Source organism: Seriola aureovittata, chromosome 12 (assembly GCF_021018895.1).
Source record: "Seriola aureovittata isolate HTS-2021-v1 ecotype China chromosome 12, ASM2101889v1, whole genome shotgun sequence".
NCBI classification, from domain to species: Eukaryota; Metazoa; Chordata; class Actinopteri; order Carangiformes; family Carangidae; genus Seriola; species Seriola aureovittata.
In genome coordinates this window covers 8,009,691-8,244,785 of record NC_079375.1, presented here as the reverse complement: position 1 = coordinate 8,244,785, position 235,095 = coordinate 8,009,691, and the positions used below count along the sequence as shown (strand labels likewise).

Here is a 235,095-nt window from a genome sequence, read left to right as displayed (position 1 = left end):
ATGTGGAGCCATGTCAATCTGGCTGCATTTTAATTAGCCATGAAAACTGCTGGTACAAGTGAAATGGCCATGTGTGTTTATGCATGCAAAAACAATAAGGGACTGACATTGGTTGACTTTGTCAGCCTCTCCATCTCTGTGTTAGATATTGCTGTGAGAATACCCCTGGTGATGTTTGCACTTGCCGTCTCAGATAAGACTAATTTTGAATAAATATTTGCATATATTTAAGTAAAGCATCATTATTGATTCATCGAAGCTGAAAAAAACAACAACAAATCATATCAAAAACTGTGATGATGCGGTCCTGTTTTGCCAGGTCACCTGATGAGGTCTTCTTGAATTTCAACCTTAGTTTTATGAAGTTCATCAATGAAGGTGTCAAGTTGAGCATGAAAAAGGCTCATACAGCTCATCCATTGGTGGGAAAAAAATGAATTTAACAATTTTGATCAATGAGATCACTTCATTATATTATAGGGACACATACTCTGCTGATTTCACCCATATTTCTATGTGAAGGTTTTCATATTTTGGTAAATTTGCAAGATTTACATCAACCAGCAGCTGGTTAGCTTAGCTTAGCTTAGCATAAAGACTGGAAACTCGGGGAAATGGTTAACCTGGCTCTGTCCAAAGTGAATAAGAGTTCTCATCACATTACATGATCTTCATCAGAGGTTTAATTTTATTTGAGTTTTTTTTTCCTCAAATGCGTGGTTTTCTGAAAATACTACATTTATATAAGTGATGGGATGATCACCAGTTGGAGGTAACTCTTTTATAAAACTACCTGATAAAAACAAGGGCACACCAGAGGTTGCTGTTCCTGTCTTCCAGTTGTATCATAAATACGATGACAGCTGTGTGAACACTGTTTCTTAACCCTAAATGACCCTTAGCTCAAAATATTGCTCCATGATAAACAAGCTTTTGAATTGAAGACATGCTTCAGGAGTCTGCTACAGATAATGGTAATGTTTCTTCTGTCGTAGAACATGGCTAAATACAGTGAATGCTCCATATTGGACTGGTGCTTTTTTATGCTGCACTACCCTCCCATATCTAAAACAAGTCTGTTTGATTTTATGTTTGGGACTTGTATAATAGCTTGCTCAGTTTGAGAGCAAAAACAATTCATATTTGCTCATATCTCATATAAAACATTATCCTAAACATTTTCTTATTTGTTGTACTAACATTATTTTATGGTCATTTTTTCAGTATCTTGTCACCTTTAAATGTTCAAACTGAGTTTTTGGCAAAGGAAAGGGTTAAAGTTCAATACCTTAATACAACATAGACTACTTAATGGTCTTTTATGGTCCCAAACAATGAGGAAGTAAAAATGTAGATTTTGATATAATTGAATGATTGAATGATAATTTTTGTTAATATTAGAAATTAGCTTATGATAATCACAAGTCAGTGATTGAGTAATGAATTGCCACCTTAATTTAATGATGACTGACTGGTTTGACAGCCCACAGATTTCTACTATTCACTAGGCTATACCTCAACTAATTTCAGCCTCCACAGCTGGTCCAAATAAACGCCAATAGAGTCACAGTCAGAGGCAGGAGGAGGGGACACCTCCGCCTGTCCTCTCACTCACAGGCGGGGCTCACACGTGCCCTCTACCGGCCAGACAGCGCGCACGCAGCCGCTGCTCTCCTGGAGCTGCCGGACCACTCAATCCAGGCGCAATTCAGGAATCAGGACTCACTCACACATTCCTCCTCCAAGTGTGGAGCAAGCCGGCAAGGAGCAGCCGTGTCGGCGACAGTGTCCTCACACCCCCGGACAGCACGGACAAGGGACGGAGGGCAGGGCGAAGACTTTAGATATAACACTCCCTAAAAGTATAGGTAGGATTCAAGTTGCAATAAAGAAAAGAAGAGTTGCCAGTTAACCCCGCGGCTGGGGGTTAACGCTACGACGGCGCTGTCGACATGGATAAAGTTATCAATTGCTTGTTTGCTGCGATAACCCTGCTGTTGTCCGCCCGAGGGGAAGTTTTTAAAGGTAAGAAGAATTACCTGGAGATGTTTGTACGGACAGAAAAATATGTGCAGTCTTTTTTTTTTTCAGTTTTTATGCCACAGTCGGGGAACGAAGTGGAGGGTGAATGCACTTCAACTCAGTTTGGCCACTATTTAGTCTGATAGTTTAGTCGCAATTTTACGTCTTTAACTAATGTTTATGGAGTAAAATTGGAGCATACGTGGCACCGTGAAAGCACCGCGAGTTATGTGAGGGCGGGATTTTGCAGACAAAGTTAAAAACATGATTTTTGCTCACATTTGATTTACAATTAACTGAATGTCTCAGTTTACGGTCACAACCGTGGCATTCATCAGTCGTAGGTAGCTCACCTTTGGCCGTGCCGCGCGCAGCGAGCAGGTGCGCTACGAGGCTCCGGAGCAGCTCCGCTCCGCTGCCTCCATTGGCACGATTTATATGACCGCAAGTTAAAGGAGTTCAGTGTTGGTGTCTAACTTTATCTTGATAAGTTGCTGTCTAATGTGATTAACCTCAAGAGCTCCATGCGCCGAGTTGCACCGCGCGCGGCTGGTTGTATACGGCGATGTGATAAGCCAAACAAGACCTACTGCCATTACTCCACCGTGAACTCTGTGCGAACTTCATCTCTAAAGGTCCTAGTTACCGTGTAGAAAACAAAGCTGCAGCCGCCTCAGAGTCCAGCTCCCAGCCGCACGAGCCCAGTGTGAATTATATGTGGCGCGCAGAGCTCTTCCCATCCAAAGTTTTAGTTTTATTGCTGTTTCAGCTGAAACGCAAAAACAATTCAACTTTTGTACAGAATACTAGATTCCTTATGTCATGCACCTAAGCTGTAGTTGATATTGAGCATTTGTATCTTTTAATTATTTTTATTTTTCCCTCTCTCTCTTTTTTCTCTAGTCCCTTGTTCTTAAAGAATGGATAGCTCATAAATGACACTTTCTTTAGAACTGCTCTGTCCCTGCTAGAAAGCTGTTTCTAATGGAGTGAATTGTTAAAAAGTCAATCAGTCTCTTGGTTGTTTTAAATATTTAAATAGAACTGGTTCCCTGGTACATGCTCTGGCTTCAGCTGAGAATATATTAGGAAGTATTTTTTTTTTTTTTTTACCTTAAATTTGATGGATTTGTTGTTTCACCCTGTGACAGGTTGTTGATGCAGACTTTCCCATGTAGATACAAACACCGCACTCTCACTCAAATTAAAGCTTTTCATATAGCCTACATGAGCAACTTCATTTTGTGCTAAGTCTATTCAAAGCTTTGTGGAGAGAAAAAGTTCAAGGATTAGTGCCAGATAGTGATTTGACTTATTAGAATAACTCACATAATAGTGCAGACTTTCACCTTCAGTGGTAATGGCTGTAGATTGCCCAAGGGGACTTAACATTCGGAGTCTAATTTAGTCCCTGAAGGGGTAATTTCTGCTGTCTCGACCATGGCATTATATGTGGGGAAAAAAAGGCACATTAGCCTATATTCATACCAATCAATGGAGAGACAATGAGTGTCCGGTCTGAAGGTGATCCATACTGCCAATACAATTAGAGCTGCACTTGAAAAAAAAAACTCATAAAAATATGAAATAGACTGGCTCCATGTACTTTGACTCTGGGGAAGTGGTGTGTGATTTGAAGTTGTATTTGGGATGTGTGGTCTCAGCTCCGGTCTGGATGCTGTGGGATTCAACAGACAGCTGATGCATTTTTCACAGAGCCTGTAGGGGGCAGCATGGTACACATATAATATGATGCCCAGATGATGAAGTTAAGCTGCTCAGAGTGGAGGACCAGGAGTCAGACTCATGGATCAGAATTCGGATGCACTGTGGAAACTATCAGTCGTTGCTGTGACAAAAATCACAGATCACAACTCTTGAGGCAACAAAATAACTTTGCTGCTAGAAAAAAAAAAAAAAAAAAAATTACCTTTGTGTTTTTTTTATGTGCCCCTACTTTCTCCAATCTGGTCCTGTCCCTGTCAGGGATGTTTTTACAGCTGGGATCTGACTTATTCAGAGACCCATACAGAAGATGCATTTAAACATTTTGTGATGAATAAATAATGTTTATCAGGTAGTCTGAATGCCATGGGTCAATTTTTTGTGACTGAGAGCACTCATACCCTGAAGCCCAAAGTATTCCCAGTCCATTTTTGTGTGAAGTTTATCAGTCTTGCCCGCTGGCAGCCTCAGGACTGGGAGATTTATTGGAGTGGGCCGCACTGCAGGGCTCCCAGTGGTGCCGAAACTGTCGATAAATGTGCTCCTAATTGCATGAGTGTGTGTGTAAATATGTAAACCAGGAAGAAATCAATTGGATGTGTTTTACTCTCTCAGGCTAGGTGACGGATTAGCCACACACGGATGGAGAGGTAGCGGCTAAATATGAGCCTGTGCATGCGGCCCCAGACATTTGTTATGGAGAGTATGTGCTAACAGCTCATGTGATAATTAGATCACTGAGGTAACCAGAGCACCAGTCCACTTCAGTGCGCAGTATCAGCACCTTGTGACTGTGCAGCCACAATTCGATCACAGAGAGCAGTCCTTTGGAAGTCTTTTAATTTACGCATTTAAAAAAACAAAACAAAACTGACTCTATAATCAGGATCACACTGTATCAGTTTCACCTTCCCCTTCCTCTGTGAACTTGTTAATGCAGCTGTATATCTGCTCCCAGTGGCATGGTGCCCCCCCCCCCCCAAAATCTCTTTTTGCATTCACAATGCCCACTTGGATGCTTTAGGTTCAGAGAAAAAAGTGAAAAAAAGAAAGAAATCAACACTATAAATCACTTGTTGTGTATGGCCAGTGCTTCTGTTTTCTACATTATGAGGACAGCTTTTTTTTTTTTTTTTATGCAGGGCCTGGCCTTTGATATCTATACTCTGTCTTTTGACCGAGCACATTAAATTCCAGGGAGCTGTGCGCTTTGTTATGTTTACCACCTTTTCCAGCAGCCATAAAACCTGCCTTGTTTTCTGATAGGGGTGAGCCGTGTGTTGAGAATAATGCCCATGCTCGGAGTGTCGAGCTGCAGTTTGTCATTGCAGAGTGACTGCTGCTGATAGCGTCCTGGTTGACCGATCCTGATTGCCATCCAAGCTGTGACTAAGGAGTAAAACAACACATTGGCTGCTTGGGAAGATAAAGAGCACTTCATTTGACGTCTGGCAATAATTTAGATAGTTTTTCACTATGAAATGTTTCTTTTTTTTTTTTTTCTCCTTTTGTTTTCTCCCAGCTGACTCACATTTAATAGAGACTTTTCCGAAAGGTGTCCTGATGGGTGGCAGTTGCTTTTGTGTGAGCCAGTGGAGAATGAAATTAAATATGCATGTGATTTTTTTTTTTTTTTTTTTTCTTACGCGATGACTTCAACCAATGTTGTAGGAAAAAAAAAAAAGCTCCATGGTGATTGATGATAGTACAAAGCAGAAAGTGAGGTGTCTACATTCTTCTGTAACTTTGCTTTTTAGACACTTTTATTATGATGATAATGAAGGCGGTGGAAACACAAGGATTTACTGAAGCTGTTCAAACACTGTGGGTACATGTGTGGCTTCCTCGAAAAGGGTCTGCTGAGTTTGTCAGCAAAGCTGTCGTAAGACCAATCATGGCTGGTAGATTTTGGGAGGGGGGGTGGGGGGGTGGGAGGTGTCACTTTAGAAAATTAACATTAAGAACCTGCAAACATGAAGTGCTGCTGTGTAGACTTAGACCATTCGTTTGAAGGGACTAGTCTGACAGCAGGTCTAATGAATTTCCACATGTCTTGGTGCAAGACTTCAGTACTCTTATTTTACATAGTATCTGGAGCGTGTAATTTCAGTATCTGTGAATCTTAGTTTCCCATCCAATAACAAACAACAGTGCAGTTCTTAAAGGAAAATTACACCCTTAACACTTCTGCAAAACAGCCGACAGTGATATTCCCCGCGTAGGTCCTTTTCTTCTTTGCACAGATCAATGATCAAACACAGACAACACGATATCGCATCAAGCTATTTCTAAGGCTGTCCACATTTCAAAATAAAACCTGCTATCCGAGGCATTAGCGTCAAAGGTCGAAATGTAACGTCGTTGTCTCCGAATTAAAGATCATCATCATGTTTCTAGGTTTAAAAGTCGTACCAGGAAGATGCCATCTTGTAAGAGAAGGTTATCTAACAGTTTGCTACCCCCATTAGACTTATTATAACAGGATAACAAAACACGTTGCATTCTGAGTAAAGGTCGCACAGCTTGACACATTATTCAGCTGTGTTTCCATGGGAAAAGTCAGCATCTGCTCTCTGGAAGTTGCCACAAGGGCTTCGAGTGATGAAGGAGAAGATGAAGGGAGGTTGAGGCAAAATTAACACACCAAAAAAAACAAAAAACAAAGATGTCATCACAAAATAACTCCTTAACACAGCAGATTCAGTGAGGCAGAGCAGTGCAATCCAAAGTGGACGTTTCCATTTATTTAAGTAGAAAGTGACACGACTAGCGCAGAGATCGGTATCATGGATTTCATGGTCACTTGTTGTTCCATTGTTTCTCCGACTTGTTGATGTGTTTTCGTCACGTTAGAAATGATATTTAACTGCTGCGTCAACAAACTAAGAATTAATAAAAGTGGTATTATAGGTAGGCTGAAGACAGTGACAGAAAGCGCAGTCTGTATTTGCACTATGACACATTTTTTATTTTGTTGGCTCCATACTCCCGCACCTTAGATCTAAAATCAAACAGTGAGTACGAGGTTAAAGTCTTGACTCTCACCTTTTTAATTTGCGTGTTTTTAAATCCACTTAAGATGAAGAGTGTAGCAGCTTTAGCTTTTTTAATACACAGACGCCAGTTTTAGAGCGCAGAAAGTAACATGAACTTAAAGTCATCACACTTAATCCCCCAAATAATGCAAAGGCCAAATACTGAATAATTTTTAGCATGAAGCAAGTTCATTACGGAATTTCATGACATGAGGGAATAATGTCAATTTGGAGAGTTGTCTATGTACAGTAGAGTACCAGATGTAATGGATCTGTTTCTGCCTTGATGAAGACCCTGCAAAGCCAGAACTGTTAGGCTGACTGACTAAATAAAGACTTCTAATGTAACTTTTCTCGCTCAGCCTAAGGGTGCCTGAAGAACTGAGTCTCATTTTTCTGTAATTATATTTAATATTTAGTGTAAAATCCTTTCCAAGCAAAGACCTCTAGACATCAGCAGACACTTGGTATCTTCCCTGTACTGCAGCTATCTTCACTTCCTGCTTGTTTTGGTTGTTTTTTTTTTTTGCCTTCAGTTTCACATGATAATTTGAACCGAGTCAGATGACTGACCTGACCGCTCAAGAACATTCCACTGTTTGACCATAAAAAGCCCTTTGGTTGTTTTGACTGTGTGTTTAGGATCCTTCTGCATCTCAAATCCTAAATCTCAAATGAAAAGCTTTAAGCTCACGTTAAAGTTGAAAAACACTTAAACATGAAGCGATGACCATGAAGTCAAAGTGCCGGAGAGTCAACACAACGAAGAACATGTGACTGTCCAAGTATGGACCACACTGTAAGTATGGAAATTGGTTAAGTGTTGGCCTATCACAAGCACTTTCCAGCAAAAGAAAGTGAGTAAAATCTTGGAACGCAAAGTCTACCAATATGGTTCATCATCTTCATATCCCTGGAGTGCCACTCCACATTCAATCATTAGCTGTTGATTTGCAAGTGATTTTATTTACATTCTTGAGAGGTAGTAATAGTTTGAAGTTCACTCTCGAGGCGGCTGATGTGGCTATGTTATCTGGGAGCTCTGCAGTGGAATGATAATTGGCCTTGAGATGTGACTGTGTGAAGGATGCTGGACAAACAGAGATGCTCTAATTATACACAGCTCCTTCTTCAAATGAAGAGGATAAAAGCTAATGAATCGCACACAGGCCAGCACAGGGGCTGCCTAATGAAGAGAGAGTGAGAGACAGAGAGGGAGGGTGTTTGTGAGAGAGAGAGAGAGAGAGAGAGAGAGTGTTTGTGTGTGTTAGGCATGCTCGAACAATTCTGTGATCTCATCACCATGTCTAAAAAAAAAAAAAGAAAAATATCCTCGGTAGAAAAACAACTTACTATGCAGCGGATCATGTTTACAGAAGTCTGCATTCGTTGTAGGTGGCTCAGAGAGTCCAGGCACACAGGAACATTTCACTAATTAATGCTCCAAGGGTCTCAATTGTTATTAATGGCGAGGAGAAGGAGGAGGGGAAGCAGGGAGGAGTGGGAGAAGCAGTTTAAATCAGGACATTACAGTGTGTCTACTCAATTGATTGTTAGGCCTCCTCTCTGAATACCAGGGTGGATGTCAGCTCACTTGTACTCACATTTTTCTTTTTTATTTAAATTGTTCACTCCTGCTATCTTGAGAATTAAATCTGTATCAGTGGCCGACGACTGGCCGCCACACATTAATTGTTTCACGCTCAGATTGAATTGACCCCGACCCCGGCACATTCCTCCTCAGAACCTGCTGTTCAATCAGCTGGTTTCTGTTCAGCATTGTCGCCTATAACCCACGGATTATTATGTGAATTGAAATTGATTCTGATAGAGCACACTTTGATATTTGGTTCATGTGAGCATGTGGCCTTGACCTGAAGTTTTTGCGGCTTAATTTCAAATCTGTCACATAAAACCCCGCTGCTGACCGCTTTGATGCCGGAGTCGCGCAGTTGACAAGACTTAAAGTTTTGTCTGTAATTTCGTGAATAACTCAAGTTGCCTCTTTCATGGGACAAGTGCACTTGCTAACTCAGAGGAGACTCTGTTTCATGCCAAGAGGCTGTCAGTATAGGCTGCTGCTCCTCGCACAGCTCGTGTAGGTGGTGGAACTGCAGGGGAGGGGATGGATGGGTGGGTGCGTGGGTGGGTTGGTGGGGGGGGCGCTGCTAGTGCTGTTTCACCTTGTCTCCTGTTATTTATTAAGCTTCTGTCAAGGCTCAGGCAGTAGGCAGGTGTACATCCCTCCTCCCCCTCCTCCACCTCTCCCAATCCGGGCCTTATGAGTATAACCAGGGGCAAAATTCTCCATTACTGTCAGTCTGAATCTGTTGCCGTCACATTAGCGCACGTCATCCAGTCATTAATGCATTAGGCCTTGTTTGAGTGCCAGTTATTTGAATTGGCTTTTACACTGTCTATTTGCCCTTGTGCTAAAAGCTGCCTTGGCTGAACCTGTTGACCATTTAACTGTTCAATAATGAAGCGATCCCTGAGGATGAATTAGGCCTCAGTGGTGCTGTTGAATAATGGTTATTAGGACGTGGAAAAAACAAAAGGAAGCATCATATACATTTTTTACCGCCTTTTAACGGGGACGTTCAGCAAATTTGAACTTTTATTTACCAACTGTGCCGTATGTTTTTCATGCAGCTGTATTCCTGTAGCATATGATCTCCCCACTAACAGTCCAGTACACTATTATCCACCCTTATCCTCCACTTCTTCCTCCCAAAGCAGAATGTACCTGATTATACTCCTATCGGTCACACTCTGGCGCCTATTTGGAGGCTGTTATCTGTTTGTGGTGGAGACTCCTCGGGGAAGCATACAGCCGATAAGAGACTGTTGTTCTGTAAACAGCCCTCTGACCTCCTCAGGCTGGGCTTGGCTCCTTTTCAAATGGGCCTCCTTTGTATTGGCCCCTAAGCTCAAACCACCGTGTGACTGATTCCCCAGGGGGAGGTTTAATGGCATTACTGTACGCTCCGCACCGCGCAGGGTGGTCACTCCGGAGCTGTCAGAGCCGGAGGGGGGGGTTGTCCATGCCTTCAGAAGCGGAGGGAGGCGGTGAGAATAAGGCGGTGGAAACGATGCTGGAGAAAAGATGTACTGTTGTCTCTTGCGCAACATTCGTAAAATGAGGATGATAATGTGAATGACCCCTTTATGCCCTTAAACTCGCAGTAGCTTGTGGGAATGGAATTATCAGATGGTACAGAAGTGTTTTCCTTTACTGTCAATCACAATTTTAGTTTTTAACCAAGTGGCAAACCTCTTATCACAACGTAAATTATATTCTCACTTGTGCTTCTCCCTGTGACAGTCTGTTAACTCACTGAAATCTGACACGAGCCACGTGTGCAGTAATAGCTCTTCTGGGGACAACTTGGCTAACTGCTGGACCGTCCACTATCAGGGACAATCAGTCAGCACCACTGATGTCTGCTCGGTTCCTAACACATTCCTTGTTTAATTTGCCAACATGCCTGAGAAAACAATGCATTGAGAATCAGTAGCCATGGGCTGTAATGCAGCAAACCGTTGTACCAAATCACTTCGGTGTTAAACACTGCTTCATCGCAACAGCTATTGAGACACACAGCTGCAGGGCCCGTGTTAAAGACAGAGCAAACACAAAACAATAACTGGAAAGATGATGCTTGGCTTGAAGCTTTGACGCCCACCCTGTAATCAGAGTTTGCCTCGCTAAAGAAATTACAGGGCACAGGAGTCATTAGAAGTGTGGGTGCAGCTCTGCATTGCAAACGGAAACAAAGTTGAAAACACATGTTTTTGGAATAATGCACATCTGAATAAACAAACCGGTGAAAACCTGACAAGTTGATTGCAATGATAGTACACTGCCTGCCAGGAAGATAGATTCACTTGGATGTGAGACTTCGTGGTATTGGGGCGTATAAGGAGTAATTAATGTGGAAAGCCTCGAGCACCAGTTGGTTTAACACCAACGTTATCATCAGTCCCACCGCCTCAGCTTCGCATATCATGACAAATAGCACCCGACTTGAACAAGGTAGAATAGAATTAACTTGACATGATTGTTATATTATTTAGACTTTGTTGGATTTTCAGTTTGAAAGCAGTTTGTCCGGTTGTCTTTCTGCACACTAGCCTGGAGAGCTGCAACTGAAATGCCCTGAACACAATGTGAATATTTTTCTGTAGTGTGAATATCATTACCCACTGCTGAAGCTAAGGTTTGCAAACACATCTTTTCCCTGTCCTACTAAGTCTTTGAGCAAGTCCCAAGGCTAACCAAGGATTTCCCCATTGCCATTCCCAGATCTCTAAATGGGGCATTATTCATAATAGGATCCCAGCTGAAGGTAGGCTGTAGAAACTCTTATAAAAAAAAAAAAAGGGGGCAGGGACAAGAAAAAATCCTGAGCTGCTGGATTCACACCATTTTCTATTGCTTGTCATGGTGTTGGCTGCTGTACTCCTTAACATTTACACAATTTGTTGCCTTTATTTAATGAAGACAGCCTGCTAGCTGCTAGTAGAGTGCTACAAGGATTACATATTTTTGTAGGCCAACCTGGAAGTTAGCATCACCCTGGTTCCCTTGACAAAAAGCCAATGGCAGCACGCTATTAGCTTGTGGCTAGCTAAAATACATTTAAAAAACAGAAAAAAGGCAATACAAACAAGAGAGCTGTTGACTACTTAATCTAAATATTTCTTTACTTCTTCTTAATTGTCTATTGCTTGTCTTGGTGTTGGCCAGTGTATTTATAATTTTTGGAATTAGCCATCTCTTCCTAATTTGTTCATTTACCTGCCACAGATAGCAAGTCATCGTTTCAACAGTAACTATCCAACTGCACAAAACAGGGGCGTTACCGCTGTTCAGCATATAATCCCTCCTTTGACACATTGTATGCTTGATGACTAGGTTTTTCTAGAGTCGCTGAGAGTGAGTTCATGTCAGATTAAAACACATCAAAGAAGCTATTTGTAATTTTTGCTATTGCAACATAGCCAGCGTTAGCATGCTAACCAGCCCGCCCCGGCCCGTCTCGTCACTTTCCGATAGCGACTCACTTTAGTCTCAAATCTGCCCTGAAGGCATAGTGCTGCTCGGAGGGCGTATTCCTCTTGTATTATAAAGACAACAATGGCTGAAGCGCTCGCTGAAGGGACAATCACCACCTGCTCCCAGCAAGAAACCACGTTTGGTGGCAGAGAAAACTGACAAATAGCCCCATTAAAACAAGTTGACCTTTTAACACTAATTAAAAAAAAAAAAAAATCGATACGTCTCTCATTTCCCATTTATTTTGTCATTATCGTACAAGTAATTTAACAAATTGCTTGTGGTCCTTTTGATAGCTGGCTCTGTTTTCTGAGCATGTATTTCAGTCCATTCTGCATCACATTCGTTGAAGCCAAAATGAACCCGAAGGTGAATCATTTCAGTGCCAGAACTTATATCCAACCTACTCATGTCCTTGTCAGCCTTATGACTTCATTAAATCATTTATTACTTCTATAATTCCATGTCTACAGTCAGAAATTGTAGAAAAATTTAATATTTTATATTAGCCGTGTAACATACCCACTTTACCTAACTTGAGACTGACACTGGATGGATGTTGTTGCATACACTGCGGTGTAACCGAAGGGGAAACTTTACTGAACATATGAACATGAGAAAAACTAAGTGTGTGAATTTTCCATATACCACTCGGTCCTCCCTTGGACAGGCCGATGCGGCTCATCTCTGGAGCAGCTCCACAGCCACATTTAGTCACTGGGAAGATGCAGCAGCATCAAACAGTGCAGATCAGGATTGCGGTGGCCTGGTGAGGCAGAGGCATGCTGCCTGGGTTCAGAGGATGAATAATTCACTCCCATGAGCCCAGACTTCTTGCCATAAGACTAATATTCAACAGCACCTGTGTGTCTGAAACCCCCCCCCCCAACCCACAGGTTCCTTTCCCTGGGGAAAACCTCACCCCTGCATCACCCCAGCTGTGCTTTCTCCAAACTGTCAGAATAGCATAGCTGTGGCTGAAACGCTGTGATGGGAGGACAGAAATGTACAGAGGAAATGTAGTTCAGTCCACAGTAGGCTGCTGTGTGACTGGACTCAGAAATACGGAGAAAAGTTTGGACATAATTAGGGCTGGGTTACGAAGCTCTATATTTTTTGGGTACCCTCTATAATGTAGCACTGAATATTGGAAATAACAAAAGCTGGCATTAAATGTCTGCTTATTCTTTGACCATATAGCCCCTGATTTAACCATTTTCTGAGAACACAGCACAAGATTCATTTAGTAACTGAATTCTCATCATCAGATGCAGTTTTTCCCAGTTGTGATGGAATTATAAATGTTTAAATTTAAAAAAATTTTCTCAGCACTTGAGTGATTTCTCATCTATATTGGTTAACATGTAAGATGACTGCTGTTTCCAAGGTTGAATATGAATTAACCCTCAACATTTCCAATTTTAGTTATTATTTATTATTTGGTTAAAACTCTTATTCAGACGCTTGTGTACGGCATTTTTATTATCACCAAAATGCGGGCAGCCTCTTGGCGCTGGTATTGGCGCTGATCAGCTCCAGGTTGATCTTGGCTTTTGCAGTCAGGTGTCATAGTTTTATCATGTCATTATTTTATGCTTGATAATGGCAAAACTGACATGATTTTCATTGGAGATCAACACACTGAATTTTCTTCCCCTCTTCCAATCATTCTGCATTTCATCATTCAGCCTTCATTTCTATAATTATCCCAACAAAAGACGCAGAAGCGCTGACAGATCGACTGCGTCCAAGCATGCATGTTTGTAGGCGTTTGTGCACATAAACATGTGGACAGTGTTTATAGTGTGTGAATCTCTCACACTTTCCACAAGTATGCACTTGGATGTGTGTTGTTGCCAGGATTGGTATCTTGTGTCTATGTGTCACATGTGTGCGTACGTGCACCATGTTTTCCTCCTCATCGCTGTGTGTCAGGTAGCAGACCCATCGCAGGCTTATTATCAGGGATGTGACAGAAGGCGGCAGGCAGCAGCACCGATCCCTTAATGAAACCTGGGCCCTGGCTAATTGGTGACACCGTGGCGCGAGGGAATGAAAGAGGCAGTAACCAGACTGGCAGGACGAAAGGAGAGGACAGCGGGTCCAGCCCTCACACCAGTGAATTAAGCCCGTCATGTTCATTTGTAGTACACGCAGTAGGAGGGAACACCTACACTCTTCTCATCAAAATCCTCAACTCCCCGCTGTTGACCCAAGATAGCTCCCGTAACCACCATTTTCTACTCAGCAGAGCTTTCCTTTACAATCTTCTCCTTTTCATTATGCGCCGTCAAGTCATTCTCTTTTGCTCTCACTTTCAAAGAGTCCGGATTGACCAGGATGAACCTTTGTCCCTTTTCTTCATGGTGGTCGGGTTTTATCATGGATTGGCATGTGTTTAAGTAAAGTAATCACATGGAGTTGTGCTTGTAACAAAAGCCAGTTGGATTTAAAGTGAGGCTACTTTTGAAAGAAAAAGTTCAAATCATAATCAGTGCACCCGTAAGCCATATTGACAATACAGCAGTAAAACAAGGGTCTTGGTATCACCAGTAGCTTACTGTGGCTAATATTAGCTAATGTTAGCAAACTTATATTGCTCTATAACATACAGTGCTGATTCAGTCCAATGACTTAATGACTCGTCTGTACTTGTGCTACAGTACATTTCAACTGTTACCATTAGCATTAACTTAAGTATTACCTATTAATTCCCACTTCCACTAGCAAGTTGCATATGATTGCATTAAAAACGAAGTCCAGATAATATAAAGAGCATATTCTCTCTACAGTCTATATCCATGCAGAAAGTGTCCGTTCTACCTGCTGGGGGTTGTTTTGTCTATGTTCACCTCTGATATTTCTGCTGCCTCCTCAATACAGTGGACATGGAAGGAATTTATTATTGGTGCTCACATGATTTAAAAAAATTCAACAGCAAAGTGTCTTTCTAGAAACAGTTTGCTGATTAATCCACTGACCTCGCTGTGAAACGGCGATACGAAACCTGTTGAAATGGTGTAACCTGAACCGTGCAGACATTTCACACAGATATCTCAAAAGCTGGGCAAATGAAACTAACGTTACCTGTACAGTTAGATACCACCAGTTGTAAGTGAGTAAATATGTTTCTTTTGTAATTCGGTTAAACACCCCTCTAAGCTTGGACTGAATGGATGTGCCTGAGGCTGCCGGTAGTTCTTCCTGCCTCGCACTGTCTGACCACTCCGCCTCATAGGAAGCCAGTTTAGCTCCCTTATGTCCACCAGAGCTCGAGGCTTCCTTCCAGCGTGTCAGAGCTGACCTTTCTCTGTTGGTAGGAGGAGTAGCATACAGCCGGCCTCTATCTGTCACGCTCCCAGCTGTGTTTATGCCTCAGAAAGGACCACAGGGGCCTACTCTCATGTTATGTGGAGTAATAGCAAATGAGGTACAGTATGAGTCGTGTTGCTCTGCTGCTCTCATACTGATGGCTGCTATTTGCCCCATTTATTTCTATCACCAATCATTATCCGCCATTGAAATTTAGAATTATATGGGCCATCTTAAACGTTCATTACGAAGACCGACTTACTCTAACATATAGCCAGCATTTCATTAAGTTAAAGAGCTGTATAAAGAAGTGATTCGCATTGCAGCTTAGGAAAGATTAATCCTGGGACTAAAAGGTGTTCAAATCCCTGTCTGTCCTCCATCTTCACCGCTTCACATCTGAGGCTAAGCTCGCTTGTCCCAGAAGATCGGGATGAAAGATCCGGGTGGTTTGACCATGTTGTTTTAGACCCTGCATGTAATGACCTGATCAAACAATCCTCTGTGCTCATGGGCTGACAAACATCACAACAAATCAGATTTCCTTCCACTTCACTTCTCTCCTTCTGACTCAAGTGACAGATCTAGCCCAAGTCTGTGATCTGTCTGTCCTCGACTACACGGGGAGATCAAACAAGGCAAAAAACCATTTACATAAAAGATTATGTATGAGTCGTAATTAGTGCCTGCCTCAGCAGTGACAACAGAAAAATATGTGATTTGGGCTGGGAGATGAAACGAAGGTGGGATGAGATTCATAATAACCAGGTCTGAGCTTTAGTGTCACATTTTTAATTGAAGAAATCCCCAGAGATTGTCCAGCTTTTCCAGGGGCACCTGACTCACAAAAAAAAGAGAGATTAGGATTAGTTTTATTAATTTTTGTTAATGCATTCATGCACATTCATTTCATCCAAGATAATTACGTTTTGATGGCAGGCCTCCTAATTTCATATGCCCATGTGTACTGCTGCAGTGTGTATCTCTTAAACACATTCCGCTGAACTCCATCCTATAAAATTAGGTTATTTCATCCTCCAGATCCTATTCAAAATTACATGTAGTTGTCATATTACATCAGGGTACTACATTGCGGTTTAGAATGAGTGATGCAAGATCATCGCTGTAGGCAAAAGATGGATTTTTGCTACTCTCTACTACAGTGGGTAACTGTATTTATTGCATGTGGAGAATTTTCCTGAGGATGTGTCAATTGGCAAAGCTGTAAGAGAAATCTTTTTAATGTGTCTGTTCTACAGCCCGTCATTAGAGGCAATTTCCATGCCACAAAGAGGGTCAGCAGACGGGGTCACATTGTTTTGTGTGCTCATTGGACTATTATCTGGAATTGCGGAAGAAGACAATTTTTGAAATTTCATTCTAATCGTTATAAGTAGCCCGGTGAGATGGAAGTTCATCTTGTACAGTTGTAAAAGGGTACGATTTTCAGAAGTTAAATAGGATGCCCTCGGATGTGTGCACCTTATCTCGCACTAATACACTCGCACACGCACACGCTGTGGAGCAGTGACAGTGGCGGGGCATAGAGGCTTATCCTCCGGTGGGAGGAGCTGACATTTACTCTGAAAATTCACCTTTGGTTTTTTTGCCTCTGGATTTACGATATCCCTCTTATCTAGATTCCATCACAATTTTTCATTACTGTTGTACTCTAGCAGTGTGTGACTTTGTGTCACGGCTTGTAAGGTTTGCCCACAGAGAGTGAAAAAATTAGTTGTCTGAACAGTTTGGTCTTGCATCGCTGATGTTTCTTAAAATGCAATCATCTTGAAGATATGCATTGACATTTTAGACGCGTGCATTAGGCCTGCATCATGGCCTCTTGCCATGACGTTGGACTGGAGACCCGACAGTCCGCTGGCTGCAGTGGTGGTACATTCAAACCCTGCGTTTTAATTAATGTTTCGCCTGAGTTGCTCCAATTCTGTCAATCCCTAATTCCAGGAGGGATATTATCCTTTGCCCGTTAATAAGTTTTTAAACATCGTTTCAATTTACTTGGGAATATGTAGAGATTTGCTTAACATGTTTAATATATCTACAGTATTGCTCTCATAGGAGAAAGTCAACAACAGCTGTCTAGCAGGCTTGATTTTTCCATGAACATTTTCTTAGCTGTCAAATCTCGTCCACTGTGTGTGTGTGTGTGTGTGTGTGTGTGTGTGTGTGTGTGTGTGTGTGTGTGTGTGTGTGTGTGTTCTGACAATACTGAAAAGCACTGTCCTTGGATAGAAGTGGTCCCCTGAATCTGAGGATATGGTTACAACTTGCTTTAGAGTCTGACAGCACATGGGATGCAAAGCAAAGCTGAACCTGACCTAGCCCTGGGTTGTCTAATTTCTTGAAATGAATGTCATGTAAAACAGCTTCCAGTTTGGGTCCAGAGACAGGCTGAATTCCACCCCAGCTGGCATGTATGATGATAATACTCCTTAATATCTGGCAGCACACAGTTTGATACTCGGTATAACGAGGAACACGCTTGAAATACAGATAATTCCCCCAAACGTGCACGCTCTATCAGACAGATCACATTTTATTGTTGCTCAGTGGTGAGATCAGGGCTGACCAAGTGATTTTTGGTGCCAACAAAACAATGACACATTGACCAGAGATCTTTTAAACGATACCAGGCAAGGACAAACAGGCAGCAATTATCCTGTATTATTTGTACTTACTGCTTTACTCGGAGTGCGAATTGAGCAGTCATCAAGTTTGCTAACCCAATCAGCTTGCTGATATAGCTAAAGATACTTTCACTGAGCCATAGGTGAATTATAGACCATTTAGCATCAAATTGATGATATCAAGTCAACTGAAATTGATTTACGTGCCGCAAAATCACAATTTTCTGACAACCTCAACCATTAGACCTGATAAGTGTAAGGAAAATCTCAGTTAAAAATAATACGATCAAAAGATGTTTAAGTCAAGGTTCTGTTGGAGTATGAAGATTCAGTCTTGATTTTGGACACATTAGATTGAGAAGAAATTCTCACTTCATATTTCACCTTTGAGCTTTTTCCAAAGCTTTCCAGGCTGCCTTTGCTTGAGAAGTGAAAGATTTTCTAGATGCCAAGGCTCAGTATGGTTTCGAAAGACTGTGAGGATATTTTAGTGGGAAATAGACAAATCCGTGCTTATTAGGAAGCTTCTTGTCCAGCCTGTGATGTGGATATGGCAGAGGAAACCAGCTGTAGCCCACCCTGCGTGCTTTCCTCGCATGTTGTTTCCGTAGCCTGAGGACATGACGCGGGCCTCCGGAGGCGAGGTATCTTCCGAGCAGAGACCTATCTGCAGAGACGGGGAGCACTTGGAAAGACGGATACCTCAGCCAGGCGCCTGCTGCCATTTAACAGTCTCACCCTACTCTGAACTGACAGTTCTGTTTTACCATCTCTCGTCCGACTCATCGCCCCCGCTATGCTGCTGTCGCCATAAACTTGTGTACAGGAAAAACACAGGGCTCTAGATGTGATGGCGGGGAAGGGAAAGCTTATTCCTGAGCACAAACAGAACCTGTAGCCTCACAGTATATGTGTCTTTGAATTGTCCTTCTGCAGTCGGCCAGACTTGGGATACTGAGGGGGGGAGTGTGATGCAGCCTCGCTCCCAAGGGAGACCGGTGAGCCTGATGAGCTCCCCGCAGCCAGGCCAGGTGCTCCTTTTCGGAGTCACGGGGGCAGCGCAAAGATCCTGCGGTACCACGGGAGGGAGGATTGACATGATAACATATCCAACCAACTCCCTGCGCCACCCGGCAGCACGACCACACAGCTTAATCCTCTCTCTGCGAGGGCAGAGCCGAAACACTCGTTCCCCTCCTCGCTCAATCCTCTGTCAAAACAAGGGGGTTTTGTCAGCCATGAGGGGTGTTGCATCCTTCTCAGTCCCTGCCAACGGAAGCGCTATTACTGCCTGCCAATGCCCCGGGAAAAAAAAAGAATACCCAATATGCATATTATTCTAATACCAGCCGTCAGTGCCTGGAATTACTCGGCATGATAGCATAATGAATGCGGTGCCTTGTAGGTTTCTACATAAAGCTGTTTTGCCACTCGGATGAATAATTCATACTAGCCCAGAGGCAATGGATCATCCAGGCAAGAACTAAGAAAATTAACTACCAATTAGTGTTTATTTATGGGGATAGTGTGTTTTACTCTTAATCTTAATGCCAAAAAATATATATGCAAAGTAAAGTTTTGGTGACCCCTCTGACCTTGGGAATGCAAATGAGGAGAAGGGAGGGGAGGGAAGAGAGGGGCTTGACTGGACTGTTGGATGAATCAGATGACCCCCATGTCTCTGCTGCCCCCCCCGCTCCTCTTTCAGTTGTGTTATTGGACTCCCTGACTCCTGTCTCAGCCGGCCTCCAGACATACAGTATCAGAGTCAGCCTCTCAAAGCAGATTGATTTCATCTCTCGGCACATGATGTGTAAGGGACTTTGTTGACTGAAGGGATGTGATGTGAGGTTTTGATGCTGCCACTGGTGAGCTAAACCTCTGTCTCCTTGGAGCGTGCAGCCCCCACCTCCACCCCTCCACCCTCCTCCTCCTCCTCCCCCCGGCTGTTCCTAACCCAGCGCTCTGGCAGACTGCCCGGATACATTGGTAGTCGTTAGTTGTCACTGGAACGATGTGACACGTCGCTCTGATTCGCGGAGACTGTTGTTGAAAGTGATCGTTCCTGCCAAGGAGAAGCCCTCACCACGGATAAATGGACACTGAACAGCATGTGAACAGAGAGATAAAAATGGCAGAGAGAAAATAAACTAGTCAGCCTCAGAGTCTAGGCTGGCTTCTCGACACCAGAATCTTTGGGGCTGGTGAGCTTTGCAGAGAGGTTTTCAGAGAAAGGGCAGATGGAGAATCTGTACAACTCCCTTTTACATTTCTGATTTTCCAATTATTTCTACTTCATGTTAAAAAAACAAGAAATTTGAAGTTGAATACTTCCCTCTTGAAATGCATGAAGAGTTGAAAACTTTCGTTTCTCAAGGTCAATGAGTGGAGACGATATCTCCACCCAATTCAATGAAAGACAAACAGACATGAGTGACGGATGGGTTTTATAAGAATCAGACAAGCTGTCGGTGGGAGGATAAAGAAAGAAAAAACCCTGCCAGAGATTCATGAGGATAACTCTTCAGCGTCTGCGCTCTCCTTTTCTTCCTTTGTAAAGCTTTGATTGTGAAGAAATATGCTGCTGTGGATGTCTTGTCCAAAACGCTTTTCATGAGCTCCGAAAGTTTCAGCGCTGCAATGAGTCACACATTGTGTTGGCCGGAAGATAAGGGAGGCCAGGTGACAGACAATGTCTCAGCTTACAGCTGTGACTTGTGGGATACGCGCTGTTCATGTCAGTTCACTATTTTTTTACATGCCGGACTGAAAGGAACTGAGACCAATTTAAAGACTTCAAACCACAGTTTAGACAAAATGCAATTTATAAGAAATATGATTCTTTAACTGTATATACTGAAAACCTACCCATAGGTCTTTTATTCCGTGCCTGAATGAATGCTATAGTTGCTAAGCCGTGATTATAGATGTGTATGGAGATATTAAAGCTGTTGGTGTTTGAATGCCTTTGTGCTGAATTTGGGGTTTTTTGTTATCCATAAAACAGGTGTGTCGCTATGCTAAAGAAGATGTCAGAGACTACATTTGAATGCGCAGAGAACCTGGTTATTTGAGTAATTTGGTTTTGGTTCACTTTAGACTGTATATAAAGATGGACGAAGCCCCGTGACGTTACCCATAGGTTTCTGAAGAGCAGTTTTACAGCTCAGAGGGAACTGCTCTGCTGTCGCCATCTTGGCAGTGCCTGACTCCACCTAACTCCTGGCTAATCCCAAAACAGGAAAAGATGAGCGGCATGTGTGGAGACAAGACTTCAGTACATGCCGGTTTGTGTCAAACATGCACTCAACCACCTCACACTCAAAGCCCCACCCACTCAATTATCCAGAACTATAAGCCTTAATAAAATGTAAATGGGTGCGTTATGTAAAAATTCATCATAAAATGTTGTACACAGATTCATGATGCCAAGAGATGAGTCCCACTGGCTTTGGTGATCCCCAAAACCTTTCTTTTATACTAGTGACGTGAGGTTGATATTTATGGATTTAATTGAAATATCTCAACAAGTATTGGATAAATTGCAAAGAAATTTGGTTCGACGATCATGTTCAGAATAACTAGTAAAATATCATCTTCATCTAGCTTCATCTAGTTAAATACTTTTATGACTCTCCCATCGGCCTCAGCTGTAGGTTGTGTATAGTGCTAAATATCAAATGATAGCATGCTAACACTAAACTAAGACGGCGACTTTTCACCTGCTAGACATTAGCATGTAGTTGTTGGCTAGCAGACATTAGTATTTAGCACAGTACAGCCTCACAAAGCTGCTAGTGGGTGTAAGGGGACAATCAGTGCGCTGCATTGATTGTAAAGCTTTTGAGACAGTTGTATAAAGATAAAAGTGACATGACTTGACTATACCTTTGTTGCTGGTAAACTGTTCTCTCTGTGGACGAGAGGCTACACATTTTACTGGAATATTCTGGCAGTCACAAGACCCAGTTGCAGGGAATCAAAGGCTTCTGTAAACAGATTAACTGAAATAAGACCTTAGCGGCTCTGTGGCTCACAGACAGTTTACTCCGTGAATAGCGTAACCACGCTGCAGCACCTGCATCACCACAACAATTTGCTGTGGATGTCTTGAACGTGCTGATTAAAATAGTTCTAAATTTTGACTTCTTGTAAAATGTTCCCCCATGTTCTAGCTGTTTGCTGTCAGATCTGGTCTTCCAGTTTAGTTGTAGTAAACTTGTCAAATGATTTCAGTGTCCTTGTGTCATCTTCCATGCTATGGAGATGATGTGATTCTGTTATGAGTCACAAATTACTGTGCTATCATGTCTTCTCCTGAAACTCCAGGGAGGGCAGCTCTTGTCACAAACCATTGTGGTTTGTTCCATCAGACTGATGTCTAAGTGCCTATGTTGTGTTCTCAGCCAGTAATTAGCCACGGCCCTACAACCCCAGTAATGCAATTATATTTGGGGCTGCTACTTTCCTCCACACCCACAGCAATAATGAATGAACTCCAGGTTAATGAAATGTGTGTGTGAAATGGAAGATGCTTCTTGAAAAGTTTCACACGTCTAATTCATTTACGAGCCGAAGCCCGAGGCGCAATCCACAAAAATGATCCAGTACTAAATTTACCACTTACTTTGCAACTTCGCACCTTAATCATTAGAAAATGAAAGCCCGTGAATGTCAGAATGAGGCACAGCTTGTTAATTTTATGCACAAGATGGATAATGCATTTATGCACAAATCCTTTTGGAAATGCAGCTGAATGTTCACATTTTCCTTTTAAGGAGCAAATGCTTCCCAGGCGCCAGTTATCATCATATTCAGATTTGTCGTGTGGAAGCTGTGGGAAGTTTGCCAACTCTCAATCTGTTGGATAAGTTTGTGTTTTGTGCATTGTTTGTTTGTGTATGCATATGGTTTATCCCAAGTGCCAGAGTGTTAGTTAAAAGTTTCCAATGTTTGTGCTTCGCAGAATCCATGTTTGTATTTTGAATAAGTGCAGTTTTAATTGCTGGAGATGCAAATTCAGATGCTTTCAAAGCCAGCAGCCTTTTTTTTTTCTTTTTTTTTTTTTTCCTGTAGTGTCAGGTCAGTGCTACAGATGGTCGTAGTGTAAAATTCCATGTCGGCTTTTCACTTAAACATCTGGATGTTGGAGTTACATCAACTGCAGGTCTAGCTGACCATATTTTGTGTAATCACACCATGTACTCTCTCAGATTCACGTCGCCATATGGAAGTGGGCTACACAAGGTCAAATTAAAAAGCTTCCAATTTACTTTTGGTAGTCACGAGTGGGAAAATAACTTTCTGGTTTTCTTCCTGTTTCCATGCGAAGTGACAAAATAACATTAACATACAGTTTGGTCAAATACAGGAATGTGAAACCATCTTTTATTTTTTGTCTTCCTCTCTTTACCCAGGCCAACTGATGATTATTATCGCTGGTATCTACATATAAAACATACACAGCAGTGCCATCTGTACCTTGTGTACCTTTCTACTGCTTTGTTTTTCCTGTGTGTGACTTGCCGTACCAGCCTGTGAGAAAAGGCAAATTGAAGTGGACAACTTCCAAATTACATGAAATCGAATAAAAGCAAGGGACAGATGATGGCTGCTGATCTACAGATGGGTGGCAAATTGAAGGAAAAACCAACATGAAGTGTCTTAGTAAGATGTTGGGCCCGGCCCCAGTTTGGGTCTCTCATGGATTATCATTACTCTCCAGTCACAGAAATAAGCAGCTGAATTTTCCCGTATTTTCAAAAATTGTCAGGTAATTATTTTTTGGGGAAAATCTTACCTCTGTGACTTGAATCTAATACTGACACTACATGAGAGGCACAAACGGAGGCTTTAATGCTTCTTCGCAGGCATCTCAGGAACTCTACTTGGTCCAAAATCTCCCATAGGTGGTTAGCTGGGTCAAGATCTGGTGACTGTGAAGGCCACAGCGTATGACTCAGTTTGTTTTTAAAACTCATCAAACCACTCTCATGTGATCCCTCGTGCTCTGTAAGGAAGCATTTGCATTTCCCCCCCACTCATTAATTCATGTTTTTCCCTTTTAATTTGTCACCTGTTTCTATCACTCTGTCTATATATATATACACAGTATCTCTCTGGCTGTCCAGCTAATATATTCATATTCATGTATAAATAAGAAGGATGCTGTGCTTTTGTTTAGTGCCCGTATTGTGCTTCTTGGTGTATTAGCATGGAAGACGACGCCCTGTGGTTGTGGTCGATTCCTCAGCAGTCTTGAAGCTAGGGGTTTTTTGGTGGGATCGAGCGACCCTCCCACCCCCACCCCCCACTCCCACCCAGTTTCCCCTGTCTTTATCCTCCGTCTATCCTCCCCTTTTCCCCCCTCCCTCTTTCTTCTCCCTCTCTCTCCCACTCTCTCACTAATCTCACATTGCCTGGAGGCACTTTTGTGTGTTTTGCGGTTTAGTTCAATTTGTTGATCTGTGCTACAGTGAGATTCCCTCAAAGGGATCATTTCGTTCACTATGCTGGATTAGCAGCATTTGATGTAAAACCTGACTGGAGACTGTGTTGCTGATTTCATATGAAATTAAACTTTTCTGGTTGTTATTGCTTTTGCCAAGTGTCATTGAATATTTCATCATGTCTTTATCATCTTTATACCCTCCTCTGTCTCGTCCTTTTTTTTTTTCGATCTTCTCGAGCTCAAACTCGTGACAGCCACTCGCCCCATGGCATTTGCATGCTGTCCCTGTTGATGTCCGTGACATTTCTGAGACCATGTCAAAATAGCCTAAACATGGCAGTGAGTGCTGCAGTGTTGGGGTGTGAAAGAACGCTTTGGCAGCTCTCCTGGTTTCATGATTGATTTAGGTCTTCTGGCCAAACCAATATAGGCCGAAAAGGCCTCTGGGATGGTCAAGCAGAGCAGACATCTCAAAGTGATGTTTGACTGGATCAGACATTTTCCTAAAATGTTAAGAGTATCATGAGTGTCACAACCTTTGTGGTCATTCAGATGATGACGCTTTATTTTATTTATTTGTTTTTTTTTTTTTAGAAAGACCTGTGGGATCAGATGAACAGATTGACAGATGTCACTGTTTTTGTGAATAATTGGCCTCCAGACACTGCAAATAAAAGTTGATCACAACAAGTTTTTATTGAAACTATTCTGGTATGTTTCACAATGCTTCGGTTTGCTGAGAGATTCACTGGCTGTTATGGAAAAATAACTGCATTCACTAAATTTCACAAGTGATATTTCAAGCTGAGACAACATGACGTGACAGATGACTAACATCTTTCATTCGGCTACTTGGCTACTCACCTATATGCAGCTTATACAGCACTATGTAATTATGGATACTGAGTCCGCCAGTGTAGTTATTCACAGAGCCAGGCAGCGCTCATGACATGTTGACTAAGAACTCTGTTCACCATGCCACATTAAACTGAGGGAATGTAAATGTCACAGAAATGTCTGTTGACTTCCACACTTCCAAAGCAGATACTTTGTCGCCTTCGTCACTGAACGTACTTGCCAAAGCTCTTTTTGGCTGATCTGACAAAGCTTTTGACAAATGACGGATCATTGAAAACGCAGTAGCACGTGCGCTGACCAGACCCAGAAGAAGAAAGTGCACATTACGTCTATTTTTAAATCTATTTGTTGCTTGACTGTTACTTGACTGAGAGTTTCAGCTTCTGTTGTCCCATGAATTAGCACTTGAATACTTGTCATTAGACTGTTTTTAGGGTGTGTAGCCTACAGCATGTTCCTTTTTAGACTTTTCCTTCAGTGCCGGCCTGTTAAGTGTTTCCATGGGCCAGGACCAAGACTTGTCAAGAAGCAGTTTTTGTGATTGCGGTACTCAAAGCATCAGCCTTTATATGCACGACATCTTACCACATCCCCTTTTCAGTCCAGTATCCCTACAGGGAATCAGGCTGATTTGACCTTTTCAACACAGCCTTGACGTGGTTGTGTGGGCACATTTACAGATGTGTTGTTGCATATATGCGTGACCTTTAGAGGGAATACAGGTTTATTCCCCTTTTCGAAGTTGATGAGGCTAGTGTCCTTGAGTGGACACAGAAGATTTTATACATGTACATGTGTGGCACTATTCTAAATATGGCTGCAACTAACAGTTTTCAGAGAAAAGTAAAAGATGACTTACTCACATATTGAGTGTCTTGTTTTGTCTGACCAACAGACCAACAACCAAAGACATTCATAAATGAGTTTACAAATGAGTGAGCACATAATATAAATTGGAGAGAGACGGGGAATCCTAACATTCAAGAAGCTCTAAAGTGGAGAGGACAAAAATATGTTGCAGATTAGGTTGTAGATTAGCCATAAAGTATGAAGCGGTCTAGGATACCTTGCTAGCAAGATTATGATTAGGAGTGAGCAACAGAAATCATTTTTTCCATTTATATGTAGTGTAGAGCTCTGTCTTTGCTATTCATGTTTGACACTCAACAAAACAGCTTCTTTATCATTACATTACATCAGATTATTTTGCACATTCACTCTGGCCTGACTTCTGCTCACACTGGTCCAGGCTAAATTCCCTCCTCTGCGGGGCTAGAATGTGCTTGCACTATGACTTTATACGGACGTTTGTCACGCTGTTAATGAAAAAACCTGCAGTGTAACGAGAGATCAGAGAGGTCTGCCTTGGAAGTTTGTGTGCTCCGCACTAATACCTGCGATAATTCACCTGGATGTTACAGTGGCTAGATCATAATATTTCACCTGAAGGGGACGCGGCAGAAGGCGGTGGAGCCTGGAAACCCAAAATCTCCCAAAGGAGAGGCCTGCAGGAGCTCGAGAACCATCGGAAAACCTGAAAGGTTCCTCTCCACTTGGTGATGTGTGAGGTTTTGATAGGACACTTAAATCAGAAAATAGGTCACGAGCCATCATACAATAATTGGATTTAAAAATTAATAATATTAATGAGACTCAGGGAATTCCTTTGTTTCCTTGACTTATTCATACCACTTTACTGTCGGAACTGATAACAAACCAGCTGAAAAGTCTCATTTGTCTCATGGTATTCTGTCACTCACTGCACAGAGGTGACCTGCACATTATTATCTTATTAAAGTGGGTTAGCTGCAAAGACTCATACAGAGTAAATATTTTTCATTTATTTGTCTGATTTAAGCTATTTGATGTTTCCTTCTGTAGTACTATTGTAAGTAATGTAATTATTACTATTATTTGATAATGAGTAATCAGGATTTCTGCAGGGTTCTCTGAAATAATATCACTTGCAATGCAATTTAATCCCTGTTTCACCATTGTAGTGGCCAGAGTGTGAAAGAAAACCGCTGGGAAACTATGGACTCCAATTATTTATCATTATAATATCACATTTATAGTGCTTCCTAGCAGAATATAACAATAATTCCTAATCATAGAATTAATTAAATGAATGCAACCTCGACCTGGATAAGTGGCAGAATGGATGGATGGATCAATCAATTAAAAATAATGAATTCTTTTTGATTAGTCAGTTGATTAGTCCTTCAAAAGAAAATGGCCAAATAATTTGTTAATCAATTACTCATTTCATTTTTCAATCTGCAAACATTTGGGTTGATGGATAAATCAAACAAACAGCAGGCAAAAGAAAATACTTTTTAAGACCTTCTGAGGAAAATTAATTTTTTAAATAGACAGTAATTGACTGGAAAATCAATGTGAATTATCAGTAAAATGCAACTATCATCTCCAGACCGTAATCCTCTTTTAAAAATTCAGATGAAGTGGTGGGTGAGAGTTGCATGAGAAGATGGATACCAGTGTCGTGTCTGTAGCTATGAGCTAGGTAGCTGCTAGCTCTTTTCACCCGTCTTCATGTCCAGTCTTCATGATAAGCTAAGCTAAGCGGTCTGTATACCTTTGTGATGAATCTTAATGAATCCGTTGCGTTAATTTGTTCATGGTGGTCTGCCAGCTCAAGTGCCACAGCTATCTATCCCTGACCTCGTGTCGCCTTTCTTGAAAGGGATGCCAATGAGTTTCACACATTTAGGTTAACAGATCTCAAAATCAGCAGATATTCTGACACCATCAGATGGAATATCTGGAATCTGCACTGGGAGAGGAAAACGGTCAGATTCAGATTCATATTTTCTTGACTCAAGACCACGGTTGCATGGAAAAGAGAACAAACAAAATACAGCAGTGACAAACAATGGGGAACCTTAACATTCACTATAACTTCTGCTTATTGAAATGTAATAACAATCTTAATGCCGCATGTCTAATCGGAGAAGGTGTGACTGCCAATCAGCTGTGATACTGGGCAGCATTTTGACACAGTGGAAATGGACCGCAATGTCGGTTTCAGAAATGACTTCAGGCTACAGGGGGAAAAAAAAAAATCATGCGGATGATTTTGTTAGCTGCTTTACTAAAGAGAGAAATGTCATGATAAATGCTGTTGGTGATCTTTATTGGAGCAGTTATCTGCATTGTTTTAAAATGTCATGGCTGTGAAGAGCTGAGGCTGTAGTTAAACACAGGAAGACGAGGTCCCTCCCACTTATTTTGAGACACTCACTGACCAGTCTGCAGACTCTCCTGTTGTCAAGCACAACAAGAGCACGCGCAGTAAATTTGAAAGTGGCCCTCATATGCCTCAAGCTTTCCAACACAGACTCCCCGACCCAGGAGGATTAAGCCTGGCCACGGGGTTTTTCTTTTAGGTAGCAGATTTATGGGGCTTCAGCAGAGAAACAAAGGGTCTGAATATGTTTGAAGTGCGCAGGTGAAGACCCTAAGACGGCACTTTGAAAAAGCTCCCACTGGGATTGAAATCTCTTCAGCCGCACCTGCCTAGGCGACGCTCAGATCCGCACGGTAACCTTTCACCTGTGCTCCGATTCCACCCTCCACCTTCGCTCCGGCGGTCCACGTGTTGGTCAGACTCGCCAAGCTGGTCTGCGGCTGTGTGTGTTTGTGTGTGTGTGTGTGTGTGTGTGTGTGTGTGTGTGTGTGTGTGTGTGTGGGGCAAGGGATTAAACGCGCTGCATGTGTGATTGACGATATGTCATGACACCAAAAGCAAAGTAATGATATTTCATCAAGCTGATAATTCTGCCTGAATGCGCAAGCGTCGCCTTGTGGCCTAGATTTTCTCTCCTTCTCAAGAGGGATTGATTCAACCTTTCTTCTAGTCTTCTACATTTTCTAATTAGCTTTAGCGATCTCCTAATTCTTTGACATTCAACCTTGAATTATTCCCTCCTCCACACGTAAAAATAAGCATTTGTTCCAGTTCTGGAAAACCAACAAAGCATGTTAATGTTCTTGTTTATTCTCTGATCAAACATAATCATTCTCTCCTCTGGAGGAAATCTCCCTTTGGGCTAATTTCTGGCATTGTTACTTGCATGTTTGACAAATTAGACTCTGGGAAACTCAGAGGGGTAAAGCTACTGATACTGACATTAGCATTTCATCCCTTCTTTGTTTCACTCTTCAGGCGGAATTCAAAGGTTTGTTGATTTAGCAGATTTTGAGAGGATTGAAGTGGTTCAGTCTGAAGGGTCATCCACTGTGGGATAGGGATGTTGTTTTCTGTTGGAGTGAGCCAAGGGGGTTTTAGGCTGGGCCCCTTATTCCTTTTTCTCTTCCCTGTCCAGGTCTGGGTGTATTTTTCCACAGGAAACCAGGGAGTTTTCTCCTGTCTTATACTGTCTTGCATCGATTGAAGCTCAGGCCAGTGGCCCATCACACCTGGATCAGATGTAAAAACCGAGCTGGAGGAAGTTTTAATTTTACCGTCCAGCAGTATTGAGCTATGCTGTGAATCAACGCAGAGGGTTGATTCACCTTTGAACCATCTTCAGGAGTTGATTCTGCAACACAGGATACAAATCAACAAAAGCAGGGGCGTTCAGACACATGCGGGACATTTCTTTGTTTTTCATTTAGGATATTTGACAAGGGAAGCCTCAGCATTTTTTCACCGCTTTTCCTCACTTCACTGATCAAAACTCATCCTCTCCTCGGTGCAGTTTTTAACTTGCGCAACAAATAAACAGTGATTGTTAATAAACGCCTTTTATGCTCAGTCACCATATCATGCGGTGGGGTGGGGTGGGGTGGAGGCAGGAAAATGGGAAGCCAAACAGCCTATTTCCCCCTGCCATTCAGTGTATCAACGGGCACTAAGCTGAATAGGAAACAGCCTCATTTTCTCCCTCTCACTCTGGAGGAAGACGACACTGAGAGACAGACTGCAGCTCTCTCTCTGTGGATTGAGACAAGAATGAGGATGCTGGGAACAATAGGAGGAAAAGCCATTGTTAACCAGGCTTGTTGCTGTCAAGTCGGAGTCGGGATACGCATGAGCCACCGCTCTGCAAACTGAACACCAAAATTGATTAAATCTGATCTTTAGCATTTGGGAGCTCTCCTGTTCTTTCTTTTTTTTTTTTTCTTCTTTTTTTTGTGCTTAAATGAGCTTTTATACAATTTGACCTTATAATCACAGAAAAATTCTGTTTTTCAAAATGAAAAATCTACATAATAATGATAATGATGTACGTAACAGCAGGATGCTTCTGTGCAGGCAAACCTGTAGACCTCATTTTTATTACTTAGAGAAAAATGACAATAAGGATCTTCCATGTCTCTGAGTTACATTCCATATTCATCTTAATTGGTGCCTGGCAGGTTATACAGAATGGAGATGGATTTGAAGTCATTTACTGGAAGTTCTTGACAGGCACGCTGGAAGAGAACGTCAAGCTCTGCGCTGGCATACAGAGCTTGAAAATCATCTGTCAAAATTTTGCATATCTAAGGAGAAGGCTGCCTGTCATGTTCGATGTACATCTAACCGTTCACAAGGGTGGATTTGATCAGAAACTATGTTGTACTCCTGATGTAAAGCACATTCATCAAGTTGATATTTGGCTGACAAGACAAAAAAAAAGAAATGCCCTGGAACGGGAAAGAGGATGTTATAATGAGGTGGTTTTGAACTAAACATAGTGCCAAAGGGTTTTTTAAATAATGAATTTGTGCACGGTATTTAAAAAACAAAATATTCATAGCTTCATACATCATCAGCCATATTCCACCGTCTTCACTTAAAAAATGTGCCGTTCTATTTTTGTGCCCTGATTTTATTCTGTTACGCTAGATGTGGTTTGTCGGTTTTGTTTTGCCAAACATTGCTGACAAGTGCATGGCTCAGCCAGGCAGATTATCAGTGGAAATCTCCACTCCAACTTCTTTATTTCGCCTCGAATCAATGTGGTGAACAGCAAGACGTGATTGATAATGATATTGAGATTGATTGTCTAAATCCCTTCCCACAGTTCAAAGTCCCCAAACAGATAGTATATATACATGCAATTCAGTACAGAGATAGGACTTGGCAGGAGCTGCCAATAGATAAGTGAAATAGGGCCAGAGTGAAAAGGCCTATCAGTCCCTAAGGGGCTTAGCTGCAGGATTCTGAAGCTCTAAACTGGCCGTGGTGGAGGGAGATAGTCGACATTGGTTTTAAATTACCCAAGATTGCCTTGTGGTTTCAGTCTGCGGGGACACCGGCAGACAAGATGTTTGTTAAAACAAGTGCAGACGTGGAGGCAGATTGGGGCGAAGAGCAGACCTGCGATTTCCTAGCCAGACAGAACAGGTTGGATGGCTGGTAATTGCAGAATTGGCAGAGTGGCTAAGGAGGTCTTGCAGCAATGATATCTGCCGCTGGGACTGAAGCAGCGGTGATGCTGGAAAAGGGCTCAGTTTCCTCCCTGGGAGGATATTCTGTCTGATGCCACAGAAGCTGCAGTACACACTGCACTAATGGTACTGCTGTTCATCTGCTTGCTTTGTAATATGTCATCTGTAACTCTCAAAATTACTGGGTAGAAAATGACCAGTAATTATGTCGGAGCCTGTATCTGTTGAACAGGTGCTCTTGTTGGGTAGGTGCCAAACACGTTCTGTACTTCCAAAGTCGTGAGTTCATCGTCTGCCTAGAAACTTTCTGGCCTTCTTTCTCTGCATTATGTCATGTCAAAAAAAACAACAAAAAGAAAACAAAGATTAAAGGAACATTTAAACATTTTTTTTTAAATTAGCTTCCTCTAAACAAACAAGATATAACTAATGTGTTATTTGGATTATGTGATACGTGGATTCTCTTACCTTGAGAATGAGCCAGGGTACATGTTAGCCCCTTTTCCAGTCTTCATGCTAAGCTAAGCTAACCGGCTGCTGGCACAAGCTTCATATTGAATGGACAAGATGTGAGGGTGGCATCGTTGAATGGGTCTTTTCATCTAACTCTCTGCAAGAAAGTGTGTAGAAAGTGTAAAAAAAAATCATTCAAGGAAGTGAAACAACTGTTGGTGTCAGATCAGCATCTCTTTGACATCTTTGATGTTAAAGAACCATATTTTCTTTTAAAGCTTATAAAATAAAGACAGCAAAATTAGGAAAGCAATCTTCAGAAGTAAAGAAACAAATAGCTGTGTTTTGAACATGTTCAGACCCCCCCCCCCCCCCCCCAACACACACACACACACACACACTCATTCACTAGCATCCAGGGAGAGTGCACGGCACTACAGTAACCAAACTTCTACGCACACAGCTTTTAATGCTGAAAGTTTACTTTTGTTACAGGTGCAATAACAAAGGGCCTTTTAAGTCTGACTTGAAAATCTTTAGGAGAAATTGGCTCCAGCATTGAGGGGTTGAGGTATTGATTCTGGCCTCTGGCTCAGTCCAGGAAAAGATGGATAGATTTCTTTGAAATGCACTCTGCGTGAGAATATAAAGAGTATTGTGTGTTCTCACTCAGGAATAAATTGTTTCATGACATATCTGGGGCCACCTTTTTAGCTAAAGCTGCCTGCTTCTCTTGAAAGGGGAATGTTGACAGGGTGGAGCACATTCATCTGTACTCCCAGACTACCCACACCTCATAGCAGCTTTTATTGAAAGTTAAATCTCCTTCAGAGAGTTGGCAGCCTCTCGTTGGGATATCTATTTCAGCAGCTGTCGGAGCTGATTATATGGGGGTTGTGCCACACACTGGCAGCGATATAAACCTCCTACAGAGAGAAGGACTATTATGATGCTATTGATTGATGCGTTCATCTGCATGCATGTGTACAGTCTCTTGACACAGAAGCAGCAGTTTGTATTGATGGCATGCAACATGTGATTGGTGATACACTCTTGTGAAGTCACACATTTGAGAAAGCTAACGATGCCATGTTATTTCTCTAGAACAAGATGCTCGAATGTTTACCTCAGTGCAAAACAGGTCTATAGCAGATCAATAACAAGATGTAGGCATTATTGGAGAATTCCTCAATACTGGAATCTGATACCAAGAGTCTTGTGTACCAATCAAAGCAATGCAAATTGATTTATTGCTTGTTCACACCACGTTACCCTGTTTTAATGGTCGCTATACATTCTTATTTAGTATTGGATTCTTTTTATCACCCCGCTAAATTAAACGTCTTTTAATTGTCCTTGTATCGATTTCTAGCATTACATATGACTAAAAAGTCAGACTGTTGTTTTGGGATGAGCAAATAAAACTCCTTCAAAGCAACATATTTGTTATATGTGTAATATTTCTAATGTATTTTTTGTTAATCTCTCACTGACTCCATCTGAAAATGTATGCAACTGAAACCTAAGTGTTTCTTCTTAATGTCTTTTTTATTCAAATTAACTCAGCAACAAGAGAATCATTAATAGAGCAGATCTGTTAATGATGTCTTTGAAGGGATGAAGTTTCAAATTGAGACCTCACCCCTCTCATTTTCCTGATTTATTATTGAACACAGAGTTGACATAAAATAAAGAATTATACCTCTGAAAATTAAACAAGAAATGGGCTCTGCTTTATGCATATTCTTTCGGATGGCTTTTTTCTTCAGCATTTGAAATTCTCCCATCACCCACTGAGTCAGAATCCATTTCGCTCCTCCATCGATTTGAATATCAAACACCAATAAAAGCCACTTCTTTGGGTTTGTTTGAGCTCCACCACGCTGTGAGAGGAAGGTGGGCGGCACGGGGCGAAGGATCTTGGAACTATTGAGTCAAAATATTGATGGAATGGAGCCAGTCCCTGTGACGCTGCAGCCAAAGACTCATGTTAATGTTCCCCAAGTTACACCTTGGCAACACAGAGATTTTTATTTATGTAGAGAGGAAGCTGACTGAGCATGAAGTACAAGCTCTTTTTCAGCACCGCCTTCATGTGCCTATAGTTTCACAGTCACTCCAGGGAGGTAGAGGACTGTATCCTACTGGTGTCCACTGAACTGCTCCAACTGAACAGTTGGGGGTAAGAGTCTTGCTTAAAGGCCATGTTGGTGTTAATTCAGTTAGTCCTGGAAGTAAGTTTTAGGCCACCTGTTACTGCTGCTTTGCAATTAATCAAGAATTAACATTACAGGTTGTACAGGCTGTGTATTATGCTGTTATGCAGTGGGTGGATCCATTGTTTAGCTTCCTCCACAGAACTTGTTCCCAATTATACGATGGCAGTTGACAGCTGTTAAAAAATGCAAATGAGCTCAGCGTTATAGCTTGGAGGGAAAAACTATCTTATATGGAGGTACATTTCTAGAGATAAATCACATTTTCACATATAAGAATCTTTATTTTACATTCACAAATGTAAACGATTAAATGTTCTGTATATGTTGGTTCTGAATATCAAGATGTAAATTAAAACAATATCTTCATACTGTACCAACCAGTAACTTAACAGTGGTAGGAAAAAGTGCTCAGATCAGTTACTTGGATCGAAGTGGTAACGCTACAATGAAATACATTTATTTATTTTTTATTGAATTTTGTATTAATAATCTGAATCTGAAAAAGTAGCTAATAACTAAAACTGTGAATATAGATGTAGTAGAGTAGAAGTATAAAGTAGAATTAAGATAAATTACTCGCGTAAAGTTCTAAGTACCTCAAAACTGTACTTAACGGTACTTGAGTAGATGCACGCACTTTCCACCACTGAAAACAACCAGTAATATCAAAAAGCGTTTCCTTCTATTTCTTGTTTGAAAGTCATTAAGCTCAGTTAAAAGACATAAAATAACTATAAAGAGAAGACAAAGACAAATCATTAGAGATAAAGTTTAAATAAAAAAAGATTAGGATAAGAAAAAGGATAAGAAAATCTAATAAAATTGAAGTTTTTCTCAGTGATTTTGTAAATGATTTTAGCTTCAAGAAACTGCCTCAAGAAGTAGCAAATGGATAAGAGCTACTTGAAATAATAATATAATAAATCATAATAGCACTCCAGTGACAGCGAATTGATAGATATATGATCATCAACCATGGCAGACATTTTGACTTGTCTTAGTGGCAAAAGCACAGGTTTTACTAATAACATTAATGATGGCTCTATTCTATTGAATTTTCCCAGGAAACCATGACAGCCTTCATTAATTTCATAGTTTATAGCTGTGCTTTTTCTCCTGTGACAACGGTCCATTGTGTGCTAATAAGTTTCAAATGTTTTTCAAATTATTGCTAGCATGCTGAGTGTAACCTCAACACATATTAGCTTAGTTTGTGCACAACCATTTAGTGTTGGTGGTCATAATCCAAAACAAACTCACTGCAGTGAGCTTTTACTTTGTTCTGGTTAACACATTAGCATTAGCTTAAACAGAGCTATTTGAACTCTTTGTGTCCGTTTGTTAATTTTAAGTCAGTTATTATGGTTGATGTGCTCACTCTTGAGAATTATATGTATCTATTTGTTCCTTATTTTTGGCTCTGTCACTTGTTAGCTTCTCTGTGGTGTTTCACACTTAGCTTAGCCATACTGACACACAGGTACAGTTAACTGCTAACAAGTTGCTATGGTGACGTGTTAGCCATAGGAGGCAATGAATTTCAGTACAAGCTCTCAACAGTTCCTCAACCTCTTTACCTGTGATACTTTGGCAATCACTCCCTTTTCTATGTCCACCCCCTCGAAAAACAGACAAAGCAACAAATATATCATTAGCAGCTGCCCTATGGAGCTGGATATTAATTATCCTGTGTTCTCCTCGTTTGGCCACTCATTTGCACTTGTACTGTAAATGTCACCAGAGAGATAAATGGGAAAACAAAAACCCCAGCTCGTAGCCTTTATGCAGCAGAATGTCAGAGGGAGCTTGTAAGAGATGAGATATTGGTTTTGGCCTGGCACAGATTCTGGCTCAAAGGACATTCCCAGAGGCAATAAAATTTGTATGTCATCTGTGTTTAGAAATTTATTAGCAATGTGCAAGCAAACATTTTCAGATTCACTACTTGGATTCATTTTCTGGTGCGGAGCAGGGCAATATTGCTGCACATCTGTTATCAAAAAAAATCATGTAATCATGTATTTGATGCTTTGTATCATTTTGTCCATTTCTTCTCTAAGTCCCCTGACTTCTCTGAAAACGACCTCCCACAGTGTAAAAGCGACCTTTACATTTTACATTTATTTTCTTTGTATGGACTCCTTTCTAGCCACATATTGTTTTGACATGCCTTTTTTGTAGATTTATGAGTGGACTGAAAAGCACTTTGGGGGGAAAAAAAAGCTCAACTCTCACATTCTCTGTGTGGCCTTTAAGGTGCGAGGAATAAAGGGGTATTTGTATTAATCGATCACACGCCAAGCCTGGTTGAAGTCTGGCCTTAATGGTTGCTTGCTGTCATTTTGCAAGCAGCTTGTAAAAAGGATTAGAGTGGCTCTGTGGAGTAAGGGCGCATGAACAGCAAAGTTCTGTGGCCGCAAAGGAAAATAAATCAGTTTATCCCTGATGGTGGTGCAGTTTGGGAACATAATGCTTAACGATGATGGAGTTTGGACACTTCATACTTGTCATTGTAAAATTGGACTGCCGTGTTGCTAATGATGGTAATGTATGTTGTGCCTCGCCTACTACAGTAATCCTTCACTCTGTCTCACTTAAATGCATCTCATTGTCTGGCATATTGCATTATGAATACCGCTGGAAAAAAAAAAAAAGAGGAGAATTTAATTTATTCATTCATTTGAGCAGCAAGTTAATGGAAAAACTGTATAACCATATAAATTTCTTCCTTTTGTCGCAGGCGATTGTAACTTTGAGAAGCCGCTGGCAGCATGTGGGTACAGCCAAGGCAGAGACGATGACCTTGACTGGGAGCAGGGCAATACTAGAGAGAAACCTTCATCAGATCCATGGCTGCCCTCAGGTAAGGACGGTGACACTGGCTCAGTGAAGAGGAGAAGTGATGATTCTATCCCCATACAGAGAGTACATTGTTGCAGTAGTGTGCACCTTTGACACGGTCTGTTTTGTGTAAGAAGCCATATTCTCCCCTGAACAAAGATTCTTTTTACACACAGGAATGTTTTTCTAAATAGGAAGAACCCACTCTTCAAAATGGTTTTCAATCCGGTCAAGACAAATATATCAGATAAATAGCGGACACTTCCAAACTTTCTAATTTCGAGTTCATACAGCACGGCTCCATTTTGCATGCGCTAATTTATTTCAGGTCAAATTAACATTGCTCTAAATAAATAAATGAATAAAGGGGACATTTGAAAAACACATCAGAACAAAGTAGATGAGAGAAGATGAGTCACCCATGACATCCACCATGATACACACAGCGATTATAGATATTCCAAACATGCAACTAATTTGACAGAGCATTTACATGACAGATTTTTATCTGCTATGGTTTTTCCATGGAATGAAATTAATCTCTGAATGGCCAGTTCAGTCTGCTGATGTAGGTGTTTACATGGGACATTTTTCTATTTAAGCTATTAATCTGACTATAATTGGAATATACTGTAAGGCTCCATGTAAGCAACGTTAGTTTTAGAGAGTAATAAATATGGATTCCAGTTTATATGTTCATGCATGACTATTTCATCTTGTAAAGATAAACTTTAAAGGCAAAACAATATTTCTACATACTTCTCTGGAGCTCAAACACTATTTTCTTCTCTTTTGTTTTGATGCAACTTCTTTCCAGGATGTTTCACAAGAACTGAAACTCAAACAACAAAAGCAACATTCGATATCAAAATCTCAGATCCATTTTAATTAAAGAAGTCTTTCCATCAGCCACATATTGAAATTCATTAAAATGCTTTCCCTGCATTTTGTGTCTGTCGCACACAATTTGTCTCTTTAATGTTCCATTGATCGCTTTTCATTTCATTTGAAATGCAGAGATATTGCCACCACTGAGCAGAAGGCACCTAAGGTATTAGACTAATGGAATGACGTTTCTTTTTTTCTTTTCTTTTTTTTTCTTTTCATGTTATAACAAAGGTAGGGTTGCAAACTAATGGATATTGTTTTCCTCCCCTATCTGACGCCTAATCTCACAAAGGCTGCATCACAGATAGATTGCACTGGGCCCCCCCAGTGACAGAGGGGGAATTAATTAGCAGGCCCTCACTAATTTTAAGCAGCCAATGCCCAGACCTGTTTGTGTGAACATCAGGATGATGTGTGGTGAACCGCCCCGGAGAAATTACTTTCCACGGAGGGGGAAGTGTCTACTTTTTCCATCGCAATTGATTAATGTTGGGACACATAGAGGCTGGGCAAAGGTTACAGCGAAATCTGGAAAAGCCTTGACCTACAAATTAACACGTCGCACATGTTCTAAATTTAACATTTCTGATTAAAAACCCATGTCTGGTTAAGAGGCGTCCCTGATTGTGCTTCCTAGTCTGAGTACACTTCAGAAAGGCTTGTTTTCTACCTGTGCATCTTGAATTGTGCGTAATTAACAGGTTGCAGCTCTTTCTCCATTTCGCAACGTGAGCACTCAACCTGCCACGCGAAATTGTAATCTCTCCTCTTTGACCGCATTGAAAGGGGATGTGAAATGTAGAGTGCTTGACGGCTGAAATTGTTTTAGGGCTACTGGAGAGGGGGTTGATGGGTAGAAATGCATTTAGGTGAAAGCCACACTGGTGGAAAAAAGCTATCACACCTTTGATTGCTGTCTCACTCTCAACCTGTACTTATGAATCTTCACAAAACGACCTTATCATACTCACACAACAGATTGTTATCCTACCTGGTGCACCGGGATGGAAATGGAATAGAAGCAGGCTCCAAGCTGAAGGTTTTATTACCTCAAACCTAAAATTGGTTGCAGACAGTTTCTGTCCAAATACACTATGAGTGCTCTTAATGTCAATGTGAATGAAGGTTAAATGATGAATAAAACCTGGTTGTGTTTTCACAGTAAATGGGGGGGGGGGGGGGGGGATTCCCAGCCCACAATCTCTAAGAATTAGGTCTATATTGGACAATTCTATACCTTATGTTTTACATCCACTGCCTGCATTCATCGCCAATGCCAGCAGTAATGTGCTCTGCATGTAGCAAAGAGGAAAATAAGGGTGTGCAACACGTCTGACTTTTCTTTCATTTCTGTAATTGGCTTTTTATCAACCATAACCACGATCTTTCCTTAACCTTAGCCCGGTGTTCTAGTTACCGAACCCTAACCGTACCTCGCCCGTAGTTTATTGCCACAATCACAGTCTTTCCCAACCATAACCATATTGCAGATAGCAAGCAGGGTTTTGCACAATTGTCCAACATACAGTAGATGTTCATATAAAACATAAAACTCTAAAAAATATTTGTAATTACATACCATGTAGTCAGAAGTTGATAAAACAAAACCCTTATTAAGTCTTTAAAAATAAAATGTCAAGTTCGATATGCAATAATGTGATTTCTTCATTTTATTAGAGGTTAGACTTGAATTCAGCTGCTCACTGTCTGTTATGTGCCTGTAAAAAAAAAATGGTATCAAAGTCACACTGCCACCAAATACCAAACAGGCCCCATTCCATCCTAACATGTAAATAAAAGAGTACCAAAACGGAAAAGTGAAATGAAATGCAACAGAGGGTCGCAGAAGAAGAAGAAGAAGAAGAAGAGACGAGCAGCGACTAAAACTTTTGGTTGTTTACGATGATCCGCTCCCAGCCTAATTGCTACGTCTGGACAGAGAGTAGCCGTGTTTATGCCTCTGCGCGGCTCTGATTGCATGCTTTGGCTCCTTTAGGGAGGCTCAGCCCAGTTCTGAGGCTCTGCATGTCTGCTTGGGCACTCCCCGGTGTGTTCCCTCCCCGAAGCCAACTGGAGAAACCCCCGGCTGAACTGTCACTATCAGTCCTGTTATTACCAACGAGCCTCATCTGTCCTGGGCATTGATAATAGAACCATCTCAGCCAAGGCAACACTCACTCTGCCTTGGAGAATGGAGCTGGACGCACTTCTGTCAGAATAGGATGTTGGCTTTGATTGCATATTATTTGATGAGAAAATTACCACACTTGAGTCAAAGACATTTTATATCATGTCGTAAAAAAATTCTGTAGTTTCCACCCTTTTCTCCGTTGTTATGAGTTCCCCAAAGTGGTGCAGCAGAAGAATGGATGAAGCTGACTGTGCGGTTGAAGTTTGCAGTGTGGTGCTGCCGTGGGGTGGGGTTGTCCACTTGCCATTAAGAAGGAAGCTGTTTTTAGTGCGCCCCAGCTGGTGCAGAGGCTGCCTCGTCTCTGATAGTGTCATGGATGTTGCCAGCAGGAGGCTGCTGCTCCCTGACTCTCCCTTGAGAGTTGTTCTGGGGAATAATGGCAAGAGTAGGTGGAGAAAGAAGGTCCTCTAACTGAGATTAATTAGGGTTTTTTTTGTATTATGCCAGGCACAATGGCAAGTGCAGCTCAGGGTAAATTACTTATTGTTTTATTCTTAATGTCTGCTCTAAATATGTTGCAGGAGAGAAATTGAATGTTTTTGTCTCACTGTTGCACAGGGTCTTTTGTTTTGATAGCGCGCCCTTGGTCGATAATGACACCTAAACAATAGTGAAGGACTGGCAGAATGAGGTTCTTACGTACGGTAACGGTGATCTTCTCTCTTTCTCTCTCTTTCTTGTCAGGCTCGTAATTCGTTCATGCAAATGCACCTCACTCGTGAACCCAAGGCGAGTGCCTTTCTTAGAGGGCGGCTGCTGCATATGGATAAGATGGATCATTTTAAAAGGCAAACTGTTCACCTTTTTGACCATTTCAATCGGGAGGTAATGAATTGACAAAGCTCCTCCGCCGCACCTGGACAAACCAGCGTTGTTTACGGCGCCGTATGAGCCGTTCAAATGAAAGAGGAGATGGCTTTAGCCACTCGAGAGGAGAGAGCACCCACTGACTGAAGGACGTGAGAAATTTAATCAGAATTTAAATCACATCAGCAAAAGATGAGATTTGCTGTTGAAGAGGGGGGGGGGGGGCGTCGTGTTGTGAAAATAAGCTAATTGCTTTTGGGCCATTCACAACTTTGTGTGAAAATAACACCTTGCGCAGCGATGGCAAGGTTGTGGGGTTAAGGAGAAACCCCATTATATGATTAGGCGACGAAACGGAACAGCAAATTACAATGTCTGATCAATTCGTGAATTAATTCCTGGGGGTTGACGGACTGTGATTTTCAATTTAGCATGTTTGTGGGCTTAAAAAGTGTGCCATGGTCCGACTAAACAGGATTGTACCCATTACTATAAACAGGATTATGACAGCACATTGTCCTGTCATGATGGAGGACATATTTGTATACTGTATCTTTTTCCATTAGTGTGCATGGTATGTGCAATTAAGGCTAACGATGCAGCTAGGTGACTCACGAGAAAACTCTGTGTTGTGTAATGGGTTTGTATCAGGCAAATGGGCCATTATATGACCCATTTATTGCAGTGGAGCGCCACCAGTGCGTACTGCATATTAAGATGACATATTAAGCCATTAAGAATTGCCGTTGATTGACATGCAGCAACAAAGGATGCTGCCAGGGAACGTAATAAGGGTCAGTTGTTCCACCTGATGAAAATGACGGGGCTGAAACGTGTTGCGCATGATGGATGGTTTCAGGTGAATCCATTTGACACTGTCAAAGAAAACCTGCCAGGTCCTTCATATGGAGAGCCCAAACTTATTCAGTGTTATTTTATCAGGCCCCTTTCATGTTTCAAAGGACACTGGGAAAGTTCTGGAAAATTGAGTGGAGGCCACGGATGTTCACATTAACAGCCTAACCCTCACAGCGAGAGCATTTTTGATTGGTGGCAGACAGTGAGAATAGCCCTGTCTTCATTGACATTTCCGAAGCAGCCGTCGTGCTTTTCTGCGGCGGTGACCTCTGTGAATTTTATTAGCAAATGAGACCTTGAGGGTTTGGGTTTAAAGAGCGCCCCTTCATTCTGATTTCCCCCACATAATGATTTTCACAGAGTTCAGGACCTGAATGGAGGAGAAATAATGAGCGCTAGTCATTATTGCAAATTATATCCTCTGCTCAGACCATCACTCAACTCATAATTAATCTAAATACCTTAACCCCTATAGACTTTGATGCTTAGGATTAGACAGTACCCCATGTGTGTGAACTAAATTATATCAGACTGTATCTCCATTAAATAGACTTTCGTCTCTTTTTAAGAAAAATAACTGATATATACAAATATGTAAATGTAGGCACTTCCTAAACTCAGGTTATTTTTGCTTTGTCTCTCCACTGTGCAGTGCACTTTCTTTGGTTACTTTGGTGTTTTTGTGGATCCATATGCCTTTTTAAGGAAAATCAGATTCAATCATTGGAATCTGGTTAACCTTTTGAGTAGTGTCTTCAGAGTTTCTCCATTCCTACAGTCAAAGCAGGAAGTATGATTTCGACAGAAAGGGGTTAATGGGATTCATCTGACATTTGTCTCAGGTCTCTGTCTGCCTCTCCACCAACCCTGAACCTCCTCCTGCTTTCTACAATGACTGTAAAAACAGAAAAGGAAAAGACTGCCTCTAAAGACATGGGCAGAGAATGATAAAATTAGAATGTGGTCCTGTCACATTGCTGTAATCCTGAAAAGCTGTCATTTCTAAATTGAGTTTGATTGTTTCGTAAAAGACTTTGTTAGTCTTTGAAAGGATTACAGTCATTACCCTTTGCCTGTTTCCTCAGGATAATGTCAGAGTAGTTATTCTCAGATAAATAGGCTTTAATGTACAAGACCCATTGCTTCAACAAAAAGACCAGGGTTCTGGTGGCCAAACGAAAAGTTATTTTATTGAATGATTAGGTGCTAAAAAACCATGAAATTAAAGCGTTTAGTTCTTTTAGTCATTACCAGTTTGTCACCAGCTTCTTGTCTTGTCTGAAGGGACTTTTCTTCCCATATGGACTGACACAAGCTGTGACCAACTCCCAGCTGCTCTGCCAGTGTGAGCGACCTGACAGGGTAGAGGATTAACCTGATGGAAGCCTTCCCCTGCAGTACGCCCATGGTTCTCTCTCAATGGCTCATAATACCGTTAAACCACTAAGGCTGTTATTTTGGATTACTTAATGTCCAGCTGAACCTGAACATTTGTGGGTTTTGCACTTGCTAGAAGAGACTTCATCCTGGTAGGAAAGCACTTGTTAGATTGATGCTGACTAGATATTCATCTGTCCTAGACTTTGAGAGAAAATACTGCATTCATTTGGTGGGATTTATGCAGCTGATTAGTAAAATTTGGATGTTGTTTCTTAAGAGAACTCCACCAGTTTAGCATTGCAGCCCAATAACAAGTATCAAAACCGATGCAGCAGAACCAGAGATATCATCTTTTGATATTAACCGAGTGCCTGCATGATCCACAATGCAGTTTGACGGCTGACAGTTCAGTCACACGTTCAGATGTATTTTGCTAGTAACAGCTAATGTAGGAGAGATGAGGCACAGGTTACAAGAGGTGAGAGGTAATCTCACTCCTTCTCAACTGTACACACCCAGATCAGTGTGCAGTAGTAATCCTCAAAACCTGTAAACAGACAATGTGTGTGTGAAATCGGAGGAGTTCTCCTCTAATTGAAATAAGACGCTCGACTAATGACAGAAATTTCCAGAAACTGGCGCAAGAGTTTTGTGGCCACAACCAAATGTGAACTGTTTTTTGAATTGTGGCCTCTGCCAACAAATGGTCTGATAATAAATGTATGTTTTATGTTTGTTGTGCAGCAGCAGCTGTTATTCATTCGCAGTGTCCTTGTTAATGTCTAAAATATTTCAGGATAATGAACAACAACTTGAGTGTACATAACAACTGCAACAGGAACATTTCATCTTTTTACTAATTCATTTTTCCATGTTCTACATCTACAGCCATCATCGTAATTTAAGGTGAAGTTGGCCTACATTGAAATAATAATAAATCTGTTCCTCTGAATACCTTAGAGCCCTGGCCTTTGCGGAGTTGCAGAGACAGGCCTTGAGTGTGCTGAGAGCTCTCTATTTTTAATTGGTCTTGAACGCACCATTGTTTAGGCACAAGAGATAGAGAAAGAGGCAGAGAAATGGAGAGAAAAAAAACCCTTGTGCATCACTAGCACATTAGCACAGCACTAACACAGTGTCATTATAATTTGCTCTTAGTCTCGCTGGCTAATTAGTTTGTCATGGTGCAGCAGGTCCTGCACAGTATGTGGTCATTAGGCTCGGAGAGCATAGAAACTGAATGACAATCACTGTTCTCCTGTCATCTTTTGTTAGACAGTGACAATAGCAGCACGATGAGGCGTCACACTGTCACTTGAAATGCTGTATTCTTATTTTTTATGGTGGTCAATAATGAGGAAAGGAGAGACTTTTCCCCCTTGTTGTGTTTGGGTTCACTGACCCAAATCAAGACGATTTGCAGGCTTCAAATTCGGTGACAAGAATTTCACAGCCTCATCGCCACAGTTCTGCAGCCTGTCTGAGAGTCAGGAAGAAATGCTCCAATATTTACATGGATTTCTGTATTATACAGCCACTGTATTCAGCTTTATTAAACAAGAAGTGACTACACACCAAAGGTACCTATTGTTTTATTACTATTTCATTAACATGGTAGTAAAAAATAAAAACAATACAAATGCTGCTTGAGGGATCTGATATTTTCATCTCTAATTACCAACAAAGAGCAGTGCTGTGCATAAATCTCCTGTGCAACACTGTCACAAGGTGGCTGTTTGAAATGAATAGTAATCCGCCTGTTTTAATCATAGAGAAAAGCAGTGGTGCCGGCATCTTAGTCTTTGTAACATCACCACAACTGAACAATTCATCAACTGATTATTAGTGCTGGTTCGCATCACACCAAGGGTTGCTGATGTTTCAAGGGGAAAAAACAAAACAGTTCTGGGCACCTGAGCAGATGGCTGAATGTTATTAAAGAGACCTCGGAGCCCTCATATAGAAGCACCTGATTGAGGTTGGACAAACAAGTGTCTCAAAGTTGACTCATCTCCTGCCCTTCTACATGTACGTTACACAACTTCCTGCATAGCCTCAGAAATAATTAGCCCCAGCACATGAATCACAGACAAACTAAAGGTGAATAATACATTAAAAAGCACAGAGCGAACAGCAGTGTGCTGCTCACAATGGTGGATCATAACAGAGTGATCATGCTGTGCAGGAAAATCTGTAACACAGAAAAACCACAGTCATAAATAGCTAATCACAACTTGAAAAGGTGCCTGTTATTACAGTAAACACAGGGAGATATTATTAATGTCTTTGTATGACACACTCAAACATTAAAGCTCCTGTACTTCCAGTGAAATCACAAACATACAAGTGGAAACACACAAAAAGCGAAACATATAAACTATATGTGACTCAAATCTGTTCAATTAAATAGTGTATACTATATTTTTTTCAGGACCTTTTAGCTGCATCCCACAGTCTTCCCATAGTGGATGGAGTTTGCTCGGTTGTCACGGCGACATCTCAGTTGTCATCATGCGACTGCGAAGGAATGTTGTCATGGAGACAGCTCCGTAAATTCCGAAGTTCCGCACCTCAGGTCACGTGATGACAACGGAGATATCTCCATGACAACTGAGCGTGCCCCATCCCCTGACGAAGCCACAAAGATCATGGCTGTGTCCGAAATCACCACCGCCTCTGTAACAGACACTCAGCACTGAGACATTTAACATCATCCTTTTGCATCATCAGCGTCAGCGCTGATGAAGTCGTGCACTTCTGCTTTTTGCAACCATAAAATACGGAGCATTGCATTGTGGGTTTGTTAGCAGAAAGTACTGTACATGCCATGTACACCACTTTTTTCATTATAGTATATACGGTGTAATTTTGGACACAGTCATGACTTGAGCGTGTAAATATATCCACTATATATTTACAATACTTTCTGCTAACGATCCCACAATGCAATGCTCTACATGTTACAGTGATGAGGGAAAATGATGATTAGCAAGAGTTAAAACTACTGAGCGTCCTTTACACGGGGAGTTGTCATTGAGGGAACAGGCGGATCATTTTGGACACAGCTCATGAGATGTAGTTGAAAGCTTTGGAAAAAGCTGGCACAGAAAATGGACCAGTTACAATCCAACTACTGTTTTCAAGGTCAACAATACACTTTCCTGCTTAACAGTGTATTTATACATTTTTATTCCATGATCATCATAATATAAAATAAAAAAATAAATCAAGTTCTTGTGTCCTGACCAGTGAGAACTGACCTGATCTTGATCTACAGCAACACTCTCTGGCTCCACATATTCTGTGTTCCATGTGTTCCCTGTGATCCACATTAAAATAGGATCCTACACACTTACCAGGCGTACCTTCACCACAGGATTGCATGGTATAACTGGTTTGTGTCATGCATTGGAGAGTTATTATGAGTTGAAATTACAATACAGTCACTTATAAGATATGAGGCTTGCATGATCCTAAACATCATTAAAGCAACAGCTCAATCGTACCTGACAAACAAAGCCGAGGAGGCTGACTCTGTGTCATCACAACTCACTGCTCCTCCTCCTCCTCCTTTGCTCCCTCTCCTCCTGTTTCATTGTGTAAACATGACAGAACCCCCCCACTCGTTATCTGAAGCTGGAGACAGATGGAATTGGTGAGCGTTACAAGTGCAGCACAACAAGACAAGTGGGCAAGCTCGAGTCATTGATGGAACAAATAGGGTTTTGTGAGGCTGTTTGGCTGACACGCTCGGGGACTGAGCCTGACGATTTAGTTGCCGTTATTTACCCTTCTTTTTTTTTTTTCTTTTTTTTTTAACGCCACATCTGAATGAATCACCAGATGTTAAATTTATTGACAAAGATTTGCATCCTCTGCGGTTCAGCTCTGCCTCACATGCAGGAGAGTGCAGCTTTTTCGCTTACAGGTTGTTTGTCTCACCTCTGAGCAAAATGTGCCTCCCAATCATTACCACACTTAAAAAAAACCCCCAAAAAAACATGTATTTCAACATAAACTCTCTCTTGGCTGTGGCTCAAATGCTGTTACGAATTGTGCCATCTCATTACCGAGCCAAGTTAAATAGGATGATGACAAATAGAATGTATTCTGCGTCTCCTTGAAAGTTTGCCAATATAATAATTCTCACTTGTGTTTCATTGGCAAGAGGGGAGAGAATTAGATTAACCTTTAATATTGAACCAAAGCGATAAAATCTAAATGGGGCTTGCTCGGCAAATAGATTTTAACTTATTGATTTGTCATCATTTCCCTTCTCTCTATCATTTAGAAAGAAAACACGCTCTACTCAAACATCCAGCATTTTTAGGATTAGTTTTTCTCTGTCCTCGTTTTGATGAATGATAATGATTAGAGAGTTTCAATCAGTCCTATGATAAGAGTATTTTCTCATTAAGGGTCACATGCTACAATTCTCAGTGCTAATAGCAAAGGTCTCAGCACAGTCATTTACCTGCTTTCTGCCTGCTCTTATAAGATTAGGGCTTTTATTTAGTTAGCATTAAACCTCAGGACCTGATTGCGGCTAATAATCTGGTTCTTGTCTGTGATATCTTCCTGCTCTATTAATAACAAGTTGTCTCGAAAACCAACACATCCAACAGAATCAAATCCAATAACAAACCCATAAAACCATGCAGCCTCCATTATTGCTCCAAATGTGCTGCAAAGTTTTACAAATCTTATGTAACTTATGAAATAACAGTATTTTAGTTTTTATAGATTGGTCTATGGTATCTTATTTTAAAGATGCATGACATGATTTTGTCAGGTGAGACTACCTTATGGATGTTGATGTTTTGAAACACACACTAAAGTGCAACGCTGCCAACATGAATATCAAATGCAGGTATCAAAAACGCAGCGTTGTACCCAAAAGTAGGGTTGTTTCATAATTAACCTCTTAACTGTGAACCGACAGTAAGAATTCTGATAGTTTGCTACTATCAGTTAACCGGTTAAAATTCCTGGGGTATCGGGTATTAACATCAGCTATTCTCCCCTGTGGGTCTCACAAGTAATAGACTGCACGAAGCACACATCGACCGTGCCATACAGACAGAAGACGCAGTCACGTTATGGTGGCCACGATACGCCAAACCAGGAAATGATTTTTGATTTAGAGAAGTAGGGCAGTGGTTTATCCCTACGCATCAATGTGGAAAACATTGAAACGTGACGTGCATGTGTTTTGATGCTTGTCACACAATGCAAGTGTATGTTCAGTCTGCATGTAAAATAGCATGTTAGCCTGCTAGTGTTTGAACAAATGTTTATTTCAGTCTGGACCAAAGTGTTTGACTGGTCGTCCAGCCAACTGACCAACATTAGCTAAAACCTCTTCCTGGTAATAATTCATTAGCAATGTTTCAACTCCTTTGTGATAATATTACCAACTACTTTTTGTCATTTATATTAGCATATCATTATATATGTCGTTTTTTTTTTTTTTTTAGCTATCATGCCAGATACAGTAACTGGATGTGCAGTTGTACACAGAACATGTTATGATTACTGTGAATATCGGTTTACCTGACACTGTTTGAACTGGCATTTGGATTAAACCAGCTCAGCTCATGACATAAAACTCTTGTCTCTGTTGCAGGTTCAGCCTTCATGATGGTGAACACTTCAGGACGATTTGCAGGGCAGAAAGCCTTACTGCTGACACCCCAGCTGAAGGAGAACGACACTCACTGCGTTATCTTCCACTACTATATAGGAGGCAGAGACAACAGCCACCCAGGTCACCTAAATGTCTATATCAAAGAGAACAACAGTCCCATGGGGATGCCTGTTTGGAATGTGTCAGGTCCAGCTACTCGCTCCTGGGCACAGGTGGAGCTGGCCATCAGCACCTACTGGCCCAACTTCTACCAGGTGAGCAAAATGCCATGTGGGCTGAATCCGGCTCTCTTTCTCATAATGTCTCATTACAAAACTAGGTTACTCATTCTAAGCCGCCTTTATAGTTAAGCCAAAGTCATTAAAGCCTGTTCAGTGGGTGGAGCAAGACAAATTTATTTTTTGAGGAGGTCCAAACAATCACACAATAGCCCTTTCAAAACACCTAAGATTATTGATTTCTGGGGCTACCTCGGTATCCTTGGTAATCTGTTCTCTCTCCCTTCCATCTGAGCCACTTCTCTTTTTCCAATTCTGAAAACTCATTTTCACTTACCAATGCACATGACTGCTGGCCGGGCCAAGGTGATTTCACACTTGCCTGGCTATTAGTCTTCACTGGGCTTGTTCCACGAGTCCACCAAATGTTAATTGATGCAGAGCAACCCCTTAACCTCCCAATGGGAGACCATCCCTTGGTGAATTATTTCATTATGGCCTGGCAGAGCTGGTCCACACTGGAGCTGAGGGGTGTCCCTCCTGCCTGCTCATCACAGCCACCCTGATAACTTAGTTAACAAGGCACACCGCTGAGCTTCTCTCTCCTGAATGCAAGATAGGAAGTTTAATGAGAGGCGCACGGACAAAAGAAAGACAGAAGAGGGGGGAAGGCAACAGTTGAGAGGGACAGAATGAGCTGCAGCCGGCACTAACAGTCACTGCTCGTTGTTGACAGGGCGGTGACCCTTTTGTGACATAATGATGCAAAGCCAGTCTGGTCAAATGTTTTCAGTTTGCCTCAAGACACCTAAAGATTGAAGGAGTTTGCCTGGAGTGGAGACACAGCTTGTTATGTCTGGATCCATAACTGTCACCGACTCCTTTTTTGAAATTAAAAAAATAAAACCTTCTCTGTGAAGTTCAGACATTTTTGACTTCAGCTGCAGCTTCAACGTGACAAAACAAATCTGCACCCTTAGACAGAACATTGCGTTCGCTTTTAAATTCCAAGTGAAGCTCAATACCAGCGAACATTTTGACATGCTATTCGTGGTGAGCGTTTAGACCCAAAATGACGTATTATGCTTTCCAGCGTGTTCAGGGAAACTCCCGGCATCTGTTGCCTTTCAAACCCCAGCAGAAGGTCTGTCTCCGTTTTGTAATTGTTCCAGAGTGACAACACGGGCGAATGTGAGGATGCTAATGATCCTAACACCACTCTCAGTCAAGAAAAGAAAGACCAATGCTTGAAATTGTCACTAATTAACAACATGGCACTAATTATAGGTATCTTTAATTGCATAGTAACCTACGCAATTGTCAAAGGGAAGCCACCTGATACTTGGAAATTATTTTTTAATTACCGGTACGGCTTTTAGTCATCACAAGCCTTTCAGCCCTTGATAATTACTCCTCTGTCAGGTCATCCCTAAAACTTTTAATTGAGATTGTCATGCTTTTCCAAAAACTGCTGCACATGGTGATAAACACTACCATTTTAAGTAAATGTAGTGGGCAATCTGTATATGTCCTGCACATACTATTCAAATACATGTTCTGTGCGTAAGATGAAAACCCATTATTTATCGTGGCATGCAGCAGTGTGCAGCATTGAGAAAGAAAAACCCTAATGTCCTCATCTATCTTGATTTCAATACAGTACAGCCTATGGCAGAGCTAATCAATCCTGCTGTAATGTAGTACTTATCCAAGTCCCTTAGGGCTAGCCAGTGTGGTGATGTAGACATTGAATGTTGGGTTCACTGTCTGTCTCTGACAAATGAGAACGGTGAACTTTCCCGTGACATCAACCGCTTTCGTCCCATGTGAATATTTTCACTCTGTGGGTCAGGCCCAATTATGCACTGCACTATCATTGATGTTGGAATCAATTATATCACAGCTATTAGGCAGGCTGACTGATGTCTGTTGCACAAACAAAGGATTTCAATTAGAGAGTGGGGGCCAGTTCATTTGTCTGGTGGCGATATATGGAGTGGTTGCCCTTTTAATTTCCTTTAAATTAGCCTGTAATGAGGCCATAATTGGCACCCAAGACATTGACTTTCATATTTCATGAGACAAAAAAAGAAATTTATAATTAGACAGTCTTATCTGAAGGCATCCTGCCTCCCAGATGACAATGGTAACTATCTCTGCCTCCACATTCCTAGGCTACAAAAGGAATCTCAGATGCATGTGTGTGTGTGTGTGTGTGTGTGTGTGTGTGTGTGCAGCTTCACTACAGCTGGCAGGACATAAGTTTCTGGGTGACACCATACACGGATCATATCCATTAATATATACTATTCACAGAAAGATATAGGCATATATTTAGGGAATAATGGCATGCAAAACATGTGTAGCAGTAGAGCGTGTGGTGTAATGGGTCTCTGCACCACGCCCTGGGTTTGGGAAGGGACTGGCATTTTGTTTCCCTTTTTATCACACTGCGGACCGTGGAGTACATAACTGACATTCTGCTGGGACACGCCCTCTGTCACAGCTTAGGACCATTTGTTTTGCAGGAGAACTTGCCCCTTAAAATAGGATCGTGTTAGCCCCTACGCAGCACAGTTGCACTCGACTTCAGGTTTTGCGCCGTCAGAAATGGCGACAAACATGTCGAGCAAGTAACACTTGATACCGAGCAACTGTGAAATGCAACAGCAGCGTCTTCTCAAGGAGGATATAGCTTTTTGAATATGCATTAAAGGGTTAGTTCACTCGCATTACGAGAAAAAGCATATGTTGACTCTTCTGGTGGCATCTGACCGTGCAGATAGTTTCACTTTTTAGACTTTTTTTAGCCAGTTTGCACCACACTTGTCTTACAGAGAGAGTTGCCAAGTGTAACATCAGCTTGCTAACATTTGACCTTTTTAGAGTGAACAGTAAGTGAAGTAACAGAATATGGTCGACACATCTGACCTGACCCTGACTCTTGATTAAAATGCTGTGTAATGATGCTGTAAACTGAAAAGATTTTGACATTTAATATTAATAACATTAGACTAAAGTTAGTTAATCAGCTTTTTCCACCTTATTGTCAATAAATTCTACCAACATTAAAACACGTTCCGCTCCATCTTTGCATATATAGACAAAACTAAGCAATACCTCCATTTGCAATAGATTGTCTGCGAGCTTTAAGTTGTTGTTTTGGCCTCCTCAAACTTTTCTATCTGAAAGTAATGTCTCAGGTTGTGATGCTGCATTGACTCCCTGTTTACAAAGTGAATTGTTTTTGATTTAACGGCACTACAGATGTTCCCTAGTAACCAACTAACACAGAGCTTAAGCTTAAAACATTTAATACATTTTGTGGTGCAACTCAATTGAGTAAATCGCTGTTTTGAAACTAGGTGGTACTTATTAAAAACAAAGTGATTGATTTACAATTAACTGAAGCAACCCAGTCCTGGGCACTGATGTGGAAAGAGATGTTGCTGTTGAATTTTTATTTCATTATTCACTGCACAAACAACATTCCATTGAGCTACATTGTGTTGGGATGAAGGCAGCAACACATATCACAAACCCCTTCGCAAATGAAATCAAATGACTGGGAGGAAATGTGCCGTTTTTTTTTCAAATCCGGGAGAATCGACCCTTTAAACATTGCTCAACATGTTAGGTGTTTCACCTCCCATACACTGCGTGCTCGTCGCAGACTGTGTGCTAATCGTCTCAAGGCTCAAACTTAATTTAACACTTGCATGTCATAACACCTATCAACTGTGACATATTGTGGAAATAATGTCAGTGGCCCGCAGCTGTGTGACCAGCTGCGGCTCGGCTAGGAGCAGATCGCATTAGCAGGAGCCGGACTTCTCTGTGCACAGGGGCAGCCTCACTCAAGTGCCATTTGAAGACATGCGGCCATTTATCACTGGTGTTATGAGTCTCCTTTCTCCTGCTCAGATTGTGTTTGAAGCCGTAACCTCAGGGCAGCGTGGCTTGCTGGCCATCAGAGACGTCGTGGTCCAGGGCCACCAGTGCAGTAAGTCCTTTTTTTTTTTTTTCCCTCCCCTTCACCATAAAAGAATATCATCAAACAGTCATTGTCCTTTCCATGACACTCTCCCAAATACCTGCATCGTTGTTCTATTCAAGGCCTCCGAGTCAAACAAAAGGCCTTCAAAGAGTATGCTACAGTCAATCCAAAGTGTAAACCTCCCTCCTCCTAGCTCCCTGAAGATTTATGAGCATACAGTTGACACGCTGGAGTGTGCTCAGGATATAATGTTGGAGTGGCTGTGTTAAATCTCTCCTATGAGAGATGGGAGAAATAGTGCAAAAAAAAAAAAGAGAGAGGATGAAAAACAAATACCACCATACAATATGCTGCTGTTTGTGTTTGGGTCCCACTATCTCTCTCCTCCCTTAAGGATATTCAGTAAAGCATCTCATCTCTCAGAGGTTCGGAGTTCTGCTACCCGTGCTGAACAGAAATACGAGCACTTCAGAGTGCACTGCAGAGCAAATTAACATGTAATCACAAGCATATTTAGAATTTTTCTGCTTCGGCTTTTGGGATAGGCCGCTGCTGTGGGAGTACAAGATGAGGGCTCTTCAGGATTCCTCGAGTCTATGCTTTTGAGTGCCGACAGTCATGTTACTCCGTATGGCACTCCTTAAGTTTATACTAAGAGGTTTTCACACCCTACAGTCTAAGTCTAAATCAATACCACATGGGTTTTCACCAATTGATTTATACTTTACTCTACCACTCATAGCTTAAGTATCAAGCCCTGATTGTTAGGCGCTAATGACCTGGTAACCGTTTGAAAGCAGCTGAATTCCTACAAATGTTATGTCAATAAGATGGATTTATATAGCGATAAATGTTGCATATAAATGTATTTGAGTAAGTCGATGGGGCCTTGTGACGTGATCAATGTTTAAATGTGTAAAAGTGCGAGTGGATCAATAACCCACTCAGTGGCAATTGGGTTTCTCTGAGTGATAAGCAAAGTGATCAGAGCGACTCCTCAGTGGAGCACAGCCAATTAATTTTCTATTTATACGACCATGTGGAATATTTAGCACAAAGGTGTGATTATGCCACTGGGTGGTCTGCCGCTCCTGCCATCATTAAAGAAGATATTAGCAATGAGGAAAATAGATTTGTCTTTTTTGGCACGGGGTGGATTGACAGGACAAAGTTAAGGAGGAGGTATAGTTCGAGACGAGGTTATGAAATATTAAGTAGAAGTGAAAGTCTCGATGATGAAAGTGATAGAATTAGCTTTTGCCAAGTCTTTAGAGATTTGGTTATGTTTCGAATCAAGGTCGCTCCACTGAATTGCCCTATTTTCCTATGCAGAATAGCGGTACTAATCAAAAATGTTCTACATAAGTTACTTTCTGTGGACTATCCCAGTCTGTGAACACACTGATAATGAGCACAGTTAGAAAGAGAATAATGCTTTTGGAAAAAAAAAAAAATCAGCTCAATCAATGAAAGGATGCCGTTAAGAGACAGCAGAAATGGAGTTTTTGGTAGGTGCAAGTTTGGCCTCAGGTGTCTCATTTTAAAGACCGAGTTGAGATATACCTTACAAAGTGATGCCGGACTTTGAGACCGAGTGGCATTGGATAGTGAAATAAAGCAGTATCCATTTAAGGCACCTTTTCTCAGTTCAATTTTCCATACAAATATTGACACAAGAGTAAGAAAGTGGGTAACAGTGAAATTTGGGGACACAGCACGATAAATTGGTGGAGTTCTCATGCAGGCGTTCAGTGGCTACTCTAACCTCCAGTTCTGGGTGATTCATTCTGGTACAAAGCCATTTTAGGGAAACTGAACTCTGCATCTCAGCATGTAATGTTACTGAACTTCTTGGCTTCGCTGCCTGATGGATATTTTCCCTTTCTCTCAGTGAACACACCTCACTTCCTGACTATAAAGGGAGTGGAGGTCAACGCCGGACAGACTGCCTCTTTTCACTGCACCGTCAATGGGCGCAAAAGGGACAACTTCCGCCTGTGGCTCCAGGTGAGAGATGTTTTTATCCCTCTGCTCAAACCCTACATAAGAAAGTCTTAAATCAGCTTCAGAACTGAGCCCTGTGGAAATGAATTACTGCCTTACTGAACACATGTAATCTTCTGATCTGGAGTCAGTAGTGCACCTGTTGTGCCATCAGGTCCATGAGCCCCGCAGGCGGGCGTCTTTCTTTAATCTAGCAGGTTCTCCAGTCAGCCATCAAAGGGATAGCAAAGGGTTTCTGAAATCGACATTTTATCCAAGTGAAATCAGGCCAGACGGTGACAACTGTCAACTCGTCTAACACAAAAGTAAAATGCAGTCTTAGTTAATATAAGCCAACAAAATGACAGAGTAAGCTATAATACTGCTGACACTGATATAATGGTGCTTGTATGAGAAATGACATTATTAGATCCAAAGCAAGCAAGAGCTCTGTGTGATATAAATAACCACAATTGTACATCAGTGTGCCAGGCCTATTAAATTAATTAATATTACCTGTGCCTAGTTCCCTGTTACAGGTTAACTTAACTTTACCATGGGTGGAACTTACTACAGTCAAACTTAATATAATATCCTTAATGTAAGCGCCGCTGATCAGTTTCTCTGAAACAACGAAATCATATTAATGTGCTTTTGATGATCATGTTGTCGTGTATCAAACTTACGATTAATAATGGGAAATATTCTTCATTTTAGGAATCGAAGCTGATGCCTGTTTTCCAACCTCACTGCCACTTTTAAAAGTTACTCTCCAGATACACAAGTAGCCTTTTGTAATTCTCTGTATAAATGAATTCAGGTTTAAACATTCACACGCTGCTTCAGTGTTCCTTTGTATTTAAGATTTCACCCGCTCACCACGTTTCCGGAGGCCTCTGCGTCCGGAAGGCAGGGGATTACAGTTGTTTCAGATCACCGCAGTATGGTCTTAACCTATATAGATGTTGGCTCTGTGGATTTTGTGTACTATATCCGGCACAACTGAGTTGCGCAGCAGTCTTCAATTGACCTTGTTCTGAGCAGCGAAGGTAGTGCATCTGGCAGACATAACCCTGCCGGCTCTGCTGCTAAGCACACTGTCACACATGTGATCAGTGGGAGCATGACGCCGGGTAAAGGTCCTCTGCCAGGTACTCCATCATTTTAACAAACACGTCCTCATTAGCACAGGAGCTGGAAAACAAACATTAAGTGAAGTCCCCCGATGACAGTAATGAAGAAATATTTCTAATGAGCAAATGTCCCCCATCTGCCTGCTGTGAGGGGTGACAGCTGGGGAGAGCCCACTGCGCGTTTGTGCGTATGTGTGTGCGCGCATCCTCGTGTGATAAATGTTTCCCTACCATCAGCCACCGATGGGAATGATAGGACACAAACAAACATGCACAACAGCAGACAACAAGTACACTCAACCAGAGTTTCTGAAACACACAAGGTCAGGCCACTTTGTTTATTAAACCTTTTCCATTTTGGAGGCTCACTCGCGTGTTTGTCTCGGATCCAAACAGGGAATCGCTGGACGGGAGGCCCCGATGAAAGCCACTAAACCTTGGAACAACCGCCGCTTCATAGGCACTTTCGATGTGGAGAACACAACCAAAGGCGACTCAGGTCGCTACCGCTGCATTGTCCACTCTGACAAAGGGGTTGGAGTGTCCAATTACGGGGAGCTAACCATAAAACGTGAGTATTGGTCCCAAAGCAGAGTAAAACACAAACACAGCCTATGTGAATGAACGCACAGCTGAAGATGGCAAGAATGTTTCCCATCCACATGACCTCCATGCGCACCGCAATGTCAACAGGAAATAAACAGGAAATGTTGCATGTTCGTGGATGAAAATGCCCTCTCAGGCGATACTAATAATACTGGCGTTTTATGTTGATTTGTTATCCAGAGGACTTTGATACTTCCCCTGTAAAGGCTGTCCTTGACTGAGCACAATTCCCCCAAAAAGATCACAAAGGCAAGAGGCACCAGGGTTTACAGTAACCTCCCTGATATTTCACTCCTGCAGTCATTTGATATGAATTTATGGAGTCGTCTGAAACTAAATCCTGCAAGGCCTCACTTTCCTACAGCCCTATAGCCCGGTAATGGCCTTCTATATTTCTTCACCTCAATTTTCTCCCTGTGCTCTCAATTGAATTTACTGCTCTGATTTTTTTTTCTTTTTTTTTTCTTCTTTTTTTTTTGTCTCGTAGCTTTATGTGATTGATAGGTTTAATCCTGGCTGTCCAGATCGAGGTCTGTCAATCATGCGAGAATGGCCGGGCCCAGACACGGCAGAGTGAAGAGGGAGATAAAGTCTCTCTGCCCGAGTGTATCAGAGGGTTTCAGTGGTGTACTCAAAGAAAATTTACCGACACACTGGAGGCTTTCTAAACCACACTTGTGCATAAATTCAGCAGCACAATCACCCGCACTTACACATACTCACTAGACAGCAATATTTTTGCTGATCGCTGCTTTCAATTTGTTACTTGATGTATAGTTATATATATTTTTTACACAAGTCAAACCAGTTAAGTGTAAAGTGCTTTGGTCATAAATATTTAAAATACAGTAATTGTCTGGATTTAGGAATTCATCGACTCTTGTAATACAACCCACTTTAGATTCTGCAGAGATTTCACACCCCGATGACTCCGACATAAGCTAACTCGTCAGAGGAAGAAAAGAGGCGTTTTCACATTTATAAGTGTCACACATAAAAAAAAAAAAAAAAGCTGATATCTCCTCTTATCGCAGCAGTCATAAAACAAGAGCTTAACCCTCCTAGCATAGTGTCTGAGTCGTAAATCCTCCTTAAATGTGTATTCGCCGCGTACCGTGACTCGTTTTTGGAGGAGTGACCACGGAGCGATTCTGTGGATTATGAGGCTGCTACAGTCACGAGCCGCACACCAACACCCCCCCCCCAGCCCCCCCCCCCCCACCCCCCACCCCTCATTACCATACACTGCCTTTTTCTTCAACATGAGGAGAGTGAATGCTTGATTATCCCAGATAATCACTTCTGCTTTCATGCCAGTATTCAGTCAGATTTACGTGCCTATGTGGAAGTGCACTGCATGTATTTTCCAGAGTGTACTACGGATTGGCCGAGCGCGGCCCCCTTTATTCCGGGCTCTCCTGTAGTGCAGCCAGTGGTTCTGAAAGAAGGGGGGGGGGGGATAATTATTCCCTGTCCAAGTGCTGGCTCTTTTCTCAGCCTGGTTGAAATCACCTGGAGCCCACAAAGCATTCGCTCTGCTCCAACATAGTATTCTGGGCCATGCTATCAACTCAAGGCTGCCGAGGCACAGCCCTGTCAGCGCTAATGAGAATAGCCCCTAAAAATCGAAGGCCGGCCAGTCGAGCTCGTCATTTTCCCGTGGCCACCTCTTCTCGTATCGGGAGCGGATCAATTCTTTACTCACAGCAGCCCAATTAGGAGAGAGCACGGTGTAATGAGGACCTCTTGCATCTTAACAAGAGAAGCTCTGTAGATGTAACAGGCAAATGAAAGAAGGATTCATAAACAGTCAAGTCTAACTAATCTAACAACAGAGCAGAGTGGCAGCTCTTCTTATTGCTCCCTGTGTTCTGAATACCAAATGGGTGGCAAGATGTGTGTGCGTGTGTGTGCGTGCGTGTGTGTGTGTTTTGTAGAGATGAAATGATTACTTGATTAATCGATAAGTCAATTGAAAGAAAATGAAATGACAATTTAGAGAAATTATTAATCATTTAAGCGGCTAAAAAGCCAAAGATGAAGTGGTTCTGTCTTGTCAAATTGAGGGTTTCCCTCTGTTATATTAGTGTGTGTGGTTTGACAAAAGAACCAATGTCAAGTCACCGCCAATTTAAAAAAAAAAGAAAAAAAAAGACACATTAATTGATGATGAAAATAATCGATACAGCTGCAGCTCGAGAATGTTCTTCTTCTTCTCAGTATGTCATCTGGTACTGGGTCCATGGGTATGCCAGTGTGTGTTTGTGTGTGTGTGTGTGTGTGTGCGCCTGCGCCATTTCATGTGCATTAGTGTGCTTTTGTGTGATTGCGTTCTGGCAGGCAGGTGCTGCGGTAGAGGAGGACGCAGCTGTCTGCCAGGCCGTTCGCCTATCTGGTCAACATCACGACAACAGCTGCTCGCTGACCCCGCGTATGGCCGCCGCTGTCATCTGCTCGCTGTCGCCCCAAACCCCAGCCAGCACAGAGCTCAGTTCAGTGCCGCTTCCAGGGCCCCACCGCTGCAAAGCCTCGTGAGGCTTAAACAGTGGGAATTGAGTTGTTAATATCCTAAAGTGTTCCAGCACTTGAGTGTATTTCACCGCGGTAATCCGTGTGCTGTGGCTGTTGAACAGGGGGGATTGCTGCACCTACAGGAATTATTTCATCACCATAACCTGCTGTTGCTTCTGTGAAGCACTAACTTTCCAAAGTTAAATGAAATGCTTATTGCTTTAATACGTCATGGTACTTAGTCATATTGTTGTGGAAATGGTCTCAGGTGATAGCAGCGGAAAATAGGACTGAATGGCAGCGGTGGCATCCATGCATCGCAGTGCGTGTAAAGCATCTTCTCTATAGAGAATAAAGATTGATTGAATGACCGAAGAGCTCTTGTTTGATACCTCGGACATTTGTGTCCTGCAGTCGGACAGTGTCAGAGATAATCATGTGATATAATGCCAGAGGGAATCAGATAATCAGAAGATGCAGTATCATAAGTTAAGTAGATATTAGTTGGTTGAGTTTTATGTTGCCAAGTTTGTCACCCTGTGGACCAGTCATGAATGAGTCAGCAGCTAGAAACTTTTGTTATATTTTGAGGGCCATTTGTTCCTGTGCATCACAAGGTGTCATCAGAGAATGAGTCTGTTGACAAATGTGTCAGTAAAATCTGGCAAAAACCTGCATTACACCTCCTCTGTGGAGCTCGGACTGTATTTTTTTAAATAAAAAAAAAAACTGATAATTTATTCATATTTCTCACTTTTTCAAAGTTCCTTTACACAGTTCTTACTTTTAATTTAGTTCTTTAATGAATAAAGAATTAATAAAATAAATTACGTCTGGTCCTTTAATTGTACATGCCATCTGCTTTTCTTGAGAGAAAAAATAAAAGCCAAAGAACTACAAGAAAACAAGTTATCAGTTCTCCAGAGCCAACATAGGTGAACCTCTTTTATACATTGTAGTCTCATTTTATGTCTTAAAATACAAACGCCAATCACGATTACAATATCAATATCTTTTGATGGACAGCCATACCATGAGGGATGATACTGCAGTATGAGCCTCTGCTGTTTTCTGTTGTTTTAAATGAACTGGAGCATATTGCCTCTTAACTCAGTTAAACCCCTTTTAAGACATAACAAGAGACTATAAAAGACCATCAAAACAAGCCTGTTGTTCCACCCAGATTTTGGATCACCTCACTCTCCTGTCTGGCTCCAGCACGCAGACTGGCGCGCTGGGTGTAAGTGCAGGTTGATGACCTGCTGGATTAGCTGGTTCGCTTTGGGCGATGTTTGACAGCAACACTGGAAGCTTGGATTAGTAGGAGTTTAGGGACCTGCAAGAGGAGGTCACCGTGGGGTAACCATCTGCTGAGGGAGAGCCTCCAATTCTCTGTAGGACACCTCGGCCTGCTCCTAATGTGCCCGGAGACTTCTCCCTCTCCATGACAACTCCATGAGAAGCAGCCAGGCGACTAATGGCATTATTCTGTTACATGTGTGTGCTCATTAGAGCTACTTCACCGTGGCCTCTGGGACGTGTAACTATTGTAGTACGTGACAAGGGCAGATTCCTAAGCAATGCTTTAGCTGTGGGTCGTAGCTCTTTGTTGGCAGTGGCAAGTTTTTGGTTACACCAGGAGACAGTGTCTGAAGCATGAAAGATATCTAGGTGAGATAATGGAGGAGGACTTGTTTTGTTGTCCCTATAAACTGGAACAAAATAGAACATGGACTAAATAAGAGAAGATATTTTTGTGTTACTGAAATACTGAAAGGAAACTTTGCATGTTCAGGAAGTCACTGTGACCTTTTGTGTGCGTGTCTGTCAAAGGTGACTTGAAAAACAATGAACACACCAGTTTAAAACTGTTCTTCGAGACTTTAGAAGTATCTATTAACACCTTTTCATGTACTACTGCACTGTCCTCTCACCGCGTTGTATAAGAATGCAATCCTTAAAATATCCCACAGGTGAAATAACATGTCTGACATTTCAAGAAACCTCATTAAACCAGAAATGGCACAAGGTTTATGCAAAGATTAGACAAATATTGATGACATAACAGAGGAGGGGGGGGGTCAGCTTCAAGGTTTACTCTGAACACCACATTTGTCTGAGAGACATAAACTTATAATTGAGGAGAAGAACTTGATAATACTTTTCAGAAGAATCCAAAGAGACGCGCTGAAGGTTGAAAGGGCCCAGGACTAGATTTGTTCTTCATTATGAAGAGAAAAAGGCCGTACTTTCATTACATACCTGTAGAACAGAGCCAGGAAGCATGTTTTTGTCTTTTTTGGAAACATCATTTCAAACTGTTTGATAAGTTTGATAACCTCTTCTCAGTGCACCTTGAGTTTCTTTGACCATATTGTTGAGGGTTAAAACGTATTCAAACTGTTTGAACAAGTGCAATTATTTGTCTCAAAATGTTACTCTTGCCTTGCTTTTGAACAGCAGTAATGGAGTGTAACTAAGTACTCTTGCTCCAACCAGTTAATTAAAAAGAGTTAAGGTTTTAAGTGTGAGGAAATGCATAACTAGCAAACAGCATATGAAATAGAATTGGCTGAAAATACCACATGTTGATATATCAGTAATAATCTGAATTCCTCACATACATTAGTAGAACAATGGCATTTTTCTCTGTTGAGGATGTTTGCATTCTAACAATGGTGACAATACGTAGCTCTACTTGAGCAGCATTTTCATTGCAGGACTTTATAATGGAGTATGTGGACATTGTGACATGGGTATTTCTATCTTTAGTAAAAGAGCTGAATGCTTCCTTCATCACTGATGAATAAGTCTCTTCAACTGAGAACTTCAGTTAGATCAGTGTCCATAGAATCACTGCTCTTCAAAGGAAGTGGAACGCACCTCCAAGACCAGCAACAAGTGCGCAGCATACACACAGTATGTCTTACAAATACCAAGTACAATACAGAATATGCAGCTATTTTGTATTAGCGGTTCTGTTTTGAGCAAAAAAGCAGCGCTGCCTGGATTATATTTTCCTTCAACGTGTCAGACAGAGCATTCATATTAGGCATGTTTGTAAACCATTTCCTGCCAAAAATGTAATTGGTTGTTACAATATCCACACATGGCTACAAAAGTAATTTGTATGAAAATATATTGTCTTGTAAAAGTGAGAATAGTTAACATGTAGAGTTAAATTTAAGGCTTTCCTGTCATCTTTTTAGCTTCAAAAGAAATTACAAAATTCTGCAACAGTCATGAGTTGTGAGATTCCATACAAGGCCTCTGATTGAAATCAATACGTTGTTCAATGGGAGCAGCATTTGCCAAGTGACTTCGTTCACACCTCTGTTAGAAGTTGCCGTCCCTTTCAAAATGTGCGTGATTACATGACTCCGTCAGTGTACTGCCGATGATGAGATATTTCATTCTCCAAGCTGGAACTATTGATTGTTACATGGATCTCCTTGAATACCTTGTTTACTGGAAAACATGCAGATACTCCTCACGGGCCTCCAGAGAATTTTGATGCGGTTGATTGCCTAAAAGAACAAATTGATTTAGAGCATCTTGTTTGCTGGGTACGAGCGTTTATCCCCACTTAATTTCTTGAGAATGTTGATGCTTTTTACACAAATTAGAAAAAAAAAAAAAACATAATTGTTTTCTGTATTGTGAAGACTTTCCAGCATTTCACCATTATACTGCGGTTATCTAACACCATCAAAAACTTTTTTGTTTCCCCAGAGCCCCCTGTGCCCATTGCACCACCCCAGCTGACTGCTGTCGGCGCCACCTATCTGTGGATCCAGTTGAACGCCAATTCCATCAACGGGGACGGCCCAATCATCGACAGGGAGGTGGAGTACCGCACAGTGTCGGGCACCATGTACGACCTGCAGCCTGTAGACAAGACCACACACAAGATCGGCCACCTGGACCCGGACACAGAATATGAGATCAGCGTTCTGCTGACCAGACCTCTGGAGGGAGGCACCGGAGCCCCGGGACCCCCTCTGAGGGCCAGGACCAAATGTGCTGGTGAGGCCAAAAATATAATTACTTACAAAGCACCGCTGGTTTGACAGTGTCACATGAAACCAATTCATTACATTATGTTGTCGTGGTTGTGAACTTAAATATCACAGAGAGATTTCCCTCAAGCTTTGTAAGGGAAGTAGAACTGATGTCATTCCTCCTTTCATATTTCAAATGTGAAATGTACTGTGACAGGAAAATCGTGATGAAGGATTTTAGTCATGGGATGTCTGGATCTTAAGTTATTAGAGAAGCTCAGCTCCCAGCCCCCCCGAGACGTCCTGTGTCCACCGGACAGCGTCTGTGAATCACAGATTTTTAACGTGAAACTGCTTTATTAAGCGTTTCTACCAGTTTTAATCCCCTGGCCTGTCGGTTACGGAGAGGAGGACACCTCTGCGGATAATTCGCTTTCCGGTAAAGGAAAAAAAAAAAAAAACCCTGAACGACTGACACTGAAGGAATCCAAACCTGAAGAAGGTGAAGGCAATGGTGGTGAAGACAACTTCTTTGATCCCATGCTGCTCCACAACGTCACCAAACGCCGTCTTTTGTTACCGTTTTGTTTGAGAGACCCCTCGCGACAGAGGTTACATACCGTGCGTTTAAAGTTTAAAAAAAAAAAAAAAAAAAAAAAAAAAAAAGATCCAATTATTTCCTGTAGGTGGCACAACTGTTAAAATTGCAGTGTTTTTATTTGCCCGTAGGTGGTAACATTGACGTACCACTGAGTTGGCGCATGTGTAATTGGCCTAACTGAACCCTCCTCCGTGGAGAATCTGCACTCTCTCTGATGTGAATAAATGAGTTTGTAAGCGAGCTACGATGTAGCTGTGCCATTAGCTGCTGTGCATCTAGAAACAAAGATAACATCTCCGTCTCAGTTAACGGAGCTAACGGCTGAGGAGCGAGGTTCGCTCTGTGTCGGCTCTTTGCACAGTCCCAACACAATGACAGTCTGATACAACAGAGAACAAAAGTACCCCACTTCAATAAATAGAGAAAGAGATACTGAAATTTACAACAATCATGTGAAAAGAGTGGTCAAAGGAACAGTGCAGTCTATTCATTCAGATTTTAAAATTCTTTTATTTTTTATTTCTGCTGCCTTCGGCTCGTTGAGTTTGAGTTTGCACCGCTCCTAATTTACTCTTACAAATAACACATTTTAAAAAGATTCAAATTTTTTTTTTTTTTTTTCGAATCACCCCCTGCATACAATAAATAGCCATCAGGGCTCCATTGTTGTTAAAGCCTCGTTGCATGTGAAGCAAATAACTGCAGCTCACAATCGTCCAACATATATCATTGCCAGTTTACTTAGGTAATTATTTCTCTATAGTAGACAAAGCCCACTATGCCTCCATTGTTTGCACCTATAGATCTTCATTAAGCGTTTTGGCATATGGACATAAATTGTCTCTTTTCTAAGTAATGTTTTCCACAGTGGGCACCTGGAACAATTAGAGCCGTGCAAACTTTTTTTTAGCTTTACATGTAACAGAGAAACTGATCAAACCTGTGAACCATTGGAAAAACAACAGTTTTAACTCCTAACTTCTCTTTGGAACAGCTGTGTGTCACAATAATTGATGTGATTTATAGTTAGATGAAAACTGCCCCGCCACATGGTTAACTTTATAACTACTCGTTTATTCAGCCTAATTCTCATTCCGAATGCCCAGCGAGCTTCTTAATCCATCAGCAACACAGATTGATATCATGTGTGAATCAGAGTGGCACCTTAAATTTGGATCATTACATTGCTGTTATACTGTGGGCCATTCAAACTCAAACATGTACATAAACACTTTGAGAACGCCTGATGATATTGTACAAATTGCCCTTCTCACAACATTAACCAGCTAAATTCCCATGCTGTACTAGGATGCCAACTCGGGGAACAAAACAAACCCAGGCTCAGCAGTTTCCCAGGCTAATGCTGTTTGGTGTCCAGAGAAAATGCTGATGAAAATGAGATTTTCCTCCCTTCCCTGCCCAGGGTGTAACCCCTTCTTCTCACTGTGAAGGTCATGAGCTTATTCATTTTTAGTCTGGCTGATAGGGATGAATGGCCCTACCTGTGCAGCCCTCGGAGCCGGGGCCCGGCGTCTGTGGGGGTCCTGCCCCTTTGCCACCCTGCCGGTCACAGCCGGGGAGATTGATGGCCCTGGCTCCTGAAGTGTGTTTGAGGAAGCGGCTCTTGATCTTGTCCGGCTCTCTGCTGGTCTTCCCCACTGACAGGCCGGGCCTCAGCAGAGCTCCTAATTGAACGGTTAAGACTCACAGGGCTGTGTTATACATCACTGTTGATACAGACAGGCCCAGGGACTGGCTTCCCCTCTTCCCTGCACTGCTGTCTGGAGGCGCTAATGAAAATCTGTGGCCACTTTAGAGCACTGTCTCTCACATAATTATTCATAGCCATGCCTTGGTCACTTCGCAAACTGAGCAATGTTTCTGATGACAAAGGATGTTTTAATTCAATCTTCTGTAAAATGGGGAATGTATAATGCAAGGACGCCACCAATTCAATTCAGAAGCAGGAGGAAGAAAGGGGTAGCCTTGAAAGGTTTTTCTTTCCCATGAAGCACTTTCATTACTTTCCTAGTGAACATCAAAAGAATGTCTTATCCAAGGCTCTGTGATTGCTTTCGGGGGTTATTTGTGGGTTTCAAGGGTTTGCAGAATGATTCAAACAACATTTTTTGCTTTTGCATATCCTCATGTCTTTGGACTGTCGATGTCGAATTTCACAACTTGTTACGATTTGTTATTTTCCTCTTCTCCTGCTGGTCCAAATCACTCGCCAAACATTTCTAGAGCTAACAGAGAAAAGCATTTGCTAACTGCGCTCCCCTTTCCATGTGAAATTTGTGTCTGTGTGAAGTTGTTTACCACTTCAGACTGCTCCACGCTTGGTAAGTGCTACTTGAAGGGAAGACACTATAATATCAGGTGGTGCCCTAGGATCACAGCAGGGTGCTCCGCCTTTCAGCATCACTACTGAGAGTCCATTTCACACAGAGAAACCATTTCCAGCCCACACTAGGAAGGCAGATGGGCAAACCTTAAACAACTACTCCTCTGTAGTCTTACTTCATGTCTGTGTGGAAAAGTGTTCGCTGGAGCTCTTCTGTCTGCACATCGCGCTCTGCTCCGGGTTAAGAAAATCACAGACGCATCGAATGTGGTTTTGTTGCCGCAACACTCCGTCTCAAGGCACACTTTGTTTCTCCAATAAAACGGTTATTCTCAGAGCTGTCTGTTCAGCCCACATCAGCTGATGACAGTTAGTTTTATCACTTAAACAATGTCTGGCTCAGTCAACTTCAAATGAGAGGTGATTGATTTAGAGTTCGGTCTCTGCATGGCATGTTTTTTCCACACAGCGCTTGTTTACGATGCAGCAGAGATAATTTCATACTAGTTTCCATGGTAGAAGAACAGTCTGTCCTGTGCGATTCATCTCCACCCTGTGGCCTTCGCTGTCCCACTGGCTCTCAGGCGCTTTAAAAATGGCAGTACATGATGTCCATGCTGGGTCCAAACACCTGCTCAGACTCCAGCCTCTGCCAGCTCCACATCTCCATCTATAAGTTGTCTCCATCTGCGCCCTGGTACCACGTGGGTGTAGTCTCATCTGTTTGTTTTGACTTTGCCATTCTGTTGCACTGAGTGCTATTAAACACAAGGGAATCAGCGTTAATCAGGGATCAGCCCTCGTTTAAACAGTCGTTTATAACAGTGGAGAGTGGGGAGGAGCCGCGCAATTAATGTGCACCCACACCAAGGTTGGTTATTTGCATTTAGCCTCCTGGTTAATTTGTGAAAGACCAGGTCTGTGTTGATGCAAATAAGAAGCGTGCCAGCGTCTGGCAGCATGGAAAATGTAGTGCTGGTAGATTTCACTATATTGCTACTTATGTTCAACACAATTATCAGTATGTCTCTTCTCAATGTAAAAATTCCTGCAAAGTCTAACCATCAGAAAATCATGTTCCTTTTTCCCCCATTGATATCAAGTTTTAGACTTCAGTATATGTTTTTTTCTGTGCATTCAGAAAGTTTTTATTTCTTGTGCAATACAAAAGTTTTATTCTAGTGAAAATGTAGAAGATGGAAAATGGAAATAGAGAAAACCTTTATAGCAGCCGTGCTCATTTAAAGAGTGTTGTAATACAAACACATCATATAAAGTGAGGAAAGGGGGCTTCTAAGCATACTGAGGAAGAATAAGAAAAAATCAAATTGGAGGCTCCTTTCCTGCAATAAATTAAAATAAATTCCAAGTATTTATTTAAAGCCTCTGATGCGCCAGACGGATGCCAGAGTTACTGTAACAAAACAAATTGATAGCCGGTGTGCTGAACACACATGATGTCCGTTTTGTTCCTCTCTTTGTACGTGCATCAGAAGCTTTAATAAAAATGTTTATTTTTTTAAAACAGGTAGCTTACAGTTGTCTTTTTTGTTGGAATATAAAAACACAATATTCCTCTACAAATGCTAACATGACCAGCTCAGCTAGTTTCACCTAAAACTCTCCCTAGTCTTTCATGAAATGTCTCTTGTCACCATTGCTAACATCCTTGGTAATATCTGGTCCTGTTTAAGGTTCATGGCTGAGAAAGTGTTTTGTTTTTTTTTAAAAACCGTAACTAGTTTCCATGGAATTTAGCTGCTCAATAAGGAAGTGCTTGACATGATGACACATAAATCTGATGGCTCAAATATCAACAAAAAGCATTTTTGTTACCTTCATAGATATAAAATAAAAAATATTGAACATTGACAGAATCCCTCGTGCTAAGGGTTAACAGTAGACAAAGAGGGTAGCTTTGGAAAATGGCTATAGTTTCCTTTAAAGCATTCCTCTCTGAATCGTGTCACTTGCCAAAATACATATGTTTAAAATGCATAAGGATCATGTCGCCGTGTAACCTAAGGAATATTCTAAAGAGAACAAGATACATTAACTATATTATGAAAGCATTGCTTCTGTGCAGATCTCTATTATCCATAAAACCTCTATCTGAACAATGCCATTACTGCCAGGCCTTGAAAAGTTTCTGAATCCCCCACAAACACTAAAAACTAGCATTGTGGTCATAAATAAAAATCCTATAAACTGCACAGTTAACTGTCTTTACTGGGAAATTAACCTTTCATTTCACCATCTGTTCTTTTAAACCTCACAAAGTGGTGAACAATGATCGGAATGATTATCGTAACTTAAAGCCAATTCCTTTTTTCTACCTTTGTTCACCTGTCAAAGAGGGTTTTAAAAAGTACCATCTACACTCATTTATTTTTAATTCGTCCAGAAACCCTTCACATTGATAGACAAGAAAATTGGCCTGACATAAGGACACTTAGGACTCTGTACCACTTGCATAAAGTTTATGAATGTTCTTTTTCACTCTGAAGAACTTGTACCAGGTTTTGGTGCAAGGCCAAATTTCAATTGAGTGAACTTGCGAGACTCTTACGGATGTTGTGAAAGCAAAGGCGTTACTGACCTTTTCGTTCAGGAAGAAATGATTGTTTATATCTTGGTTTATATATACTCAAACTGTCTTTTGCAAATAAAGGAAGAAGAGTAGGAGGGATGCCACATACTTTCTGCGTAAAACATAAATAGGACAGAAATTGTTAGCCTGCTAACCTGGGTAGCTCTATTGGTTTACATTACTTCCAGGTGCACTTACACGTGTCAGTAACTGTGTCCCAATTCCAGGGGGCTGCATTTGAAGACCCGTTGCATCACAGAGGCGCGACTAGGCTGTCCCGTTTCAAAGGCCCCTTCAAATACATCCCTGTGTTCCTGGGCAACGAAGGTGGATCCTTCACGGCCCGACCTATCCCGAGATCCTTTGAGTCTCGGTAATGAAATCAATATGGCAGCAAACAATACAGACAAAAGAGCCCCGGGGATTACGCTTTGAAATGTATGTTCAGCTCAGTTCGACAGCTAACGGTACAACAATTAAAACCAAGGGCCATAAAATCTCAAGTTTTTGTGGAAGGAAAGTTATGTTTTGTCACGTTTGCTAGGCGATAGGAGCCACGCTTTTCGATTGCGGCTATAAGGGCGGGAGCAGCTGGTGACACAGAGCAAAAATCCTCAATCCTTCGTAGACTGCGTCCGCTGAAGGATGCTGTAATTGGGACACGGCAGGTGTATTGCGCTTTGCTAATTCTCGTCTCACCAAGTCTTAACATTTCATTAACAAAGGGAAAGTGACGACCTGTCAGCTATATCTACAGTGTTTTTCCCTCTATCACCTCATGCATGTCTCATCTCAGTGAGATCTAACCCTTAATGATGGTTGCTGCTTTTTTTTTTTTCTCTCAGGCTGAGATGGAGACTATCTGTCTCTCCGGGTGTAAAAGGAAAGGACATTGTTTGCTAGATTTGATGAGTCTAATTAATGCTATTGTTGCCTTGAGCCGTGAATAGAACCTCACCTCTTCACCTCACTATCTCAGAAAACATTGGTCTGGTAGCCACAATAGCTGGCAGTCATGTGACCTATAGGGTTTATATATTGCCCGTGGCACGGTAAATGAAAAGCATTGGTTTGCGGCCCATTGAATTTGTGTGCTTTTGTCAGTCAGAGAAAACAGGCTAGATTGAGTTTGTTGTGTGCAGGAAGGTTATAGGAGGACCACAATAAAAGTCTTTTTTTATTGCAGGCGGTTGGAAGTAGGATGGCGAATTGTGTTCTATGATATTGGCGCCCCAAAAGGCAATTTGTGTTCTTCTCAAGGACACATCCTCAAACAACTGCTGCTGGAAAGGAAAAAGATAGAGAGAGTGAGAAAGACTCTGCATTTATAGCTGTTCCGTTATTATTATTTCCCTCATCTCCATCACTCCATCTATCTGTTCCCCCAAACGCGGAGGAATTGACACTCTGAGAACAGATGCGCACAAAAAGAAAAAAAAAAGAAAAAATTCTCTAGTGACACCAACATAAACTCGGTCTCGACTTATTCCGGAGCTGCCTCTTCAGCTCCTCACAAACAGTTATCACTGAGGTTGTTTGTATCCTCAACTCTTAAGCCTCAGGAGGATGATAAATAGCGGTAGTTTAGTCAGGCTTGGCAAGATCCTTTTTTTCTGCTGTTTTTAAATTTGAACTGAAAAGCTTCTCAAGGTCTTTAAATGTTTCTATTCTCCATGTTTAATTATTCATGGTCTATCTGCTGTAATTTTTGTCACTGATTTTCTCCATCCTTTTGCTGAATTATAGATGTCCCATTCCCCTTGCTAAGGCGTCCAGGAAGCACTCATTCAGTCTGGTTGTATAACTCTAACTCAAGAACATTTCTGCATCTCCCCCTTTAGCTAAAGGACGGGAATGTCAGGCAGGCTGCGATTTATTCCCCATAATTCCCCCATCTAGATAGCTAGATCTTAGACCTCATATATCTCCTAAGTAGGTGGCTCAGAAAACACAGCAGTCATTTCACAAAGTCAAGCGCTTCACTTTGATTTACACTCTAGGTAACACCCTGAGTTGAGTGCGACACATGCAGGTTTTTGGCGACAAATGACAATGCCACGCGGGCCATCTGGGGAGTGTTGAAGTTGAAGAATCACCTTGGTAACCTCCCACTGTTCCTGTAGAGATTGTGTCCCCGTCGGTAAATGAGGGTTTGTGTTCTTCCCGTTTGTAAGCCCTAACCACAGGCACTTTCCCCAGGAACCTGAACGTAAAAGACAAAGCTTGGCCTGACAGTAGCGGCGGTTGTGTGTGTGCGTGCGTGTGTGTGTGTGTGTGTGTGTGTGTGTGGGCGTGTGTGTGTGTTAAGACAGATGGAGGATGAGGGGGTGGGTGGGGAGGGGTCATTCTACCTGTCACTCTGACCCCAATCACCGCACAGCATATTGGTGGAAACGCAATGAAAGATTGATTTAACCAGTTCCACCTCCCCTGCCTCCTGCTCTTCCCATCAACTGGCTGCCCATTTGTTTTCATCTGGTTGGTGGACTTCCCTTCCCGTCACCTTTTGCCCCCTGAGACACACTTGTTATAGGTTTGTTCTTTTAATCCCTGGTCAGTGATAGAAAACACTACCTACTGACATTTTATACTCTGTTATTATCTGTTTATTCCTTCTCCATTTTCTTTTTTCTTTTTTTTTTTATAATGCAACCAACAAGTGCAACTTCTTATGAATGCAACTGCAGGTGCTCGATATTTTCACCTCAAGTGCTTCATGAATGTTTTCCGCAGCGTAGTACTTCTCCACCCCCCACTAAATGCTACAATCATGACGAATAAACTGTAGATCCCCTTTTAACTTTAGTGGGCTCTAATCTACTGCAATGCATAGTATATTACAAAACATGATGCAAGCGAGTGACTATTATTAATTCATGAAATTACCGATTCCGATGCAAATATACAATATATGTGGATTATCAGGCGCGCTAGCCGACGGATTCACAGTGAGTGGCGTGCTTCCGTGCTGTGATACAAAGGCAGAAAGCACTACCTACTCATTTTTGTGTGTTTTAACCCCTCTACCACCCGATTCACACATTCTAGTAAGTCCATATATGAGCGGGCGCTTATTCTCAGTGGTCTCTAAGCAAGACAAAAAATGGGCTGATGAGAAAAGGTGTGAATGCTGGGCCAGTTCAGAGGGGTTAAATATATTACATACAAACACTTGCACATATACATATATACAGTCTTGAGTATTGTCATGCGTTGCCCTCCTGTGCTATTGAAATGTCTTTCGCTCTCCCTTTCTATCCAGTGCTCAATTCAGTTCAGTTCAATTTTATTTTCTATAGTGCCACATCATAAATATATCATCTCAACACGCTTTACAGAGGAAGGTCGAGACCTTACAGTATTATAGAGAGAAGCCCAGCAGTTCCCACCGTGAGCAAACAGTTGGCGACAGTGGAGAGGGAAAAAACTCCCTTTTTTAATAGGGAGCAACAACAAGAACTGGACTCAGAGTGGGCGGCTGTCCGTCTCAACCAGTTGGGAAGAGAGGAGAGAAATGGGGGAGAGAGGATAAAGAGGGGGGGGCAAGGGGGAGGGGGTGACGGAAGAGAGAGAGAGAGAGACCAGTGCTGTGAGAAGGAAGGCATTCACCCATTCATCTCCACTCCTACAGCTTCGGGGCGTTCATCAGACAAGGTGGCAGCCCAGCCCGGTCCAGCACCGGGGCTCATTCTGTGGTTTCAATTCGATCCAGCGTGTTGGAGGGCCCTCCGCCCCTCATCCTCACCGATTGTGGCAGTCCCATTTATCACAGGGCCTATAAAGAAGGACTTGATAGAGTGAGTAGCGACCACCACCATTCAATAAATCCTTGTGATTATCCACGCCTCCAAGGTGTATGGGCAAAGTGCCTGTGTGTGTGTGTGTGTGTGTGTGTGTGTGTGTGTGCGCGTGTCCCGAGCCTGTGGGCATTTGTCTCTGACTTTGTAATGAGTGTAGAGGGTGACGTTGGAACACAAGAGGTCCATGTACAGTGCCTTTTAAGTGCTATCAATTATATCATGTGTACACGCGCCAACCGTATGGCCCGGTTTGACTTGTTGCATTTAATGGCAACAAAAACTTTGGCACTTCCAGTCCACCCCACCCAACCCCCCACCCCTCTGTTGTCTTCGCCTTCTTTCTCCAACGCCCCCCACCCACCCACGCATGACTCCCTCCACCTCTCCCTCTTAACCCCCTCCCTCCTCTCTTTGTCTTCCTCCAGAGGATTGCATAGAGGAGCACTCTAGGAGGGTGATGGAGCTTTGATTGTCGGTTATCAAAAGCTATCATTACAGCTCGCTTCTGTGGGATATGAAAATGATTTCCTAAGTGTAAAACCCATGTCATTACCTCAATGGCCTCAGTGCTATCACTGAGATGTAATAGAAAGAGGCAAACAAATGTGTTCGCCCCCCAGCCCGCCCAGCTCAAACAGGACAGAGGGGAAAACACACAGCAATGCAGAGATAAGTGATGGCAATACCAGGCCTCACTGCCTAGGATGGAACACTTTACATGAAAACTGCCCTCCGACGGGGATTTAATCTTCGCCGTTGTCATGTTGTTTTGGTACCGTCTTCAACAAAGCCGCCTTGTGTGTGACAGGCCTTGGCTGACGTTCTCCGGCGAGGAATCTGACAGTCTACATGCCATCCCATGAAAGTTGAGGCATCTTTCTTTTTTTTTCCTCCTCTCCAAACATCAAGGTTTCTTCCCTCCTCCTTCTCCTCAACTTGAGCGCCGTTTCATCCCGATGAGGCAGCCGCTGGGCTCAGGGGCCACATTGACTCGCTTTCTAATCATTGGGGAAGTAGTCGCCCCCCCACCCCCCCCCCACCCTCCTGGTTCTGTTTGCCGAGCAGGGAGATGGAAGTGCCAGCACCAGTCTTTTCTGTTCTTAATCGATGCGGATCTGATAAAGATCCCGGCTTTCCGAATGACTACGCATAAGACCGTAAACACGCTAGAAAACACACATTGTCCCTCTTATATACACACCCGCACTCGCGCGCCCCACACACTTGTCTCACATTAAAGTGGCTGTGCTCCGGACATGCCCAATTTGGTTCCTTTCATCCAGGACTAATGTCTCGCTCTACCCAGGGGCTAAGTGCACCATTTGAAGCCCCCTCTAGGACAGACGGCTGCAACATGCGGTTGTTTGTTGTTTTTGTTTCACGTTTTGGGAAATTCACACAATCCCTTCAGCCGCGGTGGGGCGCACGCAGGGCCCATTCAAATTAACAAGAGGCAATAATGTGCTGATAATTTCTAAAAACATTATTTAAATGTCATGCTGTAATGACGAAAAAATCACTAATAGTTCAATGTAAATGTCAAATTCAAATTATTCAATTACATCAGCGAGTGTGGGGCAGGTGATAATTTGTCCACCGCTTGGAATACCAATCTGGCTCTGACTGGAGCTCATCTGTGTGCCCTGGCGTAAGATGGACCTCAGTAATTTCCTGCTCCAAGGGATGCTTTCATAGCCATTATTATAACTCTATTCCACTAGAAATATCTGCCATACTGGGGAGATATTAGAGTCATATTTTCAGTACTTTCACCCCAGCGTCGCCCTCGGTGTGTGATCGCTTGTGAGAAGTGTAAAAAAACAAATGGCATGGATTTCAAGCGGTTGCCTTGTTATTCCTTGTTGTGATTTGTGCTTGTGCTTCTGATACTGAGCCTCTTACTTGCTCGGTCAATAAAACACAACAAACAGTCACAGTAGACTGGGGTAATAGGCTCATCTCATCAGCTGTCATTCATGGGCCTATATGAAAATGGCTGCACAGCCTCCCGTCTATGCACAAAGGGATTTTCTAAAGGATACCAGCCATTCGGCGCGACCTGTTCGTTTCAGATTAAGCGGGAGAGGAGGGTACGAGGTGTTTTTTTTGTTTTTCTCTTCTCCTCCTTCTTCAAAGTCAACCATGCCCAGGCATTGAAATGGATGAGGCACCTTGTTGTTCATGCAAACAGATGATGTCATTCTGAGTCATGGGGTACAAGTTGTGATTGGGCGTCTGCCACAGATCCTCACATTTTACTGCCTCCCTCAGACAGCTGGCATTTGCACTACAGGGAGCCAATGGGGCAACAAACAATTAGCCTTTTCTCAACAAAACTCCAGGGAGAGGATATAGAATAGTCATAGGAGCCGTTTATTAAACGGCCAGTATTCCTTTATGTACCCCTGCTATAACTGTGTATACCAGTGAAAATGTGTCTAATGTTCTTAGCACATGCCAATAAAAGACACATTCAAATTTACATATGAATATATGGCTTCCTCTTATTGAATTTTTTTCTTCTTCTTCATTTGGTATGGTCCACTTCGTCCCACAATCCCATTTTCCCCAAGTGCTTCCCCATTCTTGTTGGCGTCTCTCCATTGGCCAGCATTAGGGTGCAGCGGACCTGTGGATCTGTGGATCTGCGATGCTCCACAAAGATGGGAGTGTGACATTCTCCTTGAACGCTTCTCCAGAAATGAGACTTCCCTCCCGGCTGCCCGTGCACGTCTGCTTGAGATTCACACTTTGGTGCATTTGTCACTTTGAGAGCATCTGGTTTAATTTGATTTCTTTGCCTGGCCACCCTACAATTCTCTGTGCTTTTAGTGTAACCGTTGCCTACTGAGTGCGGCCAACAGATAGTTCCGCAAATAAAGGGGTTTAAACTTCTATTTTCTGGATGGCTTTCCCAACATTGCAACCGATTTGAAAAGGCCTGTTTGCCTTCGCCGATTTCTGCCCAGTTCTGTCTTAGATTCTCTCTCTTTTTTTGGGTCTTATCCAATTTGTTTCAAATGGTGGACCACTTTTTGTTTCAATTTTCACATTTATCTACATAGTTTAGCAAGTACGACCGAGCCGCAACACTTATTGTCTGTGAGCACTTGCTCTAAATGTTTGATTTTACAGCTAATCCCTTTGAAGGCAGATGTCTTGCATACCAGTCTCCACCAAAGATGAACAAATCTTTCAAATTTTAAGAATCGGAGAAGGTCAGTACTGCAGGAGCCTCTTTTATCAAAGATGACAAACAGATTCAAAGAAGTACTCCAACACAGCATTTCAGAGAAAAAAACACTTTCTGCTGGCCATAACAGCTCTATAACCTCTCAATCAGTCAAAAAATGACACATTTTCTTTAGCCATTGTGTACATTTCTGTAAAAGCTGATTGATGTACGTGGTCAGTCAAGGATTTTTAGTGATTTGTTGCACTCTGCTTAGACCTATAGTGACAAATCCTTCTTAAACAGAAGCTAAAAGCTGTTTCTCCATTTTTCACTGTATTTTATCATTTGTAGACTTTTGTGTATGCTTCATGTAGTGTACGCTGCACACTGCTATCCCTTCCCCCATCTGTCTTCAACAGCTCTTCCCCTGTTTCTCTCAGGCCCTTATAATGCTGTTTCATCTGCTCTATGAAAGCGCAGGAGATATCGCATCCGTTGTTTCTCCTTGTGAAATCTAAGCGTTCCATCTTTCATTCAACTAGCAGGTCGCCTTTTTTTCTCTTTCTTTCTCTCACAGTTATTTCTTCTCACATTATCCCTCCTAACTTGCACAAGCTTCTGTCGTATGTCACATGTCATGACCCAATTTCCTGAAATCTATTCATTTCTGTCTTGTAGCATCTCTGTAGCACGACGCAGGGTTTTTTTTTTTTTATCTCATATCCCCCGAAAGTTAATTTGGAAGGATTCTCAACAGATCTTGATCATTTGACCGTCATGTGTCAGTAGGTATCCACTGGACACAGGAACATGACAAAAAGAATTTAGGGGCATCACATTAGTAGTTCGCCAACAGTGTTGTTTGCAGATTTGTGCTTGTTTGTCATGTCCTCTGCGCAGTCTGTAGAAATGAACAGCATGCTGCCCCCCCCCCCCCCCCCCCCCCCCCCCCCCCCCATGCACCTCCAGAATGTTAAACATGGCTGCCGTGGCTGCCTCTGAATTGCTGGACTGTGTCTCCTGGGGAACGGGGAAATTGAGCCCTGGCTCTTCCTAATAGGTGGTAAAGTGTTAAGTTCCAGAGAAATGGACTGCGAATTTAACCTGGAATGGAAATTGATCCCATTACCTTGTGCTTGGGCTGCTTTCCTCCCGTAGGAAAGGAAGAGAGAGAGAGAGAGAGAGAGAGAGAGAGAGAGACAGAGTGAGAGAGAGTGAGAGCAAGAGGGGAAATAGACGGGGTGGTGGGAGGGGGGGGCAGAGAGAGAAGCGATGAGGTGAAAAAGAGAGAGCGGGAAATAGAAAATGGGAAAGCCACAGAAAAAGAGATGGACAGAGAGAGGAAATGGAGAAGAGGAACGGAGAGAAAAGACACGGAGGGAGAGGAGGTAGAAGGAAGGAAGGAAGGAAGGGAGAGAAAATGGAGAAAGTAAAAGAGAAAAGGCGAGGAGACACAGTGTATGCGATTAGAGGTGATAGGATGGCAGTGGGGGTTGTGTCCTGCCCCGGATTGACGGGCTGGCTGACTCTGTATCAGTGTGGTGCTAATAGCTGACCGCCACTGGGCGAGATGGAAAAGAGAGAGGGAAAAGGCAGAGGACAAGGTAGAAGGAGCGGAGGAACGGCACGCTCTGAAGGGATGATACACCTCCTGCTGAGGGTTTCCACCAACAGACCTGTGGTGTTTTGGTGTGTGCAGCTGCTGTGAGACCTAGTTAGCAACGGTGATGGGATGTGGTGGCAATGCTCAGTATCAGGCTGTGGCTTTGAAATTTTAAAAATATTTTTCTGGGAATAAGAACTCCAAACAGAGGAAATAGTATTTCGGTATGAATAAAAGTATTGACCGGTTCTCAAGTGTTATGAAAAATCTGCTAGAAGATTTTTTTTTTTCTTTTTTGACCTTAAGGAACACCACCATCTCTGTGCCCTGGCATAGACCTCTGTCATTTCCTTGATTTTATTGAAACTATCTTGTACTTGCTGCCATTTCTTATGGCCTAATTGATTATCCTGATGCATGCTCACACTCCGCTCTTTGTCCATCCCGCCAGAGCCCATGCACGGCCCACGAAGGCTGGAAGTTGTGGACATCCAGTCCAAGCAGGTGACGGTGCGCTGGGAGCCTCTGGGCTACAACGTGACCCGTTGCCACAGCTACAACCTGACCGTCCAGTACCGCTCCAGGGTGGCCGGCAAGGAGGAGACCCGCGAGGAGGTGTGTTATGACACCCAGAGCCGCGATCCTCAGCACACCATCCACAACTTGACGCCCTTCACCAACCTCAGTGTCAAGCTGGTGCTGCGCAATCCGGAGGGGGTCAAGGAGAGCACCAAGCTCGAGGTTCAGACTGATGAGGACGGTAAGAGTGATGGAGGGCTACTTTGTGCACAGCTCATGGAAACAGAACACAAAGCACAGATACAATAAATGAGAAAGTGAAACACAACCACCACTCAACCCAACATTCAAATAACTGAACGTTACCTAAACCAAAAGGCCTGTGATTCTCTAACATAAATTTGGTGACACTTTGTTTTAACCTGCACAAGCAGTTTATAAACAACTATAAATCATCCATTACTGGTCAATTCGTGATTGATTACGTATTAAACATACCGTAGTTGTAAGTATAGAGTTTTCAACACATTTATAAACCCACCTGTGAAGGATTTATACATGTTCATAAACAATTATAAATGTTTTGAAGCTTACTTATTCATCTGTTTAATTATACATGATTACAGCTGTTAGATTGCTTTTTTATCAAACATTGATTGCTTAGTCACCAGTTATGGGATGGTGGGAGTCCTAATTGTTGACAAATGCATCAATAAACACTTGACAAATGTAATTATATTTAATTAAAACTCAATTATAATGTGTTATTAACCATTTATTAAGCGTTAAGTGTTCAGTTCAGTAAGGCGATATCAAGCTCATTGAAATATGTATCAATGACCAGTAATAATGTTGCGTTGCTAATATCAGTTAACATGAAGCCTGTGTAAAAACAACCCATTTTTATTAGGAAATTTCTAACGTGTAGTTCTGAGTGTAAGATTCTCACCTGATCACAAACAGCTTGCACTCAGGACAAGTTTGGGATTTTCCAAATATTTTTCCGGAGAGCACAGAAGTCAGACAGCAAGCCTCTGTGTTGTATCGTTGTTTCACCTCCTCCAAAGATGAAAGATCTTGTGTGTTGCCTCAGCAGACACAGGAAATGAACTCTATAGAAGTCTCAAGGAACCCCCGGCCGCCAGATAACAAACAGGCTCAGCTGACGAAAAGAGAGTCTTGTCATGTCTGGCTCAGATATCTCTGGTTGGAAACTTGAAAGTGGCAACTGTTTCTCAATGTCTGACTGCTGTGTGTTTCTGTGTGTGTGTGTGTGTGTGTGTGTGTGTGTGTGTGTGTGTGTGTGTGTGTGTGTGTGTGTGTGTGTGTGTGTGTGTGTGTGTGTGTGTGGGGATCTGTGTGTTCAGGATCCCATGGGAAAAAGTGAACAGACAGGGTGTAGCTGTAGTTGCATTCTTGAAGATAACTCTTGGAGAAAAAAAAAAAAAAAAAAAGACATCTCTACATCATTCTGTTTCACTTACAGAATGAAAGCAATTCGCATGAGGGGTTAAAGGACCAGATCTCTGTGGCAGCGTCTCAGTACAAGTAAACATTGTGGAAAGATTAAGATTCGCACTATTCCCATGGGGGGTTTGCCAGTTCATCTTTGTAACACATTTTTTGATCCGTGTGAAACGTGTTCAGTTTTGCTGTAAAACACGTTTCACATTGTGTTTTTAGTAACGATGGCTTCAAATAATCTCACACATTCCTATTATGATGTGTTTCACTTTGGCTCATGGCCATTTGTGTACTGCAGGTCCTTGAAAAGCTATTTTATTGATTGTTTTATGCACATCAGCATGAGGTGCAGGGCTGGGTAAATCATGATAGAAAAGACCAAAGCTTCTAAGTCGGAAAGGCTTTCATCCAATTTGTATTGACAACATTTTGACTCGACAAACAACAGATGGAAAAGAAAATATTTCAAAAAAATAAGTATCAAGGACGTCGTACTGTTTAGACTTTTTACTTTTTCTACATTGGAAGTCACCGCACTCCTACCAGTTGTTTTTTTTTTTGAGAAACAAATGTGTCTGTGATCATTTTTCCCACAGTGCCAGGTGCTGTTCCTCTGGACTCCATTCAGGGCAGCGCCTACGAGGAGAAGATCATCCTGAAGTGGAGAGAACCAGCACAGACTTACGGGATCATCACTCAGTACGAGGTACACAAGACCGAGCGTTAGCAAAAATTTAGTTAGGGATATTGATCGACCCCTTTTTGGGTCGTAAACAGACTTACTTCTGACATTCAAGCTGTTTTTTTTCTTTTTTTTTTTTCTTCTGCGTGCATTTCTTTGAGTCCTGTTCTCTACAGCTGAGATTGGAGAGTAGTTGTGTAGAGCTGCTTGAAAAAATCTTCAAATGGATTTGTTTATCGTGTGAGTCACTTTGTTTTCTTGAGCTAAGGCTTGGGAATCTGCTAGTTTATGGACAGCACACACAACAAAGGAGTATGATAAAATGAGATTATGAGTTAAGTCAGAATTCCTCCAGTATCTACATGTGGTTGGAAACATCTTCGTTGTTTCCATGCTTAGGTTCACCTCAGGTTTAACAAGGTTTGCGATCTTCCTAGGTTATTCCTGTGCAGCCCTTCAACATTAAATATAAACCATAAAATATATCATCCTGGTATACAAATACATTGCACCGGGAGGTTTCTACGTAGGTTAAAGGTGAGTGAACTGAGCAGACAGCAGAATTCAGCAGGTTGGGGTTAACAAGTTATTATGTTAGTCTTTGCACTGTGTTGCTCCACAAAGTAGCATCAGAAGTTCATTGTGTCTTTGTCATTATAGCAAGGTTCTTTTTTCCCTTTTTGCTTTAATATTTTTAGTCAGGCTCTATGGCTCTAGGGAAGGTAATGTCCCGGTCGGTCGGTCGGTCGGTCGGTCAGTCCACCACATTCATACCTCCCTCAGGATGAATTGTGATAAATTTGTTGATTTCCTCACTTTTCCTCCAGCACCATCAAGTCCAGTTCTCTGGTTTATGACTAAATACTAACGACCTTCCCATCAGCCTCAGTCGTGCTTTGGGTTTCCCGCTAATTAGCGAACACTAGCATGCTGACATGCTAAGCTAACACAGCGAACACGGTAAACATTATACCTGCTGTTAAACATCATCATGTTTTTAACACTGTCATTGTCGCTGTGCCTGAGTACAGCCTCACGGAGCTGCTAGCATGGCTGTATGTAGTGTTCTCACTCTGCATCAGTGACGATGTTTCAGTATCTTCTTACTTTTAATGATATCTCTGTAATCTGTGTTAAACATTCACAGGCTTTAATTAGACCGATCACATTAATTATTAAGTTTGGTTTGTAAAACAGCTCAAACCTGAATCAGTTTGTCGATCCACTCGGGTCAGCTGCAAGTATGTTTCACAGTTTTTCAGCATTTTTTTTCAGAAAAGAATCAACTGCAAGCTGCTGTCATCCTCTGTCCTTTGACTCATGCGCGACCTCTAAAAAAAAAAAAAAAAACCCAAAAAACCACCCCATAATCTCTGAAACACACATCGAACACATATCACGATTCAGCACCAAGCAAATGTTGACATAAGGCTCCGCACAGCCCCTGGCAGCCTTGTCTGGGAGCTGGGAGTCTTCAGTAATAGAAACAGTCTACACACACACACACACACACACACACACACACACACACACACACACACACACACACACACACACACGATGTATATACACATTGATCTTAACCGTCTTAAGGTGGAAGTAATCCTCCAGCCTTTCCCACAGATTGATTCTCTTCTGTTGATTCTCCCTCTTGTCACCGTTTGCTCACGCTTGGTATTTTGAGTAGGTTAGCCATCATTGACGGGGCTGCTTCTCATACAAGGTGAGCAGATTGAATAGTAAAAGCAACGCAAACGTTGCTCCATCCGCTGCTGTGACATCAAGTGACTGAAGGTGAATGAAAGATGAAATAGATATTCTCTCGGCGGCACAGAGACATCTCAATCAAAGCGGGAGCGGCTGAAGTCGGGATCATAATACGGTCCTGTTTATTCAGGCGTGTGTAGTGCAGTGTTGTGTCCTGTGCACGGCTCTGTGGCACTTAGAGGTGCAGGAAAACAGTGCCCATAAAAATGGTAGGTTTAGCGCCCACTTAATCACTTTTAGAGCAACATGTTTTAGTTGTTGATCTTTTTAAAATTTCATGGAACATGTAAAAGCATTCAGGGCAAATGGCGTTGTTTGCATTGCCGCTTTGTCAGGTTCACTCATATTTATGTTGAGGCAAATGTGGTTCACTTTAAAATACCCACCTCGGGGTGTTATATTCACGTGCTGCAGCAATTACTTCTCTCTGTCTAGAAAGCTGTAACAGTATACTAATGCGTTTAGTTAGAATAAGCAATAAGTCACTGACTTCTTGGTGTTTTCGGGTTTTAGTATGCGGTAAAGCATCGTTATAGATTTCCTCTAGAATCACAGCTTTTATTTTAGAGTAAGATAGGATATTAATATTCACATCGCCCTGTCTTAAACAGAGTGACAGATGAGGAAAATCTAGCGAGCCAGCAGCTCGCTCCAGGTGTCTCCCCCCTCACACCGCCACAGTCTGACTCTCCGGTTTAAGCAAGTAACCCACCATGTATTCTGGTGGGATTCCCCAGACGTTGCTTCTTATAAGTCAGGACGTTGCTTTGAATTGACATTATCAAAGGACTCCAAGTGAAATACGTCTGACAAGGCCTGATATCAAAGAGATTTCTGCTCCATTCCTTTTTGACCGAGCTCTGCGAATGCCATTTAACTGACAAGTTTTCAGACAGACATGAGCCAGCAGCTTTGAAGCTATACAGCAGATCTTCCATCTATTTCCTGTTCATCAGCTGTGTTTAGCAATACAAATTAATTCTGAAGTAGCATTTCTTGTTTATTGAATAAAAGCATCTCTTTTTTTTTTTTTAGGAACATAGGCAGTATTATTAAAAATAGACTGCTTTTTTCAGAAAACCAAAAGTACTATTAGGTTAGACTTATTTCCCTTAAAAGCGGCCTTTTTAAATCACTTGAATTTAGATCAATATTTACTGTAGGTCTGCCTAAGAAGGTTAAAACCTTTCTGTAAATAAAGATGGTTGGGTTTTCTGTTCCACTGTACGCTCCATATGTTATAACAGGAGAACAGTATACAGCATCTTTACTCAAGTTATTTTTTTTTTTCATTCTTCATTATATCGCAGGTAAAGTTGTAGGAGATTATACAGGCATTTATATTTTATGAACACTTCACTGACATTTACAGAAAAATGTAAAGCAGCGTGATATAAAAAAGCTTAATACTTCAGGTGCAGTAATAGTTACAAGCAAGCTCCAAATTAATTTGCTCAAATGTTCGCTATTATTTTTCCCGTCAGTTCCATTATAATTGTAAAAGCCTGTCCATGTGCCCAGTTCTGACAAGTCATTTCCAGTTCCTGTCTCTGAAATGTTATGATATAGGATTTGGCATCACAGACTCATTTCACATACAAAGACTAAATGAGAAGGCCTTGAAGCATTTCAAAAGTTGATGGACACAAATTATGTAGTACTCCAAACTCCCTTTGTGTTCCCTAATTGGAATTATAATGGAGGTTTTCCTGTATGAGCAGAGGCATTTTCTTAAAGTGGGACTTTAGAGTTATTCAAAATGGATATCAGCAAAAACACTCACCTTAATGCTTCCCTCCAGAGCTCCCTGTGTTTATTAATGGAGAAGGAATACATTAAGAGAATTTCCTCTCTCCTTGAAACCCACAACCTTGCATCAGCTTTGGTTGAAAAATGGGTACCTGTGCTTTTACAGATGGATCTAACCACAGCTAGACAGTCCCACTCCATAGTGTTTTTGCATCTCACTAATTTTGGAAATGCCTGGTTGACATAAAGTCACATGCTCCCACATAAAGGGAGAAAGAGGGAACAAATGACTTGGATATTGCTCTGTGGCATTTGCCTCGGCTGGGTTGTACAGAGGAGATAGTTTGCTAATGTTTCAGCTTCTATGTAGCTATCTATCTACAGATACTGCAACTGTGCCTTTTATAAAGTTTATATACCACATTCCTTTTGCCAGTTACATTCAGGGGGAAGTGTGGCAGCTTCCAGCATTATGTTTGTTGAGAAAGTACAGTGTTTTGTAGGGATCGAAATCCTACGGACATCATGGGGAAATCGTGGGGTTGGACAGTGGGTGTACAAACCACAGCACTTTGTCCAAACAACACACAGGACTCTTGATGTCAATGTTTCTTCTGGTGAAAGTTCAGTTAAATGTTTGTAAAGTAAAATGACATGCCTCATGCTCCAAGTAGCTGTGGACGTTTTCTATCTTAAAATGAAATCAAATGATTTTGTTTCTAATGTTTTTTTTAATTTAATTTTGTTGATTGTAATTTGCTCCCTTGTGTGAAGCTCACCAGGTTTTGAAATACACTCTATAAAAACATTATTATTATATTGGTAGTGTAAGACACAAGATTATTATGGCGTGCGAGATAGCCATTTTGCCCTAGCCTTAATCATGTGCTGTGATTGTCTAAATATAACCATAAAAACTTTAATTATGTTTTAGTTGCTATGAGCAGATGTTATTTTTAGTCAGTGAACATTCTGCAGATAGATTGACAATCATGTTAATTAACATTTCCTTATTATTTTGATTATAAACATAATTTGACCAGCATTTGTTTCCTGTGTATTTGCTGTTGCAAATTAGGGTACCACTTTTTCATTGTATGAATACAAATCCTCCTCAGCAGAAGAGAGAGCTAAACTTGGGCGTACCAGAGGCCACTATCAGAATATTCATTTCTCTCGCTCCTAGATCTCCTACAAGGCGGTGAGCTCCTTTGACCCTGAGCTGGACCTCTCCAACCAGAGTGGGAAGGTAGTGAAGCTGGGTAACGAGACCACCCACATGTTCACAGGCCTCTACCCGGGCTCCACGTACTCCTTCACCCTGCGCGCTAGCACAGCCAAGGGCTACGGCCCCCCTGTCATCACCCAGTTCACCACCAAGATTTCAGGTCAGCAAGGTCAACAGCATGGACAGTTAGTGTGTGGATGATATTGAATAAGTAGTGTACAAGTAAGTAGTTCTTTATGTCCAAATGTGTGAATGAAACGTGTTTACGCAGTTGTTTTACTTTACTGATATCTTTCTTTTGTTCCAAAGGGTGGAAGCTAGCTTTTGTTATCCAACACATGAAATGAACAAACAGAAACTTTGTGCATATACTGATCCACTTATATATGAGCTCAGCTCTGTGTTTTTGTAAATTGTGGTTTTTGCTCTGGCTATTACATTAGATTTAGCAGAATTCCCTGATTGGTCATAGACATAATGCTTTTAGTTTCCATAAACCATGGCTGGTTGTATATAATAAAAAAACTGGGATTGATTTTGAAGATGACCATGAGGCAAGTCTGCAATTTTTCTTACTCTGTACAGTTTTTCTTCTGATGTGTGTTCACCACTTTGAAGACTTTCTTTCAGCCAGACACTGCGAATACTTTTGTGACAGCAGCTAATATTTCTCTGCTCTGTTTTTGTTACACTTAATGATTAAATTATGTTGGTACAAAGGCAAAAAAAAAAAGTGCTCTATGTAAAAGTGAGAAAACTGGGTTTGCTTTCTTTCTATTTATTGCCGAGATGAATGAGTCACAAGGAAAGACGAATGATGAAACTTGATGCTGACTGAAACTGAACTGTGCTAACTTTTTTCGGTGCAGTGTCGACAAAACCCCTCTTATGTTTGGTTTCTTCCTCAGCTCCCTCCATGCCGGCATACGACCAGGAGACCTCTCTGAACCAAACAGACAGCACCGTCACGGTGCTGCTGAAACCTGCCCAGAGCAGAGGTGCACCAGTGAGGTAGGCTTTCACAATAAGTACACACACACACACACACACACACACACACACACACACACACACACACACACACACACACACAGAGCACAGACTAAAAACAACAAAACCGTGAATTAAAACACCAGGAACCGCCATCAGCAACAAAAAATTATCAAAGAGCTTGTGTTTATCAATACCCCACCGTGAAGGAAAGTTGCAAGGGAATTCAGTACCTTACCGTATGTATCTCATTTTCTGAGCTTTATTTGTTTGTGGATTTTGATCCTGTGAAAAAGAAGTGTAGCCCTTTGAAGATGAGAACAAAGCTGCGGTGCAGCCAAGGCTAGCTTCAGGATCTCTTGCCTTTACGTGTCTTTTATGTGCGAGGCTGCCCACCCCGATCCACCACGGGCTTTCTGGGGGAGCGGGGGAATCGTGCCTGCCTGATGCTGCATTTATTAGTCATTATTAGGGAAGCAGTACAGCTGTTCTGTTTAAATGCCAAGTTGTTGAGCAAAAGTCATCATTTTGGTTTGCTCAAGGCCGCTTTGGGCTTCTGGCAGGAATTCTGCTGGTTTGATCATCTTTTTGTTCATCAGTATCAGTTGTTGAGCTGTACTACCGTTCAGTTCATGCAGTATTAACGGTCTTTCAGTAAGTGTTTTTTTTGTTTGTTTTTCTGTTTGTTTTCTTTTTTTAATTAAATTGTTGCGATGACAGTATGATTGCTGTTAAAGCAAGTTACAATATGAGGAATAAGGTAAAGAAAAAGTGCTTAAATTTCTTGACAATTCAAGTTTATCTTAAATCCTTAATCTCATCTGTTCTTGCCTAATAATGCTTCCCAACATTGGTTGACAGTGTGATGTTCTGGAGTTTACATTTCTACACCTTTCTAAAGGAATAGTTTTGCATTTGAGCTTGTTAGCTTCCTCGATAAGAGTTAGATGAGAAGATTGACGCCACACTCATGTTTTCATTAGATATGAAGCTACGATCGGGAGACCATTAGCTTAGCTTAGCATTAAGGCTGGGGGGAAACAGCTAGCCCAGCTCTGTCCAAACATCCACCTGTCAGCACTAATGGTAGAACGTGTTAATTTGTTATTTTTATGGGTACTGGTTGACAGATGTAGCGTCATATGATTTGGCATTGAGATTCTTAGCTCTTCTGCAAATACACACATTTCCCCAAATGTTAAAACCACTCCATGAAATTACTTTTCTTTAGTTCGGCGGAACAGAGAAAAAGCTTTTGAGGTGCATTAATGTGCTTCTTGCTCGGCCGGGTTGCCCCATCAAATAAAACAAACTATTGCAGTGGGAAGCCAGTGAGGGAGCGTGTCCATGAGAGCAGCTCTTGCAGCTCCCACTTGTAGGTTTCACTGGGATTCGTCTGTGTAACTCCTTCATACAGTAGCTCCATGGTTGCAGGTTAGAAGAAGAACTGTCAACTTAATTTACATCTGAGGAGACAAGTGCCTTTCTACATCCTTTCTAGGCCAGCAGTGGGAGTTAGCGGTGCGTACTGAATTGGCCATTCCAATATGTAAAAAAGGTCTATTTTATGAGTTGTTTTATTACCAGTTTATGTTCTTGGCCTATGACAGCTTGTGCTCTCAGAAACCGGGACCCTGAGAGAGTGGGTTAACTTCTTCATATGAGGAGTGATAAACACTTGTTCTTGCTGTAAAACTCAATTTTACACTATCAACTCATCTGAGTCCTTTAAAGATTACAGCCTGGAGATCTTTAGTCAGGCTTGTCAGCTCATGTTTACTATATGTGCGGCTGCCCAGATTAATGCCCCAGCGCCAAAGCGGAGAGGCCTGAGCAAGAAAGACAGCGTGTTCGGTTTTTAATCTTCTCGCAGGTACAATTCAGAAGGCCTTACTCAGCCTGCCATTCTTTTAGTGGGCTAATTACAAACCCTTAATTATAATTAACAGAGTGCCGTGAATCAGAGCTTCCATTAATTAGCATGCTGGGCTCCTCTTTTGTTTATTGTTGGAAAGCATACTCACCTCAGGAGCAGATGAAAGAGATTTGGAGAGATTTGAAGATATAAACTTTAGTTTGAGACCCATTTCATTCTGTTTGACTGAGCTGAGACGTAAACGTGCGCTAATGCTTCATAACATAATCCTTTCTTTGGACGCCGAGTCCTTGTTAAATAAAGAGAAAATAGTGTGTTTTGATACAGACATTTTAGTTTTAAGGATCATATATGTTTAATGAGTCTCTCAAGTTAATCCATTAAAAAAATTCATCACCATTCATCAGCGGAGTTCAGTACATGGAGCAACCACACCTCACAACTAATTGAGGCATCCTTTGATCACAGCAGAGCCTCTCCATATCTGAACTTTGGAGGTTTTCAGGTACACATTTCTTCTCCCGCCTCCTCACTTCTCTCAAGTCTCGCAGGACATAAAGGCCAGTGTACCCGCCTTCATGTGTGTGCCCGGTGTCTCGAAAAATATGAATTGCAAAAGAAAGGAGGTGGCGGAGGGCAGCAAACAGGGGAGATTACGATGCAGGCCCAAGACGAGATATGGCAGGCGTTTGAAGGTGTTTTCCACCTCCGCCCGGAGTGACACACGATGCCTTTGAAAATTTAAGGTGACTATAAAGTAGCACCCATTCAGAGGAGTGGAGTGAGGCGGTCTGTCGGGGATCTGCTGTCTGGCCAGTAATGATAAATGTAGTCATCTGAATTTCCCAAGCAACAACGTCTCTAATCTGCTTTGGGTTAGAGTGTTGAGATGCATGACTAAGTGTCATTTGCAGTCCAGGCACATATTAAGAGATGTTTTCCAAAATGTTCAGGACCGGGAGTCCTGGAAAGAGTAAACATAGCTGATCCAGTCAATCTATTGAAGAGTTTGCATTTTGTCAACCAATGACTTGAAATTTCCCACCGCAGTTAGATTAAGGCCGTTGCTGCTGCAGGACTAGCCATCGCTTTCCTGGAGCGGTGGGTAGCTCATTTTGAAATTGAATACTTTAGGAAATCAGTTTTAAAGCCCCTATGAAATAGGGATTTGACAAGGGAGAACACACAGCACTACAGAGCGGAGCAGCATGAAGCTTGATTTGATAAGGCAGTCTTGCACGCTGATTGGGTTTGGGAGGTAATGGAGCTCCAGACATTTGAGTTTCAAACAGCAGATGTTTTGCTGTAATACAGGAAGGGGAGCTCGCTGGAAGATGACACGATAGTGCTGGTTTGTAATAAAAAAAAAAAAAATAAGAAAAAAAAAAAGAAATAAGAAAAGCAAAACATAACAGACGACAAACGTCCGTTTCACTCCAGCATCCTGCGGTCATGCTGAAGCCAAATCATATTTTAGACAGATCTGGGCAGACGTGTCACTGGTGAGGGAGGCAGTCAATTTGTCATATTTGTGTAATTGCTAATCAGTATAACATTTCCAACTTGGATTTGGCTTCTAATCTCTGGGGACGACACGCGTAGCCGGGAACAGTTTTTACCAGAGGGGACACTGTTCCTTTAAGAGGATTAGTGAACTGTCTATCAGTCATGTCGTGTTAAACTAATGTTTGCAATGGCCCCTCGTCAGGGCCAGAATACGCCTCCTCACTCCGTAGCATCGAAATAAATGTTTACATGCTTCTGCAGAAATAAATGATTTGAGATGCTTCCCTTATCATTCAAACCACTAAATCAGCCCTTTCCTGCCATAACCTTTGCCTTGAGCAAGCTCACACACATGTACATAAACAGAAGAAGCTATAAAATACAGCAGTTTCCTGCCTTGCAAGTAGCATATTGAGGAAACTGAGTTCCAGTGTAGCTTCTTCCCTGTAGCATCAGATTATCTGTGCTCAACCATGGCCTGAAATCAGTTAAGTGATTTTCTACAGTTCTAAAATAAGCACTAACTTTCTTTGATCACGGCATAGCAAACGCTAATAGCTGTGCCTAAACGTGACACAACTCAATGCTTTTTACGATTTAATGGCAAATGTAATCTATGGCGCCTTCTAATTTGTTTGCTTTATAGCCTTATGGACACCGGGGAAATATAAAGAGTGAGAAGGTAGAGGCAAGGAGGAAGGATGCTGGGTCAGGAGAAGTGTGTTACTTACAACCGCTCTTAAATCAGACATATAGGCATATAGAGCCAACCGATTAGCATTAGAGAGAGAGAGACGGTGATTGAAATGCTCCCCATACCCCTTCCCTCATCTGCTCAAACAGCCCGCAGTTCTCCCCCTATCAGCCCACATGAAAAATAAATCTGAGTTTCAGGTCACAATCCAGTCGATTCCGAGTCAATCCGCCATAATTGGTTGGCGTCACATGGCGGCAGAGCTGAAATCTATCGGGCAGCGAGGCTGGAGGAGGCCTAATTGGTGTCAGCTCAGGTTGCAGCATTACTGCAGGAATACAGGTCTGCTCCACCGGCCCCCTCTGGCAGACCACTTTTAACAGCTTACACCATTCTTACCGTACAGCATCTGCCTTCGTTCCTCTTTCTCTCTGTGTCTTTCCATCTTCTTCTCAGGGATAGACGGTGAGGATCTCAGCAGGGTGGGTGGGTGGGTGGATGGGTGGGAGGGGTGATTTCATTTACCATTGAATGTTTTGCTACTCGAAACTTCTACTCCACTACATTTCTGAAAGAAAGAATGTACTGTTTATTATATATATATTTGACAGCGAGTTACTTTTTCATGTCGGATTTTTAAACACAAAATACAGCAAACACGAACAGTGAAAGCCCTGTGATAGACTGGCGACCTGTCCAGGGTGTTACCCCGCCCTCGCCCATTGTCAGCTGGGATTGGCTCCAGCCCCCACTACGACCCTCTAAGGACCAATAGTATTGCTAATGGATGGATGGATGATCAGTTACAATAGTTTTAACTACAACAAGAATACAATAGATAAAACTACCAGTCACTAATAGTATTGAGAAACAGTTTGAATTAGTTCCATCTTAAACAACTACAACATTAAAGCACCACTCATATCATAGCGCCTCGATTACCATCCAGTAATATATTAATATGACGCTGACAGAGACCATTCTGCTTGAGAACTTGTACTTTTTATACTTTTTATTGCTAAGACATTTGTACTATATCGGATGTAACATTTTGAACGCAGAGTACTCTTACACTGTGGTATTGCTACTTTTGCTTCAGTAAGTGATCTGAACAGTTCCACCATCACTAGATAATCATCATCAGTGTGAATGTAAGAATCTTACAATCCTCTGGCGGGTATCAGATCAAATAAAACACCAGCTACAAAGGAAGTTTTGTTCTTGCTATCAAGCCACTGTTGTTCATCTGTTGTTTTGTTGTTATTTCGTTGCTCATTCGTGTCATATTAAATCAAGAATATGACTAAATCACTCTGGTCTGTCAAAATGACTCATACTGTAAATTGTGAACTCAGCATGAGGAGACAAGGTGTCAGCTGCTCAAAGGCACATTAGCATGACAGCAGTAATTACAGAAAAATAAAAGGAATCACTGCGCTTTCAATTCATGAGTCAGTTTTACTTTTTACATGCAGGCAGGAGGAGGTGAAAATAGTATATTTTTCAGACACAGAGGAATGGTGCCGCTTTAATATTTTATAAGCATACAGCAACTTACTGCTGAAAAATACTTGTGAAAACCAGTAAAGTAGATATTATAGTCTCTATCACTTACAAAGATGAACAAAACACTTTTATTAAATTGCAAATTCATTGTGAGCAAGTTTTTAAGTTTCTTGCTGCAGTGAATTTTCTGTAGAAGTGCAACAGTGGTTTAGATTTCCACATTACAGGAGTTCTTACCCTTGGAGCCTCATAGCCTTTGGCACTTGGTATTTTGCCTGAGGAAAGGAAACCAGTCCCATTCATACTGTGTCTATCATTAAGTCATGGCACAGCCACATCATCATATCATAAGGAGCCACCCGGGGGGAGCCAGCTTTTGTTTTTATTTCACTATCTGCAGATTGATTTGGAATATAAAGTACCAATATGAGCAAGATGTGAGTGAGTGTACGTTTCCACAGCGAAATGAAAACAAAATCATTGTTAGTCATTCCGTAGTTTATTGTGGCCACAAGTCATGCCGGAGTCAGTCAGTCTTTCTCGGCTTACAACGCTTATTGTCATACTCATCAAACCATGATGACATCAGATCTGCAGTGTTTTGACTCCGGCCTCCACACAGCCTCATCGCTCATTTCTCTGCTGCTCTGGAGCTACTTAAGTGGCTCCCGTGTACCGTCTCCACCTGCCCTTTGACCTCTGCTCTCAGTAGGGAACAGTAATTAAAGGCTGATTTCTCCTGCAGACTCTCTGCAGGATTAAATATTTCATCACCTCCCAACCCGGCACTAAACAGGAGAGCTCGGAGGAATTGGGACACACCCAATAGGAGCAAAGGGGGATTTTCTAATGACACTGCAAGCATCTTATGATAAACTATAGGGTTAAAGAGCATATGCTGTACACACAAGGGGACACTTAATCATCCAGTACCAACCGCAGGGAACAATTGATCATCTCCAGGGTTGTTTGCACTGCCACAATACAGCTTAAGGGTACAGCCGATGCAGTGCACATTTTTTTTAGACAAAGTTATTTTTTTCCCACTTGTTGTTCTAATAATGCTGGATAGGAAAAAATGTTCAGGGTCATCCAAGCTCCACATCCTGCCCGGCCTTGCCCACTCATTTTTACATTAGATAGATATGAATGGTTCACAATGACTGAAATAATGGCTGTTTGCAAAATAGATGTATAAATTGGCAAACTGTTTTGAAAACGCAAACTCACAAAGAGAGCAGTGTACATGAGCGTGATTGAATTTATTTCTTGTTTGGCGAGGACTTATTTTGAGGTCACGTATTTTTCAGCTAATGAAACATGATTGCTAAATGCTAGCGATCAAGTACCTGCATTATATTCAAGATTTTAAGAAAAAGCAAGGAAATTATGAATTTACGTAAGTGAAAAATTGCTCTCGAACTGACGTCAACATCCAGTGGAGTTTCAAAGAATTTTCTTTATTCCGATTCATCAAAGCTTTGAACTGCCATACATTATAGATCCATGAGAGCACGAGTGACGTAGAGTGCACGGATCCCCATGAGCTCCACATCGTGCCGATTTGCATGGTCGGTCATAAGGAATGAGCCTGTGGAGTTATGTCAAACTCCGCTCTAATAATGTCCTGTACAGTAGCTGAGAGCCTGAGTATGTCCTCATGCACATGCATGATACGAGCAAAACGGATTGTATCATGGATGATGTGCATGCGGAAGCACGTCTTATAAAATTGCTCCATAGTGCTACTAATGGTCAAAACTGTTGCAGGATAACTTTTTAGATAAAGATTCATTTCAACAATTTTATTTTTTTCATTTGTAAAATCAGAAATCAGCTTTCCAGAACTAGAGCACCAGAGCACGTCACATCATAGTATTCATTCATTCATTCATTCATTCATTCATTCATTCATTCACACATTTATTCATGCATTCATTCACTGAGCAGTGCAACTTGTGCTCAGTCTTCTGTGATAATAACTTGTTGTCTGTGTGACTCTTTTGGAAATGGAACACTAGTCCCCAATCATGGCTGGTTATTCTCCGTGGCAGCTGTAAACAGACTCTTTGTCACTCAGCGACTCAATAGATTTAACAGGTGGATGCGAGATGCATACTAACATGAACGCCTATAAGACAGTCAGTCTCCCCCTCGAGCTAAGTGGTCGGCTCAGAGACAATGTCATCTCTGTCAGAGGCACAGAGGGCTGCAGTTTTGATCTAGCTAAACACAGGGCTCGGGTGGAGAGGAAATGGAAAGAACCGTTAACCTTTTCAGTTGTTGAATAATGAAAAAGCAAATAACGTCAGGCCCTGTCCTGTGTCCCTTGAGTTCATCCTGCTCACTTAGATTTCAAAAATGAATTTTTAATTTGTTAATTTAAGAAAGATAAGTTGTTTGTGACCACAGGTACATTAATGTGAGTCCACTTCGTCGAGTGACGTTTCAAAGCGTTTTTACGAACACACTTTTATCGTTTTATCAACAAAGTCATGCGATGCTGTTGGTAAAAGTTTCAGTCACCGACACTTCCTGTAGCTGCTTGTCCCCATGTGTAACGCTGCTTAAGCCAATCAATTGCAGCTTGTTTTCTAACTTGTACACACCAAAAGAAATCTGAGAAAGGTTTCAAAATGTCTTACGTATATGAGAGGACGTGCACGTGATCATGTATTATATCTTAGTAGCTGGATTTAAAACCTTTAACAACTTCTATCCCACATCTAAATAAAGAAGAGTTTCTTGAGCCTCGTTGTATTCTGAGATTTTGGAGCTTTGAGCACATGCATTTCAGTGCCTGTCACATCGAAGCCATTTTTACACTTGGTAATGCAAAGCGGCAAAAACAGAGACTTTGCCAGGATTGGCAGCGGCGTTCTACGATTGGAGTCTGTTAACTCTGTTTGTGTCCCTTGGTTTGCAGTGCGTACCAGGTGGTGGTGGAGGAGGAACGTCCACGCAGAGCACGAGGCACAGCAGAAATCCTGCGCTGCTACCCAGTTCCCATCCACTTCCAGAACGCCACGCTCCTAAACTCGCAGTACTACTTTACTGCTCAGTTCCCCGCCGGCGGCATCCACTCTCCCCAGCCCTTCACTGTGGGGGACAACAAGACCTACAACGGCTATTGGAACGCCCCTCTGCTGCCCCAGAAGAGCTACAGCATCTATTACCAGGCTGTCAGCACAGCCAACGGGGTGGGTGTTTCTCAAGTTTTTTATTTTCTCCATATCATTTGAGTTAGTTGCACTTCATCATGGCTCCAAATGAGAAAGTGTTGAAATTCTGCTAACTGTGTGTTCGCTTTAGAAAGTAACAAAGTACATTTATCAAATCAAATGTTGAGGTTCTTTTCCTTTTTCTTTAGTGTGTTAACTTTATACTTGTTCTCCACTATAATTCATAGGGACATATTACGCTTTATTGTACTTGTACTGTCGAACAAATGTAGTGGAGTAACTACATGTATTTGACTTACTGTAACATCGTCTTTTAAAAATGTTGAAAATATGGTTTAATGAGAGTGAAAGGCTGACTGAAGGAGTTGTTGACAAAGTGACTGAGCGCAGAACCGACTCTACACAGTAACTGAGCACACAGGCAGACACGTGCACGCAGCGGCACGATCGCATGTGGCCTCTGGTAGACATGTCAGAGCTCTGTTGGGGTGGTGCTCCGACACCACTGTCTGCACTCTTAATAGGCTCCAGCAGGGTCAAGCTTGGAATGCGCAGCTCTCTGCAGTGACATGCTCTTTCCCTCCATTACCGTGGCCCCCGTTCCTCCTGCCTTTTCCAATGGAGCTTTATGCCAAATGCCAGACGAGCCTCTGATCAACGGCATTTAAGGGAGGCAGTCGCCGCAGCGGCAGTTAAGTGTGGGAGGCAGGCAACAACAACAGGGTTACCAATCGTGCAGGTCGCAGCCCCTGTCATCGAGTGGCACTTGGCCGGGGCCCTCCCTCCGCAGAGCCAGCGTTGCCGACAGCTCAGCGGCCGCTTCAAGAGCCCCCACCGATTGTGGTCCTGAATGAGAATCACCGTAAACAGCCTCCTTGAGAAACACCAGCACGTCCTTAAGGAGGCAACAGAAATAACACGTGAGGCAGGGCCGAATGCAATTAGCGAGTTTGCTCTTGAGAGTAAAGCACTGGCGGTCTGAAACTTTCCGGGGCGAGTGGGTGAGGGGTATGAATTGTGTTGATAATACTCTTCCTTGAACAAACAAAATGAAAGAGTCCCTTGTTGACACAGCAGAAAGCTCCGTCTCAGCGATAGAGACATTTCTCACATCATTTTTTGTATTCTGTGTTTTGATTTACAGTGGCCAAATGCACTCTCTTTCATTAAGCCATCACTGTCAGTGGATAAAACTGCAAGCTTTAATTAATGTCTAATGATGTTGGAGTGCTTTGTGTGGGCCTCTTAAACAAAATTAGCACTTAGAGAAGGTGAGTGCCATCCATACCTCGATTTTATTTATTTGTTTTTTTTATCCCTTTATTCAAATCAAAATCTAATATGACTTCTTGTAATGCCGCCTTTAACAAAAGGACCATCTGACAGCTTAAAAGCTGCGGTAATGGCGACGCACATGCACCCAGGATCGCATGAATGTTGATGTTTTTTCCTCCTCCCTCCTTCTCTTCATTATGCCCCTCATGGTCTCTAAATGCTGTCTCTCCCGTGTGTGCTCGTTGCTCGTTGGACAGCTTGGCTGGGTCAACACACAGGGACACAGCACTCATGTCTTTTGTGTTGTATTACTCATTGCCTCCCTGTTCCTGTCTGTGTCCTTTTTCCTGTTCACTAGACCATTGTTGACAAGAAACTTCTCTGACAACAGCGAGAGGCGTGTGTGCGCGTGTGTGAGTGGTTTTTTTTTCTCATGTTGTTGAAGGCTGTTGTCAGAGCTGAAACTCCATTACATATTCAGAAAGGCTCCCTGACGTGTCATTTTGGAGCCCCGCATGCTGGGCTGGTGTCGCTTGTCACAGGGCTCTGGTTTCTCCACAGTGGCTGACCACCTTGAGCTGCAGGCTGCCGACAGATCGCTGTTGGCTGACAAATCAGCAGCTCAGCACCACTAATCTGTGCTATGGGCCCTCTCGCCTAACTGCGTTTTGTGTCACAGTCATTGAGCTCAACAGATGATAGGGGACAGCATGGAGCTGGTCGAGCTGTTTTTGTTGTAACCACGGGTTCTTGGATAGGTGTTGTTGCCGCCCAAAGTGCGCCTTTGTGTGCGTCTCACGTCTGTGCATGTGTGTTATAATGATCTCTGATCCTCTTCCTTTTCTTTCCTCCTCTTCCCCCCTTTCCTCCTTTTGATTTATCTGTTTGTGCAGGAGACCAAGATCGACTGTGTTCGAGTCGCCACCAAAGGTAGGGCCGCATCAGACTGTGTGAACGGGGACGTTTCTAACACGACTCGCATTTGACTTCTGAGAACTAACAAAATGAACATGTTTGAAATCCATATATACTGACAACCCACATGTTAGCCTCACTCCTCTTTAAATAACACAGTAGAAACAGGTTCGGGGTTCAGTGTAGTCGCCTTAAAAGACAAGCGTGCGTGATATGCTCTTCACGTGAATCTGGTCAATAGATTGATCAAGAACATGTGTTTTTCCATGACTGGGAGGCAGCTTGTGCGCCCACCGAGGTCTGTAGGTACTTAGCTATGCTGCCTGTGCATCCTGCTCCACACATTAGGGGTGATGAAGTCTAAGCACCATTGATCGGGGAGCAGAATTGATAAGGCCAGAGGGAGCCCCAGTCACACTCTGTTCTGAGCCGTGGGAGGTCCTGTCACACGCCCCAACAATCTCGTATATTGTGGAGTTTGCATGCAGCTCCACTATGGATTTCTTGCGGAGTTCCAGATATCTCCGTCTACATGGCTCAATAGGCTGAAGTCAAATAGCATATACTAGAAGTGGAGGGATCATAGGATCAATTCATCACCTGAGGAGGGGGGGGCGCGCACATTTTTATGCACCACATTAAGCTCACGGACATACAAACTTCTGTGTGACTTGACGGAAGAAAAGCTGTCTAATTCTGTAACGGTTGTCTTTTTCTGCCTCAGTGTTGCATGATGGTGCCGTTTTCAGCTTCAGTGTGGTCTCTCTCTCTCTCTCTCTCTCTCTCTCTCTCTCTCTCTCTCTCTCTCTCTCTTCCCCCCCCTCTCTCTTTTGCATGCCATCCTGGATCCACTGACTATACTCAGCCGCCATACTCGTGACTCAGCTCACAACCCCGTACATCCGCATCGCCCCAGCAGCCGGCGACAACCAACTAACAGGTCAGACCCGTAGCATCCTGCACATTCTCTGACCATCTCCGTTGTTCTGTCCACAACCTGGTGCTTAATGTGGCGGCCATACTGACGATTCCCTCAAGAGGGAAAACAAACAAGTGGAATATTGCATGTGTGTGATTGTTTTTTTGTTTTTTTCTGTTTGTTTGTTTTTTTTTTGTTTATTGTCTTGCTATTTGCATAAAGTCAGTGAGATTAAATCAAAGACTTGCAGCCGTTGTCTTCTGCCTTCATCTTCTCAGCATTACTGGACATGAAAGACCTGTTTGAGGTGCATTTGCCATTTGATGTGTCAATGTTGGAGATTTCTGACAGGAGTTAATCCCCTTTCATGAATATTTCTCATTATTTCTGGGAGATTAAGTGGTTGGTAGCTGCAGTTGTGACAACTGTAAACACACAAAAGGATGCTGAAGTGCTCACCGTGAAGATCTGGAGAATTTTCAGCAGCGTAGCATCTAACAATCAAAATTCGGCTTCCACTTGTTGGGTGTGAAAAGTTTTCTCAGGCTTGAATGGAAGAATATTGAACGCAACAGCTCTCGACACTTAAATGGAGATGTGTCTCTGACAGCATTTCGGTAGGATTAGCCTGTAACAGTATGTTGGGGGGGGGGGGGGGGGGGGGGGTCAACTCCATCAGTCCAGACGTGATTGTTAATGTGTCACCAGTTGTGAAATCCTCCACCGCTCTGCCTTTTAAAAACCGATATGTAAATAAAGGCACGGCCGTTGATAACAGCACAGCAGTGCAAGAACAATATGTCACCACCACCCTGGGATGGATATTTACCTTTTTTTGATAGGGAGAGAAAATGGCAACGCTGAGGAGTGAAGGAAGCTCGCTCTAACAGATTTGTCTGACATAACAATTTATCATTCTAAATTTACCCCTGGTGACAAGAAATAATGGCGTTGTTGAGGTGGACAGTTGTGATTCCAGCAACGTTGTCCTCCTCAGACTGCTTCTTATCACTTCCCAGGGAGCAGATGCTGTTAAAACAAGCTGCTCTTTTTTTTTCCTTTTTTTTTTTCATCCTCTCCCTCTCACTTCTTTTCTCTGGTTGTTGGCTATCTCCGCCCGAGCTGATATTTAATGTTTTGGTTATTTCAGGCTTTTTTATCTTCTTGGGTATTATCTTTCCCGTCCTGCATCGTACATTTTTCTACAGCCCAGCAAACCATTTGCCCCAAACATGATTAACCAAGGGTAAAGATGGTGCGCACTTATCTCTCCCGGTGCAGCTCCATCCACAGAGCGCTGATGGCCACTGAGGACGGAGCTAAAGGTGGAGTCTCCAGGACAATAGGGAGACTTTTACTTTCAGAAATAAACATTACTTTGAGCCAATAAACGTGTATTGATATTTCTGGTCCACAGAATGTCACAGAATATCAGTGTATTGATTAATCAACCTCAGTCCTCCACACAGTCAAAATCAATAAGAGGAAACACTGAAAATATAGACGTCTTCTGTGCTGTTAGGTTCATGCAGAACAATAGCAAACAGTCAAACACCCTGTTCTATTAATTACACTTTCTCTGTTTGATCTATATGCATTGTGATGTTTTCCAGGAGCAGCCACTCACAAACCTGACGCGGTGGAGCCGGAAAAACAAACCGACCACACTGTGAAGATCGCGGGGGTCATCGCCGGCATCCTCCTCTTCGTCATCATCTTCTTAGGAGTCGTACTCCTCATGAAGAAAAGGTAAGCGTTTTCTTTCTTACTCGTTGAAATACTGATTCACATTTGTGGAAGAGGAGGTTGAACTTGGTTGCAGAGTGCTCACAAATAAGTAGTTTCTGTTTCTGTCATTTTGTACATTCCTCCCTCAAACAGTAGTATTGTCAGCATCGTGGTAAATAATTAATTTGATTATGTTGATACGCCCCATTAAGGCTGTTTACAACCATGAGATACAGTGTGCCATGAAAAATTAATCCCTTTCCACGGCACCCTCAAACAAATGCGCAGCGCTTCAATGACGTTGGAATGGGAATAGGAAAGAAATGTTTTTGAGGCCTGTGGTATGGGATGAGGCAGGGAGGAGATGAGAAAGAAAATATGATGAAAGACTCAAAGAAAAAAGGATGGCCGCGTAGCTGGAGGCTAAGTTTACATTAGCCCTGGACCTCATACTGGAGAGAGGTCTTCTGTACATATCCCAGCAATCATAGGAGCTAAAGCTCAGCAAATATCAACCCCCCGTTTGTCCACACCAAGGCTTGGAATAATACAGTGTCAGATTCTGCAGAGATTTTTGTTCCTTTTAATATTTCCTTTGTCAAATGCTAGGACGAAAAAAAAGAAAATTCCAGTAAAAACTTAGTGTGTGTTAGCTGTACTTTACTGTACTTTCTCCCATTTAATTTTAGATTGATTGTCTTGAAATGAAGAATAAAGGTCAGAACAGTAGATGAAGAAGCACATGTAACTGAGTGGGAAGGCTTAGTTGTGTACTAATAAGATCACCGTGTTCCGTGTTTATTTTTGACAGTAATATACGAATCTTCATTTACTACCGCAGGGCCTTGTCTGTGTAGAACAGCCATCAGTGGGTGGGTGTGAAAATCATCAGCACACACAAATGGAATTGTTTTCAATTAGCCTTAATCAAACCAGAGATGGAGACGACTTCATTGGTTGAATTTTGTGTAATTTATTGTTACCAACAGGGAATCGGAGTTGTGTTTAGACATTCAATCCACTCATTAAGTTTCAGCCTTGGAGGTCAGATATGGTAATTTTTATAGGTGGATAGAATTATGTGTTCACAAAAGAAAAATGTGTGTGTGTGTGTGTGTGTGGGGGGCGGGGTTGTTTAGCGACAATCTGGTTGCTTCTGATTTGCAATCTCATGCTGCAGACTAGCTCCATATGAATTTAACTAGAGTTTTTGTATTGTACTGTATTGAGGCCCCTCCCCCCTCTCGCCCCCCCCCTCGCAAAGCATGACATGACTCCAAGTGATCACCTTTGCCCTCACGTTCACTAGTTTACCTCCACGTATGCCACCATATCTGATTTTGTTCATTTCTACTCTTTTTTCAAACATTAATATATTTTTACTTTTTCTTTCCTTTTCATTCCATCCCCTCCCCCCTCCTCCACTGCTTAAATCCTACCACCACCCCACTCGGCAGAAGAACCTATCACTCCTACACTTACTACCTGTAAGTAACCACTTTGTGTAATGTTAGTGCCATGCTTCTCACCCACACGCTGTTTCCCATGCATGCAAAGAGCCATGTCATCCTCCTCCCCGGCCAGAGCTATTACAGAGGCCCAACTGTAATCTCTGCTGGGGGAACGGAGGACGCCACTCCAATGCCATCTCCACGCGATGAGCGCATCACGCTGTGTGTCACATTGGCACTACTTCTGACGAAAAGCAGACAGACGCAGCTGCACCCCCACAAAATCTAAACTGTCAAGTGAAGGAAGCACAGAAGCATGTTAGTTATTGCAGACATAATTTCTGCAAGACTTTTAAGGGGTTTGTTTATCAAATGATGAACTAAACTGCCTTAATGATTGTACGGCTGCCAAGCTCGTCTTATGAAAGAAAAAGAAAAATCAATGCAGCAGCTACTGCATTTTTACTGAGTGTGAATTTTTCATTGGCCTCCAATGATTTCATCTCTGTTGACTTGTCAAAGTTAGATTTTTTTTGAAGTGCCTATCACAGTGTATCTATGCTTTAGTTGTGCCCTGAACCTCAATGAGGTAGTTCAAATACTTCACATGTATACACTCTGCAAATGCCCAAAAAAACAAAAAAAAAATGCAGTCGATAACTCTGTAGAATCGACCACATTTATAGGATTTACGCTGAAAATTTAAAGCATGAGCTAACATGTTGACCTTACCAATTTGGCTCCATATGCATGTGATAATTTCTAGTCTTTCTCTACCCCTGCTCCATCCTCTCACTCTGTCATCAAACCACCTCAAGCTCTCTCTCTCTCTCTCTCTCTCTCTCTCTCTCTCTCTCTCTCTCTCTCAGCTTTTTCCTGCTTTTTTTCTTTTTTTTTCCGAGCATGTTTTTTGGGTTACTGCACGTCCATCCCATTGATTCTATGGTGATGGTGGAGTTGTGTCTTTAGCTGATAAGACGTTTGCATCACATACCGAACAAGCTAATGTGATCACAGACTAGCCTCCTTTCTATTTAGATGTCTCCAACATCATAAAACAATAGCCGTAGCGCTGCTTGTTTCGCTCTTAATATAACAGACGCCTTCCACATCACACCTCTGAATGGTAAAGAAGCTTATTCTGCAGCTCTGCCTTCTCCGCTGTAGCTCATAGGCTCCTCTGTACGGTCTTTGTGACGGATGCCAACTAATCTGTCTTGAGATGACTGTGATCAGAGGAGAGAATGGAGGCTGCCTCGCATCAAAGAACATCTTAGAATACACCTGGAGATAATACTACTCTGAATACTCGGTGTGTCACTCATATTAGATCACAGCTGTCTTGAATGGAAAGCCCGATGACTTAGAGGAGTGGTGTCATCAAAGCTGTGAACACACATTGGCTGAGCTAAGCAGGGAAAGACGAGGCTGTCAGTGAAACAATCAAAATATAGTTTTTTTAATTATTACGTGTGTGTGTGTGTGTGTGTGTGTGTGTGTGTGTGTGTGTGTGTTGCGTTGCTTTCTTGGCCTAATGCTAGTGTGCATGCATTTGTATCAAAGCAACTATGACAGAAATGCATTAAGATGTACTTTAGTTTTTTGTAGCTGCTAAAAGCTGGCTCCAAAATAGACGGTGGGAAAGATCCCAATTTTTCTGTACACAAGTCAATACATTATTCCCCACAGGAAGTCAGGGATTTGATAGCTAATTTTATATTTTGGATGATCTATTCTTCCATTAACAGGACATTATAAGTCTTATTTGGAGGCGTGTTTGCTTTGATTGACGGGGTTTCAGGTTGTATATTCCGGCTCCACACAGTTGTTGGCAGTATGGTTTTGAGTTACAAAAGCCAGCCTCGGTAGCAACCACGTCCACGTTTCTCTACAGTCTGATGTGTCAAAATGAATTGAGGGTTTGCTGTTACGATTTAAAAAGAAGGGAACCAAAGGGTTGGACTGTTGTGACTCCTCTCTAAAGTTGACAAGATAACAACATAATATACAGTTGGATAAGGATGAAGGATTAATGATCCCCGTGTGGAAATGTGCCACAGCAGCAGCAAATACTAATAGATAATAAAACGCACTTTGCGAATGTGAGAGTAAATAAGACCAGAGCAAAGTCGGGTTGAACAGATAGAAGAAGAAAAAGGGATTTCTCCTCAGATTTTTAAAATTTTTTTATTCTAATTTCACGGAAGTCTTAGGATTGCTGTAACAAGTCACACTGACCCCTGTACAGACGTTGCGATGGAAACTCTACAACAGACCGATAACATTTTCATACAAGATGCCTGTTCATTTACATATTTATGAATGGCTAGAAGGAGTAATACATTATTTCAAAAGGTAGAATTCATTTTAATGATGATTTGATTGATTCATATTCACCTAGTCCTTGTATGGATTTCGCAGTGTATGTAAGGTGTTTAATATCAGAGGCGGTATACACAATTCTTATCTAATTTGCACCTCTGTCATGTTTTGGCCGAGTAAATGAATGAAAATGGGAGTGTAGTAATAACTTTTTGGCTCACTACATCATGATGCTCAACTCAAGGCCGGCACCGCCAAGTAAAACCAAAAGATCTTTCTAGGAGGTCACTAAAAGGTGGTACAGCTGTGCATCAAGAGGAAAAATCCCCCCTTCTGACAATCTTCTCCTTACATCTGTCTCTAGTGTGGGGAGAGCTAAGGGAAGCACATGATAGCTAATTTACAAGTACTCTTTCACCTTGAAGTTTTAAGTCAGAAACTGGAAAATTGTTGCATCTCGCCACGGCTGTTTGCTCCTCTTCCCCCTTCTGTTACGGCTTTCTATGTGTCTCAGCTCACAAGCAGATATAACTAATATGCTGCGTATATACAAAGTTTATATTGTCAAATTAATTATAGACCGCAAGCGAAGAAGCTCTCCTCTGGAGCGCTCTCTGAAGTGCTCATCTGCAGTTCTGATGACAGCCTCGTTGTCGACCATGAGATTACAACACCTCTATGATTGATGAACCCTATTAATGCTCTCATGCATTCATCAAAGTCTTTTAAAGGCATGAGAACATCCTGCAGTCGCCAAAATATGCACTTTAGGTATATTGCCAGAGGTGGCTGCGGGGGTTAGCACGCCACACAACATCAGTCAGAGCGCTCATTAGGAATGCGGTTACATGTGTGATCAAATATATGACCGCTCTTTAATCAGGTGGCTGCGCCGGCCGCTGTGCCTGCTGCTGCTGGGGACAAGAGGGAGATCAATTGGCACAGGGCAAGGGTTGCGATTGGGTCTTTGTTCCCGTGGGAGTTGGATTCATCCATCAAGCAGCGGGCATGTTAAGTAGAAACACACTTAGCGTATCGCTTTCTGACTGATTTGTCAGGCTCGCCAAGTGCTCCCCAAACCTCAGGTATGTGATGTGAATGACTAGATTCCTTCTGTAAAAGTAACCCAACCCATAGCCTACTTATTTTTTATCATGTAACATAATAAATTAATCTCTCAGTGAAAATCCTATAAACATTAAAAGTAAAAAGTTTCCACAGTACAGCCAAAGACAATTTCTAATTTAACTAGAAACAAACACCACTTTGAAATATTTGGGGTACACTAATTACGCTATAAGATATGAAGAAAAATTTGGTTTTGCCTTAACTACTGTGCTAATAGTAGCTGCAACAAGAAAACCGTGTTGTCCTTCAAAACTGGTTCTCATGAGTCCATGTTCAGTGCAACTGGCAACTAAATCAATCATTTATCTTTTCCTTGTATCAAACCAGCACTGGTCTTTTACAAAGGACCAATAGCTTTTTCTTAGCTACAGCTACATGAGAACTGCACTGCAATTTAATTTGCATGCATATATTATTAATTAATTTCTTCATTTGAAGTTGCATTATTAATATTTTTATATCAATGATGGATTAAATTACTGTGTCTCCTCAGTTCTACAGAGCTTTTTAGCAGGTTTACGCCGATTGTTTTGGTTTTAATGCCACACAGCTTTAAAGTCCTGGCTCACAAATGAGCTGTTTTCATATATATAAAAGCTTTAAAAGAGGCTCGGGAGTTAAATGTCCATCGGAGGCCTCCTGAATGCTGTTTAAACATAACACAGCAGACGGGGTGTGAAATGAAATGATAAAAATTTGAACACGTGTTCGCACGAACTGTGTATTGATGAATTCAGTCTATAAATATTGTTGTCATGCTTGATGTTTCCACCGGAGGTTTTATTGTATCGGCTCATAAAAAACACAAATCCCTCCAACACTATTCAGGAGTGACATGTTCCATTTCCATGTGGCAGGTGGTCACTTATATCGTAAATCCCTTAAGGTATGAGCAGTGCATACATTTTACAGAGTGGCCCGAAAGGTAAACGCATCTGCATGCTGATAGTGTCTCTGCAGCGTTACATCAGTAAGAGAAACTGAAAAGAGACTGAATAGAATCGGCCACTGTTAGTATTTTTAATTAACGTTTAATATCTAAATAACTTCCTCTATTGTTGAAAAAGGAAACACACACACACAGACAGACAGAAATATAAATCACCATCACTATTCTTTAGAAATCTTACTTTTCATAATCAGCTCTATTGCACTCAGTGTCAGAATGGGAGGCCTACTAAATGTACCATGTATAACACAATGTGCTCAGGGCAAACACCTTGATTAAACCTTACAAGCCGAACATGCAGCAAGAATCACATTAATTGGTACAAGCCTTGCAGATTTTTGCACCTACGAGCCCTGCATGTTGATGAGGAAGGGGAAAGAGGAAGAGCAGCTCGAGCAGGGCGGAGGGATGTCATGCACGGAATAATGAAGTTTGAATAGATACATTTAAAAATTATGTTTGGCTCAATTCACAGTTGCAGTCATCAGCTACTTACTGTAACTGCATCCAATGTGTTTTTTTGGTATGTTTTGTGAAAATGAAAACTTCACATTAAAGATCAAGAAATAATATACACTGTACAGGTATATGTGTTTAAATACACAGTGTTAAACTAGAGTTAGATATATGTAGCGATCAATAAATACATTACCTTAACTTTAACTACCCTATTTTTTAGTAATAAGGTGCCCAGAGAACAAAAATAGATTCACTCATGTTCTTCTTGATTTTATTTGATTTGATTCTTCTTACACTGTCAGAATAAGAGTTTTAGAGGCATTACAGCCAGCAAAATGATACTTATAGATTACTACAATACATAATCAGTGTTACTTTGAAATAAATGAAACACCCCATAATGTGCTTCTATATATATTTCATATGTATTTCATACATTAAATTTAATGCAAGTCATTTTTTGGCATTTTTATGCCTTTATTTGACAGTGAAAGGGGAGACAGACAGGAAATGTGGGGAGAGAGAGTGTGGGAGTGCAGTAAGTGGTCTGGTCCGCCTGAAGTCGAACCAGGGACTTGCTGCTCAGAGCATTTTACCCCCTTGGGGAACATGTCCTAACCACTCAGCCGACCCAGTGTTGAAATTTTTTAATTGTTTTTCTTCTAAGTTGAACTCCTTCAGAACTAATACTCAAGGCTCCTCATGTTGCTGCTGTTCTTTTGGGTTTTTTTTTAATTTTTTTATGGAGTTATGAGGGACAATCTTCATTTTTTTCAAGGCACTGTTTTACCAAATCGATGAAGCAATCAAGTTAGCAGATAAACAGTATTGTACACCACTGAACGGAGGCTGCAATGAGAAATATTTTTACAGTTTTTCTGTTGTTTTGGCTTTTAAAGTAAGTATACAGATGAGGGCTGAACTGACAACTTTGTGGAGGAATGTGTTAAAAGATGGAGACAAGTTTGAAATGAGGCCGAGTGCAAACAACTACTGAAATGCCCCCACTGGGTTAATCAAAGACGCTTCTGTTGCCCCCCCCAGCTGGGTGTCAGTCATCTAAGGTGCACACACACCGCAGATGTGTGTGGATCCTCTAATGAAGCCTCCTTTGTCCCAGTGTCACAAGGTTTAGGCTGCTCCGGTGCTGAAATGAGGCCCACCATGCTGAGCTTGAGGTTTTGAAGTTCTTGTTTTAGAAGCTGCAGCAGCGTCACCTCCCACAGAACAGACATTCTGGCAAACACGCTCAGACACACAATCTGAGCAGCTTCCTTTTTGTTGTAGCAGAACTCATGGAGTTGGGAGCTCTGCTCACTTAGATCCCAGATATGCCAGGCCTGTCATGTACTGAACTGCAGACAAAATCTCTAATGAGAGTTGCCTGTTATAGATACCTGGCATGTTAGCTCAGTCTTTACTTCAGACATCTCTGCCATCTGTCTGTCTCGCCCCCTTAATATGCACGTTCAGTGCTTTTCAGAGAAATTTGTGATTTTATTGTGGGGCATGCCTACGAGCAATCAGAACGACAAATTTTTTGTTGGGATTTTTCCATGTGCAGTGTTACTCTAACTATCAGGGGATATGATAAATGGTCACATTCATCACCACGCACAAACACTCTACTGTACACTTCCTTGTACTATCTCTCAGCACATCAGATCCTGTAATATAGTCATCTATCATTAAATTTTCCCGTCTTACAAATGAGGAGAGAATAGCATGCCAATTAATCTTCATCTAACACCCACCGTGCCTAGCAAACATCCCAGTATTGCTGGTGCTTTCCTCATTTTGGCACTGGTCTCTGTGCAGCCTCGTTTATCTCCAGCGCTCCGACTTCAGCTGTTACACAGGCCAGGAAAGCGGAAATCCAAGTCTCAGCAGATGCAGAAATAAGACCAGTGATACAGTAGTAAAAACAGGAATATAGTGATTCTAAACAGTCTTCCCCATGAGTTCACACAGCGCCGAATCATTGCCTGGGGTACGTAGAGCTCCCCGTCCCCCTCCCTTCTTCCCTCCTTCTTATTACAATATGAAGCTATAATGGAAAAAAAAAAAAGAGACAAGATTCCCATTTTGTTCCCGACTCTAATTGCAGATTAAAGACAAAAAGTGGGTCCGGCAGATGAAAATGTCACTACTTTGTCACTTTCCTTTCTGAAGAACGGCTCCACTATTAGCCTCACGTCGCGGCCTTCAGAGCAAATGACTGTTTGAAGGCAGCGGGGGCCTGTTGCCATATGGCACAAGACAGCGACAGAATTGAATAAACAGAGGAGATTTGCGAAAACAAAGCAGCAGGAGTGCATCATTAGACAGCAGTTGTCCGTGAGAGAGACTGCAATTCAAATAGGCAGAGGGGTCACACAGAGAGTAACAAAGTGTGAGGATCAGTGTGAGGGCTGCCATAGTTAATTTTTACACCGCTTGCTCCCCCTCCAGCTACAGAGCAGCGGCAGCCATCAGATACAGCTATAGCTACAGTATGTTCCCGCTCTAGCTGTTTGCCATTTTTCTGTGGCGCAACCTCTGTGGAAGTATAGGAGGGTTAACTCCTCAGAGTGATAATGTGATGCATTATGTATCGCCATAGAGAAATTCTCTTATGTAAGTGACTCCTTCCTCTACGAGATCAGAGGTGAGGGTTAGCGTCAGAGCGGCACACCTTCAGGGATTCAGGGCCTTACTTAGGACACTTGAGCAAAGTTAGTGAAGAAGGAGAGTTTTAAAATCTCATTTGGTGTACATTCATTTCAAATCAGTAGGACAAAAACGTCAGTGCAGGTAATGCCTTCCTTAGTTTGCTGCTCAGTGATTCTCACTGTCCAGCCGTTTTTAAGCAAGTTGATAGAATCAAGACAAAATTGTGTCACAGAAATGTGGCACAATGCGCACACAAAATACAGAAGGTCTCTGGCCCATGAAAAGAAAAAGACAATAATACATATACAACTGCGTCTCGGCAAGTAGTAATAATAAAGTAAGAAAGTCCTTGTTATTATGTACAATCTACAGCCATGCTAGCAGCTCTTTGAGACTGTAAAGGGCAATGCTTTGAGATAACTGCTAACATTAGCATGCTAACATGCTCACAATGACAATGCTTAACATGCCGATGTTTAGCAAGTGTTATTTTTAGCATATTCGCCGTCTTCTTTTAGGGTGTTAGCATGATAAAATTTGGTAACTGTTTTTAATTTAATTTTTGTAAGTATTTGGTTAACATCAAATCAATCAATCAATCAATCAATCAAACAATTGGACATAGTACATTTTTGACCTGAAGAAAGGTCAGGGAATCACCAAAGTCATTGGAATTCATCCTTTGAGGACTATAAACGTCTGTACAAAATCCCTTTGCTTATTTATTTTAGTCAGGACCAAAGCAGCGGACTGTCTGACCAACCAAGTAATCAGTGGACATTGTTTGTATGAAAAGTGCTATAGAAATAAAGTCTGATTGATGGATGGAGCCGTGTCACAAGTGTGACTGGAAACCAACATATGACACTTGAAGATGACACAAAAACACACAACATCAGTGAAAGGATTCTTTATGACAGGCTGTTTGAGAGCCTGAGGTCACAACAATAAATGCTCATGACCCTTAGTTCTGCATTTTGACCAGGGGACAGACAACAAGCCCTGATCACAAGATCTTAAAGAGTAAGGAGTTAATAGTTCATATAAGTATGTGGGGGCTTTTGAAGGGTCAGTGATTAGTGGATTCTCGCATCTGAGTCTGTGTTTCATCATAAGTCAGTGAAATAGGACGAGGACTGGTGAAATGTGAGCTGCTTTTACATAAGAATCAGTCTCCTGATAGTGTCTGTATGCGCGTACATCTGAATTTGTGCATGTGTATGTGTGTGTGTGTGTCTGTGTGTTTACTCCGTACACAATGCCTTAATGGTGTTTGATTAGGAACAGATTGCTTGTAGGCTCCAGCACATCAACTCCAAGTAGGTCAATAAAAGCAGGTTGACTGTTTCAGTTCACCGTTCATAACTCTAATTCTTCCAGCCCCCCAAATACTATAAGCTAATTTTAAATCATCAGGGCCTCCTGATGTATTTGGGTTAGGGTGTCACACCTTTCCACATTCTCAAGGATTTATATTTTGCTGCTTCAAAAAGCATCTGGAGCCTAATAAACCCTAATGTGACCACAACCAGGGGCACATTAGCTCAGCCATCTCATTACATCTATGAGTCATCGCTGCCAGTATCATATCAGATCAATTCAAGCGCAGTCGTTGTTGGTTTTTGTCTGATTGTTTGTTTTTATGTCTTCCCCCTGTGAAGGAAATTGGCTAAGAAGCGTAAGGAGACACTGAACAGCACCCGCCAGGAAATGACAGTGATGGTCAACTCCATGGACAAGAGCTACACAGAGCAGGGCACCAACTGTGACGAGGCACTCTCCTTCATGGACACGCACAACCACACGCTGAACACCCGCAGCGAGTGTGCGCTCACACTCAATGGCCGCAGCGAGTGTACCCTCACGCTCAACGGCCGAGGTAAGACGGGTCAGCATCAGCCTACCTGCCTTCTTGCAGTCACACACGCCGAGCAGGCTGGAAGCAATTTATTTGGTTTGGTCAGGTGAGAAAGAAATCAAACTTGGCTGCACAGGATGTATTCACACTGGGGCAAGCTGAAAATGTGATGTGGTCTTCTTCCAAGTCAACTGTGGAGTCAGGAACATTTTCAGGATTACAATGAACCTCAATCTTGGTTTTAAATTTTCAACATTTGAACACGCGTGTCATGGAATCATAATTGTTTTGACTTTCCCCTGCACAAAATCTCCAATTTTGCAGAACAATGGGAGTCAAAACTCTTTTTTTATTGCCATGATAAAGGTGTTTTCTTTCTTTTTTTATCACTTACCACAACTAGTTGCATAAATTAGTTTTGAAAATGGATTTTTAATGAAGAACTGTCTTCGAATCCCTTTGTTTTTCTGTTTTTGCCTTGTTCTAACTGAGACTTTATTCAGTCAGTGCAAATGATTTGACAGTAATTTTGTCGCTTTTGAAAAACTACCCGTTGTTACCAGCGCTTGTGGTAGTCAGTAGGGAAACGGCTTCTTCAAAACAGCTGAAGAGAATTTACTTTCATTTGACAGAAAAGACTTTGATATGATTTTGGGAAAGATTGTTTCATTTTTTTTCATCCTTCTTCACACGCCCTCAAGGGTTTGTTCTACCCCTTTTTACACATTCCCTTTTTAAATTTATTCAGTTTCTCTAATTAATTTTTTGTTAAATTAGGTAAAAGTGAACTTAAATCAGCAATATCAATAATTTACTTTAAGGATTCCATTGATGATACCCGCACTATAGTGGCTCAGCTGTGGTAATAGCTGTGTAAATGCTTGTTAATAGCCGGAAGGGGGTCTGGTATTCTGATCAATAAGACAGCAAGACAAGAAAACCCAAAACTGACCTCAAAGCTTCTCAGTAAACATGAACACTACTAGAAGTCTGGCATGAGGTGCTAAACTCTCTGTTCTGTCTTCAATTCACGGAGGAAATACACAGCACTTACTACATGTGCTGCGGTGCAATAACCTATTAATTTTCTCCGTCCCAGGTTAAAGTTAATACTTTGTTGATGGACAGCTCGGCTAAGTCTGTACCCAGGGCTTGACCCGGTATAATCCCAGCCAAAACCATCAGATTAAAACTCTGCGGCAGCCTCTGTCTCCACACCCCTGCAGGGGATGAGCCCCAAAGATGCTCTGACCTTGATTAACTGTCTGTTAGTGTAGGGTGTTCAAATCTGTCTGCCAGCGTCAATGATTTAAATGCATTAGTTTGTACTCTGCCTGTCTTCTATATTGTACTCTAAGCTCTGGTACGCTCTAGCATGACCTTACATGACTGTCAATAGTGTCATTTTGGCTCAAAACATCGTGGCTGGCAGATTATAGCCTACTCCTGAACATACTGCACTTATAACACAAACCCTGTTAGTGACAGTTGGCTCTATTGACATTGCACGAAAAGCCCTTATTTTGTTGTGAGACCAGGTGACAGACCAAATGGCAAAATGGGCATTTGCTCCATTGTCCATATGAGAACTGCTCTGCTCTGGTACAGCAAACGCAGTACTGGGAAATTTCCATTAACACTTAGTTCTGGAGTGATTAAACTTTACCACTTCTATTTTATGGTAATTCATACTGTTTTTCTTTTTACTGCACCAAATTTGTTAGACAGCAGGAGTTCCCAGTTATTTTGCAAATTAAGATTATACATATAAATCTTGTAAAAATATGTTATATCCTTATCAACAGTATATAAAGTAGTATATAACGTCAGTACTAGTAGTAGTTAGTCAGTAATAATAATTCATTAATATACAATTCAACCCTGACAGGGACCATTTTAATTTTAAAGGAGCTATTTATAAGTTTTGCTATAGCTACATAGCGAACTTTAGCATTAGCAACTATTTACTTAACCATGTTGCTGACAGCTTCCGCCATCATTGCATTTACAATATAAGAGTTTATAACATGCCCGCTGAGCTAGGGCTAATTCTCCAGGGCAGACTGGACACTACAGTGACTCAGCATCGGAAAGTGACGAGACAGGCTGACCAGGACAAGGCTAGCTTGTTAGCATGCTAGCTTCAGTAGAAGAAAAGAAGTGATAGAAAATAGAAGCGAAACAAAACAGTTGTTTCCCCCCACTGGAGACAGCTCTTGATGAGTAAAGGAATAAAATTTGACACTCAACTCACATCGTTTTGTCTAGACTGGTAAGTAAACAGCTGTTAATGCTAACATTAGCTCTGTAGCGATAGAAAAACTTACAAATAGCTCCTTTAGGCAAAAAAATCCATTATTGATTTTAGTATTTGCAATTTTTCTTGATGTTCCATGATATTGACTTGACTGTTGGTAAAGAAACAAGATATTATTATATGCCTTTTATGCTTTTTGGGCACTTTGTTAGATTGACAAAATGAGAAGCCGGACTTACAAGAAACCGTGCATGTGGTTTAGACGGTGCTTAACAAAGACAAAAATGAATGCACAGACAGTCAGCAAAAATGGCCGCAGTTCAATCTGGATTCCAGGGGGCTGAGTAAATTTTACTTCTAATATTTTTATACTTTTATTTGAAGGGTCCATTCGACCAAATGACAAAGAAACACATTTCTCTCCTACCTCCTAGCAAAGTAGTTTAATTTGCTCAAGGTTTCTGAGATTTCAGCTGCCACTGCCATACAATGGAGGTGAATGGAATTTTGTTTGTGCTCTAAAAAACACAATTTGCCCTAAGGTACGTGAGTAAACATGTTTTCATGTAATTTTGAGAGCACAAATGCAATTCTTATTTTCATACAGTGATATTGCTATTTTTACTTGAAGAAAAAGTTCTGAATACCTCGTCCACTATTAAGCAATACTAGACTATTAATGCCTTGTGTTGTGTTCTTTGTTTTCCATCTGTAGCTGGTTCATCACCCTCTTCCTTCACGCTGCCTAAAGCCAACACTCTCAGTACTTCCATCCCCACCAACTCCTACTACCCAGGTAAACATACACTGTATTTCCTCACGTTTATCCTGTATGTCAACAAAGGAGTGCTTAGGAAATGTGCAGTGATGTTGACTGACACCAGAAGGTGTGAAATTCAGTCATCATGTAACCTGCAAAAGTAGCGGGATAAATTAATAGGAGAATATTTTCAAATGAGTATTAATTAGTTTTACGTTTCTGGTGCGACTTCTTTTTTATGTAAATTACAGACTAAGGCTGTAATGTGAGTTCATATGTGCTTTAAAAATTAGACGACGATTTCACAAATGAGAAGGTAGATAAATTGACTTTAGATGGGTTTGCACCCTCGCTACATCTCTGGTTATAACACAAAATGTTTTCTATCACTTTACCAAGATGGAATTTAGCTGTTCAATTATGACTTCAATTTCACCAAATACTATCCATAATTGTATGTCTTATGTAATCAGATCACAGCTCATTGATTAGATGGAGTAAAGGGCAGCTAGATTTATAATCAACTAAACTTGCTGTATAATTAGCTTTTTTTTTTTATTCCAGAAATATGATAGGTTTCTTGTCATGCAGCTTGGCAAGAAACCAAAAAACTGTCTGTGATTTTTTTCTATTGTTGTTTTTTGTGGACTTATCTTGGCTTCTTTAATTTACTGCAACTCTCTTTCCTCCTCCAACTTCTGCACTTGTTATGGGGGTATGAGCAGATCCCTTTGTGCCAACTGCTATCTTAGGTGAGACACATTTTCTTTTCCCATTGCTGTTGAATATTTTCTTCTTACTTCAATGTTAAAGAGAATTACAGTACATTACATTCATAAGATGGCTGCTTGAAGACGTAACTGTGAGGACAAACAAAAAAAAAAGCACAGACTTTTTTTTCCATTTTTGGTTTTGGTTGGCTCTTTTACTAAAGATGGCTTCTTCACCTTCATACCTGCCTGCTGCTTCTCTCCCTCTCCTCCTCCTCCTCCTCCTCTCACCCTCTTCCTCCTTCCTCCCCTCCTCCTCTCCCTCCGCGTCAAACGAGGGGGCTCTCCTCTCCTGGGCTGAGGCTGGCTTCACTCCATCCCATCCGCATTGCGTGTCGTGCGTGTGATGTCACATACGTGTTTGACCTCTCATATGCATGGACAGACATGTGGACTGGATGTGGGGGAGTGTCGAAGGGGGGCACGGGGAATTTTGGGGGGGGCAGTTTGCCCCAGCGCCAAGGCTACAGTGTGCTGAAGCCATAGCAGCTGCACTGAGACACAAACAGAAATCAGTGTGAGAGGGAGACAGAAAAAAAGCCCCCCCTCACCAAAAATTTTCAAAAAGGGTTGCGTTCGGTCTAAACATGTAAAGTCTAGCATTAGCTGTGCTGCCCTCCCTCCCTCCCCTCTCTCCTCACTACGCATTTAACTCCCCTCCCTCCCTCCAAAACAACAACCTTTTCTATTATTCTTTTTAATGTCGCTCCCCCTGCCTTTGGCTAACTGCTAGTGACCTACTTGTTTTTGTTTTGGTTTTGCCAGTGTTTATTCATCCTGTTCAGTGATAAAATAGAATTATAAAAAAGCATTTTGTTCTTCTGTTAATTATTACTGGCCTTTGTTGAATATGCAGAGCAGCCCAAAGTGCAGCATCTTATATGAGCAGATGCTTTCCTACCAGCGGAGCACATAATGCTGCTACTAAGTGGGGCACTAGAACTGTAATAATTTAATACTCAAGGCCAAGAAGAAAGACGCAATAAGCAACTCTACTCCAGCTTCACCACAAGCACCATAACGGCATTTTTAAGTACACAACTTACAGTTCGGCCGTATTTTTATTCATTTTTTTCACATCAGTGTAACTTGAAGCAGCGTCTTTCATCATCGCTGCCGTGACAGCTGCTTATGTTAGTTCCACATTTAATAAAGCATGAAACAATTAACATGAAATTACGGCAGCCAGAAAAGGTTACATGCTTCCAGTTGTGACACATTCAGTCACAGCATTGTCTCATCAGTTGAGGTTAATGATCAAAACTGATTAGATCATAGAGGATTGGTAATGTTTTTTGATTTCATCGCACATTCCTTTTTTTTAAAAAACAAAAAATGGTATAAATACAGGTGTCACCACTAGCACATGCAAATATAATTATAGCAATTAGAGAAAGAAATTCAAAATGTCAGAATACTCAAAAAATAATTGGCATCATTAGAATGTGCAAGTTACAGATACGGAAACAATTAGAGCTTGTTCCAAAGACAACCAGTATTTCACCATTATTTTCTCCCTTGAAATCCATGACTTCCTTGTTTTTGTTCTTTTACTTTTGTCTTGCACTGTTGAAATTGCCCCATCCATCCACTCAACATCCCCCCCTTGACTAGGCTTTCTACCTAGGCAGTTTGGACTAGGGAAGGCATGTGATCTTGCCCTATAGCGTAGCTCTAAAACACTCTACTGTAACAGGTTCTCATGCTGTATTGTTGCTTATCCCCTCTCTCCTCTCTCTTCTCCTTCTCTTTCTCTTTACATACGTAACCTCTTATGTATCTGCTATCTAAAAAGTGCCCATTAATGGTAAGTTTTCCCAAGTGGGCCCTGGGTTGGGGGAAGGAGGTGGTGTTTACTCAGAAAGCGAGCCGACAGTGAGAGGCTGCTTCTGACATGGACATTACGACATTTATTGCATGACCAGTGGACATGTTAGCATTTCACCACCCTCCGTACCGTGCCACCAAGCCACCATTAGCCTAGCATGGTCAAAGTACATACAGTGCCCCATGGCAGCATCACCCCATGCATTCTCCTCCCATCTCCGCTTCCCTCCTGGGTTGTTTTTTGTTTTGTTTTTTTTTTCTTTTTCTTAGGTTTGAATTTTTTGTTTTTTTCTTTTCATTTTTCGGGGGGGGGGGGGGACAATGGGTGGTGGGGGTCGAATTCACGCTGTGTCTGTGTGATGCTTTTGACGGTGCCTGCTGCAACATGCTCACTGTGGCCCACCGCACCCCCTCACATCCTCCTCCTCCATGTTTATGGACACCCTCCATCGTCCGCTGGCTCCCCACAGCATCTGTGCCTCATGTCTGCCACTGACTGGATTACAGTATGAAAGAGCTGGAATGGACTCTGATTTGCAATATGAGCTGCAGCCCAAACCGGCATACTGTACTGCCAGTGAACAAAAAAGAAAAAAGAAAAAAAAAAGAAAAAAGAAAAAAGTAAACTTGTTGTTTTACAGCATCTTCATGTGGAGTTTTACAATCGCTCTACACTGTGTCTCGCAGTTGAGGGCACACACAATGCTCATAGTGTAAGCGCTTTACCTGAAGAGCCTCATATTTGAATGGCTATAGGCTTTTGTACAGTACAGTAGGCCTGTGATATTAAATGTTTTCCAGCCACACACTGAGACAGATGGACCTGAACCTTCTCACCACATGACTCATCATATTACTCAATGATGTTGTGTTGTTATGACCATCCATAACAAACAGATTACTAGCTGAGAGTTGTTTGTCAATCTGGAGGGTGGTGACATAATGCTTAACAGTAAATGAGGTAATGTGCCATCTGTTAATGGGGACAATTGCAAGTGAGATACGGACTGGTAGAAGATTGACAACACCAAGAGAACGCATATCTAGTCTTGTATGGCAATAAACTCATGAAGTACCACTGACATTTACTGCTTCAAGCATTATGTCCCCCGTACATGTCTTATAAAAATTACTAATAAGTCACACAAGGTAAGCTCCTGCCTCTCCATCCTGACCTGCCCTGGCCTGTCCCTGTGTTTGTGTCCCACAGACGAGAGCCAGAACATGGGCAGCGACACCAGCAGCCTGGTGCAGTCCCACACTCACTCTCTGAGGAAGCGGGAGCCGGTCGATGTGCCATACCAGACGGGTCAGCTGCACCCGGCCATCCGAGTGGCAGACCTCCTCCAGCACATCACCCAGATGAAGTGCGCCGAGGGCTACGGCTTCAAGGAGGAGTACGAGGTAGGACGCAACCCAAGTTGTCAGCCCACCCCCGATCATAAAGGTTACAAACACAAATAAAGCCCGGTGGTAGACTTATAACGTCTCCATGGAGATTCTTTAGTGGAGATGTTTATCAGTCTAATACGAGGCTTCATCTGTGTTGCCTTCTCTGTATCTGTCTCTCTCTCTCTCTCTCTCTTTCTGTCTGTCTCTATCTCTCTCTCTCTCTCTCTCTGTTTTGCACCACACAGCAGAACTGTTTTGTTTCTCCCCAGATGCACTTTTATGATAAATTGTTAATGTACCCTGTCTCAGTGTGTTTACGGTGTGATTCGTTTTGTTGTTCATCTGTTCCATGTTGTTCGCAGCGACTGTGCATTTGTGTGTGTGTGTGTGTGTGTGTGTGTGTGTGTGTGTGTGTGTGTGTGCGTGCGTGCGTGCGTGCGTGCGTGCGTGCGTGCGTGCGTGCGTGCGTGCGCGTGCTGGTGAGTCAAATGCTGTTGTCCCAGTTCCCCTTGGAGTCTGAGCTATAGACTAATGTGAAATGCAAAAAAAAAAAAAAAACATTCACCCTAAAAAGGTGTGAGGAACAGCTAGCTGCGTATTAGCCCCCCCCACCCCCACCCCCACCCCCACCCCCACCCCCACCCCCGTCTGAATCAGGTCTGATTAGGCAACCGGCGATGGCAGCCCGCTGCTCTCCTAAGACTGTTGTCACACAACAGCATCCATAATCTGACACCATGCCTCTTGCTGACACCAAAACAAAAGATTCTTCCCCAGAAGAGCATCACTCTCATTTCCTCTCATTAGTGTGGGGGAGGCAGGCAGGGTTTGGCGGCACTCCAGCCTCCTTGCCGTTCCTAAGCACCACACCAGACAGCCTCGTCTCACCCTGATGCCAGGTTGTAACAGAGTGGCTTCAAGCTATACTTTTGAAATCCTTCTTTTTAAATATCTCATCTGTATCACTTCAGTCTGTCTATCTCACATCACACTGACCCTTTTCACTGATAGCATTGCCACTTTTTTATACTTACATCTTCTGTCTATCTTTATCACCTTTCCCCATCCTCACCTTCTCTCTTTTTAACTTGCATCAGATCTCTCTCCTTCCTCCCCGCTTACATCCTTTACCTCTTATGTGCTCTCCCTTGCTTCATGTCTTTTTTTTTACTGCAGCTTACTTATCTACACCTACCGCATTCCTTCATTGCTTTCCTTTCCCGCCCCTTCATCTCCTTCCCTGTTTAGTTCTACTATGTGTGGGCCAGATTTATCAGTAATTAACTCCCCTCTTCCCCCTCATGACGGCAGAATTAAATAATGCAGCCTCCCATTGCTACCTGTAGCATCAGATCATTGAAGGGCTGGAGTGCTTTGGGCTGCCCTCCGGGCCTAATCCATTATGGATAAAGGTGTTTTGGGTTCACGCGGCCGAACGCATAACAGTCAATCAACAGGAAGCAGCGCCGCAACGAACCATTGGCCTCCGTCCCTTTACCCTGCTGTCACCTAGCTGTCCACAACTGCCAACCGCCTGTTGCAAAAAAAAAGAAAAAAGAAAAAGAAGTGGGATGTGTGTGGGATGCTTACAGTGTATAACGGAGCTCATTCTCTCTTGGCTAGAGCGATTCATTTGTATGTTGTGCTCCGCTGCTGTCTTCTCTACATCAATCTGTCCTAAGGTTAATGCCCTTTTTAACCGTTTATTTTTGATGAAAGATTGGAGCCTATAGTGCACCTCTAAACCTGTTGACTTACACTGTACTATATCTCTCTCTGACCCATGCTTCTTGTTATTCTGTACGTTAACTTTGGATCAGATAAACGAGGTAAGCCAATACTTTTGGTTATTTGTGAGTTTTTTTTTTTTTTTTTAGACTTGTAGATGATATCACAAACCTGACAGATTGATGGTGCTTGTTGGCTGTTTTTTTTTTTTTTTCTTTAGGGCCCTGTGGGATTAAAAACATCTCACATATATGATCACATCTGAAAAAGGGCATTTACCAACAGAAGCTACGCAAAGTTACTAAACTGTTTGACAGTGTGCAGATGATGAAATGTGTAAAATGTGTGTCTCTTTGAAGTCTTTCCCTTTCAATCAGGAACAGTGAGATCCATGAATGCTCCAAGACTTCATTCAGATGTTGCTTTACAAAGCTTTTCAAAAGCATACGTACTTCCAATACAACCAGAATAACTCACTAATGTGAAAACCGATTGATGTGGGAGATATCAATGACTCAAACCAGCAATTCCTGACACTATACTACAGCTGAGGTGCGGGTCAACAAATGTTTTAGTGTTTCATTATCACATAGCTAAACCAACCAATGTGGACTACCGGATAGATGATATGAATGGTAAATGGAAAAACACAGTTCACATTTTGCAAACTTGAGGTGTATACTTTTGCAAAAGCTTTATGAAGCCACGTTTGATATAAACTAGAACAAAATATTTTGCATGTCTAAATTCTTTTGCACGTTGAGACACAGTTTTAGTGAGCAAACAGGAAGCAGAAAACAACTTTCAACTGCATCGAAAATGTGATGTTGTCATTGTGCTCCACTTGTTTTTCAGCTTGTTTTAATGTGAGGGGATGGGGGGGGCGGGGGGTGGGAGGGATGGGGGCGGTTTGCTACTAGCCCAGTGTGTGATCCTGAAATTCTCGAAGCTCCAACTACAAGTGAACACTAGTCAGTTTGAATGAGTCTCCTTTTCTCACACACTAGATGATTAATTAATTCAGAAGAAAGAATTCTGCTTCTTTGTGTTACACCCCCCCCCCCCCCCCCCCCCCCCCCCCCCCCCCCCCCCCCTTTTATTTTTAACTTTGCCATGGCGTGTATGTCAAGTGCTCTGTTCCCGCCTTTATGTAGGTTCTCCCATAGTGGTTGTATGCAGAGAAAGCAATGTGCTTTAAACTTCAAATAAGCAGTCACGGACAAAGAAACAGCGATGCAGACAAACTGTGCTGGGACTAGAGTACAGCAGGTAGCCTGTAATTAAAAACGCACTAAGTTGGATGTGGGCCAATGGGAATAATTCAAGGGATGGTGAAAAACTACCTGCAGATGCGGTGAAGTAAAACACATCACACACCTTTGCTACAAAAATGGAGCCATCCGTTGTTTTTCCATTACTGTCTGGTGAATTTCAGGTAGCCAATTTATCCTTGTGTGGGTGTGTTAGCCTTTAAATTTAAAACTGTAATAATAATTTCTCTCTCTTTGGACACAAATTACTTGATCACCGTAATTATATATTTTTTTCTGAGTTTAGGACTCAAACAGCTGGAGGAATGAGACTGTAGCACCTGGGACAGGCAGGGTCACTCAGTCTAAGAGAGAACGATTATAAAGTTGCCAGGTATCGCCTTTCAGCTTGAAGATGATTTGTCTTCGGATGCTTAATACTAGCCCTGTATCCTTCAGAGTGACAGAGAGAATGACATTGGCCCGTGCATTTACTCAAGACATACTGCCACAGGAGGAGAGGCTTATGTAATCTATCTCTGAGACATGCTTCCATCTTCACTGGAAGGATGGGACGTATTTTTAGCATATTAAAGCTGTTTCTCAGTGAAATCACTAATCCTTAGGACTTAATACAGGAATATGTCCTTGTGTGGTGTCTGAAAGGCCTTTATTTGCGAGACAAATGGCCCGCTGCCTGCCATGGCGCCGAGATGAATGAAACCATCAACTCCTAGAGCAGTGATGATTGAAGACAGTGCGTCCAGCTCTCTCAGACTGGCTAATCACACTAAAAGAACTCTCCAAACAAACTGTTTAACCTTCGATAAATGCTCTCAGATCTTTATTTGCAGATGGCCTGCATTCTGATGTATCAGCTGACTTTTCAAATGTGCATTAACTTCCTATTAAAAAAAAAAAAAAGAATAGTCAGAACAATAACATGTTTTTGCCCAGACTAGCCGGCTTGGAGCCAAACCCACCCCACCCGCCCCTGCTGAACAGCGGTGGACTGGCAGTGGAGATGTATTTTTGATAATTTGGCTTAATTGTGCCTGGTGTGCCATCAGAATGGAAATCTCCCCAGCAAGAGATGATAAATATTTCATGAGGGTAATCTGAGCGGAGCAGTTTTGATCTGCAGACGATGAGCTGGCTTTATTTTTCCCCGCGACGAGCTGATTGAGTCCTTCAGATGAGGCAGACAGACAGCCGCTGGGGTGGCTCCGCCCGGCAGAGCGGCGCAGGGGGAGAGGTTTGAGCGTGACTCCCGCCGCCTCTGCCCTAATGGTACTCGCTGTTTGACACAGCTTCCCGGGATACACCATCCTCCCTGTGTTTCATGTCTAATAATTATGTGAATATATCTCTCTCTGTGTGTCTTCCTTTGGGTTACAATGTTCCCCCTCTTTTTTTTCTTTTTTAGAGCTGAAAGAGGAAGACTGTGTTCTTTATCCTGGTTATCATTTACAGTGCTCACACATGACACCATATTTCATCTCCCCCCTCTCTGTTCTCTGTTTTCTGTCTTTTCAGAGCTTTTTTGAAGGACAGTCAGCGCCATGGGACTCTGCCAAGAAGGATGAGAACCGCATGAAGAACCGATATGGGAATATTATTGCATGTGTGTACAAAGCACCTCCTCAGCGCTCATGAATTTTTGTGTGCCGTTCCCATTCTTCTGGCTGATTTATTGGCCAGTCTTGTGACTCTGGATAACTATAAGCTGCTCAAACAGAGTTTTATTATCAGCCAACGAGAGCAGCTTTGACCTTTCCAATCTACTTTTATATTCATCTTCCTGCAGTGTCTTTCTCAGTTATGAGAAATAAGCTGTGCGGCATATGGCACATAACATGTAGCCTCAGCAGTGTTTATGAAAATGTAAAATTTGATTTCACAATTAATTCCTGCTACTTATCCAAACCTGAGCTGAGCCGCGATGCAAATTTGCCAATTAATGCTGATTGGAAATGTCATTTTAACCCTCCTTCAACTGAATCACTGCTGTCGCTGTAAAACCTTGAAGATCAACCTTTGGTGATTGTCTCATCACTTATTGGTTTTGAAGGTACATTACGTAACTTTAGAAAACCGATTGGTGTTTTAATTTGGGTGTGAATGAGGGTATATACGGTATACTCAAAGTAAATGTGTTGTGGGTTATTATAATGCATTTGCATTATGCTCACACATTACTAACCATTCATTCAAAGTTTTTTAAGTCTTCCAGTAAGGTCAGTACCCTCCAAAAATACAATTTTGATTACAACTTTTTGGTCTTGATTTCATTTGGTCCAAATCATCAAGGTCTTAAACTGACAGCAGCATCATTGTACGCTAAGTCACATGACAGCAGCCATGTTGCATTTCTACAGCTCCACTTTTTAATTGCACTGCTCATTCTTCCAATCGTCCATCACCACTTTCCTCTCTTTGCTGCTGTGTTTTACTGTCTGCCTCTCCGTCCCTCGCCCCCTTTTCTTCTCCTGATGCCCTCGTTAATATGATTAATTCAATGCTGGTTTCTTCCTCTCTGCCTCTCTTCCAGATGATCACTCCCGTGTCAGGCTGCAGGCCCTGGAGGGGGAACAGAGCTCCGATTACATTAATGCAAATTACGTTGATGTAAGTACACACACCAGCCAGCGCCACCGACGCAAAGGTCACTGCGCTTCCTCTCAGGGAGAGAGAGGGCGCTGGTGCCGCGGTCACGGGGGAGCCTTAGGGACTGCGCTTCCCCTGCTGCCTGCCCATCACAAAAACACACACACACACAGACAGGGACACTCATACATGCACACATTGCCTTTATATTCAACTTTAGAGGGCTGCTGTATCACTCCATTTATTGGATATATTAAGAGCAATAAAGATCAGAGGCTGACAGCGCTGGGTGACAGAAAAGCCAAACGGGCACAAAGGGGGAACTGAGGTTATAGTTTTGGGTTTTGCTTTGAACAACAGCTCAAGCACATTTTGAGAACCAAAAATGAGAAGGAATGGGGGGAGAAGTGTCACGGATGATTAATTAGCGAAGTTATAACATTGGATAAAACTGAAACAAAACACAAGATACACAAAGAGAGCACAATATGTTGCTTTGAACAATCACAGTCAGAAACAAAGAACATACACAGAACAAGTGAAAATCATTGTAGTTAATCTGCTACTTTATTGTAACATTTATCTTTGAATAATTTTATCTATCAAAAAGAATTCCACAATTCGTCATACCTAAAATAAACCAAACATATATAGAAACAGATTTTACTGTCACAATATGAGATTCCTCCGACTCTCCACCTCTATGATTAAAGTTTGGTTAAGTTTAGGCAACTAAAACCACTTTGTGGAGGCGAGGGAACAGTTATGGTCATGGTGAAAAGACACCAGTAGTAACTGTGATACAAACTGCGATCTCTGCTGACAAAGACGGACTATTTGTACGCCCAGCTGTCCATCCACCCCTCCCACCCCACCCTCCTCTTCTTTACTAAGATGCCTTGCTGCACAATAACAAAGTTGCACTACTGCCGCTTTTGCTTCTGCTGTGGTTAAGTGGTTTCTGGTAAGAAAAATGTAAACAGAGGTCATTTTAAGTATTTCAACAAACAACCCCCGTGTTGTCATTTTTCCTGGCAAGGGCAGTCTGTAAAAGATTGCAGGGTGCGTATCAGCATCACTCTTGCTTCATATCTATATCAGGCAGCTGCCTTCTCCTCCACTGGAAAACCTCTTCAACAGAGCAGTGAATCAAACTAGAGGCAGCAGTTATCTCCTGTACAGAGATTTAGTTATACTTCTTACCACAGGAGAGTACTTGCAGCGCGGCTTTTACATGCACCTAAGTGACACAGCATACCTTTACAGTAAGTAAAAGTCATTAAAAAGTGGCGTGAGACATACCTCCCGTTGAAAACAGATCTAACTCACTTAGCTCAGACAGTATGGAACCTCCTGATCTGACCTGATTTGCTGTTAATAGCAGTGTTAGTAGCAGGATGTGACCAATCACAGCAGCTCATTGGCCTCTTTGAGCAGATGCTTCCACTCCATGTGTAATGGGCTGGTGATGTACCTGACTCCCTAAGTGGTTTTCTGCTTAGGAGAGAAATCTCACTCCGTCTCCCATCTTCTCTTCCCCCCGCCCCTCTAATGTGGTAATTTGTAATCTCTTGTTACGCCTTCAAACATAAATTCATAATGCAAGGTGTGCCACAGCAAATGCAGGGGGCTTAAATTATTTACCTTTCCTACCATTCAGTTTATGGTCCATTATGCTGCGAAAAGGGATGCTGCGGAGAAGACTCTCACAATAGAGAGCGCCCCATTATAAGATAAGAATATACGCATATTAAAGAGGATGGGGGGAGAAAAAAAAAGGATTTGCACTGCTCTGCCAGCTTCATTGGGAAAAGTACTTAGTAGAAATGCAGGCAGATGGGTAATGATGTTTTTGCTCTTCAGAAAGCTTTTTAACCCATCTAAAAGCTTGTCCTGCCCAATAAACTCTTATGTGTAGAACATTTCCCACAGTGTTTGTTATTGTACTCTATTATACTGCCGATTATTTCGAGTCATGTATGAGTAAGCAGAGGCAGGCGGGTATGTTTCTCTTCTCCTCAGCTGATTGAGTATTTTCATAAGCATTTGGGAGGCAAGGAAACATAACATAATGGCCTGTGTTCTGCAGAGTTGTCTTTCTGCGCACATGGGGCGCAAAAAGCTTTGCTGGGGTTGTGTGTGGCATACTGAGGTAATGCAGTGGTTTGATAGAATTTGCAAGCACGCACACACATCAAGCCAGTCATGTGCCCCGACCCCCTGTGTCTGAAATGTTCATGTTCTTTTACAACTAATTTGCATCAGGCAGATATGCTTCATATATAACATGAAACCAACCAGATTATATCTTTTATCAACATAATGAGGAAACATATTTTATTTGTTTTCCCTCACATTAGCTGGTCCTGGCAACTTAAGCAGAATGTTTATGGTTTCGTTTTGGCAAATGGAAAGGTTTTGGTTTTGGCCCACAGCCCCCATTTTATTTTATTTTTTTATTTTTTTTACCTTTTTTTGGTTTGTGGCCCCTTTAAACCAGTCTGTGTCTACTAGAAAACCTCTTGCCACCGGTTACGACCTGGAATTAACGTCAGATTTTATCTTTAAACACACGATAGATTTGTTTGTTCTATTTGAAGGAAAAGACACTAATTAGAAGAAAGTCAGAAAAATTTCACAAAACTGCAAGAGTTACAGAAAAATGTACATGTAGGCCTGTATTGTATCGTATAACTGATCATAAGATTTATCTTGGGAACAGCTGATATTCAAGATGCGAGGACAATCTAGCCAATTAGGGCCCATTTCAGTAGCTAGTCTGCTTGTTATGCTTATTGCTGTTAATTGAAATTACAATTGTATACATTTATTAGTAGGATGAACCCCGTGAGATGAACCAGCTCATTTTCAAGGGTCTCCTTTACCACAAAACAACTGACACACAAATATGCTCTGAAGGTTATGGGGCCTCGGGGCAGTAACTCCCGTTGCCCTGTTAGTAATCTGGGCTTACCCTGCTCTTTGCCTTTAATGTAGTACAGCATGAGGATGAAACATTGCCAGAGAAGAAGATGAAGACGGCACTTCTTCTTTATTTTCTTGTAAATGTATCTGTGAAAGCAAATAAGTCGTATATAAATGAATTTACCAGGTGATATGGTTGGCACCCCAGACTCGCAGAAGTGGGCTGTCTAATGATATTCAAACTGAAAATACAAATTCATGCCCACAGGCGAAAACACTTCATACTGCATATTTTAGACATTCAACATCCCACTGTTACTGGAAAGAATTAATGTAAATGATCATTGTAATAAGCAGTGCAGCAAAATACAAAGAGCAGGACATATATTTGATTCCTCTTTAGTAATTTACACATCCGTGGAAACAAATCCTGTTCACTTAATAATTTCACTGATGTTTCTGCATTTATCTCCGTGTTGGAGAAACACTCTTGTGTACCTAATGTAACATGCTCAGAAAAAAGCTGCGAGTCCATTTATAGTAAGCTCTACTCACCTGACAGTCACTGTCAGGGCCCTTGCTTCCTCTCTGTCTCTCCCTCTCTAATCCGACGCCGTACTGGGCCTCCACTTTACTTGACAGAACATACATGAAAGCACAAACAAATCTCCTCCTCAGTCCAGAGATAAAGAAGTCATTAAAAATGGAGGACAGCTGAATTGCTGAAGGAGCCCTGTGGATGAGAGAGAGCGAGTGAGGAAAATATCCTTTGTGTCTTTCTCCCTTCATTGGAGGAGCGTTAATCACAGTCCAAGTTAAATTGAATATGAGTGAGATAAGCAGAGCAGCAGGGGTGGGTGCGGGGAGGTGGGGAGTGGGACAATCAAGAGGAGGCAGGGCTGGGGAAGAGCCTTTAAGTCCTAATGTTTTGTTTCCTGCCTCATATCTCAGGAGAGAAGACAAGGAATTGCACAAATAAAAACTTGAAGGGATTAGAGTAATCCGTGAGACTAGGGGCCTGTTGTGAAGATCAGTGCTGTTAGTTGTATCTTGGGGATTATCAACACTTTGGCTGCTTACTCCAGAGGTGTGCTGCATATAGAGTGTGTGATGGAGAGTGTTTATGCACCTCGCATCCAGGAGCATCCGTCACAAGCTTTTTACCCGTGCATTTTCCCTCACTCAATGTCAGATGTTGAAACAAAGAACTGAATGGTTGTACAGTAGCAGGCAAACAGCTGGCAGGCTGACTGTGCACAGTATTTCTTGAGCTGCAGAAACATTCCTCAAACAATTCCTCTTAAGGTGGAGCAGCAGTGCTCTGAGGGGGCAATCTGAAACGGCAACAGCTGTCGACTGGGATTCAATACAGTTCAAATCTGTTCTGTTCAGTGATGTAAAGTGCTGTTTGTGATGAGTTGGGATGTAAGGGTGAACCTTCACAAACAAAATATCATAGTCAGCGTGTGTTTAGTGAGATAAATGACCTCACGTCATCTGGTCTTTTTACGAGTGGGAGGGAAGTGAAGTGACTCTCTCGTTCTCTGTTTTCAGGGCTACCACAGGCCGAATCACTACATCGCCACCCAAGGTAAGAATAAAAGTTTCTGACTAAAAATTGGCGAGGCGCTCTGGGCTGGAATGTGCAGGAGATTTTAAGGTTGTCTGCTTGTTTGTGGTGGTGGTGGTGGTTGGGGGGGGGGGGGGGGGGGGGGGGGGGGTTGGGGAGTGGTGTGGGTGGATGTGTGCAGGTGTTCACGAATATCTTTCTGAACATCCCCATCGTTGTTTACATACGCTCTTGCAAACTACTCTTTGATGCTCAGTCAAGTGTGTGTTCGGGGAAATCTGTTGCCGCTCAGCGCGCACGCACACACACACACACACACACACACTTTTACACACCTCTGAACAAGCAGAGCAGCATGCTCTCTCTCTCTCTCCGTCTCTTTCCCTCTTTCCTTCCATCGGTGGTGTGGGAGCGATTAATCAGGCAGTCTGGGAGAAAGCTGAATAAATAAATGGATTAGCTGACATGTACAGGCACATTTTGTCACTGTGTTAATCTGGCCGGCAGATTCGCAGGGCGAGGAGCACTTACCATGACCCCAGAGGTTAAGTCTGATTGATGGTTAATTGTTATGAATTTTGCGTCGAGAGCCTCACTCCCCCACAAGAGGGCTGCATGCATTGAGATTTTGCATACCACTTTAGGAAAAAAAAAAAAAAAAGAAAATCGGTGGAGGGGGAAAAAAAAAAGAAAAAAAGGAAGAGGCGTTTTTGCGAAGAGGCCTTAATGGATTCACAATCTGCTTTGGCGGAGCTGGGAGTTGCATAATTACCTGTTTATTAGTGCATTGCTTCTCTTCCTCAGTGTCTCAATTAAAACAACCCTCTGTTTGCTCTTACTCCAGAAAGAGATGGCATACCAATCAGGCGGAGGCCGCTCAGTTTGTCTGTCTGCTTGCATGCACAGCACCTGCTATATACTGACCACCGAGTCAAACACTCAAAACCAAGCCGTCTGTCAAGTGGCGACTCTCTCCTGCGGGGGCGTCGGTTCACAAAAACAAGTGGCTTTAACTGGCACGTTCACCTCTGAAAGGATTTCAGATGGATTATTATGACTCCCTATAACTGTCCTATAGTCATTAAGAGCGTTCTATATTTCATTTAAAAATATGCACATGGAGTTTAGCAGTCAAAGAAAATATTGCAAACAGAAACCTTCTTTGAGATGAAAAGCTCAAGAAGCCAAACGTGTTTCCATTCAAGTTAATTAGCCCCTGCTTTCTCATTGAGCTTGCATAATAAGTCCTCATTTTCCATTGACTGTATCGCAGTCACGATAAAGCTTTTCACAGTGTAGAGCCATCCAATGCGAAAGAGTGGAAGTGTGTGTGTGTGTGTGTGTGTGTGTGTGTGTGTGTGTGTGTGTGTGTGTGTGTGTGTGTGTGTGTGTGTGGAAACATCTGTATTCTCTGGGAGAGCAGGCCCTTTTATAATTCATCATCAGCTCCGGCAGACTGACAGGAAGGAAGGCTCAGTCTGCTGACACTGAGGCAAAGAGCAGCCAGAGATGATAGGAAAGCCAGACACAGACCTGTCTCTCTCAGTCAGACAAACTGCATACTGGAGCACCTGAAAAGAGCACCTGGGCATTGGCACAGTTGCCTGAAAATGGGGAAGTAGTCTGTTCTCTCCCCCCCAGTAAAGTTTTCAGTGAGTGACACTTTCCACTCAAGTCCGCCGGGACCAGCGGGAGCTCAGAAAGTGATGAGACCCGCAATAGTGCTGGATAAGCTAAAAAATCTTTTGTCATAAATTGGTTGTGGAGGTGGTTGAGGGTGCGCTTAATATGACAGACGTGTGGGATAACGTTGTCCCCGTTCTCTTATGCTATAAACTACAATGGCACTCATTAGTTGGCGGTTTATTGACGAGTCCCTTTGCTCTGTCAAGGTGACAATGGCAGGTAGAGCAGCTGTCACTCCATAAAAGCCTCATCACCCAAGCTCTGCTCATCATTATGTAGGTCATTCTCTCATCCAGGACTTTTTTTTTTTTTTTTTTGCTGCAGCACTACAACAACTGACTCTTAGTAATTCAGCGACACCAACAGCAGCTCGCCTACTTAGCAGATTGAGTTCCAGCATGCGGCGCTGCCCTCTCCCCTGCTTTGCCTCTGTCCATTTTTATGTCCTGCGGATCGTTTAAATACCGATCAGACATGAGCTTCTTCCTGGTTGAGACTGTGAATTACACTGAAGCCAGGGTACAAACAGCTCTGATAAGTGCCTGCATCCTCCTGGTGATGTGGAAAATATTCATGATGCAGGAAGGGGTTCAATTTCATCAAGCTTTCCCCTCCAGCCGTCTCTGCTCTTCCCTCCCCTCCTTCACAAGCAGCAAATGTCACCAGCAGCGCAAAAGTTTTATTATTTACAGGTTAACATCTCAAACCCCAGCGCGGGGGGGGGTGGGGGTGGGGGGGGGGGTGGTGTGGCAGATAGAAAGAGAGAGAGAGCAAATCAATGATAAGTGAGTGTACATTATGCCAAAGTCTGCCGCATGTAATATTAATGGGCAAGAGGGGAACATAGCCCGTGTTTGCCAGTGAGTGTGTATGCACGTATGTTCATCAGGAGTGTTGTGGCGTACCTGGCTGGGGGATTTCTACAGCTGTCACACTCCTTGCTGCTTAAAGGAGGAACGGGCCTGGTCCCAAAACACAGAGCCGGCTGCAGCAGCATTAGCTCTCTGACAGCTGGAAGTGAAGCTCCTACTGGTGTTCTTCCTCTGTGAAGTGACTCCTCCAAACTTCTCCAACTCAGCTCCATGCACACCGCACTAGAAACACTGCTCTCTTCTTGTAGCTCTCTCCAATAACCTGTGGCTTAGGTCTTTGACACTGTACGCAGACACTCAGCAAGGGCCTTTTATAAAGACAATGACATTGCTATGAATCTATACATGTGTTGATTTGTGTTTTAAAGACCCCCACCAATGAAAGTCAAGTTTTTAACCTTGTTGACATGGTGTTTTTATATTATACAAGTTCATATCATTGTAATATCATGAGTGAAATAAGCAGTCAACACTGCAGCTGAGTATTTCCACCTTGGAATTTGACAGTGCCATAGACAGTCTCAAAAAATGGATTCAGACAGCTTGGATTTCATAAATCATAAACCTATGGAACCAATCTCCATGGGGACAGGAGGAGACAAAAGAAACCTGAAACCTTGTCCATACAGAGAACGATAGTTTGCCTTAGCACAACCGCTAACACTGCTTCAGCCCATTGTCAGTTGCAAGGTAACAAGCTAACAAAACGAAAAAAAAGTTGTATGAGATCACAGTTTAAAGAAATTAATGTTCAGTGTGAACATCAGTCTCAAAGTCACAGTTTCTTTGTTCACCAACCATCTACCTTTAGGTCCACAATAAGAGGTTTTGTGTTGTTATTACAACGTCGTACTACCTCCTGATAGAAAGTCATTAGTGACGTAATCACGCGAGGTCAGGATGTAAAATGCAGGTCGTTTCAAGAGTTTCACAAATCAACTAATGTCACTGTTTTCTAGCAGGCTTCATGCTTTCTCACAATTTTCTCTCAACTTTCTATTACTAGTGAATTTTCAGAGATTTGATGATCGCAAAAGAACTTTATTTCCTAGTCATTAGCTGCAGTGATGAGTGTCCACTGATGTCAAGATGGGGACATGTCAACTTTTGGATCCAAATCTGTGTAAAAGTCTGTTCCAAACCCATCTCAAATTGAGCTTTTTTTCCCCAGTAAAAACCAAAACAGTGAGACTTGAAGTGTCCTTCTGTTTTGGAAGCTACTGTTTGTGTTTGAGATCCATTTGTTCTTAGCCACCTATTCATCACAAGCCATGCTCACTTCCTTTCGAGTGTCATCAAGTTCAGTTCTGCCCAGCACCTCCTCCTCACCTATTCTCCATCGCCACATGCATATGGAAACATAAATTGGCTGGCTGAAGCTTGGCAAGCGTCTCCCATTGGATGATTTACCATATAATGCCAAGTGTTATTGTGTTACTGAAGTCCTACACACCAGCTGTCCTGCTTCTCAGTCTCCCTCTCTCAAACTTCTCAGCAGTGTGTATCCTCCCTCGGGGACAAGTGTAGGAGGCAGCAGAGTGGGCAGCTCAATCAGGTTGGGTAGTTATTGGAGAGAATAGAAGTGACTGGAATTGGAGATTGAGGTCCTATAGTTAAAATCAAGACAAACCACCACATGCATAGCAGAGGAAGTGAGGGAATACAAATGGAAGATATAGAGGAGTTTTGTTCCAAATTTCTAGATATCCAATTGGGAAGTCAGCAGAAGTTCATTCTTCAATTAAAAAAAAAAAAAACCCCAAAAAAAACAACTATTATACCCTGCAAAATGTTCTTGTTTTCCGAGGAGAGACGAGCACGAGCAGGCTGGCAGCAGAAACATGATTGTAGAAATGATGGTTCATTTTGAATCTTTTTTTTTTTTCAGCCAAAAAGTCTTGTAAATTTCATTGTGGAGTTTGTGACAAATAGAAGTGATTTTAAACTATGTCACACGAGGCTGTATTTGAGTACAATTAGAGGCTAGACAGGCAAGAGCTGTTTACGCATCATAGAATGCAGATCAAACATGGCTTGATCAATCAAGTGAGTAAAATGTTGATGACACTTCCCTGATGCCCTGAGGGAAATTAGGTTGTTGCAGAAGACATAAGCCAATGAGGAGCACAAATAGTACAATAACAGAAAAGGATGCAGTGGTTACTGCAACTGGTGTCTACTAGATTCTGTTACATTCATTTTATATGCAATAAAAACCCTCCATTCTTTTAACAGTGAGAGTAGAGAAATAGACAGAAAATGAAGGTGGAGAGAGATAGAGGAGGAGGAAGAGGAGGAGGCGGACAAGCAACAAAGGTCCCCAACCGATGATGTTGTGGTTATAGTATGCATCTTAACCACTTGGCTACCGATCACACACATAAAACCTTTATTTCAAGAGGAAATGTGTTCTCTCTGCAAAGCGAGCAACGCTGCGATGTCAGAAAGAACAACAAGAAATTGATGATTTATAGAAAATGGTTATAGAATTAGTTTTGGCAGAAAAGGTTTTGAGGGAGCTCTCAAAGAATCTGAGCAGCAACCTCATTCTGCTGCAGAACTAATCCCCCCTTAATGAACGTGCATAGACCAACAATACGAAGGTAAAGTAAAAAGGAAAAGGTTGATGTGGCAGAGGGAGATGCAGCAGCAAACAGTACTGTGCAGTGTACAGTTACAGTGTCAGGTTATAATGGACACATGCAGGACCCTGGATGGATATTACCAGCCATGCATATCGAACAGACCAACCTCAGTGTTTCATTCCTCAAGGCAATATAAGCAGTGATTGGAGTTTTGATTTAGATTGATTTAGTTTAGATTTAACTCAACTACAGTCAACTAAGTGTTAATACAGAATGAACATGCCTGAGCCTGGACATAGTAGCTCTCAAAATATGTCTCTTTTAAATTCAATATCTTTTATAATGGTATTCTTTTTTTAGACAAATCTTTCAAGGCAAATAATCCCAGTCCTTGAGCATGACAATGAACCCTGTATTGTCCCTGATGGCCAAGCCACTGCCTTGTAAGGCAGCTGCCATAGTCTGTGTTTGACTGAGCGAAGGCGTTGTGAAGCACTCTGCCCTGCTCAGGTAGTGAGGATATATATACGCATTTTCCACAATAAAAGCTATTTACAATCGCAGCTTCGTGGTAATGGTGCATAACAAATACTGTTGTGTCGCAGTTGGATTTCCACTGAGGAAGTTTGTTGCTCTCTCTCTCTCCCTTTGTTTCCGCCACCTGTTAGATGTCCACTATCACATAGAAACAGAAAGGCCCCCCAAAAATGCTCAAAAAGAAAAATCTACTGGAAATTTATAAGATGATAGATGTCAGTGAATGGGGCATGAAAACTAAGAAGCTGACCAAATGTAAAGATCAGTTGTTGGCAAGCACTGTGACTGTTTTGACATGGCCTTTTTTTTTAATAGGTCTGGGCGGCCTAAAGGTTTTTTAATTTACTTAATAAATGACAAGGCAGAAAAACACTATTAGTTTGTGTCTGTGCCATGTTGTGTCTCTAGCCTGTGTCTCTGTGTGGGTCTGCATAAATTGTCATGTCTCCAGGTAGTTCGGGCCAACGCAGGAGAATGCACAACTGCCGAGATTTGCATTTACTAATTAATTTGTCAGAAGCAATTCTTTTTTTTTTTTTTCGGCTTGGTGCTTGATTAAAACTAATATTAATAATTTTAATTAACCAGAATAATAATTAAATTCCCATCAATCCGCAATTATTGCTCAGTGAAGTTTTAAATATTAGAGGCATTGAACGGCTCTTTGCTCATTTATTTCGATGTTCACCAGGCACGTTTGGGTCCGGTTCGGTGGAAAGGTTGGTGTTGAACAGATGAGGTGTAGTGGTAATTACTTTGAGCTTTGCCACACACACACACACACACACACACACACTCCCACATAAAGGCGTGGGCTTTAGCCTCATCTTGAAATTTGTGATTAATTTGTACTCTCTTGTTTTCATCTGTATTTAAGCTTTCTGCTGTAGAGTAAGCACTTTGCGATGAATCTGTTGTAGAAAGTTCTATAAATAATTTTTTCAGTGCTCGAACCGAGGAGTGAAAATGGAGGGGAAAATACTCTATAAACTGCATTGTCGATGTAGGACTGTAATACCTCCAAATCCCCTGTGTTTATATTGTGTGTGAGTTGACAGTCAGTTTGCCTCTGAAAACACAGACAGAAGCTTTATTGGCATGATGTGATGATGAAAAAGCATGTTGCCATGGCGCGTACATGGACAGAGTAAAGTAGATTAAGAAGAATGCGGTGATGAATATCACACTGAATTAAACAGATATAGTTACTTATATAAATCATAAGTAAATATAGTGAGAGATACACAGAATGAGAAAAAGACTGATGGAAATTGTTATTGTGTATTATAGTATTTAGAATAAACCTTTTACCATCCTCTGTCCATGTTATGCAGATCTTTGCGCGAACTGCTAGTAACATGAAGACTTACATGTAATATACCCTGACATGCACTACACACAATGAAAAGGAGATAAAAGTATCTTTTTTGTTTTTCTAGAGCTGGTTTTTGTGATTTGGTCTAGGTGCCTTAGTTCCAATGAAGGTGAAATCAGTGATATTGCAGACAGTAGCATATTTTCCAACTTGTGTTTTAACATTTGTGCACAAGGCCAGGTCCATAAACAAAATGGTTTTCTCAGTTCAGTGTTAACTGGGCTGCACAGAGCCCTGCCTGCAACGCCACCAAACACCCTTCTGATGAACTGGAATGGCGCCTTTGAGCTTGCCTGACATCAAACTATCACTGATGATGGTCTTTGGGCTCAGTGGGAGCAAATCTCTGCAGCCAGCTTCCAAAACCTCGTCAACGAAAGTCTTCCAGAGAAGTGGAGGCTGTTATATTATATATATATATATATATATATATATTATATTAAAAAATGCCTCTGAGTTTGGAATGAGATGTTCACCAATCACATATAGGAGTAATGTTTGGGTGTCCACCATACTGTTTATGTATTATTCACAGTAATAAATGTTGTTTATGTAACACTTTTCATCCATCAAATGTGACTTTAAATAGATTTTATGAAAACTAACGTCTTAGTTTTCAGACAAAATATACATTTAAAAAAGTTAAAAACAGTGAGTTTGATATTTATTGATTGATGGTATTAATATAATAGAATATTAGAATATAGAATCTTCTCTTTTTATTCATTGGAGTTTTCCTATTCAAAGATAAATTCCTGTTAAAAAATATAACCCAGATACTGTGCAAAGCACAATGGAGTCTAACAATATATGTTGTGTCCCTGACTTCAGAGTTGTCTGGCGGTCCATGAATGTAATGAATCCTGAAAACTTCAGGTCCACATTTATTATAAGAGTCTAATGACAAAAAAAAGGCCTATTAATTTAAATGTATGTGGACCACCCTCAAGAGCGGGGTAGGTGCTAAATGGAAAGGGAAATCATGTCTGGCTTTATGACAAGCAGTTATATATTCTCCTGACAGTTCTGCCTGATGAACAGTTTCATCAGGAGACGTTTGAATGTGCTCTTCTCTGAATCTCTAAGGGCAAAATTCACTCTCTCTGTCTCTCTGTCTCTCAAAGGCCCCATGCAGGAGACAGTCTTTGACTTCTGGAGGATGGTCTGGCAGGAGAACACGGCAGCTATCGTCATGGTGACCAACCTGGTGGAAGTGGGCAGGGTGGGTATTAAATACATGTTGACTATCACCGCAGATCTCAAATAAGATTACCTTGCCCCCAGTCGACTGACAGTCTGATTGTATCTCTAGGCAAACGGAGTCATCTTTTTTTAGTGTGTCTGTGTGTGTGTGTGTGTGTGTGTCCTTGAACATCAGTGCCCAGATGTTTTTTGCATGTGTGTGCGTGCGTGCGTGTGTGTGTGTGTGTGTGTGTTTTCTGGCTTAGTGAGGCGTGGGTCTCGCGTGCCGCCAGCTCTTTTTCCATCATCTGATCAGTGAGAAGTGAGAAGAAACTGATTGATGGCCTTCATTACCAGAGAGGCATCCAGGCAACTGACTACTGTTTCATCTGAGTGGCTCTATAACAGGAGATTATACTGTGCTGTAGCCGCCAGCTCCTACCAAGCTCCTATGAGCAGAAACATCTCTTAATATTGTCCTCATTGGACAAAAGGGGACTGTTATTGAGTGGTGTGGACGGTTCATAATGTTCAAACTAATGGTAGAGCCTTGCCTCTTTTTTTTTTTTTTTTTGCACACTACAGCATGTGGCCTAACTCATGGAGAAAAAAAATCCCACAGCCCTACTTCAGTCCTAATTTGTTCCACTTAACTCACACTGTAGTTCCTCCTGGTTAGGTTATAATCAAGAGAAAATGAAGGTCTTAACATACAGTGTAATGCTTTGACTGCCAGGGGATTTTCTCTAAGAATTTTAAACACATTCACACTGAAAGCCCCTTAAACACAGGCACACCTTGATTTCGCTGATGTGCATTTTTGGTGGGGCTTAAATGTAGCAGAGCTGATAATGATTCATGGGCCCCTCTCTAGGTACCTCATTAGGCCGTTCCTCTACAGTAGCTGAGCCTTGCCCGCCCCGCCCCACACCTTCTCCACACCTGCTTAGCTGCGGTGGCGTCCTCGGCGGGCCCCGGCCCCCAAACCGTCTGTTATATGATCCTTGTCCAATGGCGGGCGGTAGGCACAGTTGGTCACAGTGGTGGTGGCTCCACAGAGGGCCCCATAAAATCACTCCGCCATATCACAGTGGGCCATCTGCTCGGCACAGTTGCTGATGAACTCTGGGAAATCCTGGCACGCACACACTCACAGACACACGCGCGCGCGCACACACAGACACACAGACTTTGTCCTGCTGGTTTCGCACACAGGGGCGGCGCTCAGCACACTTTGATGTATGAGAGATTTGGTTTGGAAGGTAGCGTTGCTGATGTATGTGATGAGGTGATGCTACGTGGGCATCTTCTCTATACACTTAATCCATAGGCGCAAGAGTTCAAGAGCTGTGCACACACAGTCACATACAAAGTGTGTGCCCACACTAAAGAACATCTGTGTATATGCTGGCATAATTTAGCCCAAAGGCCAATTCCCCCCCGAACCAGGCGCCTGATTCAGAGTGATCTAATAAGGTAATGGCTTTTGCCTAATTCAATCTGGCTGGAAGCGGACGGTGGATTTGTGATTGTCATCGGGGATTAGTCATCGGGGGTGTCAGAGAGAGGGACCTGAAAGTCCCCCTCTGTCTGTGTCACTCCACAAACCAAAATCTCATTTCATTCCTAATCAGCACATAGACTCCAGAAATGAAAATTGAATCAAGTTGTGGCTGATGTCGCATTTATCCCTCATCAAAAATTATCATTCTCTGATATACCTCCATGATCTCAGTCCCTATTACCAGCCTTACTCCCTCAGTATCAACAGTTTAATTGAACAAGGGGGAGGAAGGGGGAGAGGGGTAATTTTGCACTCTTATGATACCTAATACAAGTAATATTTTCAGTGGGGTGTTTTAGATTTCTGCTGGGAAATCTGTTTTAAATAGCTGAGGGTTTATTATTTCATATCATTATTGGATTGTCATTATATGTCCCTCGTCCAATTGTAGTACACTATTTTTTTAATGTTTTGTCCCATTTCTCTGCACCGGTACTCAAAATTTTAAGGTGGAGAAATCGAACACCCCCTCTGCACCTACCCTGCGTTGTTCCAGCTTTCTTTACGGTCTACCTTTACACTCATTTTCACATTATCGACGTGAGAATGAAAAAGCAATAATGTGAGAATGAGCTCTCCATCGATACATAAGATTCCCATTTACAGCAGATCCTTGACCGCGGGCCGAAACTAATACGAAGCGAATCTCATTTTGACTTGAAAGAAACGCTTCAGAACCTGAAATATCAGGTGGCAAATGGGAGGTAACGTGATGTGACAATTATCTTCATTGGGGAAAAAAAAGAGAGAAAAAAAGTGATGGCCTAGCAAGACATTCAAATGGCTTGTATGGGTGTGTGCAGTGCAGGGAAAATCATTTTGAATGTAAATGTATTGCTGTGTATGTGTGTGTGTGTGTGTGTGTGTGTGTGTGTGTGTGTGTGCGTGTGCGTGCATGCATGTGGTTGTAAACACTTTGCTTTTGTCACTCCTCAGGTGAAGTGCTGTAAGTACTGGCCTGATGACACTGAGATCTACAGAGACATCAAGGTGACGCTGATAGAGACCGAGCTGCTGTCAGAGTACGTCATCAGGACATTTGCCGTAGAGAAGGTACACTTTTTAAACTTTGAATATGTTGAACAGCATGCATACTTTTTCAGCGTCAGCCTACTGCGCTCTCACACAGCTCGGAGGTGCTCAACTGAGTTACGGGTTATGTGCTCGGCTCTTATGGACCTTGACAGTAATTGCTAAGTGGTCCAGGAAGAGGACCGTCTTTAAAAGTCACTTGATTAAAAATGACTTATTTATGTTTACAGATATACACTTTATTAAAAACAACTCACCAATATTAAAACAATATGTCTTATACTGCTGTTAGTTGTTTTAAAATGATTCACACACTTTTTTCAAGCATCAACAACTAGCATGGCCCTTGACAACATTTCTCTACACATATTTACATTTAAGCCACTGTTTATTGTAGTATTGATATTTGAACAAAAACTCCCAGACTAATAGGAAATATAATGATATGAAAAGTAAGTCATTCTGAGAGGATATAAAATATAGCAGTTTATATAATCATTCATAATCTAATGCATTTCTCAATGGCACATTAGCCCCAGCACTGCTGCTAAGGAAGGACAAGTTCACTTTATCTACTGAAAGCTTTCCCAGCGGAACCCTCTCTAGCCATTATGTTCCCACTGTTTAACTTTAAATGTTGGTTAATTAACAATGAAAAACAAACAGTGATTTAGGTTACAGTGACATTTTAAGTCTCATGCTGCCACTTGTTATTTCCCAAAGCAACAGGTAATGGGTCCACCCACAGAATAAACTTAAATTCCAACCTCGTAAAACTGAAGCAAAGATCAGACGTGTCACATACTAGAGACCATCTTGCGATGGCGTCACCCTAGCTGCGACAACCGTCAACTTGTTGATGTTCTGGCCCATGAGTACTCATAAGTTATTCTATTATAACCCATCCACTCAGTGCTCATGGGTCAGACCACACCCATCTTCAAACTCTGCCTTTTATATTGACCTCAGCTACACACCTGTAAAGTTTCATGACTGCATCGTCCACAGTTGACAGACATAGAAACACACATGCACACACACGCACACACACACACACACACACACACACACACACACACACACACACACACACAGACACACAGACTCACAGACTCACAAGGTGAAAACAATACCAGTCACGCTGTTGTGGCTGGTAATAATCCTGTGTCCCTGGAAGGACCAGGCAAGACTGAGAAGTGTCACAGTAGGTAAAGAAATAAGGGCACAGCAGCCTTGAACATCCAGTTTGTTGTAAGATAATAGAAACTTTGCTCAACCCCCCCCCTCTTTGACCTTGTCCATGAAGTGAGTGTTTGTATTCAATCCAACCCTGTATTTGCTTTAGAAGGACCTCTCACATCGTCTGTACACTGCACCCTCTGTCTCCTCCCCACATCCCCGCCGTCTCTCTGCTGTGTAACATGATGACTCTGTTCCTCAGAGGGGGGCTCATGAGATCCGGGAGATTCGACAGTTTCACTTCACGGGCTGGCCGGACCACGGCGTGCCCTATCACGCCACAGGCCTGCTGGGATTTATTAGGAGAGTCAAGTCTAAGACACTGACCAATGCTGGGCCCATGGTGGTTCACTGCAGGTTGGTGTGCGCTGGCACTGAACACTCTGTTTTCATCCCGTCTAACCAGTTAGTGTATACTTGTGTATAACAGTTATCATAACAACTAGCTAACACTATTTTTCATCAGAACTTTTTAGCAGAGAAATGTTCCCAAAGAAAAGTGTTGACTGCAAAATATGTGGATTATCCTGAGAACCTGGAAAAGTATGATGCTGTTGAATTTTTTTAGTTGGAATTTGTCATTGCTGTTACGACGGCAAACAAAATCCCATTCACTTCTAGTGTATCTCAGAGGCAGATTCCTTCAAGTGAGGCTATGCAACCTTTTCTTAACAGGGGCCATACCAAACCAAGTCAGGCTGCAGCTGTAAGTGTAGAGAATTACTCATGAGTGCAACTTTTTATTTGTGGGAGAAGAATATGATATTCCAACTTTCAAAAGTAACATAGTATTACTTAAAATTCAAGGCAAAGCAAAACCAAAACTTCACAGTCAGACATCACTAGAGGCAAGTTAGAAAATGTTTTTTGTGAACCAAGCCTTTAAAATGTGGCTGTTAATTGCGAAGGCAGAAAAGCGTAAAAGACCTTTACCCATCACAATAATCCTGATAATCCTGTGAAAGACAACTACTAAAACCTATTTTCATTATGCTACACTTAAAATGTCATAACTTTAGGTGTTTCGCCCTGAAGCTTCTAATTGGTTTGCTTGTCTCCAGCGCTGGGGCCGGCCGGACGGGCTGCTTCATCGTCATCGACATCATGCTGGACATGGCGGAGCGAGAGGGCGTGGTAGACATTTACAACTGCGTGAGGGAGCTGCGCTCACGGAGGGTCAACATGGTCCAGACTGAGGTACGGCAAATCTGGTCCCGCAGTGGCCTCAGCAGAGCTGGTATCTCTCCACAGAGACTCCTGTGTAAAACGTGGAAGAGTGGGGGATGCAGCTTGACGGGCTGTTGTCATCAAAGGTGGATTAACTAGTGTCTGCAAGTAATTCTTAGCATAAGCCCCACTTCTCTGGTGCTCCAAAACAAATCTCAGAATTAATAGCAAAGAAGGGAGCACTTTTACCAAAAGCATGTATTATTTTTGAGAAATAAATCATTGCCTGTCATTTATTAGTCATTAATTCTGCAGCTTAGGTGATCCAGTAGGTAAAGGTTGTTAATCATTGTGCCAGTGAGTGATGATACCCATTATCTTTTAAAATGCAGCATAATTAATTTTATTTTTTCGCTGTCAGTCACTCGCAGGTACCAGTTCAAGTCTTGCATATTTCAAACAGTGGGAATATGTTTCATTATGTAACAAAAGAATCAAAATATTAATAAACCTCTGTCTAATGACTGTAAAGCAAGTGCTCTGTTTTAGCCTGGTGACTAGTGTTTATATTTACAGCATGCATTTGATGATGTAGTCGTCATTCAGGACACCTTTTACATTTCGAGTGATCATTTGTCACAAAAGACATTTATTGAGTTCCACACCCTAACTATTTCCCAGGATGCTAAGCACACATATTTGGCAATACATGCGATAATAAAAGGGTTTAGAGGCTTGTAACTGACAGCATTTAGCTCATATTGATGGCTGAAAACATCCCTGGCTCATCCTCCAGCTTTATGCCGGTGTGGACTACCGAAGGACTTTGCGCTTTTCTGAACACCGGCCATCTGGAGGTGTCCATAGTCTCGTTGAATGCATCATTTCACCGTAATTCCCTTTAAATCACAAGCGTCATTGGACTTAATGGGCAAATGTTTCATTGTTGACGTCCGAATTGGGATTCGAGTAACTGGAGACCAAATGTTGTTCACCCTGAGTCACTCTCCTCAAGTTCAGTGACCTTCAAAGTGTGTGTATGTGTGTGTGTTTTCCCTCGCAGGTGTTCAGGCTCGTTGGCACGGCTCCTCAGCCTGCGGCCAGACACTAACTCTCCGCCGTGGTTTAATCTGTCTGCAGAAATGAAAAGCCTTGTTGTTGTTTACAGTTTACAAGATCAGATAAATTCTGTCAATCTGTGGGTTCTGGTCTGACCGCCTTTTGCCACTGACCTGCTGACCCGGGCCGGGCTAGTCAAACTCTTTGGGTCAACAGTTTGCACCGGGCATTAGACTTAACAAATGGCAGCACATGTTTCTCTGTAAATCTGCAAATCAGTGACCCCTGTGAATGTGTGCAGATTTTGGTCCGAAGTGACAGGGGGGTGTCAGCTGAAAATGTCACTTCAGAAAAGATTTACATCAAGCCTCAAGCCGTGTCACCATGTCGACTGCTTGACTGACTGATGTGAGGAGGAGGAAATGTGTCGCGATTTCCTGTTTCCACTCAGCAGCAAGGGTTGTCTTTGTTGTTCAGACGTCAACGTTGTTCATGCCTTGATCCTGACAACAATGATGATGAAATCTCAACATTGCTTGGGTCAGCGGGGTTTCATAGAGTCATGACAAACCTGAAAAAGCCAAGGACTTTAAGAAAATACCTTTTCTTCTGGCCTCTCAATAGGAATCCTGCAGCTTTATTCATGACGTTCTATAAGAAAATTAAATCAGCTATGAACCAAAAAATGCAAAAATATGTAATGTAACCTTTGAACATAGACCATGACAAATATTAGTCATAGAAACGGCCTTAGGACTAAAGAATAATCATGTTAAGGTTGTTGAAAGGTCATTGAATTCTTCTGGCAAAACGCAGAGGAACACTGGCCCATGTATTTCTGCGAAAAAAAACAAAAAAGAAAGACATGTCATACTGGTGTCTTCTGCAAATGTTGTCCATTGTGATGAGTTGAAGAAGCCTGATAGATCCGCAATGAGGATGCTGTTTTTTGCAGGAGCAGTATGTCTTCATCCATGATGCCATTTTGGAGGCATGTCTCTGTGGCGACACCACTATACCTGCCGGTCAACTCCGCTCTGTGTACTATGACATGAACCGCCTGGACCCGCAGACCAACTCCAGCCCCATCAAGGAGGAGTTCAGGGTAAGGACATTTTGATATAGTAGGACGTTAAAAAGAACAGTGGATGTGAATCCCTAAAGAAGCATTATCTCAAGTGCAGGATAAGTTCACAACAACAGTAAACATGTTGTCTCTTGATGAATGGCACAGTCCCCCTCTGGGCCAATCAGGAGCAAATATATCGCTTTAATCGGTAATAGTAGCTCCCCTCCTTGGACCAATCAGTGTGATATGAGATGCATCGTCCCCCTAAGTTTCATCACAGGCGCATCAGGGGAGTCGGAGCTATCGCTAACGTAACTGATTAAAGAATTGCATTGTTAATTACCATATCGGGAGATAATTAGCACACTTGACGCCCAAGTGCGTACCTTCCAGTGTTGGTATGTCACTGTATGATAATTCTGCTTCAACCCGACAGACTCTGAATATGGTGACTCCCACGCTGCGGGTGGAAGACTGCAGCATCGCCCTGTTGCCCAGGAACCACGAGAAGAACCGCTGCATGGACGTCCTGCCTCCAGACCGCTGCCTGCCCTTCCTCATCACCATTGATGGGGAGAGCTCCAATTACATCAACGCTGCGCTCATGGATGTAAGAACATGTCCGATTTTAAGCCTGTTTTCTCGCATTCCTGTGTAGGGTCACTTAAAGGAGCTCGATTTGGAGTCTTCCTAATTGCATCACTGTAATTTAAAGTGGTATATTGACAGGAAGTCTCCTCTCTGTGTGAACGGAAACTTTCCCATGTGTTGCTTTTACTGTCAAACGCTTATCAGTAGTGTCAAAGCAGGTATTTTGCCCTCTGAGAATATATGGAAAAACATCACGGTATAATGAGGCTACTGTGAGTGGGAAAGCTGGTATTTCAGCCTTTTATACAGTAGACTTTTCCTTTGAGAGAGAGATGTAGATTTTAAAATTAACATTTTTTTTTTTCATTTCAATTGTCCGCATTCAGCCCTGAAATACTTCACTCAAGGGCCTCAAGGACTTACTGTACTTGAGACTTGACTTGAATTGCTCTGACAGACTTGCCCCCCAAATACTTAAAAACCCCTCTGTCTTGCGGTCAAGTTAAATTGTCCCTGGTTGAGCAGTTATATGTCACAATAACTAAAAGGCACCACAAGACAACAGAAAATGCAATGTATAGCAATTTTCGAGTGATAAATTAATTCAGGGTGGACCTAACAGAGAACACCTTGACAAGTGATGGACTTTTTGGCTCTTGCCTGGATTGAGCGGGTGACCTTTTAGGTACAGGATCCTCTCCGTTAACATGGGCTACCTCTGGGAGCCAGAAACCACATTAAAAGTGCAGCATCCTAATATAATCTCCCTAGACATGGAATCTCCATTAGAAAACAACACTCAGCGAGAGGCAGGTCAAAGGATGGAGGTCATTTTAGAAGTGGTTATAGTTTTATTTTAAGTTATCAGCTTACGTACTGTATAACATGCATGAGATGTACTCAGTGATATGTTTTTAACTCATGCTTTGGCTTTTGTCTCTATTTACCTCCCTTTCCTCCAGAGTTACAAGCAGCCTTCTGCATTCATAGTGACACAGCACCCGTTGCCAAACACAGTAAAGGACTTCTGGAGATTGGTGCTGGACTACCACTGCACTTCCATAGTAATGCTCAACGACGTTGACCCCGCCCAGGTAAACCCGACCTGATACATGTGCACAAACACTCACACACAAAGCATATAGAAAAATAATCCTCCAGGGATATTGCCAGAGGTAGGCAGGCTCACAGATGACACACGGAGCAGTTCCTTTCATCACAAGTCTGTATCTAATAAAGTTACACAAACAGCTTGGGAACTGGATTCAGAGAAAGATTGCTTTTTTTTTTTTTTTTTTTTTTTTTTTTTCTCCCCCAAGTATGAACCCAAGGATGTATCTTCACTGGCAAACACATATATATGTGTACACAGAATATGTTTGAAATGAGGTAGATGCTGCCGAGTGGAAGAGGACTTGCTATGAAAGCATGGGTAGATGGAGAGACAGGCCTGTGGAAGAGACTCTCCAGATTTCTCAGCCTGAGGCTCTGTCATAACACCCGGGGATCAAAGCCTGAAGCCAGGCTGCTCTCCCCTTCCAAATCCCCTTTCCCTAGGTGACTGACTGACTGGCTGACTGGATAGAAAAGGCCTTTCATTCAATATTCTCACTGTAGGCAGCCAGTCAGCCAGCCGAGGAAACAGCACAGGTGGAATGGGAGGAAGGCGGAGATGGAGGCGAGGGAGGTGGTGGTGTACTATCTTCTCCATCAGCTCCTTTGTTTCTGCATCTGTTGAATTTGTCAGGTTTTGACGCACTCTCAAAAGAGCTAGATAGAGGCGCTTTAGCTGCCACACACACTGTATATGTGTCTTTGCTTTTTATGCATGTAAGAGAAAGAAAGTGAGCGTGTATTTGTTTGTCCATCTGTATGCATGTACCCAGGCCTGTTATTTGTCTTCTTTTCAGGTTCGGTCTCTTTTTCTTTTTTCTTTTTTTTTTTTTTTTTTCTCCCCCAAGTATGAACCCAAGGATGTATCTTCACTGGCAAACACATATATATGTGTACACAGAATATGTTTGAAATGAGGTAGATGCTGCCGAGTGGAAGAGGACTTGCTATGAAAGCATGGGTAGATGGAGAGACAGGCCTGTGGAAGAGACTCTCCAGATTTCTCAGCCTGAGGCTCTGTCATAACACCCGGGGATCAAAGCCTGAAGCCAGGCTGCTCTCCCCTTCCAAATCCCCTTTCCCTAGGTGACTGACTGACTGGCTGACTGGATAGAAAAGGCCTTTCATTCAATATTCTCACTGTAGGCAGCCAGTCAGCCAGCCGAGGAAACAGCACAGGTGGAATGGGAGGAAGGCGGAGATGGAGGCGAGGGAGGTGGTGGTGTACTATCTTCTCCATCAGCTCCTTTGTTTCTGCATCTGTTGAATTTGTCAGGTTTTGACGCACTCTCAAAAGAGCTAGATAGAGGCGCTTTAGCTGCCACACACACTGTATATGTGTCTTTGCTTTTTATGCATGTAAGAGAAAGAAAGTGAGCGTGTATTTGTTTGTCCATCTGTATGCATGTACCCAGGCCTGTTATTTGTCTTCTTTTCAGGTTCGGTCTCTTTTTCTTTTTTCTTTTTTTCCCCAGTCTTTGTTCATGACTGTGTCTCTCTGCATGTGGGCATGTGTGTGTAGGTGCAGAATCTGTTCATTTGGTGTGTGTACACTTCCAGTAGTCTGATTTAGTGCTATGAGCTGTGAGCTGGCAGTGCACTCGGCAGGTGCATGTTCTTAACTGGGCTTTCTCTCCTGAGGAGCGGAAATAGAGGAGATTTTGCTGTTCTTATGAAGCTGTCCCAAAGGTTTATTTCTCCCTCTGTACCTTTCATCACTGTTGCCAGAGCAGTCGGTAACACTGTCTGTCAATAGGCTACCTGCTTCTTAATACTTTTAATTGGGGATACAACTTTCACTTATTTGTATTTTACAAAAAATAGTAAGAAGTACTCAGATTACCTAGAGTCCAATGAGGGCATTTTAAATAACTTGATTTGCCCATTCAGCACTTCAAAAGTCAGTCATAATTAATGAATTTACAATAATGTAAAACTAAGAAAAGCAGCCAATTATGTTGCGGTTAAATCGCTCAATGGTTACAATAGATACCTAATGAATTAGCAGTTGAAATGGTTAGCTAAATGGTTGAAATAGAGAATAGCTTAATTAAAAATAATGGATAGTTGAAATAGTTAGCTAAAAGTAGCAGACAAAGTTTCCACTGCTTCCCAACCGTTTGTCAGAAACAGTTGAAATAGTTGGATAAAAGTAACAGATAAAGCATTACTGTTAAAACAGCTGAAACATGAGCTTAAAGAAATCGATATTGGTAGCTAGAAATAATGGATAGCTAAAGGTAGTGGGTAAATGGCTGGTAGTAATAAGAAAGGAAACTTGACTAAACCAACTTAAACATTGAGAGTTTAACTGTATAAAAATCTATGCAAACAATATCAACTTTTATATTGGTAGTAGTATTAAATGACATCCGGTTCAAATGAACACATGTGGAACATGAGTGCTACAGTTCATCTGACTGTGGTTTGGGAACAATAACTTAAATAACCTATTATCAACTTATCTTTATGAAGTTTTTCTTCATAGAGACAGTCTGCAGATTTTCTATCACTGTGAAAAATATAGTTAAAAAAAAAAAAAGGGTAGCAAGAGGTACGAACAATTAGCAATGGTTTTTGAGGAATTTCTGTTTGATTTGTTGAACAAAGCATCAGATGATTAGTAGAAGGCTCTCGTCCTTACAAGCACATCTGTGTTTAGTTTTTGGTCAGATCAGAAATTCCAGATGTTCTTTGAATGTTCCCCACTGAAGAAGCAATTCATCATACTTTAAAAAGAAAGCACTTCACTTTCACACATAATTCAGCTTCTTTCTTTCTACCTCTTGTACCTCATCATTGGTGTCCTTGAACTTTGTACAAACCTCTTTAACGAGTTAAAACGAATGTCACAGATTCACTCAGTATAGTTTGGATTCAAAACTAATGAATCATGTTCTATTTTCTTTGGTTTTTTTTGTGTGTTTTTCTTTTTTGTGTGTGTATGTGTGTATGTGTGTGCGTGTGTGTGTGCGTGTGTGTGTGTGTGTGTACCTGCCTATTTTGTTTAGTTGTGCCCACAGTACTGGCCAGAAAACGGAGTCCACCGCCACGGACCCATCCAAGTGGAGTTTGTCTCAGCCGACTTGGAGGAAGACATCATCAGCAGAATATTTAGGATCTACAACGCGGCGCGGGTACGGTGACACAGTAGGGTCATGCATCAAACAGAAAAACATTTATTTACGCTGCATTTATGTGTGTAGGTTGACATGTGGTTTTTCTGCTCTGCTGCCCATTCTTTTGTATCTTCAGTAACTTGCTTGTCTTCCCTGCGGTGATCACAACAGCCAGTTTATTCTGTGACTGCACATCTCACACATCCCACTCATATGCTGGCGCGTCCATTCAAGCTGTGCAGTGGCGGGGTCATTATGTTCTTTAACTATGCCTCAGCACCAGTGATTGGACCAACGTGCGATTGCCACAAGTCACATGTCTTTTCGGCAGCTTTTGAACTTTTCACATGTAGTTAAAAAGGTAGAAAGTTTCCCAGCAATCAACACTTTCCAACACCAACCAATCATTTTGGTTTTACATACACGATAAACAACTTGAAAAGAAATTCCCCATGAACCTAGATCAGTGTTGAAGGGTAACGAGGTGATTAATGGGATAGAAGAACTTTTCTGTAATATTACATTTTCTTTTTGTTAAATCATTGATAGTTTTACTCTTTCAGGGGTCCACCTGTTTTGGTTTTTGACCGCCTGAAATGAAGTGATGTCTACTTGTAACCCCTGATCACAGGCTTTTAGTGGTGTTAGTGTGCATGATTAGTGAGCAGTTTAACCTAATTTTCCTTCTCAGATCTTTTGATTTGAATTACGTTTAGGAGCCTCAAAGAGATGTGAGTATCCAGTATTTCACAAGCAAATAACAATTATTAGAGGAACGTTAGGCAAACACAAAGAGAGATACATGTTTGTGTTCTTATCCCTTTAATCATCCTGTGACGCCTCAGATTTATCGTGGGACCCCATGGGGAGTCCTGACCTCCTGGTTGGGAACCACTGCTCCAGATAGGTACTGGAACTACTTAATGAAGAATCAGTCCCGATGAAAGCTGTTGACAGCATGTCGTGTGGATGATTCAGACAAACTAAGTAACTGATACTGAACAAGTTGTTCAACAAGTTTCATATTTCAGTGCTGGGAGCACCACAAATTCAGTGCACTTGCCTCTTGTTGGAGTGGAGGAACACATCCCGGAGATGGGCGTCTCACAGCTTGGGCAAATAAAATCAAAACTATCTGCCACGTAGACACTGCATCACTACAGGTGATTTTTGTGATTTGGGTAAACTGACCCTTTAATTTTGAGCTACTAGACATCACAGCACAGACAGGATCCTGACCCGTGCCGGCATAACCTGCACTCACCTGCGTAAGCTCCTTACCTCAACAGTCTGCCCAGGGTTGTCAATAATCACTCGTCACATTTACATGTTGCATCCTCTGGCCGGCAGAGGCACCACCGGCATGTTAAGTGCGACACAGTCTAATCACACATGATCACCGACAAGTGTTATTGATCAATATGTCTGAGTGTGATTTAGAGAGTGTGTATCTCAGATTGCTTATCTATCTGTCTCCAGCAGTAACAGTGTTCATCTATCAACCCGTCTATCTGCCTCGTTCATCTGTTCAGTGACTCTTCGTGCCCTTATCCATCTCTTGTCCTGCTTGTCGCCATCGAGGCTTAGCTTAGCCCTGCATCTTTACAGTCCGATTGCATCTTTGCACAACAGCGATTAACCAACACCGCCACCACCCCCACCCCCCACCACCTTGTCTATGTGTGTTAACCTGGGATGACCGGTGTGTCCTTCCCCTCCAGCCTCAGGACGGCTACCGGATGGTGCAGCAATTCCAGTTCCTGGGCTGGCCCATGTACAGAGACACGCCCATGTCCAAACGCTCCTTCCTCAAGCTGATTCGACAGGTGGACAAGTGGCAGGAGGAGTACGACGGGGGCGAGGGACGCACTGTGGTCCACTGTCTGTAAGTTTCCCCCAGCACCCAGTGCAGGAGGAAGTTCAGTCAATGCTGGCATTAAAAATGAAACATCTCCACCTACTGACTGAAGAGCTTTACTGCAGCAACATAAAAAGCAGAACTGTGGAACTCCTCCGTCTGCCATGGCCTACACTATCACACCAAAACCTTCTATATCACACAAAAATTTCTTTTATTCAACTGTATTCAGTTTTCTAATGCTCGACTCTTCTGTTACGACCGTAGGAATGGAGGCGGCCGCAGTGGAACGTTTTGTGCCATCAGCATCGTGTGCGAGATGCTTCAGCACCAGCGCTCTGTGGACGTTTTCCACGCTGTCAAAACACTGAGGAACAATAAACCTAACATGGTGGACCTGCTGGTGAGGAGCCCTTTCAGCTTTTATGAGACTTGTCTGGAAATTTACTCTTTATAAAATATTGTTAGTGTGTTTTAACTTCCACTGAGCACCGATGGTTTGAGAGTAAGAGCTGCTCCACCAATTTATGAAAGTGGTATTCTATAATGAAATAAGAACTGTTGTACTTCTTTGTAGTAGTTACACTGAAAATATAGTTAAAAGCTATCTGCAGGGTGTTCTGGTGGACATTAGTCTTTGGTTGCACTGCATTTTCCCTTAATTTTCTGTCAGCTTTCTTCCATACTCTGTCCAATAAAAGCATAACAAAACAAAAAGATGATTTTTAAACAGTTATCTGCAAGTTTTCGTAATTTGCTTCAAAATTGTTTTTATTACGCTTTGATTAGGGAAAAGCGGACGCCTAGCCCGGGGCACCACAAGCCCCAGCTTCACTGTCATGCAAATGTTTCGCGGTAATTTGATTATGTGTAACTGTGGTAATATGGAAATGTGCGCTACTAAAGCACCAATATCAGCTGACGTGGTATGTGTTGAAGAGTAGTCTTCTGTCAAAATGTAGATTTAAGACCATTATTTCAGTTCATATTTTGTTTGCATGATTGATATTCCTAAAATAATATGTGTTTTATCAAATTACCACGCAGCGAACCTCGGGGGTCAGATGGTGTTCTAGCATAGACGGAGGGGGTTAATAGTGGGGCCTCTGCTCTTTTCATTTTCTCTAATAATTCTCTTCTGTTTCATCTTGTCTTCTAGGACCAGTACAAGTTTTGCTATGAAGTGGCTCTGGAGTACTTGAACTCGGGGTAACTCAGAGATACTCAGCACCACCAGAGACTTAAAGTTTGGGACATTACAGATGACTGCAGCTCACATGTGTGCATTGTGCTAAGTGTGTGTGTGTGCGTGCGTGTGTGTGTTATCAACCCGACAGGAACGAGGCACACACACAACCATACATGCAGCTCCGCCTTTGACCAGCTCTTTTCTTCTTCTGGTCTTCGGTTGGTGTAGATGGGAAAGGTAGCAGAGTTGTACAGTGTTAAATATCGCAGCCTGTTTCTGTCAGTACCGGCTAAGGAAGCCAGCAGGAGCACAGTCAGTTTTTTTTTTTTTCTTTTTTTCTTTTTTTCTTTTTTTCTTTTTTTCTTTTTTTTTATGTTCCTCTGCAGTGAGTCGCCTCCTCTCTGGATCCCTCTTTCTCTCTGTCTCTGTCGCTCTCAGCCGCCTGTAGTCCCGTGGTTGTTGCCTTGATCCTCATTGGACGACGAGCATTAAATACTCTCCAGTTTTCTGTGGAATGCGATACACTGTACATAATGTAATGTGTTCATTTGATTCTCTCTGATTTCTGTTTTTTTTTTTTTTTTTATTATTATTTTATTTTTATTATTAATAATCATTAAATGCAGGAGCTCAAAGCCTAAATGTTACTAAATGTCCTGTAAATTTATGGCATCTAGATGATTATTGCTTCATACTGTATGTTGGGGACAGCTGGCTCAGTCTACATCTGCTTACCTTATTTCCTGTACAGGGATCCAAAGCTTTATTTGCACTTCCATTGAATTCTTGTTGTGCATATTGTACATATTTCTGTAGATTATTTATTCACGGTATGTACTTTTTTTGTGACTCTCGGTAAGTGACAATCATATGTTCTATAGGTTTGGTTTATTGACTGTATTGTGTGCTTTTTTTGGTCATCTTGTATGACAGATCAATTTCATTGTAAAAAAAAAGATATTATATAAATGTATCTACAATATAAACATTGGATTATGTATTTCTGCCTCTTTTGTGAGTGGAGCTAGAAAAGATGACGTTAGGGCGACATCTTCTGGCTACATCAGGAAAAGCACAATCACCTCCATGTTTAAAGCTTTTAAAAGTGCCGCAGTTTTATCACTTTTAATGAATTTGTCCTCAATAACACTGTCTTAAGATGACAATGACGCCTTTTTTGCAGTTATACAAATTTATTATATTGATTTATTTTATTTGAAGCGTATTTGTTGAATAAATTTGAAACCGCTCAGTCCTTACAGGCAGAGAAGTCATGATGCTGGACCACAATAGGACAATAACACCAATTCAAAAAGGTAAACTGTCTGTCTAGGGACTTGCGTTGAGTTAACATCTTAGATCACATTCTGTATGGAATATTCAAAATGCAGGGTTGCAGCTGACTGTTGCATCGAACCCTATTTAACTTTATTTTTTAAATAAATGATTGAAATGAATATTAAATTACTGTGATAAAATATTATAAGGTGTACTCGATAATATGAACACCTGCAATAATATAAAGCAATCCAGTAAAGCAGCCCAGCAATAAATACGTTCTCTATGAGGGTTATTGTAATTGGATTTTTAATGTTAGAGAGACTTTGATTTGACTCAAGTTTTTCCCTTTATTAGAAAAAAATTCATAGCATGATAACCTTGAACATATATTTCATTCTTTTCATTTGGCCCATCTGTACACTCCTTTCAAAAAGTTATTTACAAATCCAAGTCTTACATGGTAAGTGTGCAGTTCCTTTGACTGATAAGACAGAGAAAACCTTAACTTCTTTTCAGAGGTTCACTTCTAAATCGCCTGTCAAGCACTGGCAGCACAGTAACAAACACTTGGCAAACTGAATGTAGAGGAAGGTGGAATATCTGTTCTGAGGTGGATTCATATTTCATGCTGTGATTTCAGGAGGATTTGTATGTCAGGGATACATGGTACCTTTCGGGCCCCTGAAAACAGCTGAACTACATCTCGGACACGATATATGTAGTTGGTACCTCATAGCTGTTCTAAGCAGGATTGAGAGTGCAGTGTGCTCACATTGGGAAAAGTAACAAAAATAAGTATAAAGATGTCACTTTCTAGCTAAATACACTTTTGAATGTGTTGCTGACACTATTCTCCTACGATGCATTGCATAAAGGACACCTCAGAGAACAGAACAAAACTAGTATTAGGTACTTTGTGTGGACACACATTAAGGGAGTTGGGGGCTAATTTGATGGTTGTCCATTGTCACGAGTTTTGATTCATTGCCTGTAAAAGATGTTGAATTGCATACACCTCTTATATACAAACTGCAAATATGTTGTGAAAACTCATATATTCTTATTATAATCAAATGCAATTGCGACAAAGCTAATATCAGTAAATCCTGACGTTTGTAGAACCCCTGTGCAGATCTGAGTCCTCTGATCCATCTGGGTTTTTCTCCCCCTGGTGGTGTCCCTGAGTCCCTTTCATGAGCCTTCCACCTAGAATAACCTATGCACTGCTAGAAGTGAAAGGACGTGATTCATTGCGACAAAACATTAAATTATTCAGGTCAGTTTGACTGATGCATGTGATTGTGTTCAAGCCATTTTATATTGCGCTGTGGCCAGAATTATCAATAGGTTTTACAACTGAGTAGTAATTAGTGCTTTTAATATTAAATCCAAATATGTTAATAGTATATGTCCTTCCCTGCACAGTTGAAAAGTTTGGAAAGTCTAAATAAAGATCAATTTTTCCAACCAAGGACAGAGATAAGCTACAACTATCAACTGCTTGCTAGTGGATATAATCAGGTCAGCATAAAAAAAAGCAATATTTTCAGCCACACACTGATGAAAAAGGGGAAACATCTCTGATAATGTCTTCATACTGCAAAGAGTGAGCAAATCAGCCCATTTTGCTTTAACTTCAACAGTCAGCCCAAGTCACTCCTCATACATGTGTAGAAGGCGCTGCTCTAAAAATGTTAATCTAGTAATTTGAAGCTGTGTCACATTGTGTATCTGTTCATTTCATTGCTCTTGTAGTAACCTCATTATGGGCAGGAAGACTCAGTAATGAAATGGGAAAATATTATTGTGGACCACACATCAGCGGTGTGCCATCAGGGCAAGCAAAGCAAGCACTGCTTGACCAATTACAGCTAAAAATAGACATCAATTTGAACGGTACTGAAGTGGAAGCGATATCTCTCTCACATCTGATCTCAGAACAGAGTTCTCTGTCCAATAAGGATCTGATGATTATTTGCATCCACCATGTAATTTACCACCCGCTTGTGGTGGCAGCAGGGAATTGTCACTGAGAGCGAGCTCGACTTCCTGATTGCCTATCTGTAAAAGTCACCGTACGCCACCGCCCCATTATATAATCAATAGACATACGTACTGTGTTATGGTTCAGTAGTGCCTTTAAGAAAGTAAAGGGTCTACATTATAGATTATGTTCAAAAGTTTATGTTTGAGTTCATGCAGCAAAATATCAGCATTAAAGTATCTCAGTCAGTCTTCGACAGTCCATGTAACACTATAAACATCTAAGGCACAAGCTTGACATGACTGTTTCCTGACTGTGACTTCTCATGCTGGTAAGTATCTCAGTAACTATTTTTTGGATTTGACTGAAGTTTTCTCTTGTCTGACATTTTCAAATCAGGAAAAACATTATTAACTAGCCAGGTTAGGTTTGCTGATAATCTGTAATCTTTTCAGCGACACGCTCCTTCTCACTCTGCTGCACGGTAATTTTAACCCCAGTCTGATCGCCTGGCCAGTGAGTTGCCACTTAAAGAGTTTTGGGGTTGCAGCGTGTCTTAGTGAAGGTCACATCAGTGGAAGACATGCACTTGACCACATGGATCAATCCTGGTAGTGCATGTATTGCACTGGCACGGTTAGTTTGTAATGAAACACCAGCACCAATTGAATAGTGCTTGTTCTCTCTGCTGTGCACATTCACATCTGGGAGCTCACACAAGAACAGATGTTTTTCCAGGAGCTGTGGATAAGCGTCGCTCAAGGGCACATCAGCATCAGTTGAGAGCAGAGGATCGCCGATATTTTGGATAATTCACCAGATACTTTACAGCTTCACTCCAAAGAGTCACACCAACAAACCTCCTGTCACACACTGCACATAAGCTTTAGACTGCTTTTAAAAAAATGTTTAACTGTATTAGGATTGAGAATATATTTTACCTAAAATGATTTGATGAACAACTGACAGTTGTAATTGTGATGAATCAGCACAGCACTGCGGGGCTTTGTTAGTGGTTAGATGAAAACTGTGCAAACAAAGAGATGGAAACACATTAGGAAATCTTTTTGCTGGCTGAAGAGTTTTGGTTTTTTTTTCTACCTGCAGTCATGTGGGAGTTCAGGTCAGTGTCAGGAGGGTTACAGCCAGGGGAAACTTTGGACCACGTGCTGCAACAGTTTTCAACCACAAGAGGTCAGTAAATGATCGTTTTCAGTTTGGTGATATGCTACTCTTTTGACTCTGCCCTTGTGAAATAAAGTTGTTTATAATTGAGCAAATATTATGCAAACACTATGCATCTCTTGGCAGTTCTCCTGTTATTAGGCCCAGAAATACGGGCATGGACTTCAACAGCTAATTAGTGACTCACTATGTACACAATTTCCATGTTTTCGCTGCATTACATACTGTGGATTCAAAAAGAGAAACAGTTAACAGCATCCCCATTCCTAAAACATATGATGTTTTACTTTTATTGGCTCTTAATCCACTTGTGTCTCTGCTGGCTGTAGCGGTGCCTTGAAGACTCTGTAGGACAGGAGGAAGGAATCTCTGGCACAGCTTCATGGAAGCTGGAGGTCTCATCTTTTCCCTTTCCCCGACTGTTCCATCTGGTCAGAGCTACAGGCGCTGCGGCACCGGGGATGGTTTCATATTTCAATGCAATACTGCAAGTGAATTATTCCTCTGTTCACACATGGGGGCCAGGGGAGCTGATGAGTCAGAGTGAAGGGAAGGGAGATATGGAGGAGGCAGGGAGCAGCTCCTGCCACTTATGCTTGATGTGAGTTGAGCTACAGGGAGAGTTCACACCAGATGTTCCCTGAGTTAAAGTCCAGAAGCACAGGGACAACATATGGACACATAAACATATGCACAGCGCTGTAGACTAATTTATGTCCAATGCAACAGAGATTTGTACCACTCACAGTCTAAAAATGAAAAGAAAGTAAGTAAAATAAGTAAAGTTTATAAAGTCTAGCACCTTTCACAGAAAGAAAGTGCTTTACAAAAGTAACACTTGTGAACGATGGCACCATATAAGGAGGAAAGAAAGAAAACAAACAATAAAATATAAGTAACAAAGACATTAAAAGACACAAGATTATAAACACCAGACCATACAAGGCCAGTTTGAGTAAATGAGTCAAGCCAAGGAAATGACAAAGATCATTAGGTGACTGGCCTCAGAGTCTAACTGTCATTCATCTGGGCTTAAAGCACAAACACAAAAAACATAAATCAAATTTATTTTCTGAATGACATTTTCACTGATCAGATAAACAATGTGCTGCATGCATGGGTTGAATATTGAACAGGTCTACCATCCATATTTGTTGTAGTGTGCTATAGTATTTAGTATAATGTCTGTGCAGAGGAGTGTCAGCGAAACAACCACAAAGAGACTCATAATGTCAAAAAGACTCAAACATACTTACAACAAAAAGCACCACAAATCGCTAAACAACAGACTCAAAATTAGACCATAGAGATGCAAAGCAGCTCAGAATGACCAGAAAGAGATAGACAATGAAAGAGACTCAAGACAAGGAGACAACTGCAAAAAGAACACAAAGCGACACAAGACAACCACAAAGGGACTCAAAAAACCAAAGAGATTCGTAACTACCACACAGAGACTTCTACACGACTACAAAGAGGCCGAATACGATCACAAAGAGACGTGAACCGACTACAACGGGACACAAAATGATCACAAAGAGATTCAAAATGACTACAAACAGACACAAACCATGTGAAACTATGCAGAAGGAATGTATTGATACTAGTTCACATTTTCCAAAATGGTAGGCATTACATTAGGGGATGAATTTTTCATGAGCTGCAATTGAGCAGAGCAGCAGAGGTTGCCGCTGCAGATGCATTGGCCTTGAGAACTGCGTCTGAGGCATTCACATGTCCAGGAGATGGCGGTGTAGAGCAGGCGCTGCTCTCAGCCTTGACACTGTCAGCAAAAGTCAACAGCAGCTCTTCACTCTGTTCCAGACCCGATTTACCTTTAATCCTCACTTGAAAGCTCATGTTCCATTCAGATCATTAACACGTTGATCGCCTGACTCAATATGTCAAGAAATTATGATGAAATTCAAAAGGTTAGTTCATTTTCACAATGACCTGAAGATGATGATGATGATGATGATGATGATAAGAGCAAATGAATCAGGTTGGTATTGACACCAGTGATTCAGCACTTCTCCACGTCTATCACAGACAGACAGGTGGACAGTTTGATATCTTTGGATTATAGGACTGCATTAAGCTGTCTCTCCAGCCTGCACATGCATAATGAAGCCATGACCATAATACTTCCTCACACTCGGTCTCCTCCGCACTGATGTAACAATGTAATGAATAAACCGATGAATAATTAATCACCCTGCAATTGCCGATGAAAGATTAAGTGGTGTGTTTTTCTCATAATCAAGATGCCCTCTGAATTGCAGGCAAACATCCCCGTGGCACTCATCGCACATGCACCGCTGCAGATTCTCACACACGTGCACACACGCATGCAACACAGATTCCACGCACAGGTCAAAGGGTAGCTGAAGCAACTGGAGCACAACAGCCTGTTTCCATCTCCAGGGACTGGATTTCTATCTCTTCTCTTTTCTCTTTCACTCTCCTTCATCAACCTTACACCCACCAACCCCCTTCCCTCCCCTCCCTCCTTCCTTTGCTTTTCTACCACAAATGATTGCACAGACTGGACTGTAAATCTCTGAGTGAACAGACGTGGCAATCATCTTCAGCTGTCCCTACGTTGCTTTCTATCCTGCATATTTTAATAGGCTGCAATAGAGGTCTTCGTGTGAAAATGTGAATTACCGCTGACTCAAATATATCAAGTTTTGCCAGTGATCTCTGACATTTTAAAAGCTTCTTATCGCTCCTACGTCCTTTTTGTTCTTCTGGAGAGTGATGCAGCAGCTGTTTTGAGCTGACTTCCAATAATTCAGCGTATTTCCCTTCGGTTTGCAGTCCTGCCATCGAGCGTTTGCCAAGGGGGTGGGGGGGTGGAGCGATCAATCAGTGGACCAGCTCAACATACAAAAAGCGCCCCCGTTGAGCTCTCACATCTGAGGCAAATCCATATCTCATATTTTCTCTATTTTCATGCAGATGGAGGGGAGACGGGGGGAGAGTAAGATATCTCTGCTCTCCTGACATTGTTTCAATCCCCCTGACACTTGGATGTGATTGCATTGTCAGCCCTCTCAGTCTGCCGGTGCTGTAGTGCTCTTGGTTGGAGGGTGGATGTGAGGGGGCTGGAGAAACAGTGTTCCTGGGCACAGACGTGGCATACATATTTCAGTAGTTTGAGACTACATATTTTAGAAGTTGCAGGCTTAGTGTCAACCCACAAGTGGATAGCCTAGTTTGGAGTATGGCTGGTATATTGCATCACTTTTTTTTTTTGTTGCTGTGTTTTTCGTAGGTCCGACAACAATATATGCACCTACACACACACACACACACACACACACATCCAGTAGGCCTATACGCTGATGTCGTAACATCAATCTCCATCATGTCAAAAACCCTCAAGACAAACCGATATTGGGAATGTGCACGAGGTCAAGTCCTCATCAAAGTCAATCTAATTTCCTGCAACTCAGAGTGAAACTGACGACTTAGCCCCCATGCTGCCGTGGCAGCCAACAGCCCCTCTCTGCATATGATCAGTCTGTTGCCATAGCAGCCCCGTGGAGCTTTCCTGCCAGTCAGTCTAGCAGAGAAGATGAGTGAACCAGTGGTGCCCCCATCCAGAGAGGCCTGCATGTCTTCATCTGTTGCCATGGCACCGTAATAGCGTTCTGGATAGATTTGGCATGGCAGGGAGTCAGTTCCTTTATCTTCCAACGCATTATATCGAGCCGAGCTTGCCTGTGTTCAGTGCTCGCAACATGGTGAGCAGACAAAGGGAGCCGAAGGGGGGAGAAGGTAGATGTCAAGATGGTGTATCTATATTGAGATCTGGAGCGGTGCTGCACTTAGATGTGCGGTGTGCTCAGAGGGCTCTAATTAGGAGCTACATAGAGACGGTGGATGTTAGAGAGAAATGCTTGACAAGGTAACCTGGAGTGGACTCTCCGCATGACTCATTTTGTATTAGAATGAGTGAATGTTTGCAGTCATATAGTGCACTCACAATGATGAGGTACTGAACCAAGTCAAATGTTTGCGAGCAACAAGGGAGCCAGAGAGCCAAGCATTTCCACTTTAAAGCGACTACAATCTAATTTTTTTTTAATAACTGCTTCAAATTACAAAGTGAGATTTATAGTGAGATTCACCTCATTGTTCAGCTCTCTCACCTAAGACTTCTGTTTTGGTTCACTTTCACTGTTCTCACAGCATCTCACAGTATTTTTGGCAGCTGTTTCTGGCGAAAAAGCTGGGCTGTATATTACCAAACAGAAGGGACCCCATGTTAGAGACAGACTGGTGAACATAGTGAAGCATTTAGCAGCTAAAGAGCCAGATATTTCCTCCAGGAGTTGGGAGAGAGCAAAAACACAGCTAAAAACATAATATTGGACTTAAACATTTACCAGATAGACAGAGGCACGACTCCAAATGAATAACAGCATCGCTCCATAACTGCTGGATGTGTATATAAGCACCTGTTTGCCAGCAGTCGCGACCCCAAGTCGTCAAAACATGAGTTACTGCAGGTTAAAGATGGAGTGGACGATGAAAAGGAGTAAAAACGTGAACAGTTCTCATTGGATTTACTTTCTACTGGAGACGAACACCAATGACATGTAGATATTGTGTTCTGCGGATTAAACAGATTAACTGTGGTGCCGTTTTTGGAAGGAGATGAAGCTGTTTAATTTTTCATACTGTTTGTAATTTTTTAATGCTTGGAGCACTGTAAAAGATATTCTCATCCCCTCCATTGTATTGGGTTGGAGACTGATATTTTCAAAACCTCGACATATAAAACTAAATGAAATCTACCTGCTTTTGCAATGTGAAAATATTTATTTTTGCAATTTGGACCTTTTTTGACCTCTTAATGTTTTACCCAAAATATTGATAAAAAAAAAAGAAGAAAAAAAGCCATGAAAAGAGAACATAACTCAAGGCTTTGCGCTTTAATTTGTGATGGACAAAGAATTCGAGGTACATTACATAACTGTTCATCTTGAGATGAAGAGTGCTGTCTTCTATAAGTGTAGTTCTTCATATCTCATTATCTCATCACTTTGATGCATCTAGTCAATCACCATCACCCTACATGTAACCTCATGGAGCCTGGCCTCTACATACAGCAAGTACACTGTCACATCCTTCACCATTCCTCAACTACACAACTTGTACAAACAGCCAAGGCTGTCTGTGTAATGTGCCCCATTCTGCTTGTTCTCTGCCATGGATCCAGGGCCAGACTGTGAGGACTGCCAGGTTTTGCCTGTGGTGAGATGCTGGCAATGCTGGAACTACATCCATCCCTCCCACCATTTGGTAATCACGCTGTGAGGACAAAGTGGTTGAGATTGGTGAATCATGTTTGGCTCCTCTGACCCCTTCCCAGACCAACTGCTACTGCTGCTCAGCATTTCAGAGAAGAAAGAAAACTCTATATTGCTGTGCAGAACTGGGCAGCATAGAGTTACCTCACTACTACAAGAGCAACATCTTTGTATCCTAAAAGGATGACTTACTCCCCTGTTGATGAACTTCTTCCTCCAGGTCCAATGGCAGATATTTGTTAGAGGTTTAGGTGTGGTAAGAAAGCCCGTGCTCATTTTCCTGAGGTGCACCAGACCCTAAGGGTGTGTGGTTGTATCAAGACAAGAGCCTTCCTCTGTTAGACGTACATTAAGTGCAAACCAACGTTCAGCACAGAGGTTATCCATCAGTGGATACCTGCTTGATATAAACTAAATGCCGGACCTTTACATGGGACACAGCTGTTTGTTACTCATTTCCTACCAACAGTCAAAGTTGTTTTTTTTAACAAGGATCCTGGTTGTTCCCTAACAAGTGGTTACTATTGTAACCCTAACCCTAACCCAACCATGATGACTAATGTTCCTAAACTTAAAGAAGCACTGATTTGAACCCAACCCATGATCCTTAACCATGAAACTTAAACCAACGTTTTTTTTTACTAGAACCTGACCAGACCTTTATCACAGTGGTGTTACATCAGTTACATCCTCGGGCCACTCTGTCTTGTAGCGTCTTTTCTCAGATGTTAGCGTTACACTCCTCTGCTCCTTAGTGGGAGCTGCCTTCAGGAACTCCTCCGTATGAAAGGAGCTCCTTAATCCCTTCGGGCAAAATCTGTCACCAGTGGATGAACTGCAGCAGCAGAATTGATCTCATCCTTAAGGAAAGAACATGTAGATAAAGCTATACTGGCAGCACTGATCACCAAGACTGGACAACTGAGTGGAAAACGTTTTGCCTTTGATGAATTACAATACAAGTCACAAGACGCTGATGTCAGGGTAACAATTTGCTAAACACAGTATGAACCGATTGATCCATCCGGCCTTGTGTCAAACGTACAGGCTTTTCACTGTTGTATAATGGCTTTTCTTGGCACACCGTAGGCCCCTCTGTAACAACACTGTATTAGTTTACAGCTTTTATAAACTTGCTTGTTGACTGAGTGTGCTGCTTCATTAATGGATTCAGGAACACGGCAGGGACTTAATTTCATTTATTTAATGTATTTTTAATTCAAGGCACCACTGAGATTAGATGTAAAAGGGAACGGACTCGCTGCATAAATTTGCTGGTGAACAATCAGCCGGATGTCAGTGATGCTATCAAATCAGGCTGAACAAAGATACCAGGGGAACATTTCAGTCACCATACAGTACCTGAAACAATTCAAGCTGTTCTGTATCACTGAGCATCGGAATTTCCCCATGATGCCATCAGTGCGATCGTTACAATGCTGCAGGAAAAATAAGCAAATAGAAACCAGGTTTTAGAGGTTTTGGAGTTTTAGTGTGGGGAAAAAAACTGCACAAACTAAAAAATATAAGCAGTTAGTAAAGAAAATAAGGATAGGATGTGAGACAAAAATGTCACAAACAAAGAAATATATATTTCCAGTGACTAACTCAAACCCTGGCAACTGCAAACTGATGGCTCATCTGTGACAGCTAACCAGAGCATATTCCATAAGCATGATGTGTAGGTCTCTTCCTGTTCATTGATTTTTATATAAAAAAAACAAAACACCCATCGTTATAATGAAGAGTTGACGATGCAGAACAAGAGCAGTCATGTGCGTTAACATAAAGCAAAGTCGGAGCACATAAGCAACTGTTAAGCACTGCCCTGCCTGTGTCCATGATGTAGTTAAAACAAAGGAGGCCATCAGTCACTGTCCCGCCACACTCGGCTGCTCTCAGTGCAGTTTCAGAGACAGAGGAAAGTGATGAGTAGGCGATCTCACTGGACAGTTTGGTCTTTGGCCAATGTACACTCTGCTTTGTTGTTGTGTTTTCCTCTCCTCTCCATTTTTCTCCTCTCCCACTCATGCTCTCCCCAGCAGCAGAAGGTGATGATGGTGGAGCGTACAGTATGTCTGAGTGATTTTACACAACATGTTCTGCTGCCTGCCTGCCCTCATAATGTTAGGAGGCTTTTTGGCAGCGCACAATATTTACTATATTGAGCAGAACTGTGACGAAATGTGCTGTTTTTTTGGCTTTGTTTCCAGGAAATATGATAATGAAGTTTTCCGCAAAGGTCAGACAACTGGGTTCTATTGTTGATTGTGGCCTTACTTGCCACGGCCACAGCAGCTCTGTGTGGCTGTTCCTAAGCACAACGGTGAGCTAAATGCTAACATCAGCACTACAGCTGATAGTGAAGGGCATATAATCAGTTTTGCAGGTATTTAGTCATCAACTTAACTATTGGACGGATCAAAAATTTTTACTTGATGTTGGCGCTAAAGAGTCATGACAATCCATCCAATAGCTGTTGAGATGTTTTGCTCAAAACCACAAATGTCAACCTCATTATGGTGCTAGAGTTAAAGTCAGACGATCACCGAGTATGTGGGATTCATCCTCTGGGGAGCATGAATATCTCTACATGTGATGGCAATCCATCCAGTAGATAAACAGATTGGTTCGGACTGAAATACATCCATCTGACCTAAGTAGCGCAATGACTGACGGACTGACGTTGCCATCTCTAGAGTCATGTCGCTAGCATGTATAGCTTCTTGTCACAGGTACCTGCAGAAAAACTTCCATTTATCTCTTGTCGTTTGTACTATTTCAACTTGTTCCTGGCTGTGGCCTCAGTGAAGTTAATTCAAAATGCCACAGCCAGAGTCTTAACATAAAAAGAACTATTTTCATCTCATCACACCTGTTCTCAGATCTCTGCATGGACTTCTGTTTAATATTAAAATTAAAAATTAAAATGGTACTTCTTGTCTGTAGTGCCCTGTATGGCTTTGCTTGTTGAATATTAATATAGCTCTTAGGTCGAATCAAAAGCTGTTGAGGCTGATTTTGTTTTTATATGGTCTTAACTTCTGTTACATTTTACCAGATTGCATTAGCTTGCTTCCAACATTAAAGGTGCTATAATCAATATTTTTTTATATTAACACTGGATCAAATGACTAAAAGGGGTCACGCACAGTAATCAAACCTGCGGAGAATTTATCACCTGCCTCAGCTCCCCTCAGATCTACGAAGCTATAGTTTTGGTTTTACAGCCTGAAACTGTTTTGGTTCAGTCTCACTCTCAGCAGCGTTACTTCCAGATGCAGCAGGGCGCTGTTTTTATAAGTAACATAAAATAGATATCATAAATAATATATAATGAATTTTTTAAAAAAAGCTCTGATGAATGCACTGTATATTACTGTCCAAGCAGTCAGCAAACAGCAGACAGGGGAACATATTGGAGCAACTAGCAGCTAAAGATCCAGATATTTCCCTCAGGAGACGTTGCACTGCAAACCAATAACAGAGCAAGAGGAAGAGTGAATGTTGGACTAACTTTCATCAGGTGATCCGAAACAAGACTTCAAATAAAACCTAATTGTACTCTGTATCTGCTCGATGTTAAAAAAAATAGGCAACTGTTTCACTGAATCAACTTTTCAAGGTGGTAATATCTCAGTGTTTTCTTTACAGCTTGTTGCGCGGTTCCCTAGTGGTAAAAAATAATAATGATAATAATAATGTGGATTATGTAGGTTACTTTCCTTTCATATAATGCTGCTTCCCTGTGAAGCACAGTGTGTCTCTGCTGGGGTGAAATGTCCTATATAAGTTTTGTTTTCGTATTCTTTGATCAAAACTTTCCCTCTCTCTACTTCTGCTTCTAGTCTCATCCTGTCCATTGTTTTCTTTTCATGTCACCTTTTAACACAGGAGACCAGCGGCAGAGCGAGAACTGTCACCTTTCTCTGAACCTCAGAGATATGAAGATAACACATAATCAATATTTATCTGGCCATATTGCTGCCAGTGTATATTAAAGTGAGGCCTGAATCATTCTCTTTATGGTTCGTGGTGGAAAAGACTCTAAATAGGTCAGTGTATTTTGGAATTGAGCTTGAAACTGAATTGCTAATCAAAATACACCCACAATAATATGCCCTTACTCTATTCATAGCTTTCAGTTTGCATTAGGAAAACAAGTATCTCCTGAATACACTTAGACAGTTGGGATTTTCAACTGTCCTTCCAGCAGCAAAGGTTAATTTGCCCGATAACACAAATGAGTCGGAGCCCTGCGAAAGCTTAATTCATTGGGAGATGTTGATTAAAACATTAGCATATGAAAAGATGAATGACCTCAAAGATGCTCTGGATAAAAGCAGTCAAAAGTGGTCGTGTGAGGTCGACCACCAAGATGAAACTCTTTTGATTGGAAATATGTTTTCCAGCAGTTGCTACACGACTGGGAATCTTGTGTGATTAACGTTCTAAATATATGGATCGTAAAAGAGTGTGTTGTAGGATGAATGAGAAAATCAGTTCTTGGACAGAGTCCAAGTCGTCAAATTTACAGCATACTTGATTCTCGAAAGGCAAAATAATATAATCACATCTCCCCTCCCTGCAGTTTTATCTGTCCATCATTTATTGATGTCTTTGTGTCACTTGCTCTGGTGACTCAGTGGAGCCTTTTAACATGATTAACAAGCTTATCCAAAGGAATAAATCACTCTGGGGGAATTTGCTCATCGGTCTGCCATCATACCATCTAGTCTCCAAAATCACCTGACACAAAGTTGATGTAACACCTCACACAACTGAAAATAGAAAAAGGAGTGAAGCTGTGGCAAAAACACAAACTGGCCACACAAGCTTAAAATCCACTCAGTGCTGAAATGATGAAAGACTGCTTTTGTTTGTCATAGCCTACGTGTTTTTACGACTGGACTGTACTTTTGTTGTTGTTTTGTTTGCAGACACAGTGTTCTTGTCTTCTTCCCAACTTGTTGTGAAGGAACAATGGATACCATTCAGTTTTGCATTCAAATAATCAAGCATTGCTTTAGCAATTCAGCATCCAAAAACATATATATATATATATATATATATATACTGTATATCTGAAAAATATCAAGCGTTTTGCTTCCTCACTCTGCAGCCTTTGACTTTTCTGAGAAGCGGTGACGTAACTTGAAGGTCATGGAGCCTCATGCAGCCAATGCCAAGACACCACATTCCTTCCACTTGATCTACCTGCTCAGGTAATATTGTGTGACTGCTGTGGTATCCATGGCAATGAACACCTGCAGATGCCCTCGGCCTGGGCTCCTCCAACGGGCTGATTAGCATGCATGGATGAGGCCCGAGCTCTTCCCTGAGTGGCCCTGTCAGCTCCTGGCATGGGCTCTGGCTTACCCCTGCAGAAGACCCAGCTGGCTGTATGCCCGCCCCCCCCCCCCCCCCCCCCCCCATCATGCTCACGCCTGCTGTATTCCACATGACTGGACTTGTCCTCCAGGACCTGGAGTCCATGCTCCTGTACAGTGAGTGTTGAAGCCAGCATCACATGGAGTCACATGCAGCGGTAGTGGTCGTTCTTTGTATTTTCCCACAAATGTTAATAGAGAAAATAAGCATTAGCATTAGCAGAATCTCTCAGCCTGCAACCAGAAGAGGCTTTTTCAGGACATTGGCTTTGAGAAACTGACATATTCCTATGTCATCACATTTCCTCTGGTCCCTCAGGGTGAGCTTTTCATTATTTCCCCATATCTGTTGCCTTTTTGCAAGCCACACCTTCTTTCGGGGAGGGGGGGGGGTCGACTTACAAATGCATCAGCTAAAAAAAATATTTGATGTACAACCCCCGTCAGCCGTCACTTTTGCCCTCTGATTTGATTCTGCGCTGGCTCTGTCCCAGCCCTGCAGCCCAGATAAAAAGGAACCTCTTCTAAGGTGTTTCGCAAGGCATTATAAAACGGTTGCCATGGATACCCACTCTGAACAGGCTCCACATACAGGCAGCAGAGTAGGAAATGACAGATGCAATATTTCACATTTAAAAAAAAAGCCTTTTTCCTCTCGTCAGCAACACAAAAGCTGATGGAGCCTCGTGTTAAAAATGCCAAAGATCAAGACCCTGTAAACAGGTCTGTGAGGCTGATCGCTGCGGTCAGTGCGGCTGCATTTGAGGGGGCTGTTTGCTTCTTGCTCCACAGAGGTGGGCTGAATGGTATTTTCCGTCTCATTTGGTCTTTGTTGTTTCTCCCTGAAGAGATGACCTATATTATCTGGGATGGGAGATCAAAGAAGGCTTTCTCACTGTGATCCCATGAAGCTTGCATCTTACAAGCCCCGAGAATCAGCCCTTGTTGCGCAACTGCCTCGCTGCACTGGAAAATGTGGCCATGAAGCTAAACAGTGGAAAAAACAGCTTCTTTGTAGCTGCTCAGCCTACAGGATTCATGATCCTGCAGTTTAGGAGGAGCAGAGCTTTTGATGTTGAGGATTGTAATTACTGCCTTTTCTTGAGATAATGCGCGCCCGGCTCAATGCTGTTTATTATCCACTTCATAAGCATATTCAGAGAAAGTGGTGCAAAGAGAAAGAACTAGTTTTTACATTTCGTTTCAGCTCAGTTCAAAAGTAAAAGAGTTGTCTGAGTTCCCTATCTAGGGCTATATTCCATTACAGGAAGGCCTTTCCTCCATATTTTACCCATGAATTCCCTTTAGTGTTACCAGCTGATGATATGTGGCCTCTATTTGTGTCCGGGTCCTTGGTTGCCTATTCATCAGCCATTAATACTGTGGAAATGAAACAAGGTCACCAGTGGGAACCAGCTACCTGCTGGGAGCAAGTGTTCACCTGCTGCTCTCCAATCCCACCCTCCTCCACCTGCCCACACTCGCCTGTTCCTTCTTTTCCTCGGTAACCCAGCCAGTGGTCCCCCTGTCTGATACAACTGTGTATCTCGTTCCACTTCCAGTGCTCCACATGATGTCAGAGACATATGGCTGCCGTACATAGAAAAGAACGGACCAGAAATGCCCATATGTCTCCATGACCCGTATCAGTCGCTAGGCTGTCACGCATCTCATTAGCCACAACCAGAAACTGCAGATGGACCCTAATGGTCATTCATCAAATGAAGGTCTTCTCCCTATCTTCTCCCTACAGCGCCTATAAGCAGACAATGGTGCAGGTGATGGTAAATGTGGGAAACTCCGGTGTGATTTATGAGGAGGATTGTTTGAGTTTCCTCAGTGCAAGATAATGAACATGTTGTAGCTTCAGTCTAAAATCGAAGTTCAGCAGACTGATTGATGTGTTTGGCGTTAATAATTATTAATTACATTTCGTACATTTTGGTTTGGGGAAGAAGAATACTGGGTATTGAAAGCTATCATGTCCTCTTGCCTCTGTTTGTTCGGTACACACTGATTGCATCTGTCGTGATTTACATAGAAGGATGCCGGAGCTTGATAGTGCGATGCTTTAGGGAATTTGAGTTTTAATTTAATGGATAATCAGGTTATAAAATGTGTCAGATGTAAAAAAAAATAAAGTTGGTATTATACTTGCAGGATAAGTCTGGAAAAATTCAACATTTTCTTACTATCAACAAATCCCATTTAAAAACCAATGAACAATGAATTGATCCTCCTAACAAGTATTGCCTATGCAGCTAAACTGTAAATAGCTTATTCCTCTGTTCCATAGATTTCCATTGTTGTTCAGAAACAACTAAAAACACGTGACTGAGCCACACTGTTGCACTAGGTGAGTGTTTCTTTGTCACCATGAACATGATGTGTCAATCCACAGCTGAAAACAGTCCTCAAACAAAAGCACTATTTACTCCTGTTTGAGTAATATTTGCTAAAAACAGCAGCGCCCAGCTGTTTGTTTTAGGACATTATGGAGCCTCTTCTTTTTTTCTTTACCTGTTTTTAAAGATTTATGATTTCACCAGGAGTCAATGCACTTGGATAGGGAACACATTGTTCATTTTGGTCCTTTCATGGGATTTGCTGATTAGAAAAATGTAAGAAAAATATAGCATAATGCCAGCCTTATACTTTAAGCACTGATTGCATGTCTAACCAGACAGGAGGCAGCTTCCTCACTCCTCAACAACTCAGTGCAGTTGTTTTCGGTGTAATTGATGACCCTTCATTTCCCACAAATCTCTAAAACACTCTCGGCTACCGCGTCTTCATTTCCAAGGCCTCAGAAGGCTGCACAGCTTTTTATCTCTCCCCGCTGTGAAGCCCTCTGACTCCTGCAGCAACTACGGCAGTAATGATGACAACGTTTCCTGGAGGGAGTTGATCTCTCACTGAGCCCATATTCCAAGTTTCCACATTCCCAATTAGCCGCTAGAGCTCGAGCTTAAGAAATGAAATGAGCCCCCTGCAGCTCGCGGTGCTGTTACAGACAGATCCCGTAGCTGTTAACTAGCCTATTACTGAGAGAAAGACTGTCTGACAAGTAAAGGAAGCAAGAGGACCAAGTGAAACGGCGTGGATTGGATTGTCCTCTTCTGTGCTGTGGCTGTGCGGATGCAGTAGCAAAGGTTTCGGAAGGTGATCCGGTGGAACTATTTTTGACACTACAGTATAAGTGAGCCCCCACTGTGGTGCATTGCGTGTCTCCTGGGGTGTGTGATGTGTGAGGGATGATCTATTTTTTTTGATAAGCAGCAGTAAATGGTTTATAGGAGCAGATCTGATCAGGCTTGGATAGGACTGCGTATAGGAGACACGTCGTTCATAGCGGCCAGGATGGGAGAGGGTTGTCTAAAATAACTGTGACAGACATGATATGATCACTAAGGATTAAAGTGAATTATTTAATTACTGCTGCAGGGTGGATGGGGACGCCCCTCCCAAATATGAAACTTCCAGTATTAGGAGAGTGCAACATCAGAAAAGCTCAGCATCTATGTAATCTCTCCTCCTCTGCCTTTCATTCCCCTCTTTTGTCTTTTTGATATTCTCTTTTTTCTTTCTTTGTGACAATGCAACCCCCCCCCCAATCATCAGCCTGCTCTGGTAGAGTTTAATTACCTGGGGATGTGTTGATAAGAAATGATTAAGTATGTGAGGTGAAATCATTAGGGCAAGATAGAGAGAATGTACATTTTTGCAGCTTCTGCAAGTGTCTGCAGTCTGTTCTTTTCACCTGTAGGTCATGGAAACTGCATTGTGTAAAAAAAAAAAAGAACTAATGAATTCAAGTTTGTTTTCTCCTCTTTAATATATTTAATTAATTAGGCAGAGCAAGTACTGACAAGTCTTTGGCACAGAGCACATTAGCCACTGTCAACACAGATCCGTTTGGGGGAGCTCACGGTGAATCCCAGGCCTCGTTTAGTGGGTGGAGGAGTGAAACCAGGCTTTGTTTGAAATGCAGAGGAACTAGGGCATGTTTCAGCGTAAAGTTGTTGTAAATCTCAGAGTGCGTTCTCAAACTGATTGCTGATTGGAATCAAGAGTTGCTGAGGCGGAAAGTAATCTCTCAAATAAGGGCTCGTACTCGGGGAATGATGAGCAGGTTCGCGATGTGAGTGAGGATTCTACTGCTAAAACTGAAGAGATCATTTCCACTGCTATATCTAGGAAGTCTAAGATATATATATATAAAAATATATATACAGTATATCTAACATTTTTAGCAATGAGCTGCTCATCCATGGCTACTTAAAATAAGTGAGATGAGGTTGTAAGAACACTTGGACAGGCTGGTGAAGCTTCCACCTGTGCCTCTCTAGGAATGACAGCAACTCTCCATCATTAGGCCTCTATTCAAGTTAAGTTATTATGAATTTCATCTTGTTTCTTCAGACTGTTAAGATGTTTTTAGTCAGTGATTTTGTATTATACTAGCTCCTTTCTTTCTCTGTTGGATGTCCTGGAACAGCATATTTTGGAACAGTTGTTCACGTCCTAAGATGTTATAAGCCTCTGTCATTGGTTCAGAAACATCTGCTGTGTGTCACTGTATCTTCCTATATTGCACAAGCTTAGAGCTATACTGAAAGCTGGCCCAGACCTCCAGACCTCCAGAGTACTGGATAACACCACGGATTAAATACAGCTCTTTAAACCTCCCTTCCCTCCTCTGGATTATTTCCCATGTCCGTGCATACATTGACTCTGACTGCGGCATGCAGGCTGGAGTCTTCTCTGTTCCCTCTAATTTATGCCATAAACAAAACACATTTCTGGGTCATAAATTCGCAGTCAACTCTCTGGAGCATCAGCACCAAGCTTTGTTATTCTATAACACCCCTACCCCCACCGCTCCCTCTCCTCCTGCCCAGTGTATAGCTGCTGTCTCTGTCTCCAGTCTCACATCACTGAAACACATCTGGACTCTGTCATATTTCATTTAGTTGAACATGAGGATGCAACATATCAGCAATTATGAAAATGTAACCTGAGGGGGAAAGGAAGGGAGAGGGAGGGGACTGATGCAGGAGATGATGAATTTGGTGTATTTAAATTTGCCTGTCTCTGACCTCACCCTACACCATGTGCAATTTCAATCCCTTAACAGCATTTTTTTTCATGCATTGTGTGTTTTTTAACAGCATAGCATGGGAATACCCGGGCCAGTATGCACAAATAAACTGACTACATGGCAAAAACACAACATATTATTATAACATAAACAACCAAGTGCAGATCAGCACATTTAGTGATTTTTGTTTCCACAAAGGAAAGAAAAATCTAGGGGGAAAAAACCCCCAAAAAAACCAACCCAAAAAACATCTGGAAATGTTTGGAGTATAACATACAGTATGACAGAGGTCCTCAGCAGCTCTCGTTTTTCACGTTGCCCAATAATCACCACCAATGGAAATGCAGTTGGCCCGCCCCTTGCCGGTCTATTGTGAATCCGCGTTCAAGTGGAAACCACTCTTCCAGCCTTGGCACCAAAGTGGCGCACCGCGACATGCAGAGCTGAGCGAGGAGTGCGCCCTTTGAAGATGCTTGATTGTCAAGCCACAATTTCTGGTAAGAGACGCGCTGTTTGTTTGTTTTTTAATGCTTTTATTTTATTTTATTTCATTTTATTTTTCATTCGTATTACCACCACTTCCCCCCGCGCCTCTACCTCCAGCTGAATATTCGAGCTTCTTTCTTCGTGTGTCTTTTTATAGTCGCATCTGATTCCTCGCAGACTCCAGGCTTCGAAGTAAAAGCAGGTTTGAAAAGTCCTTTCCATTTAGTGACAGATCGCTTTTGTTGGAGAATATATCTTTTGATCCCGAATAAATCGACGGACAAGAGTTTTGATGTGAGGGAGGCGTTGGACTCTGAAGCAATACGCACTCCAGTCCCTTTACTTTTACCCGTGAGATTAAAATGGGGATTTTGGTGTGTCGGTCTGTCTGACACATCCGGTGTCTTATCTGTCACATCTGTGATGGGCATAAAGTAAATTCTTTTAAAAAAAAAAGGCAGTGGGATGAGAGCATGTCCATATTTTAACCGAAGCCCTATTTTATCCAGTTAAACTTTTTTTTTTTTTTATGGCTTCGATGTTGCATATTAGAGGCTCATTTCCAATCAGTTACTATTATTCGTTTATACAGCGGTTTAATTATTGCCGCACGGCTCTGAGTTGTAGTGTTAGTTCTGAAAGCATGGGCTTCGTCAGGGCCGAGGTAGAGGTGTGGATGTTTGTCATCTGTCTGCACCTTGTGAGCCCCGAAAAAAAAAAAAAAAAGCCCACAGTGTTTGGGCTTTGTGTTTGAGCGCGATGCGTTGCTGCGGCTCTGCACATTTTCAGGGCACCTCCAGCTCCACGGCAGCTCATATTTTGCTTCACGGGCTTCTTCCAGCAGAAGGGAAACAGATGCGCTGTAATGTCAACAGTCGATTACTCATGCAACATTGCGCGAAAATATGCGCCCCCGCAGCTCGGACGGACTGAGCGCGGTTGAAACCAAACCCTCCTCCTCCTTCCTCCTCCTCTTTCCTCCTCTTCCTCATCTTCCTCCTTCTCCATCCTGCCTGCCAGACGTGCGGCTTCCACGGGAGACAAAAAAAAAACCGAGGAGCTGGCAGCTTCCTGTTCAGCACCGCAGACAGAGACACAACCCGACTTGTCCACACCCACTCCTGGTCCACGTTACCGCTGCCCTTCTCTTCCCAAACACGCGCGCGCGCGCGCGCGCGCACACACACTACCCACACACACACACACACACACACACACACACACACACATTGAAAGAGAGGTCCTCCCACGCTTTATCAGCTGTAGTGCAGGTTGAGTTGCTCTCACCCGGGAGGCATTTGAGTGGTTATTGGATGTGATATACAGAGAACGTCGCTTAGTACCGGGTGTGTTGTTTGCAGAAGCTCAGGTGCAGAGCTCTGTGTTCTTGCCTACTTTTCTGCGTGTAATAACTTGGGTCATAAAGGGATTTCGAGGGGCCTTCGCCATCATTATTTTGACCCAGAGCAACCTTTGAAAATCTCTTATTAATTGCTGCTCTGAAAGGAATTTGTGGAATAAGTTATTCATGAACCTAAGCCCTAAGTCACACACAATTAGCCGTGATTAGTCAAATTAAATACATAGCTACCAGCACAATCAAGCCAGGCTCTGTCTAATTCATCAGCCTTATCCTTTGATTATTATTCACCACATGTGGCTGGAATTCATCAGCAGATGTCTGTAATCATGATAAGTGCTGGTGGACCACAGCTTCTGCTCTCATGCAGCAGTGACTCGTCTGTGCAGCGTAATCAGAAAACAAATCCAAACATCTTGTCGGTGTGTAAACAAAGGGCTAATAGCTCGTGTTTTGCGATGTTGCTGCATGTGAGGGATGCTGTCATCTCGAGGCACAGCTGCGTTGTTTGACGGTGAAAGGGATTTGGGTGGAAGGCGGGAGGGAGAGTGTTGGAAGGAGAGATTTGGTGGGAGAGGGGAGAGGCAGGAAGAGAGAGGAGAGTAAGGAAGCAGGGGTTAGGTGGAGAGAACATGCCTGCTGGCCTCCTGTCTGGACACATTACATTTTCATAGGCTGATATCGCACCGGCACAGCTGAATATAGATAAACAGCACTCCTTGTTCTCTGCTGTCAACTTGGGTATTTGTCTCTGTTTCGCTTACATCATCGTATTTATAGATTCAGAAGCAGCAGCAGCAGCAGATGGATGTTATCTGGTGGTTTAGTGTCCATCTGATGACTAATATTGCATCTGCCTTCAGCTGGATTTGTGCAAAGAAGCTGTGTTTGCTCTACCTGTAGGATAATCTCCGATACAGGGCCGGATAAACTCACTAGTGGATCAAGGTGCAACAATGAGCCATGCGACTCCATTAAGTCCCCCCTTCTCAATATTCCTGTTTAAGCCCACAAAAGCATAGCTTCGAATCTTAAGTATTTCTCTATAACATTAAATATTAATGACTAAATCAAGCAACATTAAAGTTGAAGAAAAAGACATTGTTGGCTGTTTTTATCAGGACTGTCACATTTGTCGCTTAATCCTGATAGATGCCCAGACGTACGTGCGATAATATTTTTCTTCCTGGGTCCTGACCACTTTAAACTAGTCAGAGGAACACAGAGAAAACAGGAACTACAGAAATCTCCCAATGTGAAATAACCAACACTTTCATAGAAGCATGTTTTCATGTCAAACTCCATCACTCATCGTAAGAAGGTGATTGATTTACACCTTTAAAGGTATAAAAACTAAATTGTTACACCCTTGACTTTTCTGTTTATATTGTGTTTTAATGGTGCATGTCACCATGCAAATTTGAAATTGATCATAATATAACAAAGTAGTTGTCACAGAGTGAACGTGGGGCTTTGCATGGTGGGTAATCCAGCCTTGTATTAAATCTGGATTACATATGTAATCTCTTATGGAATGAACATATTTGCTCTGTGGCTGTTTCTATATGCCTAAACTTTCTGCTGATCACATATATCATTAACCTAATGCTCTCTCTTTTCTGATTTGTGTCCTGCCAGGTTGAGTGACAAGCCTGCTGTCCCATCACCACCATGATAGCCACCGGGGGCCTGCTGCGCATGAACAGGCGCCAGGATTCCCTCCGCTCTAAGAACCGAGCTGAAAACAAAAGGAAGCGGAAATCCAAAAAAAAGAAGAAGAACGACGTGGTGGTGGTGAAGGGGAAGCTCAATCTGTGCTCCCCGGCCGGTTTGGTGGCCGCTGTTGGAGTTATAGTTCTCATGGTGGGGATTTCTATGGCCGTGCTGGGCTACTGGCCCAGCCAGAACCAGCACGAGTACCAGGCGCGCCGCAGAACTGGAGCGTACCACAACAGGGTGAGCTACTCCAAAAGTCCACCTGCTCCCTCAAACTTGACCCGTAATAAGCCTCCCTCCGGCCAGCCAAATGTATTCAACCAGAGCCATGCTAACAGCAGCGCCCCCAACCCCTCCCCTCACTGTGGCTTCCTCTGTGACTTCCTGAACAATTACCTGTACTCAGACAATCTGAAAGTCTTCGGACCGCTGGTGATGGGAATCGGCATTTTCCTCTTCATCTGCGCCAATGCAGTCCTCCATGAAAACCGAGACAAGAAAACTAAGATCATCAACCTGAGGGATATTTACTCCACGGTGATAGATCTGCACAGCATACGGTCGAAGGAGTACTCCCCTCTGAACGGTTTGGTGAACTACACTCAGTCGAGGAGCGCCGAGGGCCCGTCGGGCTCCTTCCCTGCAAGTGGGATGCTCACTCGCAGCTCCTGGCCCTCCACTGGACTTAGTTTCCAGGGCGAGTTAGGCGGCGATGAGGTGTTTAGACACCCGTCTTTAGCCAGCAGGCCTCGTAGCTGGTCCAGAGATGTCCAGACCTTCACAGACACTGTCTACAGCATCTACAAAGACTACAGCAATAGCAGCAAGCAGGCGCCACAGCCCCGACAGTGGGAGACCACCTCCATCGTCACCTCCTCTGTGAACGCTTTCACCCTCCCCGTGATCAAACTGAACAACTGTGAGGTGGAGGAGTCTGAGAGAGCGCAGGCAGAGGGGCGCTCGGGGGAAGGGGTCGTAATTGAGGCTGCTGCTGGAAACATTAGCGAGGAAGGACAGGCCAGCAGCAGCCGGACTGACGAGACTGACACCAGGGAGAAAGACATCCTGATGACAGACCCCCCCCCACCCCATCAGAGCCATGAGGACATATCCACAGACACAGCTGACCAGCAGGGGGCGCCGCAGACTCAGCCTCAACCACAGTGGACCCAGCTGTTTCCTCCATCACCTGTTGCCAGGGCGATGGGGTCGCGGCTGTCGCTCAACTCCCTCACGGATCAGCCCAGGTCTGCACGACGCTGCAGCCTGTCTGTGTCTGTGTGTAGTCAAGGCGACAGAGCCAGGCGCTTCAGCTGCCCTCGTTTGGAGCGCACCAACAGTAAGGGCTACATCAAACTGACTGATCTGGGGGGCGAGTCCTTCGAAGCCCCCGACACAGACACTTCTTTAGTGACCACCGAACAGGAAGTAGCAACAGACGCAGCAGCAGCAGCAGCAGCAGCAGCGGAGGAAGAAGCTCAGGGAGAGGACGACCTGGTGACACCCAGCACCTCTGCAGAATACTAGACTAATATGTTTTTTGTTTTTTTGCTGATGAGCCTCTTAAAACTCTTTGATGTCTTGTTCTTTGCTTCGTACCGTTTTCTCCGACTGCTGATGTGAAGCTGGCCATTACAGAAAGAAAATGTGGAGAGTAAGCAGCTAAGGACTATTGAAACATAGCCATGAACACTCAAGAGCAAGGTTCTTTATAAATACCACATCCACAGCTCAATATTCAGATGTAATTTTTCTATTTTTTTCAATGTAGCAAGAGCAATACTAAAGACTTGTAAGAAGATTTAGTAAAGATTTGTAAAAAAAGAAAAGAAAAAAAGAAAACCTGATCTGATCTGAAGAGTTTTAACTTTTCTTTTGTATAACAGTAGGACAAACATTGTAGCTTGTAGAATTGCCAAAACTGTCACTGAGAACTACTGTCCGACATGTTGTTCTGTAGCATTAATACATGCCACAGAAAACAGAAAATAGCCTAGATTTATTTCTCTACATTGTTGTGTGAATACCATGTGAATAGGTGAACTGAATTGAATCTCAGGTAGACGTTTGGTTTAGGATCAGGACCTTGAGGACAAGGTCTTCCCTATGTGCACACTTGTTTATATGAAACGTTCATGGTTGAATAAACTTGACTGTAACACCTCTTGCAGGGTCTGACAGGTGTCCTTGTGTGGTGTTAGATTAAAATGCAGCCATTGCAAAAATGTTTTTTTTTTACCTGCTTTTAAGAAAAATTAAAAAGATGAAAGGAAATCTTAAACAAGTGGGACTAGGTGTGATAGAGCATGTGGCCGACCAATAGATATAGATTTTGTTTCCCTGGACTTTAGCAGCACCTCTCATTACTGGGGAAGACTGCAGTGGTATTGATGGTACATTATCTGTGTTAACTGAACTGAGCCCAATAACCTATAAGCGACCTTTGCAACAATCTTTTAATAACTGGCTACGCTTTTAAAGAGGGAAATTAGCAGAGACCTATCTGCTGATGGGCGACAAATGAAAAGAAAAACTAATATAAACTGCCACCACAAGCCTCGTTAACTCCAGTGCCTTTTTTCTTTTTTTACGGGAAATATCTTCTCATGTGGTATTTTGATGATGGTGTCGGAAGGAAAGAATTCTCCCACAGGTGTTCGAAGGTTGTAGCATACTATTCCTATCGTTTTTCATACTCATCAAACCGTTCAGTGACCGACGGACACAAGCGTGGGTTTTCTTTTTCTTTTCAGTGTCTCCTGGATACACGACCATTGTGTTGTGTGAATTTGCAGCGCATGCGTTGTCAAATTGATGAAGATGTTTTCTGAATTGTTTGCGTCTTTTTCACAAGTTTTTCTTAAGCTGCAGTGCGTTGAGCTCTCAGGGTCAAAGAGTGGTCATCTGAACGTGATACCTGAACCATCAAGGATCTTTGAGAGGTTTTCAAGGGCTGGAAAAGCTGGAGTAGTTTCATTTTGCAAGTGGTGGAATGTAACTAAGCACATTTACTAAAGCACTTTATTTACATGGTTTAAGTATTTCCATTTTATGCCTCTCTATACATTTACCAAACAAGGTTTCAGAAGATGTTTTACATACAACAGTATTTTATCTTTTACTTAGTATTTTTTGACAACAGTAGTAAGTTACTTGTTATTTTTGAAGATTACGTTTTTACATGTTACACATTAAGTTAACTTAGTTTGTGCTGCTGTTGAATTGCATAATGTTGCATAATGCACAGAAAGTTTTCTGTTATTTAGCCTCCCCTCACTGATATAAATGGGACTAACAGAATCATAGAAACACCCTGTCATTGTAACGTAATCCAGTTCAACAGCACCACAAACTTCTGCCCCCAGAATGATCATAAAACAACGGCTTGTTATACAGTTTCATCAAAAACTGAACATTATACCCTTCATGTAGGCAGGATTTATTGCAGGGCTGTTGTATCACACTGCATTAATTTTAGCTCAGTGTAGCAAAAACAAAAAAAAGATTATGTGATCATCTTAAAATATGAGGTTTTTTATAGAGTTAAACTAACATGTGGCATATAAACAGCTGAAAATAGCTCCACTGTGACCATTCACAATATTAAAATGCTATTTATACATAAATAATATAATCCAACACTATAATAATATCACACTCACAGGAATCATTCCTCTGCATAATGAAGATGTTTGCTTTTTGAAGTTCATTTTCCTGGCAACACCTACATACTTTCACTGCGGTAACATGAAGGCAGATCTTGTATTTTTGTAACTATATTTTAATATTGCTATTTTCATTTACAGAATGTAAAGGATGTGAATGTTTCTTCAGCCACTGGTTTTCACATTTATGTAGCACTTGTTGTCAACTCTACAAGTTCACTTTAAAACGTCACCTTTTATGGACATTGCCCTTGCTTTGCAGATTTATCATAACAGCATCTAACGTGGCCATCTAGTGGTCATGTGACATAAAGATCATTATCACACATACGCCCTCTTCCTGTAAGCTACCACCAGGTGGCGCTGGGTCAATGCCGCTTGACCTGTTATCGTGGGCGTGTCCGTTTATGAGTACAATGGGGGCCGTTTTAGAGGCGGGATGGGCGGGGTTAGCAGGGGCCAGCTCTGCGAAGGTTTGCCAAAGCAGGCGCTTACAGGTGTCTGGTCCTTTTCACCCTGACGAGCCCCGTGTCGGGATTCCTGGTGTCCGGTAACACACACTGGTCTCGGCTGGTGTTCAGCGAGTTTCTGCCTCCGCTCGTTCGAGTCAGGTAAAGTGTACTGTTGTGTTTCTGTGAGCTTCTCGTGCGGTGTTCAACCGCGTTCAACTACCCCACATACTTGTACTGTCTCGGGACAGTGTCTGTCTCGGGACAGTACAAGTAAAGTGTGTTTTTGCTTAGTTTGGGCCGAGTTATCTGCACCGTTAGAAGTTGTTAACATCTGGCAGAGTCTGTTCCACAATATGACACAATGTGTTTTCACTCAGTAACAGTTGTTTTGTTTCGCTTTCCCATTTGTCTTTCTGTGGCAACCACTTGGCTTTCCAACCAATACACCGCGACCTGCTGCTTCCCTGACAACTTGAAATGTGAAATGGTGAGTACAAGCGCTCATTCACAAAGGTGGGAATGTGATACATGAAACTCCAGGAGTTCACACACAATAAATAAACACATGGGTGGACAATTGTCTGATTTAGCTAGTCTAACTCAAGCCACAGGGTCAAACAGGAGGCTAAAATGTCATTAAGGGTTAAGGATTGATAGCTCTTGCACAAAAGTGTTGACAAAACCTGCAGATCCACTCTTTCCTCTTCTTTTCCACTGACTGTTCCTCTGTGAGACTTTGTGCTGAGGGCCTTTGAACGTGCTGATTGTCTTCTGTCATGGTGACATATCTTCAGACTCCTCATCAGCATTTTCCTTTGGCTGTGTCTTTACTCAGTTCTTCTCATAACCGCTGAGCCAGCACAGCTTGTTTTCCCTGACACGCACACACACACACACACACACACACACACACACACACACACACACTGATCAAAAGTTAGCTGGGCACAGACAGGCTGTTCGGAAATGGGAAGTTCTCACAGCATGTGTTTCCGTTTAGGTTCTCCCCAGAATAGAAATGTGAATGAATCAAAGAAGGAAGAGCTCTTTGTTTTAATACTCTCTTTCATGGACTCTGGACTGCACATTTAGACTATGAGAAATACTTCAACACTTTTACTGCATGGTCAATTTTTTTTTTTTTTTTTTAATTCTCTCATGTCCTAAAAGTCTGTATGGCTGTAATGAAGTTTTATTGGATATTTAGTGTTTTAGACATATATTTTTAAGATGGACTATTGCTTTTTATATCGCCACACGGCCGTTCTTACAGTTCAGTAGTTTTATCTGGTTTATGAGGGTGAATGATGAAGGTGAATGAACAGGACCAGGGAGATAAGGCCGGGCAAAGTCTGTGGGAGATGTCATGTTCGTTGGCTGGTGGTGACGTGTACAGTCCTGCACGTTTCTCTGTACGGCATTCAGTCAGTCATTCATTCATTCATTCATTCATTCATTCATTCATTCATGGACGATAAGAAGCCCTCCTGATCTGGGAGTTTTGCTGAGATATGCCACACCGTGCGTGCAGGGGAGCTATTAGTTATTTCAACCCATAGCTGTCTTATGTCACAGTTGCCTGTACTGGGAGCTGGGACCGAAGGCAGCGGGTTCCCAGAAAGAGGAGTGTTGGATTACTCCTTGAAATTGTACTCCAGTATAGTTAAAAATCTGACAAAGCCACAAACAAACAAAGCTTGTGTGCTGCGTTCTATAACAGTCAAACATTTGTTTTCTCCAACAACACAACTGACAACCGCACAGCCCCTTAAATCTTGACTTCAAATCTTAAACCTTGCAAAGCTGTGGACACAACACTGACATACCATCACCATTTAGGTTGATATGACATCTGCTTATTTACACATCTGGCAGTTCTGGAGCAGCACTGTCAATCATCTGGAGTTCAGCTTTGTGGCCTCCTCTGTCCTCCAGTGTCTGTTTGCTGCTGAGCAGGTAGTGTACAGTGGTTTTTGTTTTTTGTTTTTTTGTTTTATGAGAATTTTTACTAAGAAAATGACAAAAACGATGTTGTTAGTCGTCAGTCTGGGTGAGACTGAACCAATACAGCAAAGTTAAATGCCAAACAAATTCTGTTCTAAATTTGGCTGAATCATGTAGGATCCTTTCACTCATAGTACGAAGCTGACTGAGGGGGAAAAAAACCTTCAGGACCTTTTTTTTTTTTTTTTTTAAAGTGGAATTCCATTCAGGAAACTCAGGAGGCATTATTTCCAAACAAGACGTTTCCAAGATGATGTCTCACAGCACATAAACTGGCAGCTTTCACTAGAAAGCTGTGCTGTTCAAATGTCCTGAAATCATGACATTAAACTCAAACAGGGAAGTTGTACTTCCACACCAGCTTGTAAACTTTGCCGTACAGTATATGCTGTAAATTATGCGATACTAACTCTAACATGGGGAAAGTGTATTTAAATTTTGTGGGTGACCTTGTTTCTTGCCTGGTTTTTCCAAGCAGGGCCACTGGAACACAGGAAGGTTGTAATTATGGGCAAGCAGAGGGGAATTTCCAAATTCAGACTTTGAGTGGAATGCAGCATATGTTCAAAAACTGTAAGTTTCATCAGGTGTAGAGGCTGAAGAAGCGGACTAGGTATCATGATTGAAAGGCCTACAGGAGAGCTCATCTTGTGACCCTTATGACCTTTGCTCAGAAGGAGAAAACGATCTCCTCCGAGAAATTGGCCCTGCGTGTTTTTACATTCCTCGCCCCATACAGGATGATGTAACAAGATTAAATCTAATTTCTGTGGCTCAAGGAAAGAGTCATTCATGTTCACAACTGTTGCTACAACTGTTGCTTCTCCTGCTGCAGACATCTGAGAGATTTCCCTTTGTTGTTTTGATGTAATATTACCAGTGATAAAGACTATCTCCGACTATTCATCTCAGGAATTTAAATCAATATTACCGTCAGTTTAGTTCATGATCAATAGCACTGACACTGTACTACAGGAGAAGAAGATTATTTTACCCGCTGTGTGTGGCAACGTGAAGTATATGGAAGGGCCGTGAGTGTGAGTGAGTCAGAAATGAGGGGTTAAAGGTTAAAAGAAAGTCTGCAGATCTCTGCCATTATCACGACTTAGTGATAAGACATGCAAAGGTTGGAGTAAAGTAATATCTGTAGACATTCTTGGAAATAAAAGGGCTGAGCCAAGTGTTTGAGTTATTACATTACACCACAACCTTCCCACAGTGCACATACTGTAAGTTAGAAGGTGGAGCGTTCATTGAATTCCCAGTGCCATGAAATATAAATTTTTTGAACTCCTTAGCTGAAAATGTCTGACTTTTAACAATAAAAGCCAAAATATTCTCAAATTTAAAATTTTTAATTAGAGCAAAATTGATCAATCTGCAACTGATTTAATAATTGATCAAGTATTAGCTGGTTCCAGCTTCTCAAATGTTAGAATTGTCTGCTTTTCTTTGTCACATATATATTTGTAAATTGAACACACGTTGTAGTTTTGGGCTGTTGGTTAAACTAAAAAAAACAAATTGGAGATGTCACTGAAGCCTTAAGAATTTGTCATGTACGTTTTCTTTCTGATGTTTCCTATAGAAAGCAGTTAAATGAATAATGAAATAACAATAAAATAATAAGAAGATTCATCAATAATGAAAACGATGGACAGTCGCAGCCCTAGAGAGAATTTCTGAACTCCAATGCATTTGAATACAGTCACACGGTGACCGCCTGGTCACTTGTTATTCTTACTGTAACATTAAGCGCTTCAGCCTGAGGCATTCAACACTGATTTTCTTTTTTCTTTTCCCGTCGGGTGTACAGTAGTTCACAGTCAGTTGATTTGAGCTGAACCTGACATGTGAGTGCAGTCTGCTTGTGATCACCAAAGCCTTCGGGGGCCGGAGGAGATAACTCGTATGACTCAATCTTGTTGAGTGGAGAGATAAGCTTGTTGGGAGTCTTGTTATCTCGCAGTGATTCCTGATCACTTGAGAGCGGTATGGGGCTGTCTTTGCCTTATAAAGCTGCAGCTCCTGGGATGGCACCTTGACAGTCACATGGTATTTATAGTGGAGAGTCGGGGTTAGTCTCAAGCTGGGCTCCATTTGAAGTCCCCTTCAAATGTGCTATTGTGAAGGAACTTTTTGTTTTGCTGCCAAAAGCTCCGTTGTGCTGCTTCTAGTTTATTTCCTCGGGGTACTGCTGTGAACATCCAGACACTTAACTGTACCCAAACTACCATGTGTCCCCTCACATTTCTATTATTATTACAGAGAATATAAAACTTGCACACAGCAGATTTAAGGATTATATCAAGGATGTTTAATCACTTGTCTCTTAGTCTTCATACTGAAATAATCACTGTGTCCTATTTTAGGTTTACAAGATCAAATTAAAAGTACAGATGAAAGCAGAAACCAGAATGAACATATTGTGTTCTTTTGATTTAGAGAGAAAAGAGAAGTGATCCAGTATCATGGACCATAGTGTCAAAATGAAATCAATGACGTGACGTCACCACCTCAGCCGCTTCACATACAGCTGCTTGGTCATCGGGCTGTTTTGATTGAAAGCTCTGGAAGGGAAGAGTGATTCTTCACACTGCTGCAGTTTTTCTTTTCAACCTCATGTTCCCTTTCTCTATAGAAAAAGTCCTTGTCTGCAGTTATTTGAAGGGCACAATCATTAGCCAGTCACTTTCCAAAGGTTAGCAATACAGGCCGCATTTATGATTCCTCAAGATAAGATGTGCTTCCTATGAGCAAAAAGAAAAAACACAAGAAGGGAGTGGTCCTCATCACTTTGCCAAAATTTCTTTTCACATTGAGAAGAATGAGGTTTTCTAACAGGGGGTGTACTGGGATGACGGTGTGCTCAAGATAGGGTGATGAATTAAGAGCTCTGGCCCCAGTCTGGGGTGTCAGAATCAGACACTAATTTGGTATGTATGCTTGCTGACCTGCAGCCCTTTGGGAGTGAAGGCATTCACAGCTGAGCGGAGCTGGACAGCAAGGGAATAGTAGCTTTGGTTAGTCAGAGGTGAAGCACGGAACAGAGTGAGAGCCAATGCACTACAATAAGCATACAGTAATAAGCATAAAGATTCAATTGTTTCGGATTTAACTTGAAAGTGCTTTAACTACAAATGACTTATTAATGCAGTGCACGTCATCCAGTGGTGTAAACTCCCTGATTATGTGCATGAAAGCCTGAAGACAACATGGAAATGTGATTCTATGTTTGGGCAGAGTTCCTTTTACATCAGCAATTATTCCCCCCGGACCCCGGGGATAGCAGCGAATGCTGGTCAGGACTTGATTTTTTTTTTGTTTGTTTAATTGGATCACATGGGTGATTTGCCATGTATTGTAAGGGGCATGCTCCAATGTAATTATGTATTGTGCCAGGTTGCTTGTTCGGACTGCAGCTCTGGAAATTGGATTGCTGTGATGAGGCACATAAGGTTACCGGTTTTAGAGACTTGGCAAATCCACATATTCATACACACTTACCAGGTTTGGCTGTTTACAATCCCAAGTTTGGGGCTGCATAATTACCTTTTTAAATAAACACTGTTTTGACATGAATTAATTTTAATTGAGTTGAATTAAACTTAAATTGCTAAATTGCTGTGTAAGCCGACCAGTTCAATGCGAAGTCCGTCTTATGTAAAGTTTTAAATCAAGTAAAATGAAAGCGGCAGTGGTAGTAATGTGTGAGAGGGGAAAACACCGCCTCCTCACTTATGCTAATACTTGTTAAAATTGTGAGTAAAGGCTACAAGGATTCAAGGTTAATGAGGTTCAAGTTTAGGCTACGGAGCAGATGAGCTGCACAGGAAGTAAGAGTCTGTGCACAGCAGAAAAAAAGTGAAGACTTAAGCAGCCACATAAGCTAAGTAGAGTCCAGAGATCACATGTTGTTTGTCTCGGGTGGTTTTAATCATCCTGCCGACCAAGGGCTGTTCTGGACGCTCTGAGGAGTCATAGATCTGCACTCTTACACACTTGTCTATGAGTCACTTTACGCACAGACGGTGAAAACTCATAGACTGTAGAAACTCAGAATGCCAGGTATAGAAGTCTGATATTTTTGATCTGCAAACATTTCCTTCAAATGTCAGTAATCTCTTTTTCCATTTCATCTAAACTTTCAATAGATCATTTGTTAGTTAAACACAGTGGGAGATATTATGATCTAAACATTACTTCCTGTACAATGGAGCATTTATCCTAAGAGGGATGTAATTAATCAATATATTTGATTAACTAACAATGGTTTTTAAAAAAAAATGGATTATGTAATAACAAAGTTCAATTCCATTTTACTTTAATTTGACAGAATAAACCTGGTCAGCAGTTACACACTCAGTCTTCTCACTGAGGACTGTGCTGCCTGTTTTATATTCCACATTAATCAAAGTAGAGTGATGTGTTTTCAAATCATTTTCCAATCGACATGATGACTTTTCTTGGAACTTTTTAAGAGTTGAAACTGTAAATTCAGCCAACTTTTCATACTGTCTTTGCTTATAATAACTTATCATTTCCATTTATCAAAGTCAAATCAAATGTCTCTTGGTTTTCTGAAAGCTTTGTTAGCACTGGCAGTACCACTGAAAATCAACACTTCACCACACTTTTTGCAGCCTGCGTGTGCTGTTAGTCACTGTGTTGATTCTTCAGACTGACAAAACCAAAACAGTGTCATCAAATATGAAACTGTAATATAAAACTGTAAGCGCCGGCTTCCCAGCACAGGAGGTCACATGAGCCAACGGTACATCCAGAGCAAAATCGAGGTCTAGAGTTGAGAGTAGAAAGATGGAGAGCAGACAAAGCAGTGAGAGCAAAATGTTTGTCTCATGAAACCAGGTGAAACCGGCCTAAGACACGAGTGAATATTAGACATAAATGTAACAGGTGGACAAAAAGACTCCCAGCAGATGCCTGTGTTGATCCGTTTTAAGTAAGTAAACGGGAAGGTTTTTGCAAATTCATTGGCCATTAAAAACCCAAAAACTCATCACCATCACTCACAATCAGTATATATGCTGTGAAATTAGCCTATTAGCTTAGAGTTTGTTTGAGAGTCTTTTGCCTCCTAGTGGTCAAAAATGATTTCCTGCAGCTTTAAAGGAAACAGACACCTTAAGGCCAATTCATGGTTTCTGCATCCAAGTTTGGAAGTGTCCATGTGGGTTTCGCGTGACGTGAATTTCATCATCTGCCCAAGTCCGTGAGTGTCCGCGTGGACCCTGTGTGGACATCTATAGACAGCTCAAAATTTGAGTCCGTGTGGACTTTCCGCAGTGCGAGTACACCGACCCTCTTAATCTCCTGGCAGTTAGTTCTTATCCTCACATGGGGATAAAGGTTGATAGTATCAAATGCGCTCGACTCTGTCGGGTTGGTTAGATAGACCTGTTGGTGTACGCTGCTTTCTGTCTTGTGCTTTGGTTTTCTTTCCTTATACTATTTTCAATGGAATCAGATACAGTACATTTGTTTTGTAAAACTCCTTGAAACATGTTTTTAAGATGAAACTGTTCTGACTTGATGTCTTCAGAAGTCTGAACATCACGTCTAACAAGAAAAAAATCCAAATCATAAATATGAGCTCATTGTAATTTGCAATTTTTAACAGTTCTTGCATGTTAGAATTGATATTTCCTTCGCAGACGAGCTACTATGTAACCCCTGACTCCTAATTTAAGATTGTTTGCTGGATTACAGGCGCACAGTCACCACCCACTGGCCAGACAGAGCCAGATGAGCAATGTCTGAGACGATCAGTCGTGTCATGACTGTACAGTGCCAGACTCCACCTGCTCTAAATGTAGATAGCTATTGTTTGGCTGAGCAGAGAACAGACATCCCTCTTGGTTGTGTCTGCCTTTTCTATAGTAAGTCTTCTCAGAGAGCCTCATTGTGGTGATGTACATGACATTTTTTTGGACTCACTGAGGTCTGTCATTACAGTAGTGCTCCTGCTTTAAAAACGAGGGCTGAAGGGGGAAGTGAAAGAGCCTATCTCTGGAGAAATGAAAGAATTACAGTGACATTAAAAAGCCATGTAACACTGAATCATTAAGGTCAGCAACTGCGGAAATGTTACACATCCTTGGACTTTTTATGGTTAATGGCGGTATCACATTAAGGCTCAGGTTGACAGCTCAATAAGTTATTACAGTGCTTGAGATCACTCTGAAGAAAGTGTCCTTTCAACAGCCTCCCTCAGCTATTATTTCTCCTCTCAGCATTGAAGGTTACAGGAATATTTTGTTACATCTATTGTCAGCCCACTGTAGCTCTAAAACTCTCTGTCCTCATTGCTGGTTGCTTGTAAGTTTGGTGTTTTAGGACTTTAAACTAGCTCCTCTTATTCTAATGTGAATTACACATCTTCGATGTAAATCATTCATTGTTGTTGTCATTGAGCTTGTTTTACGAGCTGCGTTACAATTAGCTAACGGCTGAATGAGGAGCCAGCTGTCTGGCTGCTGTACATAAGCGCTGCACTGCGTGTTATTACATTTACCGTCTACTGTCTGCAAAGCGTGCCTGCCATGTCTCCGTCACTATTTCGGGAATCCATGTGCGACGGCAGCAGAAAATTCTCTGAAGACGTAACGTGCATAACTGTGTGTTTTTGTATTTGCATAGTGTACAGTAAGTGTTGGCATGCAGTGTACTACTGAGAGCATGAGAGCAATTAGATGAAATAAAAGTCAAATGGGTGACCGAGTTGGGTCAAGTTCCCACTGTGAGGCGGGAGGCAAAACCCACAAATCCCTAGAGGGAACAACCCAGGCACTAATTAAAAACTTGCTTTTATGCCTATGTTTGTAACACGAACATATACGTACCTATAGGAGTTCAACGTGTGTGTGTGTGTGTGTGTGTGTGTGTGTGTGTGTGTGTGTGTGTGTGTGTGTGTGTGTGTGTGTGTGTGTGTGTGTGTGTGTGTCAGTATATTCATGTGCTTCCTATTGACGTGTTTTAATATATCCTGGATTATGTTTTCCAATTTGGAGAACATCATAAAGTGCTCTCAGGAAGTCTTTGAGAAGTCTATTTGAAATTCAGTAGCTACAGTTCAACTGTTTTGTATTCAGTCCAGTGATGGACGTAGTATTCAGATCCTTTACTTAAGCAAAAGTAGCAATATGACAATGCAAAGTACTGAGGAAAAAGTCCTTTATCACAGAAGTATTAGCAGCAAAACGTACTACTAGTAGTCAAAGTGCTCATTATGCAGCAGAATGGTTCCTGACAGTGTTATATTACATCACTGGATTATTGTTACTGTCGCCTTAACACATAAACAGCATTTTTACATTGTGGCTGGTCAAGGGCAAGCTAATTTTAACTTCTGTACTAAATCAAATTTTGCAAAGTCACCAAAGGTTTTATATGTGAAATCTCCATCTGCAAAGGAACTACAGCTGTCAGATAAATGCAGGGAAGTAAAAACGATTGAATTTCCTTCTGAAATGTAGTGAAGTAAAAAGTTGAACAGCTGAGATCTGGTGTTCTTCCTCAGAATGAGTGAACTGGGTGATTTGGGGGAACTGGAAAATTAGTCCTGTTTTCTTTTGTACTGTAAATTGTCAATTTTCCATGAAATCATTCTGAAATATTCTGGTGTGTAGATGATCAAAATTTGGAACGTGAGATTGAATTTTTAATTACCATTTATTCAGATTTCTCGACGACACTGAAAATATTCTTAAATTCTTTTTGTAGTAATATTTTAAAGAAAAAATTCCCATTGTGATGTCATCAAAATGCATAGTTTTGTCAACTAACAACTAACTGCCCAAAGATATGTAGTTAACTGTCACACAGTAGCTGAAGAAAAGCAGTTGGAACCAGGGAACGTTTTTTATTTGTTATTAAAATAGTTTTTGTTTCAGTTACAGCAGTGGCTTAAGGGGGCTGGGCACAGCTGTTTGCATGAAGTTTAAGTTTTAAACTTAAGTACAGAATTGAAGTAAATATACTTTGTTACATTCCACCGCTGATTCCGTTTCATTTAATCACATTTCCTTAAATAGACAATATTCGCGCTGGCTTTTTTCAGTAAAACAACAAACCTTGTGTCATTAATTGCCATGCTGTGCATGTGCGTGTGCGTGTGCGTGTGCGTGTAAGAGCTTGGGAGGGTGTGCTGTTAAAATAATGCCCCGGCTGTCCTGATATCCCACAATTCTACTCTCAGCTGCATAGTGGAGTTTGATAGGCTGGTGGAGAGGGGAACTGCAGCAGAGTAGCACCGCTGTCAGGAAACAGAAGCCCACTACGAATGCAACTCGCATAACCAGCTGAACGAGGACGGTTGACCTGGTAATAAACCTCTCTTTTTGCTGCTTTTCTCTGCTTTTTGAACTCTCAGGCTTTCTCAGATGAGATGCTCGCTTCCCGGTTTGTACTATTCCCCGTTTTATTTCCTCTCTTATGCCAAATACGCCTCCTCATACCTCAACACCCGCGGCCGATGACAGATAATTAACATTAAAAAATACACTATTGCTGTAGCCACTCAGGCGGAAAGTCGGGTGGACGTGGCTAACCGTGGTCAACCTTTTGAATCCCGCTATGGTTTTGTATTGAAGCCTTTCGGTGCGCAACACTGTAGCGATATGTTGGGGGTTTTTGCTGAATGGGCTTCCTGCAGCGGTCCTTGTTTTGCAGCTAAAAGTCAAAGCTTGGTCAAAATATTTCAAAGAAACTAACCGCTCAAGGTACAGTAAGCTAACGTGCTCTAGTTTCGAGGCAGAAAGTGGAAAATGGGTGACACGACAGAGATGCTTTTCCAGCCTTTAATCCAGCTGTTTCTACATCAGTGAAGGGCAGCGCTGAGTCACTGGCACACACGGTAACGTTTGAGGACAATTCGTGGATTAAAATCGTTATATTATCGGGTCTCAAGGCGATATACTTTGGTGTTTTTGATCTGCAGTGCGGTAGGCGTGGTTAAGGGGCTGGATGACACGGGTCTGGATCTCCTTTTAGCATCATCACATCCTCGTAGGCACGGCATGCAATGGCTGGAGTCTGACTTGACAATTTAATTAAGATGCACAGTAAGCTGTTGTTGCAGTAGCATTGGGAGGCAGCAACGTCGTGGGCCTTGCTTGCAGGGCTTCATATTTTATTGGTTGGGAGTGCACCTTTGAGTCAACTTGCCTTCAGTAGAGATAGTGGTCTTTCCATCCCATTACAAAGAAAGAAACTGCTGACATCTTTAGTATTAGCGACACCTAATATCTGAAGAAATACGGTAGTTTTACAAGATCTATTCTTATGGCCCAAAATCTTAACTTATAATATGACATATTCTATCCTAAAGACCCCTCATATGCATGAGGAAACGCCCAAAATATGATTATTTCACCGTAAACTTTGTTGAACACTGCAGACACAATGGGGTCATAGAAAGGTAAATATAGAAGCAACAGCCTCTTTTATCTGCAAAAGGTCAACAAGGGTGATGCATGTTTTTTTAGCTAAAAATGCCATGAAACAAAACAATATATCATCCACTCAAACTGTGACTGTTCTTTGTAGAGTAACATAGGCCTCAATACAAAAATGTTATTTTTTAATCATTCTCCAGCTCTTCAAATGTGAGGATTTGCTGCTTTTCAACTTTTTATAAAAATGTAAACTGAATGTTTTCGTCAGACAAGACAAACACCTTGATGACATCACCTCGGGCTTCAGGATATGCATAACATGTATTTTTGAGTGTTTCAAACTTATTATAGGCCAGATAGATAATCATCAGATTAATCAACAATTGAAATAATCATAGCCCTGATTTGAATAAGGAAATTCAAAGGGAATCAAGGAAATCACAAAGACACAATTGGGTTGTATAAAGGCAAATAGCAACTGCTTTTTTTCATTGTTTTTGATTAGATTTTATTCTAAATAGTAGACTAACCCTATATTTTCATAATACAATAGGACATTCTGTAAAATGTAACTGCTCTTTGTAGGGCTGAATAGGCCCAAACAGAACAACACCATAATCTTTTATAGTGTAATATATTTTAATTACTATCAAAAACAGTCTTCAAAAGACAAGTGCAGTGAAGAAAAAAGCCAAAAGGTTCATTTTAAAGCTGCAAATTCTGGAAATCAATCTCAAAAGCAAACCACGCCGCTCTTCCCATCCCTCCCTCTCCTCCCTCTCCTCCCGCTCCACCCAGCCCTTCACCTACATCCTCGCTGTGCTCGCTGTCTCAGTCAGTGGAGGTAATAGGGAGCGTGCTAGCTTATGAGTCAGACATAGTGACCCCTTCCAGCAGGTGATACTAGGTTGAAGCCTCGGTGCGGGAGAAGCCTGTGAGCACCCAGCCCTGACTTTAGCCTTCTCTGATTGGTTACAGGGGCGAGGTTCGCTCAAAAACTTTAAGGGAATATCTCTGCACTGCTGCCAGGCTGTTCAGTGAGTCTCGGTGACAGAAGTCATTGCCATCACCGCTCCACATTAAGATATGTTTTGCTTTAAGTAAGAAATATAAATTGCTTTGACCCTTATTTATGCTTGCCGGCAGACATCATTGGTAATCGAGTTACAGTTGATTTACTGATTACCTGTAGCTAATCTCATAAAATGCTTAATCCCTACTGGCCAGTCACAGTTGCTGTATTAGACATTATTAGCTTCTCATCAAGCTACTAAGATTTAGTTCTAATCTTTCCATTAATAGGGGATTTTCCCTTTGTCAAAGGAACAGTACAGCTGGATTGAGTGCTAACTCCACATAAACATGTATTTCAGGAATTGCTTTTCCTTTCCAGCCACACTGGTGATTGTTTGTTTCAAGGAAAGCCACCCTGGCCCTAAGCGACAGCGCGGCGACAAAGACGCACTGATCGTGTCGCATAATGAAGTGCAGTCAAGTTGAGGTGACAGTAAGTTAGCTGGCCTGTGTGTTGTATCCCTGAGTGTCTCGCTGCAAGAGACAGTAATGCTAAGAATGTAAACGCAGCAAGCTGACAGGATTTATGGCCTCCTCAGCAAAAATGCTCTGTGCTCAGAGTCACCTTCATGTGACCAGTCCTTCCCCTAATTCTGCTGTTGCGTTGTGAAGTGTCTATTCCACTTTGGTCTATAAGGGGTCAACTAAATGATTTTTGAAAATTCATATTACTACTGAATGAAAAGCATCTGAAATGGCTGCTAAATTAAACAAAAATTAAATATGCAGAGACATTTTAGTTTCAGCTGTTATTAGACTGTTTTTAAGAAGCTCCATTGTTTTAGCAGTGGATAATATGAATGACTTACAACAAAAACAATATGTTAATACACCAGGTTGCCAGTTTATTAGGTAAACTGAGCTAAAACTGAAACAGTCTACTACAACCTACCTTCATTAGGGTTGTAAATAATGTTCAGTTTGTGTGTGATCATTTTGGAGGAAGTAGTTTGTGATGCTGTTGGACTGTGTTGCTTGATACAGAGAGATATTTCTGTTATTTAGCCCATCGTATCCCGTGATGTAAACAGGGTGGACAAAATGACAGAAACACATGTCGGTAAAATGACTTTGCAGTTCAACAACACCATAAACTACATTCTCCAAAATGATCAGTTGAATCAACACCTCTCAAAAAACATTATAACTTTCATTAAGTAAGAGGACTGTAGTATTACACTGCATTAGTTTTAGCTAGGCTCCTAATAAATTGTCAGCGTGAGTGTTTACTCACAAATCATCTGTCTTGAGATGATGTGCTGAGTCACCGATGTTACAGTCCATGTTTAGTTTGTGCGCTACCAGAGCTGGAGAATGTCCTGGCTGAACACAGAGTTAGAAAACAGACCTGGGTTGTTTGAATTCTTAAGGGTTGGACTAACTGTCCTAAGCTGTGAAATGTAACATTTTATTGAGAAACATTTTGTAGATGCCTCATGTCAAAATTAAATGTCAGACATTTTGTTACTGTTTCTCTCTGAAGAAGCCAGAATCTCACTAGAGACAGGTAAACAACTGGTGTAACGAGCAACATGAGGGTGTTGCTCGTTACACCAGTTTAGGTGGACTGACAATCAGGTAAACACACACCAGTGTCAAGCAATCCATTCTGCTGTCGAGTACAGCCAGTACGTTTGGCTCTGTCCATTCCAGTCTTTGTTGTTTTTTGTTTCTTGTCATAACTGTTGCTGTTAAATGGACTTATTAACTAATCCCTTAAGATCTGTAAAATTTAGCCTTTTGTTCAAAAAAGTATCATCAAATCTTACTTTTCAAAAGTAATACTAGGCTCTGTTATTGTGACAGTACAACTTCTACCCAGTGGTTGCCACTAATGGTGGCACTCTATGCATGCAGAGCTGAATATAATGTTGCGTCTAATATAAGTTACTGCAGTTGAAGGTATTGAATGAGCGCCTCAGATCTACTGTAAATGTGAAGCTGCAAAAAAAAAAAAAATGAAGAACATTGTTTGCTAAAGAAATGATGTCACATTCATGACAAAATGTATCAATAATTTTGTTTGTTGAAGTCAGGACAGTTAAAAACACTTTTGGGATCTGTAAGCCCTCAGCAGAGGTGTCTCAGTTGAGTGGCCGGACCAGCTACATGATATCCTGTTACAGTAGCTGGGTTTCTGTGTGACAGCTGTCAGCCCTGCGGCCATGTAGAGGGGTCGCATCATATGCGGCAGGCCGGCCCGGGATGGGCCTGGATGTGTCAAAAAACGCCAACCATTCCCCTCCGTGTAACCTCCATCAGCCCCCAGGGGGGTAATGAGTGTGGGGGCAGGGGTGGCGAGGATGGGCCCAGCTGTGGTGTACTCTGGCTAATAGCACTCAGCACAGATGGCAGGCCCTCATCCTCCTGTGTGTGTATGTGTGAGACTCAATGTGCACAGGCCACTTTCCAACAGCATGCATTACAATCACAAATGGACCTTAAAATGGAGATTTGCATCCATGGGGCAGCACCACAGCATTTAGTGTCAGTGATCAATTATGTAATGTAGCTACATACTGATAAGCCTCTGAGCTTTTAGCATTAACGTGAACATCCACTGGAATGGGTTTTCTCTGCATTATGTCTGAATGTGATTGTCCCCTGATTGAATTAGTAGGTTTGTTTCTGGAGGGAGACCAGTAGATGGATGGATTCTGCTCGTCTCTCCTTAGACGCCACATTACTGAGAATATCCACAAATATCAGAGAAACATGTGCTTCCCATCAGGTGACTGTGGACTTACAAGCTGATTTCCAGGCAGTAATGCGAGAGCTGTCTCTGATGACTTCTCTGACACCAAGTGTTCGTTGTTGTAGTGTTGTTTCACATTCTCTGAGATGAGGTTTGAGTTTCTTTTCTTCTCTCAGCTTTCTTTTCATCTGTCTCTTCAGTCATAGCGGCTGAGTTCCTCTTTTATTCATTCCTCATCCACTGATGCAAGGAGCATATGCATAACTTCATTAGGGATGAGTTTTGATTGAAGGTTCCATTTTAGATCTGGTTCCTGGTCAAGAAAACACCCACGTTCATTAAGCTCAGACGCTGATGAATCTCTTATTAAAACCTCTCCTCACTCTTTTTTTTTTTTTTTAAACTAAGAGAAATGGGAAAACATGAAGACAGCAGCTTGTCATTTTTGTGTTGGACATTAATTAGACTGCCACTTAAAATTATGGTGTTTCTACCTTCTCTGCCTCTGTGTAGGTTTTTTTTTAGCCTTTAGCTATTTGCAATTGTTGAAATGTATACCTTATTATAATAAGATTCACAAGACTCGACATGTTTTGGATTTGATGAAATGCTGTCGAACCTTCCTATTCCTATTTTCCTGGTAAAAACTTTCCAAACACCAGCCATTTAAGTAAGCCAAATGTAAAAGCCGTCATGAACCGAGAGATTCAATCTCTGTTACGCAAGATTTATCAGCAATGGAGCGACAAGGCACATTTATTTATTTGAAAGTATCACTGATGATTAGATTAAAAAAGACTTTGCCTTTGTCTTCAGTGGAATCTTATGCTCAATATGATAAGGCTATATTGGTGCAATCATCAGCCCGCCCCTGTATGCAAGGAGTGATCCGGGGCATTAAATGAGTTGTGAATACAGCTTTCTGAATGCATAATGTATGTGCCAGTGCATGGTGAGGGTCACACACAAGGCTACTGTGTGGGCTGTTGTGTGGCCCTGTGAAGAGTGCCTGTCACCAGTGACTGAACGTATTCTTCCTCCATTTCTATGGTGCTAAGATCTTCCTTTCTTCCCCTCCTACCATAGTTCCTGTTTCATACAGGGCGGGGGGGTTAAGAGAAGCAAAGGTTAGCTGTGCAGCCATCTACTGTCAGCTGATTATTGAACCACTCCTCCACTTTGCCACTCATGGCGCACAGCAGAGAGGTTTTTACCGAATTCTGGTTGAATTCGGCTCAGTGGGTTTTTCTTTTTTTGTAGACTTGAAAAACGTGTTCTTTTACAAGCCGCGGTTGGAGTTTGGATCTTGTGACTACGTCACTTCATTCACATTGCTGTTACTCAGGCCTGTAATCTAGACTTGGCAATCTTTACAGCCTTTATAGCACCTAAAGTTACTGAAGTCGAATGTTCGATCAGCATGTCACGGTCAGTGACCCTTGATGCTTCGAACCGAAGCTCCTGATGTCTTTGACAGTGAGACAGTGAATGCTGGAAAAACTTAAAAGACCCACAACTGTTTTAACTCATCTCTAAGTCCAGACTTTCTGCTGTTTTGAGTCAACATCATTCTGATCCATTTTAAAACTGAGTCTTTTGTTCTGGCGTGTTTTCTGTTACTTGGCAAAGCTTGATTTGACTTTATATTGTAATTCTTCTTTAAGTAATTCCATGTGGATTCAAACCCTCTCCTCATTAGCAAAGATGAATTAGCCTTTGGCATTCAAAGAGCAATTTCCTTCTTAAGAACTGTATCATTCTGCAGTACAATAAGTTGTAATACTTAATGATGTTGAGTCAAGAATTTTTATTTTAGTTTGCCAAGTCTACACAGTAGTAATTGCACCTATCAGAGACAGCAAAACATTCAGCTCTGTTCAAGTAATGCGTCTGTCACAGGGTGCAAGATGAAAAAACCAACATGGAGGCATGATGTGGACATGGGCTCCAGCTGTTAATAATCCAGATATGTGCCTGCCTGTGTTGCGCACAGCAGGACACAAGGAGTTAGGCATGTGGACCAGTTCTTGGAAAGGCCTCTGTCAATTTAAGCTTTCTGACTGAAACAGTTTTCTTATTACAGATTATAGATAATTTTGACCCCCACTCCAAAAATCTTGTGGCATTCACAGATAATCGATACCTGGTGTTATCTTGTTGTTTAGCTGTGCGTTTGCTTGCTAGAGCCATCAGCTCTCCATCGTGCTCGTTTCAGCTGTGCGTCAACATGTTAGAAGTTTGGGGATCACCTCAGCCCACAGTGTTGGCTTTGTTGATCCAGAGGCTGCTGTCCCCAGCCACGGCTGCGAGTCACAGATCCTCCCCTGAATCATCCCAGCCCGGAGTAAACACAGCCCTATAAATAGGGCTCAGGGAGAGGCAAGCCAGCAGCAGAATGACAGGCATCCGTACTACACACCATAGACTCTCTGCATAGGCCAAGTGCGCTGTCCCGCACAAAACGCTCCCCAAACCCTACATCCCAATGTCAGAGCCTGTGGTACAGTTCATACGGGGCCCCCAGTGTGATCCGTCCTATCTGTCATCTTTGTTTGGCAGAGCTAGCCATTAGATGTTTCCTCTCATTACCCAGTTTTAGGCTCCTGGGACCGCATCTGTTGGTATGCTGCTATTCACAGAGGGGAGAAGGTCATGCTATCAAAGACGCACACTGGTGCTGTGCAGATACTTTGGATGCTTGTGTGTAAATACTCCCCGGGGTAACTGGGGAAACCACTGAGCAACATGCCATTCTGATTATTTACATTCATTTCTCCTCTTTAATTGATTGATGTTTGCAGAAATGTTCTCTGCTTCTCCAGTGTGTGGATTTACTGCTTTTCTATTTTTTTTCTTTGTAAACTGAAAAAATAAGATTTTGGACTGTTGGTCAAACAAAGCAAGACACTCGACGACGTCATCCTGAATCTTCAGGAAACAGCAATAGGCATTTTTCACTATTTTCTAATATTTTATAGACTAAATCAATAATCAGCTAATTGAAAAATAACCGGCAGATTAATCGAGAGCAAAAATAATCAGTAATTCCAGCCCTAAATTGTTAAGTGTATAAAATTTAAAGTAAGTAAGTAGGATTCAGTTTTTATTGTTCCAAGATAGAAAAAGTTCTTCTCATTGGAGGACCCATCATGTACAGCTGTTTTGCATTGTCATTTGAAAAATTACTGAAAATTACTAATTAAATGTTGTCAGTTCAATTCCTCTTCATCATTTAATTAGTCTAATAAATTAACTAATCAGCTTATAGTTTCTGTAGAATATCTTTTTTTTTTTTTTAATAGTATGACTGAATTCTTCTTGATATGTAGATGCTTTAACCAGAGGTTGAGACCAGAACTCAAGAATGTAATCAACAGATTAACCAGCACTGAAAACGATCCACAGTTGCAGCTCTGGATGAAGTTGTTTTAAACCAGTTTAATCCAGCCCCCGAGTACATGTGAAATAACATATGTCTTAGAATTAGTGGGCGTCAGAGCGCCAGCAGTCTAAGCACTTTACATTATCAGCTGCTGACACCACCGAGATTATTGAAAAAAGGACCAGAGTGCACCTAAGCCACTTACGTTAATTTCTCTTTTTATTCTGCTGTCAAACAACATCCACACCTCTGCATTTGCATCAGAGTGGAGCTCATGGGTACACAGGGCTGAGAGGCAACCGTAGATCAATTCATAGCAAGTCAGCTGACTCATTTATTTCTCCTCTTCCTCCACTCCAGTGTGATTTACCATGACAACTGAATCAGGCGCAGACTCGGAGGCCCAGCAGCCGCAGGAGAACAAAGAGTCGGAGAAGGGGAAAGCTAAAGCAGCATCCCAGCCCAGCCAGGCAGCAGCCGAACCAACTTTGCCTCAGAGCCAGCCGGAGCTGCTTCCCGCCGCCGCAGGGCACAGCACCCCGGCCCGGAAAGAACAGGTCAGCATCTTCATCACCGCATCCACCCCTTCATTTCGGTCTGAGCTGGGCGTACGGATATATCCAGACAGTTGTCATGGACATGTGGAATTTAATTATATATCATCCACCATATTACACTGTTTAACATGCCTTCCAAAATTTTACTCTTTAGTATTTTTGATTTGAGGATGAATTTTCAGGGTGTAAACACTGGGGGGAAAAAACATAAAAACAAAAACAATACACACCATTCATCCCTCTGCTGAATGAATTGTATCATTGTGTGAAAAATGGAAATTAACATTGGGGGGGGGGTCTGACCACATGGCCTCAGTGTCTTCAGTGGCGGTCATGACCCCGCAACAAATGCATCTGTTGACAAATAGACTAGTCCTTATCAGTGCTCTGTGCTTTTATTTTGGAAATGGGGTGAAAAACACAGATTGAGACAAAGTGTGGATGTTTTCATTGCCGGCGTTACGTCAGCTGATTACACTGATTAGCACGACTTCACACAGCTGTGGGAAAGAAGAGTAAACCGAGCTACTGAGGTTGGTTGAAAGGAAAAACCTGACGGCTTTTAGTGGTTGAAGGTCTGAGATCTCTGGATTAGGGCAGTAAAATAAACAGAAATAAGAAAATGTCAGTTAAGTTTGATTGTTGTGGGAATACTTGTTTTTTTAGAGCATCTGTCATTTCCAAATTGACTCACCGTGTTTGGAAAACAAGGTTGCAAATGTCTTGTTTTTCTTGTAAGATAGTTGATCTTCAAATTCCCATCATTTTGGCACATGATTATTTGCTGTTTAAATTACATGTACAAAAAAACATGATCCACCAGCTGCTTTGTGGATTAAATAGATATTTTTATATTCTGGTGTTGAACAGTGGAAAACCCAGTTGGGTGTTTTTTTTTTTTTTTCCAAACCTGTGTTTTCCTCTTCATAATAAATAAGTGTAGCCTGTGGCTTGTCCATGTTATATAGACTCAGCCAGCCCAGGTAGCCTCTGATCTTATCTGAACACTAAGTGCTTGTCTGCAGATTTTGGCCCAAACAACCTCCTGGGCTCCCTAGCTAGTCGATTTTGTAGATTGAATTTCCAATGCTGCTGCAGTCTCAGGGAGATTCTTGCCTCTTCCCTAATTTACCTACTTGAAAGGAAAAGATTTTGCCGTGCTCTACATGCATACAGATTCGGTATGGGCAGCCTAGGCATTCACAAATTTGTTTCTGATGGAGCTCAGGGCTCTACTTCAACCTAAACAAATCAGTTTCTATTGAAGACTGTATTACCCGCAGCACTCCAGACTGAAGTATCTTCCTGGTGTGTTGCTTTAAAGAACCCCTTGTGTAGTTGTAGGAAGTGTTTACTCATTCCACAAGGTTTGAAAGTTGAAAAACCAAAGTTTCTCTTTCGATGGGTTCAACTTAGAGTGCAGAAAACATTTTGAGTAGTAGGGATTAGCTCTGAGCTGTCCTGTCTTATTATTTTTTGTTTTTACATGATCGCAGGCATGTAGCTGATGGTTTTATCTGACTGCAACACTGGATTAACTCTAAACTTGTAAATGTCTGTCATTTTGCAAGAAACCAATATTAAGAGGTCAAAAGGTCAAAAGTCACAACATCTAGATGTGGAAGTGATGAGAAAAGCAGAGTTAGTTCTGAGATGTTTCACCTTCGGCCGATCTGCCTCATGTTGCAGTTTGAGCACGCTCAGACTCACAACTCCGCTGACCCAGAAGTGAGGCTTATATCATGATGTGGAAAAATTAAGTGTTGAAATGTGCCGTTTGATGAAGAGAAGAAATAGAGCATGAGGTTAGATGTGAATCATAATGGGCTGTAATGAGAGTGCAGAAGAGGCAGGGTGAGGTGATGGGATAGATTCATTATGGTCCCGGACGGGGCGATGTTGCCAAAAATCCAAACCTCCTAATGTTTTAATGTTAAAGCTACACTTGACCAGGGCCGGGCCTGATGATGATGATGATGATGAATATACTTGAGCTGATAGAAATTTGCGAATGTCCAAGGTTTTGCCATCATTTGTGTACATAAAGGTGACTATCTGATTAATAGTTCTGGCTTCATCAGACCACCACTTCCTTATGACAGTTTTAGATTTAAGGACATTTTTCACTGCAGGAGCCAAAAACACAGACGTTCCTGTCTCCAGAAATGTATCTATCTTTTCAATTTAGCTTCAAAAAAATTTTCTTTATCAAGATATATGTCAACGTTGCAACATGAAATTACTCATATCATTGGTCTATATTGCTCATATGCTTGACTGTAGAAGAGCAGCCAAAGAGCTCAAGTTTCTCCATTTGTTATGTAGTGTTCATAAAAAACCAAGACTATGCTAGCGGCTCTGTGAGGCTTCACTGTACTACACACAGCAGAACCTTGAGCTAAATGCTAATGTCAGTATGCTAAAATATGGATGTCGCACAGGTATTATGTTCATCACCTTAGTTCCTTAGTTGAGCATGTTAGCATGCTAACATTGGTAATTAGCACTAAATACAAAGTACATCTGTGGCTGATGGGAATGTCACTATTATTGGACAAATAGAAAATGTAACTAGATGATGGTGTAAATTGGTCAGGGGGTCAAAGTTATTACAGTTCATTTATCATGACTGCACAGCCGTCGTCATGTCACAGTGAGAGTGATGGATGATGCTCTGCCATTGTCGGAGCTTTGTGAATTAGCAGAAACATGGCTGAGAGGAATCACAACACTCTGACATAACGCTGTCAGTCTGCTGTGAGGGAGCACATGAAGTTTCATACGTCTGTGCTGCTCGTCTCTATCATTCTAAATGAAATCATAAAAACCATAAATTGATTTGTAAATGTTTGAAATACATCCTCTGGTATTTTAAATTATGCTGTGATCATAATTACCTTGTATGGTTACATCTGATTGGGTCCACAGGGAGAACTGGTCCATGTGAGCTACAGTAGATGCTGTAGGGACAATGTGATGGGTATAGCCTGAAGAACAAGATAAGAAATATTCAATCTAGAAATGAAAAGGGGCATTAAACCCACTTTGTAACTGAATGAGAAGGCAAAATGTCTCGGAGCCAGAGGCTTCTTTTTCTGCATAAAGTCAGTCAGGAAGGCTTTGTTTTCAGCCAAGTGGAAAATTGGATTTTCTCTGTTTAAGACAAAATGGCGGTACACCTCTAGGTCTTCTCAGTGGGACTTGATTACATTCACTCAGGTCCCAGTCTTTATTTTTAGGTTTCAGACATGTGACAGAACTGGTGGTTTTGTCAAAGACAGCTACATTAATTTAGGGCAGTCTGGGGCAGTTAGGTAAGGAAATGTGTGCGCTAAAGGCATTTTTCATTTCTAGTCTGTGAACACGTTCAGAATAAAATTATTAAATTCTTGATCATGCCTTATTTCATCCAGTAAAATAAACGCAGAGACGTCTCACTGATCAGTTAATACCGCACATAGAAATGAATTATTGCTGTGATGTGACACTTGTGTTCTTCCTCTCAGGAGCAGCAGGAAGAGGACCAAGTCTCCCACAGGTCATCCACCAGTCGTCTGTCCAGGTCTCCTTTGAGAGGAGTGAAGAAGGTGAAGATCATGCAGTGTAAAGTCACCCTGCCGGACGGCTCCGACTACACACTCAATGTGGAGGTGAGATTTCATGTAGCGTTTTAACACACCACCCATTTTCACATAACGACAGGTTCCAACTTTTTTTTTACTACTCAGTCATTTTACCTTGTGGTTTTATAGCACATTAATATGAAGGAGATGAAACCCACATGGTAACAGTTCAGAGCCAAAAGCATTAAGAAGAAAACAAAGTGTTGTGATTGTTTTGCTTTTTTTTGTTAAAGGTTAATTAGTGTTGTTTTATTATGACCTGATAGCTGAAATGAAACTGCCTGCTGCATCACCTGGCCTTTTGAATTGCCTTGCAGCAATGCAGCAGCACTAATGATGTTTGCAGTATATCAGTTTGTAATGGCTGTAATTGAATCAAGACTGAAATGTCTGATTTTTTTTTTAACCAGTTTTATGTAGAACAAGTTTTCTTAAGTTGATCCACTGATTATAAGTGAAGGCGTTTTCAGGGTTTGTCTTTTCTTTATGGCACCAAATATTCCTTTTTTATTTGTAGATTTTACTTGTTTGTATTTAACAGAGACGGAACAGATGAACATTGTTACATGGGAAGGAGAAGTGCAACAGATGTAATTTCTATAGCGTGTCATTTGCAGTCCCTGTCCCTGGGTTAGGTTTTCAATGTCAAGTAAAAGCAATTTTAGAGTTTGAAAGTAGTGCACCTCACTTCAGTTTTCACTTTCTTGGTTCTGTTGCGCCGTATCTTTCTTAATCTGAAGTCTGATATTGGCTGTTTTATTTAACAAGGCTGTGTGCATGCAGAGAAAAATCATAAGCACTTTTCTTTGCTTAAAAAAATAGCAGCAGGGTTCATGGAAAAGTTATCTTCATTTCAATAAACAAATAATGCAACATGTGGCTTCATTCAAGCCTGTGTTCCAAAACATTAAAATTATGATCCACAGAGGACAGTAACTTCGATTTCTGTGTTGATATTTAAATACAAAAATGTGTCCCACAAAAACACTTTCTTATAAGGAGCTGAAAACCTTGAGAGTTTGTGTCTGGATTTCTCTGTATATTAGTCTTGTGAGACGTGGCCTGCTATAATAAAATGGAATAAAAATGTCCTATTCTGGCAAGCCTTTTTTAGAAGTAGGGATTTCATGGATTTCACTGTGCATTTACATTTGCATTGTGTCAAATTGCTTTGGGGGATTTGTTTTTTTCCTCCAAAGCTTCTTCTCTATGTAGTCTTGAGAGAAAGAAGTAATTCAAATAACGCTTCCTAAATGTTTAGTTCTTACTTCAAAGCTCACGCGCTAACACAGACATAAACCCCGAGAGGAAAGGAGAGCCAACCATCAGTGAAAAACATGTGTCTTTGTGTTGTAAAGCTTGTGAAGCTTGCAACCCCACCATTCCAGCAGCGTGGCTTTTAATCATCATGTGGAAAAATTAAATATGGAGGTGGGGTGTTTTAGTCAGGAGAACTAGAGCATGAGCTGGTTGTTAATCATAATGGGTTAGAATGAGAGAGCAGGGTGAGGTGTTGAATGGATTCATTATTTTCTGGGCTGGACAACGTAGCGAAAGTAAATTTAATTGACCTAGACTTAGTTGCATTACTACAGAATGGCAGCCAGGATAAAGCTCTGACAATCCGTATCATAAGTCTTGGAAGGTTTTGATGGATTTCATTCCACATTTTACATTTGTATTGTGTCAAATTGCTGTTTAAGGTTATTTCTTTCCCAAAGCAACTCTTGACTTGAACGATTATTGTGATTATCCACAGCTCTTATGTTTCCAGTGTTCACAAATAACCCCACTAATCAAAGCAGAGCCCATGATCAGTCTTTTTGTTGTAATTGTGAGTGTTGGTGCTCCACAGCATAATCGCTGCTTTCTTTCTTTAAACAGTCTTTCTTTCTTAGAACATTATAAATTCAGGAATAAATCTGACCAGTGAACCTATCTGACTTTTCACCCTTGCATATTTCCTTTCCAATAAAACAAAGTTGAGCCTTCTCTGAAAGTTATGAGACTTTCAACTTTGTACTTTTCCCAAAATGTGTGCGGGCTGAAGGAAAGAACCAGACCCGCAAATCTCCTTTGAGCAGATTCCTCCACACCAGGGGTTTGGATAGGGGGATTAGCCGAGTGTTTGGGTGGTGGCGGTGGTGAGGTGAAGGGTTCTGACCATGAAATGAGAGCATTTGTTGGAGGGAATCAGTGTCATTGACTCTGTGCATTGGCATGATTACTCGATGTCCCGCTGTGGCCAAAGAAGGATTCTTAAGGACAGTGATCTGGAAATGGGGGGGGGGGGGGTCAGGGTCAGTCTGGACCTCTGAGACTGACTCTGTGTGTTTTTGCTTTCAGTTCTTGCTCTGCGAGACGTGCTCATGCTCTGAAAGAATTAACACAGAGGAAGATAAAGGTTTAAACAATATAATGAGAATGTTCCTTTAATTTAAAAGCATCATCCGTCGTCTGAATATCAAATCAAAGCCTTGTCACTCCAAAATTAACTGACAGGTATTTCAAAGGGACACTTCACCACAGTTTAGTTCTGTATTGACTTAAAGTTGCAAGATACAGATTTTGTCTGTCAAAATAAATGCAGCAAAAGCGAAAACATCCATGGATTTTAGTCCCCGATGTGGGTCAAGCTCCAAAGATACTGGATTCAAACATTTCTCATAATGCAATTTAGTGTCTTTCGAAACATCCTGGTAAAAAATTAATGTAGTTTAAATTCCATTTTTTCAGACAGGTGTTTTGTGTTTATTTATTTTTGTTTTGTTTTGTATAAGAAGGGAAAAAAAGATGAGATAACCCTTACAACACCAGGGGTTGCTAGTTTTCAGAGACTGAGTTGGTATCCCTTGATGTGGGATAACACCAAACGGCAACTAAATATGAATTCAGTGTTCTCTCTGGCCTGTGTTATTATATACGATCAGATGAAAACTCAAGAATACTTATTTTCCATCTTGGAGTTGGATTCTTCAGTCATCTCTGTGAATATGCAGTAACATGGTATGAACAGAAAATCAATACTTGGCCTTTTGATTGCCTGTAATCATTTCAGTTTCTGAGAGCACATATTTCTCAGAAAGTAAGTTAATTAATCATCCCAGGGATATGCAGTGTAAACTAGATTACATTATATACAATACAGTTGAGCTTTTACTGTATCCATAACCTTTCTAATTATTATTTAATCTATCAAATCCCACTTGGAAGTAAGATTATACCTCTCCTGGGGTTTATCCTTTATATAATGAGTCTGACTAATCTCTGGTAATGTGTGACTCGTACAAAAACACATTGAAGAAATGTAAACATCGCCATCTACAGTGTGTATTTGTGTCTAATAGTTGAGGTATTGAATCACCATGTGCCATCTGTTCACTATCCTGTAATCTCCAGTCTCCGCCCCCCTGCCAGGGCGACCCGGGTCTCACCCCGGTTCACTGTGTCCCGACACCTACACACATTAGATGAGGAATACTTACGCTAACCTGGGATTAGAGTGTGAGCCAAAGGTACTGGCAGAGAAACTGGAATGACTGAGTTATCTGTCCAGCAACACTAAAATGTCCACGAGAGTCAATAAAAAGCCATATGTGTAGCTACAGTTGCTGTTTCTAGCTGTTTGTCTTTTGTTATTCAGGGCTGCCACTAACAATTATTTTCATTATTGATTCATCTATCAATTATTTTCTCAGTGAATCATTTGGTCTATTACATGTCCAACAACCGTCACATGTCCAACAAGCCATCTGAGCAACAACAGCCCAAAACTCAAAGATATTCAGTTTTTTCTCACAGAAGCCAAAGAAAACCTGAATTTATTCACATTCCTGAATCTGGAACCTGTGACTTAATGATTATTTGATCATCAAAATAGTTACTATAGGTGCTTTTTTTAAAGAGAAATAATGCAAAATCAAGCTAATTGATGCAGTGACACGATGCATGAGGCACAATTCATATCTGGTTGATGCTGATAGTTGGATAATAACCCTAATCACAGTAACACTGTCTCCAGCTATATTATGCAATAGTTATGAAAGGTTTTCATTTCATTAAAACACATCCATCACAATGGAAAGCAAGAGACAACAAATAATGGCTGGTTAGTTGCCTGCTTCCCAGAGGAGTTGTCATAGCAACCGGTAAGGTACAAATACTGCTTGCTTGAAACAAAAGAACTAAAAAAATCAGTGTGAAAGTGTCCTAACAGTGAGGGTGAAACGCAGCAGACATAAGCTACAGTAGGTCAGCTTATGGTGTTTGACACAGTGATACAATTGAGGTCAAAGGATCCTCAGATAATTGCCAGAGAGTCCTCATCCCCCCCCACCCCACAATCCCATTTGAAACTGGTCCAGAATGTCAAGATTTGACATTTTTATCCTCCTGACCTTGTAGTTTTCCAGCTCAACGCAATTTTCTCCTCTGGGGAAAAATGTCTGCACTAATCGTTTCCTATCATTGTCAGTGGCACAGAGCCGCTGAACCTCCTTTACCTCACTTCAGAGGGTGTTATGTCTCAGTGGAGAGGGGGGGAGCCACACTTTTGAAAATCCTACTTCTAAACTACTTGACAGTGCATGGTAAATGTTGTCTTTTACAGTTGGGATAATCTGTTTATCATTGAAGTCATTTTTTCCAGCAAAAATGCCAAATATCCTCTGTTTGCAGTTCCTCCAATGAGAGAATTTGCTGCTTTTTCTCTGTTTTATATGATTGTAAACTGAATTTCTTTGGGTTTTGGATTGTTGCTTGGACAATACATGACATGTGATGAACTTGAAAAGGACTCTCATTTTCTATTTTTTCTATTAAAAATTTTATAGACCAAATAATGAATTGAGAAAATAGTCTGCAGGTTAATCAAAAATTAAAGTAATCAATAGTTAGTTGTAGACCAACTTTTAAAACATGGTTTGGTGATGCAAGCTCCGGGTTCCTTTTGTAAAATCATTATGAAACTCTAATCTCTGTTTTACTTCCAAGTTTCTCCTTAACAACCCCAGGGAGAGCAAAGTACACGCCAGATCAGTCAGCTGCATCTGTTGCAGTCCTAACATATTTGCTCTGGTTACCATAGCTATATCTGTTAGACAGATATGTGACTAAGCCCTGAACAGAGGCTTGCAGATCACAATCTGTCTTGTATGTGTGTGCAGGCTCCGTCAGTAAAGCCAGGGTTGAGTGTTGCATTGAGAAGACACTGTTCGCAGCAAGGCAGCAATAGTCTGACATGATTCTGCTAATTCCCTCTGAGATCTTCTGATGGGATTAACTCTCTGCCACTAGCAGCTTTATAGCTGTTGAAATCACGCACGTACACTAAACGTATCTAATAAACAGGATGTGTGTACGCTTCATTTATGTGTGTGGATGCTCGTACAAATGTACCATATCTGTGGAAAACTGTATTGCTACTACTTCTGTTACACACCTGCGATATGTGTGCGTTTATATCCATGTGGGCCCTTCACGTCATGGAGCGTGTGGGCGATACTCCTGCCTGCATGTGAATCTGACAGATGCACAGGCGTGTTATGACTCCTGCTGCTATAATGTGGCAGGGGCTTTTCAGCGTATATCCAGATACGAGGAGCTGGCTTTGGCTCTGCTGAGGCGGGAGGCATCTGTGTTGTGGCAACTCGGGCCTTGAAATATCCCCTGTGAGCTGGCCAAATGAGTGGGGGTGGGGCGGTGGGGATGACGGAGCTCCAGACGATGACATCCGGCACTCAAGGAAGTGCAATCGATCCGTGTTAAGCCTTCACATAGTTGATGTTCACCTTGAGCTCCGGTATTTGAAGGCGTATCTATAAAGCTTTAGAGGGAATTGATTCAGAGTGTCCCCAGTTGGTCGAATGCAGCTCCAATATCTCGAGGGTTAGCCCGTGCAGGAAAGGCTCCGTCATGCGGCAGTGTGATGTGCTGTGTCATCATGCTGTTATTGTAATTAAAAAATGGTACATTGCTGCTCTGGAGAAAATGAGTTCGGAGTTCATTTTCATTTCATTGTCTCAAGATAAATGGGAATGTTTTGCATCAGCAAATTCAACAGCCTGATATTTCTAAACTCCAAATTTCTTGTGTAATTTTCCTTTTTATTATGTAAATGTTTTTTTTTAAATTGTTGAATATAGTTTGGATACACAAATTATACTACTCTGAACATTTTTTTGTGCAAATATTTGAAGGTTTTAAGATTTTAAGATCTTGAAATAAAATAAACAAGCAAAAAAGCAGTACACACAACACACTTTTCTCATGCAAGATAACATCCTGATTAAATCTTTGGTGTTATAATCCTTTTTAAATTACACTTTCACTTTTCAAATCACTCTTGACTGCATCGAGTTCATGTTTTGTTTTGTTTTTTTTCCTCTCACAGAAACGAGCCAAGGGACAAGTGCTCTTTGATAAAGTGTGTGATCACCTCAACCTACTGGAGAAAGACTACTTCGGAATCACACACAGAGATGTAGAGAACCAGAAGGTAATCAAAAAAATAAATAAAAAAAATCTACACTATAATCTGCAAATAATCATCTTAATTGTCATTCAAACTGGCATTGAAATGAGTAACACTGAAACTCTCCATAAATCCTTATGTAAGAGCTTCTTTACAAGATGATTCTGCTGAACATGTCGAGCCTCTTCACAATGAGAATGATTAATTTCTTGGATTTTCTGTCCTCGGACAGTAAAGATGTCCTACTTTAGGAAGTGTGGTTGTTACAAATGCGTGACGATTCATTCTTTTCATCTGTGGTTGTCTGATGCAGAATTGGCTGGACCCCTCCAAGGAGCTGAAGAAGCAGATTAGGAGTAAGTCCCACATCTTAATGAAGCCAGTCAAGTATTTTTGTCCTGATTTTTGAAGAGGAATGAGGTGTATTCAACTGAAAAATGCTGCTTTTAATAATTCAGTGTTCTTTCTGCGTCACAGCTGGTCCCTGGAACTTTGCATTCAACGTGAAGTTTTATCCCCCAGACCCCTCCCAGCTGACCGAGGATATCACGAGGTGAGTCCTTGTTATAGATCGGATGCCTCGAAATGCAGTTTTAAAAGGGAAAATGGTTGATTATGTAGATTAAAATGATATTAACGAGGCTTTCGCATTCGAAACACATTAGAAAAAAATCCAGACAAAATAATTTTAACTGTTTTTTGTATTGTGTCTCCTCTCCCTCTCACAGGTACTACCTTTGCCTGCAGCTCAGAGATGATGTGGTGTCGGGTCGTCTGCCTTGCTCCTTTGCCACCCACACAGTGCTGGGCTCCTACACAGTGCAGTCTGAACTGGGAGACTACGACCCCGAGGAACTGGGCAGCGACTACATCAGCGAACTGCGCTTCGCACCCAACCAGACCAAAGAGCTAGAGGAGAAGGTCATGGAACTCCACAAGACCTACAAGTTAGTCTCTTTTTATACTGAGATTGAAATATAGTGCTCAACTTTTTATACACACTTGGACGATTTTCTCAGTCAAGTGTTGCAGTTTTTAAAATGTGAAGTTTTATCTGTGTAGTTATAGTTTCTATGTTAAAAATACAGCCCTTCTTTTACAGCCTCGGAAAATCTGATTTCAATTACTGTATTTCTCATAAACATTAAAGAGTTAACAATCATGAGTGAACAAGCTAAAGCTACTAATCTACTTTGGAAGAAAATGTTGAGATCACATAAGACCCTGTTTTTCATAATATGAAGCTGATTGGCAAAATAGGTTTCCATCCTAACTTGAGTCAGTCAGGTTACCTGTGTGATGTTAACATCCATTGAGTTTGTGTTGTCTATTAATGGATCTAGCTGTCTGTGCTTTTGTCTGAGCCCCACCCTTCACTCTGTATTACAGTGATTTGTGTGTAATTTAATGCGATCCTGTTTCACCCAGTGGGTGGAGTGACGCAATGACATTGCCAGGATAAGGGTCTCTCTCTCTCTGAAGGCCAGCTATGCTAAAAATGGATGCACTTATGCTACTCTGTGGCTCCTCAGTTAAAAGCATCCATAAAAACAGCCGTTTTCCAAAAAGCTTTGATGCAATAAATCTCTGTTTTAGATCTCTGAAGTCTTGCATATTCACATTGGTCTGAAAGCATCGAATCTGTCTTTGCTTTACTTGTACTTATTGACCCTTCTTATGTCTGATCTGTCCTGTCCCTGTCGTATCAGGGGGATGACACCGGCTGAAGCAGAGATGCACTTCCTGGAAAACGCCAAGAAGCTGTCCATGTATGGTGTGGACCTCCACCACGCCAAGGTAACAAGTCACTACAAACCTCCTCGTATTGAGTTTACAAATTTATTGTCTCTCGCAAGTCAAACAAAATAAAAAAAAATTGGAGACAGATAGCTGCAGATGTCAATTTTCTGTTAACTTTTTTTGTTCATATCGTCTTTTAAAACTCAAACAGTTTTTAGCTCCTTTCACAAACTAGAATGTCTGTCTCCAGCCTTTATGCTAAGCTAAGCTAAGCTAACCAGCTGCTGTGTGTAACTTTGTATTAACCGCATAGAAACATCATGTCTGAACTGTTCCCTTTTTAAGTCGTTTCTATAAATGAATCATTTTGCTCATGTCTCCAGTAATGGTGGGTGTTTCCAAGAAGCACTAAGAAGTGATAAAGGGTTAGGGGTCAAATATAATGTTTGCAATCTAAACCTAACACCATGCCAATCATGCAGTCAATAGTGACGCTTGCCACCACAACACTGCTGCTTCAGAAACATCATGGCTGCCACAGAAACGCCTCAGTTTAACATGCCTGTGCTGCACCGCTGATTGACATTATATCACCGCTGCCTCCGTGGACTTGGGGCTGAAGGGGTGGAGGGATGATGAGAAAGGATGGGGAGGGGGTCTGGAGCCCAGCTCGACTTGAATGATGTATTTTTCTTTCTTTCTTTCTTTTTTTTTTTTTTCTCTTTCTAATCCACCTGGCCAGATGGGATCAAACACATCATTAGAGCACAGGCAGCAAAGAAAGAGCTGGAGTACGACAGCAGGACGGCTGTCATCGTAAAACAAAAATTACAGTCATCAGTCTTGATATGAATCCAGTTATCAAAAGCGCTTTGAAAGTCAAAATGGGTCTAGATGTGAGTGATGGGGAGGATATTGCTTTTGCAGATTTAGATCAGAATAGAGGAGATGACAGAGATGAGGAAGCGGCCTTGATCAAACTGAGCAGACATCAATGCTCAGTGTTGGTTCTGTGAGTCATAGTCTTGATACACAAGGAAAAAAAAAAATCTGTACATATCAGACCAGCATCCCTCTTTTGTCTTCTCTCCTCTCTCATTAAATGCAAAGTTGGTAGGGAGACTCTATGAATGCTTGGCTCCAGCTGAGGGAGAGGTAAGAGGCTACATCACATGTGCTTACATGTGTTTGTTTGTGTGTGTGTGTGTGTGTGTGCGTGCGCGCGCGTGTGTGCGGTTTGTAGTTGTGCATGGTTACATACAAGTTGTCTAAGTTATTTAAGATTGGCTGTTCCGGCTTTGGACCAGCGCTTCCCTCTCAAAACGTCATCATCTTTGGTTTTCACCTGCTCATCTCGTGCTTTGTGCAGTGAAGAGCATCGTCTCGTGCTTCATCCACCATTTCCCGACACTTCACTGTCGCTTTTGCCACTCTCACTCACTTTATGCCCCATTCTGCGTCATTGTTCAGCGTCAACACAGCCTGCGCACACAAGATTAGAGTATGCCTGATTCCACTCTCCACCTGCCTGCTTTTTACCCCGTGATTACCACACACCTGACTCTGTTAACGTCTACTTTTCCCTGCTGTGCACTGGCTCCTGAATACCTCCCATAAACTTTAAGGAATAGGAGTTTTATGTTTTGCAGAGGAGGAAGTGCTTAGTGGCTTCTAGTTTGAGATTGTTAGGGACTCTGTGTTACTCCACCAAAGTGACACATGAAGGGATTTACTATAACTACTATGTTTTTTGTCATTTATGATGTCTATGTGTGTGATGTTCCCAGGACTCTGAGGGCGTGGAGATCATGTTGGGAGTTTGTGCAAGTGGCCTCCTCATCTACAGAGACAGGTTGCGGATCAACAGGTTCGCATGGCCCAAAATCCTCAAGATCTCCTACAAGAGGAACAACTTCTACATCAAAATCCGGCCCGGCGAGGTGAGGAGCGCTTTAGTGATAAATATAGAAAAAGATAAATTAAAACATATTTAGACATATTTGTAGGGATGCGCAGAGCAGATCTACCGGGTCAGTGTCGAGGCCAGTGAACACATTGTTTGATTGGTGTCTGCTGTAAAGTTCAGGTCCATTTCTTATCCTTTGTTCACTGCAACACACTGTGCTCTCACTACAGCAGCTGTCAAATTCCCTCTGTTTCAGCAACATTTTACAGGCACACCACAAACTGTAAAGTGCTGCTGCTGTTGGTTGGAAGTTGTTACTAAAGTTCAGAACTTTGTGGCTATGGAGAGATGTTGTCTTGCTCCTGTCTAAAATGTCCAAACCCGACGCATCTGTACTGATATTCCTCTCTTTACTGACATTATATAAAGGGAAAAGTGTAATCTGATATCACTTTTTATATAATTCTGTAATTAAATTAATGTTAATACGAGTTATTTTGCTACAAATCTGTATATGAACAACTGGTAAAATGCTAGCAATTAACAACACAACATAGATTAATAGAGTAGCGATTCAAAATAAATGACTGAACAAGCTCAAGTTACCTATATAGTGAATCTGACCTCAGTGTTTTGTCTGTGTTACAGTTTGAGCAGTTTGAAAGCACGATCGGTTTCAAGCTCCCAAATCATCGCGCTGCCAAAAGGCTGTGGAAGGTCTGCGTTGAACACCACACCTTCTTCAGGTGAGGACCTTAACCTGTGACAGGAAACAGCTTTTCAAACAGCAGTATGTTTTTAATTTGAAAAAAAAAGATGTATCTGACATGTCAACCTAAATCTGAAGTGTAGCAAAGAGAGAGCAGTTTGTCCTGCTGCATTCGCCAAACACAAGCTACTTTGAATAGAAGGGATCACGATCATGCCAGCCTTGTAAACATGAGTTAACTGATAATCACCTCATATTATTTAATTGTAGTGAAACGGTGTTCAGACTGTTTACTTGTTGTTGCCATTTGGACAACATGCAAAGTCGCTTTGTGCTGCTTCAAGCAAAAAGATGGTCTCCTAGGTTCTTCGGTGTAGCGAGCCAGGCCTGAGCGCTCTCCAGAGAATATTTAAATGAGTAGGCGTTCTAATTTTTTCACAGTACGAAGTTAAATCTGTGTTTTGTTTCTGGTGTGATTAATGTGAGTGTGTGTGACTTGTGACAGGCTGGTATCCCCTGAGGCGCCCCCGAAGAAGTTCCTGAGCCTCGGCTCCAAGTTTCGCTACAGCGGCAGAACGCAGGCTCAGACCCGCAGGGCCAGCTCCCAGATCATCAGACCCGCTCCGTTCTTCGAACGCTCCTCCAGCAAACGCTACAACATGTCCCGCAGCTTAGATGGAGGTGAGGGAGCAGCTTGGGGTTGTGATTAATGGCTGGCCACACGTGCCACCCAAGTTGAAATGCTGTCAACCCAGGGCTTTTGTTTATTTGTCCACTTTGCTTTGAGCGGCGATATTTTTAAAGCCCTGTTTTTGTCAACTGGACAATTTTCTTGTTATATAAATGCTTGATTTTAAATTGGGCAAAACAGACAGGCAGTTTCACACAGAGGGTCTTTTCTGAACTAGTGGGAAAAAACGTCTCTTATTAAAAGACGCCATCGCTGCTTTTTGTGACAAGAAATTTCCTTTTGTAAAAGGTGCAAATGCAATTTTTGTTCCTATTCTGTTTCTTTCAAAAGGAAAAAACATGTTTTTGCTACCTGAAAGCTGGCAAAGCTCAAATATCTGGCACACTTCTGCATAACAGCGACAAAGGCACAATGGATATTATTATAAGAACAATGTGCAGTTTGCTGTTCCCAGTTTTCCCAGAGCATCAGCGTCTAAAACGCCACCGACTCCAGTCCCTCACATCCGTCTTTGTCCTGTGGTGTTTCAGCTCCCATCATGGAGAACCACGAGACTCTGATGAAGGACAGCGCTGTGGACGGGGCAGCCAAAGTCATCGCCAAGGGAGACATTATCACCACGGTAACAACAGAGAAGAAAGCGGAGGAAGAGAAGGCAGAGGAGGAGGACGCTCAGATGGATGCTGCAGAGACACCGGAGCCCACTGCCACGACGCCACTCAGACACGACACAAAGGTAAACCACTGTCTACAAACACCGTCAGAGGAGTCACACCTGCGTTTAATTTGGATAAAAGAAGCGTTCAGAGGCTTTGATGTTTTTTGTGTTTGGTTCAAAGAGAGGTAATATATATATAAATATGCCACCGGATTTTCAAAGACATGGATCATGTTTCTTAGAAGCTGCTGCGTCTTTGTCTTTTTAGTCCGTTTTGGGATTTTAGTTTGTTTTCTTTCTTAATAAACTTTCTTTTCTTAATAACTTCTTAATGGCTGATGAGAATTTCCCAGTTGCTTTCAGCTTAACCCTCTGCATTAGACTAGGCCTAAGTGCTTTCATCTTGTGTGCGCTTTACTAATTAGCTTTTCTTTTCTTGTCCTTCCTTTGACCCCACACTATACTCGTGTGTGCTCATGCGTATTTGCCTCCCCCCCCCTTCCCTTTCGCCTCCTCTCCATTTACACACACGCCATCCTTTTCGTTGACATTACCTTCCATCAGAACTCCCCTCGTGTATACACAACCGACCCCCTCCGCTCCGAGCTCTCACTCCCCTCATCTCCCGTGTCATCCACTAAAGTGCGGCGGAGGCGCAGGGAGAACGCGCGCAAACGAGCCTCGTCAGTCAGTCCAGCCAAGAGCAGCGCTGGGTGCCGCCGCCGTCAAGCCCACGCCGACCGCAAAGCCGCCCTGCTGGAGGAGCGGGCGCTGCTGCTCTCAGCCCGCAAGCAGAGGCTGGAGCAGGGCAAGGGCCGCGGCGGCACGCTCTTCTCCTTCTCCCTGCACCTGCCTGACCTGTCCTCCATCCTGGATGATGATGGCTACATCACCTTCCCCGATCTGTCAGAGATGCACTTCCTCCCTGAGTGCGCGCAGAACTTTCTCCCCATTAAGTCACCCTCACTCATCCCCTGCTTCCTCTTCATCTTCTTCTTCCTGCTCTCCACCTCCTTCTCCGTCCCTTACGCCCTCACCCTTTCCTTCCCCCTGGCGCTGTGCCTCTGCTACCTGGAGCCCAAGGCAGCCTCCCTGACCGCCTCCATAGCCCAGGGCTACCATGACCATGACAGTTCAGAGGAAGAGGAGGTGTGTGTGCCTTTATGTTCCAGTACCCGCCTCTGGCTTAGAAATGGCAGTTCATTATGACGGTTAACCCCTTATCCTGTCCTGTATCTCGCTCTGCTGTTTCACCAGTTCAGAGCCGACCTGGAGACTGTGTCTGTCCCAGTGTCTGTCAGTTCTCCTACTTTCAGAACCTCATCTCTGCCCAGTCACACTCTCATCCTGTAGACTACATCCCCATCAACATCAACCGTACACAGAGATGAACCTGCAAGTTTCACCATTTCATATTTGATTGGCTTGTATGTACCTCACCTACATGAGAGGGTTAGACACAAATTGTGAACATCATCGGGGTGTTTTTACTCATCGGCGTGAAATTTCACATCTTTTTGAAACATTTTACCACATCTGTGTGTCACTAACAAATTACCATGAAATATCGCTACAGTGTTAAACAGTTCATCATGCAAATATTTAAATATTTGACAACCTGTTTATGAGAGATAATGAGGATTTGAAGAAGTCACCTGTCTTCATGTTACCCACTAATCCCTCACCAAACTTCATATTTAACAACATAGCTTTGTGCCTAACCCATCTCAGTGTTATCATCTACATTCATGTCTTTATAGTTTAGAAAATGACTGTTGACAGACACCAGCTGCATGGAAACACTTCCATCCTTATCCTAAGCACTCAGTCTCTCTGCGTCGCTATGTGACTCAAGCAAAGCAGCACAAATTAAAATGAATCATTTAAATGGAACCTGTGCTGAAAAGGGCTCCTAGTGTTTCAGCGAAGTAGCTTACTGAGGAGTGGGGTTTTTTCTTTTTCGTTTTTCTTCCTGCCAGCAACACTTTTTGGACTCAGAAATCTGTGTAAAGTAATGCACACTGTGACGCAGAGAGACTGTGACACTTAAATGCATCCAGATCACCTTCAGTGTCAACATGCATGGAGAGGAGGGGGGAGGGCCTGAAAGTCAGGTTACTGTTCGGCAACGAACTCATCAAACCAAATTTTTATTACCATGTGTTTACCTATTTTTACACAGTGACAACACAGCAAGTCATTTGTCTACCTGGACTGAATTTCATTGAATATATACCAGATATAAGCCTGTTTCAAATGGAAAGCAAATTTTAAAAACATTTTCCTCAAATGTCAAAGTGACTGACCGAAGGTTTCAACTTCCTCTGAGTCTGTTTTGCTTGCTTACTTTGCATTTGCTTTTATGTTTCTTTTGAGTTCTCCTTCTGCCAACCTTTTCTGTAGTGTTGTCCGATACTGTTAGAACGTGAAGCCCACAGAAACAAACCAGTGCATTTCCATTCGTTCCATTTGTGGTGATGAAGAATATCTCTGTTGATGAGTGATGCATTTGCAAGGGTTTACAAGTTGGGTTCTTCTCATTTTCTTGCTTGCCGCTCGGAACGGTTTCGGTCTGTGTGTGAAAGCAGACTGACAGCGAACAAACTGACTTTGCCTTTGATGGAGAGATGACTGCCACAGAGGTTTGTACATCAGGGAAAGACATCACGTTTAAGGCATGAAAGACGGTGTTGTCGGAGAGGAGACAGAAAGTGATGCTGGATTATAGGTGGAATGTGAAATGTTCAGAAGAATTTGTGCACTTGAAGATCTGCATGTTCTGTATGCATTGCATCTGTACACCCATTGAGTTCCTGTTTCTTTTTTCTCTTTTTTTAACGTATCGTAAACACACTTTTAATGATCACGATATATTTCTGCCCTTTATTCCATATCAATGTCTTTTCCACTGACAACATTTCTGACTGTTTGCTAAGCCCCACCCCCCCTTAGTTGTCTATGCTAAGCCTGTGGAGTTTTTCGTTCTTGAACAGCACTGTAATACAATTTATGATGACAATTGCAGATTCACCTTTCATAATTGGTAGGATTTGTAACAGCGGGTCTTTGATTTCATACTCTGGCGGACAAAATCAGGCTTCTCGTCGCTAGCAATTTTTTTTCAGCTGTAGTTAGCCAGCTCATTAAGCTAGCAATAGCTTAAGGAGTTGAATGAACATGAACACTGACGCCGGCTGACTCTAAATTGACTTTATAACAAGTGAACTTGTGAAAAGCATCCTTTATCTTTAAAAGGAAAAATTCTAGGATCAGATACTTGGCTGCTTAGCTTATATTCTTGTTCATATTTTCAAACAGCCCAAACAGTTTAAAAGAGTAAAAGTAACTGGATGACAGTAAAAAGCAGGACATAGCTGATAAAATTAGCCTAATCCCCGGCAGCATCCAGGACCGGCTTTTACACAGTCAGGACATACTTCACAGTGGACATGCTGGCTGTAACCCATGGATGTGGTGCTGCATAGCGTACTCAAATAAGGCAGCCGTTTTTGCTTGAATGAAAATTGTTTGCCTGGCGCATAGGCCAAAAATGTTTTCCCTGCTGACCTCGCCCACACATTCCCGCTTGATTCACAGACTTATGATGACGTAACATCAACAAGAAGCTAGTTAGCTTGACATGCTAATGTTTGCAGCTTATGTTTCACCGGACAAACACATGGTTGTACTTCCTTACAAAAGCCTCCACACTCCATGCACACAGGCTCAACGTTTGGACAAATCCAAATCTTGCTGTATCCGGTTTATGGTTGGTAAGCTACAGTTGGACGAATGCTGCTCATGGGAGGGGTTAAGCAAACAGTCTGTTTCTCTCTTTAGTCTCTCTGATTGCCATTCCTAGTTGCTCATTTTCTTCCCATTCACTTGATTGTCCCTCTGCGTCTCTTCTCTTTAATGGCTCCTTTCCTCCTTGTCTCACACTCTCTGTCCTCTCCCTCTTTACTTGCTGTCAGTCGGAAGCAGATGAGGACTCTGAGATGCGGACTCAGGTACACTGGGCTCGCTTCATGGCCCTGCTCAGTGCATCACACAGCCGCCGCCACCAGATGCACTGAGCTACTCAGACATCAGCCATCATTCACTTTGTGTCGTTCCCTCCGCCTTGGCTTGCCTGGTGCTGCTGCCGCTGTTGACACACTCACTATCACACGACACACCAGACTGACCATTCACTCTCGCCTGAATTCACTTCACAGACTGCTGCTGCAAAGCTGTCGCTGCTTCTAAACACACCATTCCAGCTCATTTCTCAAGTGCTTTTGTTTGTAAATGGTGGGGTCATGTTCAGATTTCACAGTTTTCAAGGTTTTTTTCCCCCAGTGACTTTTTGCCATCATGTCATTGACAGCCATGTCTAAGAAGTCAAAGCTCCCAGCACTCCTGACAAGAGTCTAAATTTAACATGCCATAGCAACCTTAACTCTAGTTCCTCTCCCCTCTTTTTTTCTTTACAGTATAGTTTCATAAGACGAGTAAAGGGGGAAACCGTTTTTATCAGGCATAGTAATCTGATGCTAGAGGTTGGTAAGAAAAAAAAAAATGCATGACTGAAATATGCATGCAGGTGCGTTTGTTATCAGGAGTAACGGGATTTATAGCATTTATCTCTAACCTGCTAGTAGCTCTGCCAGTGTAAGATACTGTTTTCTGGAGTTCCTGTGTGAATGGGAGTCATTATTATTATTACACTTTTGTCTAACAAAGTTTTTGCTGTGAGCATAAATTGGTTTTTGTGAGAAATAAAGCAACAGAAACGAAACTGAATTAAGTCAGTGTTTGTAGAGATCTTAACTTATAATGAGATTTGGGAGTGTTGTGCTTAATTAAACCTGCAAAACTAAATCTGCAAATAATGCATGATGCCATTTTTTTTTTTTTTTTTTTTTCATTGACTAAAAGCTGGTCCTAAATGCTCCCATAGCATTTAAGTACAAGCTGCTTCTCACTTAGTCGTCATGTGGGTGGAACCTTTTGCTCTTGTTTGCTGTTTTGTATGTACAGCCTGAGTGAGAAAGAATTATGAAGTGCATAATGCAACTGATTTAGGTCTCTTTCAGTTTCCATTTTGGTTCCAGACCTTTTCAGAGCTGCATTTTATGCCACCCAACATTTTATTTTGGGGGGGGTGATTCATTGGATATGCAAGCTACCGTTGCGTACATAAAGCATGGCCGTTGTTCCCGCCGCGCTGCCCCCACCCTCATCTCTCTGTATCATGGTTGACCGGCTACTGCAGGACACTGAGCCTCCAGCGGAGATGGTCAAGCACCAAACCAACATCAGCGAGCTGAAGCGCTTCTTCCTTGAGACCGGCGACAGCACGCCGGGCCTGACAGAGTGGGAGAAGAGGCTGTCCTCGTCCCCCGCGCGCTCAGCCAGAGCAGATGAAGCACCAATGATAGAGCCTCTGGAGCCGCAGGATGTAAGCTGCAGCCCACAGCCGACTGAATGGCGGCGTGTGTATGTGTGAAGCATGACATCACCCTGGAGATTTTTGTATAAACAAAGACATCAATCTGAGGAGTGATTGCTTAATGAGTCATTGCGCAGTAAATTCAATATTGATAATGGGGCTGGAGTCATGTTGGTTTTTTTTTTTGGTTTTTTTTATGAAATTGAGTCTGGTGTAGTATATTTATTAAAGGAGAATATGGTCACCTTCATAGAGGAAATTAGTTCGTAAAGTCATTCAAAGTTAGTGCATCAATAAAGTGGCACATTTAATCTAGTGAGTGTGTTTGTCTTTGCCACCATCACCTTATGTCTTTACTATATCTCATCAGCAGCTGATTAACATATTCATTTGTCTCGGTAATGGATGGTGAAGTCATTAATCAGTAATATGATCGTTGTGCTGGGCGACAGTACTTGCCTTTTTATCAGAGTTTCTCTTTCTACGTGTGTGGTGTAACACAATCTGATGAACTTGCGCAGGACCGAGCGACGCTAATTGAAGTCTCTGAAGACTAATCACTGACATCAAACGTGTCTGACTGACTGACATGAAAGGAAGCTCATTCTCTGGAGGAGCTTTGGGACCCAGATCTTGTCCATTTTGAACATGCAGTCGCACTGGTCATGTCCTTTTTTTTTTTTTTTGTGTCTGTCTCAATATGTGTGTGACATTTTATTTCTCATTTCTTTTGCAGACTGAAGATGAGCAGCCTGTAGGAGGTGAGACAAAGGAGGAGGTGGAACCTAAAGACACTGAGGTAAACATTGCTTCCAGTTGTGTTTTCTGTGACTGTGGTGTTGTTTGTTGCCCTTAGTATCTACCTAGCTCCAGACGTATGTGGACACAAGATCAGTGTTTGGTATTTTGGCTCTTATTACTTCATGTGTGCAATAAAAGAAGAAAAGAGTTTCTGCCATTTTTCTTTTCCGTATCCACCCATTTTTATCATGGCTCTGATATTAAAATTAAAGCTCCTGTGTTATCTACTATGATTGGGGGGAAAAAACATGCCAGAGCTGATTACAAAAGCTAATTCTAACCAATATGTGATTAATATCTGATCAATTCTTGATAGAAATTCAAACATTACTCTTCACTTTCGCAGCTCTTTCAATAATTACACTGCCATATCTGTGCAGACAAACTACGGTTTTAAACCAAGCTATTTCCAAATGGTGCATCTCTGTCCCTTGTGGAGCTCACCGTGTGTCATTTTTAGCTGAATTGTCTCTTGAGCTTATTCTTGGCGTGTGTTGGCTGTGTGATGCCCTCTCTTTATTAACTTGAACGATCCATTTCCAATAAGCCAAGTGTCTCCCCAGGCGACAGGATATCTGGTGAAATACGTGGTGGATAGTATCGTAACAGATGGGGCCACCTCCACGGGGCCTCACGGGATTAGTCTGTCAACCACTATGGACGACGACGTCTTCATGGACGGGACCCTCAGGGAGGTGGTGGAGAAGACGCCCGACTCCCAGGAAGAAGTGTCGGAGAGGTCGATGTTGAAGGTCAGCCCCGGAACCGTCAGAGACGAAGTGTCCCAGGCCATCAGTGACAAGAAAGGAATGCTCATTATCTTGAAGGAGGCGGAGGATAAAGTGGACATTGAGGGCAAAGAGACGAGTGTCTTGGGTGAAACAGAGGAGCCTGTCCCTGGAGAGGCTGACACTGAGGAGAAGGATTTGCTGTCTGCTTCCAAAGAGGAAGAAACTATCAAAGAAGACGGTGCTGTTGTCATAGAAACCCAAACCACAGTGGTCAAGACACTGAGTCCGAAGATCGAGATAAAAACTGATGACATGAGTCAGATTAAAGGTATTGACTCGCCCAAAAAGGCCATGGCGTCGTGGATTTCTGAGGAGGTGAAGACCGAGGCGTCGGAGGTCTTCAGTGTGTCTGCGAAGGAAGTCCGAGAGATGAAGACTTGTGGCAGTCTGCAGCAGAAAGCCGAAATCTTCACCTTTGAAGAAGTCCAGAGCAAACAGTCAAAGTCCAGCGTGACTCAGATTACAGTTTCTGAATCTTCGTCCTCATCCTTAGCAGTGGTACTGTATGAAAACTAAAAGCAACAACTTGGTATTGGCAGCCTCCCTCCATATCTCCACCACCACCACCTGCAGCCCACTCCCATTGCCCTCCTCCCCTGAGCAGCAGCCAAACCAGTGTAACCAGTGTAATCAAGCGCTGTGCATGGCTAACGGCCCCTTAACCCCCCAGTGTTTACTCTCTCACTTGCCAAACTGCTGATTTGTGTTGCAGTCAAGCCTGCAGCTTCTTTTTTTTTTCTTTTTTGATGGAACTGTATTGGATTTGTTTTTCAGTTTGTTGACAGCTAAAACGACTCACCTTGCCTTAGCAGCTGCCTCCCACAGCTGATAAGGTAGAAATGTTTTTTTTTTTTTAACCATTTTGCTCAGCTGCACCATTCCTTTCTTTCAGCTCTGTTATCAGTTCTCTGAGAGTGGTGACTTCATATCCCTGGCTCAGTGCCACCGCTGCAGCTTTCCCCACCTTCATCCTCCAAAAATCCTGCTTCTGCCTCGGTAACGAGTCAGGAGAAAGGAAAAAAAAAAAAAAAATGTATGGATCTACCTGATTTCACTGTTCCTTAAGGAAACGTTTTCAAAAGCAGATTAGGCTGAAATTTGCTGTTTCAGTGATTCTAAAATCCAATTCGAGGTTTTCAGATTGGGTTCAGCAGATTAATGAGATATATAATGGTGGTCCATACATTCCATACAATATTTACTTTTCAGACCTTTTCATTTTCCCACCCTCTCTCCCTTCGCTCTTTGTCTGGTGTTCATTGTGACTTTTGACTTTCCTCTCTTGTCCTTTCTCTCTTTTCTTGTGTCCGTCCATCCTTCTGTCCCATCAGTCCACGCTGGGATGGGTCTCCTCCTCTCAAAAGGTGACCACTCCTCTCTGGTCCTTTTATTATCTTTTAAGTATTTGTGACTTTAAATGTGTAATTCTATCAGGTTGTTAAGTCACAAAATGCTAACCAACATATTTTTCTCCATCAGGTTTCATGTGAAACTGCCCTCTTCTATGTGGAGTATTATAAATTTTATTATCATGGTGATACAGAAATATAATTTAATGGTACAATTATCATTTACAGACATCGGCTGATCCAGAGGAGAAAGCAGTGGTTGCCACGGAGACGGAGGCAGTACCAGCTGAGTCAACAGGGCCAACGGTGAATATCCAGACCACAGAGGCTGCAAAGGCCGAGCCAATGCCAGTGCACACCACAGCGGAGCTCACAGTCAGAACCATGTCAGCAGAGCCTGCAGAGGGGGGGCTAGACTGTGTAGTAACATTACACAGGGATATTAGTGACAATGGCACAGGAGATCCACCAGCCGACTCTGTTAATTGTGAAAAATGTGTTATTCCTGGCTCGGCACCATCTTTAGAGCAAGTTCAGCAGTGTGCATCTGTGAAAGCAGAAATGCAGCCAGCGGAGGCAGCAGGTTTGGGGTTTGGTGGGAGTTTGTCTGGCGGTAGTGCTCTGCCAAAGTCTGCAGTGATCATTGTAGCGGCAGAAAAGGAAAATAAGGAAGTAATAGATGAGCAGGGAGAGACTGCAGGTGTTGAGGGGGAGGCACTGATGTCGAAAAATGAAAATGATGTTTTCAATCTCACTGTAAATCCTGCTTACATCAGAGGTTGTGTAAAGGAAGAGAAGCAGTCACCAGCAGAGGAGCGACGTGACAAAGAGGGAGCAGCAGAGACTTGTTTGGAGGCTGTAGAAGATGAATTAACAGGTTCAAGGGAGGGACAGCAGACAGAAGTAGACGGCAAGAGAGTCCAGTTCTCCGATGAGGTGCAGTATTTCGAGGAAGAGTTCCCCAGACAGTTTGAAGATGGTATCGAGGAGGTGGATGAACGTTCACTGACAGAAGTTGAAGGACAACAGACCTTTCCAAACCTCTGGAAACCTTTGTCCTTTGAAAAAGAGAAATACCACCATGTACAGATGGACAGCTCAGAGGATGAAACAGAGAGAATGAAGGAGGAAGAGACGGATGAGAAGGGAGAAGCAGAAGAGTATGATGATGAAAAGATTCATTTGGAACAAGAAGAAAAGTGTGAAAAGGCTTCAGAAGGGAGAGATGTTGTGGTATCAGAGGAAGAGGAAACGCAGGAACAACACTTGAAGCCCAGCCCACAAGAAGCGACTCTAACTGAACCCCCTACCTCAGCCAACCCACTCACCAATCCACCTCCAGCCCCGTCTCAGTCGGAGGTAACCCCGCGTCAGCTCCGGCGGCCTACGCCTCGGCCCTATAACCTCACCACCACTCTCCGCTCCTGCTGACACAATCTGCCACTAATAATCAAGGGCAAAACTCCACCAAAAGCATGGACATGCCTCTCAAAGTGCTAACTTACCAGTTTGTCACTGAGCAGATCAGGGGACCTGTAATATGATGTGGTGCACACACTTGATCGAAACCTTGTGATTTGCATTTTCCAGTATCTTCTCCCTCACTGGATTAGGGACTCTAATGCATGACTGCATGCTCGTTGATAGATTTAAGCCCTTCATTGAGTGTCTTTGGTTTAGTTTATTAGCAAAATTGTGTTAATTTAATTCTGCGTGCGACATCGCAGTGCTGTTTTAAGAACAACGACGCACGGTTAACGGTGAACACCTACAGCAATTTGTTTCAGACATGACATCTAACTTACTTAAGAGCACAGATGGTGTTGGTAGAGTTCTCTTCTTCTTCATGTATTTATTTGTGCCCGTGTTTCTGTTTTGCCTTCTAGAGTCTTGAGGTCAGCGAGGCCGGTACCAAAGAGACGCCTGTGATCCACACAGAGACAAAAACTATCACCTATGAGGCTGCAGAGGTACATATAATCAAAATTTAACATCGCCTCCATTTTACATTTTGAACTAATTTTGAGGATGTTAGATTGGGACTCAGCAGTAGTGGCTTTCTGACCGGTGGGGGGCAGTGGAAATAAACACAACACTTCAAGTGGGAATAGTAATTACTTATTTACACACTCAGCTGATACAGAGCAACAGGAGTCCTTTGTGTCCACCTGATAAATGTAATTCTGATATTCACTCTCTCTGTTTTGGTCTCCACCAACTCCTGAGGGAAACATCATGCTTTTTGTCTGCTGCTTGCTCCACTATGATCACCGGCTAATCTTGTCTGTCTGCTGATTGGTGATGGGGCTGGTAGTTTGGCGTTCAGAGCTCTTCAACTGAAAACAGTTGCCAGCGAGAACGAATCATAACGGTGCAATTACGAGTAATAAAACCAAAGGAGAGAGCGAAAAGACGTTATAAAGCTCTGTGGGAGTGTGGTGACTTGCAGAGACGTGCTGTAGTGGTCTGCGGGTTCACCACATTACACACACAACATAAAATTACAATAATAGCTGCAGTAATTAATGATTTTTGTATCAGTGGATCAAATAATGTTTTATTTTTACTGTGACTGTTTTCACTTGTAGTAAGACAGACAATTATCAACCAACTTTGCAATCCCCCTTAGCTCTGCAGTGCGTTTTAGCCATTTTTAGCTCATTGTTTAGGAATTGAAAGCTTCAAATTCCACTATTAATCCTGTTTACTAGCAACGCCAAGCAGCTGTAAACAGCCAGAACAGCCCTGATAAACCGGCTGTACACTATCTATCTACAGTAGCTGGTTAAGAAAGTCTAGCAGTTAAAGAGCCAGATATTTCCCCTCAGGAGAGATGAAAGGAGGTGAATATTGGACTTAAATTTACCAGATGGACACAAACATAACTTTAAATAAATGCTAATCTTTGTCTGCTAGATTTGTATATAAGAAATGTATACGATAATATGTCAAATGTTTCGTTTTGCTTGTTGAGCAGCTCATCTGCCGCCCAGTGGCCAAACAGATAAATTCATGCGGCTTTAAGACGACTCTAACATTTGAAAAAGACCTGTTAAATCAACTATAGTGAGTATTTTGACTTAATCCAGAGCACAAACATGAAATGTCGTCTCGAAATGTGTTTTGCTTATCAACAGGTTGACACTAATGGTGACGCAGACCCCGGGGTGTTGCTGAGCGCCCAGACCATCACCTCGGAAACCACCAGCACCACGACAACCACACACATCACAAAGGTCAGCGTCCATCTATTGTCCCTTTGGCCTCTTCACACTTGAAGCGTCAAACGTGCCATCTCTCTCTCTCTCTCTCTCTCTCTCTGCTGACTGCAGAGTGTGAAACAGAAGTAGCTGACCTATATTTGTTCTTTTATTTTGTAGTTTAGAAAAAATATTGACGTAGAGAACAATGTGATGTGAGCCAGTGTTATTGAAGTATATACTGCAGCTACAGGTTTATTTTTCTGACCACATCGTGATTACTTTGGGGGGAAAAAAAGTGTGTTAAGAATGTTTTACCACTGTTTTCACTCATACATTATGTTATATTGAAAATTATTTTCGTTATCAATCAATCCTGAAAAACTTAAAGGGTTATTCCATCATTAGAGTAATTGACTAATGTTCTGTCAACCAACTAATTGCTACAGTTTTTAATCAGCTATCTGTATTTTTATTTACATTCACAAAACTTTCCGCATTTGAGGCTGATGAGAAAATGGTACCTTGACATAAAAATGTTGTATAGTTAAACATGAATAATGTGCCTAATAAAACTTAAAGAATATGTTTCTTGCCACATGCTTTCTGCATATGAACTGACTGAAGTGGCTTTGTGTTCTCTGTTGATCAGACGGTAAAAGGAGGAATATCAGAGACAAGAATCGAGAAGAGGATCGTCATCACAGGAGATGCAGACATCGACCACGATCAGGTCTCTTGTTTTTATTTAATTTACTGTTGTCCTTATTTTTCTTTGCCTGTAAAGTCAGCAATTGAATTTGAGCAATGACCAGGAACTTAGTTCAGACAGATGACACAGAGTGGTCTAGCATGTGACATTTTAAACAAAACAGTATTAACTCGTGATGTGACCTTTAACAAATACTGGAAGTATGACAAGTGTAACTGAAAGTGACTTCCCTGTTGGCATACTGACTTACAATCCAACATCCCGCTCCCTCCCTGCCCTTCCCCATTCTCTGTCTCCCCCTGGTGATCCCTCCTGGCACTGCACTCCCGTACATAGGCTCTGGCTCAGGCCATAAAGGAGGCTAAAGAACAGCATCCTGACATGTCAGTGACCAAAGTAGTGGTACATAAAGAGACAGAGATCACGCCAGAGGAGGGGGAGGACTGACCCAGGTAAGACAATGAGGCTCCAGTCCTGGCCCCGGCACTGTCCGGTTTAGTCTGGTCTGGTTTTAATTTAGTTGGACTGGGCTTTTTCAAGCTGGTCTCCATACTCGGGCATGCTGCTTTCCCATCAGCACTTCTTCTCACTGCCACAGACAGCCCTGCTTCTGTAGCACTTACAGCTAATGCATCATGCTGTTGTCATTCCAGCTCCACTCCCCCCGCAGGGAAAAGGTCGGCTGGTGCGTGTGTGCACACAGAACGGATATTATAGTCTCAACTCGTAATGACAAGGCTTAAAAAACCTTTGCAGTAATGCTGCTGGCAGTCTCATGCAATCTCGTGTAATTTGGCTGCTTCACTCCCCCCTGCTGGAAAGAAGCGCAATCCTTTTTTATTAGAGAGAGCTGCTGTGTGTACTGTACATTTAGCACAGACCTCTCTCTCCGATTGGTTTGTCATTGGGAAAAAAGAAATCGCAACACTGATCTTAAAAATCATGTTCAGACTGCTTCCTTAATAAAAATAAATAGATAAATAAAAAAAGGTGTTGGAAAACTGGAGATGTTTTTCTCATCTGCTAAGCGCAGAAAAACAAGCTGTTGAAATGGTTACGCCTTCATGCCGCGCAATATTGTGTAAAAGCATTTCCACGCATTGTTGTGTCTACATTATGTAGCTTCACAAAGGACACTGACAGTGATGAGCGATTAAATACCGGCTCAACCGGCTTCTGCTTCTCGGAGCGCTCGGCCCGTGCTGAAGGCGCACCCGTATGGACTGAAATCTGATCTTGAGTACACACAGATGTGCTTCAGTCTATCTTCAACTCTGTTCATACATGAACAGTAATGTTGTTTAACTGTAAGTTATTAGCAATTATGTACTAAGCTCAAAAACGAATTACATTTGCAGAAAATCTTTTTGTTTTGCATTAAAAGGCTGCGCTCAGTTACATGTGGCATCAGTTTCATACTTAACATGTTGCACGGAAATTGTTATACCATAAAAAATTAATATTAGATTCATAATTAATATCAGATTCAGAAACTTGTGTAACAATAATCTGCACATGAAATAAAACAAACCAAGTTGAGCCTAAATTACACTGTGGTGTCAGCATTAGTCTTTTTTGTTGCACTACGCAGTAGCTTGACTGGACTGTTTTTATAGGTAGAATATTCAAGCTTGGGGTGAAATACTGAAATGTTAAAACTGTGTTTCTGGGACGCTTATGTTTGTGGCATACTGCTCCTTTCAGTTGCACTCTTCCTCTGTGTGTGTGTGGGGGAGGGGGGGGTGGGGGGGGGGGGTAAATAGGTCAGCAGTCCTTGTGGCAGCGTTTCCACAAACTTCACAAATGCAGCCATTTGTGTTCCAACTTGTCCGCTGTCAGTAGCGTCAGGGTTACATCAGGCGTGGAGCTGCGTGAGGGAACCTCTCATTCCATTGTACCACAGCATGTTCTTACTCCCCCCGCGACGCCACCTTCTCTCGTACACATCATTTTCTGTCTCTGGAAACGACGCATTGTCCAGTTTATTCTAATTCACCTTGTGGCCCTGAGGCTTATTGTTTCATTAGCTCCTGACTGAAACGATCCCGAGGTGCAGGGTGTGGCGATGAGCAAGCGTGCATGTGTGTACTTGTGGGACTCACCAGATGGGGAATGCTTGGCTTTGTTTCTGCGTCCTCGCCATCAGTACTGTGTGTGTGTGTGTGTGTGTGTGTGTGTGTGTGTGTGTGTGTGTGTGTGTGTGTGTGTGTGTGTGTGTGTGTGTGTGCGCGCGCGCGCATGGTTGTGTGCTGTCTAATACCTGTCTCAGAACGGCTCTGCTTCTGAGTAGCACTGTTAACATGATACTAAATGTTTTCTCTGCTCTGTTGGATGCTTGTCTCTTGCCACGGTAGATACACACAGAGTTGTGGATCAAAACCTGAGAGAATTTGGAGTTGCATTTTCCAGAGTCTTTAAAATTATAGAACAAGAACAAAATTTAAAGAACATTAAAATTCAAACACGTCACACCACCACTTCTCCAGTGCACCATGCTTTATTCACCAAACAATATCTTCTTCTTTTCATCAGGGCACATGACGTCCTTTTATATGATCAGTCATGTGACCGATAAATCACCATAAATAAATACCACATACAGCATCGGCAACGTCTCTGTCTTAGACAATACTATTCACAACAAGTCATTACTCTTAGTGTAAAATATAAATGACCACAGTATTCTGGAGGAAATACAATCTTTGGTCTGAGCTCATCACTAAGTAAAAAGGTTGAAAATCCATTCTTCAGTATATGATCCTTTCAACCTTATTATTCAGATACATTTTTCATAACACAGTATAATAATCTAATTCCTTCCATCACTTAACATTTATTAATAACCCAAAGTCATTTTCAAGTCCATCTGCTTTTGACCTTAACACAACAATCCATGGACTAACTTGTTCCTGTTATTTGAGCTCAGACATAATTCAGGAGACTCTGCAAAAATGGCTTCAAGTCTAATTCCTCATTTAACACTCGGGGGGGGGGGGGGGGGGGGGGCTTAAAGTGCCTAATTTAGAAATCCAGAATGCCTCTGTCTTAAAGGAGCGATTTCTCCAAATCTCCCCCTCTCTCTGATGGAGGCAGAAACGTGTCGGGTGTAAAGTGTGGTTCACCAGAGAGGAGATGTATGACGTGTTTTAACTTTGGTGGAATAAAAGTCAAATTCAAAACCGCATAGTTGCAGATGGGATGCCACTGAGAGCGATATTGATAAATTATAGTCAGAAAGTGCCCACGAAGCCTGTGTGTATCTATGTTGTGTATTTGCATTTTTGTAACTCAGTAGTCCCTCAGTGCATCTTTTTTCTGGGGGTAAAACTGCTATAACCTTATATCAGGCTCATTTTCAGTCTTTGGCAGGGTGCACTGTGACACAAAGCTACAGATATGATTACACAAGCAGGATGCTCTAACTGCTGTTCCCTCTGCTCTTCCAGGAGTAACACTGAGGGGCTGTTTCTGTTCAACCTCCCACAATCCAACATCCAGAACTCCTCATATTACGCCGGGGACTCTCAGAAGACTAGAAAGGCTCCTTACTCTCCAAATGCTGCAGCTCGCCGCTAGTCGCAACCATCACCTGCAAAATAAATAAATGCATTTTGCATGAGAAGGACGCAATGTTGCATTATCAAACAAATGGCAAGATTATACAGAAAACCGTACGATTTTAAAAAAGGTTCTCGATCCATCTGCACGCCGAATCCCTGTGTGCAGGAAGCAAACCTTTTTGCTTTCACTGCCTTATGACTTTGATGCATTTTTATGATTATTGAGAATAATTATTGTAGCAACATTTTATTTATGAAATAAAGCCATCACTCCAGAAACTTTAAATTGCCGTAGATTTGTATATGTTAGAGAGCATTACACTATTTAACCTTGCTGTAGAAGTGCCAACCTCATTTGCCAGCAAGCATCGCCTCACTCACTCAAACAACCCTATGATTTTCCGTGAGGTGTGTCACAACATAAATCACTACAGCCCAGTACTGTACATATCAAAGCTTCCTTAGGAAAATAGCAAATTATCTTTCACAGTTGATTTTCGTCATGTCCACTTGAATTGTGTTTTTCCTTTTTATGATCATTTCAGTATTTTATTGTTTCTCATCAGCTGATTCCACCACTTGCAACACCTTTTTTTTGGAGGTCTACTTTGGTGAAACGCCAAGGAATCAAGAATTCTGTGCAAGAAATAGATTTTTATGTGCCTGTGCAGGCTCTGAATGTTTCCCAGGGTAGACGATCGGTTGCACCACAAGTCCAAGGTTTGTGTGACTGTGAGGCAAAGGGCTCAGACTGCCGAGCTCTGCCCAGACTAGATGCAAAGCCAAAAGAGATCTGTCAACCCCCGACACACACACACACACACACACACACACACACACACACACACACACACACACACACACACACCGACCGCCACCTCCTGAACATGTCAGCTGTTTGCCTCCCTCATCTGTTTAACTGTATCTGAATAACCAAGTATTGTTCATGTACAGCCACATTTTCCTCAAAATGGTGGAATAAAAGTGGCAAATGCATTTGTTTTTAATTTGCTGTTTTCTTCTCTAATAATAAAGTGTCGACCACAGTACTGAAACCTGGTTGAGTGTTGTTGAACCAGTGCCAAATACATTTTCTCAACAGAAAAAAAAATCTTAGTGATTCTAATAATGGTTGTTTTTGTTTTTTTAGATACTAAATAAAACGCAAATTATTCAAAGGTTTATATCACAATAGTTGTGGCACACTCTGAACCCCTGGAGGCTGCCATGATAAATTTAAAATTATATATTCAGGTTAATTTGTTCAATCTTAATTGAAAGATTAAAAAATCCATCAACCAATGTGATAAAAATCAATGGACCCAAGGAACAACCTGAGCTGTGAGAGACTAAACAGATCTCCTATCCTCAGGAGCAGGTTGTGATTATTAAAAACCTAAAAGCTTAAACAGTGGTTAAAATAAATAAATATATCAGTGGGAGTGGATTGAATCTGTAAACTGTAGTTGATCTATTATTCATTAAACCAAATGCCCTAAACTCTTAATTGATCTGTTAATAGGAGCACCCGCGGGTAATTAAGACAGGATCCTTACTGCTGCTGGTAATTATGTTGAATACACCGAGGCCTGACAAGCCCCGCCCCCGCTGGATGTGTGCGTGTTTCCCAGAGATAATCGAAAAGATGAGATGTCTCACTCTGTTTCTGTTGCTGGGCGTGTGTGGCTCAACAGAGAGATGGGAAAGCTTAGGTTGTGATGTCACACGAGTTTGTCTTTATAGCCTCTTCCTTTAACTAAAATAATTTTTTTAGTTTTTAGTTGCTAAACAACATTTAAATGTCTTCCTGTTTTGAAATTTAAGATACTGCAAAACAATTGTAGAAACAAACATTTAAAAGGAGGAACGGGCTGGACTATGGCTCTGGGCTGTCAACATATGACCACCAATCAAATGTTTGTTTTTTGTAACAGTTTTCTTTACAGTGTTTACAAAGATGGGTAATAATCACAGCACACTAAACATAGTCATATTAATCAAAGACAACAGGTAAAAAAAAATGCCGTGCAACACCGAAACCAATTTAAATTTGTAAACTTGTAAATCAAGAAAAACAAAAATTTTAAGATATGTTTTTCTTAGTTCTAGAAATGTATTGCATATCGTCTTTGGTGCAATGTCCACATGTATGCTTTTTGGAATTTCCCACCCGTGATTAGTAATCATGTCATGAATTGATTAACATTAGTGAAAGGTGGATGTGTGGGTGAGTATCTGCTTAAAAAGAAACTAGTTTGTTTTGTTTGTTTGTTTTTTTCACAGATGTACCACACATAACTGTGTGTTCTGTATATTGAATATTATGATATAATTATAATTATAATTTTGCATTCATATAATTTATTTAATTAATTTTATGTGTTGCACTGAAAACACGCCTGCACGAATAGGTCAGCCATGTTTTTGAAATAGGTGTAGAAGGGAGATGGAGAGCGGTTTACAGTACAATGTTATGTCTCTACACAACTGGACTGTGGGTTGAAACCTGGTTGTAAGTCAGTGGTCCTACGAATAGTTTATATGGGTAAGTATGGACATACCTACAAAATGGTGAACCTGTCCTTCGACACCACTTAATCTAGGAATTATGAAAACTCTACAGACTAGATTTTGACAAGACACAGCAATAGAATTACCTCATAATGTAGTATGTGCTTTACTTGATATTGTTTTGTAGCGTAGCATGTTCCCTAAAAAAATCTTATCAAAAACAATTGATATATGGTCATGGCTCAGCAGTTTTTAATTTTCCCCTGGCACCCAGAAACCAACCGGTACAGCTGAGATGATTAGTTGATTAATTAATAGGCTGTTTTACAGAAAATGAATTGGCAAAAATTGAGATTACTGATTACGCATTTAAGCCATTTTTGACCAAAAATGCCAAAAAATTAAATGATAGCAGTTTCTCAAATGTGAATATTTCCCAGTTTTCTATGTCGGTAAACATTTTTGACTGTTGATCAGACAAAAAAACAAGATATTTGAATATGTTTACTTGGGCTTTAGGGAGTGATGGTGTGTATTTTTCACTATTTTCTTACATTTTATATACTGAACAATCAACTGATTATTGAAGATGTTAATTGTCAGACTTATTGATTATGAAAATAATTTCTGGTTGCAGCTTTAGCACTGCTGTGATAGAGTAGTAGCACCTGACCTGAGGTTTTCTGTATGTTGACCTTTTTGTTCAGGCCTTCAGTCCATGGACTTGACACGGAATATATGGAGGCAAATTAATAAAAGCGGATTCTGACACAGGGCTATTCTACAAGACAGATGGCACTTCAGTGGTAAAACTTTTTAACAAATAACTGATTAATTAAACTCTGTTGACAGAAATGATGTGAAGTAAACATGGAGGCTTAGGGAGCTGTCTGCTTTGCCCAGTTGATAATAGTGGGGTCCTTAAGGGGTTCTCAGCATATAGGGAATAATTTATTTTCACTTGGCCATAATTCCATCCATATGTACAACAATGACAGAATGTGTGACTATTTTGGTCATGTGTTTCAAACACTTTGTGTAATAAACATCTAAAAGCAAAGATCTTATCAAATGGGGGGCGTGGTCTAATTTGTGTCACTTTAGGGGTCCCTGATATGAAAAGGTTTGAGAAGCAGTGCACTATATAGTGTACAATATGGTTAACCAGGGACTTTGGGGCCTTGCCTCCTACTGGACTACACTTTTTTTTTCCTCCTGCGGAGTGGGTCGTCGTCTCGGACATAGAGGATCTCGGTGGAGTACCTGCTCCGCGGCTGTAGGTGGCAGCAGAACAATGCAGCATTTCCTGTGGAGCCCAACAGTCACAACAAGAAGAGGAAGAGGAAAAACGACAGCTCTGGATCGTCGTCGACTGCCTTGCGTGACAACACAGGGATCGCGTTCAGGCTTCGGGTAATAACATTTTTATTTTCTCTTTGTCGCTGCGGAAGGCGCAGAAAACGGCGCGGCATTTCGTGGCGGCGTGTCTGCCTGTTCGCCGCCGTGTTCTCCGCTGTTTGTGAACTGCTTTAAAGGCACCAGAAACATGCCAATGGAGGCTTGCTGACCAAAATGGCTGGGCGCAGTGAAATGTGAAATATTCTTGCTAAGGTTATCCTTTCTACACGCGACGCGACTGTCACGCGAACGAGGCGGCAAAAACGCGCTAGTCAAGTTGGGAAAAGTGCGTCTGTTTGTTTCTGTTGGTGTTTGTGTTTTTTTATTAACATTACTGCGGCTTTTATCGCTGTCGGGCCTATCGTATCTACCAAAGGCTTTCTGCATGATTGATTTAGCCACTTTTGTTTACTCTCTGCAGCTTCGTCGGTCAGGTCTGAAGAAAACAATGAGAGAATGCGATGTTGGTTGCAAGTTACTCCTTTAAGTGTGTGTAAATGTGTGGTGCATACTCTACCTGTGTATAATATCACGACAGGCGTGATAATAGAGCTCCACCCCTCAGCTGTGCACTTTATCCACATTCCCAGTTTTGTTGTGGAAATGAAAATATCTTGACTGTGTGTTGTGTTTCCTCTGCAGGTTGCTCCTATTTGACCTGCAACATGTCTGATTTATTGAGATATATCGACTATGACCACAAAGCCACCTTTCTGAAAATGCTCAACCAACAGAGGATGGAAGGTGAGCACTGTGATGTGGTGGTGGTGGTGGAAAACATAGAGTTCAGGGCTCACCGCTGTGTCTTGGCAGCTTGCAGCAACTACTTTAAAAAGCTCTTCAAGAAACAGAGCGACGAAGACAACTCCATCGTGGAGTTGGACTTCATCCGCTCTGACATCTTCGAAGAGGTGCTCAATTACATGTACACAGCAAGGCTCGCCGTGAGGAAGAAGGACATCAATATGATGATGTCATCCGGCCAAATCTTGGGGATCAACTTCCTGGATAACCTGTGCACCCAGAAACGTGAGCTGACCAACATGAAGACCCGGGAGAACCAGGCTCCAGGCGACCACGGGATGAGAGCTCAGGACGCCATCCTGAAGGAGCTGGCCATGGAGGAGGTGAGGAAGAACAGCTTCTACGATCAGGGCATGGATGGCATGGGGCCGGGCGGCTCGCACGTGTCTCAGCCACACAACTACAACACCAACATGGGTAAAGATCCTCACAGCCACGGCTGGGGTTCCTCCTCCTCCAGCGACATGAAGCTGGAGTACTTGCTGTACGGCCACCGCGACCACGGCTCCTGCCAGAGCACAGGAGCAAAGCCCATGGACCACAACGCCAAAAAGGAGCGGCTGCTCACCGCCAACCGCCCGTACGGCTGCGAGCACTGCCCCAAAGCCTTCACCACCGCCGCCCACCTCAAGGAGCACCTGAAGATCCACTCCGGCTTCAAACCCCACCGCTGTGTGGTCTGCGGCAAGGCCTTCATCAGGGGCCCCGACCTGAAGAGGCACGAGAGGGTTCACAGCAACGAGAGGCCCTTCGCGTGCCAAATGTGCGAAAAGGCCTTCAAGCACAAGTCCCACCTGAAAGACCACGAACGGCAGCACCGAGGCGAGCGGCCATTCAACTGCGGCTCCTGCGACAAAGCCTTCATCAAAGCGTCGGATCTGAAGCGCCACTGGAACACCATGCACAGCGGCAACCCCCGCAGACAGATGTCCCTGTCTCCAGCCGCCTCCCAGCACGGCCAGGGAGACGCCGCCGACCAGAGAGACTGGAAAATGGAGACCGGGCCACATTCGCACAACTCGGGGGACTGTTGAGCCTGAAAACCCACAGAGCACACACACACATACTGACACACAGACATGCACACTCAAAACATGTAAACACACTGACACAACCACAACCCTGTGACAGGCTGATGGCCTGACATCACATGGACAATGATCGGAGTGA

The 235,095-nt window shown here is 42.1% G+C and overlaps 4 protein-coding genes across 23 annotated transcripts in view; all 4 read left to right on the top strand.

Annotated features, from left to right (window-relative positions):
* Positions 1-1,717: 1,717 nt before the first annotated feature.
* On the top strand, positions 1,718-151,497 carry LOC130179264 (receptor-type tyrosine-protein phosphatase mu-like). 9 transcript variants are annotated; one of them, XM_056392138.1, is made up of 35 exons: positions 1,718-2,025; positions 36,922-37,044; positions 48,773-49,047; positions 52,936-53,014; positions 54,900-55,015; positions 56,521-56,695; positions 62,974-63,267; positions 77,807-78,115; positions 79,935-80,044; positions 84,723-84,924; positions 85,673-85,775; positions 94,263-94,536; positions 96,687-96,723; positions 97,574-97,648; positions 99,247-99,376; positions 100,813-100,842; positions 109,978-110,195; positions 113,147-113,227; positions 113,917-113,943; positions 115,757-115,768; positions 116,999-117,192; positions 121,695-121,782; positions 122,710-122,786; positions 127,245-127,281; positions 135,440-135,537; positions 137,998-138,114; positions 139,535-139,689; positions 140,394-140,529; positions 142,514-142,663; positions 143,064-143,237; positions 144,181-144,312; positions 147,343-147,468; positions 149,172-149,335; positions 149,576-149,711; positions 150,468-151,497. In XM_056392138.1, the coding sequence occupies exons 1-35, from the start codon at positions 1,953-1,955 to the stop codon at positions 150,519-150,521; spliced, it is 4,581 nt and encodes a 1,526-aa protein (XP_056248113.1). In that variant the 5' UTR covers positions 1,718-1,952; the 3' UTR covers positions 150,522-151,497. The 9 variants fall into 9 exon arrangements, with proteins under 9 accessions (XP_056248113.1, XP_056248114.1, XP_056248116.1 ...); XM_056392139.1 differs by having other exon boundaries at positions 99,241-99,376; positions 142,520-142,663; XM_056392141.1 differs by having other exon boundaries at positions 99,241-99,376; positions 147,355-147,468.
* Positions 151,498-169,491: 17,994 nt separating this feature from the next.
* On the top strand, positions 169,492-176,488 carry LOC130178271 (transmembrane protein 200C). Its single transcript, XM_056390350.1, has 2 exons — positions 169,492-171,256; positions 174,244-176,488. Exon 2 carries the CDS (start codon positions 174,277-174,279, stop codon positions 175,846-175,848), a length of 1,572 nt encoding a protein of 523 aa, XP_056246325.1. The 5' UTR covers positions 169,492-171,256; positions 174,244-174,276; the 3' UTR covers positions 175,849-176,488.
* A 1,957-nt stretch (positions 176,489-178,445) lies between these two features.
* Positions 178,446-230,258, top strand: epb41l3b (erythrocyte membrane protein band 4.1-like 3b). 12 transcript variants are annotated; one of them, XM_056391054.1, is made up of 26 exons: positions 178,446-178,597; positions 197,397-197,566; positions 201,073-201,216; positions 207,581-207,685; positions 207,975-208,017; positions 208,139-208,214; positions 208,390-208,608; positions 209,371-209,458; positions 210,512-210,556; positions 211,189-211,341; positions 211,956-212,053; positions 212,522-212,697; positions 213,238-213,443; positions 213,930-214,514; positions 215,954-216,007; positions 217,340-217,375; positions 218,623-218,808; positions 219,536-219,598; positions 220,164-220,889; positions 221,723-221,755; positions 221,969-222,046; positions 223,627-223,710; positions 224,878-224,976; positions 225,593-225,673; positions 225,989-226,104; positions 229,099-230,258. In XM_056391054.1, exons 3-25 carry the CDS (start codon positions 201,163-201,165, stop codon positions 226,097-226,099), a joined length of 3,399 nt encoding a protein of 1,132 aa, XP_056247029.1. In that variant the 5' UTR covers positions 178,446-178,597; positions 197,397-197,566; positions 201,073-201,162; the 3' UTR covers positions 226,100-226,104; positions 229,099-230,258. The 12 variants fall into 12 exon arrangements, with proteins under 12 accessions (XP_056247029.1, XP_056247026.1, XP_056247027.1 ...); XM_056391051.1 differs by lacking the exon at positions 178,446-178,597 and adding an exon at positions 188,654-188,785 and having other exon boundaries at positions 197,370-197,566; XM_056391052.1 differs by lacking the exons at positions 178,446-178,597; positions 210,512-210,556 and having other exon boundaries at positions 197,370-197,566.
* Positions 230,259-233,033: 2,775 nt separating this feature from the next.
* LOC130178807 (zinc finger and BTB domain-containing protein 14-like) overlaps positions 233,034-235,095 on the top strand; it is a 2,709-nt gene continuing 647 nt past the window's right edge. Inside the window, exons 1-2 of the mRNA XM_056391301.1 lie at positions 233,034-233,136; positions 233,764-235,095. The exon at positions 233,764-235,095 is cut by the window's right edge and continues 647 nt beyond it. Of these exons, the coding sequence (XP_056247276.1) occupies positions 233,787-234,959 (1,173 nt within the window). The 5' untranslated portion in view covers positions 233,034-233,136; positions 233,764-233,786 and the 3' untranslated portion in view covers positions 234,960-235,095. The remainder of the gene's footprint in view (positions 233,137-233,763) is intronic.

Coding starts and splice junctions, on each gene's coding strand:
- LOC130179264 (XM_056392136.1), top strand. CDS start 1,953: ATGGATAAAGTTATCAATTGCTTGTTTGCTGCGATAACCCTGCTGTTG. Junction 80,045..84,722: donor GGATCATCACTCAGTACGAG/GTACACAAGACC, acceptor TCTCGCTCCTAG/ATCTCCTACAAGGCGGTGAG. Junction 113,228..113,916: donor CACCAACTCCTACTACCCAG/GTAAACATACAC, acceptor GGGTATGAGCAG/ATCCCTTTGTGCCAACTGCT.
- LOC130178271 (XM_056390350.1), top strand. CDS start 174,277: ATGATAGCCACCGGGGGCCTGCTGCGCATGAACAGGCGCCAGGATTCC.
- epb41l3b (XM_056391051.1), top strand. CDS start 197,381: ATGACAACTGAATCAGGCGCAGACTCGGAGGCCCAGCAGCCGCAGGAG. Junction 208,609..209,370: donor GAACTCCACAAGACCTACAA/GTTAGTCTCTTT, acceptor CTGTCGTATCAG/GGGGATGACACCGGCTGAAG. Junction 212,698..213,237: donor GTCCCGCAGCTTAGATGGAG/GTGAGGGAGCAG, acceptor GTGGTGTTTCAG/CTCCCATCATGGAGAACCAC.